General features: G+C 44.9%; 5 protein-coding genes and 2 long non-coding RNA genes across 13 annotated transcripts in view; 1 reads left to right on the top strand and 6 right to left on the bottom strand.

The window, feature by feature from the left end:
• Positions 1-8,000, bottom strand: part of ACTR5 (actin related protein 5) — a gene marked incomplete at its 5' end in the record, with an annotated part of 21,364 nt that extends 13,364 nt beyond the window's left edge. Inside the window, 4 exons of the mRNA XM_082671576.1 lie at positions 433-650; positions 4,078-4,247; positions 6,175-6,404; positions 7,602-8,000. Coding sequence (XP_082527702.1) covers positions 433-650; positions 4,078-4,247; positions 6,175-6,404; positions 7,602-8,000 — 1,017 coding nt within the window. The remainder of the gene's footprint in view (positions 1-432; positions 651-4,077; positions 4,248-6,174; positions 6,405-7,601) is intronic.
• A 13,234-nt stretch (positions 8,001-21,234) lies between these two features.
• Positions 21,235-25,167, bottom strand: SLC32A1 (solute carrier family 32 member 1; the record flags this gene model as incomplete). The annotated part of the gene is made up of 2 exons (XM_082670336.1): positions 21,235-22,422; positions 24,775-25,167. The coding sequence occupies 2 exons, from the start codon at positions 25,165-25,167 to the stop codon at positions 21,235-21,237; spliced, it is 1,581 nt and encodes a 526-aa protein (XP_082526462.1).
• A 57,727-nt stretch (positions 25,168-82,894) lies between these two features.
• ARHGAP40 (Rho GTPase activating protein 40) lies at positions 82,895-97,707 on the bottom strand (the record flags this gene model as incomplete). The annotated part of the gene is given in 13 exon segments (XM_082670738.1): positions 82,895-82,918; positions 82,921-82,988; positions 85,408-85,603; positions 85,728-85,838; positions 85,842-85,866; positions 89,585-89,726; positions 89,729-89,764; positions 91,549-91,702; positions 92,030-92,149; positions 92,765-92,856; positions 94,382-94,480; positions 94,483-94,546; positions 97,657-97,707. Coding segments are annotated over 13 exon segments (1,182 nt in total).
• Positions 89,647-110,282, bottom strand: ADIG (adipogenin). The gene is made up of 3 exons (XM_082671307.1): positions 110,140-110,282; positions 106,288-106,417; positions 89,647-89,764 (listed from the first exon to the last, which is right to left on the bottom strand). The coding sequence occupies exons 1-2, from the start codon at positions 110,264-110,266 to the stop codon at positions 106,305-106,307; spliced, it is 240 nt and encodes a 79-aa protein (XP_082527433.1). The 5' UTR covers positions 110,267-110,282; the 3' UTR covers positions 89,647-89,764; positions 106,288-106,304.
• Positions 110,283-112,557: 2,275 nt separating this feature from the next.
• Positions 112,558-212,787, bottom strand: RALGAPB (Ral GTPase activating protein non-catalytic subunit beta). Of its 2 annotated transcripts, XM_082669789.1 has the most exons (31): positions 212,772-212,787; positions 193,321-193,536; positions 189,387-189,589; positions 182,034-182,197; positions 180,273-180,459; positions 177,285-177,416; positions 168,750-168,928; positions 167,551-167,699; positions 167,208-167,424; positions 164,948-164,983; positions 163,525-163,726; positions 160,553-160,720; positions 159,919-160,033; positions 159,389-159,536; positions 156,026-156,090; positions 154,463-154,592; positions 152,506-152,627; positions 147,889-148,071; positions 146,476-146,627; positions 140,515-140,702; positions 138,086-138,192; positions 136,329-136,481; positions 133,771-133,980; positions 128,780-128,938; positions 127,000-127,165; positions 123,953-124,075; positions 122,560-122,696; positions 120,755-120,863; positions 119,900-119,978; positions 117,500-117,648; positions 112,558-116,653 (listed from the first exon to the last, which is right to left on the bottom strand). In XM_082669789.1, exons 2-31 carry the CDS (start codon positions 193,504-193,506, stop codon positions 116,460-116,462), a joined length of 4,512 nt encoding a protein of 1,503 aa, XP_082525915.1. In that variant the 5' UTR covers positions 193,507-193,536; positions 212,772-212,787; the 3' UTR covers positions 112,558-116,459. The 2 variants fall into 2 exon arrangements, with proteins under 2 accessions (XP_082525915.1, XP_082525916.1); XM_082669790.1 differs by lacking the exon at positions 164,948-164,983.
• An 18,295-nt stretch (positions 212,788-231,082) lies between these two features.
• Positions 231,083-237,367, bottom strand: LOC309833214. 3 transcript variants are annotated; one of them, XR_014297735.1, is made up of 7 exons: positions 237,260-237,367; positions 235,453-235,606; positions 234,801-234,861; positions 233,552-233,622; positions 231,552-231,721; positions 231,368-231,465; positions 231,083-231,261 (listed from the first exon to the last, which is right to left on the bottom strand). It is a non-coding gene; the product is annotated as an uncharacterized lncRNA (long non-coding RNA). The 3 variants fall into 3 exon arrangements; XR_014297736.1 differs by having other exon boundaries at positions 231,083-231,258; XR_014297734.1 differs by having other exon boundaries at positions 231,083-231,465.
• A 10,462-nt stretch (positions 237,368-247,829) lies between these two features.
• On the top strand, positions 247,830-258,040 carry LOC309833337. 4 transcript variants are annotated; one of them, XR_014297746.1, is made up of 4 exons: positions 247,865-247,969; positions 251,020-251,184; positions 254,101-254,200; positions 254,307-258,040. It is a non-coding gene; the product is annotated as an uncharacterized lncRNA (long non-coding RNA). The 4 variants fall into 4 exon arrangements; XR_014297747.1 differs by having other exon boundaries at positions 247,877-247,969; positions 251,109-251,184; XR_014297748.1 differs by lacking the exon at positions 247,865-247,969 and adding an exon at positions 248,048-248,350.
• The last annotated feature ends 30,318 nt before the right edge of the window (positions 258,041-288,358 follow it).

The following is a 288,358-nucleotide window of genomic DNA, read 5'->3' as shown; positions in this document are numbered from 1 at the left end:
GTTAAAAATCAAACAAAGGGGACCACAAGGATAAAATAAATCAATGAGGCCAGGTCCACAGCTCTCAGGTCCTGCTGCTACACTGTCCTCTACACGCACGATCTCTACATGGATGACCCCCCCTCAGACCCCTTCTTGACCCCAGGTCAAAAAGATGCATGATGATGGGGCTTCCCTGGTGGCGCAGTGGTTGAGAGTCCGCCTGCCGATGCAGGGGACACGGGTTCGTGCCCCGGTCCGGGAAGATCCCACATGCCGCGGAGCGGCTGGGCCCGTGAGCCGTGGCCGCTGAGCCTGCGCGTCCGGAGCCTGTGCTCCGCAACGGGAGAGGCCACAACAGTGAGAGGCCCGCGAACCGCAAAAAAAAAAAAAGATGCGTGATGTGTTTTATGGAGCAAGGCTGAGGTCCCGCCCTAGGGGGTACGCTGTCACCTGCACGTAGAGCAGCCGGTCCAGCCGCTCCTGATCCAGCTGGAGCTTCTCCTCCCGCCGCCGCGCGTTGAGCTCCTGCAGCCGCCGCAGCTGCTGCTGCCGCCTCTCCTGCTTCTCCTCGGAGGTCAGGGTGCTGCCCAGGAGCTTGCTGGAAAACGGGAGCTGCATCTTGTGGACATTGTTCTCATAGTAATCAGGGCACCGCCATTTCTGCAATTCTTCAACAGAATGATTTTGGAAGTTAGGAAACGGAAACACTAATAGCACTGAGATTAGAAAGTCGGCACCAGGGTTCCAGGTGCGGGTAAGATGGAGGAAGCACACTCCATCCCATCTCTGAAGCCACCCAATCGGTGAAATGAGCTATAAGACCTGGACACGATGCCAACACACCTGCTCTGAGCGAATTGCTAAATAAAGTTGTTCAGACAGAAAGGATACCATCTAGAGCACCAGAAATGAAGGGAAAGCAACAGAAGTGATGAAAATCTGATTAAACATAGTAGATTAACCTCCTTTTGAGCTCCTTAAAATACATTGACAATTGGAAGTAAAAACCATGACGTCTGATGGCTTTCCAATGTATGTAGATGCGACACAGAAGACAAGTCCAACTAAAGGAGGAAGGATAAAGGGGCCTCTGGGGACTTCCCTGGTGTCACAGTGGTTAAGAATCCACCTGCCAATGCAGGGGACATGGGTTCAAGCCCTGGTCCAGGAAGATCCCACATGCTGCAGAACAACTGAGCCCGTGTGCCACAACTACTGAGCCTGTGCTCTGGAGCCCGCGAGCCACAACTACTGAGCTTGCGCACCACAACTACTGAAGCCCGCGCACCTAGAGCCCATGCTCCGCAACAGGAGAAGCCATTGCAATGAGAAGCCCGTGCACCACAATGAAGAGTAGCCCCCGCTCGCAGCAACTAGAGAAAGCCTGCAAGCAGCAACAAAGACCCAACGCAGCCAAAAATAAATAAAATAAATAAGTTAAAAAAAAAAGGGGGCCTCTGGCATGCTGACACCTCCATGTTCCACTTGAACTGGTAAAACAGAGATTCTAAGAAGACTGTGAAAAGCCTGTTTACTGTCATCTCTAGAGCAACAGCTAAAAAAACCTACATGAGAAATATACAATGAAAAACACAGTAGACAAATTAAAATGGAATACCAAAAAAATTTTTCAAATGTTCAAATAACCCAAAAAAGGCAAGAGAGAGCAATAAGGACAACAAAGAGAAGGAATAACAGAAAACAAAAAATCAAATGGTGGACCTAAACCCAAACATAAGAAGAATTAAATTAATTGGAAATGGTCTTAACATATCGATTAAAAGATAGAGACTGACAGAGGGATCTTTTTTTTTAAAAAAAAGGACCCAATTATTAAGAAAACTTATTTTGAATATAATGATACAGGTAGATTAAAAGGTTGGAAAGACACACCAATCAAAAGAAAGTTGGAGTGGCTATGTTAATGTCCAAGCAGACTTCAAAGCAAAGAAAATTGCAAGGGATAAAAAGGGACACTATATAATGGTCAAAGATCAATTGCCAAGAAGAAGTAAGAATCCTAAACGTTTACCTAACAAAAGAGCTCCAGGCACTTGAAAGCAAAAACTGACAGAACTGAGAGGAGAAATGGGAAAATTCACAATTATCCCTGGAGATTTCAACACTCTTAATAATCAACATGGCTTGATGGAAAATGAAGAGGAGAATAGAAGAACTGAACAACATCATCAACCAATAGAACCTAAATGGCATCACAGAATACTCCACCCAACAACAGCAGGATACACATTCTTTGCAAGTGTATGTGGAATATTCGCCAAAGCAGCTCATGCCTGGGTCCTTAAACAAATCTTCACAAGTTTAACTGATACCAGACAACATAAGTTCTTTGACCATAATGAAATTAAACTAGAAATCAACCACAGAAAGATAACAAGGAAGTCTCCAAACACTTGGATATAAAATAATATATTTCTAAATAATCAATGGTTCCAAATAAAAAAGGCTTAGCGAAATTGGAAAATATGTGAACTCAGTAAAAAAGAAAACATAACATACCAAAATCTGTGAAATGCAGATAAAGCACTGCTGAGAGGGAAATTCAAGCTTTAAATGCCTATATTAAAAAGAAGTTATCTTAATAATCTAAGCTTCTACCTTAAGAAACTAGAAAAAAAGAGCAAAATAAACCTAAAGCAAAAAAGAAGACACCAATGCAATCACCGATATAGTCCTACTTCTATTAAAGAAAATGAATTCATTCAGAAAAAGAAATCCCCAGGCTCAAATGGTTCTACTTGAGAATTCTATCAAACATTTAAAGAAAAAAATAATATCAATTATTTACACAGTCTTTTCCAGAAAGCAGACAAGAACACTTTCTAGCTCATTTAATAAGACCAGCATTGCCATGATACCAAAACAAGACAAAGACAGTACAAGAAAAGTATAGATTAATATTCCTCATGAATATACACAAAAACCTCATAAAATTTACCAAATTGAATCCAGCAATATATTAAAAAATAATATACACGAATAAGTTGGGTTTACCCCCCCAAATCAAGGCTAGTTCAATATTTGAAAAGCAACCATGATACTCTCCTATATGAACAGTCCAAACCACAAACACCATAGGATCATATCAGATGCAGAAAAAGCATTTCACAAAATTCAAAATCCATTCATGATAAAAATGATCAGCAAAACTAGGCACAGAAAGGAACTTCCTCAATTTGATAAAGAATATCTGTAAAAAAACTAGAGGTTAAAAAAAAAAAACTAGAGGTAACATCATATAATTAATATGGAAAGACTAAAGGCTTTCCCCACCACAAGATCAGCAATTAGGAACAAGGCAAAAATGTCCACTCTTACCACTCCTAAAGAAACAAAGGCAAACAGATTGGAAAGGTAGAAATAAAAATGTCCCTATTCCCAGATGACACATCTACCTAGAAATTCCCAAGGAATCTACAAAAAACTAGAACTAGTAAATTTCACAAGGTCACAGGATACAAGGTAAACATGCAAAAATTAATTGCATTTCTATACAATAGCAATGAGCAACTGAAATGAAAAAAACAAGGAAAGAAATAATTAGGCATAAATCTAATAAAACATGTACAAGTGTATACACTGAAAATTATAAAATGCTGATGAAAGAAATCAATAAAGACCTAGATAAATGGAAAGACATACTATGTTCATGGATTAGAAGCCTCAACGTAGTAAAAAAAAATGTCAATTCTCCCCAATCTGGATTTAACATTATATCTGAATCTACATTTAGAATGTTGTTGTTTTATATACAAACTGATCTACAGATTTAATGTTCTTTCAATCATAATCCCAACAGAACATTTTTGTAGACATGGACAAACTGATCCTAATATTTATATGGAAAGGCAAAGGAACCAGAGTAGCCAAAACAATGTTGAAAAAGAACCTACATATGCAAGTTATCAATTAATTGAAAAAGTCTGTTAGGAAAACAAATACCAAAAAGGGAAGGGAATGCTAAAAAGTACTAAGAGGAAAAAAGTGAGCGAAAGAGTCACCCTGGGAACAATTTAAGGAACACCCCAAAGGTAGACAACATTCGAAAGCTGCAAGCAAACATCCTCTTTGTACCTTCCACATAATCCTCAGCGATGTAGCTGTGCTCGTGCAGGATCTCCTCCATGCGGCTGAGAGTGATGGCTGCCAGGTGCCCAGGATACTTCAGCTGCAGGAGACGCTGGAGGTAGCCAGCTGCTTGGCTTCCTCCCAGGTTGATGCGTTTGCAGTTTTTAGCATCCAACCTACAACCAAGGGATGGAAACAGCACTGAAATTTTTGGCAATGTGGAGGAGAGAATATAGAGCACGTGCACTAGTGCGGAGGATAGTTTGATGTAGACTAATAAGGAAGCAACTGACCAGCTGGGGGAAATAAAACCTAACAGTTGGAAGGAACTTTAAAGTTGCCTTAGTGCAACCTCTTACCCAATGCAGGCATTCCTAGAGCACATCCAAACAGACACATGAACATCTAATTTTTGGCAAGCATCTCGGAAGATAACTTCCTGGCAAGCATCTCGGAAGGACTCATCTGCTCCGGGAAGGGCCTAGAAATATGCATTTTCCCCAGGAATATGCATTTTGACAAGCTTCCCAAGTCCCTCTAGTGTAGGCCAGAGTTTGAGTACCCCTCCCCTAGACACTCCACTTCTACTCATGCAAACACATTAAGTAATCACATACACATTGGCTTACTGTAATCTCCTAAGAGAACCAGGTCCCTCTGACATGAAGTGAAGGGGAGGAGAACCAGAGTACCTTTATTTTCTCAATATGAGAAAGTTAGAGGAGCAGAGCTCTAGGAACTTGCTGTGTACTAAAATGTCACTGCTATATCACACCTCACCAGCAGATGCCAGCATAGAACATGATATGCCCCAATCTGATCATTTCTTAGCCTTTGGGTAAAATCACTTACTCTCAATATAACATAACATAACAATATTATTTTTAATTTCTGCATATTCTGGTTACATAAGATAGAAAACTCTACAGCAGGAGTGTTTGGTAATGTCTAAGAACTACTTTTTTCTTCATAAATTTTTGTAAGAACTTCAAGAGAAATTCCCACTACAGGGAGTAAATAAATTCAACAGCATTTATTTTCACTTAAATATTCAGACTGTTTTACAAAGTGCCATCACCTACATTATCTCGTTTCATTCTCAAGGTAACCCCGAGAAATCAGTTTTTCCCAAGTTTATATGTTAGGAAACTAAGTGAAGAAGTTAAGTACCTCAACCTCAGCAGAGCTGCAAACCCAGGCTTTCAATCCCGAAGCCAGGTCTTCTCTCACTACTTACACACCCTCTATCTCTATGCAAAGAGAAACCTTCTCAGGAGAGCATGAGGCTGGCCTAGTCTCTCTCTCTCTCTTTTTTTAATTTTTTATTGAAGTATAGTTAATTTACAGTGTTTCAGGTATACAGCAAAGTGATTCAGTTATATATACATTCTTTTTCAGTTTCTTTTCCATTATAGATTATTACAAGATATTGAATCCTATGTGTATATAGTAAATCCTTGTTGTTTATCTGTTTTATATATAGTAGTGTGCATCTTTTAATCCCAAATTCTCAATTTATCCCTCCCTCCCCGGCCTAGTCTCTTTAACAGACAATGAAAACCCAGCTATAAAACGAGAAGATTTTAAACATGACAGAAACTACCCGCACCTTTTATAGAACTTGAAAACATCTATTAAGTACCTATTATGTACCAGGTACAGTAGTTAAAAAGAAAGGTCTAAATAATTGTCATTAAATAGCTTTAAATTAAAAAATAAAAAATCTCTTATTAAAAAGTGACTCCAGAACACAACAGTCGAAATTAAATCTATTTAAATCATTTACTCAGAACATTTTTATTGAGTACCTACTACTTACAGGTATGGTGTCAGCCATCTCACCATTAAGTCAGAACCATAAAGTTCTAGAATTATGGATTTGGACCTCAGGGACCATCTACCCCAACTCGATCCAGGAGGTCACAAAGGATGGACGATGAAGTGACATCTATACTCACACAGTGAGGGAGGTCAGAACTAAGCCCAGAGGCCAGTTCATGGTCCTGTCCTTGCTCTTTCCACCCCACCTTTAAATCAGGTGCCCAATAAACGTTTCCTGAATGCTTCTCAAAACAGTGCCCAAATGCCATAAGTGCAACTCACCTCCCTTCTAAGATGGGTAAAATATGTGTACACTGGTATCCAGATGAAATGATGAGCCCGCTGGAAATCAAGTTCTTTGGCTTATTGTGGTAGAAGCTGAAGAGGCTGTCTATTCCATAGGCAACCGTAGGAATCCCATAGCACTCAAAGAGAAGCTCGGACATCATCTGTCGTGAATACAGTGGGTTGCACACGGCTTCTGTCAAAACTATGGGATGATCGACACAGCCCTACTTGGAACGAAAAGAGTAAATTAGTAGGTGCTAAGAGAATACTCCTTTTAATGCCTAAAAAGAAACAGAAATCCTTATTGCAAGGGCTCAACTGGCTTTTGGTCTCCAATCAAAACACTGGATCAGAAGCAACTGTGAAACACCCATCTCTCCTGGAAGTTGCTTTGGAAAATATGAAAGTAGGGTCAACTTAAGTCAAGCCCCAGCCAAACTGTCAGCCAATCATCTGGCTCTATCTTCAAAATATCTCCAGAATCCAACTGCTTCTTACCACATCCTCAACTCCTTCCTCATCTAAGTCACCATCATCCCTCACCTCCTAACAGCAACAGCCTTCTAACTGGTCTCCCTGTTTCTACCCTATGACCCCGGCCAGTCCATTCTCCATACAGCAGCTATGGTGATCCTTTTGGAACATAAGTCACGTCCCTTTTTTGTTCAACACCCTGCAACGGCTCCCCATTTCACTCAGCGTAAAAGCCTATAAGGTGTGTGACTTGTCCCCTCACTACCTCTCCGACTTCCTCTTCCACTGACTACCCTTCCCCTCACTCTGGCTGCCCTCAGTTAGGATTAGGGCACACTCCTGCCTCAGGGCCTTTTTACTGGCTGTGCCCTCTCTCCGGAATACTATTCCCTCAGATATTCACAAGGATCGCTCCCTCAATCATCTCCTTCAGTCCTTGCTCAGACAACACCTTCTTCCCAAGTCCTCCCCCTAACCATCTTATTGAAAACATGTAACCCTCTCCTGTCCTTCTATCATGCCACAGAATATACTACTTAATTCTATCGTTTATTGTTTGTTTTTTCATACTAGAGCGACTTTCCACACCCGCTCCATAAGCACAGGAGATTTCGTGTCACGTTCACGGACGTTATTTCAAACACCTAGAAAAGTGCCTGACACGGAGTAGATGCTCAATACATATCTGATAATAAATTAATGTATTAACAAACGAGCCCGAATATGTGCTCCAAGAGAAAAGGGCGTTGTTTTTGCTCACTGCCATACCCCAAGCGCCTAGCACAGGACTTAACACACGTTAGGCGCCTAATATTTGACCGACTGACTAAATCAATGACTAAACGACATTCAGAACTACTGGAGTGACTATTATCCCTCGGAGAGCGTTGTGAGCGGGGACACGACCTCACCCCTCCCCTCAAGCCTAACCCCACCACGCCCTTCACCTGTGAGGAGACACCCAGATGCTGGAAGCTGTAGTCAAGCAGCAGCTCCTGCAGCTCCAGGTTCACCGGCACGTTGCGGTCGAAGGGCGATCGCAGCATCCAGCGCAGCGGCTCCAGGCTGCCCAGCGCGTTGCCTACCTGCGGGCCCGCCCCGCCCCGAGCCCCGCCCCGCCCGCGGGCGCACACGGCGCGGAACTGCAGCCGGGGCTCGGGGCCCGGGTCCGGCCCGGGGCACGCCCAGCCTGCGCGAGCCTGGAACGACCCGTTGTCCAGCACCAGAGGCACCGGCAGTGGCCCGTGCGCCACCGGACCGGCCTCCAGTACCTGATCCGGCGCGGCGCGGGCATCGCGGAATGGGAACACATTCGAAGGCGGCCCGGCTGCACTGGCCGCCGCCATCTTGGAGCGCGCGCACTGGCCCCGCCCCTCGCCGCAGCGTCCGCCCAAATGGCGCGAAGCCCCGCCCCCGACGCAGCGCCCGCCCAGATCGCGCGAGACTCCCCCCCCCCCCGCGCATCACAGCGGGTTCTCCAAGCCTCCTCTCCTCTCTAAGCCCGGCCGGCCTTTTCACCTAACTCACCCCTGGTGGCCCAGGCCGCCTTCGGGATCGCTAGGCCCCGCCCTCTCTGGCTGTGGCTTAACCTCGTCCCCAACATCCGACCTGACCACGCCCCTTCGCTGTAGCCGGGACTCTGGGCCAGGAAGCCCCGCCCCGAGCGCGTAACGCCAAGGGCCCAGCCCCTTCCTGGCCTCCAGAAATGAGCTCCGCGGGGCTCCCTATTCCGCTTAGCCACGCCCTATTTGCTGGGTATCATCTTCAACCGCCCTTGGCTCTGCCCCCACATGATTACGTCGCCGTTAGCCTTGCTGTCAAGGAAACAAACTCGGGGGTACCGACCGCTCAGTTTCTTGACCGAGGAGCTCGCTACTCAGGCGTGTTCACTTTGTGAAAATTCATCAAACCGTCCTCTTTACGATTTGTGCACTTTTCTGCACGTGTGTTATATTTTATAATACAATATAAAGTTTTAAAATAGATTTATTAAGACCTACAGACTGTACCCTCTCACAGACCTCAAACGCTGAGAAAAGGACTGCTAATTGTTACCTACTATGTGCATATTCTCTTTCTTCCTTTTAGTGGTGTAATTCCCCTGCATGGTCATTTGGCTTGTTGTGATCATGTGACTCAGTTCTGGCCAATGAGGGTGGGAGTGGAGGTAATGTGACCGGGACCCCCCCACCCCCTTAGTTTTAGCTCTAAAAGGACAGGGCACGCTCTCCCCTGCCCTGTTTCCCCCTTTCCACCTGTCAAGGGGATTGCAAGAATTAGAGCAGCTGCCTTGACTCTACCCTCCCAGCTCTGGAACAATTTGAGAGATAAAAGCAAGTTAATTATAAAAGGTGGTTGTAAATAAACATCCTTAGCAAGAGATGAGACCCCAAAACGTTCTCAAGAACCTCTAGGAGCACTTCTAGGCCAAATAGGGAGCCAGTTAGTGGCAAAATCAGATTAAAGGTGTTACCTTTCAACACAAGCCGTTTTCTCAGACATCTGAAGGAATCCATCATTAAACTGAGAAAGTGGGGAGGAGCAGAACAGAGTGAAAATAAGTGAATGTAAGTTTAAGAACTACACCTAAGTATACTAATACGGAAAAATCTCCAAGATATATATTTAAAAGAAATAAGGCAGTGCAGTTTATAGGAACTCCCTTTAAGAAAGGGGGTGGGGAGAAAATATATATGTTTTTGCTTGTATTTTCATGCAGATGGACAAGAAACTAAGAAAAGAGTTTGTAAAGGAAAGGGACAAGGTGAGTATGTCAGGTGTGGGAGACTCTTTCACTGCATACTTTTTCATATACTTTTTATTTTTTAACCATGTGAAAGTATTACCTTTTAAGAGGGGGGGGGAAGCACTATGTATAGGCGATGTAGATTGGATTATTGTTCCCAGTTCTTCACTCCTCTATAATAGGATAATACAGAGTGAACATCCATACCATCTGCCATGTAACCTTGTTGGGCCTCTCTCACCGTAGACATTGATATTGGGCTTGGCCATGGGACTCACTTTTAGCCAGTGGACTGTTAGCCAGATGTGATCTGAGCAGAGGCTTCAAATGTGCTTGTGTGGCTTAGACTAACCTCTTACTCTCCTGCTGTTAGTCATGAGAAGAACATGCCCTGAGTCTAAAGAGGATGAGAGACACATGGAGAAAACCCAACACAACTGTAGCCTGGAACCAAGTCCAGCCAACCTGCCACCTAAAGCTGAGCTGTTCCATGGATACCAAAAATGTTTGTTTTTATAATCCACTGAAATTCTGGGGTTGCTATGCAACATTATTGCAGGAAAAAACTGACTGATACACTAGACCAATGGCGTTCAGTAGTTCTTTCTGTTTTGATGGGAACGTTCTACAATCTGAAATGTCTAATGCAGTAGCCACTAACCACATGTGACCACAGAGCACTTGAAATGTGAGCAGTGCAACTGAGGAATGGAATTTTTATTTAATTTTAATTTACATTTAAGCTTAAATAGCCATATATGGCTAGTGGCTAGTCTGTTGCACAATGTACCACCAGACGAAATCCATGGCTGTAGTTATTTGCCCATGGAAATGACTAGAAGATAGATCAGAAGCCTACTGTGTTTGTTAGTTTCCTAGGGCTGCCATAACAAAGTACCACAAAGTGAAATGGCTGAAAACAACAGAAATTTATTGTCTCACGGTCCTGGATGCTAGAAGTCCAAAATCAAGGTATCAGCAAGCCTGTGCTCGTTCTGAAAGCTCCAGGGGAGAATCTGTTCCTTGCCTCGCTCCCAGCTTCTGGTATTGCTGGCAGTCTTTGGCTTGTAGACCCAACCCTGCACTCTCTGTCTGCATTGTCATGTGTGTGTGTGTTTGCATTGTCATGTGTCCCTATAGACCCAACCCTGCACTCTCTGCCTGCATTGTCATGTGTCCCTGTGTGTCTCTCTCTCTGTGTATCTCTTTTCCTCTTCTGATAAAGATTTTAAAAAATCATATCATATTGGGATTAAGGACCCACCCTACTTCAGTATGACCTCATCCTAACTAATTACATCTGTACCTCTGCAACAATCTTATTTCCAGATAAGATCACATTCACAGGTACAAGACATTAGGACTTCAACATATCTTTTTGAGGGGCACGATTGAACCTACAGGGTCAACACTAAGTTTTGAGGGAATTGTATTGTCAAGAAACCACAAGCCTGGACTCCAAAATTATATATTTGACTTGTAAGGTAACCCTAGGATCCCAAACCTGTACCAGGAGGAAGCCAAGTGTGAAAGCTGTGCCACCCCAAGGAGCGGATACTCTCTGAGATCCCCAGGAGGTTCACGGATATGAAAGAACTTCTCAGAGGGCAAAGCCAAGAGCACTGAGAACAGTGGACAATGGAGTTGCCCCAGGAAAGGAGAGGCAGAGAGAGCTCTAACCCAGAAGTTACTCCACTGCCAGGGAAGGAAATCCATAAATTCCTGACCAGCACATTTTGATCATTGCTATCAACCTATGACTGTGGGGAGCTTTCAAAAGTGCTAATGCCTGGGTCTCACCCCTAGAGATTCTGCTTTCATCCTATGTGGTGAGACCTGGGCATGGGGAGCTTTCTAATCTCCCCAGATGATGGTAGAAGGAAGCAAAATTTGAGAATCAGTGCTCCAGGGCCTTGCACCTCCAAGTGGGATTGCAGCCCAGCAGCCTCACCATCACCTGGGAGTTTGTTAGAAATGCAAAACCTCCAGCTCCACCAGAGATCCAGTGAATCAGGAACCTGAATTTTAAGAAGATCCCCAAATGATTCACGTGCATATTAAAATTTGAGAAGCATGGGTCTGGACCTCTTACCAGCTCTGATTTTTATGTGAGAAGGAAATACAACTTCTGTTTTGCTTAAGGCACTCTCATGTTGGTCTCTGAACTCACACACACACACACACCACTACATATACACACTGCACATTCAGGTGATCAGGCAATGCATATGCTCTTATTCATGAGGGAGCCTGCACAGCAGGACTCAGATGATAGAGCCATTAGAAAACTGTTCCAAGGAAATATTTGCTTCCCAGTCTGCCTGATGCTTGGCCAGGAGGGTGTGATGGGAACGGGCATCAAATTTGGCTGTTGAAGCTCAATATCAAAAAACAAACAACCCAATCAAAAAATGGGCAGAAGGTCTAAAAAGACATTTCTCCAAAGAAGGCAGACGGCCAAGAGGCACATGAAAAGATGCTCAACACCGCTAATTATTAGAGAAATGCAAATCAAAATTACAATGAGGTATCACCTCACACCAGTCAGAATGACCATCATCAAAAAGTCCACAAACAGTAAATGCTGGAGAGTGTGTGGAGAAAAAGGAATCCTCCTACAGTGTTGGTGGGAATGTAAATTGGTGCAGCCACGATGGAGAACGGTATGGAGGTTCCTTAAAAATGGAGCTACCATATGACCCTGCCATCCCACTCTTGGGCATATTTCTGGAGAAAAACATAATTTGAAAAGATACACGCACCCCAATGTTCATTGAAGCACTATTTACAATAGTCAAGACGTGGAAGCTACCTAAGGGTCCATTGACAGATGAATGGATAAAGATGTGTTTTGTATATATATATATATATATATATATATATATTACTCAGCCATTAAAAAAGAATGAAATGATGCCATTTACATCAACATGGATGGACCTAGAGATTATCATACTACGTGAGTAAGCCAGACAGAGAAAGACAAATATCATATGATATTGCCTATATCTGGAATCTAAAAAGTGGCCCAGTGCTTTTCTTATTTTCATCCATTTTCCTGGTTGGCCTCAGCTGAGCTGTATCCCGCAGGCCTGCAAGCCTTGTAAATGCCCGATGCAGGGGACACCGGTTCGTGCCCCGGTCAGGGAGGATCCCACATGTCGCGGAGCGGCTGGGCCCGTGAGCCATGGCCGCTGAGCCTGCGCGTGTGAAGCCTGTGCTCCGCAGTGGGAGAGGCCTCAGCGGTGAGAGGCCCGTGTACCGCAAAATAAATAAATAAATAAATAAATAAATAAATAAATAAGGATACAAATGAACTTATTTACAAAACAGAAATAGACTCACAGACATAGAAAACAACCTTATGGTTACCGAAGGAAAGGTGGGGAGAGGGATAAGTTAGGAGTTTGGGATTAAAATATACACACTACTAAATATAAAATAGATAACCAACAAGGGCCTACTGTATAGCACAGGGAATTATACTCAATATCTTGTAAGAACCTATAATGGAATAGAATGTAAAAAGAATACGTATATTTATATATATGTATAACTGAATCACTTTACTGTACACCTGCAACTAACACAACATTGTATATCAACTATATTTCAATAAATTTTTTTTAAAAAAAGGAAAACAATTTGGCTGTTGAGCTGTGATTCATCATGGTGGACTAACACCGTGTGCTCAGCCTGGCTCAGGGCTCCTTGAGCCCACTGCCTGGGAAAAGGAAGAGATATTATGTAGCTAAGGAGGCAAGCAGCAGACTTGGGCTAGAGACAAGGAACTTAGCACAGGGTTTCCAGCTTCTTCCCAGATTCTGCCAACCCACCAATAGGCTCATTGGATAGAGGGGATGCTGTGGCTTTTTTTTTTTTTTTGGCCACTGCACGGCTTGCAGGAATCCTAGCTCCCTGACCAGGGATGGAACCCAGGCCCTCGGCAGTGACCTTTCAGTCCTCATCTTCATTGACCTGTTGACTATCTATTTTATATATATTAGTATATATTAGTAGGGTATATATATATAATAATATATATATATTTTTATCCCAAACTCATAATTTATCCCTCCCAGCTACCTTTCATCTTCGAAGTTTGTTTTCAAAGTCTGTGAGTCTGTTTCTGTTTTGTAAATAAGTTCATTTGTATCATCTTTCTGGATTCCACATATAAGTGATATCATATGATATTTGTCTTTGTCTGACTTACTTCACTTAGTATGATCATCTCTAGGTCCATGTTGCTGCAAAGGGCATTATTTCATTCTTTTTTATGGCTGAGTAATATTCCATTGTATATATGTACCACATCTTCTTTAACCATTCCTCTGTTGATGGACATTTATGTTGCTTCCATATCTTGGCTGTTGTAAATAGTGCTGCTATGAACATTTGGGTGCATGTATCTTTGTGAATTATGTTTTTCTCTGGATATATGCCCAGAAGAGGGATTGCAGAATCATATGGCAGCTCTATTTTTAGTTTTTTTAAGGAATCTCCATACTGTTCTCCATAGTGACTGTATCAGTTTACATTCCCACCAACACTGTAGGAGGGTTCTTTTTTCTCCACACCCTCTCCAGCATTTATTGTTTGTAGACTTTTTGATGATGGTCATTCTGACTGGTGTGAGGTGATACCTCATTGTACTTTTGATTTACATTTCTCTAGTAATTAGTGATGTTGAGCATTTTTTCATGAATGTTTTGCCCATCCATATGTCTTCCTTAGAGAAATGTCCTTTTAGATCTTTTGCCCATTTTTTGATGGGATTGTTCATTTTTTTTTATATTGAGCTGCATGAGTTGTTTGTATATTTTGGAGATTAATCCCTTGTTGATCACTTCATTTGAAAATATTTTCTCCCATTCTGTGGGTTGTCTTTTTGTTTGTTTATGGTTTCCTTTGCTATGCAAAAGCTTTTAAGTTTAATTATGTCCCATTTGTGTATTTTTGTTTTTATTTTCATTACTCTAGGAAGTGGATTAAAAAAATATTGCTGCAATTTATCTCAAAGAGTTTTCTGCCTATGGTTTCCTTTAAGAGTTTTTAGAATCTGGTCTTACGTTTAGGTCTTTAATCCATTTTGAGTTTACTTTTGTGTATGGTGTTAGAGAATGTTCTAATTTCATTCTTGTACACATAGCTGTTCAGTTTTCCCAGCACCACTTATTGAAGAGACTGTCTTTTCTCCATTGTATATTCTTGCCTCCATTGGTGTAGATTAATTGACCACAGATGCAAGGGTTTATTTCTGAGCTTTCTATCCTGTTCCCTTGATCTATACTTGTGTTTTTGTGCCAGTACCATACTGTTTTGATTACTGTAGCTTTGTAGTATAGTTTGAAGTCAGGGAGCCTGATTCCTCCAGCTCTGTTTTTCTTTCTCTGGATTGCTTTAGCTATTTGGGGTCTTTTGTGTTTCCATACAAATTAAAAAAATTTTGTTCTAGTTCTGTGAAAAATGTCACTGGTAATTTGATAGGAATTGCATTGAATCTGTACATTGCCTTGGGTAGTATAGTCATTTTGACAACATTGGTTCTCCCAATCCAAGGACATGGTATATCTTTCCATTTGTTTGTGTCATCTTCGATTTCTTTCATCAGCATCTTATAGTTTTCAGAGCACAGGTCTTTTGCCTCCTTAGGTAGGTTTATTCCTAGGTATTTTATTATTTTTGATGCAGTGATAAATGGGATTGTTTCCTTAAAGAGGCTACCATTTATGGGGGGAATTAACATCAGGTTGGCTCATCAGTTACCAGGGAAACTAGCAGCTGGGGCAGGGAGCAAGCACATAGGTAGTTACTGATTAAGCCCTATGATTAGGGTACAGGTGAAGCAAGGACTGGTCAAGCAGGGGATGTACAGAGAGTAAAAGAACAGCCATCTTGAATGGCGTGACCATACAACCTCATACTTTCCTGTGACTCCAAAACTATTTATGTGTTGATGATCTTTTTGAAAAGAAATTACTTATTTACTTATTCATTTAGTTGTTTGTTGAACAAAATCTATTAAGTACATTCTGCATATCAGATCCTGTGTTAGATAGTGGAGATACAATAGGGAGCCCAACAGCGACTATGCCCGCTCTTGTGGAGCTTACTGTGCTTAAAGTTTGTTGCCATAGACCCATTTATCCTTCCCTCTTTTCTTCCTTTCACCTATTGATCTGTCCACTGATCCACATTTTCATCTGTTCATCCCCTGACCCATTCTTCTGTCTATCCATCTTTCCTTCATCCACTGATCCATTTATTAGTCAATGGCTTATCTACACAACCATGGGCCTTCAAAGCACATACCCACTGACCCACATCCATCTACTTGTTCATCCATCAGTCCATTGACCTAACTTTCTCTATATTAGTGATCCCAAACCAGTGGCACATCAGGAACCTAAAGATCTGAATCTAGGTGTGAAGGCAGGGAACAGGAATCTCTGAAAACCTCCCTATTTGATTCTATTCACCTTGCCTGGCACCTGTCTAAGGATGTATATTTGGGAATCACTGTCCGAGATTAAAAGCACTGTGAATACAGGAGCTGTCTTAGTTTAGCTTTCTTGGAAAGCAGACACTGAGACAAGGACTCAGGTGTAGTTAATCATTTGGAAGGTGATCCCAGAAAGGACAAGTGAGGTAGTAGGGAAAGGGAGACAGGGAACGGGAGGAGAAGCCAAATAAAAGGTGCTTTGATGAGCTTGTGGACACACGAGGTTCAATCCTGCTGGGAACCATCTGAGATACCTTGTGGAATAGACCACAAATAATCCCAATATAGGACAGGAGCCATTCATTTATTGCCAATTGACTGGGTGTTTGGGAGCTTTTAACTCCCCAGCAATTTCAAGTTGTTCTTCCAAGGTATTCTAGAAAGCCCTTGGGCAGAGGAGAGAGAGACAGATGGAGAGAGGCACTTTGTCATGGTCTGCTGTCAGGTTCCTGAGAAGTGTCCACAACTTCTGGTGAACTCAGATGCACCCAAGGACATAGGATAAGGCATTGACCCCTACCACAGAGGCCATGTCTATCTTGTTTATTGCTGCAACCCTAGGGGCTAGAACAGTCCTTAGTCCAGTGGCCTATGCTCAACAAATATTTGATAAATAAATCCTGTGCACCTACCAGAACTTGTGCCGGGTACTGGGTAACAATTCCTTTAATTGTGCTCTCCGTTCGGACTGTACTTTCCTCTCCCATCTAGAGTCTGTACCATTCCCTCTGCATCCTCAATCTCTCTGCCCTGTTTTCACCCCATCTGCACAAGGTTGCTGGGAGCTGCTGGAAGCTCACATGGCTGGGCCTTCAGCACTGCTGGATCATCCTGCTGGGTGTCCCTGGCCAGAGGACCCTCCTCGCCTGGCCCCTCCTGGACCCCATAACTGGCAGAGGTGGCATCCACAGCATCTCTGTAGCATCAGCTGTAGCCAGACTCTTGAAAAGTCTCAATCCAAACTTCCAGGGAGTAGAACTCATTTCCCAAGGCCAACCTCACACCCAGAGCTGGGACTAGTGTGGGAAAGTGAAGCATTTGTTTAGAGAGCAAAATATAAAAGGATGCCAAAAAATTCAATAATCAAGATCATATTTTATGCAGTCTTTTTAAAAATCAAAATTCAAAAGTGAACCATGTGTTCAAAATAGCACGATGAACAGATAATAAAATTTAAAGACAGGATTGTATTACTGTTATTTCCTTTTGCCTCAGACTCCATATGGCCGAGCATTGTGCCACTACTGGTCCTGTGCTTATCTGAATGTCACGCTTACCGACCCTGCCTGCCTAAGTATTTGGGAGGGAAATATACTGAGGTCTTCAATTCTTCAAATTTACATTAAAAAATGGATTATTGAATGGATTGATGGATAGATACAGGACAGGTAATCCAGCACCATAAAATGTTAATTGTTCAAGTTAAGCTGTGGAATTCTTTCACCTTTTCTGTATGTTTGAATTTTTTTTTTTTTTTTTTTTTTTGTAATTTTGGAGAAGAAAAAATACAGAGCAGTGGGAAGGACCCCCGAGGCTGGCTCCCCGGGGTCAAAGCAGCTCCACCCCCTTAACCCCTAGGTGTCCAGTGAGGACGTACCGGTCCAGCCAGCCTGCTCCTCCTTGACCTAAGCCTGTCTCTGGCCCTGCGTTTGAGATCCCTGCTCTCCACCAATAGAAAGGCCTGGATCCTCTCCACTTCCTGACTGGTGCCCGTGGAGTCCGGTTGACTCCCTCCTTCCCTCCAAGGCCCCTAAGTGGGGAACATATTAGTCCCTGGGGTAGGGTTTGTCATTTAACAAAACATGTCCTATGATATAGCATCCTTCTATGTTTTGGGGGGAAAAAACCCCATCGAAATGTCACTTGAAATATGGAGGACTTGAAAGTAAAGCACTAGAGATAAGCGATCATTATCAACTGGGCGGGGAGGTGAGAGTGAGGGGTGGCAGGGAGGGAAGAAGCATTTAGAAATCTAAAGGTGGAGGGCTTCCCTGGTGGCGCAGTGGTTGAGAGTCCGCCTGCCAATGCAGGGGACACGGGTTCGAGCCCTGGTCCGGGAAGATCCCACATGCCGCGGAGCAACTAGGCCCGTGAGCCACAATTACTGAGCCTGCGCGTCTGGAGCCTGTGCTCTGCAGCAAGAGAGGCCGCGATAGTGAGGGGCCCGCGCACCACGATGAAGATTGCCCCCACTTGCCGCAACTAGAGAAAACCCTCGCACAGAAACGAAGACCCAACACAGCCATAAATAAAATAAAATAAAATAAAAATTAAAAACAAACAAAAAAAGAAATCTAAAGGTGGAGCACCTTCTCTCACCGCTGGGGAGCGAGGCAGGGCTGGCTCGGGACAGGGTGGTGGCTTCCTCCGGGATCTTGGTGGTTCCCAAAGCACAGAACTGGGTCAGGGTCCGAAGGGCGTAGAGCCAGGATTCGTCGTAAGAACCGTTGGGAACTGAGGGAACCCTGGTGGTGGTGGGGGGGAAGGGTCTGGTCCTGAGGTGGATTCCCTTCCTCCTCAATTCCTTCACTGAATGAAACTTGCCGGCCCTATCTGTCTCCCTCGAATTCGGATTGCGAACTCACGGCGGACCCGAGGAGAGCTCAGGAATTCTTTTCAACTTCTAGCCATGCACTTCGGTGTTGGGGGTAGGAGTCGGAGATGCAGAGATGGGTCGCATCTTCTCCTGCCGTCTATTTCTCCCGTCGGCCTGAATGCAAGTCTGGGGATGGGTGTATTGCCCACGAGGGGGCAGGGTTTCCCTTGGGGCTCCTAGGAGCTTGGCTCTCCCGCCTCTGCCTTTCTGGGCCCGCGCAGGGTGTCGGGTGGGGGACCCGGGCTCTAGGGAGCTGAGCACAAAGCCGGGAGCTAAGAGGCAGTGCAGCGGCTCCAGGCGAGTCCGCGGAGATGGCAGCCGCTGTCCAGCGCCTGCCTGGTGTCTCATTTGTCCTTTTAAAGACGGGAAGGACGGAGCTGGTGCAGCGTGACGCTCCCTCCTTCCCTTCCACTGCAGAAGTCAGGGCTTTTTCTGAAGGTTACAGACCGAGCTCCGACTCAGATCGTACCCGAAGGTGGGTGGACCTGCGGAGGAGTAGCGGAGGCGGGGCAAGGGCGATGAACAGTCAGTTCTCCCGGCCTGGGAGGCATCAGAGGGCGTAGAGGGACGGGAAACTGAGAATCCTCTGATCAGCTCTGGATCCTGACTCGCGACAATAGAGACAAAGGGGCATCAGGTGGGTGACAGCGGACATCTTAAATGGCCCGTTCAAATCGTCAGAGCCGCAGGCGGCCGAGGGGACCCAATTTTATCCCGCTTGCGCTTCCACACTTGTTGGATGGCTGCAGAAGCAGGCGGTGCGAGGTCACCTCTGTCGCAGGCACGCGCTCAGGGGTGCTCTGCACACACAGGCGAGCACACGCATTCATCAAAGCTCTCACAAGACACAGATACAGCCTCCCACCCCCAACCCCGCACATCTTCGTGTAGGCGCTCTCTCTCACACAAGCACACACTGACCCACGCAGTGGCAGCGGGCAGGGAGAAATGGCCACTGTGCGTAGGCATTCTCCCCGTTCTTTCCTATGCTCCCATCGCACCTGGAGAAATCATTCCAAATGAGGCCTCTGCCTTGGTGGGAGAGATCAAGAGCCTCCCATCGTGGCTTCTCTCCCACTGAGAGTGGCCTAGCCTTCCTGAGCTCCCAGATTCCATCTGGAGAGTCTGACCATGATCCATACCAAGGTACCCAGGACTGGCGCCCCTGGAAGCAACAGGAGGGCTGCCCTTGCAGTAGGATCTGCATAAAAAAGGACAGGGTCCTCTGGGTAATTTAAGCAAACACATTCTCAAACAGGCTGCTCAAGAAAAGGGGAGGCTGGGACATAAACGGCTCTGCCTGGTGAATCTAAACAACCAGATCTCTTCACTGTGGCTGTGTAAACCCCACCTTGGACTTGAGGGGGGTTCTCCAGGGTGAGAGGTGCCTGGGATGCTAGGTTGGCAAACCCTGGGAAATACACAACGGCCCTGCTGACTTCCTTTGTAGCTCTCTTCACAGCCGGCAGTCATACTGTGGACTTCAGAGTCCCAATCTATTGCCTGTCTCTCCTCTGCTAGACTGTAAGCTCCAGGAGGGCAGGGCTGAGTTTGGCAGCCTGCACGGTCCCAGACCTGGTGGGCTGTCTATAAATATTTGTTGAACAACTCTGTAGGGCTTTTGTACATAAGCAAAACCTTTTCTTCCTCTTTATTTTAGGATTGGAGTTCGAGAGCGTCCACCAAATTCTCAGATGGATCCAACCCCCGGGGAAAGATCTGGGCGGGGGGAAGCCTAGTCCTGGCGGCTGGGGAGCCAAGGCCACACCGAAACCGTGGGCGCACCACCACGTGCTCCTTTGCCTGAGTCCCCCAAGTACTCAGAAAGCCTCCCCTTGGTGCTGAGCACCCCTCACTCTCCCCGGAGCTCTCCAGGGACTCTTTAACTACAACTGCTTCTCCATCCCCACTTGCTTCACGGGGTGGGCCAGGGCTGGTTCCCTCGCCACCCAGCGCCAGGATTCCCGCGGGTGCGAAAATGCAGAACTGAGACAGGGCCGCGAGCGCCTTTGTTTCTTCTTTATTTGCGGATATAATTATGCACCGCACTGTAAATTAGAGAAAGATTTTTTTTTTCTGATATACATTTCATCTTATTCACCACGAGCACACCACACGCACAGCAGAACAGTTCCACAACCTGATAAATTGCACAAGATGAGTTTGGATTCCTGAAAACCGGCAAGCAAGTCGGCCCCGCCGGGGCTTCTCGCTTCCCCGCTTCGGCGAAGGAAATCGCCCACCCGAAACGGATTTCCCGGCCAGCCTTTCCCGCTGAAGGGTTGAAATGTCTCCGGAATGGGAATCGTTCTTGCTGGAAATGGCTAGACTCTGCAGATTCCAAGCACTGATGGCTGTGAAATGTGCCCGCAAGGTCAAGTTTCTGCGCCTGCGAGTTGTGCCCCCTCTCCCTCCCTTCCCCCCCCCTCGGTGACAGGGACCGAAGTGTCGGGGCCCCTCCTGGAAGGACAGAAAACCCTGCCCACAGATGCGCCGCCGCCTCCCCCGAAACCAGGGTGTTGTGGAAAAGAAAGGACAACAGAAACGCAGACGCAATGGATTGTGGATCCCTATCCCCTCCCGCCCCCAACCCCCAAAATCAGAAACGGGGAGCCAGAGATGTTTAAAGCTTGGCTTCCCAAGCGCGGCTGCAGGGCGCACGGGTTTGTTGGGGGAGGGGTGGGTGGGCCGCGGGGAGAGCGCGGGAGGGTGGCCGGGGCTGGCCCTAGTGCCCTAGTCCTCCGCGTTGGTTCGGTAGGCCTCAATGAGGCCCTCCAGCGAGTGCACGAAGCCGGACACGCTGCAGATGCCGCCGATGACGAAGATGGCGACGTCGAAGAAGACCTGGTGCCACAGCAGCTTGCGCCAGAGCAGGCGCAGGTGGAAGAGGCTGGGCAGGAGGAAGCAGAGGCCGGCGCCCGTGAGGCTGCCGGTGAGGCCCATAAGCAACGCGAAGTGCGGCACGTAGATGGCCATGAGCAGCGTGAAGACGACCAGCGCGCAGCGCAGCGTCAGGCCCCACGACTTGAGGCGCCCGTCGCCGCCATAGCAGGCGGGAAAGAAGGCGCGGCTGCCTTCCTGGAAGAGCGACTTCTCCAGCACCTCGACAGCAGCGAAGAAGGGCAACGGGTAGGACAACAGGGCCTTGGCCACCAGGAAGATGTTGACCACGGCGCGGATGGAACCGGGCAGGTTATCCGTGATGACCTCCTTGGTCTCATCGGCCCAGGTGAGGTAGGCGACGAGCGCGAAGAGGCCTTTGAGCACGCAGGCGGCGATGTGCGTCCAGTTCATCATGCAGTGGAACTCGCTGGGCTGCTGCATGTTGCCCTCCAGCGAAGGCAGGAAGATCTGCGACGTGTAGCTGAACACGATGATGCCAATGGAGATGGGAAACTTCTTGACGTCGATATAGAACTTGACCTTCTCCCAGGCCCAATCGCGCGCCCTTGATAAGCAGTAGGCAATGACCAGAATGTTGATGACGAAGTGGGCCAAAGTGCACAGCAGGCTGAACCTGGACACGGCCTTGAGGTTCTTAAGGAAGGCGCAGGGCAGCAGCGCCGCCGTGGCGATGATGGACCAGGACTTCTGCGACACGGGCAGCCCTGGGAAGCTGTTGTACATGAGGTTGCCGCTCACCACCACGTACAGGATGCAAGTCATCACCAGCTCGATGATCTGCGCCACGTTCACTACGCGGCCGCCCAGCGTGGGGAAGCGCGGAGCGCAGCAAGCGTTGGCGATGGCCACATACGAGTCCCGCACGCGTACCACCTCGCCGTCTTCGTTCTCCTCGTACAGGCATGCGATGAGGATCTTGCCAGTGTAGCAGCACACCACGGCGGCGAAGATGATGAGGAACAATCCCAGGTAGCCGCCGTGCAGGATGGCGTAGGGCAGGCCCAGCACGAACATGCCCTGCGGAACGAAAAGACAACCAGACCCGGGAGCTCAGTGGATGCTGTATCGGAATACGGGGTCTGGGAGAGAGGCTTAAGGGTATAGCCGGAAGGGGGCGCTAAGTGTGAACTGGGCCTAAGCCACTGGGAGGAGAGGGTAAGGATAGGCTGGAGTGGAGGTGTAGAGCGGTCTAATGGGGAGCCTGGGTATTGAGTCAGAGGTGGAGAAGGGGGTGTTTAAGGATGGAACTGAGAAGGAGAGGTGTGCTTAATGGCTGGGAGGTAGGGAGGGGGCTGAGTAAGGGGTCAAGCTGCAAAGAGGGAAGGGGTACGAGGAGATACCTGGGGGTGGTTCGGAAAAAGATGAGGAGGGGCTGGAGGGGGTTGACCGGAAAAGGACGAGGAGAAAGGTAGAGAGCTGGGCCTGAGCCACTAGGAAAAGGGGATGCAGAGTCTAAGGTGGGGCTGGAATGGGGTGCAAGGAAGCCAATGAGGGGAACGCAGGTGCCTAAGGGTCGAACTGGAGAGGGAAACCGTTGAAAGCGGCAGCGGGAGAGAAAGGAGACGGGGTAGGGAGGAAGGGGGGCTGAGCGTGGGGCAAGTGGCAGGGAGGCAAGACCAGTGGGAACGTGGGGTTTGCTAGCGAAGGGCTTTGGGTGGGGTGAGGCCAGAGGCGTGGGGACGGGGAGAAAGGGTTGGGCAGTCTTAGGGCCAGGCCAAAACTGGGGCGGAGAGACCGATCCCTAAGGAAGGGGACTAAGTGGTAGAGGCGAGCAGGATTAGGGGCCTACGGGGAAAGCGCAAGCGCTTTGTGAACGGCGAACCCAAGCGAGAGTCAATACCCAGAACCTGCGGGAACGGGCGGGCAGAGCTGTGGAAGAAGGATTTAGAATCCACGTAGGGAAGCAAAGCTAACGAAATCCAGGGTTCCCGAGGCTTGCAGGCCTCCAGCCTTCCACCCTGGCCTCCATCAAGGCCTACGGAACGGGGTCTTTAAAGATGCCCCAGGTGAAGTCGGGGGCGGCAACCGAAGCTGGTGCGTGCCCCCGGTCCCTGGTTGCGCTTGGCCGTCCGGCCCGGCCCTGGAGCGGAAGGCGCCTCGGGTCGGGTCACTTACTGAGCAGGGCCCCGAGGAGCCCCGCGGAGCCCGGGTCCCGGGACAACCCCATCTCGGCCTCCAGCTCCCGGGAAACCCACGTTCTGCGCCCCAACGACCTGTACGCTCCGGGGACGCCGAGGGTGGGAGGTGGGAGGCAAGCCGCAGGGCCCGGGGACGCGTGGGGCGGAGGCCCTCTCTGCCCCTCGAGCTGCGGCCTGCTCGCCTTCTCCAGCTCCCGGGGTCGTTGTGCAGGTTCCAAACCCGCTCCCGGCGGAGTCCGGCGCCGCCTGGTGGGGACTGAGGGTTGAGAGTAGGGGTGACGGGGTGGCGGGCCTGGAGACCAGAGGCGGTTCAGAGCATCTGGAGGCGGCTTCTCCAGGGTCACACGCGGAGGAGCTTTTTGCGGTGTAGCCGGGATTTCGAGCGAGAGGGGTGTCTGTGCGCAGGTAGCGCTGAGGTACCAGGGACCATAATGTGCTTGTGTGGTCATACATATATGTGTGTGTGTGTGTGCATGTTTGTGTATACCTGTTTGTCCCCGACAGGGCTGCACCTGAGAGCGGGTGGATCCTGTATGCATGAGTTTGTGTATGTGTGCATGTGTTATGTTCAGACGGGTTTATGTGTGTGCCCTTGGTATGTACAGGTATGTGTTTCTGTGTGGGGGAGGTGTAGGGGTGTATGAAGGTGCATTTGAGGATAATTCTGTGGTCTATATATAGGTGTATATTGTGTGCACCTGTGACCAGCGTTTCTTCGGGGGAGGGGGGCTGTGGGCATGTGTGCCTGACTATGTGCATGCGCGCTGTCTATGCGTGTGTGTCTTGTGTGTCGGGGGAGGAGACTCCCAGCTCAGATCTTTCCCCCTCTCCTTTTCTGCCGAAAATGCAGCTGTGAATCCATTCCGGAGTCCCAGGCCATACTGTTCCCTCCAATCCTGATTTTCTTTCTCCCTCACCCCTCCCCACTCCCCCTCCTCCTGTTTTCCTCGCTTCGGCAGGGTCTCCGGGAAAGCGTCTCTAACCGAACCTCAGCCTAGCTGTCCGGCGGCCGGGGATGCGGGATGGGGCCGGATGGGGGGTGGGGAGACACCACCTGGGGACGTAGATCCCCGCGCAGGGCTGGAAGGGATGGGGGCAGGCGAGATTCCTGGTACAGGAAGGGGTCTTGAGGCTGAGATCTCCAGGGGACTCTACTGCGAGTAGAGCCTGGTGCGCAGATCTGGGGGGGGTGGGGCGGGGAGAGAGGCAGAGCTGGGAATCCCGCGCTCACCTGGATAGCGTTGGTCACGTTCCAGCCCGCCTCCCACGCCGTGATCTTGGGCTTGTCGTGGCCCCCGAACTCGCCACCAGCTCCCAGGGACTGGTCCTTGGAGCCCGAGGGCGGCAGGGGCGCGCCACCGCCTCGCTGGTAATGGATGTCTCCTTCGACGGGCGGTTCAGCGCCCTCGTCCCCGCAGGGCTCGCCCTCGGTTTTCAGGATGTCCATCTGCAGGCCCTGACGGTGCTCAAAGTCGAGGTCGTCGCAGTGCGCGAAGCCCACCGCCTCCTCGTCGGTGGCAGCCTGAAAACCCATCCTGGCGAACATGCCGCTCACCTTGGCCTGGGACTTGTTGGATACGGACGTGGCCACGTTGGACAGCTTGCTGCGGAGCAGGGTGGCCATGGCGGCAGCGGGGCCCGAGAAAAGAACAGAAGGGGCTGGGGACGCGGGGGACGCACGGCAAGGCGGTGAGGGCCACGGGGGCGCGAGACCGCTATCTTCGCTCGCTTTCCCCGCGGCGCCCCGGGGCGCTCTGGCTCATGACCCCCTCGGCTGGCGTCTGAGGCTTGCTCAAGGCCGACCCGGAGGGCGGGCAGCGGGGCTGGCGGAGCGGCGGTGGCGAGTGCACTGCGGAGCTGCAGCGGGGCGCGGGCTGGGCTGCGGAGGGCGGCGGTGGCGGCGGCGGCGGCGGCGGCGTCAGAGCATCTACGCGAAGCTGGCGCGGCGCCCCCAACCGCGCGCAGCCCAAAGCGCTCCCGCCCCTCAGAATCTGGCGGGGGCGGAGGGGCTGGGGAGGGAGAAACTCCGGGAGGTAAAAGGAGTGAGGAGAGGGCAAGGAGAAGAGAAAGGGGGCACCAAGGGACTCCGGAGAACCGAGATGGGGACAGGAGAAGGGCGCCCACGGAAGGGAGCAGGAGGGAGCGCGTGAAGGAGGGGTGTGGAGGGCGGGGTGGGGGCTGGAGTGCTGCATTTCTGGAGGAGGTGCTAAACTCCGATCCTGGCCCTTCCCACCTCGCCGCCGCAGGGAGGGAGGGGGCCCGAGCGGGCAGATCCTCTTGGTCCCTGTCCCTGGCTACCCCCTCCAGAGTTCGCGAGCCTTTCAGCCCCAGATCCTCTGGCCAAGGACTGGTCTAGACGCCCAGAAAGGCAGCAGGACAGTTACCTGTCTCCGGCGGCCCAGGCCGTCTGGGCATCGCTCTGTCTCCCTGGCACCCATCAGCAGCACTTCAACCTGGTCGCGAGCCCCCCTTGAAGGCAGAAGTGATCGGCAGAAGTGGAGGAACGCTCTCAAGAAGGCTTAGCCCCGGCCTCGGTCACTGGGGCTGTCTCCTCCCGTCCAGGGACGACGAGATGGAAGTGATTCTGCGGGTTGTTCGCCACCAACCATTCTCCAAACGTGTGCATAATGAGGGCGAGAGGTTGGCTGTTCGCTTTCTTTTCCTTTGGGGGTCTGGAAGGAGGAAGGACTGAAGGCACCTGTCAACAGCCTCGAGGCGGGTCTGCGAGTGCCCGCGCCGCGGAGGGGCGCAGCTGGTGCCTGGCACAGGGGAAGGAAGGGCTTGCGGCGGGCCCAGGGTGGGGAGGCGCGCTGTGCGCCCCGGCCCTGCTAGCCCGGCAGCTGCCAGGGGCTGTACAAACCTAGGCTGTTTCTGTTGAGTGGGTTGCGTGTAGCTCGAGAGCAGGAGAAAGACCCAGAGACAAAGACCGACACTGTACCAGGTATTGCTAGGGGTTGGAGCTGAGCAGACTCCGGGGGTGAGATTTGGTAACCGTGTTTATTCTGTAAGTGCACAGTTCTGCGCGCATTTGAGCCTGTGTGTGCGCAGAGCTTGTGTGCTGGATTGTATGTGTATATGTATGAATGGGTTGCTTGCGGTTTTGCCTCTCGGGGTCCTTTTGTAGTTGTGTCTCCGTGCGGGTCCGCGGCTCGGTGTGTTCCCAGCTGGGCTCCTGCCCCGGGCTCTTAGGCACTAAACAGCAGCGTCGGCGACCTGGCCGTCCCAGCCTAGGTACAGGAGGACTAGTGGCTGTGACTGGGGGCGGGATGGGGAGAATCTGAAGGAAACAAAAAGAAAGGGGCTCCCAGTGACCCCCTTCCCAAGACCCAGTCTCTCTGAGAACCCCAGTCTCCTCCTCCCCTGCTGTATTTCTAGATTAGCTCAGGTCAGCGCACAAGTAGGACGGCCTGAGGGCTTTGACCATCTCGTTGGAGCTGCCAGGAGAAGACAGGCTTCCCCTCTACCTCCTAACCCTCCCTGCCCACACCCCCAGCACCTCACGGTCTCTGAGAATCTCCTCTCCGGATACAGAACCTCTACCACATTGGGCAGAGATGCTAGTAATCGCTCCAAGGTACCCCCCTTAAATTCCCCCAAAAGCCTGCCTGGCAGAAAACAGAAACCCTCTGCCCTAGAGTGAAGCAGTCCCCACCACCACTATGACAAGAAAACTTCTCCATAGAGCCTTCTCCCAGACACGGACCCTCCAAATCATGATAGGACTCAGAACAAAGACAGGACAGAGATCCTTCCCCAAAACACAGAGATTCACTCCTCCAAAGAGGCTTTGAAAAAAACAAACAAAAAAAATTAACTGATCTTCCAACCCAGAGATTTGCCCTAGAGACAGACCCTTCCCACCACAAACCCCAGATGCTAGGGAAAGAGAGCCTTTTCCCTACAGATTTCTATAGACAAAGATCTCTATCTCCTAATTCTCATCCCTCCCCTTCTATTCTTGGTGAAATTCTTTAGTTGCACAGGAGATAATCTGGGCAGAGACAAGAGTTCCTTAGGGCTCCCTTCCACCCCGTACATACCCAGACCTGAAGATGGTCATTGATGCCTTCTTTGACAAGTGAATCAATAACACATATGTATCAGTTGGTCATTGCCAATTTGTGTGTGGATTTTATGGGGGTCCGGGGTGCTTATCCTGTCTTTCCTTTTCCCTACTGATGTTCACTGTTGTAGGACCCAAGGTGGGCTGTGAAGTTCTTGCAGTATTGAGAAATGAGGTCATTCATTCACTCATTTATTCATTCATTCAGCAAAATTTCTCAAAGCTTATTCTGTGTGTGACTCTCTTTTGGCTGAAGATGACACAAGCCCGGTCCCTGTTTCTGCTTCTCACCCCAATTCTTGGGACTGCAGGTGGGGACCCCAGAGAGCACTCAGGCCAGTCACCCTCTCTGCAATGCTTAAACCATCCCTAAAACATCCCAACAGAGCCTCACTTTCATTCTCATTGTACAGAGAAGCAAACCCAAGCCCAGCGGGAAGGTGTCCTGCGCAAGGTCATGCAGAGTCCAGGGCAGAGCTGGGCTAGGACGAAGGAACCCTGATGCTCCTCCAGTGCGCCTTCCCCTCCATGACCTCATCTTGGAAAATCCTGCCCCATCACGTACGAGCTGTGTGACATTGGGCGACTCACTTAACATGTCCCAGCTTCCATTTCCTCATCACTAAAATGTGAAAATAACAACAGACCCCTGGAGTTCTTGAGGGAATTCAATGAGATTGGGTATATAAAATTCTTAGCATGTGCTAAGGGTCCCAATACATGGTAGCAATTATTTTATTATTATTGTTGCTGTCGCTATAACCCAATGGCCATTTTTCATTGTTTGGGGGAAAGTGAGCGTACGAGAAAAAGCCTGTGATTGGGGCTGAGAGTCGAAGTGAGTTGAATGCACACCCTCTGGCTTTGCCACACCTCTCTGTCCTCACCCCTTCCAGTCCTGGACTGACCTGAAGGGAAAAGAATGAAGGGCAGGAGAAAAGAACGCAGAGGGCAGGGGGCCTGGCAGGCAGCCCCAGGAGACGACCAGGACCACCTAACTATCTGGTATTAAGCTGGGCTGTGCTCTAGTGAAGCCATCAACTTCTGAATTCTCCTACTTGCTCCTCTAGGGGCACCCTCAGGAGAGGAATTTGCAGCTGCTTGGCCCCCTGAGTTGAAACACAACATGCGCATACACACATCCACTCACACACAGCTAATGACAAGCCAGTTGACAGATGCACAAAGAAATGAGGACCAACACACAGATCCAGGTACATTAGCAGATTCACACAGCCTAACAGAGCAACACACATGGGTCAGAGACAGGCCAGCACATACACACACTGACAGACACCCAGACACAGGAACACACACACACACACACACACACACACACACACACAGATTCACAGTGAGATCAATCATCAGGCACCCACAAAAGCAAGAATACCCCTATGTGATCACGAAAGGGAAAAGAGGAGAGAACAAAGAGAGGAAAGGGGCAGAGGAGACATAAAAAGGAACATGCTAGAAGAGGCAGCAGGGAGACAGAGCGGGATGTGCTAGACAGAGACAGCAGCTGGGGGGCACAAAAGATACAGAGTTGCCACAGCCTTCCACTTGGCCATGTCAGAACCCAGATCTGTGACTAAGATAATGTGGATGGCGGGTGAGGAGGCAGGAGCTGCCCCTGCTGCCTGTCCTGGGTGTGGGGATGGGGGTTCTCCTCCCAGGACCACACAAAATCCCACCCTCTTGGGGGACCTGGGCTGCCTGAGAGGGAGCAGTGAAGGACTCCCAGGACTCCTGCCAAGTCCCATGAAGCTAAACCTGTATTCTGGATTGGTCCTGCCACCCGGACCAGGGTTGGGGGGCGGTGGGTGTCCCTCTTCCAAATGAGATTATTCTCTCTATTTTTGATGCCTTCAGTAGCCAAAGGGTTAAACACCTGGCTAGCAGAGATGGAGGCCACTTTGGGGGAATAAATAGGGTTAAATAGAACTGGGCTTATCTCCCAGAGCAGGCAGCACCATGGGGGTGGGGCATGGAGCCCTTGAATTAATGGCCTGGAAAGCCAACATCATGAGCATCGTTTCGGGGCTGAATGATCACAGACAGACCCCCCTCCTCTTCCTTTTCCAGAGCATATTTTGTCCGTGAGCCTTTTCCTGCTGTGGGGACAGGCGCTGGCTCTATAAATCACCCTTCCCCCATCAAGCTAGTGCATTGGCTTGAGAAAGTCATGCCCATCTTGCCTCAAACCAGAACCCAATTTCCTGATGCTGAGTCCATGGGCACAAGGCGGGGAGAGGGGGCAGCAATCCGTGCCCAGAACAAAGACCCTGATTCTTCTCCCTTTGGTGAGACAAATCAGGGGGCACCATGGATGGTGAAGATGCTGCCTCTGCTGGCTCAGGGTGAAACATATTAAAATATATTAGTGACTTTGTAAATATTAGCAGTTTTCCTTGTTGAAATAGAGAGCATGCCGTCTCTGGAGGCATGCAGGCCAAGGCTGGATATTCTCTCAGAGATCATGTGGAGTTCTGCCTCAGGGCAAAGGAGGCTGGATTTCACGAATTCTGGGCTTCTAGGTTCATGTCTTTGTGTGCATGGCTCTGAGAAGAGACCAGGGAGCAGGGGACACTGGGGACCCAGGCCTGGCCCTTGGCAGCCTTGGAAACCAGAGAAAGCTGCCTGGAACTGAAGCAAGAGCCCTGGACTGAACCCTTAGACCAAGGGTTCCTGCCTTTATGAGAACACAGCCTCCTATTACACTGGGAAGCAGGGAGAATGACGACCTCATTCCCCACTGGGTCCCTAGCACACAGTAGACACTGAATAAACATTTGTGGGTTGGATTAAATCCATATCACAAACCATTTCCCCCCATGAACTTTTAGTATAATTGGTTGAGGAAACACACATAGGCAATGGCCAAAATTTAGCTCTGAATTCTGAGTTCTGTAGCTCTTCTAAACTGATTCATCTTGAATGCTCACATTACCTTCGACATAGTAGGAAGACGGTCATACATACGTGTGTGAGATGTGATTTTTGTTCAGAGAGGGCTTGGGGTACACACCCAGATTCAAAGACTTTTGCAAGACCTCTCAGCAACCGTTAGGAATCTGTGGGTCACCAGTTATAACTGGGAGAGATAGCTGTGGTGCAGGCTCTGACTCCAGTGAGCCCTGCTGCAAGGGCCCTGAACTCCAGGAGTGCAAAGGTGCTGTGGGTCTGACCTCCTGGACCTTCACACCTGTTGGTGCAGAGCTAACCTTTATTGAGTGCTCTTTGTGTGCCAGGCATTGGTGAAAGCACCTGGGGATTGCCTCCTTAAATTCCCACAATCCTTAGGTTAGGCTACTGTCACCTTCAGAGGCTTAGGCAGGGACGGGGGGAGATGGTGCAGGATGGGCACAAACAGGGAAAAGGGGAAGGTTGGAAGGATTATGCAAGGTGAGAGATGTTAGATTTGGAGGGCCAGGGGAACTCGAGGTGATCCTTGCTTAGAAGGGTTAAGGGCTAGCCTCTGCTGGTCAAAACATTGCCTCACCCAGATAGCCTACCTTCCTGAGTGATATGGATCTAATTGTGTCCACTCAAAATTCACTATGTTGAAGCCCTAACCCCCAATGTGACTATTTGGAGATAGACCCTCTATGGAAGTAACTAAGGTTAAATGAGTTCGTAAGAGAGGGGCCCTGATCCAATAGGATTAGTGTCCTTATAAGAGGCACCAGATCTTGCTTGCTGTCTCTGCCATGTGAGTACACAGTGAGAAGGTGGCCATTTATAGACCAGGAAGAGAGTCCTCACCAGCAATCAACCCTGCCACATCTTAATCTGGGACTTCTAGCATCCAGTACTGTGAGAAAATAAATGCCTGTTGTGTAAGCCACCCAGTCTGTTGTATTTTGTTATGTTGCTCAAACTAAGACACTGAGTGATCTGCCAGCCCCTGACCAGCACTACCTCAGTGGCCTAAGATTTTTCTAGGTCACAACCTCTTTGAACATCTAAAGAGGCTGAAGATCCTCCTTCCACAAACACACACAAAATGTCACACACAGTTTCAAATCCTCTATTGTCCACTCATGATAACTCTATGGCTTCCAGTCTAAGGGCTAACTCTAGAAGTTTCTTTCTCTTCCAATTCTGCTGAGAGCTGGAGTCAGGTGAGATATCAACATTAATATTTAACAAATGCTTATTCTATGCCAGGTTCTAGGGTAAGTGCTTTGTCTGTGTTCTCTCACTATTGCCTTAGAGCATCTCTCTGAGCTTGCGTTGGTTTCATGTCCATTAGGGATGAGGACGCTGGCATACAGAGAAGTTAAGTAACTTGTCCAACATCTCACAGCTAGGAAGTGGAGGATCCAGGATTCAAATCCAGGATCAGAGCTGACCTTATAACCTCCACACACTCTAGGTGAGTCTGCCAAGAAGAGCTTAGGCCTTGGACTCCAGGGAGGGGCTGAAGTCCAGATCTGGCTCCCACTGGCGAAACAGATCTCCATGTCTTCTCTTGGGCATGCTTCCTGCACTGAGAGGTATATATGTCTACTCTGGTCACCCTCATCTTCCTCCCTACCACACAGGCAACTCCTCTGGGACAAGAGGTCGGGGAGGCACGGGGGCAGGCATACAGTAGGTGCTCAGAAAAGCTTGTGGATTTCACTAATGTCTGGGTGGCCTTTGAAGGGCAGGCCCTGTATCCTGGGTTTTCCAGCCTCAAGAGCACATGGCTCTTCCCCATGGGATGGCTTAGCCTAGCACAGCTGATAAAGGCTCCTGGGACATTGACTGTTTCTTAACTTGGGGTGTATGAACCCTCGTCCAGAACTGGTTAATTTTATGTTGTACCATTTTATATCTAAAGTATCTACCAGCAAATTCTAGATCCCCTGGATGACCAGATACTGCTTTAATTGTTGTGGGCCTTATGACAAAAGAACAGAGGGGGGCTAAATGCTGAAGCGTACGACACAACACTCACTGTGCAAGTGGAGATTTAATTTCAGTGACACATCATCCATCACATTAAATTAATCGTGTCGTTTTGAAATGTCTGATTTTGTAGCTTTGTTTGTATCATGTGGGTACATTGTGCTTGCTTTTCCAGTTGTATATAGCTAAAAGGATATGGATTTATACTTAGCTTTATGTTTGTACATATTTCAGTAAAATCATAATAAAGATAATTTGTCAGTTGTAGGGAGGGGGCTGTGGTTTTTTCCCGTTTGAAAAGTGGCTCGTGTATTAGTCAAGTGTGAGAAGCACGCGTTTAATTCATTCTGACCAAGTAGAAAATAAGCTTCACACATTGGTGCCCCCCACACACAGCCCCTGCCACCTGCATGGGTCCCCATCCTCCGTCCGGCTCCCCCACTGCTGCCTTGGAGGGGAAATATGACAGCGTAATGAACAGTTGTACGACGTGCTATAAAAAGGCAATTAAGGGAACTATTGGACTGGGACAAGCCAGTGTGACCTGGTTAATAGCTCTGAGCAGAGCTGGGCCGTGGGGAGGGAGAGGGGAAAGGGGGAAGGGGGCTTGCTGCTTTACTGTGAGGGGCTGAGCTGATCCGCTGCCCCCTGCCTGCTAGGTACTGAGGGCACCTGGGCTGGCCTCATGACTAACGGGTCCAGGGACAGCCTGAGGGGGATGTTGGTTCAGAGCTCGGCTCTACTCTGCCACTCCTGGTTGAGTGACCCGGGCCGGTGACTCAGGGTCTCTTAGTTCTAGTTTACTCATCTGTTAAATGGGAATAAACATGATTGTCCTAGACTGATGTCCCGTCAGTAGGAGGAAGGAGTGCGTCATTCATTATTTAACTGGTCAGTGCTCGGAGCTGCCTAGGGAGTCCAAAGGAAGATGTGGAAGAGGCTTTTACTTTGTGTTTAAGTAGGATCTTTGATACAACACAGTCCGTGTTTGTGTGTGTGTGTGTGTGTGTGTGTGTGTGTATTGTGATCAGCTCACCCAGGCTCTCCACCCTACACGGGATGTGAGCTCTTTGATTGGATCTCCTGGAGTCACCCATGTGGTCATGCATCGTGTGGTCACTCCGCCCCTTTGGACCCTCTCTCATGTCCTCAGCCCCTCAGTCTCTGTACTCCCCACATGCCCCTATTTGTAGCCATCTTTGGCATATACCAACCTTTAGGATGGAGACAGAAACACTTCCTGCCCCATCCAAGCACATCCTTGACCCTACTTCACTGTGTTGGTGGAAGGATTAATGAGACAGCATGTGAAAAGTAGGTAGCGAAGCACCCGGCACATAGTATGTGCTCAATAAAAGCAAGCTATTCTCATAAATCAACTATATTTCAATAAGAATTAAAAAGAAAAGCTTATCTTAAAAAAAAGCAAGCTATTCTTGCGGTCACAATAAGAAAAGCTCTGGGTTTATATTTAATACCTAGTGCAGTGCCTGACACATAGTAGGTGCTGAATAAATGTTTGTCGACTGAATTAATGAATGAAACCCCACTTGGTCCCATTATCTACTATCTATGATTGTACACTAACCCCTCTCTGAGCCTCAGTTACTCATTAGTCAAATAGGGATGTGATGCTGCCCCCTGGTCAGAGAGATGCCTTGCAAACTGTAAAGTCCTGCCCACTGTTGGAACTGGTTCTATTCACCCCCACACCCACCCCCACTCATCTGTGCCTGGCACCTGGATTTCTGAGAGCCCGGGGGCTCAGCCCCCCAGCACGCGCATTTATCCTAAAATAGGAAACAAGCGCACACATTGGCTGCATGGCCCCCTCCCCCTCCCCACAGTCTCAGATGGAAGTGAAGCGGACAGCCAGCCAGCGACAAAGGAGCAATCAGGAATAATTGTGGCTTATTTAGGGTGGGCTTGGTGATTGGCTGAGAAGCCCCGGCTCGCTCCTCACTCAAGAGGAAGAGGGTCTGAGTAAGGCAGCTGGAAACAAGTCCCTCGGCTACTTCTCTCCAGCACCCAGCCCCAAGGGGGGCTGTGAGAGGCAGGTGGGTCTCAGAAAGAGACCCTGTCCTCCAGGGAGGTGGTGGCACTCCAGGCCTATGCACCGACATCCCCAGCCACTGAAGGCTAATCTGTGGGCCTGATGCTGACTTGGTAGAGTTCTGAAGCCAAGTCTGGCCATCTCTATCATCCAACTGCACTCACGATGAAGTGCAAACCCCTCCCCTGCCCTCGCAGCTTATAAGACCCCGTGTGGCCTGACCCCGCCTGCCTCAACAGCTTCCTGTCCAGCAGTAAAACTGGATCTTTGTTTTCAGAGAGTGACCTTCTTCCTACCCCCACTCCCACTTACTCTCATTTCTGTGGCTGAGAACCCACACTGAAAGGCAGGCAGGGCCACCTTCAAATAGAATTCCCACCACTTTGTAACTGTGTGGTCAGGAGACTTCACTCCACCTGACAGAACCTCAGTATCCCCATCTGTCAATGAGGATAATCAGATCTCCCTCCCACGGTGGCAGAGAGGATTACATTAAAGGAGATAAAGCAGCTAAGATATCTCACATAGGGACTTCCCTGGTGGTCCAGTGGTAAAGAATCCACCTTACAATGCAGGGGACGCTGGTTTGATCCCTGGTCTGGGAACTACAATCCCACATGCTGCAGGGAAACTAAGCCTGTGTGCGCCACACCTACTGAGCTCGTGCGCGCCTCAAGTAGAGAGCCCGCATGCAGCAACTACAGAGCCCACATGTTCTGGAACCTGCACGCCACAACTAGAGAGAAACCCGCGCACCGCAACTAAAACCCAATGCAGCCAAAAATAAAAATAAATAAATAAAAATAAAATACCTCACATATAATACACCCTTCATGAATATTAGCTTGTATTATTATGCATTCTTAGGTCACTGCTTAGATGTCACCTCCTCCAGGAAGCCATCCTTTATTCCCCAAGTCTGGGGTTTGCCCCTCCTAAGTATTCCGAACACCCTCTGTGCTTTGCTCTGCCCTGCGGCAGGTACAGACAGGTGTGGCCTGTGTCTTACTCGTCCTTGTATTCTGGAGCTCAGCACAGAGCCTGCCACGGAGGAGGCTCTCCATGGGCCTCTGGACAAACCACTGTCCTGACAGCCAGGACCACGTGGGGATGCCAAGAACCCCTGATCCCCAAGCCCTGAGCCGGGGGGAGGTGGGGCTAAGTCTGCAAGCCACCAGTCTATGCTTCAGTGGGACCTGTCACCTCATCCCAGCCCCTGGACCATTATCCAGACTGTACTCCCTGCTGGGATGCCTTTCACCCTCCTCTTGGCCTCCAAAGCCTGTCTTGCCCAAAGAACTTTCCAGGACCACTGACCACAAAGTACTGCGTAGAAAATAGAACTTGACTGTCTGCCCCACGCAGATGGATTGCCTCTCAGGGTGTGTATTTGAGCTAGGTCTGTGCTCTTTTAATAATAGTAATAGCAGCTGCCACTTATTGAAGCCTTGCTTTTTCCATCTAATGTGCTAAATGTATTATCTCATTAAATGTAGTATCTCATTAAATGTAGCATCTCATTAAATGTAGTATCTTATTTCTCCTCAACCTCAGCCACTAGCTTAGTCTAAAGGGGCAGTACTGGAAGGATGCTGGGGTCTCAGGTAATTATGGGAGGACAGGAAGCAGCATTGCCTCAGGGGATCTGGGACCAGGGACCCCCACACACACCCCCGTTCCTTACTTCTCTTTCCTTAACATGTCACCTTTGCTTTCCTCTGCTGCAAACTGACTGTTTCCATGTCGAGGGAACATGACTGCCAAGAGCTCCCAAGCCTCCTATGTCATAGCTGTCATCACCAGAGGGAGACTAGCTGTCTGACAGCTCAAGTCAAGTGTCTGCCCTGCTGGTGAGGTTGTGGCAAGGATTAAATGAGATCATGTGCATTAAAGTTTTGTGCCTTGTAGTAAACGCTCAGTAAATGGCGGCTGTGATTAATAGTGTTGTTGTTATTATTATTATTACCAGCTTTGATCATATTCAGCTTAGGAGGATGTGACACTCATAGGCGGGGATGTGAGGTTGGAACCCATGAGATTTGGGGTCTGTCCATCCTTGGAACAGACCCTGTTCTGAAAAGGGCATTTGCTCACACCAGAGACCATGCCCCAGACGCAGCCTGTCACCTCACCAGGCGGATGACCAGGCCCTAGGGCAGGGCTCAAAGGACGGGGCTCTCTCCAAGCCCGCTGGAGGTCTCCCTCTGACCTTGATCCTGGCAGCTGCAGACCAAAACTGGGGTTGACCTCTTAGGGACTCACAGCCTGGGCTACTTTGTCTGTTAAATGAAGGTCCCCGAAAGACAAGGAGGCCTCCTCCAGGCAAAGATGTAAAAGCCAAGTGAATGAGCTCACCAAAGGGCCTCCTATAGAGGGTGTCCCTCAATGTCAGAAATTCACAGGCCATAGGCCTGCTTGAGGCAGGAGGTCCTCTCTGTGGGGTCTCTGGGTCTAGATCCCATAGTCAGGGAGAAATCCTTGTACCTCAAGAGCACCCAAGGCCCTCGGAGTGGGGCCAGTCAGATCCAGCCCTGGCCTCCTCTCTCTGACTCCACAATCAACTCTGCCCTCAGGTGCAGGTGCTGCAGGCTATCCCCCATCCCACCCTCCCACCCTCCATTTCCCCCACCAACATCCCACCGCCACTCTGTTCGCCCAGCTGGGCCTTCAGTGTTCAATGTTGGGTAAAAGCATTGGTGCAACCTCTATATTGGGCTATTATAAATGTAACCCTGACTTCAGGGGATGCTCCCTGACCCTGGAGATCGGAGAGGGTGCCCACCTGATTCCACGGCTGGCAGAAGTTTCTCTCCAAGATATTGGATCTTTTGATGTTTCTCAGCAAGTGGGTCTGGGGGGAGGGGCAATGAGGCAAGGACGACGAGGTTTCCTTCTTTGTGCTCCTTGGCCTCTTGTATTTATGCTTTTCTCCTCTTCCCCTCTCTCCCCCTCCTCCAGGATGGCCTCTGATTCCCCCCAAGAGTTCTTTCTTGCCATCTGTAGCTACTACCGTCATGTTGGGTGCAGAGGCTACAACAAGAGAGATGTGGAATTCAGGGAAACAATTCTGGAAAGCTCAGGGCTCCTGGGAACTCACCTAATGCTTTCTGCTCCAAGATCAATAGGTGAGGAGATCTCCAAGCCCTTAATTAAGCTAAGTCCTTGAGAAAATGAGCTGTAACTAGGTATTAACTAAGCATTCTTTTCCCTCCAAACAAGGGGGTGACTTATTCAGCGTTTTCTTGGAGCAGATATTTCCTCTTTCTGTTGTTTTTCTCTCCTTTCTTTTTCTTTTTTTTTTTTTTTTTTTTTTTTTTTTTTTGCGGTACGCGGGCCTCTCACTGTTGTGGCCTCTCCCGTTGCGGAGCACAGGCTCTGGACGCACAGGCTCATCGGCCATGGCTCACGGGCCCAGCCGCTCCATGGCACATGGGATCTTCCCAGACCGGGGCACGAACCCGTGTCCCCTGAATTGGCAGGCAGACTCTCAACCACTGCGCCACCAGGGAAGCCCTCTCCTTTCTTGATTTACTTTTTGTTTTACATGGTTGCGAAAAAATATATATAAAATGTATGTAGTGAAAAGTCTCCCTCCGACTTCTATTTCCTATCCACCTACCTTGTGATTCTCCCAGGTGCTGTTACTGGCTTCCTTCCATTTGCCTATACAACAAATATAAATATACAAACAAGTACAAATATATATTCTTATTGTCCTTTTCCTTTCTTAGTCACACAAAAGGTGGCACATTGTACACCCTGTTATGCTTTGGGGGTTAATTTTTTGCCGAATTTATCTTTGGAGATCTTTCACATCAGAATATAGAAATTACTCAGCATTCTAAAGGAGCTCAGAATAGCATTCTCTAATTACTTTTCCTTCCTTCTTTTCTTTATATTCTACCGCTTCCCCCAAATAGAGATGCCATTCAGTCATTCATCCGTTCACCAATCACCTGCTCTGTGCAGGCTGCTGGGACAGCAGACATGAATTAGCCCAGGCCCCCTTCCTCAGGGCTCAGAGGCTGGTGGGCGCCAAGTCACCCCCAGCAAGCTGTGAGTGGGGAGGGGGCAGTCCCGGGTTTCCTCTAGTCGTCAGTGACTTGTCTTTTGTAGGCCACTGGTCTGGACTGGGTTTTTCTTTCTTACCTTTACTAATCTCTAGCAGGGGTGTGTGTGTCTGAGTTTTAAATTTATTTATTTATTTATTTCTGGCTGCGTTGGGTCTTCACTGCTGCGCGTGGGCTTTCTCTAGTTGCAGCGAGCAGGAGCTACTCTTTGTTGTGGTGCACAGGCTTCTCATTGCGGTGGCTTCTCTTGTTGCTGAGCACGGGCTCTAGGCGCGCGGGCTTCACAGCGCAGGCTCAGTAGTTGTGGTGCACCGGCTTAGCTGCTCTGCGGCATGTGGGATCTTCCCGGACCAGGGATCGATCCCGTGTCCCCTGCATTGGCAGGCAGATTCTTAACCACTGCACCACCAGGGAAGTCCCTGCCTGAGTGTTAGAAAAGCAGATTCATCATCAGCATTTACATGGCTCCTCTGGAAACAAACAAAAATTCCCATAATGTTCTTAACACAAAGCACAGAAAGTGATACCCGACTGCGGTGTTGGCAGGTGAGGGATACAGGAGGCAGAGTGTGGAGATTCAGGATGTGCCTGAAATTTTGTGAATGAACAGTTCCTTAGTTCCTTGTGGTGTTTGTCATGTGCCTGGGGTGCAAACAGTACGTATTATGATCCACTTTATGCCTCTGGTGCATTTGCTATTTTAAAGTTATTATAGAACAAGGGTATAATAGCAGCTACCTTCTGAAGTCAGATGGCTGCCATTGATTAAATGCTTCACGTGGCGCACTGTCCTAGCAACACTGTGAGGTGAATATAACCATCATAGCCGCATCATAGATGAGGAAACTGAGGAACAGAGAAGGTAAGTAACTTCCCTGGACCGAATGAGTAGTAAGGGACATAAGTGGGTCTGTACTCCAACCACTACATTATCCCATTCCCTGAGAGCCCATTTCACTTCTCTGGGCCTCACCTTTTCTCATCTGTAAAATGGGGATAAAAAATTACATCAAAGGACTGACCTGAGGATTTTAAGGGATCATGTCTGTAAAGTATGTAGGACACTCCCCAACACACTGCCATGAATATCACCTGAGATGAATGCCTACGGTACTCCTATGCTCAGGCTGTCAGGAAGGGCTTGCTTCTGAGCAGGGCCCTGAGAAGATGGTATTGCAGCCAAGAGTCAGGGAAAGGTGCCCAACGAAGCTCATTGATTTAATAAACTCACCTCTGCATCTCAGCCCCCTTCCCCGGGTCCACTGGAGCTCATCCTCTGCTGAGAGGGCCAGGGTCTCTCTGGGCAGGGAAGTCTGTTTTGGTCCCATTTCCATTACACACTTGGCTGAGCAGAGGGGGAGGGGAGCCAGCGGCTGCCAGGCAGTAATTAATTGCCTATTTGGACTCCTGCTGTCACCTAGATGGAGGATACAGGACAGCTCCTGCCTGGGCCTGGGCTGGCTGATGGCTGGGAGGGGAGTGTCCCTCCACATCTTGCCTCCACTGTCCCCTCTGAATCCATGCCCAGGCCATTTGGGGAGGAACCATGGCAGAATAAAGGCACCTTCTGTCCACTTTGACAGAAAGTGGTTCTGGCCAGCGATACTTGAGACCACTGCAGGGTGCTCTGTTTTGGGTACTTTCTCGAAGGCATTAAGGGTCACTTTGCTTTAGCCTCTGAGAAGCGGCTCTTCTCTTGTGAAGGGAAGAGCATCCAAGACCCAGAGTTTTAGGACCCTGTGTTCTCGTCCTGGCTTTTCCGTCCACTGGCTGTGTGACTTTGGACAAGGCACTTGCCGTCTCTGAGCAACCACTTTCCTCCTCTGGAAAAAGGAGTAGGGGAGGAGGCAATCATACTCCTGTGGACTTGTGCTTTTTTCTGCCTCCAGAATCCATTCTCTTGGAGAATCACCTGCCCTGCCCCCCATTTCATAATAATCCTCCTTGGTGCCTATGGTATGGGTGGGGCCATCGCTGCAGGTCCCAGGGACAGAGATGTGGCCCAGGGGATTTTCTTCTAGCACGTTTGAGAAAAAATCCTCTTCCTTACGACCTCAAGAGGCCTGAATAATACAATTACCTATCGTTGAGGGTCATAGGGGTAAACTGTGGAAGGAATGTAGTTGATAGTACTATGCAAGCCTCAAGGCACAAGGTGCATCTGCGAATAAAATCATTATCATCACCATCACTGTCATTAACGTCATCATTATCATTGCTATCAGTTAGGCCCGAAGACCTTTGCTAGAACGAAATGGGTTTCCTAATCGTTTGGCAGTGGCTTGCAGGAGACTTGGATTCGGAGGCTCACTGGATCTCAGTGGGAAGGATTAGCTGATCAATGAGTGTTGTCTGCCCTGAGGGTAGCAGGGGAGAGTGCTCTGTGTTGGTCATTCTTTATTCACCTCTCCTGGGTTGGAGATGAACACTCAAGGTTAAGTGACATTTCTGGTATTATAAGCAAAAGCAGGTCCTCAAACTAGAGACCAGACAAGGGCCCATAGGATACAGGGGTGAGTTCACCCAGTCAAAACCAGACCTTATTTATGGGAGGCCTTCCTGCACCAAAAGTTTGGAGATTGGTCTGCACATTAGATGAGAATTAAAGGAGGGATCCTAGGCAGAAGAAGCAGCAGGAAGCTCAAAGTGGACGAGGGGAGGTATGTAGGCTGGGGGTCTGCAGTGGAGCCCCCTCTGGCCTGGGTGCTACTCTGCCTACCAGGCCACTGCTGGTTGGTGGATGTCTCATCCTCCATCCTCATATTGGAGTTTGTGTTTAGGTCAAGACTTATGGACTGAACATTCTGTCTCTAAGAAGAGCTCTGATGAGGACACCCAAGGGAAAAGCTACAGCTGGAGGCTTCCCCTCTGCAGCCCTGCAGCTAAGATTCCCATCACCCCTCAGCCTCATCACCTCCAGGGTTTCCATGGCCCAGGTCCTCGACACAAATTCCTGAACTGGCTTGTCCTGAGCTCCCCATGGCTGGGTCTTGGAGGATCCTGAGTCTTTACAAATCACGCACAGTCAGGTCTGAGCAAAAAGTCCACTCCTGGCCACTGCTCTGGTGGGAAAAGTGGCAGAGGTTTTCTAATTGATTTGTCTCATGGTAATTATCTTTTTTTTTTTTTTTTTTTTTTTTGCTGTACGCGGGCCTCTCACTGTTGTGGCTTCCCCCGTTGCGGAGCACAGGCTCCGGACGCGCAGGCTCAGTGACCATGGCTCACGGGCCCAGCCGCTCCACGACATGTGGCATCTTCCCGGACCGGGGCACGAACCTGCGTCCCCTGCATCGGCAGGCGGACTCTCAACCACTGCGCCACCAGGGAAGCCCTCATGGTAATTATCTTTACGATGCTCTGACTATATATCAGGCATAAGCGAAGCACTTCCTGCTCATTACTTCAATGGACTCTCACAGCAGCCCTGCAAAGCAGGTATTAATACTTCCATTTTACAAAGGAGACAGCGAAGCCTTAGAGAGTTGAAGTGCTTTGCCCAAGGTCACAGAGCTAGTATGTGGCAAATCTGAGTTTCCACCCCAGGGCTGTCAAACCCCACATTTCTAAGGAGCACAGGGGCAGTGCCAGCCTCACCTCGCTCCCATGCATGTGCCTCAGTTCTCATCCCCCAGGTGTCACCCAGGTGTCACCTCTTTCCGGAACGCTTCTGAGAGCATCCTTAAGCTAGGACATCCCTTTTCCCACCTTGTTCTTCTGGTCACGAGACTGTTTCTTCGGGGGACCTCTCCCTCACATTACTCTACAGCTAAGCTACCTAAGGTGAGCCCCACTCTATGACCTTGTTGCAGGTCACGGTCAATGGCGTCCCGATTCCTGATATTTAGAACACAATGTGATCACATCCCGCCTGGCAGCTCTATCTTTCCAGTTTGTTTTCTCTGCTCCCTAACTCCCTCCACACTTGACATTCCCTGTTCCTAGACCTTGCCCGGAGCTCTCCCAGGTCAGTGGACAAGAAGCGGCCCAGCATGCCCCCAATTGCCACCTCAGCATGTGCCCGGTACAGAGGGGTGGCTGGACGTTCAGACACTGTTCTAGTGAAGACGCATGGACCCACGGATCAGACCCAGAGCCCCCGGTTTCCAGCACTGGGGGAAAGGCTGGAACGGTGCTGTGTAGACTGAGAAGTGCTGGGAGTTTGTCAGCGAGTGTCATTGAAATGACCTCAGAACAAAGTCCAAAGTCTCTGCTCACTGGGGCTGACCTTTGGGCAGCTGGGTCTCATCCAAGAGTGGTCTTTCTTTTCATGCAGTACATTCCTGCAGGAAATTTCCAAAGCAGATGGTGGGGCTACCCAGGGGAGACAGCCTGGGTCTACCAGAGAGCGGCAGCATCTGACAGCACAGGCAGTGCTTCGGAACAGTCTGAGCAGAGGAATTCCATCCAGATGGAACAGGAAGGAGGCCTCCAGAACTGGAGCTGCTGGAGGTCCCAGCAAATCCTGCCCAGGTCTCCTGCTGCCTCCCCAGGAGCTAAGAGGGTGGCCCTGGAAGATGTCTTTGAGTGGAACTGCCAGGCCTGGGGATCTTACTCTGTGGCCTCAAGAACAACGTTTTGGAGGTGGAGACTTCCAGGATCCATCAAATTGATCAGAAACCGCAAAGACCAGATCGGACACAGGCACAGTGACGTAACCTTCTCTACTCAGTCCTCAGGATTGTGAGCAGGGGAGGGTCTAAAACAGCCAGTGGGAGGGGAAGCCCAGGACTCCCCTCCCCACTTGTATTTCCAGTGAGTCAGCTCCACCCAGCACCCCTTGACCCTTCACACTGAGGAGATTTGGGGTTCCTTTCCCTTACCTGTCTTTGGTTGGGCCCCAAGAGACCAACCCTGAGACAAGGATGTGGGTGCTGGTAGTTTAGATGACAGGTGATTACAGGAACCTCAGTAAGAGAACAAGCAAGAGAGGGAAGGGAAGAGAGCTAAGAAACACATGGGAGGGCATCACTGAGCAGGTTCTGCTGAGGACAGCCGGGGACCCAGCTGGGGACCCCTGGGAGACAGTACAGAGCACACCTGTGCTGCCCGAGGAATGAGGGATCAGGACATGTATCCCGCACTCCCAGGCGTCATCCGATGAGGGCAGCTCGGAGCAGGGGATGGACTCCCAAGTATTCCGGCCTGCCCCAGGCACCAGCTCAGGGGAAGAGCCCATAGGACACAGCGCGAATTGGGATGGGGATTTCTCATGAGATGTGGGCAGGTACCGATGACACCTGCTATATCACCCTTCTCCATCTTTCCTCCCCTTTCTCCTTTTTCCCCTCTCTTCTTTCCTCCTTTTACCTTGAGATCCTTACTGGGCCTCATGTTCTCAGCATTTTTTCCAAGAGTTCCTGGAATCTAATGTTTCTTAAAGTGTGGTCCCCTTGATACCTGGGATTTTTGTTAAAAATGAAGATAGCAGGGCCTCAGCCCTACTAAACCAGTAACTTTTATTATGGGCCTAGGATCCTGCATTTAAACAAATATCCCAAATGAATCTGATACATGTGGACGTTGCTAGCCTAACCCCATTACAGCAAGGTGACAGCAGGGAATTTCTGGTCAGTTATGGAATCTCCAGGCCCTGCCTTTGCCTCCACCTGACCACCTGACCTCTTGGGCTTGGTTTCCACTGTCTGCCTCCCTCCCTTCTCTCCAGGCTCCTTCTCTTGACCAGCTATTGGGATGGCTGCATCTTGGGTGTTGCCTCTGCCCTTGATGGGTCCTTTGTGGGATTTAGGGCTTGGACCTTCATTCGGCAGTCGAGAGGTGGTGCCCCACCCCATCTGCCATCCAGTCACATCTGCCACATCTGGCCAGATGCTCCTGAGGATAGCCCTGGTCCACGGGGAAAGAAATCAGACTTAGATCCTTCTGTTCACACCAGCAGTCACAACAAGGCGTCCTACTAAAACACACTGTTTCCCAGAGTGGCCCATGACTTCAATGTATGGAGCACAATTCCCAATTCCAGGAGCGTCACACAGGCTGACCGCTGTTCATGTACCTTTGTACACAACCAGATGGCATAATATAGCCATGTACAAACTCAGGGACAATTTTACACTGTGTGTGCACACAACACACACAGAGGAGAAATCTCACAGCAAACCACCAAATCACCCATAGTAACACACCATCTCACAATAACACGTGGCACACAAATTGTCACAGCGTGAAAAAACACCTGAGTCTGTGGTGACATAGCCACACACCACATAATATAGTTGCACAGCAAGATGGTGTCACAAAGACACACAAACACACACACACAGAGTAACTCAGGCACAGCAGCAAACACAGACACTTACGTACAGGCAAAAAGAAACCCACACAGAGCACAGCCTCAGAAAAGCACACGGTCACGGTCATGGTCTTAATAAAACATCACACCCTGTTGAAATAATAGACCATCTTACAGCCTGGGGCACAGAGAGGCAGCGACACACAACCCGACTCGACTGACTCAGCCACAGTCAGATGGAGCAGGGCAGACACGGGGCTCAGTGGAGACTGATGGTGAGAGGAAAGGTTGCCTTTATTTGAACAGATGTCTACTAAAGGAGCAGGGCGTTATGTAGCTGCTTTGATGAGCTAATGGATTCCGGTAGCTGTGAGCCTGGGGGATTCATTACCGGCCCCAGGAGCAATTGCTGCGCCTATACACGCTTCCACCCTCACTGATTTCTCACTTCCTTGCTAGCGTAGCCAGCCTCAATCCCCAAAGCCAAAGCCCTATTTGAACAAGAAAGGCAGAAGCCGAGCAAATATTTGTGTCTTCAGGCCTTGCTTGGCACTCACTGGGATGACATTTCCTTCTGGGATCAAGAACAAATTTTGCCAGGCAGATTCTGCTCGACTTGGTCTGGGTGGGAGGCAGGGGCTCAGGCTGAGCTCTGTCCTGGACCCCTCAGGTCATGCCGGGATGGCTCTTTTCCCTCTCTCCCTGCACTCACCTTGCTGCCTCTCTCTTCATTCACAGCCAGCCTCCCTCTCCTAGAGGGGTCTACATCCACTGCTTTACCTCCCATCCACTTCCAGCCCACTGTAATCTGGGACCCACTCACCATTCTTCCAAACTGCTGCATCTGGAGCCTCTAACGTCATCCTCATTCTCCTCGACAGCTCGGTGGCCTGTGCAGCTTTTGACCAAACTCTATCCCCTCACATCTGATTCCCAGAGAACACCCATCTCCTGCTTCTTTCTTACCTCTTACTTTGCCCCTTCCCATCTCCTTCCCAAGCTCTTCCTTGGCTGCTGCCCTTACGTGTTGGTGCTTTCAAGCTCCCAGTCACTGACCCTCTCTGAATGCTCCCAGGGGAACTTGGAAACCGCCCACGTCTCATTCAATCTATTACCCCTTCTGCTAGTGGTCAAGTGTGCAATGGTTAACAGCACTACGCCCTAGATTTCCTTGGTTCAAATCCTTGCTTTGATACTTGCTGGCTACGTGGCCTTGGGGAAGTTACTTTGCTTTTCTGTGCCTCAGTTTTCTCATCTCTAAAATGGGGACAATGATAACTTCTGCCTCATAGAGTTTTTTGATGGTCAAACGAGTTAATATATGTAAATTGCTTAGGACACGCCCAGCACACAGTAACTGCTACATCAGGGTTGGCTGTTATCATTACCTGCGACATGGTGATAATTTATACACCTGCATTTGTAACGAAAGAGAAGTATGTTTTGTTAGTTGGCCCCATGGAGCTTGAATGCAAAGGGAGATAAACAATGAAAGACTAACAGATATCCCCCAAAGCACAGGCAGATATGACTGAGAGTCTCCGAACTTATGAACAAGCAGGTGGTTTCACCCTTGGGAACATCTCCCACTGTGGAAGCCAGCTTCCAGGATGGCCCCTAGTGATTCTCACCTCCTAGAATTCATGCCCTGGTGCAGTTCCCTTTTATAGTGGGTAGGGCAGATAAACCATCTGGAGGAAGCTCTGTCCCTCTGCTACCCCACACACACTGCACTCCCTCAGCAGCTTCTGTGGGGCAGGGAGGTAGGAAGGAAACCTCTATTCTGTTATCATCCTTTAACACTTGTGCTCTAGAAATAGCATGATTAAGTGCAGAGAACAAGGGTTGGAAAAGTGGGTGCAAAATGGGGGCCAAGGATCCCTGGGTGACAGGAGGGAACTCTGGTGGCCTGCTGGGAGGAATGAGCTGTGGCAAGGCATAGGGGTCAGAGACAAGCTTCAGTTGCTGCTGCTTTGCCCTGTAGGCTCTCTGAGGGCCCCTCCCTAGGTGGAGGGGTTTCTCATATTTCCCTTATCTCTGTGAGCCAGTGACAGCCTGTCTTCCGAGGTCACTGATCACATGGCATTGTTTTCATCCTGTGCCTGTCACCAGCCAGGGCTGTGGGGCTGTCGATTTCTGATGAACAGCACCTGAGCGCCAAAGGGAATCTGTTCTTGGCCTTATCTCCGGCCTGTGTATCCTGCTTGGGCTCCACGTTCACGGTCCCAGCGGAGCCATCACTGTACCAGTAGCAGCCCCTGGGGTACCCAGATAAGGCACTACCTGTCTGTACCCTGAGCTGTGAAGTCAATGGCTGTGGGGAGGGGGTAACACCCAGACTGGCATCTCCAGGCCAGGTCAGTATCTCCGGGCATATTTCTGGGGGCACTGTGGCAGTTCTGGCCATGCCAAAGGCACAGAACTAAGCTTGGGGAATGTCCCCAGCTTCAGCATTCACTATCTGTGTGGAATTACACATCTTTTCACTTATGTACAGTTTCCTTCCCCAGCTAAACAAGGGAGGAAAAAAGAGTGAGCACCAAGGACAGCGCATCGCAAGGCTTTCCACGAAAAGGTGGAAGGAAAAAAAGGAGGGAGGGAGGGAGGGAAGGAGGAAAGGAAAGAGGGAGGGGGGAGGGAGGAGGCAGAGAATGGTGAGGGAAGGGGAAGGAGAATTCTTTTGCAGGCCAAATAATGGTGTGTCATTTTGGGGTCTGTACTTTTCAGCTTGCTCAGTGGTTGAAGAAAAGGTTGACTGTTTGGCCAAGGCAGAATGAGTGAGGCTAAGTCTTCCTGATGTTAGACAGGAAGAACTTGGAGCAGTTAGAGATTCCACATCAATATCGACCAAAGAAGGAACTTGAGGGAAATGACAACAATAATCAGTTAGTTTACTGTGTCATGCTCTCTGCTAAGTTCTTTATGTGCTGCAACTCATGTAATCCACCCACCAACCTTGTGATATCGGTGCTATCATATCCCTCATATTACAAATGAGGAAACAGAATATGAATGAGGCTTAATAACCAGACTGAAGTCACACTATAGAAGATGGCAATGCCTGGGACTAGGGGAGAACGAAATCCCTGCTTATCTTCCCCTCCATTCCACCCCTTCCTGATCACCCCCCATCCTCTTTGAGTGTCTTGTATCTCTTTGAACTTTCAACACAAAACTGATGTCTCCTTAACTGATTGGCTCATGTATCCTCATGTTTGCAGAAGGGGAGTTCTGGGTTCCATCTTGTAACTTAAAAAGCTCTTTTAGATTTTCCTGGGCTGGAATCAGCCAGTGCATTGTTTGGTTCCCTATGTTCTGAAGCAGGGAGGTTGCTGATCAGGGGAGGCCCCAAGGTCTGACTTGCAGTCACTCTGTGGCTGATTCCCAAGGAGGGGTGATATAAATGGACCTTTGATAGCATCAAATATAAGGTTATCTCAGGAAAGCTCCATGTGCCTTTGGCTGGTCCAACGTGAAAGGAATAGCTGAAAAGCGGTATATACCCAAGGTCAAACTTTAGCTTTGCTGTCAACCTTCAGTGATCTTGAGCAAAACACCTCTTCTCTCCATAAATCATGGAGGCCCCACAATTTCAAACAGAGTAGATTCTTGGCACATGCTACTGAATAGGTGTGAGTTTTCTGCATCTAATTTTCTTTGGAAAGTCAAGAAGGGCTTCACTGCCTAGTAGCATAGCCCCATCTCTGTGTCCGAGGCTGTGTTCTACACTGAGGATGAAACTGGAGGTGGAGATGTGAGGGGGGAGCACTGTTAATGGGAGCTTAAAGTTGGGCAAGTTGGGGGTAGATGGACAGCAGATGGGAAAAGATTTGGGTAACCTGGATAAATGAGAGTTGTCACACACTCTAACTCTTTGGGGAAACTCAGAAATCCTCCCTCATGCACACAGGAATCTTCAGGGACATAATTCCTGGTGATCTGGTAGATCTGACTAATAAAACTTCTAAGATCTTATCTAATATCTGGTTTAGTAAGCCAGAGAATGTAGAGGGATATTTTGATGGGTGAATCAGTTAATAGATAGATAATGCATGCCCAAGAATTCAAGCTTTGCAGACAAAGATCCAGGTTCAGATTCTGGCTCGGTGACTCCATAGCTGTTTGACCTTGGGAAAGTCACTTAGTTTCTTCATCTGTCTGAGGGCAGTTAAATTCAAGAGATCTGTTTAACCCCCAAGTTGACAGGTCAAGTAGACCATTGGATATAAAGGGCTGGACCTCAGAAGCGAGGATGGGGCTGGAAAAATTAACATGGGAGCCATTGTCTAAAGATGATATTAAAAGCTATGAAAATGAGTGAATTCCCTGCAGGAGGTTGGGAGAGAGATGAGTTACTTTGAACAAGTTGCTCAACCTTTCTGTGTCTGTTTCTTTATCATCAAAATGGGGATGATATTAGTACCTTCCTCATTGGATTGTTCGGAGGGTAAGATTTAGATAAATCTTGTTCAAGCATTTAGGGTCTGGTATATGTTCAATATGGAGACTAATGCTATTAATCTTCACCCAGCCCTTCAAGACAGGTGTAATCATCCCCATTTTACAGACAAGGAGACTGAGGCTCAGAGAGTCTAAGGTTTCATGGCAAGTACACAACAAATCAATGTCTACATGCAAAGTCCATGCCACACTGCTTCTAACCTCTGGGGGAATACTATATGAACACATTAAAAAAAATGAAGGGGTGAGTTTATGAGTCTTGCCAGAAAGGACAAGGTTGACCCTCCAAGTGACAGTGGTAGGACACGCTGGGCTTGAAAGAAGGTGTGATTGGGTGGGAACTACCATAGTTTTTAGGATGAATTCCCAAGACAAAACCCCAAGTTATGTGCACACTCAGTTTCCCGTTTCACACGTGTGAATGCTTCCTTGGCAGTCAGTGTTTTCAGTGATTCCAGCTCCTCCCAGCTCCAGAAGCCAATGAAGCAATGTCCCTGCAAGGAGTGACTTAAAGCCAGTCCCATTTGCCTTCTCAGATGAGTCAGTGAGGCAAAAAATTTAGACAATAAAGAGAGTTAATGACAGGCCTCCCCAGCTGGCTGAGCTGGCCCTTGGGGAGAAGGAGTCAATGAGCTCCTGTCGCAGCTGTGCTGGCTCCTCAATTTCTTCATCTCGCTCCTGCACAGCCCCCTTCCCTGCCTTGCTTGCTGCCTTGGACATTGATTGCAGCAACTCAAGCAGCGAAATGAGACCATGCAGGCTCTGGGGCATCTCTAGGTCAGTGGCGGGAGAGGAGGGGTGGAGGCAACTTGGTTCTCTTCGCAAATGATTGCACAACTTTCCTAGCTCCTCAGAAGAGGAACTTCCTCGGGAATACCATGGAGATGACATACAAACCGGATCCCTGGAACTCACGGTTAATAATACCATTAACAATAACTAACACTGGGGGGGGGGTGTTATTATGTTAGGCACTGGACCAAGTGTATTACATGCAGTACCTCATTTAGTTCTTACAACAGCCTTCCAATGCTGGTAATATTAGTATTCCCATTTTGCAGATGAGGAGACTGAGCTCAGAGAAGTGACATTTTCCTAAGTTCATACAACATGTACTTGGTAGATTTGGCGTTCTTTTTTTTAAAAACTAATTAATTAATTAATTAATTTTTGGCTGCATTGGGTCTTCGTTGCTGCGCACGGGCTTTTTCTAGTTGCGGTGAGGGGGCTGCTCTTTGTTATGGTGCGCGGGCTTCTCATTATGGTGGCTTCTCTTGTTGCAGAGCACAGGCTCTAGGCGCACGGGCTTCAGTAGTTGAGGCACACGGGTTCAGTAGTTGTGGCACACGGGCTTAGTTGCTTCGAGGCATGTGAGATCTTCCCGGACCAAGAATTGAACTCATGTCCCCTTCATTGGCAGGGGGGTCTTAACCACTGAGCCACCAGGGAACTCCCTGGCTTTCCTTTTATAAATTTATTTTTTATTGAAGTATAGTTGAATTACAATGTTGCGTTATTACTGCTATACAGTATTAGGTATATATATTCTTTTACATATTCTTTTCCATTATGGTTTATCACAGGATATTGAATATAATTCCCTGTGCTATAGAGTAGGACCTTGTTGTCTAACCATTCTGTATATACCACTTTGCATGAGTTAATCCCAGACTCCCATTCCAACCCTCTCCCATGCCCTTCCCCCTTGGCAACCACCAGTCTATTCTCTATGTCTCTGATTCTGTTTCCTTTTCATAGATACGTTCATTTGTGTCATATTTTAGATTCCACATATAAGTGATATCCTATGGTATTTGTCTTTTTCTTTTTGACTTACCTCACTTGTACTTGGTATATTTGGGATTCAAACTCCAAAGTTCAGGCTGGATTGCCTCTCTCCTTACACTTTGTCGTGTAGAACAATAAGTCAGTTTCACTAATTTATTCAAAAATTAGCCAGTCTGGTGTGGTAATGGTCACTAAACCAGGTGTCTATTATTCCCTTATTGGCCCTATGTCTTTACCAGTAAAATCTTGGGTTGTGCATTTTCTTGATAACTGGCTCAATCACCTGGTTGACATTCTTGTGTTTGCGGTCAACTTGAACCTTCAAATCTTTCTCATATGAACTGGGATCGAGTCAGTATTGTCTGGCCTGAATTCATACAAAACACAATGATCTCAAGAGATTTTACTGCCATAGGGAATTGGTTTCCCTCCTCTAAGTGGTCCAAAATAGGGATATTACATTTAGATTCCATTTTACTTTTTCCTGTTTTTTTTTTTTTAATCAAGGTATAACTAACACACAGTAAAGTGTTCTAATCTCAAGTATACATCCCGCTTGGTGAATTTTCACCCAGATCAAAATAGAGAATATTTCCCCTATAGGATTCCCAGTCAATACCTCTACCCCAGAAGTGATCACTATGGGTTTCACTTTTAAATTTAAAGCATCCACAATTACAAATTACAACTTTTGCAAAATGAGATTTAAAAGTGTAATAGAATCTTTCCATCCTGGAAATTAAAATTATTCAACTTTCCTTTTCCTCAATTGTTTCTAAGCTTTGGAAATCTATTTTCCTCCTGAGATTTGACAACTTTTCAATTTCATGTCTTCTATTTTAAAAATACTTTATATGTTTGTATGGTTTGTATTTAGGTATTTAATTCATTAGGAATTTATTTGATTACTCCTCTGATGTGAAGGTCGAAACATATTTTCTTCCTAACCGATTAACCTTATGCTATCTATTGACTGTTTCTCTCTAAATTGATCTTTGAAAGTTCTTTTATTATAAATTAAATAATTATGGGTAACACATTTTCCATCCCTAAATTAGAATGCTAGTGATACCCCCTTCACAAATAAGAGTGAACATCAGATTATGTGGAGTAAATTAAGTATAGGATCTGTCGCAGTCACAGTTCTGGCACATAGTGAGTTCTCAACAAGTGGTAATTCCACCCCCTCCCACCCACTCCCATAGACACTCTCCCCTCCATGTTTAAGGCTCTGTAACTATGGAAAGGAGAAAAAATGTCTTACAAGACTGTCCAACAGGCTAACCTGGAGGTCAGACGTGCACCTAGAAGGTAGAAGACCTCTGATTTGGATGTTTATAGAGATTCTATTTGTTTCCTAAGGGCCTGGATGTTGGATCAATGACTCCCAACTGACAGTTTTGAAAATGATGCCAGTGCATGATAAAATTTTCTGTGGCTCTTAGTGAAGTGATTAAGATATGTACAATGAAGGGAGTTTTTATAACTTCATTTTAACTAACTGTATTTTAGTCTGAGTTTATGACCCTCCCACTTTTTCAGTTTTTAAATGTGCTGATTTTTAGTAAAAGATGGAGAGAGTAGGTGATAGTTGATGTTCTTAAATGTCTTTTACTTGGAATTGTCCTTGATCGTTTTTAACTTTACTGGTTCACAAACTCCTTAAATCTTGGAATAACATCAACTTTGAGGCGCATTGCCACATCTGAAAAACAGAATTCAACGATTCTGGGTTGACACTTTTTCCATTCCTCAGAGCACCACCCACTATACATTGTAGGTAATCAGTAACTTTTGCAGACTTACTGAATGAATAATATTATAGTATAACATCTGGCTGTGTGTTTATCATTGACTGGAAAGAAACTGTTGAAAGAGGCCAAACTTGGTGGACTGAGAAGTATGCACCAGGCATTTACCTCTGACAAGCTTTCCTCTCATATCCAGCCGTCAGCACCTCGGACAGCTCAGCTACAATTACACGGGTCTCCGAGGAAACCTATCTAAACACAGACAAAGGCATTTTTACATCATCTTTTCTCTGCTTCATTATTTAAACAAGAACCTCTTGTTCATACACAGGCTTTCCTCTTTGCTCGTTTAAACCTCCCTCTCAGATTGTTTGCCTCATGATCTGCAATTCCCCAGCAAAACGGCCAGCTTCAACTTTGAGCTTCAGAAATGCCAATTTTAATTAAAAGTGCAATTTTCAAATCCACCTAGAGCTCAGACAGATACGGCACACTTGCTGCCCTGTGATCTTTCTGGCTTCTTTGTTGATTAAAATGGGTGCTGCTCTAAGTGCTTTGTCAAATCTTCACAAAAACGAGAAGAAATTGACACTTACACCTTTATACCAGCAAGAAAGTGATATATTAGATTCACCCCTGTTGCCACAAAAGCTTGCTTTTGGCTTAAAGGCAGCAAGAGGCCAAGAGGTCCCTAGTGATAACTATGTTTTGATGCTTCAGCCTTAAAGGTTTTCTCTCCAGCTGGTGGTGGTGTAAGGAGGAGTTACTATGCCATTTTCCCATTGACTTCTCCACCCCTGTCTTCCTAGACAGTTCCCTTTGTGCCTATGCCAGGACTTTGAGCTTTTAGGGTAATGGTTCTCCAACTTTAGTGAATATAAGAAAAGCATTAAAAGCTCTCTTAGCAGATTCATTGGCTCTACTTCCTAGAGATTCTGATTCGATAGGATTTGGGTATGACTCCAGAATCTGAATTTTAATGAAGCACCAGGTGATTCTGATGAAGGAAGATCATACTCTGAGAAAATTTGTTCTAGCAATTCCCAGAAAATTTACCACAAGGATCTAAGCTGTAGAGTGGGTGAGAAACCCTGTGTAGGGAATCAAGAGGTGTGACCCTGTCCAGCTCTGATATTTGCACTCTGGTGTGCTTGAGCAACTCACTTCCCCTCTGTGTTACCATGTCTCTATCTTTATAGATGAAGGATGCTGGCTTCAGTTCCTGAGACCACCTCCAGCCCTCCTATCAGCATGCTGGGCTTCTCATGGACATGACCAGAGTAGAGACCCCTCATTGAGGCTACAATGATACTTTCTTTTTCTGCCCTTTTTTAACAAAAATTATGAAGTATACCACACACCTAGAAAAACTCATGACATAAATGTACATGGTTATTTAATAATTCTAAAGTAGACATCGGTGTAACTACCACTCAAATTAAAAAATGGAAAATTGCCTGAAACCCCCCATGTGATCCTTTACAATCATGCCCCCATCCTTCCCCTAGAATAAGTCACTATCCCATTTGCTACAGTCATTTATTTCCTTGCTTTCTTTTATAGTTTTACCACATTTGCATGCATCCAAAAACAGTATCTTCATTTTGACTACTATGAATTGAATAAAAATGGATCCCTGTTGTATGTATCCTTTGGTGTCAATATAAGAAAGATTTATCCATGTTGCTATGCATGGCTATAGTTCATTCATTTTCACTGATGTATAGTATTCTATTATATGATTACACCACAATTAATTATTATGCTGTTGATGGGTATTTGGGTTGGTTCCAGTTATTAGCCATTACAAACCATGCTGCTATGATCATTGTGTATGAATCATCTAATGTTATGTACATAACTGTCTCTGGAAAGGAATGGAATTGCTGGGTGACAGGGCTTGCATATCTCCAACTTTACTAGATAATGCCCAACTGTTTTATAAAATGTACCAACTTGCACTCCCAGTAGCAATGACTGATAGTTTGTGGTACTCGTCCTTCTCTCCAGAATTCTATGGATACTCTCTCTTTTCAGAGTCTTTGAATGTGCTGATCCTTCTTTTGAGAGCATTCTCTTTCCCTATTTTCTTATTTATCCTGCTAAGTCTAGGCATTCATTAAGGACTCTCAATCCTGGCAGCCTTCTCTGACTCCTCAAATCTGCTTTATGTGCCCCCCGTACTCCCATAGCTCCCTCCATTTTCCTCTCCACAGTATGTATCACATGTAGTGTAACTTCCTATTCACTTGCCTGTCTTAACCACACCCCCACACTCCCACTCATACACCAGACTGAAGGATCCATGAAGGCAGAGGGTGTGTCTTGATCTAATGCAGTGCCTAGCACACAGCTCAATACATGACTGTTGAATGAGTAGAATCCATTTCTGCCCTCAACTCACGGCTCCCCTCAACCATTGAGAAGCCAGGTGAGCATTAAGGCTTTTCATAGAATTGTTGCCAAAACAACATAATAACTCTGGGGAAATTAATTGTTAGATCTGGCTCTCTCATTAGTAGCTCATCAAAGGACTGTGAGCCCCCAGGGGGACTCTTAAAAATAAGTAACCGATCAGCATGGAAGAAAGGGCATCCTCTTCCCAGCACATCCCCCCACTGCTACCACCACGAACACACAAACAGACACACCTCCTGCGAATTGCTGGGCCTGGCCATTTAACACAGTTATTACCAACACCCACTTAGTAAATTATGAGAAACAGCCTCGAGAGAGCTTTCAAAGATCTTCAAATGGATGTTTAAAAGCCTGCGGTTTCTCAGACAGGCTTAGCTAATGGCATTTATTACTTGGAGGATAGGGTATTTACATAAAGCTGGATTTTTATTATAATGGTCAGATGGTTCCCGAGAGGGAGGGTGGAAGGGAGAAGGTAAGGTGAAGATACAAACCTTCGACTTAAATTTGATATGGACAGATGCTGTCAAACTTAGGGTAGGGGTTGAGTGGGGTGATCCTGGGGCAGGAGAGGCCAGGTATGGAGAACAAGAGAGTCAGCACCCTGGACAGCTCAAGGTGTCTGTCATTGATCTATTGGCACACTCTCAGACAGTTCTTTCCTACTAGGGTCCTTCCGTCGATGATGTATGGATGTCCCTCATTTATCCCAGCTATAGTCTGGAGTGAATATAATCCAGTGTATTCACTATCTCCTGGCTTCACCAGCGGTTCTAGGGATTCCGATGTACTCGTCTGCATGGCAGTTGTGATGAAGATGAATTAAAGCCAGTTGTTGTTGACTTCAAGGAGCTTGAATTAATTGTCTATTTCTGGATAATAAACCACCCCTAAAACATAGAGGCGTAACACAACAATTATTTATTGTGATCCTGCTGATTGGGCGATTCTTCTACTGGCCTTGCCTGGGTAACTTACACAACTGTAACCAGCAAGTGGATCCTTTGGGGCTGGGGGATAAGACAGTGAGTACAAATCTAATGAGTCTGGAAGATGTGTCTTCCAGGTGGCCAGCACTGAGAAGAACATTTTAGGAAGAAGAATCGGCATGTAAGCAAAGGTCTGAACTGGCTGGGGGCTGTTTGGGAGCCATGGAGATTGGGAAGTGGTTCTGAATGACCAGGTCATAAAAGGGAGAATGATTTCAGGTGACTCTGGGGAGGTGAGTAGGGCACTGGATACCATGTAAGGAACTTGGCCATTATCTTGTAGATTCTGAGGAGACCTGGAGTGACAAATACTATTTAAAAGAATAATTACCAAATACCAGGCACATTACTGAGCATTGTTGAAAATACAGCATTTAATCCTTGCTATTATCGTCATTATACACATGAATAAAGTGAGTCTTACCCAGGGTCGCATAGCTAATAAGTGGTGGGGATGTGATTCAGAACCACGAACCTGGCTTTAGCACTGATTATTTTCATTGCTATATTCCATAGTTCTGGGGGACCTTGGAGTTTGGAGTGTGACAGGTAATGAGAAATCAGGCAAAATTAAATTTGCATTTCAGAAAAAAGGGAGAAGATTCCATAATTAAATAAATATGGAGGGCTTCCCTGGTGGCACAGTGATTAAGAACCCGCCTGCCAACACAGGGGACACGGGTTCGAGCCCTGGTCCGGAAAGATCCCGCATGCTGTGGAGCAACTAAGCCCGTGGGCCACAACTACTGAGTCCACGCTCTAGAGCCCGCAAGCCACAGCTACTGAGCCCCTGTGCCACAACTATTGAAGCCCGCGTGCCTAGAGCCTGTGCTCTGCAACAAGAGAAGCCACCGCAATGAGAAGCCCATGCACCCCAACGAAGAGTAGCCCCCCCTCACCACAACTAGAGAAAGCCCTTGAGCAGCAACAAAGACCCTACGCAGCCAAAAAATAATAAAATAAAAATAAATAAATAAATATGGAGAACACTGGATCAAACAAAATTTATCAAGTTTCTTTACTGCTGGCCTCAGAGCCTAACGTGAGATACAAATATGCGCTAGAAAGTAAGCTCCATGAGTGCAGGGATTTTTTCCTCTTTTATTGACAGCTCTTTCAATCCCCAACACCCAGAATGGTGCCAGACATATAGTAGACGCTCAATAAATGTGCACTGAATTAATTAATATTGGGACTCTCCAAGGGCTTCCATATTCCAAAATTATTTAACTGTAGAATAGTCCTTTACCATGACTTTTTTTTCCTATTCAGTCTTCAAGGAACAATAATGCTTTTAGAACACAATTGAGAAATTTAGCCTGAGAGTACATGAAAACTAAATCTAATTTTTATTTTGTACCCACTGTGTTTCAGACACTTTCCTTTTTTCATCCACTCATCCAGGCCTCCAGGAAATACAAACTAAGAGCTTGCCACTCATCAAGTCCCCTACAAAGTACTAGGGGACAAAGATAAGAAGACATGTCTCATGCCCTCAGGAAGAACCCAGTCAGAGGGCATTTTCTCATTTTACACAGGATTTAATTTTATGGAATTTGCAACAATCTTGTGCAGTTTTCTATCTAATTAAGAGACCTGAGGCTCAGAGAGGTGAAATGACTTTCCTAAGGTCTTAGCACAGCCAGGTGAAAATGGCTGGCCCTTGTATGATGGACATCCCTCTCCTACTCACTGGTGGAGGAGAGAAGCAGTGGATGGCTTGGACGATACCACTCCACCTACACACTAGAATCCTGGACAGTCTGGGGCCAGGGCTGCACTGTTTCTTCAAACAGGTGAACTGAGGTTGTCACTGTTTTTTCCTGATGTGGGAATAACCTGCTTCTCAGTGGTTGAAGGAGAATTCTGAGGCAGAGAAGCAGCTGACCCCAGATTGTGACTAGGACCTCCTGGGCTACCCAGTAGGTAAATCCTTGCTGCAGAAGCCCATTCCTTAGCCAACACACATCTTCTTGCTGTGGGAGCAGGTGAGGTAGGAGGAAGTTCCTCCCATCACCAAAGGGTCCCATCTCCTGTGGTCACACAGGCACACACATATATGACTGTGTGCACATATGCAGAGACAGGCACAAACGTGCATAAAGACTAAAGCACATAGGCACATGCACATGCACACCCAAAGCAGGGCACAAAAATGCATGCACACAAAAAGCACACCCGCACAGATGCACACACCGGGGTCCGCACATGCACGCACAGTCACGTACCTAATAGCCATCTCTCACTCTGGGGGACTCCACGCTGAAGCCCCTCCCTGGAAGGAGGAGGTGACTGGGGATGAGATGAGGCAGGGAACCAAGGCAGAGTGGGCCCATGGGAGTAGATGACATGCTGTCCCTAGACATGGCAGCTCTGGCCCAGGCTGGCTGCTTTCAAAATTCTCTCTTTTCGGGCTTCCCTGGTGGTGCAGTGGTTGAGAATCTGCCTGCTAATGCAGGGGACATGGGTTCGAGCCCTGGTCTGGGAGGATCCCACATGCCGCGGAGCAACTAGGCCCGTGAGCCACAACTACTGAGCCTGCGCGTCTGGAGCCTGTGCTCTGCAACAAGAGAGGCTGTGATAGTGAGAGACCTGCGCACCGCAATGAAGAGTGGCCCCCGCTTGCCACAACTAGAGAAAGCCGTTGCACAGAAACGAAGACCCAACACAGCAAAAATAAATTAATTAATTAATAAACTCCTACCCCCAACATCTAAAAAAAAAAAATTCTCTCTTTTCAGCCACAGGTTGCCCACTGGTTGTGAGGCCTCAGCACACCTGGCGTCTTGGAGATGCCAGCTCTTATAACAAAGCAATCACCTTGACAGGAGGAAGAACTTAAAAGAGGTTCCCAGGATCAGGGGTACTTGTGCAACCCCATTTAACAACCCTGAAATAAATTGAATTAACTCCATCATTTTGGGAGTCAGAATTGTCCCATCACTTATTTCCTAAAATCAAATGTGATCAGTTTCAAATCCCCGTCCAGCTGGCCAAGAAGAAAATTCAACTAGTCATACTGAGCTTCTCCACCTCACCTCCGCCTCTGCCAGTTGAGTTGAGGTCATAAGGGTTTACTCAGAGCAGGTCACTTGGGGAGAATCCTCTCGTTCTCCATTCCCACCGGTCGCTATTGAAATGCTCATTGTTCAAACTCATATACAGACATCTCTCTGTATCTGTGGGGGACTGGTTCCAGGACCACCACCATCCTGGTCCATCCCAGGATAACAAAACCTGCAGATGCTCAACTTCCTTGTATAAAATGGTGTAGTACAGTTGGCCTTCTGTAGCCACAGGTTCTGTATCCGCGGGTTCTCCATCCGCGGACTCAAACAACCTGCGGATACCGAGGGCTGACTGTAGTCCTTGAAGACATGTGGTTCTGAGGTCTGAATGTCAACCATGTACACAGGGACCTTTGCTGGGTCTGAAAACCCTGAAGCTCTTCCTAGAGACAGGCTCCCAGGTGGCCTTCCTTAGCATTCTAGAGCTGTAGAAGTCGGTATGCAAATTGTCACATACAAACACTCCCTGAATGAGACTCACAATAGTGTCCTGGAGAACAATCAGTTAAAAGGAAGGGAACCACTGAAATATGTCTTCCTTTATCAGCCCGATTCTCCAACAAAATTGATCGACTCCGCCACGCTTAATTCAAATGAAATGCACGTTCTCAGCGCTATAAAAATAACTTTATCACAGTCAAGAAGAGAATGATTAAAAGAAATGAATATGTGGGTGATTGAATACAGGATGTCCAGTGACAGGGGATGGAGGATGAGGATTGCTATCTCGGTTCAGCCTCAGCAGGGCTTATGATGCTCCCAGGGGCTGCCCCATCCCTGAGCAGAGACAGGATGGCCACAGGGTAAATGCTGCCCCAGACATACCTGGCAGCCATCACCTGGCACACCGACTGGTCGGCTGGGCTGGCCCAGCCACGCCCAGCCTCCCACTGTTGTCAACACAGAGGAAGCAAGATTGTGGTACCTGGGGTCAGACTGACAGGGTTTGGACGCCAGCTCTCCGACGTAATAGCTGTGCAGCCTTAGGTAAGCTGGCTAACCCCACTATGCCCCCCTTTCTCCTTCTGGAAAATGGGGATAATGATAACAATGGGGGCTTCATTGAGTTTACTGTGAAGATTAAATGTTGTAACACACCTAAAGTAGAGTGACAGTCCCAGTGGAGGCCAGGGCCAGCTGACTCAGTGCTGGTGTTTTCACTCACTCAGATCTGTGCTGCCCTGGGCCTGGCTGGGGGCAACGTGGAGCCTCTGATCCCTTGGGAAGGGGATCATCTTAGCTGGGAGGAGCCTTGCATGTGGCTGGGAGGATACTTTGACCCTTTCCAGCAAGCCATAGCATTTACCTATTGTGCTGTGCTGTGGTAATAGTGCAGCTTCTGAAGCCAACTTCTTCGGTTCAGATCCTGGTCCTGCCACTTACTAGCTATGAGAATTTGGACATGTTATTCTACCTCTCTGAGCCTCAGTTTCCTCATCTGCATAATGGGGGCACCAACAGTCCTTGGTTCATGGGGTTGATGCAAGGACTAAATGAGGTAACTCATTGCCCTGGGGTGAAGGAGGCACTCAATAAACATAGCTATTACTCATCTAATATTGCGGTGTATCTCATGGTACCACTTCTCACATTCTGCCTCTAGAGTTTATCTGCCAGGTGTTGAAGTGACCATTTATTCATTCATGGATTTCTAGAAGCAAGTGCTCTTGAGGGCTGGGCCTGATAAACCAGCAAGGCCTGGTCCCTGCACCGCCTCTTTCATTCATTAAACAAATATCAGCCGGTGCTCTTCCAAGACCTGGGGATGCCGCAGAGAACAAAAGGAAAGCCCTGTCCTCAAGAAGTTCCCAGTCTAGTGGGGGAGACGGACAAGAAACCAATGGACAAGTCCAAATACAACTTCAGGTGGTCATTACTGTGGAGAAAGAGTGGGCAGGGGCAGGGCATGGGGAGCTATGGGGAAGGTTCTGCCAAATCCAGCAACATTCCCTCCTTCCCCGCTTCTCAGGAGTCGTGCCACCTTCCACGTGGTCACCAAAGTCACGATCCGGAGGTGTCCTCAGCTTCTCCTCCCCCTCTCCCTAAATATAACCAGTCACTAGCTCGGTAGATTTTACTTCCTAAATAGCTCTTCATGTCTTCTCTCTGTCCCCCTGACCCACCTCTCTCAGGTTTCACAATAGCCTCTCCTGCCGCGTCCTGGTTCCTGGTGCCCTGGACTCCAGCCTCCCCGCCCCATCCCTCCAGCCCCCAAAGCCAGAGGGATCTTTCTAGAACACAAATGTGATCAAGACCCACTACCCACCCCAACCTCGTTTCCCTGCAGATCCTGTTGCCCTCAGTTAAGGCCCCAGGTCCTTTGCCTGGAATTCAAGGCCCTCCAAGACCAAAACCCATCCACCCCAGCTCCGGGAATGTGGACTCGCCTCCTCCAGGAGGCCTTCCCGGATCTCACAGTGTGAGACCCGGGTCCCGCGACTTGGCGTAGGACTGATCAGAACTCACCCCCAAACTCCCTTCCCACCCGCCACCCCAGTCTGAATAACGGGCTGGGCGGGGGGACGGGGGGCGCTCCCGGTCGGCGACCACGTGCCGCCCCCAGTGCAGCGCTCGCCCGGGGCGCCCGGGAGCTGCAGAACAAAGAGCCAGACGCCCGCGCACCTGTAGGAGCCCGAGCGCCCCTACCCACGCCCCCAACCCCGCGGCTGCCGCGCGCTCTGCGCCTGCGCGGGGCGGGCGCTCGCCACAGGCCGGGCTACGGAGGTCGGAGGTCGGGTCCGGTGCTGGTTCTCCGGTCCAGAAGTGGGATCTGGGGGAGGACCGGGAGCGGGCCTGGACGCGAGATAAGGAGGTGCTCGCTCGCTCGCTCTGCCTCCATCCGTGGACGAGTAAAAAGCCCTGCTTTGCTTTTGCTGTTCCGCTTGGAGTCGAGCGGAAAATTGTTTGTTGTCGGGAAAATGAGAGCCCTGTGATTAAACAACGGCAGGAGGGGCCAGGCGTGGTCTGGGGGGCCTTTAGCGTCCCCTCCCTCCCCGCCCTGGGAGAATTGGGGGCGGAGAGAGAGAGGAGCTAAGCCTGGGGCCCCCAGCGGCTGCGGGACCTGCCAGACTGGGCCCAACCTCGAGTGTTTCCGGACATACAGCGTCCTATCAGGGCACTGGGGTGGACCATCCTTTCTGACTCCCAGGGTTGAATAAATCCTGACTCCTCACCATGGCGACGAGATCGTGTGGGATCAGCCCCCGCCCCTGCTGCAGCCCATGCCCACCACGGTGCCCTTTAATGTACCCCACACATCAGTGTCCTTTCTGTTTCCTGGACAAGCCAATCGCTTTCGTGTCCTCGGGTCTTTGCACATGTTCTTCCCTCTGCCTGGAAAGCTGTTGACCCACTCTGCTTGACTGGCTCCTTCCCTCTCGGCTAACTGTCACCTCCTCCAGAAGCCCTCCTTGAACATCCTTTCGGAAGTAGAATCCCCACACTTCTCTCAGTCCCTATACCACCCTGTTGATTTTCTTCTCTTTCAAGGCATGGCAAATTTTGTCATTAGACATTGATTGATTTAAAGCTTCATCAAAGCAGGACAGCCTCTTTCTCCCTCACTACCCCTTTCTCAAGTACCCAGCTTAGTGCCTGGCCTGTCTTAGGTTCTTCTATTTTTCCTTCTCCTCCTCTTCTCGCCTTTCTCCTCCCCCTCCCCCTCCTTCTTCCTGAGAAGTGAAGGCTCAAGGGAGCTATGATGGAAGAGAAGGTGGCAGGGTGGACAGATCAAAGAGCGCATCTCCTTGGCAGGTCAGGTCAGGAAAGGCGGGTGCTCGTGGTGGGCGGGGCCTTCTCTGACCTGACTCCCGAGGCCCCCATGGCCAATCCAGCCTCAGACTCTGAGAACCTGGCGCTGAAGGGCTGCACTGCCCTGTACAGGAGCCGCAAGCCACATGGCTATTGGCCACATGAAAGGTGGTGAGTCCCACTTGAGATGTGGAGCAAACATAAAATGCAGACGGAACTTTGAAGCCTTAGTGTGAAGGAAAGTATGTAAGATAGCTCATTAATAACTTTTTATATTGATTCTCTGTTGAAATGATACTATTTTGGATCCATTAAGTTAAATAAAATATAGTCCTAAAATTAACTTCACCTGTCTTGTTATTTTTTTAAAATATGGCCACTAAAAACTGTAAAATGATATATGTGGCTTACATTTATGGCTTGCGGTATATTTCCTTTGGACAGTGCTGAGCTGAGTGTCTGATTTACTCCGTAGGTCTGCCCCTCGGCCCCGGGCCAGCCATATTCAAGGGAAGGGGAATAAACTCTACCTCTTGACAGTGAGTGTGCAAGAATTTGGGGGCAAGTTTTAAAGCCACCACAGTATCCTTTGGCTGTCTACTAGCCAAGTAAAAACACTCTGGAATCAGTAAGATCTGGGTCCCATTGACTCCACCATGCATCTACTCGGTGCCCCTGGACAAGTCACTTCACCTCTCTGAATCTCAGTTTCCCCATCTGTGAAACATGGGTAATATTATTTGTCTCACAGTTTTTTGGAGGATTAAATGATGTGTGGATGGCTCTTGACACCGTGAGCCCTCATAGATAGCTGTTGACATCATTATATTATTTAAAACATTCTGAAGGTCATTTCAGGGGATGACCTCTGCCCCCTCCCCCAATCTCTGGGCTCGCAGCGGAACTTCAACAAACACAATGGAAACTGAATGAGGACAAATGTGACCTGGGGACAACGCCTGCACCCACATACCCCAAGCAGAGCACAGGTCTTGGCTAGCCTGAGACCCTCTCAGAAGCGGCAAAGATTCTCTCCTTGACCAAACTCCAGCTGCTTTTCTGAGCCCTCTTCTCAGCCAGGCCGCAACCTTGGCCTATAAAGACTTGAACAAACACTAACATCGTTTCTAAGAGCTCAAGGCCACTTCCCTAGGATACCTTAAGCCCCCCTTAAAGTGCCTGCCTGAGAAAACTCAAGTCTTCCAACCAACACCTGAAAATGGGCCGCTGTCTCCCTGCCTCTGCGGGAGGGTGGGAGCAAACCCAGATGGGTTTCACATGGACCAACCCCCACTTCCCACTTCTTGTAAGTTTTCACTGACTCCATTGAGCCCCCGCTCACCACCCTCACCCCCTCATTCTCCCTTTGACACGACCAGTCACCACTGTACAAATCAGGGTTGAGTTCAGTTCACACTGGGCTCTTTTCTTTATTGCAGTAGTACGTTACTGATTAAAAACCGTCCTTACCACGTTCAGCCAGCGTCCAGCTTTTTTTAACCTTTGACAGATGACACTAGGGGAAGTATGCAGTGGCCTGGCTGATCCCAGTTCTGGGCTCCATAGCTCCAAGGGCTACCCACAGCCCCCAGTCTCCTCCAGGCCTCTTTTTGAATGCTCAGGCTTCTTACCCTCCAGATTAAGGCAGAGTTCCCTGCTTTATTTATTTTTTAAAATATTTTATTTATTTAGTTTTGGCTGTGTCGGGTCTTAGTTGTGGCATGAAGGCTCTTCATTGCAGCGTGTGGGCTCAGTAGTTGCTGCACACAGGCTTAGTTGCCCTGAGGCATGTGGGATCTTAGTTCCCTGACCAGGGATTGAACCCGCGTCCCCTACATTGGAAGCCAGATTCTTAACCACTGGACCACCAGGGAAGTCCCAGCGTTCCCTGTTTTAATCACCTACAAATCACCACCAAAATTATGCTTTATCTGTATGCCATCTGTACTATTAATTATTTCCTTAATATTTTTCTTTAAATTGACTCAACTGGTACTATTTTCAACTACTTTACTAAATTTCAACTATTGCTATTTGCTATTTTTACATTTATTTAATAGGGAATTCATATTACTGCCATAAATGGAAAACCAGTAGCTCTGGCCATGAATGTAAAATGCCTATAAACACAGCGAAACCACAGTGCTACAAATCTCAAGTTAGACAAGGCTGCTTGCTTTCCCCTTAAAAAAGGAGATTGGAAGTGCTAGGCGGGTGTTAAAGACACACCAGCACCAAGCTGCTTCTTTCTTCTCATGTTTCAAGCAAAACTGAAACATGACTAATGAGGGCATGTCCTTCTCACAACAGGATTTACTTATTTGAAGCCAGGACATAGCACTAAACTGTGCAGGTAATTTAAAACCCAGGCCTGGAAGTGATGTGTCGGGTGAGATCATTAAGGGCTGATCTTCTGAGCTAAATCATAACAGGACTAGTCACAATAATAGAGGTTACTCATTGTGCACTTATGTGCCCTCCACCGTGCTGGTCACTATAAATATTAGTTTGTTTAATCCTCGCATCAACCTCAGTTTATCAGTGCTTTTAACCACTGCCTGGTATCTTGCCTCTCACATTGAAGAAGGATCTAGTATTTGCATCCAGCATGGAGATGCTGGTGACAGGGGCTGCCGGGAGGGCTGAGAAGATGCAGGGCCTGCTGTGTGCCATGGCCACTTGGCTCCCAGCACAAATGGCTTGACTGCATTCAAGACCAGGCTTTCCCATTTACAAGTTGTGTGACCGCGGGTAAATCATTTAACCTTCCTGAGCCTCAGTTTTCCCATCTGTTAATAGGGCCAGCTTGAGGCTCTCTCTTCCTGGCCTGACTCAAATTCAAGTGGAAACTAAAGGCAAGAAAGCACTTTGTCTGTGGTCCATGTGTTGGTGACTGGCCTAAGAACATCTTTCTGAAGATCACTGCAGAAACTCCCTCCCAAAAAATACAATATAGAAGCCATACAAGCGAGTAAAAAAAAGACACCTAATAAGTAATGAGGGCAAACACCTAGTACTTACTCTATCTTAGCACTGTTCCAGGTACTGCACACATATTGACCAATTGCTACCTCACAACAGTCCTACAGGGGAGGCGTTTGTTATTTTCATCCTTGTTTTGTAGAGTGGGAAACTGAAGCACAGAGAGGTTAAGCAACTGGCCCAAGGTCACCCTGTGGGAAGTGGCAGAACTGGATTTGAACCCAGGCACCTGGGCTGTAGGATCAATCCCCCGAACCACGACTCTGCTGCATCCTCACATTTACAGTAGACAAACTAGATGATCCAGTAGTCAACACAGTTGGGGTAAATCCCCTGTCTTAATTAAGCCCTGATTGGTTTATAGTAAAAAACATCTTCTAAAATTATGATGAGAAAGGGGAATATCTTTAGGCAAGTCTTGTTTACCCTCCGCTCATGTGATTGCAGGTCCTCTAGTCGTGGTTGGCAGGGAAAGAAGAAGACTGATACAGCGGCGCAGGACGAGCCCTGAGCTCTTTGCGGAGAGAACCTGAGTGCTACCGACTTGCAAATGTTTGCCCTCCCTGGGTCTCCAAACACAACAACAACAGCGACAACAAGCGCTCACAGGTGTCAGGAACTGTGCCAGGCATTTTCCATGCCTCACAATGGGCCTCTGAGGTTTGGATCATCACCTTCACTTAGGGGATGGAGCAACTGAAGCTCCCTTCTTGGGAGGGTGGGCACGGGGTGTTCCTGGCCAGAGAGGGAGGCCCAGGCATTCTCTGGGTAGGGAGATGGAGGGGCGGGGCCAGCCTGGTCTCTTTCACATCTATGAATAGTTAAAAGGCAATTACGATGCTAATTTGCAGAGCTAATGGCTACAGCTCCCAGTGAGGGGGAGCTGGGAGGTACTCTCTGCCAGAGCTGCCAGCCAGCGCCCTGCAGGGACAGTTCCCTTGAGATCCCTGGACCATGGCCGAGTCTAGGCAGAGACACTGGCTCCTTGTCCCCAAAATGTAGTGGCCCCTGGTCCCAGACAAGACTCAGCTCTGCCAGGTCCTTCCTCAGTGTCCCTCAGAATGAAAGCAGTGTTGCTTGGACTTCAGGCCAACAGTCAGGAGGGGGCTGCAGACTCCAGGGGCCATGAAGATGCTCAGGAAATTTTTTCATCTTCCCCCTCCCTGGAACAAAAACAAAAAGAACAATAATACTCACAAAACCAGATGTCGTTATCTATTGGAGGCAGGCTGCCTGTGACTCACTAGCTGTGTGACTTTGGGCAATGTATTTTATTCCTGTTCCTCGGTTTCCTCATCTGTAAAATGGGGATGAAAAAAAATGTCCATCTCATAGGGCAGGTATCACGTTTAAATGACACAATGCCCATAAAGCCCTTGGCGTGATGCTGGAACTGGAATGGAGGTGACTGTGGGCAGGTCCTGGGGATGTCACGCTGAGTAAGATGCACAAGATCCCAGCCTTGTGGTGGAGAAAGAGAGAGTTAAACAAGTGATCAGAGAACAGCATGAAAGGTGCTACAGTGGGGAAAGTCGAGGGTGCTGTAGGCTCATAGTGATGGAGGGGCATAATCCAGATGGGGGTGGGGAGTGGCAAGCAGGGAGGGCTTCATGGAAGAGGGGGCATCCCAGGAAGGCCAGGTGTGGGAATCAGTTAGCAGGTCAAAGACTGGGGTGAAGGAGTGGAGGATGCTTCCAGGGGATTCCTTCTCCATCACTATCCCATCAGCAAATCCATCAGTGCCTGGCGGAGCCCTCTTCAGGCCTCACACACATGAAGCTGACTCAGAAGTCACATTTCACTTGGAAGTCAGGGCTCGAGGACTGAACTGTAGGAGTGGTTGATATGATACTCGCACACATCATGAACATATCGGAGTAAGGGAATTACGCACAGTTACCCGTGATGACGTCACTGTGACTGATGCTGGAATACATGGCAAAAGTGTCCCTCGAGTGGGAGAGAGAGACAAGGACAGGGGCTGCCAAAAGAGAGTGAGGAAATTGCTTCTTCCACTGAGCTCTTGTCAAGGGGTCTCCAAGAAGGAGGAAAACTCTGGAGGCAGCAAGGGGGTAGTCCTAGACCCGCAAACCACCCGGAATCCCTCCATGTCACACGGAAGACCCTCCATGGCTCTTCTCTCTGCTCTTCCTAACCCAGGGCTTCTAAAATGTAAGCGTGCACCAGAACCATCTGAAGGACTTGTTAAAACAGCCTCTGGCCCCAGCCCCAGAGTTTCTGATTTAGTAGGTTTGGGGAAAGGCCTAAGAATTTGCATTTCCAAGTTCCCAGGCTGCCGATGCTGCTGGTCAGTGGATCACACTTTGAGAACCCAGGTCTCCAGCCACATCTCCTCCCATTCCATCCCACACCCTCTACACACCACAACTTTGACCCACCCCATGCCTGTTGGCCATGATCAGCAGCTTTTTGTTTTGTTTTGTTTTTTAATCTTTTGGCTGCGTGGCATGTGGGATCTTAATTCCCTGACCAGGGATAAAACCCACGCCCCCTGCGTTGGAAGCGTGGAGTCTTAACCACTGGACTGCCAGGGAAGTCCCAATCAGTGGTTTTGATGTGTGGTAGGGGTGAAGAAAATCTGACCCAACCTCACAGAATGAGACAATGGAATTTTGAAATGAATTGAATACAAGACATGAACAAAACAAAACAAAAACTAAGCTAAAATGAACCCTCTGAAGCTGCCCTGCTAGTTTATGTGGAGCTCTGCAACTCCGGGTCTCAAAGTATGAGTGCACACGTGGGGTCCTCTCTGCTCCAGCCCTCCTGAAACCTGCCTGAACACCCTGTTTTCCAGCCTCTCTCCACACCCAAGCAGGCCAAGTAGAGTTAGTCACTGAGGCCAGCAGACAGTGTGGGCTCAAGAGGCACATGTATGACACATATGTCTATACTCTCCTTGCCTACCCACTGCAGACATCACTAATCAATCACAGCTCTCTGGAACTGACTTAGCTTCAGAACGTTTCCCAATATGGTGCAGACACCCATTTCCAAATAAGCAGAGCTGGTACCCAAATTTAAAACTATGTGGTCTGGTCAGGAACTGAGATTGCCTTCCTCACCTCCTTTTTTGACCCCTCTAATTACAGATGACCTCTATTCATTATCTGCTTCTGTCTCAGCTCCTGGTTCTATTCTCTTGTGTCTCTGCCAACTCTTGATACCCCTCAGCCCTCCAGCATTTTAGACTTCAGCTCTCTTGGGTGGCATTTTGCTTTGGAGCTTAGCACAGGGCCCAGAAACATCAGGTACCTAAGCCATGTTGTTGATATCTAGGAATCTATGAATGAAAAGTAAGTTTTCCTGGTGTCTCGGTTATTATTGCCTAACAAGCTGCTCCAAAACATACTAGCTTTCGGAGAAAACCATACTTTGAAAAGATATGTGCTCCCCAATGTTCACTGCAGCACTATTTACAATAGCCAAGACATGGAAGCAACCTAGATGTCTATCGACAGAAGATGTGGTACATATATACAATGGAATATTACTCAGCCATAAAAAAGAATGAAATAATGCCACTTGCAGCAACGTGGATGGACCTAGAGATAATCATACTAAGTGAAGTAAATCAGACAAAGACAAATATCAGATGATATCACTTATATGCAGAATCTAAAAAGATGATACAAATGAACTTCTTTACAGAACAGAAACAGACTCACAGACTTCAAAAACAAACTTATGGTTACCAAAGGGGAAAAGTAGGGGGGAGGGATAAATTACGAGATTGGGATTAACAGATACACACTACTATATATAAGATAGATAATCAACAATAGATAGGACCTATGTATAGCACAGGGAACTCTACTCAATATTCTGTAATAACCTATATGGGAAAAGAATCTGAAAAAGAATGGATACATGTATATGTATAACTGAATCACTTTTCTGTACACCTGAAATTAACCCAACACTGTAAATCAACTACACCCCAATATAAAATAAAAATTAATTTAAAAAAACTTACTAGCTTAAAGCGAGAATAATTTTATTTGCTTGTGATTCTGTGGGTCAAGGATTTGGTAGGGTTCAACTGGATGATTTTTCTGCTTCACATGCCATCATGTGACTTTCTCATATGGCAAATGATACAGATTTCAGGAGGGCCTTTCCACATGGCTGCTTGAGCTTCCTCACATCATGGTGGCTGGGTTCCAGGAAGAAGTATTTCAAGTGACAAAGGCAGAAGCTGCTGATCTCCTAGGACCCAGTTTCAGAGTTACACAGTGTCACTACTGTCTCATTCTACTGGTCAAAGAGGCCACAGAGCCAGCCCTAATTTAAGAGGAAGGGAAATAGACTATACTTGTCCGTGAGAGGGGTGGCAAAGAATTTGCAGACACCAAATCTGGGGAGTTTAGGGTTATGGCATCCGGTATGTGCTCAATAAATATTTCTTCATGAATGAAGAAATCAATGCCATTGCCAGCACTGGCCGGGGCTCCCACAGTTCACACCCTATCACCCAGATCCCCGACATGCCCAGCATTCCCCTGCACAAACCCAGACTCAGCTCCTGGCCCAGCTGCATGCTACTGTGATTGGTGGATTCCTACACCCAACCTGGTATGTGCGAGGCAAGAGGGAGGTGCAGGCCTTAAGAGTGGGAACCCCACCAAGGGGTATGGGTAGAAGCTCCCTGGAAATTAGTCACACTTGGGGGCAGGGAGTCAGAGCTGCCCCGGGTCTGTTTCCATCTCACTGATGTGGAATTGGAGAAAATGCTGATTTTTTTTTTTTTCTTTTTGAGCACTGGAGAGAGAGAGCAATCTGGGTTGCTATGCAACCAGCGCCTGTGCCCAGCTGATAACACCAGAGGAATTAACTGTCCTTGTCCTGCTCAGGCTCTGGAGGAGGGGGCTGATGCTGCTTCCCAGCGCCTCGGCCTCAGCCCCCGCCAGCTCAGTGTCTGGCCCAGCTATGGATGGGGGAGTCCGGAGCCAGGTCCCGGCCTCTCTCTTGCTTCACAAAGAGCAACCAAGGGAGAGTCCCTTGCCTTGTGCCAAGGGCTGCACATCACAGAGTATGAGGCGGGGTGGGGGGGTGGGGGGGTGGGGGGAGGGTGTGGGGGTGGGGTGGGGGGTGGTTGCCTGAGGGACTCTTGGACACAGGGTATCTCTACTTCTTTCATCTGTTAATGAGCTGTGAATTAAAGACAAACAGAAACTCAGAGGGAGGCTGGAAAGAGGGCAAGGCTGGCGAGGGGCTGGCCCGGAGTGAGGATAAGATGGGCAGAATGAGGCCAAATCCTGGGGCAGCAGAAAAACACGTACACTGCCGCAGCCGGGGCCCAGCCAGCTCTGCCCGTACAAGCCCCCCAAGGCCTAAGGAGGCAGGCCAGGCTGGGGTAGGATGTCCTGGTGGGCAAGGGAGTCGCGGTCAGGCGTGGTAGGGCCTTGGCATCCTCAGAAGACCAAGGACTCTCATACCCAGAGTCTAAAGAGCAGGGGGCAGCCTGTCTGGGGACTCAGGGGAGATCCTCAGCGGGGAGACCTAGGGAGACATGCTTAATGTGTTCATCTCCCCACTAGACTGGCTCTTTAAGGGCAAGGAACATGTAACATAAGGGTTTCAGAGTCAGACCTGCATTCAAATCCAGCCACTTATAGCTGTGGGACCTCGGGCCAGCCACTTCACCTTCCCAAACATCACTCTTCTCAGCCGCAAAGGGGAGAATTACAGTATCTCCTCTACAGAGGATGGAACGTGAACATGTATCTGGTTGAACCACAGTAAGCTGCCGTTTCTGGGAGTGAAAACCTGTCAAACATCTGCTCTTTCATTTGGTTCAACATAAAATGTCCAGTGCTGAGCAGTGTCCTGCACCCAAAACGCACTCAGTAAATACAAGCAGCTATTGATGCCTTTTGATGTACTGGGTAGTGGTCCAGTGTGTATGTTCAGAGGAGGAATGAATGAATGAATGAAGAAAAGCAGGCTGGGGACAGAGCAGGGGCTGAGTTGTGGGTGGCTGGTCCCCGGGGCCCAGAAGATGCTGACAGGTGATGGGGGCTCCTCCCCTGGGTCAGCAGGGAGCGATGATCTCAGGGAACCAAGTTCACAGCCCCTGCTTGTCTGCTCTTCCTCTCCCCTCATCCCCCTCCCCTTCCCCTCCCACGTGTGCCCTCTGTGTTTATTTCTCTCTCTTGCCCCACTTATGAGCAAAAGTTTTGTTTTCTGGTTACCATGGTTACCATTTACTTACTCTGTGCCAGACTCCTATCTAAGCATTTTGCAGGCAGTTAGCTCATCTACTCTGAACAACCACCTAACTTGAACCTTATTTTTAACCCTTTGAAGTAGGGTTTTTAATTTGTTGTTTTATTGAGGCATAATTGTACATAGAATAAAACGCACCCATTTTCAGTGTACAGTTCAGTGAGTTTGGGCAAATGTATACATCCAGACAGCCACCACCCCAATCAAGATGCAACATTTTCATCACCCCAGAAAGTTCCCTCTTGCTCCTTTGCAGTCAAGCCCCCCACGGACTCTCCCACCCATCCCTCCAGCCCCAGCTGCCACAGATGTGCTTTCCATGACCATAGACTTGTTTTGACCTTTCTAGCATTTTGTATCATGGGAATCACACAGTGTATACATTTTGTGTCTGGCTTCTCTTATTTATCATTAATTTCCTCCTTTTAGTTTCTGAGTAGTTGTTATGGATTGAATTGTGTCCACAAGTGTCGCCCCCAAATTTCAGAGGTTGAAGCCCTAACCCCCAATGTGATTGGATTTGGAGATAGGGCCTCTAAGGGGGTAATTAAGGTTAAGTTAGGTCATAAAAGTCTGAGGTCCTTATAAGAAGAGGAAGAGACACCAGGGATGCACACACACAGAGGAAAGGCCATGTGAGGATGCAGCAGAAAGGCAGCCATCTGCAAGGCAAGGAGAGAGACCTCAGGAGGAACCAAACCTGCCTCATCTTGATCTTGGACTTCCAACTTCCAGAACTGTGGGAACTGATGCCTCAGCTGGAGCCCAGTGCTCCATGCCAGGTAGAACGAAGCAAATCAGGGGGAGATGCCCTGGGAGGTTCCTGCAAAGCCCCAGTGTCTTTGCCCTCAGACACCTTCAGCAGGAGCCCAGCTGGAGGAGTGGTCAGTGCCCCACAGGCTGAGGAAGACTGGGGACTGGAGAGAAGATCCACAGAGGGAGACTGTCCAGTGAAAGACCCTGCTGAGAACTCAGTAGGGCTGGCACGGGACTGGCTCTGCCTCACTAAACCTCAGTCTGCTTGTCAGTAAAATGGGCATGATAATTCTCTTACTGATCTCACACATGGGGAAGGAAAATGAGAGGAAGAGAGTCCCATCTTGCCACGCCAATAAAGTGGGGAGGGGGGACTGATCATCCCCATTTCACAAATGAGAGACCTGAGACCTAGGGAAGAGAAGGGACACCAGGGTCTGGGCCAGCCCACCAAGCAGCATCCCTGCTGCGGGCTGAGACACTGCCTCTAGGTCTGGGCTCTGAGAATGGCTCTGGGCCTTTGATGCCTCTGAGGCCTGCCTCCCCTCCAGGCTGTAAGCCCTGGAGTCTGGGATTGTGTCCAGTTTCCTCATCATTATATCCCTGGAATCTAGCAGGGTCCCTGACACAGGGTATCCAGCCAATATTTGCAGAATTAGTAAATAAATGAATGAATGATAGCCACGCTTTTCAAAGAGGTATATGAGTCGTCTGGCAGAGTAGCAGAGGGTGCCCCTTCTTGGAATGTCCATTTTATTCAGCGTGTGGCGGAAATAATCATGTAACAGTTAACATCATTTTGGGGGGTATTTTTAAATTGTGGTAAAAAATATATATACCAGTATGATGGTTTCTTAAAAAATTAAACATAGAATAACTGTATGATCCAGCAATTCCACTTCTGGGTCTATACCCAAAAGAACTGAAAGCAGGGACTCAAACAGATACTTTACACCCCTGTGCATTGCAGCATTATTCACAATAACCGAAAGACGGAAACAACCAAATGTCCATCAATGGATGAACAAATAAACAAAATGTGGTCTATACATACCAGGGAACATTATTCAGCCTCTAAAAGGAATGAAATTCTGACACATGCTACAACATGGATGAACCTTGAAGACATCCTGCTAAGTGAAATAAGCCAGACACAGAAGAACAAATGTTGTATGATTCCACTTACACGAGGTACCTAGAGGAGTCAAATTCATAGAGACGGAAAATAGAACGGTGGTTACTGGTAGAGGCTGGAGGGAGAGGGGAGTGGGGAGTTACTATTTAATGGGTACGGAGTTTCTGTTTGGGAAGATGAAAACATTCTGAAGATGCATGGTGGCGATGGTTGTACAACAACGTGAATGTACTTAATGTCACTGAACTGCACACCTAAAAATGGTTAAAATGGTAGATTTTATGTTATGTGTACATTTTGAGTAGTGGTAAAATATACACAACTCCACAGCATTGAAATCATCTTCATGGGTGATCAGGGTGACCCTTCTGTCTAAGTGGGTGGGCCCAGGGGTCATGGTCGTCTTCCAGGCTGAGTGAGCCCTACCAGGAGCTCCAGGCCCCAAAGCACAGGCTGTAAGCTGGATGGAGAAGGGAGGCAGGAGTTGGGGTGGTTTAAGGGGGCCTGACCAGTAAGGTGATTTTCCCAGTAACCCACCCAACCTGCCAGCCTCATACTCCATTTCCTTCACCAAATATCTCTTACGTGCCAAGAGCAGATTTACCAGGTGCGACAGGGCTGAGGCGCACAGAAGCAAACCACGCCCAGGGTCTGGTGTCTGGACCATCTAAGCCACGAGGAAAGGCACAACGCCCACATCTGTAAAACTGGAGTAAACCTGCTCCATGAGGTTGGAAGGGATGAAAGCTGAAAAGCTCTTTGCACAGGGCTTGGCCCACAGCAAGAGCGTATGAGATGCCAGCTGGTTTTTTTTGTTTTATTTTGTTTTGTTTCTTTTAACTCTCATAGGAGGTAAAGACAAACAAAGTCAGTTGGCCACAGGGTGCAGGGTTCTGTGAAAGGAGAAGCCAGAGAGAGGGTTTTTAAAAAATTTTCTTTCCAATATAGGAGAAAAATCTCACTGAGGCAGCAAAGCAGGGTCTTGGCTAATCATGATTTCTCTGCATTTCCCCACCCCCACCCCAATCAAGAGCCTGGTCTAACATCAACTGCTGCCCCCTCCTACACTTTGTGCCTCCAACCCCATGACTCACACTCCTCAGAACTGATTGTTCACCCGGCCTCCTCAGTCCAAAGCTCTTGATGGATTTGGTAATTGGAGTAATTACGGTAATTTTACCTTAAAGACAGGCAGCTGCAGATTCCCTATTGAGGAGCTCCCTCCCTGGGCCTCCTGCCAGTCAACGTTCAGGGACAATGAAAGTGGCTCCCCTTCCCCTCTCCCAGAACGTAAAGTGGCTGGTGTGGAAAGAGGGGTTCTCAATAGAAGGCATCTCCCACCCTCTGAGCAGCCCGCGGAGGGGGCAGGAGGCAGCAGGATGGGTTTGCCAGGAATCGTTTTTCGTTTCTACCACCCTAGCCCTGGTTCCAGGGACTTGCAAAGCACAGCAGTGGATCTTGGCTTGTTCCCCACCGAGACCTGAACATCAGGACAGGAGATCACCCCTCCCCGCCACCCGCAGTCTATGGATGAAGTCCCTTATAGATCGTAATTGCACGTATCCTACAGAATCCAGGCGTGAGGGGCAGGCAGGGGTGTGGATCCCGGGACGTGCAGGGGGAGAGTCACCTGCCCACAGCCAGGTACCAGGCAGCACCCTCCCATCCTCATCCCCGCAGAGCCTGGGCTGCCCTTCCCCCAGCGGCAGCCAGAGGAATGTTCACCTTCACACCAGGGCCCCTGAGAGCCAAGGGCCAAGTGCGGGGAGGACGTGGGGGGCGAGATCTATTCTGATTTCAAGGTTAGAAGGCTTCTCCGAGAGGAGGGACTTGAATGAAGGCCTCGAAGAATATATGAGACCCCTTGAGAGGGCCTGGGGCAGTGAGGGACACCAACCAGATCCCAGAGCAGACCAACAGACAGGGGCGTGTGGGGCCATATTTAGTTTTGCTAAGAGCCAACCTGGGGGCAGTCTCAGAATTTCCAGGCCGGTGGTTTGGTAGATTTAAACCCTTCCAGTCTTCCCAAACTTCTTTGGATCCATTTCCCATCCCTGCCCTGTCTGCCCACTGCCCCCTTGCCCTCTCTCAACTCCAGCCACGTCAGCCTTTCAGTGCCTCCTCCACGCTAAGTTCCTCCGCTCAGCGGCTAACACACCCCCTCCTGCCCAGGGGGCCCTTCCACCTCTCACCTGTTCGTCTTTCAGCCTCCTGGGAAACTTCAGACCTAGTCCACTTCCCCTCTCTTTCCTTTCACTCCCCACAACTGTAATTAGCAATACAATGGTAAGTAACAAATAGCAATTTGTGGGCTGAGTTATTTTAACATCATTGTTCCTTCACTAGACCGGTAAACTCTGAAAGGAAGGTCTCTGTTGATTATTCAACGCTCCATCTCCAGTGCCTGTCTCTCAGTAGACATTTTTGCTGATTGCATGTTGGAAATTTTCAGCAGGCAGAAATGGGGTGGAAGTGCATTCTCAAAAGAGGGAAAAGCACAAGCTAAGGCTCTGGGGCCAGAGAAGACAGAGTAAGTTCAGAAAACGTGGTGCCAACATGGGGAGCAGAGGAGCAAGGGGACAGGTGTGGAGTGACTCTGCTGTAGGTGAGGACAAACGGGGGAGGGGCCTGGGTAAAGGGGTGGGGGAGGGGTTGGGGAATCTCAGGGAGGGAGCCTGATCCATCCCTTAGCCCAGCTGCCCCAGACAACCTCTCTGCCCTGATGCTCCAGCAACTACGGCCCTGGCTGAGTCATTTCTGTTCCCTCTATCTGCAAACCTCTTCTCCCAGCTCTTCTGATGGCTGGCCCCTTCTCCTCATTTCGGTGTCAGTTACATTGTCACCTCCTCAGAGAGGTGTTCAGCAGCAGACACTCCGTGCACATTGTCTCCACGCACGCCCCTTGGCACACACACCACGGCTTCCGATTGCAAGCACCTCGGCCTCTCTGCGCAAGATCTTTCTCTGGCACAGGAAGGTGCCCAGTCTGTGTACCTGTAGTACTGGTGGACCAGGCAGGGAGTTAACACTCCTGGGATGGCACTCAACCCATCAAGGACGAGTTGGTGGATAATGCCCTATCTTCTTTACTCCTGGGTTGGCCTGCATTAGAGGTATAACTACACATTTTCCCAGAAATCCATGCAGCACTGAGCCCCAGCAGCCCACGGCTCTTACGCGCTCACTGATGCACCCTTCACCGGCTCCAGCCCTTCCCCATCTCACGTCTCTACTCTCACTGGGTCTTCCTGAGACCACCTCCCAAATACTTGGCTCAGAGTCTGCTCCTAGGGGCCCCAAATCTAAGACCCTTTTCTGGCCACTCGAAACAAAGATCCACCCATGTTCCCACCCCCTGCATTCTCTCTGTCTCTCTCCTCCCCCATCTCTCTCTCTCTGCTTCATTTTCTCTGAATTTTATCATGATGTGAGATCATTTTGTTTCTAACTTAGTGTGTGTTTCTCAGTCGTCTGTGAGTTCCCTGAGCCCTGGGACCCTCCCTGATGGTTTACTACTCTCGCCCCAGCCTAACCCAGCGCTGCGCTCTAGCTGGCATTGAATGTCATTGGCGAGTGACTGCAGACTCCCTCATTTCATCCTCCCCACCCTCTGTGGTGTAGAAACAGCAGATGAATCTTTCTCTTGGGCAAGTTACCTGCAGCCCCATGGAGCTGGACTGGAGCCCCATCTACCAGCCAGCCCAGGGTGACACCCTGTAAGCACTGCCCCTCCTGGGGAAGCACTCACCTGAATGACAGGTGAGACGTTTCCTCTGCTCAGGGGTCATTTTCACCATTTGCCAAAGGAAATGCTCCCACTGGAGGGCGTCTTTCCAAATCCCACCCTCCTCCCTCTCAGAAACTGGAGGCTGCAAGGGCTTGTTTTAGTCTGTTTGTGCTGCCATAACAAAATACCACAGCCTGGGGGCTTAAACAACAGACATTTATTTTCTCACAGCTCTGGGAACTAGAAGTCCAATATCAAGGTGCTAGAAAATTTGGTTTCTGGTGAGAACTCTCTTCCTGGCTCGCAGAAAGCTGCCTCCTCACTGTGTCCTCACATGGCCTTTCCTCTGTGTGCCCACAGATATAGAGAGCATGTTAGTGTCTCATCTTCTTATAAGGACACCAGTCCTATGGGATCAGGGTTAGGGTTCTGACCTCGGTTAACCTTACTTACCTCCTTAAAACCGGATCTTCAAATACAGTCACCTTGTGGGGTTATGGCTTCAACATATGAGTTTGAGTGGGGGATGGAATTCAGTCCATAACAAGGCACCTTAAAAGAAACATGACCTCGGCCCAAGTCCAGCCGGCAAAGAGCCTGCAGAAGCTGGGCACCCTCTGTGAGCTGTGCTAACCCAGCAGCAGGGCTGGTGTGAGATCATCAGTCACCATGATGCCACAGGGTGGGAAAAGGTGAGCCCTTGGATAGCGCTGAAGATGAATAGGGAAACTAACATGTGATTAAACTGGCCTCCTCCGCTGATGGCTGGTGGCCCTCTCTGAGTACAAAGTTAACACAGCCAGACCTGGGCTCCCGGCACCCACCGAAGCACATGCCCCTCCTCTTGCTAAGGTTAGAGGATTGTCCCTCCTACCACACAGCTCCCTGGGATCCCAACCCTGTTAATGAGGGGGTGAAGCATGCCATGGGACCAGAGCAGGTGCTGAGAACCATGGGGGAGATAATATCATCACTCACCATTTCAGGCTGCCTGGCTCTTGTTGATAATTAATAATAATAATGACAACCCTGAATGAGCACTTGCTATAGGTCATTTCCTCATTTTCACACATCAAACCAGGAAGGTAGAGTTAAGTCAGGTAGTGAGGACAACAGTTTCTGGAGGAAATAGAGGAGCAGAGAGGGATTCGTGTATCTGTTCATTCATCCAGTGGATTTTTACTGAGCACCTACTATGCACCATTATATCCACAAAGGTGAGCAAAGTCCCACATGGTCTCTGCTTTCATGGGGTTACATTTTTGGTGGTTTTTTTTTTGCGGTACATGGGCCTCTCACTGCTGTGGCCCCTCCCGCCGTGGAGCACAGGCTCCGGACACGCAGGCCCAGCGGCCATGGCTCACGGGCCCAGCTGCTCCGCGGCATGTGGGATCCTCCCGGACCGGGGCACAAACCCGCGTCCCCCGCATCGGCAGGCAGACTCCCAACTGCTGCGCCACCAGGGAAGCCCGGGGTTACATATTAGTCAGGGTCACAGATGGGGAAAAACTAATTAAATGTGATAATTTCAGGTAATGATAAATTCTAGGAAGAAAATTAATTAAGGTGATGAGAGAGAGAGAGAGAGAGGAAGCAACTTCAAACAGTTCAAAGGGGTCAGAGAAGACCTCTGGAAGGAAGGGACATGTGAGCTGAGACCAGGAGGTGAAAGAAGCTGGCTGTGAGAGTAACTGAGGGGAGAATGTTCTGGGCAGAGAGAACAGCACGTGCAGATGCCCAAAAGCAGGAATGAACCTGGTATGTCTGAGGAATGGAAAGGAGGCTCATGTGGCTGGCTCTGCAAAGTGACAGGCAGCGTGGGTGAAGTGTCATCAGAGACAATGGATGGACCTCATAGGCCAGGGTAAGGAGTTGGGATACTACTTTAAGTGGTGTGGGATCCCTCTGGAAGGTTTTCAGTAAGAGGGCTTTTAGTAGAATTGAATTTTTGTTTTACAAGCGTCACTATGGCTGCTATACAGAGGATAGATAGGAGGGCAAGGAGAGAGAGTAGTTAAAAGGCATGGAAGCCACTGAGACTTTGTACCATCACCACTACTACCACCACTGCCATCAACATCACCACCACCATCATTATCACCACCATCACCATCACCACCACCAGCGTCATCATCATCACCATCACCACCACCACCATCATCATCACCACCATCACCACCACTGTCATTATCACCAACACCATCACCAACATCATCACCACCATCACCACCATCATTATCACTACCACCATCATCATCATCACCATCACCACTACCACCATCATCATCACCATCATCACCATCATCATCACCACCATCACCATCACCACCATCATCATCATCATCAAAGGCATCTAGATGACAGAGGCTTGGACTAGGATGATAGTAGGATCAAAGGAGTGAAGTGGGGGGGGGATTGGGGTACATTTTGGTGGGAGATCCAACAGGGCTTGGAGGTGGTTTGCAGCAGGCAGGGAGGAATTGAGGAACAGAAGCAGCAACTCTAGCTGAGCCCCACATGGACAATGTGCCCAATCTCCCTGTGTCTGCTCCTGACTGTCCTCTCCCACGAGCACCTACCAGGTCCTGTTCCTGCTTCAGGCACTTGTGGTGTGGCTGAAAAAGCAATGGATTTGGAATCGGGCATCCAAGATTCTCACTCTCAGTGTGACTTTAGACACATAGTTTAGCGTCTCTGAACTTCAATTCCTTCATATGTAAAATGGGACCATGGTAATACCTATTTCACAGGACTTTGGGTCTACTGCTGGGCTAAACTCAAGCTCTATCCATTCTATGCTCTTCGAATGTGGCTGCTGGGGAAACTGAGACCACTTAAAGGCTCGTAACCTGCTACAATCTCCAAATGCCCTGCCAGCAGTTCTAGGATTAATGTCGATCCCTCCTCACTAAGTTTTCTTGGTTCCCTCTTTCTGCTTCTGAGGGTGTTTGCATTGTGGGAGGTGGGGAGAGAGAAGCGGAGACTGACAAAGTGATTATCATGAAAATAGTTTAAAATATAGATATTTAAGGCAAAATAGTGTGGATCTGTAGTCTAAAATAGTTAAGAGCTTGCATCTTGACACCAGACTAACCTGCATTGGTATTGAATCCTGTCATTTATTGGCCATAATAATACTGTGTTTCAGAAGATTGTTGTGAGGATTAAAGGAGTTAACATATGTAAAGCACCTGGTACATACTTAGTGCTTAGTGACCATTAGCTGCCGTCCTCACATCCTCACTCAAACTAAAACACTGGATTATGGTGAAGATTAAGTTTATAAAACTCTTGGTATCATCACTGTCATCACCATCACCATCATCATCACCATCATCATCACTAATATCAGCAGCTGCAGCAGAAGTAACAACATCACCATCCTCACCATCACACCCATTATCATCACCATCAACGTCATCACCTTACAGGGTCAAGCAGGTACTATCAATGCACCAGCAATATCCTTTCATCACCTACCATTTCAGTGTCCAGTGGTTAACTTCTAATTGCCAGCATCTACATCCCTTTACCTGAGGGCTATCTCTGGCTACCGGAGCAAACTATGCCTGTGCTCATGCTGGCTGGAAGTGCCAGGGAACAAAATGCCCACACTCGTCAGGAGGAGCCCTCAGCCAATCACTCACAGGAGCTGACGAATAAATACCCAGGTCCCTTGCCCTCTGGGTGTGGGTAACTGATGAGTATCTTCTCCATTGTTTCTCAGAGCTCTCCAGGAGAATTAAGCTCTGGTGCCCACAGTGGTAACTTGCTTGATGATGCATCCTTTTATGGGCTGCCGCCCCTTCTTAACTTCTCACTCCCTTGTGTTTCCTGGGATCACTCTTTGCCCTTGAATCATGATTTCAGGGTCTGCTTCTGGGGGAACACAAATGAAGACCTGGATTACTGTGAAGATTAAACTTATAAAGCTCTTGGCATATATGAAGGGCTTAATAAATTCATTGTTGAATGAATGAGGCTTCACCTGTCCCAAGGAGACAGACCCAGGGTAGCGGAAAGAGGAGGAAGAGACCTGGGACCATAGGAGAGGGGTGGGACAGGAGCCCAGAGAAGCTGCCCCTGCAGCCCCCTGCCCTTCAACAACTGTCGTCATGACTCCAACCCTCCCCCTCTGATTCTCTTCCTGGCCCCTCTGGGTGGCTGCAGGTTCAAGGTGTGAACAGACCACGTTGAGAAACACAGCAAGACGTCCTCATCACCAAGCTCCCATGTTAGCTCACTGGAAGGACAACACCACTGAGAGCTAGACTGGGGAGAAAAAAACTTGAATGAAGTAAAAGTGACATGTAACTTATGCCCTTAATGTTCAAACAGAACTTAAATACCATTTTACAAAATGACATGATTGTCCAAAGCAATATTTAAAATATGGGCACTGTGAAGGGAGAGGCTTTTCCTCTTTCCAGTCCCCTCTGGGGCTGTTCCTGGCCACAGTGCTTGCTCCCCTTCACCGAGGCCCAATCCTCTCCTCTTTCACAAGGGCTCAGAAAGGGCAAGAGGCTTGCCCAAGGCCACAGAGCTCCCCTGGCTTCTTCTCCAGTTCTGTCCACTATACATCATAGGGCCATTCTCAAAGCAATTTTTTCCTGGAAAAAAAGGAAAACTTGCCCCTTGATAGGGGTGCTATGTTTTTTATTCTCCTCAGGGCTGGGAATCACAGACAAAAATCCATGCAGGTCTAAGTCCGCAAGAGGTGTTGGCGTACAGCGAGCGTGGTGTAGGAGCCCACCCTGGAGTGAGGGCTCAGTGTGTGTGGTTCTACGGGGTCCTTTGTGGGTTCTGAGAGGCATCTCAGAGGAGAAGGTCACCTTGGAGGACAATCTCGACCTTCTCCTTAAGTACCTGTGCTCCCACGCCCGAGTACGCCCAGCCCACAGGGGCAGGGATGCGGCATCCAGGCTGCTTCTTAGAGCCCAGGGGCTTAGGTGGGGTTCTGTATGATGACCCCCACTCGCCATGGGGGTTGGTGTGGTACAGATCTAAAAGGTGGACATCTGGGTCCAGGCGACGCTCACCTGTGGGAAGCAGGGTTGAAGGAGGTTGAGGTAGGAAAGACCAGCCTCTCTCCCCGCAGCCAAAGGGAGCCACTCTGATGCAATTTGTGCTCCAGAGCCCCCTTGTGGCCACGGCTGGACATCACCCCTTCTCCTCCTTCCCTCCCTCCCTTGTAAGGCTTTGCCTGAGGACCCTCCCTCAAAGCATCACTACACCCAAAGCCTTGTCTTAGCCTCTGCTCCTTAGCTGGTGGCTCTCAAAGTGTGGTCTTTGCGTTAGCAGGACCTGGAAACTTGTTAGATATGCAGATTCTCAGGGCCCAGCCACCTGTGTCTTAATAGCCCTAGGGGTGATTCTGATGCACCACTCAAGTTTGAGAATCACTGCTCCAGGGAATGCAGCTGAGGACAGCTGCCCATCCTCGGTCCCCACAAAGCTGGGGGACTCTCAGAGCTGGACACATGTTTACAGAATTCCTTAAGGAATCCATGGTCACTGGCCCGGGAGGAGGTCCACTTCAGCTAGGCTGGCCCAGAAGCATCAATTTCACTAGAGGTACTGACAACTGTCACACTAAACAAAAAATTCTGCCCCCTCCGTGTCTGATGCCAGCTCCAGGCAAAACTCCAAACTCCAGGACGGAATCCTAAGGCGTGCACAAGCTGACTCTTGACCTCACAGCAGGGTTCCACTTGGTTTCACAGGAGACAGAGGCCTGAAGGGGAGATTCATCCCAGGGTGGACTCTGGTCTCCCGCAGAGGGGTCCAGTGAGCCCTCAAGGTCAAAGAGCTCCCAGTGACCTGGGCTGAGACTCATTCCCCACTGGAAACTTACTGATATTCCCTCTGACTCCGTGGAGGAGGATGCGGGCTGACTTTATGGAACTGTTGCTGTAAGACAGAGAGAAGCAAGCCACTGGCTCTTCTAGAGGCAGCGAGAACAACCACTGCGTATGGAGCCCAGGACTGGAAGGGGCGGCCTCACTGATTTTTGGTCACAGGTGGGAGATGAGACATACGGACCCTCCCGAGAGAGCTGGAGCCCAGGAAGGAGCCCAGCACCCAGAGGCAGGGAAGAGGCAGCTGGACGGCACTAGGGGAGGGCCAGCCATGGGTCGCCTGCCACAAGGCCCCCTCCTGCTGGGCATCAGAATGGAAGCTGTGGAAGTGGTGGGATGAGTGACAGATGAGGACAAGAGCCTGCAGTGAGGGGCAAATTCTGAGTCAAGATGGATTATGAATGTTGTATGAGTATGTATGTTAATTATAATTAGTATATAAGTATCATATGATTATCATACGATACTTATAGATATCCTGAGCTCAATTCCAAAGTCTGTCCCCAATTTGCTGTGTGGCTCTGGGCAAGGCCCTTTCCCTCTCTGAGCCTCAGTTTTCCCATCTGTACAAGGAGGAACTGGACTAGACACTTGCTAAGGACCAACAGTCCAAGAGTCCTTTGTGCCAATTCCATCAAGGAGGCTCCTGAGAGTTCAAGCTGTTTCTTACATCCTGGAGTGACAGCTGCAGATCATCCCCATGGATTCTCTTCCAGCTCTTTGGCCACACTGACTCAGGACCTTTGCACATGCAGTTTTTGGTGCCTAGATGCCTTACCTCATTTCCCACACTATACCAGGTGCCTTGTTTTACATTCACATTGTTCCCTGTATTTCTTATACAACCTAATACAGCTTGTAACTTGATATTTACTTTGTGGCTATTTGACTCATGTCTATGTCTTCCACAGGGCTGTGAATTTGTAGGTCCAGGGCCCCTGTCTGTTCTTTTCCTTGTGATTCTAGCATTCCACATGGTACCTGGTCTAGAATAGGCATTCATTAAATAGCTGTGAAATGAATGAATGAATCAATGAATGAATCATGGCTATCACCATTACGATTTGGAGCCAAGAAGTTCTCTGAGAAGGCTGGAGAACCCAGCTCCGACCACCCCAGAAAGGGAATGGTCAACAGCAGGCACAACTCCCCTCAATGGCCTTCAGCTCCGAGGGGCTGACCTTTCCCTGCACCAGCACCCTGTTCCCTGCAGGGGAGAGGCTCCTGTAAGGGGTAAGGGAAGGTGGCCTGAACTCAGAATACAGTATGCACACACACAACACACCCACGCCAGCTGCTTGTGCACGGATCATATGTCCACATACACAATGTCCCCCAAAGCGTGCATACATAAACACAGGCTATAGAAACATGTGTGCACATGCGTTCACCCTCACACACACAGGAGTGCGTGCAGGGCACCTCCAGACGCGTGCATCTAGGTTTACATAAATACACATGATGCACAAGGCGACACTGCCAACTTCCCCGTTCTGGACTCCTCCTGGAAACTGTATATTCAGAAGTCCCCTCTCTTCTACTGCCCCCCTCCCCACCCCAATCACTCGACACCCCACAAAGCAAACCCCACTTTCCTAACCCTTGGCAAAGCACACAAGTGCTGCCTGAAAGTAAGGCAGCGGTAATAGCTTCCAGAAGACCACGTACCGCCCCACCGTTTCCTCCTTGCTCAGCCGCGTCACCTCCCTCGTTTCTGAGACCCCGCCTCCTCTCTCGCTGCGACGGGCCCGGGACGCCCCCTGGTGGCCACAGTCGGCAGCGCCGTTCCCGGCAGCCTAGTCGTGAGTCCCGGCTGATGCAGAGGATGCGAAGGCACGGCCACCAGGTACCCTCCCGCCACCCCTTGCCCCTTTCTTCTTCCACCTGTGGGGGCGGGGCAGTGGTACAGGGCTCACTTACCAACTCGGGGCCGTCCGTCGCCTTGTTCCTGTCTGCGTGCATCCTTCGCAGCCAGGTCTTGAGTCCCCCATCGCAGAGCTGGGGGCACCAGCGAATGCTGTCGTTCAGTTCTCACACCTGGGCCACCAAGAAAGGCAACCTGGCCAGAAAGAATCAAGTCTTAGCAGGGGCATCGGGTTGCTGGGGTGAGAAGCAGAGCCGCCAGGGTCACTGGGGCCTCTTCTCTGTCCCAGCGTCTCAAACAGAGCTTGGCAATATGTATTTGTTGAACTTGGGGCTGACGCACTAGTTTGATGGGAGGAGGGGGGCCATTTAGTCCCTAAAGGGGGCCATGGAGTAGGGGACTCTGAGAGCAGAACCCACCCTTGGGCTTCCTGACAGGGATCTCCCAAGACAGAGGCTGGAGGGTACTGCACCTGCTGTGGAACAGGTGTTCATTGTCTTACCCAAGCAGGGGTGTCCCCAAGAACACACCTGCAGTGGGCTAAGGCTTTGAGAACCCCAGCCAGCCCTCACTGGCAGATCCCCAAAGACCCCCGGATCAACCCATACCCCTCTGTCGAATCAGAACCCAGCAGACAGTCAGGAGAATCCAGACTCCATGGACCCTGATAATAAAGGGCATGTGCCCTGGACTCTGACAGGACTGGGTTCCATTCTGGGCTCCTCTGTTTACTGGCTGTGTGACACCCAAACAAGGTGACACATATGAGAGGGGGAGGAAGAGGATCTTCCTATTTTACTTTATCTACATCCGTGTTGCCTGAAAGTTTTACAAGAGGTCATTAAGGTATTTCTTGAATTTAAAATACAGCGTACAATAAAAAATGTTTTAGTAGTCCCATTAGCCCAGAGAGCTGAAAGAGCACAGAGAAGAAAGGGACTCTGGGTGTGTAGGAGGGCACCTGTGCTGGGAAAGGGTGGGAGTTCTCAGCAGAAGAGTTGACTTTTGAACCGGGTCTTGAAGGATAAGCAGAGGGTACCAGCTTTCTGCTCTCTCTAGAATGGAAGGGAATCCCAGGCGGAGTGAAGTACCCAAGCAAAAACGCGGAGGCGTGCAGCGCGGGATGAGTTTGGAGAATGAGCTGGTATTTGGTACGTTTAGAACAGAGAAGATTGCCTGAGTCTGGAGGGGGGAGAAACTGGAAACAGTCAGAAAGCTTCACTTGTGGGTCTCTGGAATTAAAAAAATAAACTATCTTATGACTTTAGAGATGAAGGGAAGGATAGAAGGGAGGAAGGGAGAGAGGGAGAGCAGGAAGGTGAGAGAGAGAAAGGGAGGGGCCAAAGGTGAGTGGATGGATGGATGCGTGGAGGGGTGGATGGATGGGTGGGTGGGTGGGCTGATGGGTCGAGGTGTATGGATGGGTGACTAGATGAAAGGACGAACGGAGAGACGGATGGAGGAGGCTGCATGTCTCCGTGGAGTGGCCTCACACGCAGTGGTGGCGGTGCTACCTTGCAGTCATGGGGGTGCCGGCCGGGTCTTCTCTGTGCTCCGGCCCCACCCTCAACTTCCACGGGCCTTGGCGTGTGACCACAGGTAGACCGCAGAGGGGTCTCTCTCCCTACTCTTGCCCCTCCCTCTTGCTCTGGACTGTCACTCAGGGCAAGGCTCACGGTGGGGCGGGGGTGTCCTGGTCACCTGACTCCGGCCTCTCTCTTCGGCAGCCCCTGTGCTCCTGAGTCTCAGGGGTGGGGCTTCCTCAGCATCATTAATGCTTTGATGTGAAGGAATCTTTGCGGGGGCTCAGAGAACACCCGTAACCTGGGGTACATCAGACGGCAGTGGAGACAGAAAGTGTAGACCCCTCTTGGATGCGAAGGCAGGGGGAGAAAGAAGACTCTGGCCTACACGTAGGATCCAGCAAAGGTCCCGCAAGACATACCACTGGGGATTTGAAAGGACAGTACCCACAATCCTGGAGGGCAGGGGCCTCCTGGCCAGAAAGAATCAAGTCTTAGAACAGATGAGGTGTCATCTCCGTGGAAACGCTCCAAAGCATCATCTTGTTGCTCGGCTCCCGGGCCACTGGGAAGAATTCCAGCAGTGCCTGGAGGCGGACACAGAACCTCCCTCAAATCTCAGCACATCCCTGGTGCTCCCTACCTTTTCCAGAACGTCATGCTGCACAACCTGGGGACTGGAAAGAGCCAGGGACTGGAATAGGGGTTTTGATTTCAGCTTTGCCATCAGCCCATCCCACAACCCGTGTCTCAGTTTCCTGCTCCTCAAAAAGTGATCCAAACCTTCCCACTTCCCTGCTCCCCCAGATGTTACTGAGACATCTGGCTCAGACCACAGCTCCCAGGCAGGAAAGGACCACAACTCCAGGAAGTGGGTCTTTTCCTGGAGAGCCTCACATCAGCTCCTTCTTCTGAAGTCTGGATCTGCCCAGGATGCAAAGGAAAGAATAGGGAAGCAGAGACAATGGGAAGAAAGGGGGAAGATGAAAACAGCTACAATGTATTAAGTATTCTTTGCACTCATGGCCCCTTTGTTAGCACCTTACATACTTTCATCTTCTCACTTAATCCTCACAACTCTATAAAGTGGGTTCTATTATTGTACCCATTTTGCAGAGAAGGAAACTGTGGTTTGGAGAATGTGTCCAAGGCCACATAGCCAGTAAGGCTGAAGGGAAGGAGGAAGGAATGGAAAGATAGAAAGATGGATGGATGGATGGATGATGGAAAGCAGAAAGGATGGAAAGAAGGAAGGGAAAATACTGAAAAGTATTACATCTTCTACTCTATGATTCCTCATGTGTTAGCTCTTGTAATTCCCCAATCTCTCAAGATGCTATTATTATCCTCAGTTTACTGAAAAAGGAACAGAAATTCTAAGAGCCTGTCTCTGTAACCAAAGCTAAGGCATAAGGAGAGGAGGTCCCCTGAGCCCAGCACTACCTGGTTACAGAGACCTCTCGGGGGCTCCTATGTTTACTCCAGACAAGGATTCCAGTAGACCTGGTGTTTCCTCACAGCCTCACCCTAGAGGTGCATCTTGAGTTCGACCCAAGGATAGCCAGGAGGGTGCTGGGAGCTAAGTGAAGCCTACATCCAGCCCCACCCCCAGTGCTGAGCACCCACTCTCATAACACACAATGGGAACTCCCTAAGAGTGTTTCCCAAATGGGTGCCCCAGAGAATACCAGTGCCATGCAATGTCTTCCACAGCAAAAGAGTTCCGTGAACAACTGAGTTTGGAAAATGCTATATTCTCTAGTCCCACTTGGAGACTCAGGAAGCCTAAGCATATCAAAGGCTCTGAGAAGTCTTGTAGGAAAGAATGATCCTTAACTTTGTTTCATTAACTCAATGTTGACCCATCTTATTTGGATACAGAGCCCCTTTTCCCAGTGACACCTGTTAACACCACATAACGCTAATGTTCGCAGTGCCCACTCCGGGAAGCACCATTTCCTTCCAGGACCCATCTGCTTTCTTTAGGGAAAAAGTCTCAGGAAAGACTTGGCGGGGCTTCCCTGGTGGCGCAGTGGTTAAGAATCTGCCTGCCAGTGCAGGGGACACAGGTACGAGCCCTGCTCTGGGAAGATCCCACATGCCCCGGAGCAACTAAGCCCATGTGCCACCACTACTGAGCCTGCGCTCTAGAGCCCACGAGCCACAACTACTGAAGCCTGCGCACCTAGAGCCCGTGCTCCGCAACAAGAGAAGCCACCGCAATGAGAAGCCCGCGTACTGCAACGAAGAGTAGCCCCCACTCGCCGCAACTAGAGAAAGCCCGCGCACAGCAACGAAGACCCAACACAGCCAAAAATAAATTCATTAAATAAATTTATTTTTTTAAAAAGTCTTGGCCATCATGGTTGGTGACCATTGCACCCCAGCACCTGGCATAGTTGTGGAATGAATGAAGGAGCACATTTGGAGGCGTTATTTTGGGTGTAGGCCGAGGTGATAGAGTGAAGGCAGCTCGTGGTAACTTTTCCTTCCGGATGTTCCTGCTGGGTTCTGGGAGGATCTGGATGAACAGTGAAGGGCCTGCAGGCACTGCGTCAGGCCCGGGATGTCTGCGGGAAGAGGGAGGGCTTGGTCTCCCGTCCCCATGGGAGGTTCAGGAACCATCCCTCCCTGGGGTTGGAGTCCCCTTCTCGAGGAGGGGAGATTCTAGAACTGGAAAGAACAGGAACGGCCAGGAAACCTTTCCTCCTAAGGCCCGGAACTGTTTCCCGGGCTAGTGTAGCTCAGATAGAGGCCCAGCCAGTGCTGGTCTCGAGGTTCACTCTCTGCACTGTGTGAATAAAAAGTAACACACATGTGTGCATGCACACACACATTCACATGCACTCACAGACATGTGCACACACACACACACATGCCCAGATGTGCAGCCTCAGACCTATGGCCCAGGGTCAGAAAGGCAAGGAACCAGCCATCACCTCTAGGAAGCGAATAGCTCCTGGAGACAAGGTTTAATGAAAAGCTTCGTGTTTTGAGGGCTGGAAAGGAAAAGCTGTCCCACGCCTGAGGTCAGGATCTCTGGAGTTGTAGAATTCAGAGGAACAGTTCACCAGAGCCAGACCACACCCATCAGCAGTGAGCCAGCCGGAGCCCGGGGAGCAGCTGTGCGGGGGACACAGAGGCTGAGTGCCTAGGGTTTCGTCCCTCAGATCCTGGGTGGCCTTCATTCATTCATTCACTCACTCAGCAAATATCTTTAAGCATCTTTTAGGTGCCAGGCTCCAGTCCGAGGACCCAGGACATTGTGGTGAAGGAAACAAAGAGGCAGGTTTGTGGAGTGTATGTTTCGGGGGGAGAAGACAGACAATATCAAGCAAAGAAATAACTAAGTAGCTTCAAACACTGATTTGTACTAAGAACATAAGCAGAGTATTATAACAAGTGGTGCCTGGGTGGGCAGGTTGCCAGGACAGGAGGGTCTCTTTCCAGCCCTGACATTGAGCTGACATGTGAATGCCAAGAGGCAGTCAGCCTAATAAAGGGGTGAATTTCCAGGCAGAAAGAGCAGCAAGTGCAGGCACTCAGAAGAAGGAAAGAAACAGGCACATCGAAGCAGGGGAGCCTGGCCAGGTGGTGGCGACAGAGAGGGGCATGAGATGGGTACGGGGTCAGAGTTTATTCCCAGTGGGTTTCAGAGGGTTTGATGCTGTCGGTGATCGGCTCTGATTCCATCTATATGAGAAGCAAATATCGGACAGGATTTCTCAGGGTCCCTGCCTTCTGCTTGGGAGTGGAGATCAGACTGCCTGAGCTCTGAAGCTTTTTGGAGAATCACAGAGAGAGAGAAAGAGAGCGTATCCTTGGGTTCCCCTCAAGGTCGAAAGCTTTATTCTTCTGCGAAAACCAGAAGTGACTGTGTTTACTCTCCATGGATTGGGAGGAAGTCCAGGCAGCAACTTATACATGTGGGATATAAACAGAGAGAGATCCACGTGATTCATGCCAGTCTGCAGAGGGGCACACAGACGGACGGATGTGCACACATGTGCCCACAGATACACAACTAGACAAACCCAATAGGCTCGACCCCATGGATATCGTGAAGGGAAGAAAACCGGTCCAGTGGGGGACTGATAGGGACTGTGGTGGGCAAACCCTTACCCTCCTCTCCTCCCCTGTCACACTACACACACACACACACACACACACACACACACACATGTGCATACACACAGCACATGCATGGACACACATGTACACCATACACATGCAAACACGTGCGTGCACGCACACACATAGTCAGATGTGCACGCACTCACAGCTCGAGGTCACAGGGACAGTCCTGTCTTCCCACCACTTCCCCTCTCCAGCCAAGGCCAGTGCCATCAGACACTCTTCCCCCCAAACACAAAGGGCTGGGCATGCTCGCTGGGCAGCACAGTGAAGGCCTGGAGGTACTCCGTGGTGAGCAGAGGCGCCGGCAGTGCCTGGAGGGGCATTTGGAGCAAATCAGATGCGTCGTTGTGATTCAGCTTGTGTTCCAGCCCCTGAAGGAAGGAGGGGCGCTGATGAGAAGTGGGCTCAAGGCTCCAGTGAAAGTCACTCTGCCGCTCCTCTGGGCCTCAGTTTCCTCATCCGCAAAGTGGTGATAAGATGTGTGTAAGTCTAATGGCCTACTGTGTGTAAGTCACTCAGCACAGGGTTTAGCTCAATAAATGTGAGTGGTCTGACTCCAGGGCCCGCACTCTCAACCCCTCTGCTGTACTGTGCCAACTTCACCCTTCCAAACCTTCCTGGGATTCCATGACCCAAACAGATACCAAAGACAGAACACTGATAAACCATGAAACGGATTCTCTCCTGGCTTAACGCACGGAGGAGGGTGCTGGGAGACGCAGCCTCAACGAAGTGGGGAAGCCAAACCATAACTTTGACCCTGGCACCCTGAGAATGCCCGATGTGTCCAGCCCTCTCTCTTCCAAACAGGACAGCAGCTATGGGAGAAAGAAACCAATGTTTAAACCAGCAACCATTGGAAACCGGGATTCAAACATGTGTGTTTGTCTCCCATGAAAACCAGAAAGAAGAGAGAGTTTGGAGGAGATTTCCCTCAAAATGAGAACAGCTTTCTTGGCCGCTGCCATGAGCCAGGGATTGTTCTGAGAGCTTTCCGTGCATTTATCTCATTTCATCCGTAATAAAAGGAGCATGCTGTTATTCTAAACTTCCTCTGCAGATACTGAAAGAAAGGCTCATAGAGGTTTAAAAATTCACCCCAAGGATGAGTATAAGTTACACGTGGACTAACCTCCGTGCTGTTCAAGGGTCAACCGTAAAAATTTGACTCTCTTCCAATTGAATGTTAAATTCTGTTATTTGATTGTGCAAAATTTTTTAAAGTTTAAGACATTATTAAAGACTCCTTTGTTAAAAATTCAAAAAAAATTCATCCCAAGTTTCTCAGCTACCAAATGTCAGAGACCGAATTTGAACCCAAGTCTCCTGATTCCATAGTCCACACTCCTATCTCCCAGGCTAGACATCTCCCAATAATGGCTCCAGAGCCAGCCTCTCATGGGCTAAATGAGCCCAATCTGGGGATAACTTCCGGCTTGAAGGACCAGCAGCACCTGGGTGCTGGGGAGGGATCTACGGTCGGCTTCTGGCAAGGTGTCGAGGGACACGCTGAAAAGGCAAGTTTCTGCGGAAGTCAAAGAGCAGAAGGGGCATTTCACTTCCTGGAATGACAGCTGGGCTCCAACCTGCGAGATCTCGTGGGTAACTAGAATCAGACGCTTTTCCCTGCGTGAGGACTGAGCTCTCTGGAGGATGGTCGAGCTAAAAATTCTCCACATCTCTCCAACAGAACCTTTGGCCTCAGTGATCATGAAAACATTAGGTGCACCACAGAGCAGAAAATCTCAGCTGGATAAAGAGATGTTCAAAGGAAAACGTGCTGCAGCCCCAGGGAGTGCTGGGTATGACATGTGACAATGGCCTGAGGTAGAGGGTCTAGGTCTGCAAGGACAGGCTGAGTTCTGAAGAAATGTATTTCCCATCCTGCCTTGCAGTCTTCTTGGGCAAATTCCTCCTTCCCAATCTTCTCTAATTTCCTTCCTTCTCCCTTCAACCACCTACATGTTTCTCTGCGAAACCCCTACCCCTGGTCTTTCTTATCCCCCATCCTCTTGTCTTTGAAGAAGCAAACAAAAAAAATCACAGTGTGTGATGTTGGCAGTGATGCAGTGAGATGAACACTCTCATACACTATTGAAGGCTAATATATACCAAGAACTGAATAAGTATATTCTAAAATAATCTAAGATGCATTCAAAGTTGTGTGTGCAGCCATAGTGATTGTGTTTCATAATAGAAAATCATGAAATAATAAATGTCCACTAATAAGAAATGGTTAAATAAATCACATCCACAAGGAGGGAAATAGTGCCCTGATTAAAAATAATGTTTTCAAAGAATGTTTAATAGTTGTGGTAAATGATAATACTGTTCCAAGTTCATTAGCCCTCCTTGTATCCATATCCTTGGCCATGTGAATTTGCAATCCTTCCCATGAAAGAAGCAGAAATTACTTTCCCACTCCTTGCTGGTCATTCAGGTGACAGCTTTGGCCAGTGGAACAGTAGATTCTGTGATGCACACAGAGGTTTAAAATGCATGGTGAGATAGGGTTTGCCCTCTCGTGCCCTCTTGCCATAAGGACGGGCTCCAGATAGCCTTCTAGTCCCAGGAGAATGAGAGAAATACGAAGCAGACCCAGACCCTGCCAACAGCCTAGATCAGCCAACTGACCCCCAGTTCACCCCCAAACAGAGTAAATAATTGTTTTAAGTCATGAGTTTTGGGGTTCTTATCATGTAGCATTACTGGGACAATAGCTGAATGATACAGTGACTGGGAAGTGCCCATAATTCTAGAATATTTAGTGAAAAAAGGCTATACACACACATGAAAAACAAAAAGGAAGATGATACCCTGAAAGTTAATAGAGCTTATATCTGAATTGCATTTTTGTATTTTTGCTCTATTTCCCAAATGTCCTACAACGAGCAGGAATTGTTTTCACATGCAAAATTATATATATATATATATATATATATGAAATATCGCAGCTAAGCATGTTTTGGTGGAACATTCCCCAGGCAGCTCCCTCGATGAGAAAGCTGGGACTTTAGCCTCAGGGTTTTTGATGCGCTGGGACCGCTGACCTGTCGCCTTCCGTTTGCCGGCCTTGCTCTTTTTCGGGTCCAAGCCCAGGACGTCACAGAGCGTGGTCAGCTCGATAAGGGCTAAGGCAGGGACCTTCTGATATCCTGTAAGGACAAGTCTCCTACCCTAGTCAGGCCAAGTCTGCCCTTGGGGATCCTAAATTTCTAGGGAGAAAAGGAAAAACAATCGTTCAAGCCATGCACCAGTATGTGCGTTGAGGCTCCCCCATCCGCCCAGGCAACCAGGAAGAGGAAGCGCAGAGTGAAGAAGAGCAGGGGCTCAGGACGCCATCCCAGGTTCAAGTTCAAGCTCTACCGCTGACTGATGGGGTCACATTCTGAGCCTCTAATTCCCCGTTTGTCATCATAAAATTGTGCCTACCTTGTGAGGTTTTTCCGATGGTAAAGTGGGCTAAGGGGTGTAAAGTGCTTCGGGTGCCAGAGGCCCCAGTGAGTGGAAGATGCTTTTACTACCTGCATCCCAACAGGAAGGGCGGGAGAAAAGTGGTCACCCCACAGTGACCCCTCTTCTCATTGTGTCTATTCAGGTCCTTTGTTGCTCTCTCTCACCCAATCTGTCCCTACGCTTGGCCGTGTCACCCACAGCTCCAATGTTCCTCTTCCTCACTCTGCGTAAAGACAGAATATTAATTGAAAAAATAAATGATGTTAGACTGCGCCATCTAGAGGCAATAGTGGGGATCTGCAGGCATTCCTGCTATGGGAGGTGAAAATTGCTGAGAGAGGGGGGGACAGATTTCTTCAGTATTACCAGAAGACTTAACCAGAATATTCCGCAGTGCCCCATTAGAGTGCTCTAAGAATGGAAAGGAATCATGCTGTGGTTGTCGGTAATAATGTTGTGGCTATAATACAGCCTAGTGCTCGTTGTATGGGCTATGGAGTCACACTTTCTGGGCTCGGATTCTGACTTTACCTGTGAGTTTGGGTAATTTTACCCTTTTGTGTGTCAAGTTTCTCATCTGTAAAATGGGGCTAATATTAGCATCTACTTCACAAGGTTGTTGGGGATATTAAATTAGATAAAGTGTATAAAACACAGTTCCTGAGGGAATTCCCTTGCGGTCCAGTGGTTGGGATTCTACGCTTTCGCTGCTGAGAGCCGGGGTTCAATCCCTGGTCGAGGAACTAAGATCCCAAAAGCCACGTGGCCAAAAAACCACATCACCTGACATATACTGAGTACTCAGTCATTATAACTGTTACTATTTTTTAGTTTATTTATAGATAATTACTGTCAACATAACAGAATGAAATTCAATCATGTATACAAAGTACTTGGTCTAATAACTGATCCACGGTAAAAGGTCAGCAATATGTGGTACCCTTTAGCATTAATTATTATCATCATTCATAGCTGAGTGGGGAAAATCAAATTACCAAGATGAGAAGATAAGATAATGTTGAACATTAATTATCTCCGATGATTTAGGAATAGAAAGTCATTATCTAACAATTTTATTTGAGGAACTATGGTTACATAAGATATTAACACTGGGAGAAAGTAGGTGAAGAATACATGGGAACTCTGTACTATTTTTGCAACTTCTTGTGAGTCTAAGATTATTTCAAAACAAAAGGTTTAAAAGAAGATTCCATTCGAGGGAAAGACAGTGCTTTCACATTGGAGTGGGGTTCTTGCGGGGGTGGAGGACAAATTTCCTAAGCAAGAGGAGTAATGGTCAATCTGGAAGGCTGTGGGTCAGGCTGCTGGGGGCTCAGTTAGCTCCATCACTTCCCTCTGAGCTTCACTTCTCTTTTTTCTATCTATAAAGTGGGAGTACAGTGACAGCACCCATCTCGTAGGGTGAGGTAAGGAAACAAGCCAGTGCATGTGAACGATGCCTCTGGAACAACTCCTGGGGCAGGGAAGCCCTCAGTAAAATGTTACCTAGGATTATCCAGCCACATCAAAATATGATCAATGAAGAACCTCTTCTTCCTTCAGCAGCACAAGGACATGGGAAAGACTCTTCCTGATGAGAGATCAGAAGCCTGGTTACCCTGGGGGGAGGGGGGATTAACTGGGAAAGGACATGCGGGAGACTTGGGGTGATGGGAGTGTTCTCTATCTTGATCTGGTGGTAGTTGCATAGGTACACACATCAAGATGTACAAGGTAGATATTTGTGCACTTTACTGGGAGTCTGGGACTGTACTGGGACAATTGAACATTTGGAAAAGAAAAAAACTAAGAAGGTGGGTCTCTCACACCAGACACCAAAATTAATTTAAAAAACACAACTAGAAAAACACATGTAGGTGGATAGTTAGTTTGCTGGATGAGGGAGGACTTTCAATGCATAAAAGCAAAGAAGTAAAGGATAAATGAAAATAAAGAAGAGCATAAACGACTGTAGTTCCCTGCTCCCCAGTCCCTGCCATTTGTGACAACATGGATGGACCTTGAGGGTATTATGCTAAGTGAAATAATTCAGACAGAGACAAATACTGTATGATGGAATCTAAAACAGCTCACAGAAACAGAACTCATAGAAACAGAGAGTGGAACGGTGGTTGCTAGGGGTTGGTGGGGGCAATGGGGAGATGCTGGTCAAAGGGCAACTCCTAGTTGTACAACGTGTAAGTTCTGGGGATCTAATGATTAGCATGGCGACTACAGTTAAAATACTTGTACATTGCTAAGAGAGTAGATCTTAAATGTTCTCACCACACACAAATGCTAACTCTGTGAGGTGATAAAGATCTTAATAACCTTTTTGTGGTAATCACAAAATATATGTGTATCAAATCATCACATTGAATACCTTAAACTTACACAATGTTATATGTCAATTATATCTCAATAAAGCTGGGGAAAACACACGTAATGTAAAAGAACAAAAGTTAAAAGTAAAAAAGGTGGGCCAAATATTGGGTAAATGTTAACACAATGGCTGAATATCGATAGCACTTGCAGATTGAGAAGCATTCCAAGGAGGGAAAAAGAGTAAATCCACAAAGAACCTATGACCGTGAGGAACCTTTATGCGCTTCATAGCACAGCAAGAAAAATAAAAAGAACGGCTAGAAATGTGACATTGACAGAAACACGTGGGCCTCATCATATGCCATTTCCCCACGTGAACACTGCTTTCCAGTTATGAGTTGGCAAGTTCTCCAGTATCTCTTAGACCTCCGTGTCTTTGCATAATTTGTCCCCCCGGCCAGGGCTGGGGTTTCCCCAATCCTGGCCACCGTATCCCTTTTACATGAGATCTGGCTCACTCTTACTGCACTAAAGGCAGTCTTACAATAAGAGCTTGGCGAGGTAAGGAAGGCGTATTGCAGGAGGCCATCAGCATCTCGGGGCCAGACGAGGACAAAGGGACATCACAACGTCACGAGTGAGCGGAGCACAGATGCGGTGGGCCTTGTGGCTGCCTCCCCAGCAACCTTTCCACGCATCCCCCATTATAGCAGCTGTGACCACCCCCCACACACACAGCCTAGTCACAGACGCAGGTCCAGGTAAGCTTGAATTAAGAACTGTTGTGTGAGTGCCTGCCGATGAGTACAGCGTTTTTTTAAGGGGATGAAAATGTTCTAAGATCGATTGTGATGAGGGTTACACAACTCTAGGAGTAGACTGAAGACGGCTGGACTGTGTACTTTATAATGGGTGAATTATATGATATGTGAATTATAGTTCAATAAAGCTATTGTTTTAAAAAAAAAAAACCGAAAAGAAAAGAACCATTGCTTGCATTCCCCCAGCCACAGGAATTGTTTCAAGAAGATACAGCTCAGGACTTTCGTTGGGAATTCTGAGATGTAGACAACTTGCTGAAGACATGTGCAAAAAATAAGTAGCCCCCAGGTGTTGGCAGTCACCCAGTGGGGATCCGGGCTTAGAACAAAGTGGATACCATGCACAGCAATAAAAAGAAATTTTAAAAGCGGGGCCTTAGATAATATCTTGAGCAGTCGAATCATAAGAAGTTCACCCACAGAGTGCATTTTATTTGAAATATCCTAACCTGGGGAGGTAGCTTGGTTTTTTAACCTATGCCCTTTTGACAGATGCTTGGATTGCCTCCATCGGGTCCAGATCATGAGTAAAAAGCATCCTCGTATTTATGACCTTGTACCTTTGCGCAGAGGTAGCAGTGGAAGAGAGTCGAAAGTGGAATTGCTGAATCAAAGGGTTTGCATAAAATTTTGACACTTCCTGCCAAATTGCCTCCCCCGCAGAATTGTTCTATTGGATTTTTCTCTGTTGTTGTCGTAGTTGCTATAGCCTGGATCAGGGGGCCAATTTTGCTCCTGCTGTCTACCTGGCTTCTGCCTTGTGGGGTCCTGTGCCCTAGAGTCTCTGAGGCTGTATTTTGCCCTCAGCCTGACACCCCACCCATGGATGTCCCCCCAACTTCTGGAGGTGTGATCCAGTAGCTAGGACCAGCAGCACAGGTGTCTGACCTGGGTAATCTCACAGGATCCCAGGCTTAGGAGGAGCCCATGCTGGGTTTAGTGCTCTGCTATCACCATCTTGAAATTCTTAATAATTTTTGAACAGGGGCCCCCATGCTCATTTTGCACGTGGCCTGTCCCGCCAGCACCTTACCCACAGGCCCTGGCTTGGGCCTTTCCCCCAAGTGTCCTGCCCACACGCTGAGCTCCACCCTCCCATCCTGAAACATCCTTGAAGGTGCTAAAGCAAAGCAATCTCAGGTCTGCCAGTGCCCGAAGGAAGAGGCAGGGCACCAGTTCTCCCTGGGCAACCTCTTGGCCAATTTTACCGAGCAGAAGCTTAACTGGAGACTGATTCCCAGTTAATTATAAAATTGGCCGTTTAGCTTGATTTATGCTTTTCGAGAAAACTGCCCGTCCAGGAAGCTCCTGTGTCGGTTTGGAAACCCCTGCTGGTGCACAGCATGATTTCTTCAGTTGCTTTGTGATTTGCTTGGAAATTACCAGCCTCTGGGTGTTTTCGTGACAATCTGAAAACTGTGGTGACTTAACCAAAACAAAAGTCATTACCTTTGCCCCCGTTTTGACAGCTAAGCAGGGAGAGGGGAGTGATCATTTCTTTGGGTGAACTTTTTGAGGTCAGATGGGACGCAGGAAGGAACAGAAATGAAATAAAAGCTTAACAGTTCCAATGGCGTCACTGTCCAAGGTCACATGACGCAGTGCTGCAGTGAGTCCCCCACTTCACCAGAGAACAAGGGCACTCAGCACATCCACAATATTTGTTCTGAGCATCACTAACAGCTGATTTTTTGCTTGTTCTGTTTTCAGTGTTTTACTGATGTACAGTATATGCAGAAAAGTGCACAGATCCTCCGTGCTCAGCATGAATAACTGTTTCCTGTTGTCATTTTGTTTCCAGTGTTTCCTGAGCACTTACTACATGACCATCACCAGACACGCGCAGGCATCAGTTTAATATTCACAGGTGGGTACTATTGTCCCCAGTTTACAGATGAGGAAACAGACCCAGGAGTAGATGACCCACCCATACATACCCAGCTGGCAAGCAGCAGAGCCAGGATTTGAACCCACGTTGCAAGCCCCAGCTCTAGTGCTCTCAACTGGTATGCACTGTGGTTTCAGGAGGCCCTTAGGTATGAAGGAAGTGATCTGAATCCATTCTTTCCCCACCATTAACACTAGCCTGTCCCTGCCTGAGTCACTTAATCAGGCTCTTTTCTATGCTGTGTTGGCCAGTGCAGTAGCCACTAGCCACGTGTGGCTACTGAGCTCTTGAAATGTGGTTGGTATGACTGAGAAAATGAATTTTTATTTAACTAATTTAAATTTAAAACTGGATGCTTGAAAACTTGGATATGCGAATCTACTCTGCCAATTCTCAGTCTTTGCCGGAGAATTATTGAATTAGAAACTCTGGTCGGGGGCAGCAATCCGGTCCTCAGGTGGAAATGAGGAGAGCAACGGGGCTCCCTTGCTGCAGGCGTGTTCTGAGCTACAGCATTTTTTGGAGGACAATTGGGCAGGAACTATCAAGACTCTAACTGTTCCTTTAAAACCTACAATTACCCTTCTAGGAATGAGTTTTACCCACACAAATCCCCAAAGATGTCCGTTACAGTATTGCTTAGAATGGTTAAAAATTGGAGCCAATCTATATGTCTAAATTAGCCAGGAACTAATTAACGAAAGGATACCCATAAAACTGGATTCTGGGAGACCATTAAAATGAATAAGTTAGATCGTTATGTTACTGACATGTAAAGATGTCCATAACATTAATTAAGGGTTGAAAGGAAGCTTAAAGGCACAACCACTACCATGGTTGTATTTGCGTAGAACTATATAGGTACAGCTTTATATATGTCACAACATTCTCCCAAGGTATATGTCCAAACCTTAACAGTAGTAGGTTCTGGGAAATAGGCACATATACTTCTGTACTGTTTGAATTTCTGTCAGAATCACATTGTTTGTAATATGCTGTAATCACAGTCGAAGAGAAATGACGTTTTAAAAATTCTGATCTGGGCAATTCCCTAGTGGTCCAGTGGTTAGGACTCCATGCTTCCATGCCAAGGGTCCAGGTTCAATCGCTGCTTGGAGAACTAAGATTCCACAAGCCGCACAGCACAGCCAAAAATAATAATAAAAATAAAAATTTTAGGGCTTCCCTGGTGGCGCAGTGGTTAAGAATCCGCCTGCCAATGCAGGGGACATGGGTTCGAGCCCCGGTTCAGGAAGATCCCACATGCCGTGGAGCAGCTAAGCCCGTGCGCCATGACTAGTGAGCCTGCGCTCTAGAGCCCACGGGTCACAACTACTGAGCCTGCGAGCCACAACTACTGAAGCCCTTGCGCCTAGAGCCCGTGCTCCGCAACAAGAGAAGCCACCACAATCAGAAGCCCGCACACTGCAACGAAGGGTAGCCCCTGCTCACCACAGCTAGAGAAAGCCTGCACGCGGCAACAAAGACCCAACGGCGCCAAAAAAATAAATCAATAAAATAAATTTAAAGACATTGTTTTAATAAATAAAAATTCTGGTTTTGCTGTGAGAGGCACACTGAGCAGGGGGAAGGGGGTGACAGTTCTCAGTCGAGATGACCACACTAACCCAGCTGAGACTCCACAGTTTGGGGTCCTGAATCCTGAGCCCCAAAGAAGCCCTGGAGTCCCTAATACTCTCTTCATCCAGAGGAAGGGGAAACAGCACATATTGGGGGTTACTCACATCTCAAAGTATCCAAAAGTCAGTGACCCAGGGTAGTGTGTGGCCCAGGAAAGGCCTGGGTTTGGGGTCTCACGGACCAAGGTTTGAAACCCACTCCAGGGACTTCCCTGGTGGTCCAGTGGTTAAGACACCATGCTTCCATTGCAGGGGGCATGGATTCAACATGCAGTCAAAAAAAAAAGAAACCCACTCCACCCCTTGGCGGTAACCTTGGGCCATTTACTTGACCTCCCAGAGCGTCTGTTTCCTCATCTGTAGGATGAGAGAGGAATTCTTGCTTCACAAGTGTGTGGTGAGGATGAAGTGAGATGATGCATGCCCCCAGCACATATGGGTACTCAACTTGGTCCCCTCGGCCCTCGGGCTTGGCCCTGAGACACCAGTGGCCCAAACCTTCCCTCTCCTCTCCTGGGATTCCTGTACCTGCAGCCCAGGTCTGCCCAGTACCAGGCACAGCGCCCCAGCCGACTGGCGATGAGGACCCGTGGGATCTGGGGACACGGTGAAGCCAGGGCCACCAGGGTCATCTGGGCAGCAGGGAGAAGGACACACACACACACACACACACCCCTCCTGCCTTACCAGACAAAATGCCAGAAAGGGGGCCTCAATCCATTCCCTCAGAGGCCGGGGGTCTCAGCCTCCCACCCAAGCAGGGAGGGCATCTTTCCACAGACAACCCGTACACACACAGCCAACAATCCTCCAGAGCTGCTAGCCTTCCAGGGGCCCCAGGGAGATGTCTGGCCCGCCTTCTACTGCAGGCGCCGCTCCGGGAGCACGGCCGGACGTTCTTCCTGCAGAGCCAGGCTGCGGCCACCCTCCCTCAAGGCCTGAGCTCGTCCCAGGAGGCTCCTCTGGCTCCTCCAGAATGGCTGGGGGCGGGTGGTGGACGGTCGGGGGGGGGCTTGGTGGCTTTTCTGGGTCAGCAGGAAGCTGAACGATGCCCCAGCAGCCCCCTACAGACAGCAAAGGGGCAGTGGCACTAAACGGTACATTGCACGGAGCAGGGCAGTTGGAGAAAATGTCAGACAAAGCCAGCCGGGGGGAGCTTCAGCCAAAGGGGAGCTTTTTGTTATTAAAAGCGTTTATTCGATGCCAGGAAAGCCCCCAGAAAGCACAGCACTGACAGAAGCTCGTGACAAAGCGTGTGGGGAGAAAGGGGTGTGTGTGTGTGTGTGTGTGAGAGAGACACACACACACACACACACATACATACAGACAGAGAGAGACACACAGAGACAGAGAGAGAGAGAGAGAAAGATGGGGGTGGTGGGGAGAGACATGCTCCGATTTGTGTTTTGGATGGATTGCTCTAATAGGGCAGAAAAAAGCAGAGCCAGAGAGAACAAAGTCCAGGAGACTAGCTAATAATTCAGGCGCTAATAATTCAGACTCATTCTCTTGCCTTTGTTTAGAAGTCTTACGGTGGCTGGTGGGATGTGGGGTGAGAGAGAAAGAGGGGACACAAAGATGACATCCAGGTGATCCCTGAGAGGGCCTGTCCCCTTCTCCAGCCCATCAACCCTGCTGCTTGCCTGTAGCCAGCAGGGGTACAGGGACAGGGGGTTTCTTGAAAGGTCAGAACATTGTGTCTCCTCCATATTCTCCTCCAACACCCCAACCTGGAGAAGAACTGGCACAGTGGAACAGGGACCAGGCACTAGAGTCAGGGTCCAGGTTCAAATCCCAACCCTACCCGTGTGACTCTGAGCAAGTTGCTTGACCACTCTGAGCCTCAGTTTCCCCATCTGTAAACCAGGAATAACCAAAGACCCTACCTCACAGAATGCTTGTGAGCATTAAAAACCATCATGTGGGACTTCCCTGGTGGTGCATTGGTTAAGAATCCGCCTGCCAATGCAGGGGACATGGGTTCGAGCCCTGGTCCGGGAAGAGCCCACATGCTGCGGAGCAATCAAGCCCGTGAGCCACAACTACTGAGCCTGCGCTCTAGAGCCCACGAGCCACAACTAATGAACCCATGTGCCACAACTACTGAAGCCTGCGTGCCTAGAGCCCGTGTTCCACAACAAGAGAAGCCACCGCAATGAGAAGCCTGTGCACCGCAACGAGGTGTAGCCCACGCTCGCCGCAACTAGAGAAAGCCCGTGTGGAGCAATGAAGACCCAACGCGGCAAAAAAAAAAAAAAGAAAAAACAATCATGTGTATAAAAAATGCATCGTGAAGCACCTAGCACACAGTAAGCACCCACTAAAGGTGAGCTCTTCCTATTGTAACTAGGCAAATGGTAGATAATGTACATAGTTATAAAATTAATATTTGTTATTAAAATCAACCTGAAGACTAATCAAGGAGTGAGTTTGAGGGAATTCCCTGGTGGTCCAGCGGTTAGGACTCGGCACTTTCACTGCCGGGGACCCGGGGTTCAATCCCTGGTCAGGGAACTAAGATCCTGCAAGTTGCGTGGCATGGCCAAAAAAAAAAAAAAAAAAAAAGGATGAGTGATTTTTGAGCTTGATTTCACATACAGTGAGTTTGAAATTAGAGAACAGAAGTTCAGAGCAAGATCTCCAGCTCTTTGAACAGGTGGGAAAGAGATTCCCAAAGGTCAGGATGGCTCAAGGTGGTACCAGGGCTGGGCCCGGGCTGCACAGCTTGTCAAGTGAGTGGACTTGGTCAGGCCCAGCAGCTTTCTCAGGGGCCTGCCCTCACGGGCCTCTGAGTTCAGTCGGCAGCTTCTCCCCAAGGGCCAGCTTATACTGTCTTCACAGGCTCAGGCTCCTCCCTGGGGGGACTGGGAGGTGGTCTGTAACGGAGAAGAGCCGGGTCTCTGGAGGCGTTCGTGTGTCCATCAGTGGAGGAGACGAGTCGGGGGTCCCTGGGGAGCACCTCACTCGCCAAAGTCCTCTCCCCTCCCCGGCAAGTCTCCCATCCACCTAGGTCGCTGCTGCAGCCCCGCTGACTGGGAAAACCAGGCTGGGAAGCAGTGGAACATTGGATCTAGGGTGACAATGAGATGAAAGAGTAAGAGGGAGACAGAACCACGATGGGGCAGGAAGGGCTCTATATCAGAGTCCGAATATCTCCTTTTCTTACCCCATTAATTGTACACAAACAGTACGGGCTATGTGATTTGTGGGGCCCATTAAAAAAATGAACATTGTGGGTCCCCTTGTTCAAAAACTAAGAATTTCAAGGGAATTCCCTTGTGGTTCAGTGGTTAGGACTCTGGGCTTTCACTGCCGAGGGCCAGGGTTTGATCCCTGGTCGTGGAACTAAGATCCCACAAGCCACGTGGCACAGCCAAAAAAAAAAAAAAAAAAATTAAGAATTTCAAGACAGTGACAGCAGAACATTAAACAAAGCATGAGGCTCTTCTGAACATGTGACCTTGTGGAACCGCACAGGTGACAACCTGTGAACCTGGCCCTGAGCACAAAACTCTGAGTGCATGTCCAGGTGTGTGTTTTTCTGGGGAAAGGGCCCTCAACTTCCTTTTTCAACTGTCAAGGTCATGACCTGACAAGGTCAGTGTGACTGAGGTTAAGTGAGGGTCCCTGCTTCTCACCACCACCTCCTTTCTCCACTCGGACAGGCAGGGGCTCCAAGAGTGAGACATACGGACAGACCTTGGGGTAGGGCAGGCCATGGTGGCCCTGGGGACAGAGAGAAGTGGATGCATGAGAGATGGCATTTAGGACTTGCTGATGGACTGGACGTGGGTGGGAGGAAAAGAAAGGCATGACGGATGACTCCCAGGCTCGCGGCTCAAGCAACTAGACCAACCAACGGCAATGCTGTTCATGGAGATGCGGACCAGCTGGCAGAAGATCGGGTGCGGTGTTTCGCTTTGTTGGGTAGCAAAGGGAATTAAGAATCCCATTCTAGCCATGAAAAGGCATGGAGGGGACAGATAATAGAGCTCAGAAGGGAGATTAGAGTGAGATACATTTGGAGTCACTGGCATGGAAATGGCATTTAATCCCACTGGGATGGATGAGGTGTCCTCGCTGTTCAGTGAGGGTAGAGCTCTGATACTTGGGCACATTATTTAACTGCACTGACACTCTGAATTCCCATCTGTAAAATGAAGATAAAAATAATATCTTCTTCATAGGACTTCCGTAAATGAGCTTGTGAATGTTTAGCACGGGCTCTGGTACCTATTAAACACTCAATGAATATCAGCCATTATTATTAGTTACTATTGTTATCACGTCTTTCTCCTTCCTTTTACAAATATCTATGGCGCCTCCATCGTGTGTCAGGCATTGCTGTGCATGTTTTGGAGACATCAATTATCGAGCACGTCATGGGTAGTAAGTGCTATGGCAAAAAAAAACAGAGCAGAGCCAGAGTGGGGAAAAGATTACAGTATTAAGGAGGGTGGTTGTCACTGAAAAAGTGACATTTGAGCAGCACCCTTCGAGGTGAGGTATGTGTGGGGAGAAGGGTTCCAGGCAGAGGGAACAGCCAGTGCAAAGACCCTAAGGAGGGTGATCGGAGGTGAGGTCACAGAGATAATGGGTAGGGGGGGCCTTTGTAAAGAAACTCTTCACGGCAGAGGTGACTGGTCCTCTAACGTGGCAAGAACAGGTCTCCCACACAATAAGGCAGAAGGTTCTCTGACATGGCAGAGACAGCAAGATTTCCAACATGGTAGAGGGAGCAGAGCTCCAACATGGCAGCCGCCCTAGGCTTTGGGCAGGCCCTGAGGCTCCTGTTTCCAGTCCCCCACCTCTTAGAGGGGCCTCACCTGGCAGAATAGCCTCACTAGCAGGGCCTCTCCTCCTCTTGGCTATGCAACGTCTTCTGGCAAAACTTGGCGGGGACTTTGCTCCAGGGCTCCCAATCAAAGCAAACATCTGAGTCATTTTCCTCTGAATCTGTGGAGGGACAAGACAAGGCCTCTTCAGTGGTCACATCCTAGCTCCTATTTTCGATGCTAAAGGAGCCCCCTGCAGGGCCCAGGCATCCCCTGCAGCCTTATCTGAGGCCAGGGGGCCAAGGCAGAAGCATGGCAGATGAGACAGCCCCAAGACCTCAGGAAGACTTTAGGGCCTTGAAGGGTGAGCTGGGACCAAGAAAGAAGGTTGGCCCATGACACACCCATCTTCTAGAAGAGGAAGGACCCTAGGGGTGAGCAGATGACCTACTGTATTGAGCATGGTCCAGGAGGGGTCACCGAGGAGACACAAGCCCACCCACCCACCTGTCCATCCATCCATCCACCAGTTCATTCATTAACAAATGTCTGAGTATATGTGTCCAATGGTTTCCCTTACAGCACTGTTTTATGGTGAAACACACACACGCGCGCACACACACTAAAATACCCTGGAAACCATGTGTGTGTCCATCATGAGAGGTCTGGGTGATGAAGTGTGGCACACTCACGTGTGGCATGTCATGAGGCTTGCAAAACACCCGCATTAGATCTGTATCTTGTAACTTGCTGGATGTCTATGGTATATTACAAGAAAGTTGCAGAGAAGTATATGGTAGAATCCCTTTTTTAAAAAAAAGAACGCCCCCTTCACCCACCAAAGCCCCTCACCAGGGATCAAACCCAGGCCCCGGCAGTGAAAGCACCGAATCCTAACCACTAGACCACCAGGAAACCCCCTCGGCCTTTTCTTGGTCTGAAATCTGAGGGGCTGACTTCAACCTCCTCTACTTCTCTGTAACCAGTGAAACAACTTGAGTATACTCAGAAAAACAATAATCTCCCCCTTCTCCCTCTTTTCTTACCTTGCCTTCCCGAGATATGCCGTGTTAGCAAGCTCAGGTACCCATCTAATAACACGTGTAGGTTTTCCTGCCGCTGGGAGGTGGCAGCGCTGGACGCAAAAGCAGGTCCTGGCTCCACAGTCCCATGCGGTTCCATGGGGGCCCTTGTCCAAAGGCAGGGAATTCGGAGGCTTCATCCTCCCTTCCTATGTCAGGCTGGGGATCAGCACTGCCCTCCCTGGCCAGCGTCTCCAGGGCTCAGCTGCCAACCATCTTTTCTTGCCTCTGTACCCATCTCACCAGGCAGCTCCCCCCTCCCCCCCACTTGCTCCAGCCTCCACTTGGAAAAGCGCATTGGCATCCTCACGTCCTCGTGGGCCACGTGGCACTTGCTGCTCAACCTTCTCCCTTCTGGGCTCTGAAACCGCCCTGCTGAGCCAGGCCAGGTGGGGGTGGGGAGGGGGGAATCAGAGCTCCTCTTGACGGCTGTTCATACTGGATTCCAGGCCAGACTGATTCCAATCCAGAGATCCATGGCAGAAGAGAAAACCCCAGGCCAGGGTGTCCCGAGCCCCAGCCCCCCAATCCCTGGCAGGTCCAGACCCTGGGTTTGAGCCAATTCTCAGCACAAAGACAGAACACAGAAATACTGAGATTCCCAAGAAGACGGGGACCCTGAGGAAGGGCTGCTTGCCTCACTTTAAGGACAGTTTCTCTTCAATGCAAAATCAACAAAAGGACCTGTTTCAAACTGCCGTGTGAGATGTCGGTGGGTAAACAGCCTCTCAGGAGAAAGTCTGAGAGCGGGGTCAGACAGGGCAGGTTGTGGATGGCTTAGAGATGGGCCTCCAAGGAGAATGAATTGCTGGAGGAGGGTAGTGCCTTGGACCTCAGGGAAGGTGTCCCACCTTCCGGAAAACCCATCCAAAGCTACGCCTACACTTCCTCCTACCTTGACAAAACCGACACTGCCTGGATTATTTCTCAGCTTCCAAACACCTGCTATGTGCCATGTGTGTACAGGTACCCGGCCCCTGACATGCATCTCTCCACAGCCCCAAAGGGTAGGGACCGTTATTATCTCCATTTTGTAGGTGAGAAAACTGGGGCTCAGAGAGGATTCGCCCCAAGTCCCACAGTTGGTAGGTGTCAGAGCCCAGGTGAGACACTGGACAGTCGGCACTCTTAAGGGTGTGGCCTTGGACAGGTAACTTCTCTCCAAACCTCAGTTTCCTCACTTGTATGATAAGGATTATTTCACAGGGTTAGTCTGAGGATTAAATGAAATAAGGTACACCAGGTGTTTAGCACAGGCCTAGCACAGTGTTCAAAAAAGCTACTGTTATGAACGATTAAGGGGCAAAGCTGAAACCCGGGCCCACATCCCCTAGACTCTGGAGAAACGGGATTTTATAGCCACTGCAGGCAAGGGTTCTGCCTTCTACCCAACACTGGCCCTCAGGGAGGGCTGCCGTCCATCCTGGTAAACAAACATTTTCTGGAAGCTCTCGCCAGGAACTCGTAACAATTGCACAATTGCCGGCCCCTACATGTGAGATTATGGGGCAAGTTGGGGGTGAACTGCTCAGCTTGTCTGAGCACCATCTGAGCAGAGCTGGCAGCACACTCAGTGCCCTCCCTGCGCAGGTGGTCAAAGGTCATGGGGCTGCTGAGCGGGAGGTGGGAGGTCAAGCAGTCCCCAGGAAGAGGCCCCTAGGTGATGGGAGTGCCAGGGGAGACGGGACACCTGAGGAGCAGAGTGTCATTCCTGCCACGTGGCCAGGCTGTCCCCCGTCCCCACCGGCCCACCGCTCCCAGCCTCCCTCAGGCCTGCTTCGCCCTGCCTCCCACTCCTCTGGGTGGCATGCTGAGTTCAGGACAGGTGTCGGTCAGCTTCTGTGATCCTGTGTCCCACAGAAACCCAGATCCTCCCTGATGTGCGGTCTGGGCAGGAAACTGTGTGAGTGGTCTCTGGGCACCTGCTAAATGCTGAAGGCTGCTGTACCCATCAAGCTGGTTGCTGACTGCAAAAGCACAGGGCTGAGGGCCGAGAGGGGCTGAAAGCCAGCCCACGCTCTGCTCACCAAGCCTTGTGCCCTGGCTGCATTCACAGGAAGGGACGTCTTTTACTAATTCATCTGCCCAGAGGGGCCACCTCTTTCTGATTTGTACCAAAGACCTTATGTGCTAGCTGTGGCCCTGAAGGGACACCTTTTTGTATGTGTATTTATTTATTTATTATAAAGATTCAATTCCTTCTAAATTAATGATTGGTCACAAAAACAGAAAGCATTTACTGCCATGCTGAAACATACATTTTACATTTGACACCATATTTCACACAAAAATTATAGTTCCACTATTCTGTATATATAGAGAGAGAGAGTTTACATACACATTTTGATAATAATAGCTTCTATTACCAGTGGTACATGACTACTGCTTCTTCAGAAATAATATGAATTTTGTATACACGATAACCAATTCCAAGTACATTTCTGCTCCAAGTTTATTTTACCACAAATATATTTATATTATAGCGCAAAAGTAATAAACCGTTTTATCTTCTATCTAGAATATCTTAAGTAAATTCGCAGTCACATTCACAATACTTTCATATGTACCAAAGACCTTATATGCTAGCAGTGGCCCCTGAAGGGCCAGATGTGCACACACACACATTGTTTTCCAAACTCAGGATTCACTCTGGGACTCCAGGTTAAGAAACGCTAAACTACCAAGTCCATGCTTTCCCGGAGCCAGCAGGAAACCCCTCTGCCTGAAGGACGCCCCTCTCTCGGCAGTTGTTTGGGGACTCCCAGCATATCCCACGCCCTGCCCAGCCTCCAGGATTAGGGCCCGGGCCTGGGCAGCTCACCTTGGCTGAGTAAGAAGTATAGCCAGACGATCAGCAAGAACAACAGCAAAGCCACGGGCAGACAGAGCCAGAACACCAGGAAAGAAAACGTCAGCTCGTTCACCAGCGGCACCAGAGGGTACTTCATGGTGCGTGTGTGGCTAGGCCAGGCTGGCCTGGGCTGGGCCGGCAGGGCTGCCCTGGGGACCTGGCGGGCCGGGCCACGCTCCGCTCTCAGCCCAACTGTGACTGAACGGGTGACGTAATAAGGAAACCACAAGGTCCTTCAGGCAGCTGAAGAGAGAGCTGTTTTGGACGAGTGGGAAGAAACTGGGGACAGTGGGACAGTTTGACTGAGAACAAAAGCTCAGGCTTCCTGGCCTGGGTTTGAATCCTTGTAAGATGCTGTGGGTTCACGTGACACCTCCCCGACCCTCCTGTAGAACAGAAATAATCCTTACCTCGCCAAGCTGCTAAAAGTTAGTAAAGTGGATACAAATTGCCCCCGGGTGGGTGTTCATATATCTGAGGTCACATATTCCTTCTGGAGCCAGCAAGGCCCTCAGTAAATGACTGTTATTTAATCTGGAAGCTTCTGCATCTCTCCTTATTAGGGTTTTCAGTGAAGAGCTTCTAAGACTTGAACCTTGTTCCTTTATCTCCCAAATCGGCAAGACACCCCCAAATGCTGAGCTTCTCTCTCCCCCTCGCCTCTGTCATTCTTTCATTATGGAGTAGTCAGTAAATCTCCGCGTCAGGTCCCACGACGGGAAGAAGGCGCTGGACCTCCCAGGGCCTGACAGCCCCTAAGCTGGAGAGAGACTCTGGCCAGGCTGGGAGCCTGGTGGGTGCAGGAAGTCCACACGAAGAGCAGCTGCTGCTTATGGAGGGGAGGAAGGCGGAAGCGTGGTATTCTCCAACTGGCCCACCTGCCTCAGCCACTGCCAGCAGAGGGGCGGAGGGGGCTGGACGGTACTAATGAGACATGCCGATTGGCGTGCTCACCCTGCTCTGCTGAGTCAGAACCTCCAGGGGGTGAGGCTCGGACGCCACACGTCAATGGGCAACCAGTCTGAGGCCGACTTGATTTTCAGACCACGGCATCTCATGGAGCATAGGTTGGAAAGTCAGGCAGACCCAGTTCCAGGCTGGGGGAGCCGCTGTAGGAAGTGGGTGGTAGACCTAGGGGAGACATGGAGTGGAAGGACCCCCTTAGAGGAAGACACTGGCCCAGGGAGAAGGGTAAGAGGGGTCCAGCCACAGTAAAAATGGGGGCGGGGACAGCTGGGGTTTGGAGGGCCAGTGTGTTTAAAGGGAGTCTTAGCCCAGCTGTGGAATGACCCAAGTCCCCAGCAGAGGAGGGTCAGGGCAGATGGTATTAGAATGTGCACCCATGAAACACGGTAGCCTGGCAAGCTGTACCGCTCGGGGCCCGGGGGCCAAGACCAAGAGCTGGGCGGTCTGGGTTGGGGTGATTTCTTGGCACTGTTTTTTGTTTGTTCGTTTTTGGCTGTGCCGGTCGTAATTGTGGCACGCAGGATCTTTAGTTGCAGCATGCGAACTCTTCGTTGTGGCATGCAGGATCCAGTTCCCTGACCAGGGATCGAACCGGAGCCCCATGCATTGGGAGCACGGAGTCTTAGCCACTGGACCACCAGGGAGGTCCCTTGGCACTGGGTTCTGAAGGGGCGGGGGTCAGAAAGAGCTGAGCAGCACAGTTGAGAAAGGCTCGAACACACATACCCTTGCCAGACCCCAAAACAGGGCCACCGTGCAGTCAGCCCAGGGCTAAGCTCCCCCGGCCACCAGAACCCAGCAGCAGGTCCTGTGGTGAGGAGGCAAGCAGGTGTGGACACACACCTGAGGGGAGGCAACTCGCAGCCCGGGCTTCCAGTTGCACTTTGGGGGGCCACGCATTGTCACGTGGAGTCAGTGCCAGGCTGGAGGGGTGGCTCTTGGCAGAGTCATGCACCACAGCTGTTTGCTCAAGTGGTACCACCCGCCCCCCCCCCACCCGCCACGTGTGACCTAGGCATTAGGTGTTAATCTGGCCCCATGGAACCTTCTGCAGCCAAGACCCTACTCAAAGGGCCAGTGGGCAGCGGGAGGACCTCCCCCTGCATCTCTGCTTTCCTGACTGGCCAGCCCTGGCAGAGCTCAGATCTTCTGCAGGCAGGGAGCTCAGCTGGCATTTCTGTGTTCCCAGGACACAGAGAGCCAGCCAGCCGCTCAGCAACTGCTAGCCTCTGTAAGGTGGGCCTCTGTTGGCAGTGCTTTAGTTACACAAGCTCCTTCCAGCATAGAAGGCCAAATAATTTTCTTTTTAAATTTATCAAATTTTGAGTATTTCATGATACTCTACAAAACCAGGGTGAAAACCTACTGATCTAAATTATGAAGAACACCCATGCCAGAATCAAACCAAAAGCACACATGACATTTTTAGATAAGAATCTCCTTAAAATTTAATTGCCTAAATGTATTACATTCAATATTCCATGGGTTTCTTCTGGACAAAGGGGCTGCATAAATACAAACAAGCCTCTGGGCCTTCTTCCCTAACTGACGAAGAGGAAACACAGGAGGCGAGGGTACACAGGACACCTTCATATTTACACTTCGCCTTTACTTTACAGTTCAGTGCCAGAAATATTTACAGAAAATACAATAAGAAAAAGATCATGTCTTGGCAACATACCAAAATTCATACAAATTGTGTATATGATTTCAAGCAAATAATGATACTGCTTATTTTTTAGCCACAACTGCCAAGCCCTTCAGAGGAGAAAGATGTTCTTGGTCACTGCAAGAGACAAGGACTTGGGAAACTTGGTTTGCTTCAACAAATATTTATTGGGCGCCTACTGTATGCAAGGCACTGTGGAATCCCAAATTATACCTTTCCCTCACCATTAAAAAAAGAAAAGCATCTGAAAAACATGAGTTGATACTCCGAGAAAAACACTATACAGTACATGGCTTCTTTAGCTACTGAGAACCCACAGTTTGATTCCACATTGAACGGGTGGATTACCTCCAATCTCTCCATCTCGGGAAAAGAGGCTGTCATGGAAATCCCTAAAACAGACCACCTAACGCAACTTACCATTTCATGTAAACATATAAATCAATTCTTTTTAGGAAGATATAACCTGAAGGGGTTTAAAAATGCTGAATGGAGAACTACCAGCAGGAGTGTCAAATTACCTCCGATACATTTTTACCATCTACATGTCTTTGAGCAAGGCTGACTCCCACTTTCTTTGGGTAAAATTCCACCTTCCAATATAAATAAATACTCTTGAAGACACTGCTTCTCTAAAAATCACTCTGCAGAGTCTGACAAATGCTTCCTCAGTGTATGCAGGAAGTAACCATTCATGAAGCCCTCACACACAAAACCTGTAGGAACTGACATTACTGGCCAAAGGTGTAGGTATTTTATTTTTATAAATGAGTCCAGAGGAAAATGGGTGGCCTCAGGGGACCTGAAGACCTGGAAATGGAGGACAGCATGCATGCATGTGTGTATATATTGCCAGGACGGGAGGCAGTCAAACCACCATGTAACTATCCAGGTCAAAGGGCCAACGGACAGGAGGGGGTCTTAGGAGGAAGCACTGACAAAAGAGAGCCGGCTGAACAGGAAAAGGCAAAAGCTCTCCTCTGTCCTCAATGCTCCCAATCAGAGAGGGGGAGAGAGCCCCTACCCCCCAAATGTGAGAAGGGACTACGAGGGGCTACCTGCCTCTGTCCCCTGGGTAATGCTTTCCTTGTCAACAAATGCCACACTCATCCACACCCTGGTGCACCTGTCACATGCAGCAACTAAACTGTTTAAGCCAAAGACCGAAGTGGTCCTGGCTTCCCCCCAAAGGTTCTGAACCTATGTTAGCAAATTTATCAAGTGGACTACTAAAGATTATTATTAGAGACTAAATATGCTCCTCTGGCATTACTGTACTCAAAGTGACTTTTACAAAGGCAGTTGAGAGAATTTAGTGACCATGAACTCAAACCCACAATAGTGAAAGGTCCAAGGGTCCCCACCACACTCCCTTTTTAGGTAGATGTGATTTTGAGCAGAAGGAGTCGGCACCTGACGAGGTATGTGTGCCCCATACTCCGTCTGTGCTGTGCACACTGGGGTTTCACGTCTCTGGGAGCAGCACAGTCCTAAATCCATCCCTCCTTCCCTGGGAGCCCACAAAGTCTTCCAGATCATAAATGCATTCAACATGGTTGTTCACTGACTTATCAAAGCCATTAGAATTACAAAGAGTTGTCAGAAATTAGAGCAAACTGAAGCATCAGGAAGGCCACCCCAACACACACACCACCGTACATTTTGCTGACAGCAGAACTATGCCAAAGGTAAAAGTGTTATCTGAAGAGTCACACTGAAGAGGTACACCTGCATCAGTTATTTTTAACCTCTGGAATGTTGTAAGTTGCACGTTAATTTATAGCCTTCTTTGTCCACATCCATCAGAACAAGTGCTCATTTTTTTCCCATGAAATGTCAATCTGGAATTTCCATGAAAGTTGTTAAACCTCACTTTACACCTGATGAGCTACTAAAACATTTTTAGGGTAGAACGCGCTAATCATACAACCCCCTCCCCCATGCTACCATCTGGAAACATCAATTTATTGCCCAGATTAAAAAGAAAATCAATTACTGAATAATATTATACCCTGAATGGAAACTGGAGTCATAGAAGGAGGAGGTTACCTTTACCTGAGCTTAAAACAAACACGAAGAAAAAGGTACGGCAAATTTAAAACCAAGAGCTGCTATGCCGTTTCTTGCTCATAGATATCAACATGAACTTCTGGAATAGAAATATCTGCACAGGGAATTAGGTCCTATACTATTCCCCACCCTCTAATTAAACTACCAAAACATCAAACCAAACAGACCGTTGTAGGCCTGACCTACAGAATCTACTGACATCAGAGTTCAAGTGGGAAATCACCCCTTATACAACTGTGATCACTCCTCTTTGGACTTTTAAATGTCACTTATTTTCTTAACATAAAATAATCTTAATAAAGAAGAAAGTACATAAGAATACGAGAAATGAGCAGTGTATACTCTAGCACTGTAACAGGAATCCTTGTAAGGATGTTCTGGGTCTGGCCACCTCAAAACATTTATCCCTGGCAGAAAAGTAGCAGCGAGGTAACAGAAGTATTTCAAAAACCCGGGCAGGGATTTGTTGTGCCTTCAGCCGGCAAAGTCCAGAAAATATGACAACAGCCATTTCTAAAAGCAGCCACCCAAGGAGGTGGTCACCAATGTTTGTCAATTATGATGAAATCTAGTAGCTCTCTGGGAGAGATCTGAATTAGTAGCGTTGAGAGGCTATTTCCTGAACCCCAAATTAGAATCCTTCATAAACTACTGCAGTTTCCTGCTTGGTCCTGAAATGAGACAATGGATGAAACCAAATAATGTTTAACCTTTGCTGTGAATTTATATTTCTTAATATTTAACCAAGAAATTACCAAGGAATTACAAATGGTTAACCTGTCATAATGTCACGGAGCTAGACAATAATGGAGAGAGTGGAGGCATCACAGCTGTCTTCTAACTTAACTCCACAAACTCCATTTGTATCCTCATTAAAGGACTGGGCCATGCTTCCATTTTAGATCTGTTCCTGGGCTGCCCAGAAACTGAGGCCTTCAGACAGACCTTTGCAGTGATGAGATAACTTTCTGAAGTGTGGAGAAAAACTATGAAATATTTTAATCTGACTTCTTATCTGAGCAAAAAACACTTAAGTTCTTTTCCGTCAGTTTGACATTTGGATGAGAGCTGGATGACAAATGGACCTACGAGTGAGCAGAAAGTTGAGGTTTCCTTCCTTCTCCTCCATGCTATCAACACGAGTCTTTAAATGTCCTAGAAGATTCTGAGACAGATTTTACTTTTGAACACAACCTCCTAAAAAGTGAGGTATAAAACTATCTTCAACTTCTAATTTGCAAATTTGAAACTACCAATGCACATGTTTAACTGAGATGCATAAAAGCCTTTCTCCTCAAAAGGCTTATATTTAACTAAAATTGTCACTTTTAAAAGAAAGTTTATGGCTAAAACGTATATCATCATTACCAGCAGGAATATGATTGTGTCTGGGAGCCCATTTCACTAAAAAGCCGAAAAGTCTTCTCTCAGATGGGTTTATAATGTGTCTCTTCTATTCTGGTGATTAAACAGTAAGCTCTTGGGGAGTGATTTGTTTTATTGTTACAGTGATCACCTATCAAATTGTTTTGCTTTGATATTATAGCTCCAAACTAGAGTTCAATAGTCCTAGACAGACAGTGGTCTAAGAACTACAGTTCTTGAGTCCAACCTCCTGAAAAAGTGAAGTATAAAACTCTGGCTCCAACTGCTTGTTCCGGTACTTGTTGACAATGTCGGTGATCTTCTGTTTCCGGCGGACATGTGGTGGGCTGTAGGAGTCACTTTCCAGTCTCTTTCTTCTACAAATGTTAATTACAGTCTGCCTCACCAGAAAACCTTGAAAACAGAGGGTTTTAGTCAGCTAGGTGAACTATCAGTATTCAAGTGAACTATTCTCTGCAAACTCAAACTACTTCATTCCATTTGCAAAACTCCTTGTCCCCAGAGAGACAGAGCTCTACTAAGATAAAACTGTCAGAAGAAACACACGATGACATGGAAAAACAAAATCAAAATCTAGCCTGACAACCCATTTCCTGCCCTGCAGTGTAAACAACTATGCTCGTTTTCCAGCACTGGAAGTTTGTGAATTACAGCTGTGCTCGTACTTAGCAGATTAAGCACACTTCAAAACAGAACCAAACATGCTTCCTTTTAAAAAGAGCCACAGGATTTTCCACATGTGGGACCTACTAAGTAATATCATCATTTCCTTATTTATGCTTCTTTCTGGTTCATGAAAATGTTAAATAAAAAAAAAAAAAAAAGAAAACTCAATGGGACTTCCCTGGTGGCGCAGTGGTTAAGAATCCGCCTGCCAATGCAGGGGACACGAGTTTGATCCCTGGTCCGGGAAGATCCCACATGCCGTGGAGCAACTAAGCCGGTGCGCCACAACTACTGAGCCTGTGCTCTAGAGCCCGTGAGCCACAACTACTGAGGCCGTGTGCCACAACTACTGAAGCCCACGAGCCTATAGCCTGTGCTCCGCAACAAGAGAAGTTACCGCAGTGAGAAGCCCACTCACCGCAATGAAGAGTGGCCCCTGCTTGCTGCAACTAGAGAAAGCCCACGCACAGCCACGAAGACCCAACATAGCCAAAAATAAACAAATAAATAAATTTATTTAAAAAAAAAGAAATGAAAAGAAAATTCAATCCTTCAGCCACATATGAAGCTTACCGAGTGCTCGCCTACTGACAATCATCCCATCCACAAGAGGGATGACCATGTTAAATTTTCCAGTGGCTCCTTGAATTTTAATCCGGAATAATCCAGTGTTTAAAGGGTGGATGAAGATGACAGGAACTTCTTTTTCAAGAGCAGTAGATCTTAAGAAAAGAAAAAACTCTTTTTACCCCAGATATTCAAGAGCTGAAGTCCCCCATGTATAATATAAGAATACCAAGGGGACATACTTCCAGGCAGTATTTGAGAAGAGACAAGTGACCAGTCTGCTCAGAATCTTCTTTCTGGGAGCCCACGGTGAAGCTCCCCACACCAACACCTGACCCTAATTACCCATCAATGGGGTTGGCCTTTTGAAGCTGACCAAAAAAGGGGCTAAAAATTGTGCTTAGAAAATCACTGGGGACACGGAGTGGAAGGAAAGACCAGAAAAATGTATGGTGGGGAACCATCAATAGCAACCAGCCATTTTTTTACTTTTACTTAGTTCCTCCCTCCTGTAGGGAACAAGAGTGGGGCTGGCCAGAGGGCAGGGAATTCCACCACAGTCAATGCTGGCACCTCAGAGCAGAAGTGGAAACAGTTTAGGCTCACTATGGGAATCCCTGATATGATTTTTTTTTTAGGGGCTGGGGAAAGAGGTTGGGAGGACCTTAGTCTGGGTCAGTTGCAACTGTCCTCAGCAGAGGTGATAAATGGCTGAATCTTAGCACAGTCAAAGCCCTCAAAGCCTCTGAACAGGTAACACAGCTGCCAAGGTCAGCAACCGTACTTTTAGAAGACTGAATTACACATCATGTGTCAGGGCTATGCCAATGCATCTAGAGGTACCCATGTTACTCTTCGATGCTATATGCCAGGGTTTTGGTTTGCGTTTGTTTTGCAACACAATGAGCTTGCTTTCTAAAGTGATTTTGGCCAAAGGGACAGTGAGTCAATTTTTTAAGACATTTAATAAAAATCAATCCTATACTAATTCTGTCCCCAAGACAAATTCTAAACTTTGCTAAACTACTAGTAAAACACAAATTTTACAGTCCAATCATATTAGAACTTTTGACCTAAAAAGATTAAAACAACAACAAACAGTACAAGACACTTAAAAGTTCTCTTCCAAACTAGTTCTAGAAAAGTACCCCTCATGAAATCTATCCTGGTCTCTTCAGCAAGTCAGTGTCATGGACGAAAAAAAGAAAAAACAGGACTGTTCTGTATTGAGAGACTGAAAGAATTAACACCAGATGGATGAAATGGATGCTGGTTTAAACAAACCAGCTATAAAGACTATTTTAGGGAAAATGGAGAAATTTGAATGTGAGCTGGCTACTAGATGAAATTAAGGAATTGCTACTAACTTTATTACTGTAATAATGTTATCTTTATCTATTTGAAAAGTGTTCTTAATCTTCAGAAGTGCATATTTAGAATGTTAGAAAATCTGTAATTTGCTTTAAAATACTTTAGCATAAAAAACATGGGGACTTCCCTGGCAGTCCAGTGGTTAAGACTCTGTGCTTCCACTGCAGGGAGCACAGGTTCCGATCCCTGGTCGGGGAACTGTGAATAAGATCCCGCATGCCACGCAGTGAGGCCAAAAAAACCCGAAAGCAAACATGGAAGTTTTAAGAATGACTTGCCCTATTCTAGAAATTTAATATGATAATGTTAAAATAAACGACCTTTACTGACTTTGTTTCTACAACAGTAATCTAAATTCATCTTACGTGCAATACAAACCAGATCATGGAAACAGAAGGAACTTACTCAAAGTTAAAATATCAAGTTTAGCTTGATATAAATTATTTGTTTAAACCAAAGACAAGCAAGCAAAAAGCTCTGAAACAATAAAGCCTGCACAGATACATTCTTATTATTCTTAGAATCATACTATTCTGTTTTTATCCTTTTTGTGCATGAAAAGCTAAAATAAAAATCTTAGTATTATAATAAAGTTAGTATTATGTTTTACTTAGAAATATTTTCCCATTAAATAGCTCCTATGTGATGAGGACATTTTAACTGCTATCTATCCAGAATGTTTTGACCAATTTAATTCCATTATTTCTATCTAATATTGCTACTCTATTATCAGTCTTCATTAATACTTAATTGCCTCCACTTCTCCGTCTTTCTTTTTTGCCTCAGATAAATTTAAACAGCAATTAATTATGCTATTTAAAAATCCTTGCTAATTTGATCACCTTGTGCATTAATCTACAAACTTCTCTCTTTGATTCTTCTCCCCTAATTACGTTTACTTCTTACTGCCTTCATCCCTTTTGTTTCATTAAAGTCCTTATCTCTTAATGAAACTGCAATCAACATACTGTAAACAATAGGTTTCTCTATGCTTAAACACAATGCTGACAAACTTCAAGCAAGTATAGAGCGTACCTCAGAGAAGTGCTACTATTTGCAGTAGTCTCCACACCAGTACTGATTTCTGTCATCAGGTCTGAGAGGGGAAAGTTTTCTGGAAGAAAATCATAGCATTACAATTAATATCTCCCTCCTAGGAAACCTATTTTCCTAATCTCTTCACATAGCAGGCAACATATATATGGACTGCGCTATCCTAAAATATATAATCCTAACTATTCTTCACAAATTAAAAAAAAAAATTCTCCCTTAAGACGTATTTTAGATAAGTTCATCTAAAGCAGAGAGTTTTTACAGAACATAATCTATAGTCTTAGAGGGCTTGGAAATAGCTTTAGAAGTTCTGGAAAGCAACTTTCACACTTTCTTATAAACTCCGAGCTGGATGAGATTCTAGGATAAATACACATTTCTAATGTTCTTAATGCAGCTTACATAAAAATCATGAGAAACATATCCATAGCACAATCCCTAAGGACAAATTAAGCTTTACACTAAAATAAGACAGTAGGGTCTGTGGAAAGAGGGTGAGGGAGGTGTTCCCCCTTCTCCTTTCCAGAGGTTCTGGGGTAACTGGGGGCTACATGCAGTGGGACCAAGTGGTCACAAACCAGTAACTGTCATACCAAGAAGAGTTAAAGGCTTTTTGTAACCATGAGTCTCATCAAATCTTCACAACTATGAAATAAGTGCTGGATCACTCATTTAACACATGAGTGACCTAAGGCTTAATGAAATCCAGGCTTGCTGAACTCCAGTTCCAGCTCTTGGCCACCATATAGGGCCTATGCTGCCACTCCCTTTAGACATTTAACAAGTCATCGTCCTCCTATTATAATCTTATTAATGGACAAAGTCCTTACACACTACCTATATCATCATAGCGTTCCACCCAGACTACAGAAACTCTTGTCTCAGGTCCAAGGGGAGGCACAGGGCGCCCCTGAGGCAGCTTCTTCATTCTGGAACTGGGACTCAGCTATATGAGGCAGAGAAAAGCAGAAGAGGGGAAGAAAAAGAAACAAACAAATAAAAAACACTGGCTTAATAAAACTACAACCATACATTCATCAAGCTACCCAGTGAAATAAGGATCACGTCATGGGAAGTCACTTCTGGAAAAAAGTATAAAATACATTTGCAAAAAAGCCCTTCTTTGGTTCCTCTGTTTATCAAGTCTCAAACTAGAACAAGGAAATGAAGGTCTAGAAACTTCAAATGAAAAAAAGATAAGGAACAGTAAACGATTATAGTTATAAAAATAAAATTTGATGCAATGCCTTAATGAGTGCTTAAAAAGGATCTGAGTCTATCTCTATGGTCAGAAAGCAGGACGATTTTTCCATCATAGCAACATCACTGATTTGCCTGGGGATCCTTTCAGTGTTGAATTCTTGTCAACAGCTTTTCCTGTATCTACTGATATGATTTTTCTTTCCTTAAGTTTGTTAGTAGTCTGCAAAGTATGTGGTAAATGAAAACATGGTGCTTTAAGAGTTGTCATTCTTTGGATTTTAAGAAATAACCAAGCTTTATGCGATTTATTTCTTTTTCTTATTTCCCTGCATAAAACCTCTACTATCTTGTGAATAGAGGTAGTGAGAGCAAACATCCTTGACTCCATTTGGTGCGAAAGCTTTCAGAATAATGTGTAAGTATAATGTTAGCTGCAGGTTTCTAGCAGAGTTCTGTTTCAGGTTGAGGAAGTTCCCTTCTAATCGTAACCACGTTGGCATTCAGAAAATGAGTAGCAATCCCTGACCATTAGATCTGACTAAAATTCCGCATTACCTGACTTGTTCTTCTCCAAACTGTATTCTGTAAAACCTTTTTAAAGGTAGCAATTCATGATTTTCAAAATCAGTCTACTTCAGAGAGTTTTATACAAGTTAACTTTTTTTCCCAAATCAATTTTAAAGGTGAACCTCTCCCATATTCTTTTAAGCAAATACTTACGTTAAAAATCATTTTAAGTGTAGAAAGAGCCAAATTAAACTCCTTTACAATGGAAGAAGGGCTTCAGGAAGGTTTACACTACACTTCTTTTGTCTTTTTTACTATTTGTTCTAAATCAATTTTCTTACACCTGTAAACTGATCCTGTAGTCTTGTTATCACTTACTCAGTCACTTTCCAGTAAGGATTAAGACATAACATGAGGGGAGAACACAGATAAGACATAACATCTGATAAGGTAAGAAAAAAGGATAAAAGTAAAATGCTGTCTTCTTGTAGTAGCTGCTGTGTTGCCTCACTCAGTGCATTTATTCAAACACTGGACGATTCTTCAAAATGCTGTCATCTGTATGTTGTCAGACTTAAGTTGAATTTTGCATGATTAATGCTATGAAATGTATAGTAACTGTTGTACCTTTAGTGGATATTTTAGGGACCAAATAAAAACCTAGGCTTGAGACGGAATGGATGAAAGAACCGAGCACGGAACTGAAATGGCTAAATCAAGGAAAACAACAAAGGCTGAATTAGAATTAAATATTTGTTGCAAGCTGAAAAAAAGAAAAACGTAAGAATTTGATTAAAAAAATTAAGATACTAATGAATCAGTACTGCTATAATTACTCTCTGAGTTAAAGTTAAAAGCTTTTCAGGTGTGATTTTTTTAATTACTTCCATTTCACTACAAATTTTTGGAGGTTTATCAACAAAGTGACTTACCCTCTGTGAGGAATTAAGATTGTCTGTGTGATTAGGGAAAAGCTCAAGCGTCAGGGATGGCTGTTTCAGAATTCCTGGCATAAGATCCATATTTGAATCACTATCTTGGTCTGAGATGTTACTTTCCAATGAATCAGCTATAGCATAAAGAAAAAAAATAATTATAATACCTACTACTTCCTTAGAGCAAACGTGTTTATTAAACTAGTTATGCTAACAGTCCAACCTAAGTCACTTAAGCAAAGCATTGCTTCTAGAGCAAGGGTTGGCAAAGTTTTTCTGCAAAGGATCAGGTAATAAATATTTCAGGCTTTGCTGGCTATACAGGTCTCTACTGCATATTCTTCTTTGTAGTTTATTTACAACCCTTTAAAAATGTAAATACCATTCTTAGTGTTCTGAATTTTGCCTGTGTGCCATAATTTGCTGGCTCTGGCTCTACTGAGTTGGTGCAAACAGGCTGGGCCAGAGACACCAGGCAGGGACTCAGTTCATAGAGGACAGATGGGGCCTGGCTTCTGGAATTCAGGTGGTAGATCACAGCCTTGACGTGAAGGCAAACAGCTGCTAAGACACTGACCTAGAACATGGAAGGCCCCTCCTGCCACGGACACAACTGGTCCCAGAGTAAGAGACAGAGAGGGGCCTAGAGTGCAAAATTAAGGGTCCGAATACAAAGGTGAGGAGGCTGCCTAGGTAGGCTAGGGTACACAAAAAGTCATTAGCCTAGAGATGAGATCATCAAAGTGTGATGTGCAGCATCCTATCCTATGGATGGTCTCAATGAAGAAGCTGAAGTTTTCCACCTACTGCTTGGTCAGGCACAAAGAAATGAGTTTAATTTGCAAGAAGCAAAGGTTCTAGGCAAAATAAGACTAAGAATTCAGACTGAGAAGTAATGATCACTCCTGATCCTTGAGAAGAACAGGCTTAATCACCACCTTTTCTAGGCTGAAGTTTCTCCTCCTCAATGTTAGAAGATCAGCCAGATGCCATCATGAGGGCCTTCCAATTGCAGGATTCTCTGGGGTTCCATATAAAGGCTCTCACATGGCAACAGGGAAGCAGGTGAGAGCTTACTCATAATTAGAGAAAGAAATGAATAAACTGGAAAATAGGGCTTCTATGTATTAATCAGATTAAAAAAAGTTAAAAAATGGGCCAAAGTGGATCTCCTTTATTTAAAAATTATTATTAGAGGGCCAGTCTTCTTGTTTTTAACTACTTTCCTTTAGTTAAGAGGGGATAACATCCTGTACCTCTGCATAATCTAAAAGCTATCATGCCTTTGAAGCTGAAGAATGTCTTAGATGACTTCAGAATCTCCCCCAATGCAATATTACTGCACAAACCAGTGAATACAAAAATAGTTCCATACAAAAACTGCTCTTACTTAAGGACTCCACAGAAGAAGGAACCACAAAAGCTATTTCTGTAAGGGCATCAGCATAATACAGCACCTTCTTCTGTCCGTTGAAAATGCTAGCCCCAGCATCTTCAGAGGAAATCACTTCATCTAGGAATGAGAAACACTACATTACTGCTCTAAAAAGTGGGGAAAACCAATATCATCCTGCTTCCTGAAATTTTAACTGGTTAATAAAGTGATAATAAATAGAAGGTACATTTTCGACATGAACCAATTAATGTATAAGAAGAATAAACCATAAATGTTCATTAAATGTCTTTACACTAACTTTACTTTTTACATTAGAAGTTGTATTTTTAAAAAATTTATTTTATTTATTCATTTTTGGCTGCATTGGGTCTTCGTTGCTGCGTGCGGGCTTCCTCTAGTTGCAGCGAGCGGGGGCTACTCTTCGTTGCAGTGCATGGGCTTCTCATTGTGGTGGCTTCCCTTTGTTGTGGAGCACGGGCTCTAGGCATACGGGCTTCAGTACTTGTGGCACACAGGCTCAGTAGTTGTGGCGTGCAGGCTCTAGAGTGCAGGCTCAGTAGCTGTGGTGCACATACACTAACTTTAAATCATAAAATCTTAATTTCATACTTTCTGAAACTACTCTAAACCAGACCACTTCTGATTAGCAGGACCTTTAGCTCATCTGTATAAGGCGGATTTAGGCAACAGTCTTTTTGGAAGAGGTAACAGTAATCAAAAGGGAGAAGACTACCACAGTCCCTCTGAAGGGAAGGGAGACAGATGTCTGCGTGTGTGTACTCTTGCTTTCAAGGCATTTCCTGTCCCTGGTCTCTCTCTACTGCTCCTCAGCTTTGCTTCTGTTCCACTTTCCCCACTGATCAGTGATATAATATGAAAGTGTACAGGCTGTTTAGTAATAGTATTTGCTCTAAGCCAGCAAGATTGAATTAACAAAAGTAACACTCCTGAGAGCTAGTATAGTTTTCAATTAAAATGGACACAATGCCCTGCCAGTAATACATAAAAGATCAACAACCTGACAAAAAACTGGGAAGAGGAAATAAACAAGTAGTTCTCAGGTAAGAAATAAAAATATGAGAAGATGCTGAAACTCAATCATAATTAAAAATAGAAAATTCCTCACCTAACAGACTGGAAGACACCTAAATTGGTGAGGATGTGGCAAACAGGAAGTTTAGACCAGAGGTTAGCAAACATTTTCTGCAAAGGATCAGATAGTAAATAAGGCTTTGCATGCCATATGGTCTCTGCCACGACTACTTAAGTCTGCTGTTGTAGCATGAAAGCAGTCAGATAATACATAAAGAAGTGTGGCTGAGATCCAAAAAAACTTTATTTACGAAAACAGGCATGGGCTGTAGTTGCTGACTCCCGGTTTAGATGCTGGGCAAGCACTTGTGTCTACTGCAGTACACACTGTGGTTACTGCCCCAACATCCACTCCACCCTCCCCTCCTCTACCTTGTTTGTTTCTATCAGGATCATTCCATCTCTCTTGCCACAGCGACAGGCTCAGGGTGGTCCAATCACTGCGTATCTCAGGATTTGGGGAGAAGGGAGGTTCTGAGACTCAGCTAATCTCTCCTCTTCAGACTAGTGTGGTATGTGAATGTAAAGCCTAGAACTGCCTTATTTGCACTATGAGGAAAGCCAGGCTGGGACAAAGCCAATACATGGAAATCAGAGCTAAAGAAAAACTGCAGAGAAATAGAACAGGACTGCTGATCAAATGGCAACAAAAAATGTACACTAATCTTTGGAATTTTCAGTTATATGAGGCAATAAATGACCTTCAAACTCTAAGCCAATTTGGGTCGGGTTTTCTGTTACCTGCAACCTTAAGCATCCAACTGATACATTTATACATTTATCAAACTAAAAAATGTGCAAATCCTTTATCAATTCTACTTATGAGAACTTGGTCTATAAATACACTCAAGCACATATTAAAGGTTAGGTGCAATTAAAATTAGAGCATATCCTCAAATACTTTGATTCAACCTTGGTTGAAAGTAGAAAAAATTACAAGTCACAAGTCACAATGATATTCAATGGGAAACCTTGAGAGAGTATAATCTTGTTGACAGAAAAACTTTGCTAATTCAAAGCACTGGACACAGGCATTACCCACTTGAGAGAGGTATTATTAACTTTCCAGTGATTTCAAGATTTCAAGAGCTCCCAGAACAAAAAGCACTAGCCAGGTGGTGCAAAGGCCTTAAGTTTAAACTTATACTTGCTCTGGTACTTGTTATCCTGATTACAGCTCCTCAGGAGGATTGTGCAGAGATGGGCATGAATCTCTCAGAGACAGTCAGCTGTTTACTACAAAGATTTTTATATAATATCCCAAGAATGTAACTTAAATGACAGCCACAAAGTCTAAAAAACACATCTGTTAATAGAAAACTATATTTATTAGACAAAATACACTTGTTAGGAAACTGTACTGTTTGCTATAATCTAAATTTATTATAATATTGTTATAGAAAATGGAATTTGTTCACTCACACTACAAAAAAAGGAACTTATTAACCTTGTGATAATTATGCCATTAATTTTATATTAATTAACTCTGTCATTATATATGTATATAACATATACAGTCATTTATATATACATATACATAAGTATTCCCCATATTAACAGAAAATGTCTGGAAGACTATACAATTATTAAGTGACCTCCTGTGAGGATTAGAGGAAAGAGACTTTTCCATTCTATACCTCTGCTTGTTTTTTTTTTTGCGCTACGCAGGCCTCTCACTGCTGTGGCCTTTCCCATTGTGGAGCACAGGCTCCGGACGCACAGGCTCAGCGGCCATGGCTCACGGGCCCAGCCGCTCCGTGGCATGTGGGATCTTCCCGGACTGGGGCACGAACCCATGTCCCCTGCATCGGCAGGCGGACCCTAAACCACTGCGCCACCAGGGAAGCCCTCTGCTTGTTTTTTTTTTAATAAGACTACAAACTAATAGTAATGGGCGAAAAGCCAAGAGTAACAAAACAAGAAAAAACAAATGAACATACGAGTTTTACCTTGTTCAGGTCCTTCACCATTATCGCAACTGTTAATAGACCAACTGGTGGAAACATGCCCAGTCCAGCCAGGGTGTCTGCCCACATCTACCGCCCAGCCAAGGGAGAGCAAAAATTCTAGGAAATGTGGCTGAACATTTCTGGAAGACTCCACATTCTTTAAAATCTGAAATATATACCAATCATCAGATATAATGAAGGAAACAAAAGGGCGTATCAAAATAAGCTTCATAAAAATCGATTCACTTTGAAGTGTCTGATAAATCAAGCCCAAGCTTAGAATAAACTGGGGACTATATATATCACTGTAGTTAAAAATGCATGCTTCCAAGTTAGAGAGATTTGGGTTCAAATCCTGGCTGGGCCTTGGGCAAGTTTCTTAACCCCACTGCTTCAGTTTCTTCATCTATAAAGTGAGTAATAATGATGGCTGTGAAGATTAGATGAGATAAGAAATACAAGAAAATCCTTTAGCTCCCTCCCTAGCAAAATAATTATTGAGCTAGACATGTTTACTAAAAGTAAACAAAAAACACTAAGTCCCCGCCTTCACAGAGTCTGATTAGTGAAAAACATTACATAGGTATGTGATTATTTACTTACAAATCTTGACAAATGCTATAAAAAGTATAAACCTGTTACAAATTCAATAATTAATGAGTGGGAAAACATCCTTCTCTTAGTCCAAAGAAGAGAATGTAACCATTCCAGAAAAAAATGAAGTGACCAGAAGGGTCTCTCCTCTTCACCAAGTACAAAACTTAATTCCTGGGCCTCAGAAAGAAAAGTCCCTTGTTCTAAAACAGTGGTTCTCATGGGGGTGACTTTGCTCTCCAGGGGACATTTGGCAATGTCTGGAGACATTTTTGATATCACAACTGGTGGGGCACTGCTGGGACCTAGTGAGTAGACGCCAAAGATGCTGCTATATGTCCTATTCTATAGAACAGCTCCCATAACAAGGAATTATCTGGCCCAAAATAGCAACAGTGCTTCTGTTGAAAACCTAATGCTAGAGGAAGAAAAAGGAGGAATCCTCTACAAATTAAAAATGAGATAGGGAGAGGGGTAGTGTATCAACATCACCTGGGGAATCTCTTAAAATATAAGATTCTCTTAGCCTACTCCAGAACTTCTTTATCAGATCAGGAGAGATAAGATCCTGGAATTACTACTTTTAAAAGCTCTCCCAAGTAACTTTTGATGCAGCCAGTCCACAGATCACTGATGTAGTTGATACAATGTTAATCTATGGCAAGATCATCTGGAGGCCTAATGAAGTCAAACTATGTGGTGTGTTACGTCGAATACTTCTCAATCCACTGGGCATCATTGCCAGGCCATTATCTCTTAAACATATCATCTCTTAAACACATCATCTCCTTAGAAGTGTACCTGTTTAGTTCACCCATATCCCTTCATATCCTTCTAAGTGCCAGGAAACTGATTTCACTGCCAGTTCTCATTTTCTTCCAATTAAAATTTTTTTTCAGAAGTGAAACTTTTAAATAAACAACTTGAAAATTTAGTCAAGATGCAATAAGTAAGTCAAATTCAACTTGCAGGCCACTGGCTGGCAGCTGGAAATTAATCTAAATCTTCCCTGTGACTAGGGAAGGCAGGTCTCAGCCATTCTAAAGGAGGCCTCAGAGAATCTTACTGTTTTCTAGTCACACTCAGTTCCTAGAAAGCCAAGGAAACTCAACCGGTGTAACAATTACCTCAAGGGTTTATAAAATTTATAGCATAAAAATTTACCCCCAAAATCCAGAAATCTTACCTCCTGGTTTGTTTTCTGACCTGGCTTCATATAGAAAATAAAAACTGTGTCGAAGGGACGACATGGCAAGAGATCCAGATACCCAATGTCATCAAAAAATCCAGGTATCATGGAGTCAAGTGCAATAAGGTGAGGAGGTAGACGACTATTTGCAGGTTCCTATCGCCAAAGGAAGAAAGGAGAAATTATTATCTCTCTTCATCATTCTAATTATAAAAGCAATACTTGCTCACGGTTTAATAAACATTAAGTTAAAAAAAAATTATAAAGTCGCAGCAATAAGCACAACCATAATCCCAAACTACAGAAACTATTTAACATGCTTGTGTTCTTCCTTCCAGTTCTCTTATTTGCCTTTTTCTGCTGAAAGACAGTTGAAATCTTAATATGTATATAATTTAAAATCCTATTTTCTCTATAAAATATCAAGCTTTCTAGCAAAAAATTTTATATGTATTTTATTCTTATTCATTGCCGGTCTTAATGCAAAATGGTACAGCCATGCCCGGAGGCAATTTGGCAGTTTCTTGCAAAGCTAAACATAGTCTTACCATACAGTGAAGCAATTACATAACTTGGTATTTTCCCATATGAATTAAAAACATGCCTACACAAAAACCTGCACACAAATGTTTACAAGCAGCTTTATTCATAATGGCCAAAACTTGCAAGCAACCAAGGTGTCTTTCTGTAGGTGAATGGATAAGTAGACTGTGATACATCCACACAATGGAATATTATTCAGTAATAAAAAGAAATGTGCTATCAAGTCACAAAAAGACATGGAGGAAACTTAAATGCAAATCACTAACTGAAAGAAGCCAATCTGAAGAGGATACATACTATATGATTCCAACTATATGACATTCTGGAAAAGGCAAAACTGTAGAGACAGTAAAAAATCAGGGGTTGGGTGGGGGAAGGAGGAGGAAGTATGACTAAGAAGACTACACTGGATTTTTAGGGCAGTGAAACTATTTTGTATAATGCTATAATGATGGACACATGTTATTATACGCATTTGTCAAAACCCACAGAATTGTACAACACAGAGTGAACTCAGGTAAACTATGGACTTCAGTTAATAATCCATCCCATACTGGTTCATCACTTGTTACAGATGTGTCACAACAATGCAAGATGTTACAATACGAGAAACTGTGTGTGTGGAGGAAGAGAGGTTATATGGGAAGTCTCTCTACTTTCTACTCAATTGTTCTGCAAACCTAAAACTGCTTTAAAAAATAGTCTATTAACTTTTAAGGCATTTTTTGTTTTGTTTCCCCCCATCCTTTATCTTCTTTGAGATCCTGATCTTGCCCAGCAGGTTGGGCCATCCATGATATTTTTCAGGAAAGCATCCCCCAGAGATGGCAAGGATTACTCTCTTCTACAATAGCAAGGATCGTGAGCCTGGTCTTCTAGTCCATTATATAACATTCCTAACAAGGGTTGAGGCAACACCCTATCATCAAAAACATTACTATTTTTGCAGTCGAACAGAAGAGTATTCACACTATGAAGTAAGTAAGACTACAAATAGCCTCGCATCAATTCAGGTCAGATTTTTCCACTAAGTGAATTTTATACAAACATACAAAAGAACTTCTAGTTTTCATTTTTCACTTTGAAATCATGGATAAGGAACTACAGACCTGTAGCATGCTATGATACACCTTATAGGACAAAGCCTCCTCATTCTTTCTTTTTTAAATAAGCTATCTCATCACCTTGCTCTTCTGGATGATCTTCTGATTCAGGAACATAACATGCATATATTTTATACCTCTTAACTCTTAATAACTTTAAAGTTTTTCCCTCTAGGTCTGTGTTTTAATACATTTTCTTAGAATAACTTTTGTCAATATCGCAGTTGTAACTGAGGTATTTTGGCATCGTATTTGTAACTGCATATTAGAGCCACAGTCATTAATATCTATGCTTGGTGTGTAGTGATCTTAATTCCCATTTACTTTAAACATTCTATTGATTCTCTTATGGCTGTCTAATTAGAAATCATATTACCTGAGAACTGTCTTTTCCTTTCCAATGGTTTTTTTCCTCTTATTTAGTTTCTTTTAATATTTCACTGACTTTCCTGGTTTTGATACTATACCGTAGTTATGTAAGATGTTACCCATTGGGGGAACCTCCCTGCACATTTTTAAAAAAAACTTTGTTAATCTATAATTATTTAAAAATTAAAATAGGGACTTCCCTGGTGGTGCAGTCGTTAAGAATTCGCCTGCATATGCAGGGGACATGGGTTCAATCCCTGGTTCGGGAAGACCCTACATGCCACGGAGCAACTAAGCCCACTCGCTGCAACTACTGAAGTCTGCATGCTCTAGGGCCTGCATGCCACAACTACGGAGCCCATGTGCTGCAACAACTGAAGCCCACGCGCCTAGAGCCTGAGCTCCGCAACAAGAGAAGCCACTGCAATGAGAAACCCGTGCACCTCAATGAAGAGTAGCCCTCACTCGCCACAACTAGAGAAAGCCCACGTGCAGCAATGAAGACCCAACACAGCCAAAAAAAAAATTTTTTTTAATTAAAAATAAAATTAAAATAACTTTTCATTAACTAAAAAACTCTCAGTGTTAAACAGTGGCCAAGGTAGATATCCTTTACCTCTGATTTTTAACAAAGGGTGGTTCTAGTTTCCTCATTCCCCATCTCGTTTCCTAAACAGGCTGCCATTTACTGAAATCTACATTACTGGCCCTAACTAAGTTTTTGGTTTTTTGTTTATTCATTTTTTAAAAATCAGACTGAATATTATTCTACTGAATACTGACTGTTTTATTGACTGATCTGCTAAAATAGGATCAAATTATTTTCTTAATAACTTTACTAATATTTACCAATAACTGACTCTCCTTAAGTTCCTAGGATAAACCTTACTTGGTTGTAGAAGTTAATTTGTTTAACACGCTGCTGAATTCATTTTTACTAGCATTCTCCTTAACACTTTTGCACATATATTCGTAAGTAAAGATTGGTTTATAGCTTTTTCATGTGTGTGCTGTCTGGTATAAGTTACTAGAGATAAGGTAAGATTCATAAAATAAACCAGTTTACTTTCTGACTTTTTCCTATGTTCTCTCTCTTTTTTTAAAAAAATATTTATTTGGCTGTGCTGGGTCTTAGTTGCAGCACGCGGGATCTTCATCGCAGCATGCAGGCTCTTAGTTGTGGCATGTGGGATCTAATTCCCGGGATTGAACCTGGGCCCCCTGCATTGGGAGTGCGGAGTCTTAACCACTGGACCACCAGGGAAGTCCCTTTTTCCTATGTTCTGAACCAGGTGAGAAAGCATGAGAATTATTTCCTTGAAAGCTTAAAAATTTCAAGCAGAATAGATAACATGAAAGGAAAACTTCAATCTCAGAGACAGGGCTGTTAAGGCTCTTCTTGTCTCCCTTCAGTCCATGCCTCTTCTTGTCTCCCTTCAGTCCACAGAATGTAATATTTTCTTCTAGTATGTTTTTATTTACTGCTTCTACTCTGTTCAATTTTCTCCACTAGGAATACCGCTAATCATTTTTAGGTTGTATCTTTGTTCCTGGACTTCCATATTTACCACTGTATTTCTCATTATTTTCCTCTTTCTGTTGTTTTCTTCTGCATTTTAAGAGTTTTTTACTTTTTACTCTCCACCACTAACTCGATTTTCTACAACATAAAGTATTTTTCATCTACATGCTGAAATCCAAACTCAGTCAGCAATGTTCCCCTCTGCTTTCCTTAAAAGTTAAATGGCCTTTAACCAAGTAGCTGTTGGCGAGTTAGGGCAGGGGGCAACTTGTGCAATAAACAACTTCTTGCCTGGCAATCTTCAGTTGTGCTTTTCAAAACAAACAGGCCTTAGTACAAACTCTAAATCTACATTCAGGGAAGCCATTTCACATTTTTGAGGCCCTGTTTCCACATCTGTGAAATAGAGATACCATTACTTTCCTTGTAAAACTGTTTTAATGGAATTAAGAATAATGACATTGTTTACCTTACAGGCTGGTTGACTTTGTACTACGTACTACATGAAGCACCTGACACGATCACAATGAGATGGATACCCTTATCACCCCTATTTATCTATTTATTTACTTATTTTTGGCTGCATTGGGTCTTTGTTGCTGTGCACGGGCTTTCTCTAGTTGCAGCGAGTGGGGGCTACTCTTTGTTGCGGTGCGCGGGCTTCTCATTGCAGTGGCTTCTCTTGTTGTGGAGCACGGGCTCTAGGTGCACGGGCTTCAGTAGCTGTGGCTGGCAGGCTCAGTAGTTGCAGTGCACGAGCTCTAGAACGCAGGCTCAGTAGTCGTGGCGCAAGGGCTTAGTTGCTCTGTGGTATGTGGGATCCTCCCAGACCAGGGCTCGAACCCGTGTCCCCTGCATTGGCAGGAGGATTCTTAACCACTGCAACACCAGGGAAGCCCACCCCTATTTTATAGATGAGGAACTAAGACTCAGAAAAGTTGGGCAACTTGCCCAAGATCACATAGCTGGCAAGTAGTGATGCCAGGACATAAACCTGGACAGTCTGATCTCAGGAACTGCACAACATAAGAAGTGCTTATACTTGTTCCTTTTTAAAAGTGGCATAGAAGAGCAGAGTAAATTGTAGCCCATATTTCAGTAATAAAGTGTACTGGGGAAGAGTTTTAACATTCTTTTTTCTAATTATCTATAGATTTCATTAATATGTGTGATATGAGTCCTACATTACCTAGGAAAATTCAGAGGCGCATATATTATTATATTATAAGCAGTCCCCTCAGACAGAACTCTAAATATATTCATGGGAAAACTGTCTTGGAGCTCATATTATAACCTACAGCATCATGGAATTTCATTTCCTTGTATGAAGGGTAAGGTTTTAAATAGTTTGTTTTTTAAAATTCCTTCTATCTTCATAAAAATGCTTTAGCTATCAGCAGCTGAATGTTAACATATGAATATATTTACTCATAAAAGTTTACAGAAATTACCTTCAACGCTTCTAAGGACAAAAATCCAAAGTGTGAAAGGAAAAGGCGTGCTGTTTGGAATTCCTGGGCAGGAGGTGGGGGCTTACAATCTGTTATCGGATCAGGAAAACTTCTCTTCTGCAATTCCTCCTCACTTTGTTGTTCAAGGTGTATTTCATAAGCAATCTGCTGGGCCATGCCATTCCTTAATTTTTCATGTCTCTCTTCTAACTGAAATAAACCGAACATTTCATTTTTTTGGAATTATCATAAAAGTAATAGAATTAATCAAGTTTTAAATGAAAATAAAGCTACAAGCAACAAAATAAATGAAGATAATTTTTAGTGATCAACACTGAGTTTCAATTCAGTACAACCAAGAGCATACAATCAAGCAAATACATTACAAGGTTAAAACAAATACCCAAAACATGTCCCTACAGCCTCAAAAATTGCTCCTTCATCTCCTTGCTGTAAGTGAAACCACTCTGTCTCTGCTTCCCTTCACATCGGCAAGAAAGGGGGCAGAGTTGTTGCTCTCTGCCAGATCCCTGTCCATCTTCATCCTGCAGTGATCCCCTCATGTTTTGAAGTCCATAACTATAGCATTAGTTGCTATAGTCTTGGAGTTATTACCTCTGCTTCCCTTCTGATCCATCCTATTTAAAATTCCATCCTCTTTGGTGAACAGCCTGGCTTATATTCCTACAACCTCCTCAACCTTCACAACTCTTGCCATCCATGACACACTTTGTACCTCAGATGTGCTGTACTTTCAAGAGCTACAATCCTGAAATTCCTTTCCTACAGCTCACCCAAACTCCTACTCCCCCTTTACTATCACTGAGAGGCAAACAACCCCTCCCCGTATTTCCCCAAGCCATTAGCATCCTTCTGGCTTCATCTACCTCCCAACCAAAACTAAATCCCCAAATCTGACATCTTATACCCTCTTCTAAGCATATAACATGGCTGTGTTGTTCCTTATTCTTCCTTATTCACCCAGCCAATCTCCACACCATTCAAATTTTTTACTTATGCCTCTGGATACCAAGGACTTTTTTTTTTTTTTTGCGGTATGCGGGCCTCTCACTGCTGTGGCCTCTCCCGCTGCGGAGCGCAGGCTCCGGACGCGCAGGCTCAGCCTCTCCGCGGCATGTGGGATCTTCCCGGACCGGGGCATGGACCCGTGTCCCCTGCATCGGCAGGCAGACTCTCAACCACTGCGCCACCAGGGAAGCCCTGGATACCAAGGACTTTTGGAGAAAGTCAGCAGAGTGCATTAAGTAACTTCACTACAGATCATGCTATTTAAACCTAGCTGGGCTGCCTGGCAATTTTAAGAATCATCTTTGCTTCCCTATTTCATTGCTAAGAACTAAGATTAAAATTTATATAAGCTGCTTTAATTTTCCTCCTTTCCATCTCTAAATGTCTCTGAACCTTCACTGACCCTCTCCTCTCCTGTCTTACCAGAAGTGTCCCTTTTCTAAACTCAATCACAGGTTCTTGACCCTACTGCCTCCAGGGCTTTACTCTGTTACTCATCATTTCCCCAGCCCAACTTACAGTGTTGGCAGGTGCAGACCCTTTTCCACTGGCTCCTTCCACCTCTAATTCTTCTTGAATTAAAAAAAAAGAAAGAAAAAGAAAAACCAGCCTTGCGTTTCCTTAGCTAAGGCTATTTCCTCACACTCTTTTTCACTCTGTACCCTTCCCTTTACTGTTAACAGTAACAGTGTAGTTTATATTCACTGCCTTTTCCTCTTTAACCATTCATTCCCCAGACCCTTACACTTTAATACTCCTTTGAACTTGCTCTCAAAGGTCACCAACATTTCATGACAAAATCCAGGGGCCTCTTCTTAGTGCTCCTTCTCCTTGATCTCTCTAGCATTGGAAACTGCAGGCAGCCTCCATTCCTAACCTTATATTCTCTCATGCCCTGACATACCTGTCTTCCATTTCTTAAAATTCTTCTCTCTTGACCTAAGTGACCAATTACTTAATCTATTTAAGTATCTAAATTAATCTAAACCCAAATAAATTTCTCCCATTTTCCCAAACCTGTCCTCTTCCTAATGTCTATATTTCTATAAATAGCACTGTTATCTTTGTCACTCAAGCCTGAAATCTAAAGTTCTTTGGCTCTTTTCCTTCCCTCATCAATCCAAGACTGTCTGGATCTACCTCTACAAGACATGCCATATATTTAAACTTCCACTATCAATGAGGTAGTCCTTCCCATCCCCTGCCTAGATTGTCATAACTGTCTCTGAATTGGGCTCCCTTCTCCAAATATCCTCCACTAGGGTCTGATCATATCAGAACACTACTGAAACCACAGACCAGCTCAGGCAGCCCAGTGCCACCTCTCTATAAGATATGTCCAGTTTCTTTCAATCAGCCACAATCTATATTTGTCTTACTACATGCTAATCTCCTGGATGACAAATACCCAGGTCATCTTATGAATCACCCCCAGGAATACCAAAGAAAGGCAGTGTCTTGACCACAGAAGTTGCTGAAGAATGTTAATAGTCATTCTCTTAACAACAGCTGATAATAATTTATCTTACTTCTTCAGTAACAATTTCATGCAAATCTGGAATGCTCAGATCTGCTTTCACAAAAGGAATCTTGTCCACCTCTTCAGGAAATGGTCGATGTTTCACAGTATATTTAAATCCAACATCATTTTTAGGAACTGGACGAGGTTCAGGCACAAAAAGCTGTTAAAATAAAACAAATAACATTATGTTTATTACATGTGGGTGCCAGCTGAAATGACATGTATTTCCCTGGTCTCTTAGAAGCCTGTGTTTCCCTAGGATTGCATAACACAGAAATTCAGTAAGAATCTGCAAATACTACTGCTAATGGTAAAGGTACCAAGGTACTCTTTTATTTTTATAAAAATGTTCATCAACTTATGACAGATTTTTGTGCCTGATAAATGGGTTACGGACCTCCACTGCACCAGGCCTGAATCTTCCATATTCAGTGGTAAGCCAATAGGTAAGGCATTTCAGAGCTTAAGGCTCAAACTTCCTTCTTCCCTAAGGGCTCTCAAATCATTCCATATAATAAAGTACAAGTTTACATCCACTGGGCATCTCTAGACAGTGAGTTCAATAATTAGAACCTTAGCATGGCTTAAGTGAAAAGATATGGCACCGAATCTAGGTCTTCAAGGCGCCAAATCCCTGCTTTAATATATATTAGCTGTGTGACTTCCGTTTTCACACCTGAAAAATGGAAATAATCCACCACAAGACTGTCATAAGGATTAAACAAAAAAATATATGGCACATATTAAACTACTGAACAGTTTTAGTGCCTTTCCTGATCTCCTTCTTCCTCAGTCTTTAATGGCATTCAGTGGCTTATACAGTGCTGCTGACAGAATGTGACTGGCGTGACGCCACCAGGAGCAAATAGGGGTGTGCTCCTCACAGCAAACACATCTCATCTAACAGAGACATATGGAATGTTCAATTGTTTTAGGCATTTGCTCCAATTCTGTGAGCGTCTCTCTTAAATGCTGGTAAAATTTTATTATGTTTTAAAGAATTTTTAGTAACATAAGTAAAAGCTTACAGTGTGATAAGTGAAAAGAGCAGTATATACAAAAATGACTAAAATTCTATTTAAGTGTTATGTACAGAAAGGAACAAAAAGATTGGAAGGAAACCCACTAAAATATTAACAGTGGCTATCTACTTCTGGAGAGTAAAAGTACAGGTGATTTAAAAATTTCTTCTTTATTATCTGAATTTTCCAACTTTCTCCCGTAAGCAAATTTTATTCACATGATTACAACTGTTATAAAGAAAATAAACTGTGCCACCCCAAAGAAAGATTTCATTAAATTTTACAGCACATTAAAAAATTATAGAGCATATTACCAATTATACAGTTATATGAAACAGTCTGAAACTAAGTACTGTTGCCAGAGACATCAAGGCTCTGGCAAATTTTTTTCATAATGGCATGTACCTAAATTTTATTATTTTAAACACTGCATGGAAAAAATTCGGTCCACTGTTCAGAACAGTAGTTCTTAATCATAAGTGGATGTCAGAGTCACTCGGAAAGTTTTCTGAAAATACACCTGCCTTGAAGACGTCTTTAAAGAGTATTTCAGTGGACCTGGAATTCTAGGCTCCTAAGATGATTCTGATGTGAACTCACGGACTGAGAATCTGGCTAGGATCAAAAATATTTATCTGTGATTTTTGTTGTAATATTATTTAACCTTTAAATCACAACACACACAAACACATGCACACACACACTCACTCCTAGTCACTTCCCTGTAACTTCTGATGGATACCTTCTGATTTGCTTTTGCTCCTCTGGGTAAAAGGCAAAGTTGTTGTGCCCAAGCAAGTCTTCCAGACATTCCCCGGACCAGCACAGTGACAGAGGGGAAAAAATCATCTAGAATAAAATGTTGGTGGAAAAGTTTTTATTTCTGACAACATATAAAATACACCTATTGTCAATTTTAGAGCCTCTAATAATCAAAGCCCTAGCATAGTGCTTCCCTAACTTTTATCCTTTGTGAACCATCTCTGTGGATTCTGCCATATTCAAGTACCACTATTACTATTTAAATTTAAACTTAAAATTTTTGAAGGAAATGATATATTTCTACCTTAAAAGGAAAATCATGAATTTTGGTGTGCTAATTATATATTTTTAAAACACATGTTTAAAAATACATAAAATAATGTTCACCGATGTATCAACCAACATCATCTCACATACCTCCAGCAATACACATACACATTTTTGGGTAACACTATCCTAGCAAATACTCTTAACTTTCAGTGTTGGGAATGACCTAAATGCAGAAGACAGGCTGGGTGCTTGCGGTGCTGATGTTACATTCACCCATGCCTTTGTGCACCACAGCCCACCACAGGCAGGCACTGTTTCATCCCAACACAAGTTCAGGGGCAGGAAGAAGGGAGGTAAAGAACTCAGGATGGACTGCCTGAGTACCCAGATCCTTCTTCCTATTCCCTCCCTTCTTTTGTCTCTGGTGTAGGAGTCAAACTTGTTCAAACTTCTCTCTCTTACTTCTATTATTAACTATTACAATGAACCATTAAAATATCCTTGTACTTCTATAAAATCCCAATTGTTTATATTTTTGGTAGAATTCCAATGCAATGAAATTGCTTAGAATGAGAGTAATGGAGTCCTAAAAAATCTGGAAAAGGGTTGACATCTACCCCTCAGGCCAGGAAACCTGGAGAGGATACTGGGATTTTATAGACTCTTTAGCAGGTGGCTCGGGAGTGGGAAACTGGAGGAATCATGAATAATTGGCACAAACCAGGGAAGAAAGTCAAGCAACACCCAGGTCTAAGGTAGAGAAGGATGAGGTGCCTTAAGAAGGAAAGACTTGGGACCAGTGCTTCTGGAGTTGGGCAACGATTAAAGGCCCCATCCACTTCATATTAAAGTCACTGTATCTTACCACAAGAGGAAGGAAAGCTGTGATGGTATTCACTCGTCCCTGAACTACTGGGAAACGTCTCATTTCATTTTATGGATTTATGAGATCCTACCTATATATACTCAACAGAATTTGCATGGGACTCTAAGATCCTTTTCACGTTTGCAAAAGTAAGAAGGTAAGTCTTTAATCACTGAGGAAATCCTATCACTGTGGGGCAACAATAACAAAGAGACAGTATGAGGTTCAGAAAATTTGGACTCTACTCCTGGTCATACCATACACTTCTCAAGTAACCCTGGACAAGTCACATACCCTCTCTGAGCCCCAGTTTCTTAACCTGTAAATGAGGGAATTGCACGCTAGGTGATTCCCTGTATGCCCAACTTTTCTGTAACCTTCACTTTCCTTTACCTTCCCAGCAATAAGGGTCTCTCTAAGAACATGCTTCCTTTACATACTGGCTGATTCCAATTACCATCAGAAAAAAATGTGCTCTGAGCAGTCTGCGTTGCAGTGGTAATCACACACCTTGAGATGGTTTATAATTGGGGGAAAGAGGGGAAGAAAACAGTGCATGTTATGTCAATGGAAAATCACTGAAGAATTTTCAGGAGGGCACTGGCATGGTCAGATCTGCATTTGAGGATGAATGCAATGGTGGCAGCAAGTAGGATGGAGGTAACGGTAACAAATTTTGGAACTGGAAGGAGGAAGAATCAGATCAGGTAGGAAGCAATAATCCAGATAAGAAATAATAAAGTCCTGCATTTGGCTGTACTGGGAGGAATGCAGAGAAAAGAAGATTCCAAAGTCACTAGCGGGGTAGAAACTTGGAAACCAACTACATAAGGGAGTAACAGGAAGGAGAAGGCAAAGATGACTCCTCCAATTCCCAGCCTGTTTGGGTGGCACCAATAACTGAAAAAGAACAATGTGGAGTGAAGGGCGGGAAAGGAGAGGGGCAGGATCCAAAGTTCAAGAAGGACGAAAGAGTAATAATGATTTTTATACACAGTAAACAACAGAAATATCCCACTGAACTTTTTATAAAATTATGGAGCTCTTTTCTAATAGATATAAAGGGCCTCTAAAAGATTCTATTTAATATGTATATTGCATTTTCTGACCCTCTATTTTTTAGCTGCTATTATCTCATCAGCTAGAAGGCTTTCTGACAAATGCAAAATTACTTAGAATTTGCAGTCTTTCCTTCCCCGATCCTGAAACAGCTTGCTAATACTGATGAACATGTTGATTTAGCAATGGAAAAAGCCCAAAGTGCTGAAACTTACTCTGTTCATTTCCAAGAGGTTGCTCCAGCATTGCCAGGATGACACTGTTATCCAAGACAAAGTACCGGAAACTATGCTTGTTTATGGTTGGCAGTCTGGAGTATTTAATCAAAGTGGTCTCATTCACCAGACTACAAGGAGAGGCAGGACCACTGGGTGAAGGAAATGCGCCAAGCAACTGCATAATACTATGGAGAATGCAAAAGATAACAGTTAATCCCCAAAGGGAAATCTTAAATTCACCTCATGCATCAATCTGTCCTTCTGTTCTTTTGGATTTATCTGGCCACAGCCACGCTTCCTCTTTGAGAGTCAGATTTACTCCCTGTGGCAGATGCTGTGATGTGCTGTCCAGATTTCCCTCTCCAAGACTGAAAGACCCAGTCCCCCAGATGCAGGGAGATGGTGGCCATAGCTTTCAGCTGAGTCCTGGAGAGGCCAATGAGAACCACTTCACTCAAGATCACAGCTTCCTCCTGGGGCAGTTCTCGTCCAATGAACTGTTAATGCAGGGGTATAAAGTCCCAGCCCCCCGGCCCCAACATGAGAGAATCCTGAAGGGCCAGCCCAGCTCCAGAGCTCTTTGTTGCAAATGCATCACAGTTTATGTCTTCCCTCTGCTCAATCCTACTTCCTTCATTCCCTCATAAGGGTTGATCCTGAGAGCACTTTCCAATAAACTTCCTGCAAGCAAATTTCTCTCTCTTGAAGTTTGCTACCCAGGGAATCTGACTAATCATACTTCCAAATCATGAAGCTCCTAAAGATATATTTTAAAAAATGTGTGTGCTCCAGGTTTCAGGATAATGCTAAAGCATTCTAGACCTAGAAAAGGATCCAAAGATCAGCCAAGACCCCTCAATTTTTCAGACGGGGAAACTCAGGCTCAGAAGAGATAAGTGATCATCAAGAGACCAGAAACCAGGGCCTACTGCCTTCTCACTGTGTGGTCATGAATAGATATCGTCATTTTACAGATAAGGAACTTGATGCACTAGTAGTTAACATCTCACAGAACCACTGTAATTATTAAATGAGAATATATACGAAAAAATGCTTTATAAACTGGAATTCAACTGATCAAGTCTTACCATTCTGAAATGTTTATATCCACAGAGATTTCTGCATACCTTCAATGCATAATAGTAATAACTTACATATACCACTTACCATGTGCCAGGCGCTGGGTCTAAGCACTTTACACATTTTATTTAGTTATCATAACAACCCTATGAGATAGCTACCATTATTATTCCCATTTTATAATTAAGAAACTGAAACACAGCAAGAATCTTCTTAAGAAAACTTAAAGATTTTACCTTGTGGTCCTAATATCACCTGATCCTTCATACGTAACTCATTTGAAAACTAGTATTCCCCAACACCATTGCAATCCTCTCCCTTTCTCTTTCATTCTAATGCTTGAACCCAAATCTCTCTGATAATAGAAGGCAACACTGCTCAACAGATACTTTCCTTCCATTTTCTCTCCTCCTAGGAGGAGGACTATCTAAGAATTTCAAGGACCAGGAGAACTTCATGATGAGTTCAGGCCTAAGAATTTATGAAAAACCAAGAGACAAGCAATGGGAAAATGTGGGTTTTCTAACATGGGACAGAGATGGTTGTCACAAAGCATATGGACCATGTGAGCTTATGTTCCATGCAAGATTCTAAGACATTATCAAATAGGTTGCTGGCAAGGGTACAGGTCACACCAGCCTAACCACATTTTCTCTTCTTGATGATTACTAGACTGGAAAGGCAGAGAAATATCTCTGAAATCAAGACATGCAAGGATTTGGCAGTGTATCATTATAAACTTACAGACAAGATTTAAAAACCTCTGTGAACCTGAAGGGAAACCTCTTATGTGCTTTGTGAGTCTTTCTCTGTTCTATATATATATATATATATATATATATATATATACTTTAAAGAACTAACCATTTATTTATTTTTTTGGCCACGCTGTGCAGCACGCGGGATCTTCCCCGACCGACCAGGGATAGAACCTGTGCCCCCTGCAATGGAAGCGGAGTCTTAACCACTGGACCACCAGGGAAGACCCTGTTCAATATTTTTATCAGTATCTTTTTTTTTTTTTTTTTTTTGCAGTACGCAGGCCTCTCACTGTTGTGGCCTCTCCCGTTGCGGAGCACAGGCTCCGGACGCGCAGGCTCAGCGGCCATGGCTCACGGGCCTAGCCGCTCCGCGGCATGTGGGATCTTCCCAGACGGGGGCACAAACCCGTGTCCCCTGCATCGGCAGGCGGACTCTCAACCACTGCGCCACCAGGGAAACCCCTATCAGTATCTTTGATTAGGACACACAGGGCAGGCTCATTAAATCTGCAGTTGGGGACTTCCTTGGTGGTGCAGTGGCTAAGAATCCGCATGCCAATGCAGGGGACATGGGTTCGAGCCCTGGTCCAGGAAGATCCCACATGCCGCGGAGCAACTAAGCCCGTGCGCCACAACTACTGAGCCTGTGCTCTAGAGCACACGAGCCACAACTACTGAGCCCGCTGGCCTAGAGCCCGTGCTCTGCAACAAGAGAAGCCACCGCAATGAGAAGCCTGCGCACCACAATGAAGAGTAGCCCCCGCTCGCTGCAACTGAAAGAAAGCCTGCACACAGTAACAAAGACCGAACACAGCCAAAAATAAATAATAAATAAATTTTAAAATAATAAATAAATAAAATAAATCTGCAGTTGACCAAAAGTTGAGCTGCAGAGTTAATATATCAGAGTAAGAATTGGGATCCAAAAGAATCTTAAAAAATTAACAATAATGAGGTAAATCTTACATAAAGAAATTTCAAGTTTAAATGTAAAATTCTGTACATTACATCCAAATACCCCCCCAAAAAAGTAAGTACAGGATGAGAAAGACAAAAGGTAAATGCGTTAAAAAAAAGCCTCTAAGATTTTAGTTAACTTAGTACAAATCACCAGGTTCTCAAAAACCCAATGCAGTCTCTAAGTACACTTTAATGAAAATATAATATTCTACAATTTAAAGGTCATTGACCTTTAAAGAGGTACACAGACAAACCTGCGCCATTGAAAGGAAAAAAGACGAGGATAGTAAAGGTACTCTAAATCTCTGTCATATGAAAAACAGTTGAAGGTACTGGCAGAAATGAATTAGAAAGAACATGAGCACTGTCTTCAGACACCACCACTCCTCAGAAAAAAGCGTTTTATTATTAAAAGTCTGAATCAGAAACAATGGGTAGAAGTTAAAGTGGGAGAGATTTCAGCTCAGTGTAAACATCAAGTTTTTAACAATTAAAATGAAATGGGCAAACTTGGGGGTTAAAGTATCCGAAAATTAGAGGCCAAATAACTTGGTAAATAAGTCTTAAAGGTGACTAAGCAGAGGGGCCGCTAAAATGTCTTCCAAGAGTCCTAACGTATATTATACAACAAGGGGAAAAACACCAACCAGCTGATCTGCATTCCGTAACTATCTCCTGTGTGCTCAGCACTGTGAGGGATGTGAAGAAGGAAATGTGGCCTTTACCCAGGTTGGGGAGGTAACGCTAGCATGTTATCAAATATAACCAGGTGTGATCATGACACTGTAGAATTCATGCAGTGTGGTAAGGTCAGAGTAATTGAGCACAGAGGTGTGGAAAAGAAGCAGAATGACCAAAGAAGGTCCATGGAAGTAGTGGATATGATATGAGCACCGAACAATGGAGGATGTGGCCAAGAGGAGAAGAGGGAAGTCCTGAAACCCAGGGGAAGTATACAGACAGGTATGAACATGTACACTTCACGGCCACAAGTGGCCTGCCAGCTGTGGCAGAAGGGATGTGCTGGGAAAGATCAGACAGTTTGAGTGGGGACTCAAGGAGGGCCTTGAAAACGAGACCAAAAATTTCACACCATATGGCAGTAAACAGCAATCTATTCAGTTTTCAATCACTCAAGCAGCAGAATAAGCACAGTACCTAAGATGATGAGTTCAGCAACAGAATGCAAAAAAGTGTGAGAGACTGAAAACAGGGAAATCAGGCAAGAAGTGATAAGGGCCTGGACTGGGAATGCTATCTGAGGTCAGAACAAATGGAGGAAATACTTTCAAAGGTAAAGTCTATTGGACTCAGTCACTGGCTTCATATGGGGAATAACAGATAAAGCAGAGATAAATCAGAAAATGAGTCAAAGTTTTGTGTTTGCATAACTGGAAAACAGCAATGATACTGACATAAAGCTGTAATTGTGAGGGAACAGAGAGAATGTGATTTGGATATGTTTCATGATGACTCTTCAGGGCCCTCTTCAAGACTTAAAACTAAAGATGCTTTTTGTAGAGTTGCCAGCAGAGATAAGACAAATGAGCCACCTCGATAACTACTGGCTAGTTCTGGAAGCATCCCAGGACTCTCTACTTATTCTGAGCTCATATCCAATCCTCACTGCCAATCATATTCTCAATGGAATGTTCCATCCAGCCTAGGATGGAGCAAACTTATTTTTATATAATGCAGAGTCCCAGTGAGAAATGTCCTTCCCCCTTTCTCCATATCCCTTACTCTTCAAGGTACACACATCAAGTCTTAGTTTTTTAATAATGCTTTTAAGTCCACCCCAGCCCACACAGGTCTTCTCTCTGGACTTTTATTATTTCTAGTACTCAATCGCATTTTTCTAATTTTCTAGCTATTAGCCAAACCCCCACAAAGTCAATGAAAGCCCATCATTAGCATAGTGAGCAGGACTGAACTAAAGCAAGTGCGCTTCTAAAACTTTACTGAATGACCTAAGCCCATGAGGAACTGAAATAAACCCAACTTTATTGTGCACACTTTAGTGTGAAGCTTTCAACAGGTCACAGAACTCATAAAAGATCCTGGGATCTTGGTAAGGGCTGATTTACATACAAATCTACAAGCTGTCTTACCTACCACTTTACTAAGAAGACCAAGATGAGCCAACCCAGACTGACTTGACATTCCTCCTTCCTGTTTTTATGTTGTTCTGGGGTCTCATCTACATTTACCCTTTCATAAGTCTCATCTTTCCATCTGTACCAATTCCACCTAATCTTCTCCACCTACCTCTTCCTTTCAGTTGATAAACTGCCTTTCTTCCCTCTTTCTACTCTGCTCACTAACTGGCCAAACACACTATTTCAATTCTCTCTAATACTTTTTCAAGATACCAACCTGTCTCTGTCCCTTCACAACCAAATTGCTTGACATAGGAGTCTTCTCTTGCTGCCTAACCACCCTGCAATCTGACTTATAGCTCAAACTTTATCCATTCTCTAAGAGTCAGGTCCATGTCCTTTTCCTTAGAAATCTTATTTTGATTTCCCCGAATCTGGAAGTATTCATTTCCTCCTTCCAACACCCCAGCATTTTATTTGTACCTCGTCTCTTGGAGCATTTAATCTAACTAGCATTATAGATATTTGTGTTCACATCTTATCTTCCCTACTGGACAAGAAGCTCTTTGAGGGCGATAACTGAATCTGATTTATCTTTACATCCTATTACCAGTTCATAAGAGGAAGTTTATAAATCTCGCTGAATGAACCTATAACATGTAATATAAATGGTATAGCAGAGAATACAAACCACTGAGCTGGCAAGTAGGAGACCTAATGATGTGACCCAGACATACCCTGTCTCTGGACTCAGCCATCAAAATGAGGGGGTGGGTAAGGCTCTCCAAGATCCTTTCCAGCTCTAAAACGATATGACTTGAATTAACTGACAAGCAGCATAGAAAAACAAGGACCCAAACTCTCAGCCCCAAGTTCCTGGTTTCCCTTGGTCCAAAAAACAAGACATTTTCTTTTCCATTTTATTTCTGGAGAAACAGTATCCTAAATGGGGTTGTGTCACTTAATGCTGAACAACTGGGGAGGAGATGAAACAACACAGGATCACATCTAACCCCATCTAACTCTTAGGCACAATCCCTGTGCAGTCACTTTCATACCATGTTAGGGTGGCTTCAGCAGCATCCTTCACCCTCATAGATGCAGGGTTTGGCTCCTTATCTCCTTTGTACTTGACCTCTTGCTCACTGTTCTTGGACTTGCTTCCTGAAATACCCAGTTCCACAATCTCTAGCACTTCCTTAAGACAGTCCTAGAAAAAGGAAAAGCAGATTAGCTTTTGTAATACACCTATCTTATGAAACGACAAGGAAATACATGAAAGTGTCAATATGGATGTGTTTTGGTGGTGGGACTCTAATTTCTCATTTTCTTGAATAGGTATATATTAACTTCAAAATAATTTAATAAAATAAACTTGTCCCCCCCCCCAATTTTTCTTTAAAGAACTAAATTTGAGTGTTAAGAGATTTAGATAATAAGTAATGATAAATTCAATTCAATTTTTTCAGTCACAATTCTTGTAAAATTACCATGGACTGTAAATCGTGAAAGGCTGAGTGAAAGAGATGTAACAGTAATTCAGTTAAACCTAGATAGTGTAAAATATGTTACATTATCCAAAGGGAAGCTCATAGGTTATTGACATTTTAAAGCAATTTCTGGTATGATAACTTTACAAGTCATCATGAAAATGACTAAGAGTTAATCAACAGTATTATTTTTTAAAAACTATATAAAGCTCTCTATAATTTTCCAATAAACCTGGTATCTCTTCTTTTATTTACACTGTGAATTCTTTGTAACTGTCTGCCTTCCCATAAGAAAAGTATTACATGGAACAATGGTAGAGAAAGCAGCCTAGATATCTGTGTCTACTTGAAAAGAAAGAAACGTGTGTGAAATGAAATTTTTAGATACAAGCAACCTTTATGAACAAGCAGTGCTCTAGGTTTGCAGCCTGGCTATCAACTGCCCTTCTTGGTTTGATGACAGGTGACCAAAGTACCTACTGGCCATCTCTTGACAGTTCACAGATAAATTATTCAAAGGCCCATCTCTGAAAAGAACTTCTCTATGGGTTAATTTGCAACCAAATACATTTGACCCTTGAACAACATGGGGGTTAGAGGCGTTGACCCTCAGTTCAGTCGAAAATCCACATGTATAGTCAGCCATATCCATATATGCGGTTCCTCCTTATCCACAGTTCCACATTCACGGGTTCAACCAATCAGGAATCATGTAATAGTGTAGTATTTACTATTTTAAAAATTTGCATATAAGTAGACTCACACAGTTCAACCCCATATTGTTCAAGGGTCAACTGTAATAAGTACGATGACAGTTTTTGAATTATGCTCACTAGGACAAGTGTTTTCCTGAAATATAACAAGTATATTCAGTTTAAAGTATGCAATGTTGTATTTAAATTTAGATATTCTCTTTCAAAAGATATTTTCCCAACATACATTTTTGTTTCTATTTACTGGTTTAAGATCTAGTAGACTAACCTTTTCATCAAGCATATCAGGGTGCTCTGTCAGCCAGACACAGAGACACTGAAAAGCTGCCACTATCATGGAGTGAAGATCCCGGGAGTGAAGAGGAGCTGGCCGACTACACTGGTACACAATGTAGCTGCACACGGAACTGATGGCTCGCTTCCGGTCACCTGAGTCAACCATCACCTTCACCTGAGCGTATTCGTACGGTGAACACAGTTAGCCAGGAACCACTGTACCAATGTCAAATCCTCAACACTGAGGCCCAGCCTTTCTGAGAATATGACACACCACAGGAAGCCTTGCTTTTTAAAGTATTATTTATATAGAAGAACATAACATTTCAGATGTATTAACATATACTACTCTATAAAAATAGAGGGCATTTTTCAAACCCTAAAACAGTATTTCACTTTAGCATACTTTTTCATGCTCTAAAACCTAAACTCCTGGGGTGCAGCTACTCATCACTGCCACAAATCACAATAGCTGGCAATGGAACATGTGCACATTTTTTAAGCCCCCTAACCCAACCCCACAGCAATGCTCTATGGGCTACAAAGTTCTGTTCAGCTGCCCAGAGGTATAATTAACATATAGTAAACTACATATATTTAAAGTGTAAAATTTGATAAATTTTAGCCTAAGTATACACCTGTGAACTATCACAACAATCAAGACGGTGGATATATTCATCACCCCTCAAAATCTCATTCACCCTTGTAATCCTTCCTCTCACTCCTTTTTGCCCCCTCCCTAGGTTACTGCTGATTTGCTGTCACTATAGGTTAACTTGCATTTTCTAGAGTTCTATATAAATAAAATCATAGAGTACTGCACTATTTGGTGGGGGTTGGGGGGAGAGTCTGGCTTCTTTTACTCAGCACAATTATTTATCCACATTTTTGTGTGTATCAGTTGTTCATTCCTTTTTATTGCTGAGTAGTATTCCATTATATGGATTATAGCACAATTAATTTATACGGTCACCTGTTGCATGTGGATTGTTTCCAGCTTCTGAATATTACAAATAAAGCTGCTAAAAACATTCATGTACAAGTCTTTGTACACGTATATGCTCTCTTATTTTCTAGGAGTGGACTGATTGAATCATATGATAGATGCATGTTTAGTTTTTTAAGGACCTGCCAAGCTGTTTTCTAAAATGGTTGCACCATCTAACATTCCCTTCAACAGTATATGAGAGCTCTAATTCTTCTACATCATCACCAAACATTTGGTATGGTCAGTCTTTTAAATTTTAACCATCCTAAAAGGTATGGAGTGGTATCTCACTGTGATTTTAATTGCATTTCACCAATAAGTAATGATAATGAGCATCTTTTCATGTGCTTATTTGCCATCAGTATATCTTCTTTGGTAAAATATCTGTCCAATCTTTTGCCCATTTTAAAACTGGGTTGTTTGTTGTATTATTGAGGGCTTTTGCTGTCACTGTTATACTGTCTTTTTAAAAGACTGTATTAAAGGTCTTTACAAAGCAACATCCAGACTCCAGATGCAGGTGCCAAGAAGACCATGTTATGCAGTGGGGAATGGCTCGAGCATGGCAGGTAGCTCTGGCTTCCTATCCTTCTGTCCCAAGATGGAAATGATGGATAACATCTCATCCTTAGAGTCCACAATGTTCATGTGGTCAGAAAGGGGCTTCTTAGGGCCAGTCTTACCATTTGGATCCCAGGACAAGATGATCTTCACTCTGATGCCCAGCACAACACTGACACACATGGGTATCAATATAGTAGTTAACGGGGTCCACTGTGGATCATCACACCATCCAGAAACTTCATGGATTCAGCCCTCTGTCCTTGGAGTTTCCCTGACATCCATGACCCTGTAAGCCCTTGGCCCCCCTCTCCATGATGAACTGCAGCACCCCACAGCAGGCTCTCTGCAGAGCAAGCCCTCCTAGCAGTTTGTAATGCAGAGATTCTGTCTGGGCAATGGCACACAGACCTTGTGTGGCCACCTTTTCAGCACAAAGCTCTACGTAGCTCTCAGGGAATCCACACTTCTTCTGAACTACATCAGTCAATTCCTGGATTCTTCTCACCAAGAACATTCTGCTCCTGAAGGCCAAGGTAATGATTTCTGTCCTGGTTGGTATAATTCAGACCTCAATTCCAGAGCAGTCATCTTCAGCCAGCCTCTGAGTGAGGAACTCATTCAGTTTAATTCTGAAAAAGCCATCAACAACAAACGTCCTCTTCTTGGAAACTTTCACCACCATATTACTACTGCACACCACCAAAACGAAAGGCTATTACTGAGTTTTGAGCATTCTTTATATGATCTGGATACAGGTCCCTCACCACATACATACTCTGTAAAGATTTTCTCCCAATCTGTGACTTGTCATCTCATTCTCTTAACAGTACTTTTTGAAGAATGGTAGTTTTTAATTTTAATAAAGTCCAATTTAATAGTCTGTTCCTCTATGGTATAATATCTAAGAAATCTCTGTATAACCCAGATCTCTGTACAACCAATAAAGATTTTTCTCCCATTATTTCTTCTAGAAGTTTAGAGTTTTGGTTTTATATTTAGGTCTACAATCCATTTTGAGGTAATTTTTGTACATAGTACAAAGTATGATTCAAAGTTCTTTTTTTTTTTTTGATATATGAATATCTGATTGTTCCAGCACCATTTGTTGAAAAGACTATCCTTTCTCCTTTGAATTATCATGGCACCTTTGTCAAAAATCAGATGTCCATACACGTGTGGATCTATTTCTGGACTCCCTATATACTACGCTGTTGATCTAGCTGTCTAACCCTATACCAATACCAGACTGTTTTGATTACCATAGCTTTATACAGCAAGTCTTGAAATCACGCAGTGTTAGCCCTTTATAGTTCGTTAGGTCCAGAGAGCACTCCATCTAGGACTAATTATTCCTTACCACTGCAAGTGTACTGAAGGTCACAGGCAACAGTACCTTGTTCTCAAAGACAGTGTGGTCCTGCATGTCTCACAAATGGCTATTCTTACCTTCTGCATCAATACTGCTCCTCACAAAACTATGGCCATTTCATCTATCCTTGAGAATCTCTGAGGTAAAGGTAAGCTCTAAGTGGTGGTGACTTGCCTATTTTGTCTCTCATGACTTAGGTAAGTCACAGCCTCTGTTTACCTGTCCCCTCATCTGTAAAATGAGGGCTTAAATTTTATCTCAGACAATATCACCTTATGTGTGTACATCACCTTTGTGTTTACAAAGTGTTCTATATATTTCATTTCATTTCATCCCCACATCACCAGGTGTTATACAAGATATATATATATATATATATATATATATATATATATACACACACACACACATACACAAAAGATAATCCTGCCCATTTTACAGATAAGAAAACATTTAGATGTTAGTGAAGATGTGGAGAAATTGGAACCCTCCTGTATCACTGGTGGAAACGTAAAGTGATTCAGTCGCTGTGGACAACAGTTTGGCAGCTCCTCAAAAAGTTACATATAGAATTACCATATGACCCAGCAATTCCACTCCTAGGTATATACCCAAAACAATTGAAAATTGGTATTCAAATAAAAACATGTATGTCCATGTTCATAGCAGCACTATTCACAATAGCCAAAAGGTAGAAACAGCCCAAATGTGCAACAGAGGAATGGACAAATTGGTACATAAATATATAATGGAATATCATTCAACCACAAAATGGAATGAAGTTGTGACAGACTCTACAACATAAATCAACGTCAAAAACATATTAAGTGAAGGAAGCCATACATAAAAGGTCATAGGTTGTATGATTTAATTTATAAGAAATATCCAAAATAGGTAAATCCATAGAGACAGAATGCAGATTGGTGGTTGTTAGGGATTAGGGGAAACGGAGACCGGGAAACAACCACTTAATGGGTACAGGGTTCTTTTTGGGGTTATAAATGTTTTGAAACTAGACAGAGGTGGTGGTTGCACAACATGGTGAAAGTACTAATAGGCACTGAATTGTTCACTTTAAAAGGATAATTTTATGTTATGTGAATTTCACCTCAATAAAAAAAAAAGAAAATACTTAGAGAAATGCAAATGGACACCCAGCTCTAAGATTCCACAAAACTGAAAAAGACCTATGAAAGAAATTTGAAAATATAGCCAATTTTCACTTATCTCTGATAATGGAAGATGGAAGAATCACAGGTAGTCCCAAATGGCATATTTTAGGATAAGCTTTTCTTTTGTTGCCAAATCTGCATTTGTTCATTGAAGTTAGATGATCTTATAATGGCACAAAATGTTGTTGAAAATTTAAGGGTATTATAAGCAAATACAAAATCAACAGGTATAGATCAACAGGTATTCTATTATTATGTACAAATGAATAGCAAGTATTGAAATGTTTCCAGTAATTTAACAGCAAAAAATATCATTCACACTCTTTGAACCTATTAAACAAAATAGTAAAGATCATTTTGTAAAACCTCACTTGGAGGCTCATTTCTACACACCTTGATATCAAATGCATTGAATATAACCAATACCGCAATATCCCAAGAAGGGGTCAGGAGATACAGAAAAAAGAGCCATAGTCCAAGGCCGCTGGGCTAAAATAAAAGGATTGTCCTTCTCACCTTCGCCAGGCCAGAGAGGAGCTCTAGAGCTGCCAGTGATATGCTCATGTCTTGCCGCCACTGGGAGTTGAGTCTTTGGGTGACGAGATGAATGCTGCGAATCAGGAGCCCAGCAGCTGAATCTGTATTAAGAGCTAGGATATAACCCCAATGCCACATCCCACAGGGAGGGAAAACAACTAAGCATTAGTAACGAGAAGCACAGCATTCCACTAGGCACAGACCACAGCAGCCACAGTGAGTACGATGGGCACCCACACAGCGCTATGCTCCCCGCCCCACTGGCCTGAGCGTCAAGCCTGACTGAACAACAGTGCACAGGGCACACACACTGGACCAGAGCAGCTTCTAGCTCCCAGCTCATGTACTTTCATATAGACATCCACTGGGATTTGAAAGTTTCAATATCATTTTTATAACAATGTAAATCTTAAAACTTCTAAATTAACTCACAGAGTTACATTAAAAAAAAAAAAGCAAAACAATAAAAAGGCTATCAATTATTTCCTTGGAATTTTATAGAGGAAAGAATTCAAATTTTAGAATCTCCTCAGATGCTGGGAATTATCCTAAAGCATCTACTGAAATTATTTTCAGGGTTTAAACCACCAAAAGTTACATGCAATCCCTTTTCAAACAAATTTTAACATTGAATTCTCTAAGACAACTTTAATACTTCTAAAAAAATTAAATAACCAAATTACTGTGTTTTTATTTAGCCTCCAATTCTATATTTAAAAGTAATTACTACTTAGTTAATAATAAATTAGGACAAATTAAATTGAATTTATAAAGGAAGCTTTAGGGACATTATACCTGTCGATCCTATCAGAAAGAGGGCAGTGACAACAAAAAAAGGAATGATCATTAAAGAGAGACATTCATGCGACACTAACACAAATCTGGATTTCTTAGGAAAAATATTTTATGACATTACAAGCAGAACTCACTAACACCAGTTCAAAATACTGAAACAAACAATAACCACTTCAAACATTTATATTAGAACACATAATAATGTGAAAATTTCTTTAGTTTAAAAGTGTCTTAGAAACATGAAAAATAAAACAAATTTTCACCTACACTTAAATCCACAAGCATAATGAGTAAGATAGCAATTTAAATAACTTCTTCATAAATGCAATATTTAAATGTGTTTAATAGCCACATAATGACCTTATGTATCTGACATGTTGAAGGATACTTAAAACAAACTTAAATCACTCAAATATGCCTGGACTCCTGGGCTCATGAACTCTCCAAATGATTAAAAAACTTAAGCTCACATCTAAGGAGCTAGATTTCATTCCAATCTAGCTGGATTAATACTTACAGATTCAATACACCATTAGTATTTATGTGTAAAAACATAAAGGCACCCATAAACTCACAGAACCCATAAAGTAACTGCCCAGGATAAAGGACATTATTGAATAGGATGCTCTAATGGCAAGTGTTTCCTTACTCTTCCTTACATTTTGTGACTGAAGAATCTAACCAGATACAGTAGGGTATATAGCCTTCAAACACAAAGACAGACTCTCTTCTGGGTTGCCATCTAATGCATACACCATCACCCACCCTTACCACACTGCAAAAACTGATATACTGGCCGACTCTGCCATTAGACTCTGAGGCAGAGCGTAAATCCTATTTGACTCTGTACTAGTAGTAGCACCTGGTACAGAATTCAGAAATGTTTCCTAACCACACATTATAATCACTTATAAAATCTAAGAAACCACGCAAAATCTAACTACTAAAAGCTACAGAGCTAAATGTTTTCTTTTTCTTAATGTCTTGGACTAATAGCCTCTCTGTTACACTTAGATACATAAAAGTCATGAACTTAAAATCTGGTTTAAATTTTCTTTGCTTGTTTGTTTTGTATATCTGTGCGTTAAAAGTTACTCTATAAACTTTAGATTTCAAAAAAAACCAAACAAACGTGGATTACCATAATCTCTTAGGAGAGCCTGAGCAGGTCTTTCACTGTCAGGAGTTGTGGGCTCCGTGCTTCCACCACTTGCTGAACTAATACCACTATTCGTGCGACTATGACTCTTCAAGTTATTTTCTCCACCACCCTAGTCAAATAAAAATGAATCAAATATTTGACAGCTAGACCCACAGTTTACAAGTATAGACAGCAGTCAATCACTAAAGCCATGTTGATAAAATGGAATGTACCAGCTGAACAGCATAAACTGATATAGATAAAAATTGACAAAGGATTAAAACTGCTGTGGTGTTTTCACATAAACACCACCTACTGAAGGTATCAAGGGTCTGATGATTAGAGGCGGTGCCCATTCTGGGGTTTTCTTTGCTGCTGTTTAGAAGGGCCAGATCTTTTCCATCTTCACTAGACTTCACTAGCTAATGACTCTGGGTCCTTAAAGAAATACCCTAGTGCCTCCCAAGCAAAACATCAGAACAGGAATATAATCTTAAAAAAACAAAACACAAATAAACAAACAACAACTTTCAAATGTAGTTATATGATAAAACACAAACAATAAAACATGATTAGTACAAAGATTAACTCCTGTATGTATAGGGGCTAACAAAGGTGTCTGTTAAAGACATTCCTCATTTTCTTCCCCTACAAACACAATTCATTTTATCCAGATAAGGTGACTGTTATTAGCCACCTACTGGGACATGAACATAATTTCCTTAATAATAACTTGATCACCCATCCAACATCCACTCATCTCACTCCAGTATACTCTATTAATTCTCCATCCACCCCCTGCTCCACCTCTACTCCAGGTAGAGGGATCACATATCTTGAAGACAGAAGCAGGGGGAATTGGGAGTCTCTGGAAAGTTTTTTTGATTTAGAAGCATTGGTGCTTTGGGGGGATCTTCAAACTTTGGTCTAGAGGGGCCAGAAAGAGCTGATGAGATAGAAAAGAATAAACTAGATGCTGTTTACAGCCAACACTAGATCTACAAGGGATACAAGGAATTATGGAGTAGGGGACTTTTTCTAGATTATTCAAGCCAATTCACCAACACAGCAAAAGAAGTAAGAGCTTTAGGGCTTCCCTAGTGGCACAGTGGTTGAGAGTCCACCTGCCGATGCAGGGAACACAGGTTCGTGCCCCGGTCCGGGAAGATCCCACATGCCGCGGAGCGGCTGGGCCCATGAGCCATGGCCGCTGAGCCTGCGCGTCCGGAGCCTGTGCTCCGCAACGGGAGAGGCTACAACAGTGAGAGGCCCGCGTACAGCAAAAAAAAAAAAAAAAGAAGAGCTTTAAGTAAACACTGTCCAGGAATAAAGACAGTGTTTAGCTGGAATTTCTCTCATGCAGAATCTCTCAGGGACTTGATGAGGCGCTGAAAGGTAAGAAACCTCAAAACAGATATTTTTAAAAGGATCCCTTCTGAATCAGTGAGCTGAATTTACAAACAAATGCCTTTAAAAAACACAAGGACAGACATTTGGGAATATAATTTACATAAAAACAGAAGTTGATATTCTCTGACAAATTACATGTTGTACACTTCTTACCATCTCCATCTGGCAACCAATGGCTTCTAAAAGTGCTGAATCTTGAACAATATTTAACATTGCCCCTGAAACAACAAAAAAATACATTTAACAATGAGATATCATCTCACACCAGTCAGAATGGCCATCATCAAAAAATCTAGAAACAATAAATGCTGGAGAGGGTGTGGAGAAAAGAGAACACTCTTGCACTGCTGGTGGGAATGTGAATTGGTTCAGCCACTACGGAGAACAGTATGGAGGTTCCTTAAAAACCTAAAATAGAACTACCATATGACCCAGCAATCCCACTACTGGGCATATACCCTGAGAAAACCAAAATTCAAAAAGATTCATGTACCAAAATGTTCACTGCAGCTCTATTTACAATAGCCCGGAGATGGAAACAACCTAAGTGCCCATCATCGGATGAATGGATAAAGAAGATGTGGCACATATATACAATGGAATATTACTCAACCATAAAAAGAAACGAAATTGAGCTATTTGTAATGAGGTGGATAGACCTAGAGTCTGTCATACAGAGTGAAGTAAGTCAGAAAGAGAAAGACAAATACCGTATGCTAACACATATATATGGAATTTAAGAAAAAAAAATGTCATGAAGAACCTAGGGGTAAGACAGGAATAAAGACACAGACCTACTGGAGAACGGACTTGAGGATATGGGGAGAAGGGTGAGCTGTGACAGGGCGAGAGAGGCATGGACATATATACACTAACAAACATAAGGTAGATAGCTAGCGGGAAGCAGCCGCATGGCACAGGGATATCGGCTTGGTGCTTTGTGACCACCTGGAGGGGTGGGATAGGAAGGGTGGAAGGGAGGGAGACACAAGAGGGAAGAGATATGGGAACATATGTATATGTATAACTGATTCACTTTGTTATAAAGCAGAAACTAACACACCATTGTAAAGCAATTATACCCCAATAAAGATGTTAAAAAAATACATTTAAATACATGACAAGAATACTAAAATGGCTAAAACATCTCCATTAATACAGAGATAAGAATATTACTTTAGCTGAGTATTCCTGAAAGTTCCATAAAATAACTAATAAATCCACTGGTTGGTCAGAAAAGATCTTTTTTTTTTTTTGCCGTATGCGGGCCTCTCACTGTTGTGGCATCTCCCATTGCGAAGCATAGGCTCCGGATGCACAGGCTCAGCGGCCATGGCTCACAGGCCTAGCCCCTCCGCGGCATGTGGGATCTTCCCGGACAGGGGCACAAACCCGTGTCCCCTGCATCGGCAGGCGGACTCTCAACCACTGCGCCACCAGGGAAGCCCAGAAAAGATATTCTTTAGAAATGACCTAATCTCCTGATCTCTCCCCTAAATTTTAAAATAACATTTTCCTAAAACAAATCTGAAGGTCAAACTTTGCTTTATATAAAAAAATGACCGTTTTCAGGTATTTTTTAATTGGTGTGAAAGACCAGATGTAAACATCTCAATTTCGAGGGTAATATAAACTAAGAAAAATATTATGTAATACTTTCAAAACCAGATTCTGATCTTTCCTTTTTCTTTTTTTAATAAATTTATTTATTTTTTAAATTTATTTTTGGCTGCACTGGGTCTTTGTTGCTACGCACGGGCTTTCTCTAGTTGCAGTGAGTGGACGCTACTCTTCCTTGCAGTGCGTGGGCTTCTCATTGCGGTGGCTTCTCTTGTGGCAGAGCATAGGCTCTAGGCATGCAGGCTTCAGTAGTTGTAGCACACGGCCTCAGTAGTTGTGGCGCACAGGCTCAGTAGTTATGGCGCACGGGCTTAGTTGCTCCGTGGCATGTGGAATCTTCCCGGATCAGGGCTTGAACCCATGTCCCCTGCATTGGCAGGCAGATTCTTAACCACTGCGCCACCAGGGAAGCCCTGATCTTTTCAATATAAAATAACAAAATAAAAATCACAGCTATATCTTTCTGACCAACTGCTTTTTACGAATGGTTTAGGGCTCGCCCATGGCTGCATATTCTGAAGGCAAGCTGCATGTATTTATTACCAAGGAACTCATAGCCCTAGAAAGACTAGGACAGAAACAAGATAGTGAGCCTAGCACACTGCTTCTCATCCCAGTGCGGGAGTGCTCTTGTGCACTATGGATAAAGAGAGGACAGACACAGCTTTGCCAATCTATGGCAAGACCAACAATTGATTCTTCCTTGGAACACACATAGGGAGCCTCTTCAGAACAAGGATAAAGCAGAATTAAATACTCTATCAACTGTAGAAATTATCTGATTTCAAGTGATGTTATTTGAATAACCTAAAGAAGTACAATTTGGAGGCTCTCTCATATCAAGATTTAACCTCTGTTCCTTCAACTCCTTTCCAAAATGAAAGGATTTACTCTTCCCTGTTTATTCCCCTCTCTTGTTGCATAACATACTATATTTCCTGAGTACCCACTCCAACCACTACTGCCACCACCAATTCTCTGGCCTTGTCATTTCCTCTCCTGGAATGAAATCCTAACCTCACTGGCCCCTATTCAAATCCTGCCCTACAAGATCCAATTTAACTTCCACTTCCCTCTATGAAGTTTCCTTGCTCTTCTGGTTTCTTCTTTCTCAACCCTGAAGACACTCAACATGACATGCAATCAGCACTGCCTTCTGCTGTTATCTGAGTACTCTGTGAAGGTGTTCCAACCTCTGCAATGAAACTTGCTCAAGGATAAAAGCCATGCCATTCTCTTCTTTCTCCTTGGAGTACCTGCACATAGGACTATGCCCTTGGCTTTGATAAAAAACCAGAAGTACAGTAAGAGACAGCTGCAATAACCAAGCTGAGAGGTGATAAGTGTTTAAAATATGTAAGTGGCAATAATAATAAGGAGCCATTTAAGACAGAGAGTCAGTATGATTAGAAAACCAACAGGAAACAATAAGGAAAAAGGGAGGAGGCACAGCAACAGCTACTCTTCAGTCTCCTCCTGGCATGTTCAAACATGGCTTCCAGAATTACACCCAACTCCAAATATTTTCACATGTACATAACAGGCAGGAGGAAGAGGCAGAGGCAGAAGTAATGAGGACAGAAAGGAAAGAGAAGAGAAGAAGGGGAGGAAAGGGGAGAGAAGGAGAGAGAAAGGGCAAGAGGGAAAGAGAAAAATAAAGAACACAAATAAAACTAAGCCAACATCACCTACCAAGACAACTAGGATGCTTTCCTTCCCTCATCTCACCCCTTCAAAATTTTTCACATATAAAAACAAACAAATTCTGCCTCTGATTCAGAATAAGTAGGGCTATATTATGCTTAGATTCCCATCCCTGACCCCTGCCTCCTCAACATGCCTGAGGTCAACATACCACCTGGGTTTTCACTTACAAAAAAACATGTGAACACAAACCTAGTATCATTTGAGTGTTGTTGGGGTCCGTTTCCGTTTGCAAGGCACCTATTAGTATATTCACAAGTCTCAGCTTCAGTGACAAAAAAGTTATTGGTTTATCATAAGAAGAGCTGTCATCATTACTAAATTTTCCTTCCAGGACCACCTACGGAAGAAACAAATAACATTTAACATCGTCTGCTGTGGTACACTACGCCCATGTAGGAACTGCTACAGTGGACACATAGATCAGTCTAACAAGCAAGGCTTTCAGTCTGACTAATATTAGCCACTGTGCTAAGTGTGTCACTAACTCACACAACATATGAGATCAGACATCACCAGCCCATCACTGCTTGAAATGGTAGGCCAAGGGCATGCTGGCTCACTGACAGAAGAAATACCTCAACAAATCAACTTTGTTGATTCACCTGAAATAATCTGAAAAATTTTTTAAAAGCTCCTGTTCCATTTTAAAAAATACAACTTGGCTTGAATTAACACACAAAAGAGAATACAGAATATAAAAAACTTTAATAAAACTTTACCTCCGATTTGACTGTGCCAAAGTGATGTGGGAGGGGCAACAAAGAAAGCAGGATATTAATGGAAGATCTTCTCAATTCTGTTGGATTTACATAGCTTTTGAATTTTGAGAGTTCTCTGCCAAAAAAAAAAAAAAGATAGCTATTAGTATTTCTGAACTAAAGTATGTTTTTAGCTTTGCCAAATATACATTATGCCAATTTTTTACAATACACATACTGGGTTTGGTTTTATAAAGAATGCAGTAACTACTTTCCACTGAGTTCATATTCTGCAATTTGTGTATGTGTGAGAAAGAATCTCTATGTTAAACTGTTATGGAATTAAACTAGAATCTGATTGACTGATTGATTGATTTTAAATGTAAGGCCTACTCCACAAAAGACCTCTGGGCTGGGGCTATTCTTACCCCTCTAGACCAGACCAAGAAGGACTCAACACACCCGTGGACAAAGAGAACTGAAAGAGTTCAGGGACGAGGTAGGCCTGGATGTTCTACACTCATTTAATATGGCCTGAATCCCCCTGGGCTATGAAGACAACTGGACAGGATAAATTGGGCAACTGGGGAGGAAGCACCAAAACAGACCAGGCCAAAACCAACAACTGACATACTAGTACAGAATGAAAGCTTACCTGTCAGGCAAAATGGTTTCAAGAGCTGAAATAAAGTAAGGAACCACAACATCAATCCCTTTCAAGTCACAGCAGAACAAAGGAGGGGAGTTTAGAATAACGCTGGCCAAGACAGGATGGCACACATAATCATTTATCTGCAAACCTTGAATTAAAAGCATGTAAAATCTAGGAAAGCAAGAAAAAAATTTTAAACAAACTGCTGATCAACTGTTTTCATAATTATTAATATTTTCTACACAGTCATCTTAAAGTCTATTTCCAATCTTCACTACTTCTATCCTTTAAAAGGTATTACTAGAGTTAGAACAATTCAGAATCAAGTACACTAAGAACCAAGTTATATTTCCTAATCAAAAGGAAAAAAAGATTCATGTCTATTACACTTTCTTGAGGTTTTAAGCCTTGCAACTCAGTTACAGGTGCCTGCAAATGAAGTAACTATTGATAAAAACAAAAGGCTGCAGTAATTATCAATAAACTGGAGGAATTACTGAAATGATTTCCATGTCAGTAAAATTTTGTAGCATTTCACAATTCCTGAAAAAAAGTGTGTTGTGTCCCTTTCCCCCTCCCCCATTATTTTTGGGGGCACAATGAAAGAAAGAAACCTCATTCGACCCTGTACTCACCACGATATGAAGGTCACTCTGAATAAGAATCCTTTTAGGAATGTACTTGAACATAACTTACTTTCAACATCCTCCCCTAACCCCCAATGAACTAAGCATTCAATCTTCCATCATTCAAGAGCAACTATCCTAGTATACTCTTCTGCTACTGTAAGGTACCTTTCTCCACAAACCTCCTCAGAAACAACTTCCTCACCTCCTGGTCACTGCTCAACCCACTTCAATCCATCTTCTCTTTCTAGAAATCAACTAAAACCATGTTATAGCAAATAACCAATGGTCTCTCAATTGCTAAATCCAAAAGACATGTCTAAGTCTTAACTTTGCCTTTTTAAAGCATTCAACCCTTTGATTACTCCCTTCCGCTCTTAATTCTTCTCTGACTTCTATGGCTAGTTCCTTTAACAGATCTTATTCCACGTGCCTCCTAACACTGGGGGTTCCTCAAGCTGCCAACCTCAGTTCTCTAAGCTATCTCTTCTACTAGCCTGGTTTTAAACACTACTTAAGCCACCAAACATAATCAAATCAGTCTCTAGCTCCAGATCTACTAGCCAAAAGCATACTGCAGACCTGAGGGCAGGACATGTCTACTGATTACTCTAGTACTCCCTGTGCACAGCGACTGGCACAAAGTAGGAACTTAATAAATATTTGTTGATTAACAGCCCGCAGGCACCTCAAATTCAACAGGTTCCACACTAACCCCATCCTTGGCCCCCGTCACAAATCCGCTCTTCAGTCACACTACCACCCATCTAATCTTATGGGCCAGATGGAAGGCTCGTGTTCACAGCCTTCTCCCTTACTGCTATTGATACCGTTTTGGAGTATCGTCCCAACCCATCGGCTCCCTCCTAAGAAATGTGCCCCCACCACATGGGGTGCCAGTATCCAATGTGACCCACCTTCACAGCTGTAGCTGATTAGACCAGAGGTAGACACCTGATTAATCAGATCCTCTTTCTCAGGAATCTGAAATTAGGATTCAGAATGCTAATTGGCCCTGCTGGTCACCCAGACGAAGGTCACGGAAATTTGAACTTAGAAGCATACTACAATATAAGAACATGATCTGCAGGTAAGAGAAGAATGAAGCAGTTCTGGGAGACCATGACGACAGAGAAACAAAAAGGAGGAAAGTTGTTTTGGTCCCTGAACACTTTCTAGCTCTTGGTTTCTGCCCTTTGTGAGACCCTGCTGCATGTCCTGACCTTAGAAGGTATTCAATAGTGTGAGTTTCTCATTAACTCATTCCCCTTTTGCTTAAGTCACATTGAAAGAGTTTTCTGTTACTTAAAGTCAAGTGCCTATTAAGATGCTGCTTACTTCCCTGCCTGTACCATTCTGTTTCATATCTGTATTCTTCTACACTTTTTCCTTCTGAGTCAGTTTAATCCTCTCTCCTGAGAACCTAGTATGTACAGACACCTGAATGTTCTTATTAATATTAGTATCACTTCAGGAGTTGTGTGAATGATCAGCTGAGGAGGGCAAAAGACAGTCAAGAAAAATAGCAGGCCATTACAAGTTAATTTAGCAAAAAAGTGACAAGGCCTGAAGTGTCATGGTGGGGACAAGAGTGGAGAGATTAGAAAGAGGGTTAAGTAGCAGAAAGGCAAGAGTCGGTTGACCATCTAAAGATACAGAGGGAGAGAAGAGAAGCCTAAAATGACTCCTAGTTTCTGGCATAAGCAACTGAATGGATGGCAGAGCCATTCAAAAAGACTGGCTGAAGTCATAAATTTGGATAGGATGACCCTACCCAACTTGCTAACATAGTCTAAATACTAGTCATCTTTTATAAGTCCAGCACAATCATCCAATCCTCTGTAACTCTTTCCTGAACCCCCAGGGCAAGTGTATGCTTCTGCTTCCTCTGAATGCCTATAGCACTTTTTCTGTGTCTCTCTCTTACCAGCTTCCTATTGCTATTGGATTGGTGTTACTTATGTACATGGCTTTGCTCACTTGAGAAAATAAGCTCCTTAGAGGCAGGATTGACAGCTAACATTTCTGGACCATCTATACTGTCTAGTACTGTGATAAAAATGTATTAAAAATTTAGTGTGGCCCTTCAAATCTCTCTGTAATTAACAAACGTCGTGTAAGATGGAATTAACAATACTTCTAAAATAAAAAGGGTGTTAGGGGTCCTCACCAAATCTGGTAAGGTAGGTAAAAAGGAAGAATTCAAGCAAAAAATTTCAGTTACTTACATACATTTGCAGGTATTTCAAACCAACATTTACTTATCAATTCAACCTACTAAGCCATGCTATAATAGTTTCACTATCACAACTATATAAATGGAAAAATAAACAAAAAAAATTCTAAGACCTGGATAAATAAGCTGGCAGAATCTCTTCTCCAGTCTTCTTGCTACAAAAAATCCTACACAGTGTCCCACAAGCCTCAGCTCTTCCTGCTTCATAGTTATCAGGAAATTCACTTGCATCAAACATAGGATTGGAAACCATGGTGTCTGTGGACATTTGTGACCCTTTCCGTCGAAACTCCATGCTAGCTTGTGTTGTAATGGCTGGGGAGAAAAAAGGAGGGTTTTATTATATTTGTTGATACGCAAATAGGCTCATGGGACCCTGGACACAAAGATCAAATATTGGTGTCATTAAATTGCTACTTGAATAGAATCCAATAATGCTTTTGTTTAGCAATTATGTCTTAATTTTTTTTTTAAAGGGCTCTCTGAAATCTTCTTTGAAAAGGGGTAACAATTTACAGTGGTACTGTCAGTTTAACAGATTCTACAAGATGCATTTTTCAACTGAATTTCTGATTAGCAGAGTACATTTGTATATATCTGTATTCACATACATACAGATATATAACACAGAATTTGGCTTTTCTATTATTTATTCTGTTTTTTTTCTCTCCCTAAAAAATGATGCTTAAACATTAAGAAAAATAGGTACTGCAAATTTACACATTACCCCAGACAGACATCATAATTGAATGGGTAATCCCATGCCAGGTTGTATACTTTAGGGAGAGGGCAAGGTAAGGATAAGAAATGGGTAGGAAGAGAGAGCATTCCCACCACCCAACCAACTCCAAAACACACACCGAAGAATCGCCCAACCAAGCAAAATGAGAATGAATTTTAACAACCACAGACAGCAGCTAACTTTAGGTTGATAAATCAGAAAACTGGATTGGTAAGAAAGATTATCATGGTCATTCGCTGTCACTGAAACAGAAGCCCTTCGAAAGTTGCTTTTATTTTTAGCAAAAGATTTCACAGTGTATTGAAAATCACTCTGAAATCTTTTATCACTCTACATGAAATGTTTAAATTATTTGTAATAACAGATTTAACAGAATGCAGAGTCAAGCATAAATCTTTATGCAACTTCCCATGAGCCATTTTTAGTCCTGAATAAGCTATCCAGCAATAATACATTTGAAAAACACTACATGCAGAATGCATACAAATCAAACACTAAATCTGTATAAAAATACGCTTAAAGCTTTAAATTAAAAAAAAAAAAAAAGCCAAAACACAGTTAGTGCAAAATCCTGGAATTCATGACATGACCAGACTAGTGTACGAAAATAATGGGACTGATTCAGGCAGATTAATTTGCTTTTGCCAACAATCTTCCCCATTCAAAACACAGAAGTATTTTTCTTCCCAAGTGCAAAAACTACAAGAGACAATGACAATCAAAATTTTTAATGGAATTATGAAAAAAATAAAAACATGACTGCAATTAAGGAGAAGCTTCTGGTTCCTACTTACAAGATTTATAAGAAAGAAGAATTTGGATAAAAGATGCTGCAAGATAATAGAAATAAATGGAAACAAATCAAAGGACAGTAGTAATTATAAAATACTTTAAAGATGGTGAAATTTTACAATAAGTTAAGAAGCTTTTTTGCTTTTTAAAAGTTAGATTAAAAGCTTTATGATACCACAAGCTAGTTCAAAAACAGGAAATTGTGCATTCAGATCCAAAATTATGATTTTTGTATCATGCAAAACAATGAACGAAGAAAATTACACAACTACAAAAAATTGAGGTTTTGAACTGCCCATAACGTGCATTAAAATTTTAGTTCATTAACCCTTCCCAGCTCAATGTTACAATTACAAAGCACAGTGTACTGTCATGTAACTCTAAAGCTAACCAGTTCACAGAAGCAAACATTTTTAGAGGTGAACTACATGGCAGAATTCCTTGATGGCAGCCAGTACTTAGAGAACAGACTAACAGAGTCGGTATTCTCAACCTTCCCACCACCCGCAAGACCTCAAGAGTAGCACCCAACAGCACTTTAACCCATTCAGCTATCTGGACACCTCCTGTCTCCTGGGTAATACAACAGCCTTTCTCATCTCTGAACACAAGGTGGGGGAAGAAGAGCTTCTATCCTTTTCCCACCAAAGAAAATGGTAAGAGTTAAAAGTAGGAATTTGTAGCCCACACATGATTTGAATTCTAGTTTCTATCTTTTGGCACAAGAGGGTGAGAAAAGCTGTTAAAAACTCCCTAGAGAGTGGGAAGATCTATAAATTCCCTTTAAGCAAGCCCACCAAGGAAGCAGCAGGTTGAACCACTCTGGATTCAGGGATTTTAGTGTCAACAGCTTGATACCCAAAAGTTACACTGTAAAGAATTGTATCTTAATAAAAATAAAAAATAAAAATATGCCTAACTCAATCTAGAATATACAATACAAATTAACAAATATAAACATGGGTCATAAAACTCAAAATATAAGGCGCATGAACTTTAGAAAACATAAGCCAAAATGTTTTTTAAATGTTTTCATTTAGTCATCAAATAAGTACATTTATTTATCCATAAGTCAAACTTGCAAATAAAATATGGAAATGGTAGAATATAAAGTGTCTGGATTTGAACAAAATAAACAAAGGAATCCCTAAACTCAATCATGCAATCTCAAATTATATTCCTGAAAATGCCTTTATATGCACTACTTTTCTAAATTATTTAAAGATTTGTAAGAACAACCAAAACAATTTACATGTATATAATGCTAACAGTCATAGACCCTTAGTTCCGAGATGATACATAATAACAAAGAATGCATTTCTGAGAGAAAGCAGAGACCCTTATGACCATTTTATTAGTTTTATCCTTGAAATTAACACTCTCCCTAGAGATGCATAATCTAAAGCAATTAGGCATCCTTTTATCTCAAGTTATTTCCAACCCCAGTGGAAAAGTGCTTCTCTTACCAACCAACCAATATTAATTATATTATTACATAAAGCACAATTAATTCATAAAGCATAGTGCCTGGCACAGAGTAAATGCAGCTCAGTAAGTGCTAGCCATTATTATTGCTCAGCTCTATAAAACAGTCATAAATATTCAGTATATTCTGCAGTACCTCAGCCTTCCATCCTGCACCCTATGCCACTACTTCCATGTGTAATGGTAAGATGACAAAAATAAATCATATTTAGATAGAATTTCATTTCTGTAATAAAATCTAAATAAAGATATCAGGGTTGAGTTATTAATTCTTCACCAGTCTTACTTACAGAGAAAATATATTTTTCAAAGTGTGCCCTTGAAATAAAGTTCTCTAGACTAAAACCTAAAAGGTTAGAGTCTTCTGTGAAGCAGAAATTTTCTGATATTTATATGTAGTAATGAGTGAATGGCTGTCAAAATCTAAGAAAACACTTCTTATGAATAAATTTCTGGTCAATTACGTTTAATTCTTTATATCAATATTATTATCCTGGCTGACATGAAGGGAACTTCCAGGTCACCTAGGAATCTGGTTTAACAAAACGTGGCTAACCTGAAGTATTAGACAAAAGCCAAACCTCACAGAACGAACATAAAAAGGACAAGTAGGGAAACTTTCAAAATTACTTCAGCTGGAAGGGGTTAAGCACAAGACACTGCTTGGTCAGAGACAGAGAGCTTTTTAAGATACATATTAATCTTGCAGGTAGGAAAGATTAAAAAGAAAAAAAAGAAAAGAAAAAAATGACAACGTATTTCTTGAGCAATATTTACCAGTCATGCTGCTGTCTCTGTTTATCCCATTATGAAGTTTACAGTGAACAAATGCTGCATCAAATAACCATGATCCAAAGAGATTCAAGATGCTGTTAACCTTTGGTCTCTGTGGGGCAGGCAGCGGCCGGGGTTCTGAACTAGTCTGATTTGGACTTGACAGAGGAGAGGTGGAGGATGTCTGGTGCTGAACTTTTGAGGCGTGAGCAGTACTAACCTATTAGAAGAACACAAGAATATAGCCACACTCATGAAAAGTTTAAGAAAACAGCAGGATTTTTTAAAAGGAAGGCAGATTAAAAAGCCCATTTTATACAGTATAACAATGGTCATGAAAACGTACTGTGCTTGTCTTCATGGTGGCCTTGTTCACAGTAACAGCCCGGTGCCTCCGGTTATGTGGTGGGGTGGTATTGACAGCAGTGCTTTGAGGCATACTCAATCTATTCACGGGTGTTGGAGGAGCACTGTCTGATCGGGGTCTAGAAATGCCTTTAAAGAAAGACAAATGGAGTTATTCTTCATAGTTCAAAATATGTGGTCAGTAAATCTTCCTCAAGCAACACCAGTGAAGGCTCACAACAGACTACAGCAGAGACTGCTAGCTGCCTCCCAGTATCAATTTGTCCTTTCTTCCTGAGTTACAAAACACAAATTTTAGCTAGACATGGCTACGCAGAATAAACAACTGCCTTTTGAAGGCTCCCTTACAGCCAGATGTGGCCATGTTCTGACCACAGAGAAGTGGGCAATTATTGGGTGGGTCTTCCCCAAGAAATCTCCTTAAAAGAACGAATCAAAGGCAGATGCTCCTTCCTTCCCAATTCCTGAACAGGATAGCTGAAACTCTTTCAGCCATCATGGCCCATGAGAGTGTGCACAAAGGATGAAGAGCCAGAAGATGGAAGGGCCTTGGGTCTCTGACAATGGTGGAACTGCTATAGCAGCCCTGTATACAGCTTAGCCCTGCGTTTAACACGTGTGAAAGTAAACTACCTTGTTTAAACCACTAGTACTTTTGGCTAGGTGGCAGCCAAAGCTAACTGAACTAATATATTACCTCTGTAATACATTAATTGCACATAACAAAACGTTTTTGAAAATGATAGGTATTAAATACCACTGCCTTTTAACAGATTAAAAAAATTCTGACTTTTCATGTGAAAAACAGTTTAAAACAATGGTTCACAAAAAGTATAAACTGCTTCCTAATGACTCACATAAGAATGACACCTAATGCATTTTAATCTGTATTTTCTTGGATTACTAGTGAGAATGAACACTTTTCTCTTTTGCAAATTATCTCCTCATAGTCTTTGTCCATTTATCTACCAGGTCTTATTCTTTTTCTTTGCATTATTTGATCTATTTATATAATAATAACAAAAACCCTCTAGCTATCACATTTGTTGCAAATAATTTTTCCCAGTTTATTATTTGTAATCAACTCTGATCATCTTTTGCTTTCGACTGTCCACAAAAGTTTCTAAAACTAGACTCTAAAGTTATCTTCAAACATCTAGCAACATACACAAAATTCACCTAAGAATGCATCCACCAGACAGCTGATTCCACGCATGGCACGAAAAAATATTTGAGGCAGATGTTTAAGGCAGGGATACTGATTCAATTCCTGCGGCATTCCGCTCACATTTAAGAACTGTTCCTGAAATTTGGGAGTAGAGCTTACAATGGCTGGGTTACTCAAATCCACGGGATTACTATCAAAAGAGAGAGCAAGAATTAATTATACATTTAGAAATCTCTTTAGCAATAAAATGCATGCAATCTAATTTAAGAACAGGCCGTTTGTGCCTATTTCTTTGATTCAGAGAGGAGATTAATCTGTATTTAATAAGCTAGGGACTCAAACACCAACACTACTTTACAGAAGTGTGCTTACATGAACCTACTTTGCCTATTCAGAGAATGAGAATCAAAATAAGACTAGTTTTTAATTTTTTTAACGTATACATGGATATTTTGTAATATGTTTGGAATTAAGCAATGGAATGGTAAAACTATAAATAAATCAACAAGAAACCCAAGGAGAAAATCTTACTTTAATATTAACATTTCCAATTTTTTAAAAACTATGTGAAAATTGGGATTAGTGTTTGTGTTCACGTGCACATACTAAAGCCATACATTTCAATGTATTTATTTTTTTTCTGTTCCATATTTTTTTAATTAATTTATTTTAACACCTTTATTGGAGTATAATTGCTTTACAATGTTGTGTTAGTTTCTGCTGTACAACAAACTGAATCAGCTATATGCACACATACATCCCCATATCCCCTCCCTCTTGTGACTCCCTCCCACCCTCCCTATCCCATGCCTCTAGGTGGTTACAAAACACCAAGCTGATCTCCCTGTGCTATGCAGCTGCTTCCCACTAGCTAGCTATTTTACATTTGGTAGTGTATGTATGTCCATGTTACTCTCTCACTTTGTCCCAGCTTACCCCCCCTCCCCACCCTCGTGTCCTCAACTCCATTCTCTACGTCTGCGTCTTTATTCCTGTCCTGCCCCTAGGTTCCTCATATCCATTTTTTTTATTCCAAATATATGTGTCAGCATATGGTATTTATTTTCCTCCTTCTGATTTAATTCATTCACTCTGTATTACAGACTCTAGGTCCATCAACCTCACTACAATAACTCAATTTCGTTTCTTTTTATGGCTGTATATATGTGCCACATCTTCTTTACCCATTCATCTGTCGATGGACACTTAGGTTGCTTCCATGTCCTGGCTATTGTAAATAGTGCTGCAATGAACATTGTGGGACATGGCTCTTTTTGAATTATGGTTTTCTCAGGGTATATGCCCAGTAGTGGGATTGCTGGATCGTATGGTAGTTCTATTTTTAGTTTTTTTAAGGAACCTCCATACTGTTCTCCATAGTGGCTGTATCAATTTACATTCCCAATAACAGTGCAAGGGGGTTCCCTTTTCTCCACACCCTCTCCAGCATTTATTGTTGGTAGATTTTTTGATGATGGCCATTCTAACCGGTGTGAGGTGATACCTCATTGTAGTTTTGATTTGCATTTCTCTAATGATTAGTGATATTGAGCATCCTTTCATGTGTTTGTTGACAATCTGTATATCTTCTTTGGAGAAATGTCTATTTAGGTCTTCCACCCATTTTTAGATTGGGTTGTTTGTTTTCTTGATATTGAGCTGCATAAACTGCTTGTATATTTTGGAGATTAATCCTTTGTCAGTTGCTTCGTTTGCAAATATTTTCTCCCATTCTGAGGGTTGTCTTTTCATCTTGTTTATGGTTTCCTTTGCTGTGCAAAAGCTTTTAAGTTTCATTAGGTCCCATTTGTTTATTTTTGGTTTTATTTCCATTTCTCCAGGAGGTGGATCAAAAAAGATCTTGCTGTGATTTATGTCATAGAGTGTTCTTCCTATGTTTCCCTCTAAGAGTTTTATAGTGTCTGGCCTTACATTTAAGTCTTTAATCCATTTTGAGTTTATTTTTGTGTATGGTGTTAGGAAGTGTTCTAATTTCATTCTTTTACATGTAGCTGTCCAGTTTTCCCAGTACCACTTGTTGAAGAGGCTGTCTTTTCTCCATTGTATATTCTTGCCTCCTTTATCAAAGATGAGGTGACCATATGTGTGTGGGTTTATCTCTGGGCTTTCTATCCTGTTCCAGTCATCTATATGTCTGTTTTTTGTGCCAGTACCATACTGTCCTGATTACTGTAGCTTCATAGTAGAGTCTGAAGTCAGGGAGCCTGATTCCTCCGGCTCCGTTTTTCTTTCTCAAGATGCTTTGGCTATTTGGGGTCTCTGTGTTTCCATACAATTCTCAAAACTTTTTGTTCTAGTTCTGTGAAAAATGCCATCGGTCGTTTGATAAGTATTGCATTGAATCTGTAGATTGCTTTGGGTAGTACAGTCATTTTCACAATGTTGATTCTTCCAGTCCAAGAATATGGTATATCTCTCCACCTGTTTATATCGTCTTTAATTTCTTTCATCAGTGTCTTATAGTTTTCTGCATTCAGGTCTTTTGTCTCCTTAGGTAGGTTTATTCCTAAGTATTTTATTCTTTTTGTTGCAATGGTAAGTGGGAGTGTTTCCTTAACTTCTCTTTCAGATTTTTCATCATTAGTGTACAGGAATGCAAGAGGTTTCTGCGCATTAATTTTGCATCCTGCTACTTTACCAAATTCACTGATTAGCTCTAGTGGTTTTCTGGTAGCATCATTAGGTTTCTCTATGTATAGTATCATGTCATCTGCAAACAGTGACAGTTTTACTTCTTCTTTTCCGATTTGGATTCCTTTCTTTTTCTTCTCTGAATGCCATGGCTAAAACTTCCAAAAGGATGTTGAACAACAGTGGTGAGAGTGGGCAACCTTGTCTTGTTCCTGATCTTACAGGAAATGGTTTTTCAGTTTTTCACCATTGAGAACGATCTTGGCTGTGGGTTTGTCATATAAGGCCTTTGTCATGTTGAGGTAGGTTCCCTCTATGCCTGATTTCTGGAGAGTTTTTATCATAAATGGGTGTTGATTTTGTCAAAAGCTTTTTCTGCATCTGTTGAGATGATCATATGGTTTTTACCCTTCAATCTGTTAGTATGGTGTATCACACTGATTGATTTGCATATACTGAAGAATCCTTGCATTCCTGGGATAAACCCCACTTGATCATGGTGTATGATCCTTTTAATGTGCTGTTGGATTCTGTCTGCTAGTATTTTGTTGAGGATGTTTGCATCTATGTTCATCAGTAATACTGGCATGTAGTCGTCTTTTTTTGTGACATCTTTGGTTTTGGTATCAGGGTGATGGTGGCCTCATAGAACGAGTTTGGGAGCGCTCCTCCCTCTGCTATATTTTGGAAGAGTTTGAGAAGGATAGGTGTTAGCTCTTCTCTAAATGTTTGGTAGAATTTGCCTGTGAAGCCATCTGGTCCTGGGCTTTTGTTTGTTGAAAGATTTTTAATCACAGTTTCAATTTCAGTGCTTGTGATTGGTCTGTTTATATTTTCAACTTCTTCCTGGTTCAGTCTTGGAAGGTTGTGCTTTTCTAAGAATTTGTCCATTTCTTCCAGGTTGTCCATTTTATTGGCATACAGTTGCTTGTAGTAATCTCTCATGATCCTTTGTATTTCTGCAGTGTCAGTTGTTACTTCTCCTTTTTCGTTTCTAATTCTGTTGATTTGAGTCTTCTCCCTTTTTTTCTTGATGAGTCTGGCAGGTGGTTTATCAATTTTGTTTATCTTCTCAAAGAACCAGCTTTTTGTTTTACTGACCTTTGCTATTGTTTCCTTCATTTCTTTTTCATTTATTTCTGATCTGATGTTTATGATTTCTTTCCTTCTGCTAACTTTGGGGTTTATTTTGTTCTTCTTTCTCTAACTGCTTTAGGTGTAAGGTTAGGTTGTTTATTTGAGATTTGTCTTGTTTCTTGAGGTAGGACTGTATTGCTATAAACTTCCCTTTTAGAACTGCTTTTGCTGCATCCCATAGGTTTGGGGTCGTCGTGTTTTCATTGTCATTTGTTTCTAGGTATTTTTTGATTTCCTCTTTGATTTCTTCAGTGATATCTTGGTTATTTAGTAACGTATTGTTTAGCCTCCATGTGTTCGTAGTTTTTACAGTTTTTTTCCTGTAATTGATATCTAGTCTCATAGCATTGTGGTCAGAAAAGATACTTGACACAATTCCAATTTTCTTAAATTTACCAAGGCTTGATTTGTGACCCAAGATATGATCTATCCTGGAGAATGTTCTATGAGCACTTGAGAAGAAAGTGTATTCTGTTGTTTTTCGATGGAATGTCTCCAGCCAAGCTGGAGCCTGCTGGCCGTTGGGTGGAGCTGGGTCTTAGCACTGAGATGGAGATCTCTGGGAGAGCTCTCTCCAATTGATATTACATGGGCCAGGAGGTCTCTGGTGGTCCAATGTCCTGGACTTGGCTTTCCCACCTTGGAGGCTCAGGCCTGACACCAGGCCGGAGCACCAAGACCCTGTCAGCCACACGGATGTCTGAAGTAAGGTCCTGGGGCAACACCCCAGCATGTGTGGCAGACGTGTAGGATAGGGCAGCAGACCCATTTCAATGTATTTAAAACAATGGGCTTGTGGTATATTTTATATGTAAATAATTTTAAACATTTCCATTAAAAAATAGATTTTGGCTTCCACTCAAAATAGTCTGCTTAACTGTCCATTAAACAGCCTTTCCAACCCAAAGTAATATTGTTAGTCAACCTACAGCCAGCACCTGGAAAGAACTTCCACTAGCTTCAAGACGAAAAGAACCAGGCTGAGAAACATAAATCAGTGGTTTATAGATGCCCTGGGCCTTTGAAACCTTTTTCCATCTACTCAGACTCTGAATTTCACATAACTGCAAGTGGGGACAGGGGCCTGTGTGTGCATGTATGGAAAAGGGGCTTCTAGTGTTAGTACACTGTATCCAAAGAACTGTGGTCCACTATGTGGCGTAGGGAAGATAAGAAGTCTCTAGAAGCAGTACCTACTGGGGATTATAGTTCTCTGTTCAAAAATTAGAAAAATAAGCAGTAAGCTTGGAATGGACTACACCTCAGTCCAGCAGAGCTCTGCTAAATTCATATCTGTTTGATACCGAAAACTGGGGAGAAAGAAACAGGGGTTCAGGGGGAGCGTGCCGGAGAAAGAGAGCAGTGCATGTGCACAAGAGGAGCAAAAAAGCCAAGAGATAGACAATAGAGCAGTCTGTCCCAAGGCTGCCTTGATCCCTCCCTATCATGATTGAATGTTCACTGCTTCTTGGAGCCCAGTGAGACGGCTCTATCATCACACAATAACCCCTCTTTTTCACCTGCATTTGTTTAAGTAAGTTCCTATTCTGTATATAAAAAAAAACCCTGACTAAAATACTAAAATCTTTCAGCTCAAGAAGAAAGATAGAGCCTGAAGAGATCAATTAATAGTGAAGGAACAGGAAAAGATTATCCAAGAACTACAAACTCTTAAGGAATATATAACTTTCATGCAACAGAGCATAGAAAAAGATAGGTAGTTTCCTATTTAAGTTACCAAAATATAAATTAGTCAAAAAATAGAAACGGAGATAATTTGGGAAAACATTAAAATAGCATTCCATAACCAAGCAGAAGTTTTCTCTAAAGAATGAAGGATGATTCAATAGAACAGTATTCCATAACCAAGCAGAATTTTTCTCTAAACAATGAAGGATGATTCAGTATTGGGGAAAAATTAACATACTATCAATAGGTAAAAGAAGAAAAAACATTTAATTGCTTAAATGGATGCCAAAATATGATTTGAAAATAATTCAGTAGTATTTCTGATTTTACTTATATTTTTAAATTTAAAATTTTTTCATTGCTTAGGAAATCAGGAACAAAGAAAAGAATAACTATCTAATATCAACAACCAATATCCCACTCAAAATTTCACACAACAGAGGCATTCCAATGAAAATCAGAATGAAAGAAGGATGCTAAAACAGTATCATTTTAACTCAACAATGTTCTAGAAATTCTGCCTAATGTAGTAAAACACATACAAAAATAATTATAACAACAATGGCAACTTTTCAAGCGTTAGATGTACTGTTTTACATACTTTTTCTTCAATACTTATAACAAGATGGATAGTATTATTATCCCCATTGTATAGATTAAAAAGAGACTGAGACTCAGAGAGACTAAACTGCTTGCTCAAGTTCACAAAGAAAAAAGTAGCAGAACATGAACTCATATGCAGATCTTACTGCAATCAAAGCACTTATAATTAATTACCGCAGATTCGAGTATGAATTACTAGAAAGGAGACATTTATTTGCAGATATGTATTCATTATATCTAGAAATTTAAAAAGAAATCAGTGAAATACTCAGAGCATTTTTAAATCCCAAGTATATAAAAAATATACAAAAATAAAATAAGTAAAACATTTTCTTTACAGCAGCAATAGCCACTTACAAGATTTAACAGTAGGAAAAAAGTTAGCCTTTCACAACATCAGCAATAAATACACAGGAATAATGGTAAAAAGAAAAAAATTATGCAGATCTCTGTGAAGAAAACTACAAAACATTTCTGCAAGATATTTAAGATTCTAGGGGCTTCCCTGGTGGTGCAGTGGTTAAGAACCTGCCTGCCAATGTAGGGGACATGGGTTCAATCCCTAGCCCAGGAAGATCCCACATGCTGCGGAGCAACTAAGCCCGTATGCCACAACTACTGAGCCTACGCTCTAGAGCCTGTGCTCTGCAACAAGAGAAGCCATGACAATGAGAAGCCTGCACACCACAATGAAGGGTAGCCCCCACTTGCCTCAACTAGAGAAAGCCCATGCACAGCAACGAAGACCCAACACAACCTAAATTAATTAATTAATTAATTAAGATTCTAAAAAAGAAAAATACCTACTCTTAGAAAAGCAAACACAGTATATTAAGATGTCAGTTGTTCCTAAATATAAATACAAGCTTAATGCAATTCTCATCTTTGGCAGAGTCTGGTTAGATGTTCACTAGCTTCTCTTTTCCTCCTATGTTCTCTTGCAATTAAGTGTGGCATATGTTTGAGTTCCAGCCAATGGAATATGGGTAGCAGTGATTTACATCACAGTTCAGGAGCTGGTCCATGAAAACCTTCCACACAATTTTCCTTGCTCTCTCTCTTTTCCATCTTCTAGCCAGATACAGAGGCACCTGTCTACAAAGTTAAGGCCCTAATAAAGCCACATGTTGAAGATGGCAGAGACTCTGCCAGCCTGGGTCCCTGAACAACTACCTAAGCAGAGCTGCTCCTTACCCAAGACTTTATGAAACATACTGTACTAAGCCACTAAGATTTTCAGGTTCATCTGCTAAAGGAGGACATGTTCCTTACCCTAATTAACACACACTCCAAACCCCAAAAGGTTTTGTGAGGTTCTTCTGTTCACTTGTGTTTTGTAACATGTCAAATGGATTCTAAAATTCATCTAAAATGTTAAACAGGCAAAAAGAGATTTTTAAAAATATTCCAAGAAATGTTTTAGGGAAAAAGATATTAGTCCCACCAAATATCAATAACTATTATAAGATTAAAATAATTAAAAGTGTTAATCTCCTATAAGAATGAATTAAAGATCAATGGAATAATATGTGACCCAAAGACAAAATCCATATATATAAAGGAACTTAATGGCACAAAGGAAACAAAGTCAGAAGAAATCATAGGTGAATATCTATCTGATCAAAGAACAAAGGAAGACTTTCTAATCTTAAAGGAAACAGAAAATAATCACAGAAAAAGACAGATTTTAAAAAATAAACTAAAATCACCGAAAGATGAAAAACACACAATACAAACTGAAAAAAACATGACAGAAAATGGTTAAGATCCCTAACTTATAAACAGGTCATACAGAGTAATTTAGAATCACTAATACACAAATAGAAAAATGAGGCTCGTCAAACCAGAAAGAAAAGATATGCAAGGAAAAAGTTTACAAATCAAATAGTATACAACAGAACCAAAGTTCCACAGAGCACAAGGATGGGGCTAGTAGAGAGAAAGGTAGGAAGCAATGAAATTGAATTGAATAGAATTACTATAAAAAAAGAAAGAGCATGAAGTATTACTTTTAGCAATTTGTCCCTCTGTGAAATTCTATGGTGTACCCTCAGTGAAATTTTAAACCACGCTACTAGAGGAGAGGTCCTGAGAGCCAGACTGACCAGTCAGTGCTGGTCATAGAGAGGAACAAGCTAGTCTCCAGTCCCCACAGAATGTGACAAAGTCCTGGGAGAGAGATCATCATCCGAGCTGCACCAACAGGCAAGAGAACAAATGCTGCACCTACTGCAGGGAACAAGCCTCTAGAGAGTGTGGCCCAAGAGCAGCTGAGGACAGCCTGACCCTGCTGGGACAGGGAGAGCAGGGGCACATGATGTAGATGTGTGTGTTGTCCAATTTGGCTCCATCTGATGACTGGGCTTAACAGCCACACTGTGAACTCTAACAAGGAGTTATAGCACCGCTCCTGTCCTAAGACACTCACTGCGTAAAGACCACATGAAATACAACAACAACAGTACCTTAACATATGTAAAAAGCGAAACCATGTCTGTGCAACACACTCATTATCCATTTCAGGAGGGATCAGACTGGCATCTTCATCGGGAACTTTAAATGGAGGAAATGAAGGACCATATGTAAAGCGTAGCAATCTAGAAAATAAAAAAAATCATACCATCAAGTTCATTTTGTAACAGAATGGAAAATACATTCAAACATTAAAATATACTAAGAGAAATATGATAAGAGAAAATAGATGAAACTTGTATTATACGTCACTGAAGTGAATAAAATAAATGAAAACCCTTGTTTATAAAATAGATAAACTGGAAGAGGATTTCCAGTTTTATAAAGGATTTTTTAAAACATGTATTTCTATTTTTAAATAATTAATGTTATTTATAATTTAGTTCATATATTTTTAAGTTATATAATTTATAAATTTATTTTATTTACTTATAAAACTTCTTTATCATTTTATAAATTTATGTATTTAACTGTAATTTTATTTTACTTATGATTTTATTATAATTGCCAAATAAGTGATTTTATAAATTAAATATTATATCTCATAAATTTTATAATACATCTTGTATATAACATTATATGTATAACATGTAACATACAATGGTGTATATAATAATTATACATAATATAATTTTATAATATATACTATAACATAAATTACAAATCAAATATTACTTTATAAAATTAAAAATTACCTAAAAGTTTACTTTAAAATTGCAAATAACAAATCATATAATACACAATTATGCTTATGTTGATTATATAATTAGTCATGTAATATAAATAATAAATTCTTTAAATTATTTTTAAAAGATTCATTGCACTGCAAATTCCTTCAACACAACTAAGCTATAATCTATTCATAATAACTGCTATATAACTTTAAATGAAGTTTAGAATTTATGGTGTGTGTGCCATAAAATGAATTTGACAATTCAATTACTTAACTAAATATTAATATTCCAAATGTATTAAAACTGTTCAAAGTCCTTTGACCCAATTATTAACCTATTATAATTAGAATAGATTATAATCTATATTATAGTTATATAATCTAAAGATTATGTCTTAATAAAATAACCAGAATATACACAAAGACTATGTATAAAGTACTCACATATCAACAATATTTTTAAAACACAGGGAAAAACTTAAATATCAAAACAGCAGGGAAATTATTAAATGAATTATAATTCCATTTATAAAATGAAAAACTATAAAGCCATTAAAAAATGATCTTGAGATCTATTTAAGAAGAAAAAAGGTACATGTAATTACTGGGACAAGAATCAGACAACAAATAAAAAAAGCAGATAATACTATATCAAATAATCTCAAATTTATTTTTTAAAAAAGAGAAAACAGGAAAAATACATTCAAACTTTGGTTATTTGTAAGTGATGGATATTTCCTCCTACATCTTCCAAATTTTCTATTATAAGCATGTATTGCTTTTATAATCAAGATAAAATGATATATTATTTAAAAATAGATTCATAATATTGACATTCACAAAGATATACCAGAATCAACAGAATACTCCAAACCTTCATCTTAGTTTAAACGATGATAAAGAGATAAACATTTATTAACTCTCAAAATGACCAGTCTACCTTCTGATACATGATACCACCTACGAATGATCTGTTCTCACCTCTACCACTACCCCACCCCCAATCAAATCTGAATCAGATCAAGTCTCTAGATCTAACCACCAGTTGACAGGAAATACAGGGGACAGAGGAACATGCTAATTAACACAACTAGGACATAATCAGAAAAATCCAAAATGTGAAGCATTCTATAAGACAAACAATCCAGTTCAACAAAAAAACTGCAAGGAAATAAAAATGAGAGAACAGTAACCTACAGTTTAAAATAGGCTTAAGAAACATGTCAACTAAATACAAGATCCAAACCTTGTTTGTGTTCTGATTCAATGGAATCAACTATAAAAAAAATTGAGACATTCAGGGACATCTGAACACTCAACAGCTAACCAATATTAACAAACTATTAACATTTTGTTTAGGTGTGATAAATGGTATTGTGATTATGTTTAAAAAAGAATGCTCAGGGCTTCCCTGGTGGCGCAGTGGTTAAGAATCCACCTGCCAATGCAGGGGACAAGGGTTCGAGCCCTGGTCCGGGAAGATCCCACATGCCACGGAGCAACTAACCTCGTGCGCCACAACTACTGAGCCTGCGCTCTAGAGCCCGCGTGCCACGAGCCCTTGCTCCGCAACAAGAGAAGCCACCGCAATGAGAAGCCTGTGCACCTCATCGAAGAGTGGCTCCCACTCGCTGCAACTAGAGAAAGCCTGCACGCAGCAACGAAGACCCAACACAGCCAAAAATAAATAAGTAAATAAATTTTAAAAAAAAGAATGCTCAACTTTTAGAGTCATATTAAAAGAAATGAAAAAAACAAGTCTGAAAAAAATGAAGCCTAACAGTTTACTCACAGAATAGTGATGGCATTATATATAAATGGTAAAAAAAAAAAAAAAAAGTTAAATTATTATAATAAAATACTGCCTACTTTGGTTACACAGGAGAACATTATAGTATGCTCCTATTTCTGTAAAATTATGTATAAACATATATAATAAGACTTCTGGTGAACTTAACTCTTTCTGTTATACCTTTCTTTGGTTTGTTTTTTAAAAATAATGATCATGAATATTTTAATAATCAGAATAAGAGTGGGATTTTGGGGGTGGGAGTGGTAGGGCTCAGAATTTATCTGCCTCTCCAAAACCTGCTTAATCTAAAATGTTTTAGATTAGACAGGCACTAGCCAAACTGACACATCTATTTTAAAAAAGTGGTTTGATTCTCTATCTAAAGTACAGTAATGAGAGACACAGAATAGAGACTTTTTACCATGTACTCTGTGAATCCCAGACAGACACAGAACTAGGGGAAAGCTACCCAAGGTCAGACGGATGAAGGAAGGCAAATGGATGATGATAACTTACCTTGAAGTGAGCGCACAGATGACCTTGCTCCACTGCTCCACCACTGCTGGGTGGTGCCTCCAGTTAGCCACCATCTCCTTGGCTGTTTTCCAGTAAGGAGGTGTTGGGAAGCACCGAGTACAAGCTAGTAACCAAACCTCAAAGAGAACACCAATCAACTTCTCTGCTAGATTCTCAGCAATGCCACCTTACCAACAAAAAGAAAACATCTTTGGCATACTTATTTGTAAAGCAGAATCTTTAATTCACTGACTTGGGAGAACTGGTCAAAAAATTAAAATAACTGCAATGTTAAGTTTTGACTTTCAAATAATCACTTAACAGAGAGAGCAAAAAACTATTCTTAGAAGCTCCTATGAAGGAAATCATGGATATATCAACCCATTATCACTTTGAAAGTTTTCAAGTGGCCCTGCTCGGTTCGTATTGCAGATCTTAATCTTCCAGCAGTGGGACAAGGAGTACAGAGGGAAGAAAAGAAAGGATGAGTGTCTATAATGAACGACTGCTATGAGTCAGTTTCTGTGCACACAGCTCATACACATTAATTCTGCAGGATAGGTATTTATAATCTCTAACCAATTATCGATTATACCCATTTTGAAGATGAGAAAACAGGTTCAGGAAATTTAAGTAACTTGCCCAAGTTCACACAGCCAATAAGTAAAGGAATCAGAACAAATACCCAAGACTTTTTACCTCTAAACTTTGCTATAAAATCCTTCAGGTGTTTGAAAGCGACCCTTCAAGGGAGAGGGAGACAAAGAAGGGAGCCAAACGACTGGTACTGGGCAGGACAGAGCCTCAACCATGAAAACCGAGCGGCTCCTCTGTTCCAAGCCCTGGAACTAGGAAGAACAGCAGTGGTCTGTACTCTGCATAGCTCCAAAAGACAAACTTGGGACGAGAAGGAAAAGTTCTAAGGATTCCTATTTCAAATGGGCAAAAATGAAGTTTCAACAATAATAAGCCCCAGAAGTGGATGGATTGCCTGCCTTATGGTGCTGAAATCCCTGCCATGGGGAGTGTGTAGCAGAGAGACACACTATCTGTGTCTGGCCAGCTATCATCAATACCAGACAGGGTATTCCTATTATGGGGTCCCTTGCAACACTAAAATTCTAGGGTTTTTTTAAGATATCTTCCTGGACACTGCATTTGTGTGAGAGCACAAGCACACTCACATGTGTTAGCAAAGGGACTACACAGATGAATAAGCAATAAGGGAACTTGGAACTAGAATATCAACTTATTATCTGTGTATACTGTGCATACAAAGCAGGATGTCTAAAATACACTCTAAAGTCTTATAAAATTGGAGGCTTTTTAATGGCTAGGCAATGAATGACATACTGTCATACTTCCAAATAGAACACTTTAAGATTCTGTAGGGTTCATTTGCTAAACAAAATATCTTCTAGCTATCAAGTTTTCAGAGTCTACCTGGATAACTACTTTGTAATCAGGTACATGAGTTGTTTCGTATATAGGCTCTATCCTAATATACTGAACAAGCTACTGTTACTGTCATTATCAAACATGCACTAATTCACTGAGCCCCTCACTATATTAGCAAAATCATCACTGAAGGTAACATAACTTTCCATTGTGCCTTTGAGGGTTTTCCATTCTAAGAACTGTTCATCTTGGTTTGTCAACTGTAGTGTCAAAATTTAAATCCCCACAGAGTCTACTACTCATTGAGTCTAAAAGTAAACAGCATTTGGAGCTCAGAAATAAATTAGAAAAAAATTAACAAACCTTGAACAGTTGGTGGTGCTAAAAGTATGTCATTAATCTGCAGAAGAAACAACAGTAAGACTTCCCAGGTTTCTCGGGCCATAATGGATGACTCACGGGCCAGTTTCTGAATGGCTCTCAGGACCTGTAAGCATAGTCGGATCTGACTGGAGCCCTGTTCCTGTCTGAAGAAGACAAACAGACATCACTGACAAGCCTTGAGGAGAGAATGCAACAGTTACGGACAGGCGACTTTTGGACACAGCAAGCAATGATCCAATGATACTCCCTAACAGCGTCAGCAGACAGAATTAGGTGCACCCTCTTCAGTTCAAAGCTACTTCCTCGTCATACAGTTTGGCCCTCTGGGATCTCAGCCTACCACTCTTAAAAAGCCTGAAGAGCTCCTGTGGAGATAGAGGATAATAGAAAGTAAACTTCACCTCTAGATTTTCTAAGTGTGAAATGTGCCTGGCGCATACAACAGATACTCAATAGGTTTCTGCTGAATGAATGAGTAAATACCCACAGCCACTTCCACTGCTCACACAGCAGAATGGCCTTTGTATTCTTCTAAAAAATTTTAAACACACATTTACAAGAATTCTGCACGTGATTTCATAGTGCTCACAAGTCCCTCTGAAGCTAATGTCTGCTAGAGAAGAGCCTACAGAATGGAATATCCTAACAGATCCCCAAAACTGACGAGATATAGAGGCAATTGCCTCAGAAATGAGAACCTGCTACTGCTGCTCTACAAAAACAAAGGCAACATAACGCAAGATGGGGGCTCCAAAGGTACCCAAGATACTCCCAAAGAACAGTTTTATAACGCTTTTTAGTCCACAGGACCATTTTTCTCCAACAGAATTAGATCAATATATCAGGTCCAAGCTCCAGCCCTTATCCCCCACTGTCCAAAGTGGATCACCTTGAGAATTTCAAGAATCGTAGTAAACCCACTGTACCAGCAAATGCTGAACTGCCCTCCGGAGTTCTCATGTGAAACCCAAGACAAGTAACTAATACTACTGAAATAAATCTTGAGGCCAAGTTTCTATATATTATGACTCATGTTACAAATTCATAAAACATGTCTGAATGAGAGCAGGGAATCGCAGAGCTGCCTCAAGAAATCCAGAAATTGAAGTGAGTGCCCTTAGAACTCCCATCACAACCTTAGAATAAAGATTCTCAGATTCTGGGCCATGACCCAGAAAACCAGAAACTTACACTGGAGTTGCAAAAAAATGACAACCTTAAGTTTTCCCTAAAGAAGTCAGATCTAAAGTAAAATGATGAGACATTCACTTAGGAAAAGCCAAGAGTCCCCAAGAGCAGGAAGATGTCCCATGTTCAGTTTGATGTGAATCCAGTCCATGCGAAGCCATGAGGCTCAAGCTTGTGTCTGTTGCTCTGGCTACTAAAGAGTAAGAAATACGTAACAGCCCCAAACCTCATGTAGCCATGTAAGAGGGAACCGAGAATAAGAAATAAAAATACCACTAGCAGTCCTGGGGGTGACACTCTTGCAAGATAGCAATGACATTAGAAGCCTCCCAAATGGTAACCCAGGCCTACCCACCCTTTCTAGGTACCACCTGCCCAGTGGCAGAAAAGGAAACATCTGCTCCTTAGGTACTGTAGCCTCACTCAGACAGCCTAAATTTAAGAGCAGTGTCCAAGTTTCTACAGCTAAGAGAAACAAGGTAATCTTTACTGAAAAATAAACAGAAAGGTCTAAACACCAAAAATATTTATTTCCCCTTAATATTTTCAAAAGCAACTTGTGAACTTCAGAAAACTGTTCTAAAACATGGGGTGGTGAATTATGTATGGCCAATGGGTCAAATCTGGCCTGATATCTGTTTTTGTAAATAAAGTTTTATTGGAAAACAACCATGCTCATTTATTTATATATCATCTATGGCTGCTTCCCTACACCAGCAGAGTTGAATAGTTGTGACAGACACCATATGGTCCACAAAGGCTAAAATATTTACTATATGACTCTTCACAAAAAGTTTGCCAACCACTGCTTTAGAAGAACATCACATTTTCTAAAGAAGTTTATTTGAGCAATGAAGACACTAATCAATTTTAAATGATGGGTCACTCTTCACTCAATTATGCAAAACAAAACCTGATAGGCAAAAAGAGAAAGGCTACATCCACTCTGACTTAATCTCTAGCGAAGTAGTAGAGGCTGTTTCCTCTATTCTGAGTGTTAGTTTTCACAAAAACAACTAACTAAGTAAACTTGATGACAATTTTATGAACTATCTGAATTTTAAAAAAATGAAACTTCCAGTAATAGGAGATGAGATCATAACTCCCAATATTTAGCACTGAAAATATTCAGCTCCCTAAGACATTACTGGCCATGAGAACTCTAATACTCAGTTCAGCACCCACTCAGAAGTATGCACACACACACACTTTTGAGAAAATAAGCTAACTACCAAACAGTAAGATGAACAATTTATAAGGTAGTCATGTTTCTCAAAAGAGAAAAGCCAAAGCAAAAGCCTAATTAACTCAAATGTCATTGATTTTTCTCATCAATACAAACTGAGCACTGAGAGTTGGTAAGAGTACAAAGAGGAAAGAAACACAGTGACAGTACTATCCATGAGACTGTCCCACGCACTAAGAAAAAACCTAGTAAATTAGTCTCCTAAATGGGATGACAAGAAAGCATTAAAAGTATTACATCATTTTAGAAGAACCTGCTTAGCCACAAACAATATGTCACTTACTTCCCATCATTTCCTGTTATAATTCTATTTGAAATCAATAAATATAAGCAACCAGCATTTTATTCACCCTAATGTAATACCAGTACTGCTCTAGGTGCTGTGGAAGTCCAAACTATATACAACCTAGTTCCTACCCTCAAGTTGGTTAGATGGGGAAATGAGACATACACATTTTAAAAGATAAGCAATAAAACTGGAGAGATACAAGAAGTACACAGGAAGTACCCTACAGGCTCAAAGAAGGTGTGATCACTATGGGCCTGGATGATGAGGTAAGGCTGAATTTAAGATGAACCATCAAGAGAGAGATGTGGACAACTAGGACACATCTAGGACAGGGAGAGGAGGATGAGGATGGAAAAAGAGTAGGTAATGATGGAGAAGATCTTTAAGGAGTCTTGGGAGAATGTTTAATTTATGAGTCTGACCAAAGAGCAGGGCTCACGCAGAATTAGCAGCAGCTAATCTGGTTAGGGGCCAGATTACAGCAGGCATTTCACACAAGATAAGGAGTTTACAGGCATACCTCACTGTATTGCACTTCATTCTGTTGCACTTCACAGATATTGCAGTTTTTTTACAAACTGAAGACTTGTGGCAATCCTGCATTGATTGAGCAAGTCTATCGGCACCATTTTTCCAACTGCATTTGCTCACTTTGTGTCTCTGTGGCACATTTTGGTAATTCTTGCAATATTTTCATTATTATATCTGTTATGGTGATTGTAATTGTTTTGGGGCACTACAAACCACGCCCATATAAGACAGCGAACTTAACTGATAAATGTTGTGTGTGTTCTGACTGCTCCACCAACCGGCCGTTTTCCTGCTCTCTCTCTCCCCTCAGGCCTCCCTATTCCCTGAGAGATAGCAATATTAAAATTAGGCCATTTAATAACCCTACAGTGGCCTCTAAGTGTTCAAGTGAAAGGAAGAATCATGTCTCTCACTTTAAATCAAAAGCTAGAAACAACAAGGACCTACCTTATAGCACAGGGAACCATATTCAGTACCCTGTAATAACCTATAATGGAAAAGAATCTGAAAAAGAATATACATATGTGTGTGTTTATATATGTATGCGTGTGTGTGTATATATATACAAAAAACTGAATCACTGCTGTACACCAGAATCTAACACAACATTGTAAAAAGGTAGAAATGATTAAGCTTAGTGAGGAAGGCAAGTCAAAAGCCAAGACAGGCTGGAAGCTAGGCTTCTTGCACCAATTAGCCAAATTGTGAATGCAAACGAAAAGTTCTTGAAGAATATCAAAAGTGCTACTCTAGTGAACACACAAATGATACGAAGAGAAACAGGCTTATTACTGATATGAAGAAAGTTTTAGTGTCTGGATAGAAGATCAAACCAGCCACAACACTGCCTTAAGCCAAAGCCTAATCCAGAGCAAGCCCCTAACTCTCTTCAGTTCTATGAAGGCTGAGAGCAGTGAGGAAGCTGCAGAAGGAAAGTCTGAAGCCAGCAGAGGCTGGTTCATGAAGTTGAAGGAAATACCTCCATTTAAAAGAAAAAAAAAAGTGCAAGATGAAGCGGCAACTGCTAATGTAAAAGCTGTAGCAAGTTATCCAGAAGATCTAGCCAAGATAATTAGAGTGGCCACACTAAAGAACAGATTTTCAATGGAGACAAAACAGCCTACAGCCTTCTATTGGAAGAAGATGCCATCTAGGACTTTCATAGCTAGAGAGAAGTCAACTCCTGGCTTCAAAGCTTCAAAGGTCAAGCTGACTCTGGTTAGGGGCTAATGCAGCTGGTGACTTCCAAGTTGAAGCCAATGCTCATTCACCATTCTGAAAATCCTAAGGCCCCTAAAAATTATGCTAAATCTACTCTGCCTGTGCCATATAAATGAAATAAAGCCTAGATGCCGGCACATCTGTTTACAACATTTTAAGCCCACTGGTGAGACCTACTGCTCAGAAGAAAAGATGGCTTTCAAAATATTACTGCTCATTAACAATGCACCTGGGTCACCAAGAGCTCTAATGGATGTGGACAAAGAATGTCACCTGCCATTTCAGTAAACAAACAATATTGTGGCCATAAAGCCATCAGCCACTGCAGCTGCCCCCCCACCCCCATGGTGCACCCTGAGGGGACTTCAGGACAGAGAGAAAGAAAATAGTGGCCCTAGGTAGTTAAGATGCATACCAAAGGAATAATTTCAATGAACCCAAACTCTTGCAGCTTCCCATACACAGAAAGGCACTAAAATCATTAACTTGAGATGTCTGTTTTTTGATTAGCAGTAATCTTTTGATGTTCCACTACACAGTTTTGTTTTTTTCCCAGCAAAACTCCTATACATCCTCGCTCCTCCCTTACCTCTCCGGAACAGCCCCTCAGAACTGAGAAACAGTATCTGGGCTATAGTCTTCAGTAAGTCCACCGAATAAAACATAATTCTCAACTTTTCGACTGTGCATTTTTTTCAGTCAACACTGAGATGTACAACAAGATTAATGTTTGCCTGCTAACCCAAAATCCATTCTGCTGCCCACGGATCAAGGAGCAATTCCGACTTTCAAGTTTTATTATTTAAGAAATACATTTCTTAAGACTATAGCTGCCACAGACAGCGATTCCTCTGATGGATCTGGGCAAAGGAAATTGAAAACCCTCTGGAAAGGATTCACCATTCTAAATGGCATTAAGAATTATTTATGTCATGGGAAGAGATCAAAACATCAATATTAATAAGAGTCTGGAAGAAGCTGATTTCAACCCTCACGGATGACTTTGAGGGGCTCAAGACTTCAGTGGTGGAAGTAAATGCAGATGTGGCAGAAATAATAAGAGAACTAAAATCAGAAGTGGAGCGCGAAGACATGACTGAATTGCTGCAATCTCATAATAAAACTTTAATAGAAGAGGAGTTGCTTCTTATGGATGAGCAGAGAAAGTGGTTTCCTGAGATGGAATCTACTCCCGGTGAAGATGCTGTGAAAATTATTGAAATGACAACAAAGAATTTAGAATATTACATAAACTTAGTTGATAAAGCGGCAGCAGGGTCTGAGAGGATTAACTCCAATTTTGAAAGAACTACTGTAGATAAAATGCTATCAAACAACATTGCAGGGCCTTCCCTGGTGGCGCAGTGGTTGAGAGTCCGTCTGCCAATGCAGGGGACACAGGTTCGTGCCCCGGTCCGGGAAGATCCCACATACTGTGGAGCGGCTGGGCCCGTGAGCCATGGCCGCTGAGCCTGTGCGTCCGGAGCCTGTGCTCTGCAGCGGGAGAGGCCACAACAGTGAGAGGCCCGCATACAGCACAAAAAAAAAAAAAAAAAAAAACACAACATTGCATGCTACAGACAAATCATTCATGAACTGAAGAGTAAATCAATGTGGCAGACTTCACTGCTGTCTTATTTTAACACATCGCCACAGCCACCCAAGCTTCAGCAACCACCACCCTGATCAGTCAGCAGCCATCGCATTGAGGCAGAACCCTCCACCAGCAAAAAGATTTCAGTTCACTAAAGGCTCAGATGGTTAGCATTTTTCAGCAATGCTAGTATTTTTTAATCAAGACATGTAATTGTTTTTTTAGACATAATGCTATTGCATATTTACAGACTACAGTACAGTATAAAAACTTTTACGCACTGGGAAACCAAAAAATTCATGTGACTTGCTTTATTTCAATGATCGCTTTATTGTGGTGGTCTGCAACCAAACCTGCAATATCTTGAGGTATCTTTGTACAACTGATCCTATAGACCAGAGCTCTTAATGGAGATTCCTCTTTTTTAATTCAGATTTTTCCAAAGTAATCTTCCTTCTAAATTTAAAAAGTTAAAATTTACAGGGCTGGTTTTTGGATGACTCAAAGTCATCATCTGACAGATCAAAAGCCCTAACCAGAACTTTTCCAAAAGGAGGGAAGCCCACTTGCCCCTTCCACAGACATAAAAAACAGCTGAAAACAGATTTTTCTCAAAGGAAATCCCTACAAATAGGTAGGCAACTAATGCTCTCTTCTCCATTATTTTCTATATTTCCAAAATCCTTTATAGTGACATATAATTCTTTTAGAATGGGAAAAAAATGTTTTAGGCACAAGTAAGGCAATCTTACATTACAATATTTAAGGTCTCTGCCGCAGAGATAGGGGAAAAATTCAATAACAAACTGTCAAGAGTATTCTTTTGGTCTACTACAAATGTGCCTATAATTTCAAATCTGCTTACTTCAATGTCTTCATTCTCTCATAAGAAAGATTCATTTTAAGGTAGATGGCTTAGTCGCCATTAGCTTAAGTGGAGACAAGAATTATGTTAGGCAAAAGTATGGGTTTTTTTGACTGGAAGGGAAAGGGGTCACAGTATTTTAACATCTAATAGCTATCAGATCTTAGAAGCAAAGCCAAAAGCCGTTAAAATGAACACACACTTGTTAAAGAGTCCTAGTAAACATTATATAAGCCCATCTTCTCATTCATATTAACACACTCTTTAACTGAACAAGTAATGAAAGTTACTGTTCAAAGGTCTAACAATGAAATCAGTTCCCATAATATAAAAAAGTAACATTGATGAGTAGTTTATTATGATCCTAATAACAGGCCAGATAGACTAGTATAGCTTACCTTGGTACAAAAAGATTCTGCAGGTGTTTTAGTATACTTTGAACATATAGATTAGGCTCTTTAATAACTGGCAATGGAATAGACTCTTTCGGCAACACTAAAGCCATAATCCAGTCAGTATATACATCAACACAATATTTTACAGTCTCTCCGTCCAATGGAAGGGTCAGTCCATAGCAAATTACTTCCATGGTCCATTTTACCTAAACAAAAAAAAATATACATATAGAATTATTACACATTCCTATCTGTATATCAGTAGATTGATTTAAAATGTTAACCTCTTATTGTCAAAAACCTCTCAACTGAAGTATATTCATCTCAACATACATCAGATTAATTCTACAGAATGTACTTTCCATGTATAAGACATAATCAGGGGGCTTCCCTGGTGGTGCAGTGGTTGAGCGTCTGCCTGCCGATGCAGGGGACACGGGTTTGTGCCCCGGTCCGGGAAGATCCCACATGCCGCGGAGCGGCTGGTCTCGTGAGCCATGGCCGCTGAGCCTGCGCGTCCGGAGCCTGTGCTCCGCAACGAGAGAGGCCACAACAGTGAGAGGCCCGCGTACCGCAAAAAAAAAAAAAAAGACATAGACAACGTTTCCTAAGCAAAAGATTTAAGAAGAAAATAAATTACTTATTTCTAATTAAGCCTATGTTGGCTTTCACTCCTTAAATATTATTATTGTTTGCTCTGTAAAATAAAAAGTACAGGTCATCTTGATTTTCCACAGAGATCGGAGGCACAGAAATAGAAAATTTTAGATATTTTTCTCCACTTAATTTGCATGCAGGTATGTGTGTCATTTAGGAAATCACTTACATAAATTTAATTATATTCCATTTCCAGATTATGCAACTTTAACAAACAACAGGAAGGAAGATGAACTGCCCAACTCTTATTTTGTGACTATTTTCATTGGCAAAGAAAACAATATTTTAAATGGAAGGCCAAGAACAAACAGAGGTCAGAAGGGACTGAAGCTGGGTAAGATCTTAAAAAGGCACTTGGCTGCACTAAACAAGTTCCAGCCTCCTCACCTGTCTGAATCACAGGGGTCGAGAGAAGGTGCCTAAGAGACTGCTGACCCACTGCTTGCAGTCATGAACGAATAAGGCACAATGAGAAAGGGGAAATGGCCTAATTTGCAAAAGAGGATGAAACTATATTCCAGATAATGTAGACTGGAAAGTTTAAGTGAATTCCAGACAAAACTCTGGGACAAATTACTAAGCAGATGATCAGTGAGCACTTATGAAAGGGAAGCAGGGTCACTGAGAACCAGCCTGCTCAAAAAGAATAAGTCATGCCAGACAAGCTTCATTCCTTTATTAAGAGGGTTACTATGAAGGCAGCTGACAAATGTAGAAACCTGGCACTGATTTAAAACCAGTTTCTGAGGTACTTTCATAAATATTATCTAAACATCAAAATAACTGGTGTGAGAGGGTAAACTATCCTCATTTTATTTTTATTTTTTATTTTTATTTTCTGGCCACACTGCATGGCTCGTGGGATCTTAGTCCCCCAACTAGGGATCAAACGTGTACCCCCTGCATTGGGAGCGTGGAGTCTTAACCACTGGACCGCCAGGGAAGCGTGGAGTCTTAATCACTGGACCGCCAGGGAAGTCCCCATCCTCATTTCATACATAAGAAAACTGAAGTTTAGCAAATTAAGCAATTTGGACCATGGCACTCGTTTGGAAATGCTGGAGCTGAAAATCTAGTCTTCCAACTAGAAATCTAAAGCTATTCTCACCATGCCATTAACAGCCTTCTCTGGCAAAGGGGGAACTGGGCTTTAACAAGAAATTTGGTCCTTGTGGACAAGATGGAAAGATACAGCCCAGAAGGAGGTAGAATGGTTGGATTTGTAACTGGTCAAAATAACATGTCAGAATAGCAGTGGATTACTGTACCAAGATCATTTTGGAAGAAGATGCCCAATGGCATGCCAAAGGCTCTGCCAAGATTTTAACTTGGAGAAAAACAGATTACATGCTGACCATTTGTAGATATCACAAAGCTAAAAAAAAAAAACTAACTTGTTAAATAGAAATTCAGGATTCAAAAAGATTATAACAGCTTTGGGCTTCCCTGGTGGCGCAGTGGTTAAGAATTCGCCTGCCAATGCAGGGGACACGGGTTCAAGCCCTGGTCCCGGAAGATCCCACATGCCGTGGAGCACTTACGTGTGCCACAACTACTGAGCCTGCGCTCTAGAGCCTGCGAGCCACAACTACTGAAGCCCATGCACCACAACTACTGAAGCCCGCATGCCTAGAGCCCGTGCTTCACAAGAAGAGGAGCCACCCCAATAAGAAGCCCATGCACTGCAATGAAGAGTAGACCCTGCTCGCCACAACTAGAGAAAGCCCGCGCACAGCAACGAAGACCCAACGCAGCCAAACATAAATAAATAAAATAATTTTTTAAAAAAATTATAATAGCTTAAAACTAAAGCTGAATCTAACAAGATAAATACATGTACTGAAATTTTTAACCTCAGAACTACAAAGGCTAAGGGTAGAAAATACATAACAACAATATAATATAATAGAAAGTAACATATAACAGCAATAAATGTTAAGAGTGACTATAAAAACACAGTGAAGCTGTGACAAATGAGGTGGGAAGGGGTATGGAGGGGGTGGGATTTAGCTGAACAAGAGAAAGAATTTTAAAACAGGTTGCAAGTCCCTAATTATCACAGGAAAGACCAAGGAGAAGGTATCTTTGGTAATATCTTCACACAATAGTTCAATTGTATAATTCGAGAGAACACTGGATTCAAGACCTATTCTCTCATATCCTTTTGAGGGTAGGAAAGGAGAAAAAACAAGGGCTGCACTGAGCACCTTTATCTACTCACATGCCATCTCTTCCCAGGAGAGGGCAGAAGGAATTACAGACACCAAGAAGAGAGTGCGCAGGACAAGTCCTGGTCCTCGGGGTAAGTCTCTGCCAGGGCACTCTGAGAAGAAAATGCTCCTCAGTATGAGGGGCTTCCCCTTTGGCAACCCAGGCTCTTTGGCCTACAGAGGGTAAATAAAATACTTCCTGAGCTATAAACCTTAGTCTCCTAACTAGAGTTGTCTTATATCTAGATTAAGCCTAATCTCTCCTTCACAAGAAATCAAAATGTAAGTGAAAAACGGTGCGGTGTCTGAGAAACAGGTAAACCCAAAGCCTAAAGGTTGTATGAACGTCCTCAAGCACAGGGGACAAGTTCTAATCCCGATCTTAGCCAGACCTCATACTAGCAAGCTCTGTATCACTCCATTCTCAGGGCCCCTTCATGACTCCCCACTGGCAATTTAACTTCAGCCCCGTCCCCTGAACCCAAAAACAGAGGACCAGCTCTAGGCCAAGCCACTCCAAAAGCTCCTCATCTTTAGGAACAGCAAACACAACCCCCATTCCAACCACGTGGGCTCACAGCTATACAGACTTAGCTGCTCTGTAGCACTCTTAAACCTAGAAGTCAGACAAGGGTAGACTGGGATGGAGACAGCGGGAGAGCCTCAAGTGCAGCACACATGTGTAGCCCGAAGACAACACAAGATGGGCCTTCAGTCAGAGGCCATCTACACGTAGGAATGAAGACCTTCCAAACACAACCTCTGAATTGAAATCTGAAGACTAAGCCTAAAACTTAGGGAAAGGGACCTGACAGGCAAGTCTGTCTCAGCTCACAGCTCAAGTGGAGAACTGGGTCCAGCTAGCAGGAAGTCCCAACAGCGCAATGGTACAACCTATTCCTCATAACTCCCACAGACTCTGGACCCCAACCCTCAACCCAAATACGGTCAAATTAAGACGTCACACTACACTGAGCAGAAATCCACTTAAAAAGAAAATGTTAGAAAAATGATTCTTCTGTAACAAACTTACATTTTCACAGAGTAGAATGAAATGAAAAAACACTTACTTCTTTGTCAGTTTTCAACAAACTCTCACCACCAGCCGCTGAAAGGGTACCTAAGGCCTGCCCGAGAGGATGAACCACCGCATTGGCCACCTCTCGCCCAACGCTCTCTGGATAGCTGTGTAGCACACTGGTGTGGCCCTGATCATTCTGAATCACCAAATGCAGCGACCTCCACTCAGAGTACATCGTGCCGCTAAAGGACTATCCAAATGGCACCTGAAAAGACAAAAGAGAATTACAAGTCAAACTATATTGCTGCAAACTAATAAAACTTAGTAAAATACATATTTACCCTACATAGCAAGATAAAGAAGCTGTAAATATATTGCCTTGAGAAGACTGAGGAAAAAAAACATTTAAATGTCTTGAGAATGTCCTAAACAGCCTCTTAGTGAGATCAGGTAGGAAAGGCAAACCCTGGGAAGCAGCTCTCTGAGCACCTCCCCAAAAGAGCCCTCAGAAGCCCAGAGTAGAGCTGGGGCAGATGATCACCGCACAAGGGGATAAAATAATCAAATTTGGTACACTCACAGCATGAGGGAACCTTCTACATTTCATGTTCCAGAATAGAAAAAGACAGAAGAAGGGTATGCTCTAAGTAGGAAAGGGAGACAAAGGAAAGGGTTTACTCTAGGCCCCAGATTTTTCAGTCAACAGTTTCCAAGTACCTATTACTTGCTAGAAACATACCCCTGCAATTTCCCACCAATGCCCTCAAATCAGACATAAAATTCTTTGAGAATATTTCATTCTCTACAGCAGTGGCATACATTCTTCTGGTAATGGGTCCCCTGGAAGTCAATGTCCTTCAGAAAACATGTAAAGACCTGCCACTTACTGAGCATTTACTACACACTACTCATGAAATCACACAACTCTATGAAAATTAAATAATGCTATCCCTAATTCACAGATGAAAAAACTGAGGCATAGAGAGGTCTGCTGCTTCCCTGAGGCTTCACAACTATAACATGGTAGAGGTGGGTTTTGAGTCCACATCTGTTAGGCTCCAGGGACCATGCTCTTAACCATAGCATGTACTGCCCCTCACTAAACTATACATTATCCATGACATGTCCTGCTTTTCCCTATGCTGTATATTCTCCATGAAAAGATATCTAAGTCTACCATACAAATGAGAAACTTTAGCCACAGAAAACATATCTATATGAATGCAATGTAAATATTACAATCATAAATGCCATACTCATGAGTAGAATCAAGGATGGTTAGTCCTTTCCAATTAATTTCTATTAACTTTCATTTTCTACTTGCTCTGAAATCTGTTTGCCCAGCCAGCAGAGTTTAAGGATACACTTAAGCTTTAAAAAGTTCTATCCCTTAAACTAGTTTTTCTTCAAACTGGTAGCTTTGTTTAATTTTATCTTACAAAGCCTCATTCCAGCTCAATAAGTATCAGTGTTTTTCAAGAGGATATGGTCCTCCTCTGAACCAAGAGGCCCTGAAAATGGGAAGGCAGAAAGGATGCACCAGAATCGAACAAGGTACCTACAATGTGAAGGATGGGTGGATGAGACTGACTGTTAAAGTTGCCTCAATTTCCTTAGGATTTATAAGGAACCCCCCTAAGGATATCCTGATGTTCCCCCTGCCCCCAGCACCACCGCCCTAAAATAAGCACTCTCAAAAACGGACAGGAAAATTTGTGGCCCTGAACCAAGATGACGAAGTAGAAGGACGTGCTCTCACTCCCTCTTGTGAGAACACCAGAATGACAACTAGCTTGCTGGACAATCATCAACACAAAGACACTGGAATACCAAAAAAGATACCCCACATCCAAAGACAAAGGAGAAGCCGCAATGAGATGGTAGGAGGGGCGCAATCACAGTAAAATCAAATCCCATAACTGCTGAGTGGGTGACTCACAGACTGGAGAACATTTACACCACAGAAGTCCACCCACTGGAGTGAAGGTTCTGAGCCCCACGTCAGGCTTCCCAACCTGGGGGTCCAGCAACGGGAGGAGGAATTCCTAGAGAATCAGACTTTGAAGGCTAGCGGGATTTGATTGCAGGACTTTAACAGGACTGGGGGAAACAGAGACTCCACTCTTGGAGGGTACACACAAAGTAGTGTGCACATCGGGTCCCAGGGGAAGGAGCAGCGACCCCAGGGGAGACTGAACCAGACCTACCTGCTAGTGTTGGAGGGTCTCCTGCAGAGGTGGGGGGTGGCTGTGGCTCACCGTGGGGACAAGGACACTGGCAACAGAAGTTCTGGGAAGTACTCCTTAGCGTGAGCCCTCCCAGAGTCCACCATTAGCCCCACCAAAGAGCCCAGGTAGGCTCCAGTGTTAGGTTGCCTCAGGCCAAACAACCACAGGGAGGGAATTCAGCCCCACCTACCAGCAGTCAAGTGGATTAAAGTTTTACAGAGTTCTGCCCACCAGAGCACCAGTCAGCTCTACCCACCACCAGTCCCTCCCAACAGGAAACTCGCACAAGCCTCTCAGATAGCCTCATCCACCAGAGGGCAGACAGCAGAAGCAAGAAGAACTACAATCCTGCAGCCTGTGGAACAAAAACCACATTCACAGAAAGATGGACAAGATGAAAAGGCAGAAGGCTATGTACCAGATGAAGGAACAAGATAAAACCCCAGAAAAACAACTAAATGAAGTGGAGATAGGCAATCTTCCAGAAAAAGAATTCAGAATAAATAATAGTGAAGATGATCAAGGACCTCGGAAAAAGAATGCAGGCAAAGATCGAGAAGGTGCAAAAAATGTTTAACAAAGACCTAGAAGAATTAAAGAACAAACAAACAGAGATGAACAATAACTGAAATGAAAACTACACTAGAAGGAATCAATAGCAGAATAACTGAGGCAGAAGAACGAATAAGTGACCTGGAAGACAGAATGGTGGAATGCACTGCTGCAGAACAGAATAAAGAAAAAAGAATGAAAAGAAATGAAAACAGCCTAAGAGACCTCTGGGACAACATTAAACTCAACAACATTCGCATTATAGGGGTCCCAGAAGGAGAAGAGAGAGAGAAAGGACCAGAGAAAATATTTGAAGAGGTTATAGTCGAAAACTTCCCTAACATGGGAAAGGAAATAGCCACCCAAGTCCAGGAAGCACAGCGAGTCCCATACAGGAGAAACCCAAGGAGAAACACACGGAGACACACAGTAATCAAATTGGCAAAAGTTAAAGACAAAGAAAAATTATTGAAAGCAGCAAGGGAAAAACGATAAATAACATACAAGGGAACTCCCATAAGGTTAACAGCTGATTGCTCAGCAGAAACTCTACAAGCCAGAAGAGAGCGGCATGATATACTTAAAGTGATGAAAGGGAAGAACCTACAACCAAGATTACTCTATCCAGCAAGGATCTCATTCAGATTCAATGGAGAAATCAAAAGCTTTACAGACAAGCAAAAGCTAAGAGAATTCAGCACCAGCAAACCAGCTCTACAACAAATGCTAAAGGAACTTCTCTAAGTGGGAAACTCAAGAGAAGAAAAGGACCTACAAAAACAAACCCAAAACAATTAAGAAAATGGTCATAGGAACATACATATCGATAATTACCTTAAACATGAATGGGTTAAATGCTCCAACCAAAAGACACAGGCTAACTAAATGGATACAAAAACAAGACCCATATATATGCTGTCTACAAGAGACCCACTTCAGACCTAGGGACACATACAAACTGAAAGTGAGGGGATGAAAAAAGATATTCCATGCCAATGGAAATCAAAAGAAAGCTGGAGTAGCAATACTCACATCAAATAAAATAGACTTTAAAATGTTATAAGAGACAAGGAAGGACACTACATAATGATGAAAGGATCAATCCAAGAAGAAGATATAACAATTATAAATATATATGCACCCAACATAGGAGCACCTCAATACATAAGGCAACTGCTAACAGCTAAAAAGAGAAAATAGAGAGTAATACAGTAATAGTGGGGGACTTTAACACCTCAATTACACCAATGGACAGATCAACCAAAATGAAAATAAATAAAGAAACAGAAGCTTTAAATGACACAATAGACCAGATAGATTTAATTGATATTTATAGGACATTCCATCCAAAAACAGCAGATTACACTTTCTTCTCAAGTGCACACAGAACATTCTCCAGGATAGATCACATCTTGGGTCACAAATCAAGCCTCAGTAAATTTAAGAAAACTGAAATCATATCAAGCATCTTTTCTGACCACAACAGTATGAGATTAGAAATCAATTACAGGGAAAAAAACGTAAAAACCACAAACACATGGAGGCTAAACAATACGTTACTAAATAACCAAGAGATCACTGAAGAAATCAAAGAGGAAATCAAAAAATACCTAGAGACAAATGACAATGAACACACAGAGAATCCAAAACCTATGGGATGCAGCAAAAGCAGTTCTAAGAGGGAAGTTTATAGCTATACAAGCCTACCTCAAGAAACAAGAAACATCTCAAACAAACAATCTAACCTTACACCTAAAGGAACTACAGAAAGAAGAACAAACAAAACACAAAGTTATCAGAAGGAAAGAAATCATAAAGATCAGAGCAGAAATAAATGAAATAGAAACAAAGGAAACAAGAGCAAAGATCAACAAAACAAAAAGCTGGTTCTTTGAGAAAATAAACAAAATTGATAAACCATTAGCCAGATTCATCAAGAAAAAGAGGGAGAGGACTCAAATCAATAAAACTAGAAATGAAAAAGGAGAGGTTACAATAGACACCACAGAAATACAAAGCATCCTAAGAGACTACTACAAGCAACTCCATGCCAATAAAATGGACAACCTGGAAGAAATGGACACATTCTTAGAAAGGTATAAGCTTGCAAGACTGAACCAGGAAGAAATAGAAAATATGAACAGACCAATCACAAGTAATGAAATTGAAACTGTGATTAAAACTCTTCCAACAAACAAAAGTTCAGGACCAGATGGCTTCACAGGTGAATTCTATCAAACATTTAGAGAAGAGCTAACACCCATCCTTCTCAAACTCTTCCAAAAAACTACGGAGGAAGGAACACTCCCAAACTCATTCTATGAGGCCACCATCACCCTGATACCAAAACCAGACCAAGATACTACAAAAAAAGAAAATTACAGACCAATATCACTCATGAATATAGATGCAAAAATCCTCAACAAAATACTAGCAAACAGAATCCAACAACACATTAAAAGGATCATACACCATGATCAAGTGGGATTTATCCCAGGGATGCAAGCATTCTTCAATATACGCAAATCAGTCAATGTGATACACCATATTAACAAATTGAAGAAGAAAAACCATCATCTCAATAGATGCCGAAAAAGCTTCTGACAAAATTCAACACCCATTTATGATAAAAACTCTCCAGAAAGTGGGCATAGAGGGAACCTACCTCAAAATAATAAAGGCTATATACGACAAACCCACAGCAAACATCATTCTCAATGGTGAAAAACTGAAAGCATTTCCTCTAAGATCAGGAACAAGACAAGGATGTCCACTCTCACCACTATTATTCAACATAGTTTTGCAAATCCTAGCCACGGCAATCAGAGAAGAAAAAGAAATAAAAGGAATACAAAGTGGAAAAGAAGAAGTAAAACTGTCACTCTTTGCAGATGACATACTATACATAGAGAATCCTAAAGATGCCACCAGAAATCTACTAGAGCTAATCAATGAATCTGGTAAGGTTGCAGGATACAAAATTAATGCACAGAAATCTCTTGCATTCCTATACACTAATGATGAAAAATCTGAAAGAGAAATTAAGGAAACACTCCCATTTACACTGCAACAAAAAGAATAAAATACCTAGGAATAAACCTACCTAGGGAGACAAAAGATCTGTATGCAAAAACTATAAGACACTGATGAAAGAAATTAAAGATGATACCAACAGATGGAGAGATATACCATGTTCTTGGATTGGAAGAATCAATATTGTGAAAATGACTATACTACTCAAAGCAATCTACAGATTCAATGCAATCACTATCCAATAACCAATGGCATTTTTTATGGAACTAGAACAAAAAAACCTTAAAATTTGTATGGGGACACAAAAGACCCCAAATAGCCAAAGCAGTTTTGAGGGAAAAAAACGGAGCTGGAGGAATCAGACTCCCTGACTTCAGACTATACTACAAAGCTACAGTCATCAAGACAATATGGTACTGGCACAAAAACAGAAACATAGATTAATGGAACAAGATAGAAAGCCCAGAGATAAACCCACGCACCTATGGTCAACTAATCTATGACAAAGGAGGCAAGGATATACAATGGAGAAAAGACAGTCTCTTCAATAAGTGGTGCTGGGAAAACTGGACAGCTACATGTAAAAGAATGAAATTAGAACACTCCCTAACACCATACACAAAAGTAAACTCAAAATGGATTCGAGACTTAAATGTAAGACTGGACACTATAAAACTCTTAGAGGAAAACATAGGAAGAACACTCTTTGACATAAATCACAGCAAGATCTTTTTTGATCCACCTCTTAGAGTAATGGAAACAAAAACAAACAAATGGGACCTAATGAAACTTAAAAGCTTTTGCACAGCAAAGGAAACCATAAACAAGATGAAAAGACAACCCTCAGAATGGGAGAAAATATTGGCAAACAAATCAACGGACAAAGAATTAATCTCCAAAATATATAAACAGCTCATGCAGCTCAATATAAAAGAAACAAACAACCCAATCCAAAAATGGGCAGAAGACCTAAATAGACATTTCTCCAAAGAAGATATACAGGTGGCCAAGAGACACATGAAAAGCTGCTCGACATCACTATTAGAGAAATGCAAATCAAAACTACAATGAGGTATCACCTCACACCAGTTAGAATGGGCATCAGAAAATCTACAACAACAAATGCTGGAGAGGGTGTGGAGAAAAGAGAACCCTCTTGCACTCTTGGTGGGAATGTAAATTGATACAGCCACTATGGAGAACAATATGGAGGTTCCTTAAAAAACTAAAAATAGGATTACCATATGATCCAGCAATCCCACTACTGGGCATATACCCAGAGAAAACCATAATTCGAAAAGACACATGCACCTCAGTATTCACTGCAGCGCTATTTACAATAGCCAGGTCATGGAAGCAACCTAAATGCCCATCGACAAATGAGTGGATAAAGAAGGTGTGGTACATATATACAATGGAATATTACTCAGCCATAAAAAGGAACGAAATTGGGTCATTTGTTGAGACGTGGATGGATCTAGAGACTGTCATACAGAGTGAAGTAAGTCAGAAAGAGAAAAACAAATATCGTATATTAACTCATATATGTAGAACCTAGAAAAATGGTACAGATGAACCCGTTTGCAGGGCAGAAGTTGAGACACAGATGTAGAGAACAAACGTATGGACACCAAGGGGGTAAGCCACGGGTGTGTGTGTGTGTGTGTGTGTGTGTGTGTGTGATGAATTGGGCAATTGGGATTGACATGTATACACTGATGTGTATAAAACTGATGACTAATAAGAATTTTTTAAAAAAATGGAAAGGAAAAAAGGGGAGACTCTGATAGGTTGCCATTCTCATCGGAGTATAACTTACACCCACACAACATTTTTTCTCACCTTTTTTTATGGACATATATATAAACAGACACACACATACATATACATATAGTATATAGTATAATACATACACTATAATCTCTTCAATAAATGCACAAGAACATTATACTACAAGGTTTTTTGTTTGGTTTTAGTGTGATTTTTTTACCCTTTACATTTGTCTTCATTCCCTACCCAAATAATTCACTTCCCTGAATAGATTAACCAACCTAACACTTCCTTGTGTATTTTGCTCCACCCTAACTCAGTCATATTAAAATAATTTATATACACACATAGCTAGGGACTATATACTTTTCTACATCTTTTTTCCATTCACCAGTACCTCATGAATATCCTTCCAATAAGATTCTTTTTAATGGCTGTGTAATATTCCATGATATGGTACAATTTATTCAGTCTCCCAATGATTTACATTTACTTCATTTCCCATATTTTGTCACCAGGAAATAATGATGCAATAAATATGCTTCCTTATATATCCTTAAGTAGTGGCCTTTTAATTTCTATGGAACAAGTTTCCAAGAGTGAAACAACTGGATCAAGGAGTATATGTATTTTTAATGTTAATAGGTCTTGCCAGATAGATTCCCAAGAAGCTGTAACAACTCCCATTTACATTAGGAATGGATTAGAGCCCTTCCCTCCTCTCACTCCCAATTTTTGCCAAGAACCAGATTTATTTACACATTTATTTATTTGCCAATTTGGTAGGTATGAAATGAAATTTCATTATTCTAGCCAAATATATATTTTTTTATTTTATAACTTCTAGTTTTGAGTCTCGCTTAGGTGATTTCTCCCTCCTATTCCCTGTATCAGTGTTTTTCAAACTGTGGGTCATAAAATAAATGAAATAGATAATACTTTTTAATTATATGGAATAGAATATACAATAAAGGCACCACACACAGTAAAGGTAAGCAATGTTCTGTGAGACTTGTTTCATTTTTTATATATGCATATGTTCTGGGTCATAATGTAAAATACATAAAATATTTATTATGCGTCTAGGTCCAGAAGTTTAAAGACATAACCCTAAAGTGTATAATGGAGTTACTAGATTTCCATGCAAGATAATTCTTCACATTTAAGTTTTATATCACCTGGAATTTACTTCTACAAGTGGTATAGGAAAGATCCAATTTTATTTTCTTAGAGATGTGTAGTAAGCTGTGTCAACATCATCTATTAAAAACACATCCTTGGGCTTCCCTGGTGGCGCAGTGGTTGAGAATCTGCCTGCTAATGCAGGGGACACGGGTTCACGCCCTGGTCTGGGAGGATCCCACATGCCGTGGAGCAACTAGGCCCGTGAGTCACAACTGCTGAGCCTGCGCGTCTGGAGCCTGTGCTCCACAACAAGAGAGGCCACGATAGTGAACGGCCCGCACACCGTGATGAAGAGTGGCCCCCGCTTGCCACAACTAGAGAAAGCCCTTGCACAGAAACGAAGACCCAACACAGCAAAAATAAATTAATTAACTCCTACCCCCAACATCTAAAAAAAACAAAAAAAACACGTCCTTACAACTACGCCCATGTGCTGCAACTACTGAGCACGCATGCTGCAACTACTGAAGCCCACGCACCTAGAGCCCGTGTTCCACAACAAGAGAAGCCACCGCAATGAGAAACCCGCGCACCTCAACGAAGAGTAGACCCCACTCGCCACAACTAGAGAAAGCCCATGCACAGCAACGAAGACCCAATGCAGCCAAAAAACAAAAAAATAAAAGCACGTCCTTTCCCACTGACCTGAAATACCAATTTTGTCATATATTAGACTCTCATTTATATAGGAATCTATTTACAAATCTGTTCTGTTCAACTATTTGTCTATTCCTATGCTAACGCCATATCGATTTTTAAAATTAATTAATTTTTATTTTTGGCTGCATTGGGTCTTTGTTGCTGCGTGCGGGCTTTTTCTAGTTGTGGTGAGCGGGGGCTACTCTTTGTTATGGTGCACGGGCTTCTCATTGTGGTGGCTTCTCTTGTTGCGGAGCATGGGCTCTAGGCGCGCGGGCTTCAGTAGTTGTGGCTCGTGGGCTGTAGAGTGCAGCCTCAGTAGTTGTGGTGCACAGGCTTGGTTGCTCCGCAGCATGTGGGATCTTCCTGGACCTGGGATAGAACCCACGTCCCCTGCATTGGTGGATTCTTAACCACTACGCCACCAAGGAAGTCCAGCCATAATGATTTAAATTCAATGGCTTTATAGAATGTTTTAACATCTGAAAAGGAAGCCCCCTTTACTTTGACTACTCTTTTTCAAAACTTTATCAGCTACTCTCAGGCATTTACTCTTTTATATAAAAGTTATGACTTTATCCAATTAAAGAAAAAAACCTTGCCTAAAATTCTAATTGAAATTGTTATCCACGTTCCCAGTTTTACCTTCTATGGCCACTTTCCCACCCCATCCTCCAAGCTATGACCCAAAGAACTACTGATGATTGCTCAAAACCGACAAGTTTGTTCATACCCTGTATTACTGCTCATGCTGTTCCCCACCTCTTTCCACCTTATGAAGTCTTCACACTTCAAAGCACAGCTCAAATGTCCTCTTTGGTAAAACTTTTTTTGACTCCTCCAGTCACCGCTCTTCACCAGCTCTGAGTGCCTACTACAGGCTATTCATATTAAGCTTCACGTTTGGTTATTCGTTAGCTTTGTAAAGATATCTTCACCACAAGTGTGTCAACCTTTTTGAGGGGAAGCCTCACTTCCTGAATCTTTGAGAAGTCCTTGGCACACAGTGAATACTGAATGTTTCAGAATGCCAAGGTTTATCAATGGGAAAAAGGAAGATGTTAGAAGGTGTTCCCTTTATGCCACTGAAGGAAGTCCAAAATTTTGCATGTTGTATACATATAAAAATTGAAAATGTCCATTTGCTTTAAGCTATTTATTAGTATAAAAAAAGTAGTTGGATGGTTTTCAAATATTCAAGGAATATTTAAATAATATTTAGCGGCCATTTCGGATAATACATTATTGGAGGGAAAAATATGTTTTAAAAAAAAAAAAAAAAGACAAGCTAGCTCTCAAACTCCACTGTATACATAAGAATCATTGGGGTGGGGGCCCTTTGGTTTAAAATGTAGATTTCAAAACTCCATCCCTAAAAAGCTCAATTCTGTAGGTCTGGGTTAGGGCCTGGGAATTTGCATTTTTAAGAAACAGCTACCACCCTTCCCAATTCTGAAGTAAAGACAGGAGTATCTTTCTTGAAAAAAACACTATGAAAGACCAATCAAAACAGGATTAATAGCTCTTAAATTCTTCTTAAAATTTTTAAAAAGTTTTTAAATGTAAGAGATTTAAATTCTTCAAATCTATTAATGTTTAAATGATGACATGGAAGAAAATGAAATAAATGCTTCAAGAAACATGTAAGGTAGGGACTTCCCTGGTGGCCCAGTGGGTAAGACTCTGCACTCCCAATGCAGGGGGCCTGGTTTCAAACCCTGGTCCAGGAATCAGATCCTGCATGCATGCCGCAACTAAGAAGTCTGCATGTCGCAACTAAAGATGCCACATGCCCCAACTAAAGAGCCCACATACTGCAACTAAGACCGAGAGAAAAAGTTGAACTAAAATATTTAACACATGTAACAGAAAAATACAGCTGCTAAATTTCAACAGAATACATAAAAGACAAAAAATAATAAGACAAAGATGTACCTTATAATTACAGTTGTCCCTTGGTATCCACGGGGAACTGGTTCGAGGACCCTCCAACAATACCAAAATCACAGATGCTCAAGTCCCTTATATAAAAGTATGTGGCATATAACCTATGCACATCCTCCCATGTACTTTAAATCATCTCTAGATTATTTATAATACCTAATACAATGTAAATGCTATGTAAATAGTTGTAAGTACAATATAAATGCCGTGTAAATAGCTGCCTACATACAGCAAATTCAGGTTTTTCTTTTTGGAACTTTCTGGATTTTTTCCCCCCAAATATCTTTGATTCATGGTTGGTTGAATCTGCAAACGCAGAACCCACTAACAGAAAGGGTCAACTGCAGAGGCAAATTAAACAATGAAGAGAAAATGAACACTGGAAACAAACATAAAAAAAAAATCAAAGAAACACAAAGTAAAGTAACTAAGGCATCATTTTGTAAATATTAAACTAGCAAAATGAGTGATAAAAACTCACTCTGATTTAGGAGGTAAGGCCAACAGGACACACTCAAGAGTTTAGGGCAATGATTTTCAATTAAAAAAAAAAAAAAAAGGATTGCCCCCCAGGGTATTTTGGAAATATTAAGTGCACTTTTGGTTAACGCAACAACTGGGGCATGTTACTGGTATTTATGGGCAGATCCAGGATATCTAGACATCCTGTAATCCAGGTGACAGTCCTGCACAATGAATAATTTTGCTACATTTCACCTGACTTTCTAATGTCTGCCAGAAAATCATTCTGTTCTTAATTGTCTAAGGCTAAAAATCTAACTTCATTTTACTCATAAATACAAAATATTTTGTGCTATTTTAATATACACTTAATTTTCCAGTAACACAATTAACCATGCAAACCGAGGAAAGATTCAACTTTTTTATGTTTGGAACCTTACCATACCAAGAATTGTTCACCATTTCAGAACAATCACATCACCAAAGGCCATACCTTTTGTGGTGTCTGAGTTGTTAATACCACACACTGCTGTCAGGAACACAATCACAAGAACTACATGCTACTTACTTAGCCCTTATTTCAAAATGTCAAATATAAAGTGCCATATTACTGTCTTACTTCTCAGTTATAAGTAGACACAAGCATCTGACCATTTTGTTATGTCCTCTAGTATAGCTCTACCTGAGCATTTTTACCGAAATACCAATTTTATCGGAAGGATAGTAATTTATGGTTTTCATTTGTTATTGTTAGTTTCACAGATTTTTTAAAAATTCTATGTGTTGGTAGGTTATATATTATCTGTTAATTTCAGGATACTGAAGCAGTCATTACCAATATTAGGTCTGGGAAGGATGAAAACCTCCAGTCTAGGAAACCAAACGTGGGGTGAAGTGGGTAGGGTGCACACTGGGGCAAATTAGAGAATTAAGGTTCTCTTTAAAGGACACAATCACTACTCAGCCCTAGCCAACTATTACCTTGAAGGAATGTAGACCCCAGTGCTGTCTGATAATCCAGTTTTTCAAGAGACACAGAAAATCTGGACATCTCTGTGAAGTCCACTCTTTAAATGTTGGCAACTAAGTTTAAAAAAAAAAAAACAGGATGTAAGCTAAAAAGAACTCATCTATGGGTCAATTTACACCTCTGATCAAAGATAAAGGCATATGCTAGTTTTGGTAACTGAATTAGCATGATTCTTGTGGAGGGAAGGTAGGGAGGCATACACTATGAATGAGCCATTGCTGCCCTGAAAGTCACCCTAACCCACCTCTGCTCCAGGGTCTGGGCTTATAACCCAACTATGGAAGTCCTATAACTTCATTTTGTTTCATGTTTGTTGCTGTTAGGAAAAAAGAAGATGAGGGCAGAGTGTAATGTCACAGATTTGGTAGGGTAAGTCCCGTTGGGTCCAGTTTTGTCACTGGCCAGCCTAGACTTAAACACGCAAATAAGAACCTCCTCTTGCTGTTGCAGCTCAGGCTGTCCAAAGCAACCCAGAGATCTCAGAGAACATCTGTAGTTTCAAGAACCAGAATTGTTTCACAGCCTAGGTCCTCCTGGGCAAAGATGTTCATATGTGCATCAACCTTTCAGGATAGCACCATGGCAAAACCCTGATGGGCCTTGATTGCCTAGTCCACTTGCCATGGAATTGTTTGTAGCTCTATCCTGCCGATAAATTGACACACTTGTAAGGCACCTCAGCCTAATGCCATTTTTCTAACCATTCACCCAAGGATAGCACGAATGTTTTGCCAATACATAGTGGGAGACAGTAATATCAGGTGCTTTGACCCAGTAATACCACTTAATTTATCCTGATAAACAACTCAATAGAAAAATGCATGAGGCATTCATTCACTGTAGTGGATTGCACATAAGATGGGGAAGTGATCAGAATTTAACTGTCCATCAATAATGGAATACCTTCACAATTAGGGCATATTAACTCTATATACTATAATGTAGCCATTAAACACAGAGATGAGAAGCATGAAAACAAACAGGAGACTGGTTAAGAGCCAGGACTCTGGAACTAGACTTCTTAGATTCAAATCCCAGTTCCACCACCTGCAAGTTGGAAAATCCTGCAAAAGCTGCTCTATCTCTGTCTGAGCATCCTCATCTGTTAAATGGAGATAACAGTAGGGTAACAGCCTACTTTGGAGTTGTGATTAGAGAATCGAGACATGTAAGATGTTTGGTCCTATCTAGTCCATAGTAAGCAATCAACAAACGATAGCTCTTATGGAGGAAGAATACTATGAATCATCAGACTGGAGATTTGAAATTAACTTAGTAAAAACTGAGGACAGAGAATGAGAGAAAGTTTAACTTTATCATAGGAATAATACAAAAGGAACTGAATTCCTATTAAAGAAATTTGACGGAAGTATCTAAGACAGGCTGAAGGGACAGCAGGAAAGCAGACTCCAGTGTCTCTAATATATTGAGGAAGGGGAGGGCAGGAAGGATGGGAACATTGCAGGGAGGGTTGGGCACTGTGGTGAGATACTGAAGTCAGATGGTTGAGAGCTTTGACTGCTGTGTTAGGATCCTATGAGTCTCCTTCCCAGCTAGGCTCTGTTGGCTATCAACTTGAGCTGCGAGCAGGGAAGTCTCCACTTTCAATACTCCAGAAGTGATAGGAGGAAAGCAAAGATGACAGTGCTACCCTGCAGATCACTTAATCGCCTTCCCAACTCTGCATGTATCCATTTTCTAGGTAATCTCTGGATGTTTCTACTATCAGGTCACTGTGTGCTGGGTAACAGTTTATGACTTGTAGGTACTACCACAAAGTAACATGAAGGTTTGGTCTAATTGACAAACTACCAAAATGATCAATGCAGTGGTAGACACACCAAGACCACAGCTTGGCATTAATTACATCAATTAACTCAGCCAATATTTATTACATGCCTTCTATACACCAAGCACAGGGACTATAATAATGAATAAACATCATCCTTGCTCCCAAGGAGCTTCAAATCTAATTACAGAGAACAGGTTTTTTTTAACTTTATAAATTCGTACATCAGTCATTTCATTAAACAAACATTTATTAAACACCTGCTATGTGTCAGGTATTGTCCTAACATGTAGGGAGGCAGATATGAATAGGACACAATGGCTGCCCAAAAGAAAGTTTCATAGTGAAGAAGACAAGAGAAATCCATGATGAATAAATCCATGATACAGCAGTATTCAACACGGTAACTGACGTGATGAGTTACGAAGGTGGCATCCTACAACAGAAAAACTATTGCAGATCTTGCTTGATAACAATGTACCTTTGCATAATTGATCATTTTCAAAGAGCTTTCACATATTATTTCATTTCAGTTCAATAACAAGCCTAGAAATTTAAGCAAGACAGATGTCACTAGCCTCTACAACTTGCTCAGTGTCACATCAAGTAACAGTAGAGCTGGGACAAGAAACTCCACCTCTTGCCTTGAAGTCCAACGCTCCTTCTTTTGTTCTGACTCCGTACCTCACCATATGACCTTGGACAAATCACTTGGCATTTCTTTGTCATAGTTTCCTCACCTGTAAAACAGGGAGAATACCTGCAGTACCTAGCTAAAGTGACTTAGGAAAAGGATCAAATAAAACAACGTAAGTCAACATACTTTGAGCTGTACAAATGCTAGGTACACACTATCAGGCATGCCTTGTTTCTCTTAGGAAAAATAGGGTACAGGGTGCCAAAACACTGAATAAATCAACTGAGTAAATAAACGCTGGATTTTAAGGTGCATAAGTGCATTCAAGGTCATCCATATAACCTTTACAACTAATAAAGGCAAAAGGAACATATTTCATATTTCTGTTGTAGTCCTATTGACCCCCAAGGCAAATATCAATCAAGCTTGGCCAAAAAGGAATGTATTCACCTGTGCACCAGATTTGTTAAGGATCCTATCAAACACCTGAGTTACAAGAAAAGGAGACAGGTTCTGCCTGCATTCCTCCCCAAAAGTGAAAACAGGTAGTTTTTGCTAGTCTGTCCAAAAAAGTATGAATACCCTGCCTGCTCCCACCCCCACCACAGTTCTCATCTTTTATGCCTCAGACTTGCTCTAACACAGCAGCCATAACCACATGTTACTTAAATTTAAATTAAATTATAAATTCAGTTCCTTAAACTAGTCACATTTCAAGTCCTCAATATCACATGTGGTTAACTGCTACCACATTAGACAGTGCAGATATAGAACAGTTCCATCATTGTAGAAATTTCTATTCGACAGAGCTGCCTTAGATACTATACTTTTACTTTTATTACAACCCTGACTAGACTATAGATTCCTGAAGGAAAGGGGCTGTGTCTTATTTATCTTAATATCCCCAGTTTATATAGCAAAGTACATGTCATACTACAAGCACTCATTATATATCTAACTTAATATCTCAAACATAGCAGACTACTCTCTCCACTTCCCCCATCCCCAACACACACACACAAACAACAAAAATAAGAAACAAGACATCCTCTCACATGAGGGTGGAAGGGGATACTGAGTCCAGAGGAAGGAGACCTGCATTCTATTCTTAGATGTGCTACAGCCAACCATGTAGTCTTGGGCAAGCTACCTATTTTCTGCATCTAAAACTCAAACTCCATGTACCTTAATTCTAAAACGTTTAATCGTCTTGCACCAAAGAAAATCATGTATTCTATCGAAAAGCCCTTTACACATGTCTGCTAACACATCTGCTAACACTGATGGGTACCTCAAATTAAAAAGAATCCATTTCTAGGGGTCAGGCTATCATGATTAGAGTTATTTTTGGTCTTTAACTGAGCATGTGTAGTTTTCCACCTTTTCTGGGGGATCAAACTAGAGACTTAAACCTCAGGCTTGAAGATTGAGTTTCTTCCATGTGCTGAGGCCAGAACTGGATACTCTGCCCATATCTGATCAGAGAAACAAGGGCAAGTTTCTTGAGTATCTGAATTTAACATAAATTATCCCATCAGCTTCTACATTAGCCTTAGCCTAAAATTTGAGTAAACAGTACAAAACAGAACCAAGAAAACTCTCTCTATAACAATCTGTATGATGTAAAGAATGTCATTACGTGAAATGTGTTTCTTACTCAGTCCACATACTTTACCATATTTAACTACGATAGAAAATATTTATTGTCCAAAAACCTCTTCAAAATGACCTTCACACGCATACTCACTCACTCACTTTTATAAACCTTACGTGGTTTTAAGACCAGCCAAGAACAAATATAATCTGAACTACCGGGCTGCCTTCCTTTATAATTTGTAAATATGTTGGACAACAGCAGTTCAGGCATTCTGTAATAAATCTATACTAAGTTTGTCAATTCCTCTGACATCAAGGTTTTAATCTTTATTAAGTACTTCTTAAGTCATCTCTCCTGGTAACAGGATGAACTACTACCAACAGCACTTCCATCTACTAGTATTTACCAAGTACCAGCAAGGTAACAACATTTAGTGGATGACAGCTAAACACTAGTTTGGATGGCACAGTGTTTAGTAGGGAACACATGCAAAGGCCTAAGGGCAATAAAAAGGTTTCCACTACAGAACTGATTGTATCTGACTGTGATAAAACTAGATATTAAAAATCAACCAGGCTTCCCTGGTGGCGCAGTGGTTGAGGGTCTGCCTGCCAATGTGGGGGACACGGGTTTGAGCCCTGGTCTGGGAGGATCCCACATGCCGTGGAGCAACTAGGCCCGTGAGCCACAATTACTGAGCCTGTGCGTCTGGAGCCTGTGCTCCGCAACAAGAGAGGCCGCGATAGTGAGAGGCTCGTGCACCGCGATGAAGAGTGGCCCCCACTTGCCGCAACCAGAGAAAGCCCTCGCACAGAAACGAAGACCCAACACAGCCATAAATAAATAAATAAATAAATAAAATTTTTTAAAAAAGAAAACATCATGAAATCTTACTATATGACACAATATGGTAAGAAGTCATTAAATAAAAAATATCAACCAATGTTGACTGCACATAGTTAGTCTTCCCTAGTGTCTCGCCAGTTTTAAGAACTCAATGTGTTTATTTAACTGCTGAATGAAAAGTTAACGAACCTAACTAGAGTATTTTCAAGCAAAAAGCACAAAATTCTGTAGAGCAAGAACTACCAAACACCTTTTACAAAGGTGGAAATAGAGAAGAATTGGTTTGCAGCATGCAGTCTGTGACATAAAAGGGACACAAACATTCCATTCAGTAAAACCTTTGTGAGTCTCTATGTCAAAGAACTGGGAGGAATACAGAGATGAGAAAACATGGCTCAGTTGCTCACAATCTAATAAAATACAGAAATACAACACAGTAAAATCACTGGTAAATTCCATTATGATGATGCTAAAGAGCAAACAGGAAAGACCCAAGGTGGTTGGGAGTGAGAGGTGTGAGGGTCACAGAGGCTTCTTGAATGCTGGGAGTTACGCAGCCAGAGATGGGAAGAAAAGGCTACATGCATGTGTGTAAGAAACAGCAAAAGTGTGTGTGTCTGGGCGGAGCAGGGAGAAAGCACAGAGGACAGACTAGGCAGAGAACAGCATATTCAAACAAGACCCAGAGATCAGAGACACTATAACCATGAGTACTGTGTATCCAGGAAAATTGCAAACTAACAGTTTTGCATGAGATGCACGCACTTTAAAAGGTCCAGCTGACTCACAAATCCTGCAAAGAAAGTTACTTCCCACCCCCAACAGGCTTTCACAAGGTGTAGTAGTCCGTGGGCCTAATGAAAAGATCTCTGCGGGTGGAAACTGCATTTTAAACAAACTCCCAGAAAATTCTCTTACACACTTAAACTGGAGAAACACTGAAACGTTTTACCGAGATGCAGAATTATCTACAGTAGCAGTTCCCAAACTTTGCTGCACACTGAATTCATGTGGGGATCTTCAAGAAATACTGCTGTCTGGCTTCCCCCACCGACCCCACTCCCAAACACGGTGATTTAATTGACCTGGCTCTGCTACGTGGGCATCAGGAATCTTTAAAAGCTGCCCCAGGTGATTTCTACGTGCAGCGAAGTTGGAGAGCCACTGACCTAATTGTCAACAACTTGAATCTCGAGTCAAATTTACCAGCTCCATGACCTTGGGCAAAGAAGTCACCTAACCATTCAGGGCCTCAGTTGCCTCGTCAGTAAGATGGGGATAATCATCCTCCCTTACCGGACTGTTGTGAAGTTAGATGGGGTGAACGTAATGGTCTGGCACAATGGCCGGCGTATAGTAAGCGCTTAACAAGGGCTAGTTGTTTATTCTCATTATTAACTCTTCCTCCTCCGACAGTCACCGTGCAACGGGCAGCATCGTCCCCACAGAGCGACAGCCACTCGACCAACCTTTCTGCTGGACCAGATTCTTCGCCAGAGTTGTCTAGCTCCGCTCCAGACCCGCCCCCTCCCCCAGGCTGCCAGGAAAGAGCTTCGTCCGGCCGGGGCAGCTCTCAAGGGCCACCCCGGGTTTGAACAGACCCGACAGAAGCCGCCGACTCCACAACCAAGCTCCCACGGACCCCGTGGGTCCCCCCCAAAATGAGATGCGCTTCCGAAGGGCCCCTGGAGCCACCGGGGCCGAGAAACAAGGCTTAGCCATCCCTAGACCGCCCGGAAGGGAGGAGAGGGGAGGGTCCGGCCGCGACGGGGAGAGCCGCCCGGTTACCTGAGGCGACGGGCGGGGCCCGCATTGCTGGGGCGGGCGCCGCCGCCGCCGCCGCCGGCCGCACTCGGCCTTCCGCCTCACGCCACCCGCGCCATAGGCCCGGCGCTTTCGCTGCCCCGGCCGGCTGTCCTCAAGCGGTCGCTCCGTCCACCCGTCAGCGACTCTCCCAGGGCGCCCGGGTCGACGAAGGCCACTCGGGCCGGCCGGCTGTGCTCTGCTCAGGCAACTTCCGACTGCCAGAGGCGGCAGCGTCAAATAACTCCCCGAGCCTAGAGGATCACTGCGCGTGCGCGGCGCGCCTGATCAGAGACTTGTGTGGGGCCGAGGCGGTGGCGTCAAATAATTCCCAAGACACGGAGCCGGAAGCTGCGCGTGCGCAGCTATCCCAGGTCGCCGCGCGCGGGGTATAGTCCCGCCTCCCTTTCCGGAGGAGCAAGAGGGGTGAAGTCACGGACTCTCCTACATCATCGCAATACAGGCGTGGAGGCGGTCCACATGCATCCCTATGAAACAGTTGGGACTCTGCCTGTTTTGGATGCGGCCGGAGTAAGGGTCTTCTCTGCAAGATTCTGGCTCCCACTCAGGTTCTAGGAATTTCTCACACCATTACAGCACCCTTCCTTTGAAATGTTGTCCTTTACCCGCCGGCCCCTTATATTGATAGCATTATGAGCAATGTTCAGTTCCAGGCCAGATGTGTGTTACAAAGATGAATCGGACATCAGATTCAGAGCCTGTCATTAAGGAGCTGAGTCTGATATAGGCGATAAGACATTATTAATAGTAGTAATAATAGCAAGAGCTACCGGTTTGAGCACCTACAATGCACCACACATTTCGTAAACAGTACCACTTCCAATCATTTGGTTTCAGCTTCAACGAAGAAAATGATAAATACCATTAGAGAGATACAGCTCAAGTCCCTTGGGAGTGTAAAGGAGGAAACTTGGGCTGAGAAAGAAGAGGAGGGAGAACCTGGCCTTGAGACTGTCCTTGATATTCAGAGAAGAAGGGATCAGGATAGTAGTGCTGAAGTCACGGTGTCTGAAAAGAGCAGAACGGAGCAAAGAAGATGCTGACTCCTCCTCCTTACCCTCAGTTAGAAGAGACCATGGAGGAAGGAGTAACAAGGGAACTGGTACCCTCATGGGAAAAAAAAAAAAAATAAGAGTGTTTCCTCAATATTTTGTCTCCTCCCCCCGACACACACACATACATACCCAGGAAAGTAACTAGAGGAGAGAAAAGGAAAAGGAAGAATGTTCCAGGACAAGAACAGGCTATATCCAGGATACTTTGTGGATCGAAGCAATACATTTCAATTAAACGCAGTGTGGCCCATGTTGTAAGAGGCTCTCAATATTTATTCCAATCACTTATCCCTTGCCTTTCCAAACTACAGAGGCTGGAAAGCAAAGCACACAGTTCCCACCTTCCCTTGCAGCTAGAAGTGGCAATAAGACAAAGTCCTGGCCAATAAGATGTAGGCAGAAGTCCCAAGGGACAGCTTCCCTTCCACAATAAAAAGGAACTCTTTGGAGAAGTTTGTGACCTTCACCCTTCCCCTACTTCATGCTTGGAATTAAGGCACAACACCCGGAGATGCAGCAATCATCTTGAGACCATGAGGAGGATTGTGCTAAGGAAGATGAAATAAAAGGACAAAAGAAGCCTGGTACCTTAGGTCATACTCAAGCAGCTGCACAAACCCTGGACTGCCTTCCTGTTTTATGAGGGGGGGAAAAAATCTTTTTTAGACCACAGTTTGTCAAGTTACCTGTTACTTTCAACCAGACTCATTCCTAACATAATAAATATGGAACATCTGTAATATGTCAGACAGGTAAGGAGCTGATAATGGAGGTGATAGCTTAGAAGAGCAATGGGTGATGGGAACTGGAAAAATGACAGACACAGAGGACTGGGAGGCTGTCAAAGCTTTTAGGGAGATGATGAAAGTACATCTATCTCCCACCTGATGACTTTAATTCATTCCTGAAAATTCTGCCTCTAAGTGAAAAGCTGATAAATGAAAAAAATATATATTTCTATTTTTTTAATTTTATTTATTTAATTTATTTATTTTTGGCTGCATTGGGTCTTCGTTGCTGTGCGCAGGCTTTCTCTAGTTGCAGAGAGTGGGGGCTACTCTTTGTTGTGGTGCGCAGGCTTCTCATTGTGGTGGCTTCTCTTGTCACGGAGCACGGGCTCTAGGCACATGGGCTTCAGTAGTTGTAGCACGTGGGCTCAGTAGCTGTGGCTCACGGGCTCTAGTGCACAGGCTCAGTAGTTGTGGCGCACTGGCTTAGTTGCTCCATGGCATGTGGGATCTTCCCGGACCAGGGCTCGAACCCGTGTCCCCTGCATTGGCAGGTGGATTCTCAACCACTGCACCACCAGGGAAGCCATTCCATTAATTTTAATGGGAAAAAGATAGGTGTTCAATTCCAACCCAAGACACCTAAATATTTTTAACAGACAAAAATGTAGCAATGGAACAATGGAAACAAAAATCATATAAGCAATAAATAAATAATTTAAAATTAAGAATATGGCTTCTGCGGGGGGGAAGGATAGTTAGGGGGTTTGGGATTGATATGTACACACTGCTATATTTAAAATGGATAACCAACAAGGACCTACTGTAGAGCTCAGGGAGCTCTGCTCAATAATATGTAACAACCTAAATGGGAAAAGAATTTGAAAAAGAATAGATACATGTATACGTGTAACTGAATCACTTTGTGGGACTTCCCTGGAAGTCCAGTGGTTAAGACTCTGCGCTCCCAATGCAGGGGGCACGGGTTCGATCCTTGGTCGGGGAACTAAGATCCCACAGGCCACATGGTGTGGCCAAAAAATAAATAAATAAATGAAACTGAATCACTTTGCTGTACACCTGAAAATAACACAATACTGTTAATCTACTATACTCCAATATAAAATAAAATGCTAAAAAAAAAGAATGTGGCTTCTACATAAAGAATGTAATGTATAAGGACTAATGTACTGACCGAGAAGACAAGATTTAATATTAGGTGAGGGGTGGTGGGTGGAGGAAAGATACAAGTGAGCAGTCATATTTTAAAGGTGATATTATATTTCTGCATCTTTTTCTTTTCCAATTTTTAAAAAATTTTTCAGGGTTTCTCTTAAACCAACATAAAAATAAAGTTACAACACACACAAAACACCTTGAGGGAAAATTAAACATCAGAACACTTTGAAACATATGCGAAAATTGTGCATGCACAATAGACTGAAAAGACATATGAAATGCTATACAGAATAAAACATTTGGATTCTCCAAACAGGGCACAATTCAAATCTGTTCTACATTGTAAATTCTCACTATAAAAGTAGAATGAATTGGGGAATTGTCTTCATCTGAAACTGTACTGTCAGACTAATCACTTTGTATCATGTACCTAATTACTGTGTATTAAATAAAAGGTATTGCATTTGAAAAACGAAAAAAAAGGGAGCAATTGTATCAACCTTATGTGGCAGACGTTTTTCCTGAATTGACCTCACCAATATATATAATCCATCCCCCAGTTCTTCTTACAATGTAACCAACATCTTCCCACTGAGAGATGGATCCATATTTCCTCTCCTTGAGTCTGGTTGGCTGCTGTGACTGTTCTGGCCAATAGGGCAGAAGTAATGCTTGGCGACTTCTGGGGCTAGGTCATTAAGAGGAGTCAGCTTCCACCTGGCTTACCCCCTTTTGCAATGCTCACCCTCAGTACCCAGTCACCATACTGGGAGGAAGCTCAGACCACATGAAGAGAGCATGTGGAGATGTTCCAGCTGACAATCTGAGACAACCTGTCTCAGCTGACAACATCAATGGCCAGACATGTGAGTGAGGAAGGCTTCAGATGATTCCAGTCCCCAGGCTTCAAGCCAACTCACCTGAAAGCAAGCAAAGTAGAGACAAGATAACCCCAGCCCAGATAGCAGATTCATGAGCAAAATAAATATTGTCATTGTTCTAAGCCACTAAGTTTTCGGGTAAATTGTGTGGAACCATAGTAAATGGAACAGTTTTCAAAAGCCATAATTGAGAAAAGTGTTTAACTGAACAGATGTATGAGAGGTATGTCATCTGTAGCCAGTTTTTTTCCTTTTCTTCCTTTTTCAGTTGTGCAGAACTAGCTTGGTGTGGATAATGGTTGAGAAGATCCACTTCTATTTCTCCTGAACCTAATGCAATACTAGCACAGTGTATGTGCTCAGTGAACATTTGTTGGATGGATGGGTGAGTGGCTGGAAGATTCATTGGCTCAGTGTTGAACCCAGTTTCTTGCTGGACCGGTAAGCCTTAGTGAATAATATCCAGTGGTAGAGGTAGAAAATATCAATTAGATCTAGGTAAGAGGTCCCCTGCCCCAGACCTTTTGCCTCAAATGGTACTGCATTTTGGATTGGTATTCCCCAAAATTTTGAGTGCCCCTCCAAGGCCACCAATGCCATCTTGGCCAGGTGCCCCAATCCAGACCAGGCCCCATGTGGGTCCTGTTGGCCATAACTTTCTACCTTGAAATCTTATAAGTCTCACTTCAGTGGTTGGGGCTGGCCAGAGGTGCCGTCTAGGAACAGCTACCCCGTCCCAGACCATGTCCATCCCGGGTGCATCTCATTCTCCATTTCTTTTCTTTGAAGAACTCTTCAACCCTCTATCTTACCCCCACCCCTCTCTCACTTATGTGTGGGGTTGCCCAGATGCCCTGAGATACTCCAGGACTCATGTCATGGAGCCCCATAGCCAGCTCTGGTTCCAAGAGGACAGCCAGGCAAGGACCTCACTCTTGCTATCGGATACAGTAGTTCTTTCACCCTTTGTGCAAGATTGGGCTGCCAAAATAGTTTTAGTATGATTTTGATGATTCTCACTCACTTTGGAACCAGGCTAGGTTTAAGATTGTGAGCCACCAACAATGCACTGCAGACGCTTGAGCTGCAAGTGTGGACCCAGGTATTGGCTTGCACTTCTCTGTTCAGACCACAGTGCCCCTCTGACCTACTTAAGCCAGGGAAATGGGAGAAAAGGGCAGCAGATGTCCTTTACTCTGGGTGTTCTGCTGTCCCTTCCCCAGCTAGCCCCCAGGGTGGTCACCTCACTCCCTTTGGCAGAAGCAGCCATGCCTGTTTCCTCCAAGGACTTTTGAGATGTTGATCTGCAATGCCGATGTGCTCTTTCCATCGATGTACTTTTCATGCCTCCAACCAGTGTAATGACATGGTGCTCTCATCTGTCTTAAGCCATGGAGAACAAGGGATGGATGTATCTTGTACGAAGGGGGCCACTCTTCTCACTCTGCTCACAGGCCCCTTTCCTGTGCTCCCGCTGGTGTGGTGTGTGGAAGGCAGGACTGTGGTCAGCATTGAAAGCAATCATAATTCAGGAATGCAGTGATTATGGCCTAAAGAGTTCAAGACATGTAGTCGAAAGGAAAGCTTCACTAGTGTTAGCTTAGTCTGAGTGAAGAGAAGACAAGAACCCAAAGTTGAGGCTGAGGCTTCTTTTGCCCCTCGAGAGATCTGTCTGGGCAAAGGGGAGTTCTGGGCAGAGCTCTGGCCCCTGAGGCTTCTGAGAAGGAGCTGCTACCATCATGACAAGCATGAACTTCTGTACATGAGCCCCTGTGACAAACTGGTGACACCTACAGACTTCTTCTCAGAGTCGTATTTTTAAATGCATCAAATGAAATATGTCAGATTGCAAGGGAGGCCGATTATATTAAAATAAAGCTATTAGAATATTTTTTAAACCTGCAATATGGTAATATATGTGCCTCTTTAGTAATGCATTAAATAACAAGATCTAGCAGCAGGTCTTATAAGTACCATAATTTTGAAGTAGTTGTGAACTTGAAAGATGTTTTGAAATGTCTACAACGACTCCAGCATGATGTGAAAAATCCATGATTTGTATTGGCGACAAAGTCAAGGTCATGCTAATATTACTGTGATTTGTTGCTTACATTAACAATTAGAAAACATGCGAAATTTCAGTCAGAGATTAGTGAAAATAAAGATGTAATTTATTCCCATGCAAGTTCACAAACCCTAGGTTAAGAAGCCCTTCAATAAATTCTGATAGACCTGACAAACTGTGTGGCGAATTCTAACTCACTTAAAACTATAATCGAGGGGCTTCCCTGGTGGCGCAGTGGTTAAGAATCCGCCTGCCACTGCAGGGGACACGGATTCAATCCCTGGTCTGGGAAGATCCCACATGCCATGGAGCAACTAAGCCCAAGCGCCACAACTACTGAGCCTGCGCTCTAGAGCCTGTGAGCCACAACTACTGAAGCCCGCGTGCCTAGAGCCCGTGCTCCACCACAAGAGAAGCCACTGCAATGAGAAGCCTGCGCACCGCACCGGAGTGGCCCCCGCTCGCCGCAACTAGAGAAAGCCGTGCACAGCAACGAAGAACCAAAGCAGCCAAAAATAAATAAATAAAATAAATAAATTTATTTTAAAAAAAACCAAAACTGTAATTGTTCCCAAATAGGTAGTATGTAGACCCTTAGAGAGGGACCAATGAGCTCTAGGAGCCAGTAAGGGATTCCCAAGAATAAGTTATAGCAAGTAATCCTATCTGGTTTTTGTGATAGAATCAGAGACTAATAGGTTGGGAACGCCTGTGTGTAACCATATTATGCCTGAAAGGCCCTTGACCCAAACCCTCATGATAACTTTTTAACTGAGATAAAGAGATGTAAGCTGGGCAATAATGCAGTTGGTTGACTGCCTAGCGAGTTCAGTCAGTCTCCAAAGGGTCAAAGCCAAGCTGGAGAGTGTGTTCCAATAGCATCCTAGAGGACTCAGCCCTAAGCTCTGGCTGAACCAGTAGTTTCTTGCAGAGACTTGGATGAGAACCTAGAAAACCAGCTGAGCCGATTCTCAAAAGACGTGAAGCCCCGAGGCTTGGTGAATACTCTGGATAGCGGAGTCCAAATCCAAAGCGATGCTAGGGAGCCAGAAATAAAAATGAACAGAATTTCTCAAGAAGGAATTTAATGAAGATGGATGCATTGGGATTGACATACATACACTATTGATACTATGTATAAAATAGATAACTAATGAGAACATACTGTATAGCACAGGGAACTACTTAATGCACTGTGGTGACCTAAATGGGAAGGAAATCTGAAAAAGAGGGAATATATGTGTATGTATAGCTGATTCATTTTGCTGTACAGTAGAAACTAACACAACATTGTAAAGCAACTATACTCCAATAAAAATTAATTTAAATAAATGAAACCAGAATTGGAAAAAAAGAATAAAATTAGTTAAAGAGAGAGAAAATATATATTACCAAGAAAGAGAATGAAATATTGACTTCAGAGAAAAGACTTGTAATAAAAAGAGAAATACAGTCATCTCAGCAAATCTAGGCTTTTGTACAGTAGATATGTAAGCATCTCTTTTGTCCCTTTTCTGTTTGTTCATCTCTGTTTTTCTCAGACCTTAATCATAAAAATGATATCACTAGGTAACGTTTAACCTAACTTCTGATTTTTGCTTTACTGAATGTACACAGTGCCTTGCCTAACCTGTTGATTCCTTTCCTGGATTAGAAGGAGTAATAATGAAGAATTAAGTAGTTAAAGAATGACTTACTAGCTACCCCTAGCTTCCCCTTGGTAAACTTGCAGGCAGACCACGCGGGCAGGAGAGCACCCAGAGGAAGATCAGAAGTCAGCAGGTCTGCACGCAATGGAAAAATGACAAAGAATATGACCTCCTTAATATTTAACTGCGATTATTTCCCCTTTTTCCCTTTAAAAATTGTCATGGCTTAGCAGAATCTTTGGAGTTGTTCTTGGGACATGAGTCTACCTTCTCCCCAGATTGCTGGCTTTCTGATTAAAGCAACTTTCCTTTCTACCAAAAAAAAAAAGAAAGTTCAAGTCATGATTGGCAGATGTATTACTCCACATTTACAAAACAGTATTGCAAATGATAAATTTAACATGACCAGAAAATAAATCATCATTCTCATTTTCCCGCATACTCCAGGTAAGATTTATATTCGTAGTTCTCATCAATGAGGCACAGTAAAAATCTTTGAGAGAGTCCTTGGAAACCAGTACGTAGGGACCACAACCATGGATGCTGCATCATGAGTAATGTATGAATTGTAATGTAATATATAAGGAAAGAAATGTATTAAAGAAATACAAAGTTAAGAAGATCTATATTGCTTCAATACTAACAGGTTCCAAAGGGCATACCTTTTTTTGCAGTGGGAAATAAGAAACTAAGCAAGAATGGCACATTTTACAATAAATAACATGAAAAGATGGTTCTTGGAGTTGAAGAGGAAGAGATGATGTCTGGATATTACCAAGAATCTTCACGTGCACTGATAGGACAAGAAATAAAGTCTCAGCACCTCTTCTCTACCCATTATCTAAATCTTCATCAGTAAATCACAGTGCTCCACATGGGGCCCAAGAATTTTTTTTTTTTTTTTTTTTTTTGTCACGCAGCGTGGCTCGTGGGATCTTAGTTCCCTGACCAGGGATGGAACCCAGGCCCTTGGCAGTGAGGGCACGGAGTCCTAACCACTGGACCACCAGGGAATTCCCCTCTGTAATACATTTTTAAGAAAATTGTTTATATAGACAGGGGCTATACAAAAAATATTTGCCAAGGCCTTGCACACACTAGGACTGCCTTGGCTGGTGTCCTCCTCTTCTCGCTACAGGCCCCTTGAGCTCCTCTGAGCTCACTTCCCCCACTCTTGAAAGCACCATTTTCCAGGCAGTCTTAATTGCCAACTTGGGCCCCCACTGGAGTGGCTGCCCCAGAACATCCCCTCCAGTCAAAAGGTCCAAATCACACATACATCTCCCGCATGGACGGAGTGTGCCTACTCTTTTATTTTTAATACCAGGAAATAAATTTAGTGACCAACAAATAAGGACAAGCCACGGAGAATGGACGGATGTCTGAATGCCAGGAGCAAAGGCTGTCACTGCATGTTTATTCTGAGACCTCAATACACTGCCCTGTTCGCTGGAATCCCCGTTAGGTAGGCAAGATCAACCGGGATAAGCAAACCCTCCATGGAACACCTTAACAACTGGCCATTTGGGGCAAGTTAAGGGGAAAACTCAGGCTTTTAGCGAGGATGCATTGGCGACGGAAATCTAACTTATACTTTAAAAAGAAATATTTATTGGAAAGCTTACGTCAGGGGAGGGCAGAGGCCAAGTTGGGCCTTCAAGACAACAAGCACGGGGGACTGGAATTCCTCTGGGACTCCCTGTCCTGCAGCTCTGCCTCTCCCTATGTGTGGACTTCTAACTCCACACTCATTCTGCTTTTTTGCATACAGTTAGAGACATACTCTAGGTTTATCCCAGGCATGTCTCCATCCACCTTCCACTGAAGGTAGGCAGGTTTGCCACATAGGGATGTGCACTGTACCCCTCCTGGGAGCCATTCACATCATACTTCATAGCTGAGAAGCAGAGATGCTGGGGATGCTTGGTTGAGCGCATGCCATAGAAAATGCTTGACTGAAAGAGAAGGGTAGGTTTTCTTAGTACATTCTTCTCTGGTGGGGAAGGGTGGTCCTCAACAAGCCCATTCCAAGGGAGCTCAAGGAATCCCACCCTAACCGTTAACGATCTCCCTGGTAAAGCTGCCAGGGAACAGCTCAAAGAATCGGCACTTTGAAGCTTTGTATTCCCAGGCTTGATCACTTCAAGCAGAAGACAGCTAAACCTATGAGAGCAGAACCCACACAGGGTCTATTAGAAGTGGCGAGAGTTTTACAAGGAGGTGGCACATTCTGAAAAAGGTAGCACTTAAAGGCAATACCTGTGACGTTGGAGAAAACTTCGTTACTTAGAATTTTTTATTTTAAGAAGAGGTTAAGTCTATATTCTTGTGTACTTTTTTCACTGTTGAGAAGCTGTCTTTCTTGCATTTGGAAAGGACAGCTTTTTAAAAAAATTATAAAACTCTTGCTCCCAACAAAACAATGTCTTTAGCAGATCTAAATCAAAGATAATGTAAACTCTGGTTTCCCTCAACACCTCTGATGGATATCACAACTGAAACTTATTTCACAAAGCTAGGGTGGGGAAAATATCTCATCCCTTTTTTTTTTTTAATTGAAGTATAGTTGATTTACAATGCTGTGCCAATCTCTGCTGTACAGCATAGTGACTCAGTTATACACGTATATATATTCTTTTTTATATTCTTTTCCTTTATGGTTTATCACAGGATTTTTTTTTTTTTTTTTTTGCGGTACGCGGGCCTCTCACTGTTGTGGCCTCTCCCGTTGCGGAGCACAGGCTCCGGACGCGCAGGCTCAGCGGCCATGGATCACGGGCCCAGCCGCTCCGCGGCATGTGGGATCCTCCCGGACCAGGGCACGAACCCACGTCCCCTGCATCGGCAGGCGGACTCTCAACCACCGCGCCACCAGGGAAGCCCCACAGGATTTTTTAAAATATTTATTTATTTATTTGGTTGAGTTGGGTCTTATTGCGGCAGGCGGGCTCCTTAGTTGTGGCATGCAAACTCTTAGTTACGGCATGCATGTGGGATCTTAGTTCCCTGACCAGGGATCAAACCTGCGCCCCTTGCATTGGAAGCGCAGAGTCTTAACCACTGGACCACCAGGGAAGTCCCTATCACAGCATATTGAACATAGTTCCCTTTATCCCTTTTCTTTGTAGAATCGAATAGGAACTGTTCTGTGCCTCCATTTTTCGGAACTGGTGGGCCTTTCAATCTCAGTGGTTCACTGCGGTTCTGATTCCCTCAGGGTTTTGCTAAAGTCCTGGAGGAGTGCCCAAGACCATAACACTGGGGAGAAACCCTCTGAACTCCTGTCCACACTGGTCAGTGGAGGTAAGTCTCCTGTGTGATGAGTCACAGGCTCCCCTTACTGTAGGGAATTTCTCAATGAAGGCCTTCAAAGTTATAAACTTCTCCTTATGTACTGTTTTAGCTGCATTCCCCAAGTTTTGATATACGGTATGTTCGTAATAGTTCAAGTCTAAGTATTGTCTAAAGTTTTGTTTTTACGTGTCTTTATGTTATAGTCATATTGTAATCTATGTGATACTGATGCATTGGTATTTGAGACTCGCTTTGCAGCAGATAATGTGGTCATTATTTGTAAATACTTCAAATGTGCTTGAGAAAGAGATATACTCTCTCACTGTTGGGCAAAGATTTCCAAATATGTTTTCTTAAAAATCTATTAAAATCAAGCCTATATTCCAAAGACTAGAGTATGGAAAGAAAAAATAGTAACTTGATAGTGGGGAAGTCTGGCAGCTACCACCTTAACCAAGTAATGAAGGTTAATATCACTGGTGATAAGTCATGTTATATACTCCGATAGGATGTGATAAGAGGGCCTTTTCACCTCTGTGATATTCTTCCCCCAAACCCATAACTCCAGTCTAATCATGAGAAAACATCAGAAAAGTCCAAATTGAGAGACATTCTACAAAATATCTTACCAACACATTTCAAAACTGTCAACGTCGGGACTTCCCTGGTGGCCCAGTGGTTAAGAATCTGCCTGCCAATGCAGGCACAGGTTCGATCCCAGATCCAGGAAGATCCCACATGCCACAGAGCACCTAGGCCGAGGTGCCACAACTACCGAGCCTGCGCTCTAGGGCCCGCGAGCCACAGCTACTGAGCCCGCGTGCCTAGAGCCCGTGCTCTGCAACAAGAGAAGCCACCGCAATGAGAAGCCTGCGCACAGCAACGAAGAGTAGCCCCCCACTCGCCGCAACTAGAGAAAGCGCGCGCACAGCAACAAAGATCCAACACAGCCAAAAAAAAAACAAAAAACAAAAATCCTTTCAGCCTCTTATTCCAACCACTACTGCAGTGACCTTAAAAAAAAAAAAAAAAAAAGACTCCGTGCTCCCAATGCAAGCGGCACAGGTTCGATTCCTGGTCGGGGAACTAAGATCCCACATACTTAGCAGCCAAAAACAAAAACAAAAAACTGTCAAGGTCATGAAAAATAAGGAAAGACTGAGAAACTGTTGCAGATTGGAGGATATTAAGGAAACATAATGACTAAATGTAATGTGGTATTCTGGATTGGATCCTGGCACAGAAAATGGACATGAGTGGGGAAACGGGTGAAATCCAAACTGAACTTGGAGTTCAGTTAATGGTAAGGTACCAGGATTAACTTCTTAATTTTGACAAATGTGCTTATTAGGGGCACCTGGGTGAAGGATACATGGGAACTCTTTGTACTAGGTTTTAAACTTTTCTGCAAATCTAAAACTATCAAAATAAAAGGTTTATTTTTAAAAGTCATCTATTACTTGTACTGTTCAAATTTTCTAGTAAAAATAAAGCAAGGGAAAAAATAAAGGGGTGGGGGAGGGTTCTGTCTCCACTTCTCCAAACACTTCTACTTTGGAGCCTTCTGAAGTCCCCAAGAGAAGGAAACAAACACAAAACTTAGCCATCTTCTTGATATGGTACAGAAGAACCTTCAATAAATAATAACAAAGGTCAATAATTTAACAATGAGGTAGGGCATTTGCTATATCAAGAGTTTTCATACATCACTGTTTAATCTTCACCACATCCCTCTAAAGGAGGTAACTGGGGCCCAGACAGGTTGAAACTTGTCACCCAAGTTTCTGGTTGGGTTGGACCAGATCCGTGCGACTCCAAAGCTAGCGCTCTCCCAGCCACTCCAGGCTGCTGCCCTAATCCTCAATGGTGCATGCCATCCCCACTGGCTGTCTTAGAGCTCCTCCCTGCATCCCCCATGCTGCTTTTGCACGTGGACCACTCCTCCTTTGCCCAGTTAATTCTACTTCCTCCGGGATAACTTCTCTGACCCCCAAAGAGGTCAGGTGGCCCTGTTGAATCTCACAGCACCTGTCATTTGTCCTCCATAGCATTTCTTACAGTTTTTAATGATTTCTTCATTTGTGGGTTACTTGTTTATCATGATGGGACTGTGAGCTATCAACTGTCTATGTTCACTGGTGTGTGTTCCCAGTGCTTACTTAGCACAGAGGCTGGCACTTAGTAGGTGCTCAATTAACAAGTAGTAACTGACTGAATGAACGCACTCCCAGCACACTAAGGTTAACTCTAGGAGGTGTGGCTTATGCTGGGCAAGCACTACGGAACTTGGCATCCTGCCTCCAGTAGCTTCTGGAACATGATGCAGGGATTCCATCCGGCACACCTGATATATACCTGGCCCTGCTCTGCCGAGATGGGGAAGAGAGATTCCAGGGGATGGGGAACCCAGGCTGGAGGAGCTTCTGTACCAGATGCAGCAGCCTTCCTGTAAAGAAGGCATCCTTGCAACACTCTTCTTTCGTGGAATTAGCCTCGAACCCCTCATCATCTAGATCTGTGTGCTGTCCAATAAGGTAGCCACCAGCCACATGTGCTGTAAGCATAACCAAGATGTGCTATAAGCATGAAATGTATACTAGATTTCAAATATTTAGTTTGGGGGAAAAATATAAAACATCTCAATGATTTTTATATTAATTATATGTTGAAATGAAAATATTTTTTGATGTAGTGAATCAAATAAAACCGTATTACTAAAATGTATTTCATCTGCTTTTTATTTCTTTAACGCAGCTAGTAGGAAAATTTTTCCTTTTTTTTTTGCGGTACGCGGGCCTCTCACTGTTGTGGCCTCTCCCGTTGCGGAGCACAGGCTCCGGACGCACAGGCTCAACAGCCATGGCTCACGGGCCCAGCCACTCTGCGGCATGCGGGATCTTCCCGGACCTGAGCACGAACCTGTGTCCCCTGCATCGGCAGGTGGACTCTCTACCACTGCGCCACCAGGGAAGCCCGGAAAATTTTAAATTACATGTATGGGTTTATATTGGACAGTGCTGTTCTAGACTGTACACTCCATGAGGCCCCTCCTCAGCTTTGTTCAAGATTGTGTGCACAGCTTAGAGCAAGGCCCACACGTAGTGACTGTTCCATAAATATCTGGAAATAGAATTTATTATGTATATACCTGTATGTGATCCCCATGAGGGCAGATCCTGCTTCTCAGCACAGTGCCTGACAAATCTTTTTTGCATGGACAAATAAACCTTCATTCTCCCAGATGGCCGTTCTCCTGGCTTGATTATACTATACATAAAACTCCCACCAGCTGCCTCACCTCTGGTACCAGGCACCAACTTGCTGATAGGATCATAGCCCTTCTGACCCTAATCCTGGTTCTTGGGCCACCTCGGTCATACCCTGCCAAGGTTTTTTCAAGCTTAGGAGACCTAGGATGACTCCTGCCTCAGACACAGCCGTAATGAGATGCGCACTTGATACTTTGGCGTTGGCTGAAACATGCCTATCGTCTCTGTACATGTCAGGTTCACAAGTTCAGTCCTCAAGACTGGTGATCTAGATGGGGAGTATTTTAGGAAGACTGGATAATAGGCCATAATTTGAAACAGATGGAGGGAATAGTAAAATATCCTAATTTCCAGTTTCCCAGTACAAACAAGCATCTGACAGCCTCGTATGCTTGTGCTATTTATGAAATCAGCCTGCAATATTTTTCACTACTTGATACACCAGGAAATGGTAAGCCAGCTGAACCATTCATTGGAAGGGAGACAGGTCCCTTCATTTCTCTGAGCTTTGGTTTCCTCATTTATAAAATGGAGAATAATTAAGTCTACCTCACTGGTTGTTGTGAAGATTAAGTGAAGTAATTATATATACAGGCTCACTTAGTACAGTGCATGCAATTTAATAAAAGTTCAATCAATGGTAGGGATGATTAACACCAGCCCCACTGGGACGTCTGCAAATTTGCAAAGAAGTATTTACGGTGTCACGTTAATAGATGACTGATGAGTCTGTCATAATGACATTTTATATTTGTTCTTCATTTTAACTATCAAGCTAGACATGCTCACCGAATAAAAATAGCTGATGTGTACAGAGCACCCAGTGTGAGGCAGGTACTGTGTTATGCATTTAACAAGCATCATCTTATTTCATTACTATTCGTGGTAGGTCCTATTCTGATGGTCAAACTACAGAGCCAGAAACCGAGGCTCAAGGAGGCAAAAGAATGTGCTCCAGGCCCCACAGCAATTAAGGGACATCAGAATTCAACAGGCTCTTAAAGGTTTCTCTAGGTCACTTCCTAATGCAGGCCGAGTTAGGTATCCTGGTGACATGCCAGTTGTAGTCATGGGGGCAGAGGGGCCTCAGTGAACTATTCCTGGTACCCATGGTCGAGGCCACCACTGGCTTCCTCCCTCATCCTTCAATGCAGATTGAGCTCCTCGCCTGTGTCAGCCACTACACTGGTAAGTAATACCCTGTAGGCTGTTATGAGCAGAGACTCATTTAGCTCCCTCTACTAATGGTACAGTGATGGTGTATGTAACTTCTCTTAGAAAGAAAAGGAAGACGAGGATTTTGGTCACTTGGCCATGCTTATAAGAATTCAGGGAAAACTGAACCCCAGGCCTTGTAGCAAGTGCTGCTCAGACTCCATAGCCAGGCCTTGTATAGCAGCACAAACATGGTTTGGAAATTGGAATCTCATCCTCTCCCTGTAAACATTCTAGAAATGGTTCTCTTGCCTACAACAGGAGCTCAATGCTCTGCACCTCTGGACTCTGCTGTTAAAGGGACTTAATTCTTCCATCTCTTCCTGGTTTTGTTCCTGCAACCAATCACTCAGGCTCTTGACACGCTAAGAACCCCCCAAGAGGAAAACACGCCTGGCTTGGTTAGCACTGTTCTTGGTCCTAGACCAGGTCATGGGTTAGGCCTGCCCATGGGTGATGGCACCGAGTCCACCGAGCTGTGGTCGGGGGGTGGGGCGAGGGGCTGCGCGCTGACAATACAGAGCCTGCCCTCCAGACGTGCACAGCCTGGCCTGACTAGCTAATCCCAACTTGATTCGGCTGCTGCCCTCACCACATGGCAGACGTTGCTAATTAGCCGTCGCCCTGAAGAGGCCTCAGAGGTGTCTCGTCCCCCCAGTTCCCTGGGCCTGGTATCCCAGAGGGAAGATTCCTCCCATCGCTGGTCCATGCTGTGATGAAGACTGCACAGGCTGCCGTGAACGCCCAGAGGTGAGAGCTCCTCCCTCTACTCAAATCACACCTCCTAGGTGAGGCTTTCTCCATCTACAGATTCAAAGGCCACGCCCCCTGCTTGTCCCCAGACTTCCTGTCCTGTTTCTCTGCTTGACTATTTTTCTTCTCAGTTCTTCTCTAGCACACTAGACATTTCAGTACTTCGTTTATGGTATGTCCCTGTCCTCTAAAATGGAAGCAGCATAAAGGCAGGGGTTTTTGCTCTTTTGCCTTCTTTTATTGATCATTTCCTAGAATTGTGCCTACCCAAAATTGAACTTGATGTCAATGGAAGGAAGGGCAGGGGATCCAGTCTGGGTGGAGGTTTAGCAGTGAAGGCTTCCTACAGGAAGTGACACAAGCTGAGTCAGGCGAGCATCTGAAATGGAAGGGGCGTTCCAGGCACACAAAACGCAGGCCAGGAAAAGGGCAGCATGCTCAGGAACCTTATGTCGTAGCACGGCTGGGGCCTATGGTGCTTGTGGGGTGTGATGTGTGAGATGCGGGTGGACAGTAGACCATGGTCACAGGGGAGGGCCCTGCGTGTCTACCCTGGCGAGTGGGAAGCCTAAGCTGGGGCTGAGGGTCAGGTGGGTGAGGGTAGCAGAGGGCAGGGGAGGGCAGACTTAAGAGGCTGGGTCAGGGGCAAGCATCATTTATAATTTGAAAGTGAACAGGTTAACGACCAGGAAGCGCTGTCCTCTACTGAGTGCTACGTGCGGGGCAGGCAGGCAGGGTGGTGCAACCTGCACTTCTAATGCATTACTTCACCCACCCCCACCTCCAGTCATTATACCAGGATGCCACGGAAACAGGGCGAGGAATGAGTGATGCCTCCGGACCAGGCTGGCGAATTACGAAGGAAATTTTGGTGCCCTTGGGCCAAGCCACGGTCAGAGATCACACCTCCGTAGGCTTGTGACTCCCCTCCCCGCCCCCACTTCACCAACCACAGCACCTCGTGCCTCTCCCCTCTCCAGTGCTCCATCGCCGCCCCCTCCTACAGGACATAGACAAAATGGCACCAAGGACCCCCAGGCTATAGGATTGAGGTACGGGGGGTCCAGAAAACCATGAAAGAATAAACAGAATAAAGGGGAGGGGAATGGGGCATAGACACTGGTACCAAAAGCTAACAGGAAGTTGCTTAGCAATGAGGGGACAGTCAGTGTTAAAGAAAGAGGGCTCCAAGTGTCGAGCCAACAACCAGCAGCGAAATCTCGCTGGAAAGGAAGGGGCTTTGGCTAAGTGGGCGGACATGTGCTCCTTTTTCACTAGAGGACTAGGGCCACGGTGGGATGAAACTGGCCCAGAGAGGAGTCAGAGCAGGTGGGGGTCCTTCAAGAGAGCAAATGGGAGACTTCACGTGGCCCTTGGGCAGGTACCGAGGAGAGGGGAACGGCAGAAACAAGGACCTCTGCTGCGGCTGCCCGGCAGCGTGGACCCTCCAGGCCCAAGAATGCCTCCCACTGACAGAAGCCAGCAATTTGCTGACCTCACAAAGGTGGGCCTGACCACCTGGTTTCTACCTCAGCCCCAGTCAAGGTGATTCAACGTCACTGGAAGGAATGGACAGCGAACTCCTGCTTTCTCACCAGGGCCTTTGGGAGAGTTCCCCTGTGTGGATGACACCTGAAAGGTGAGCAGAGTACCATGTACCCACAGGGTGGTGAAGCGCACCACTGCTGTTATTGTTACTGTACCAGTAACCCCAACACCTGGCCTTTGCCCACCACACCCCCAGAGTTCTCCCGAGGGCAGCTGTTCCTCATACATGCCTCTCCCAGCCCTGCTCCAAACCATCTCCCCAAATCCACCCCGTGTACTTTCACCCCCAGAGCCCAAGGCGCTCCTGCTTCCTCGAGGACTTCAGCCCCTGACTGTCTCTACATCCACCGCACCCTCATCCTCTCTTCCAAAGCCCTGGAGCAAACATTCCTCCGCCAACAATTCCCATCTCTGCTAAACCTGAGCCCCCAGAAGCACCTGGGATTATTCAACCCCATGTCAAGTCTACATCCCATCCCCCATCCCTAGGTCAGGCCTCAGGAGTGTGCTAAGTGGAAAGTCTCAATGACTGAAACCTGGAAGACCTGCCCCTGTGACCCACTGTCTCTATACCCAGCTGTGCACATGGAAGCAAGTATTAAAAAAAGAAAACAAAACCATAAAAGGCGGCAAGGCAGTTTCAAGATTTATTGAAGTGGGTTAGAGGACACGATGCCCAGCACAGAAGACTCCAATGGGAACTCTTGTTTCTAAAAAGTTACACCAGGAGCAGACAAGGGGACACGGAGGCCACTGGATGACCTGGTCCAGATGGAAGGAAAGCAGACTTCTAGGTCCACGGTGCTCTGTGGCACCTGCTGGGAAGGGCAGAGCCAGCTGAAGGTCTCCAGTTCTGAATCCCAAGTCCCCAGAGTCCCAGGACTTGCCCTCTGCCCCGCTCACAGGGACAAAGCCCTTCCATACCGTGCTAAGGCAACAGGAGAAGGAGGTCCGGTGATGATCGGCGGCAACACCCCTCTTCACTCTGCTACGCCAGCATCCGTGAACAGCCCCAGAACAACCTAAAGGAGAAAGTCACATGAGGCCGGCAGCTTGGAATTTCTATTTCAGAAACACAGGCCGACTTAGCCCCTCGGCAGTTACTCACCATGAGGAGGCCCTTCCAGGGGAGCTGGGACCCAGGTCACCATCCTGAGAGGCCAGAGCTTCCATCCCTGAGGCTTCCTCCAAGGCAGCACCGCAGAGTGACGAGGAGGCCACGGGGCAGGAGGTCAGGACCAGGGATAACTCTCCAACGTTACCTCGTCTTCCTTCAAGCTGACACGCGTGAGAGTGCCCCCAATTAGTCAGGCATGAGCTGCGGGCTTTTCACACTAAACCTGGCTCAAAAAGGAATCTCAAAACTCCCAGAGAAGAGTCAAAATGAACAGTCTTTAAAAAATGGGCCTTCTCATGGCGACAGAGCAAATGTAGTAACTGGCAGAGAGACGGCTGGAGAGCTCGCTCTCAGGAGCTCTTCCCACTCGGCCCTACCCCTGTGGCAGGAGTGGAGACCGCCACCCCAGCAGCTGTCCCCCGCACTGTCATTACTGCCTGTACACCGGACTCCCAGGTGCTCATGCTCACCCCAGCCTCAAATCGTCCTCGTGTTCCTCCCTTCCCCCGAAGACCTTCCTATGGCCTATCACATCCCACTCCTTCAAAGGCCAGGTCCGCCACCTCCAACAAGCTGCTTCCCTTTGAAAATCGTACAGCAACGACTATACACCACCCAACATCGTGCTTATTCATTACGTATAATTCATCCTGGTTCCTTACACCCGTAAAGTATCTAAACCTGACACAGACGTAGCCTGGCTCTTCTAACAGGAGGCCAAGCTGAGACAGGCCAAGCTCGGAAGTCTCTTGTCACTGCCTGTCACACAGCAGCCCCCAGTGCCTGAGGGCTGGAAAGCACGGGCTGGAGAGAAGCAGGAGTGTGTGAAAGCGCCAGCATTTGAAAGGGACAGGTGTGGACCCTCCAAACACGGGAAATTGCTTTCCACAATTCCTCTCCCTGCATTATCAACGACCAGAGCACAGACAGCCCATGGCCACCTTTTGAATGCAGGTGCGTACAAGGCAGAGAGAGCTCCAGGAAGAGAAGGGAGTGCCAGTGGCCTATACGGTAGACTGAGTCTGGGAAAACCACCCAGCCAAGCACAGGACCCACGGAGCGGCCATTCTTTCCTGCAAAAGCCCAACACGAACCTTCTCCCAAGGGGAATCAAAGAGAAGTCACTTTGGGGCTTCCCTGGTGGCGCAGTGGTTAAGAATCTGCCTGTCAATGCAAGGGACACAGGTTTGAGCGCTGGCCGGGGAAGATCCCACATGCCACGGAGCAACTAAGCCCATGTGCCACAACTACTGAGCCTGCGCTCTAGAGCCCACAACCCACAACTACTGAAGCGTGTGCGCCTAGAGCCCATGCTCCGCAACAAGAGAAGCCACGACAATAAGAAGCCTGCGCACCACAACGAAGGGTAGCCCCTGCTCACCGCAACTAGAGGAAGCCCGCACACAGCAACAAAGACCCAACACAGCCAAAAATAAATTAAAAAAAAAAAAGCACAGTAAAAAATCCACTCAAAAAAAAAAAAAAGAGAAGTCACTTTGGACAAAAATGGGAAAATATTGCAGTTGGAAATTACAGAAATCATGTGGTCTTAAGAACCACAAAGTCACCTCTAACACAGCTTTGGTTTTTCAAATGAAGAAAACAAGGTTCTGAACAGGACACTGACTAAGCCAGCAGCAGAAGGGGATTCAAAGCCAGGGGAGGAATCTCTGATGCCCAGGTCCACCCATTTTCCATCACAACATCCTTCTGCCCACACTCCAGGGAAGGACAGATACCCCACAACTCTCATTGCCCCAGTGGAACTCTAGAGGCTCCACCCCTGCAGCAGCCACTGCAGACAGTGAAGGGCCAGATGTGGTCCAGGATGCCCAGAGCTGGGGCGGTGAGCAGGCCTGGGGACTCGTGGATGCTGCCTTCAGCTCACCTCTCGGCTCCCCTACATCTTCACCCAAAGCCCCTGGGAACACACACACACGACTACCGGATCAGAGGACCCAACACTCCAGAGAATGGACCAGAGATCTTACCTCAAGGACACTGGGGTCTAGACCACTCCTGATGACAACTTCCATGACACCTCTGCACACAGTGGACGCATCTGCAACAGACAAGAAGCCACGGATGAGCACCCGCCTCGTCCCTGCTCACAGCAGAGCACGTCAGGCACCAGGAAAGGACTTAGTGCAAGAGTTACCAGACAGTAAACGTTCTGCAGATGTTGGCTGTTATTATTTCCTGAACAGACACACTATTTCCTCATTAAAAAACAGTAGTTAACTCTAAAAAGGGAGACAGTGGATGGCCTATGGCAGGGTGGCCAACGCTGACCAATGTGTAATTGACCAGTGAAGGCGGAAAAGGACGCCATTGCCAGGTTTAGGGAACGTGCCATGGCTGACTGATAGCAACTGGGCATCAAGGGGAACTTAAGCAGCACACAGGGCCTGGTTCCCAACAGCAGGGGCAGGAAGCGAATGCCCCAACGACGACACTAATGCACGCATGATAGACCCCAAGGCCCTGGAGGCCCGAGGTGTGGCACGGAAGAAGCAGGAGTGTGTGGGAAAGCTCCCGGAACTGCAGGGTGAGGATGTGAACCCTCCAAATGCAGGACAACCCAACCATGTTTCCTCTGCCTGCACTACCAAAATGCAGGCCACAGGCAGCCCGTGATCACTTCCAAGTGCAGGGGCAGGAAAGGACAGAGGGCTTGCTGAAAAGCGAGGCCAATGGCAGAGGCCTGGAGCAGTCGGCCTAACAGAGCACAAGGACCCAGTATTTGCTTCTAATCCTGCAAAAAAGCCTTCCACGTGGCCCAGAAGGGAGAGACAAAGGGAGGACACCTCTGAAAGAAAAGTGACAGAGTTCTTAGGTTGTAAAAGACAGGGACTAGGTGATCTGAGGACAAATGGCCTCATTGTAGTCCTGCTTTATGGAGGATGAAACCAGCAATAAGAGAAGGTCCCAAAGTTAGGAGGAGGCAGAGAAGTGACTGACACCTGGGTACAGGTGGGCATACCGAAATCCTTTCCCTGCCTCCGTTCACACATTCTGCCGCCAACATTACAAACAGTCTGAGGAAGGGCTCCCCAGGGGCTCTCAGAAACAAGCACGTAAAGAGGAACCAGGTGTGTTCCCAAAGGCCCCAGACAGGGTAACGCTGAGGGCCGGGTCGAAGCCACTCTCGTCTCTCCTCTAGCTGCTTCCAGGACCACGCGGGACCTGCCTGTACCTTGAGGGAGGCAAAGCCCCAGATCTCCAGGGAACAGAGCTCACCTCAGCAGCACGTGGTCCAGCCGCTTCTTGACAGGATGGGGACACATCTCCAGGGTCTCCTCTGCAACAATCGAGAAGCCCTGGATGAGTGACCTAGATCCCACCTGGCCACAGCACGTCCTGGGAAGCCCAGGCCGAGTACGTGCATAGCGGCCACTTCACAAGCATGGGCTGCTGTTACCACCCACGAGCCACGCCACCACTCATGAACAGGACGGAAGTTATAACTCCACATGGGACAACAGCTCATCTGCATCTGAGGCAGAGGCCTTTTCAGATCATCTTTTGTGCAAACTCTAATGACACTGTACAGTTTCTGGAAGCTGGATCTTGAACAGGATAAAAGTCCAGGACAGGTCTGGGAGCGTGCAGCACCTGACAGGCCGTGCCTGGTCTGGTCTGGCCTTGACCCGGGGGTGGGGTAGGAGGGGTAAAGGCACCTCAGGCTGCCTGCGGAGGTGAGGTCTGGTGTCTATTGAAGCCTTGTCCAAGTGCAATACTGCTCTGGTTCCTGCCACCATAACCGCAGGCCATGGGGAAAGTCTCCCCTGGTGGACTGGGCTCCATCTCATGCCAAGGGACCTCCAAGGGATAAATACTGGCCAATAGGAAGAACAATTCCAAGAAAAGGAAACACAGGAAGTGCCCCCACCTCTCCCCTGGCTGGCTCACAAGCAGTCTTCCCCTGATTCTCCATGACATGATGGGCCACGCCACCTCACCGGGATGCGTCTGTCCTTTCCTTCTTTCCTTCTGGGCAGTTGTTGCACAGTTGCTGAGCACCGGACACCTGCCAGGCACTGAGGCTGCGGAGAGGCAAAACTCACACACTGACCTTGAGATCAGAGCAGAGACAGGCAAAAAAACAAGAAAACCAACGATTTCCATGAAGTATGATTAGTGCCCGCATCTCACATCAAGCCACTTCCCACACTACATCACACCAGGAAACATGCTTGACTAAGGACCTGGAAAGGGGAGAGGGGGGGAGGCAGACCTGGCTTCCTGGAGGGAAGCCCTTGGTGAAAATTACCCGAACAGTGGCTCCACAGCCAGCCCATAGCTCCTTAGACACAGCCCATGCTTTATCTTCCTTTTTTAAAAGCTTCTCTGCAACTAGCACTGGGCCTCGCATAGGGAACACTCAGTAAGCCAGACACCAGGGGCCAGGAAGCATATGTAAAGGCGGCGGGAGGACGGCCGAGTGGGACAGCTCCAGAGTTGGGAAGGGACAGGAGTGAACCCTCCAAACACGGGGAAACGCTTTCAGCAACTCCTCTGCCAGCACTACCAGGGACCAGGGCACGGGCAGCCCATGATCACTTCCGAATGCAGGGGCAACAAAGGGCAGAAGAAGAGCCAGGCACAGGAGCCCATGTCAGCAGCCGGCTCTCCAACCAGGCACGGGAAAGCTGCCCAGCCAAGCCCGGGACCCCAACACTATCCTCACTTCATGGAAAGACTCCATCTCCCCTCATCAACAGAGGCCACAGGAAGACCAACTTCTCGTAAAAATGCCTCAAGTACTCCTCCACCCACAAAATACCAACTAAGTACCTACTAACCACTTGCCAGGCACTGGGGGTTCAAAGACACAGACCAGGCCTCTGCCCTCCCGACTGCTTGCTGTTTCCCCCCTGGAAGGAAAGGAAAGCTCAGGAGAATGGAGTAACTCACCCGAGGTTCCACGGCTAACGAGGGGCTGCGTCAGCATCTGAACTCAGGCCTTTCTGGCCCCCAAACCCAGCCCCACTCTCCTGCACAAGGCTTTGCAACACAGTTCCCAGAACCCCCCTGAGCCCAGGGACCACCCCCTCTGCCGCATGGCAGGAAGGCCACGGCCCCCAGTTCAAGGCCCTCAGGAGCAGCACTTGCTCAAGGGGCTGGGGCGCCCTCACTTTAAAGCTCAAACACCCGTTTGTTAAATGGAGGTTTCAACACTTTCCCTTAAAGCTTATTAGGGGGAAATGGGCTAACGCTCACCAGAGTATTTGGCCGGTAACCGACGAGCGGCTTTGGGGCCTGAAACGCTAGAGTCGGAGGTGATGGGCAGTGAATCAGGGGTTCTGGCGCCCCTCGGGCCAGGTTCACACGGGCTCTGCACGACCCCCTGCGGGACCTCGGGCCCACGCGTCACCCGACCTGTCTCTCGACATCAGCGGGCACAAGTCTCTCCACGGGGCGGGTGAGGCCAGGGGACCTGACGCTCCGAACCGGCGCCGGCCGGTGGCGCGGTGACCCGAGGCCTCTTTGTCTAGGACACGAGTCCCGAAAGGTCCACACGCGTTGGAGGGGACGGGCTCAGAACAGGGAGCGAACAAGGGCTCCGAGGTGACCTGCGGCTGGAGCTCCCCCCATCTCGGGCCTCAGTTTCCCCTCCTGTCGGGGGCGGGGAGACGGAGCACCGGCCTTGGAGGCCGCCGGGGGTCCCTGGGCAGCGCGACCCCGCAATGACTCACCCAGGGCGCCGGGACTGTCGGCTGCAGGTCATAGGGGACGACGAGAGAAGATGCTGCACGGTTCCCGGCGACTAGGCCGCAAGACGCAGCTTCCAGCGGTTGAGCGCCAGCGGAAATGCAGTTGAGGTGCGGGATGCAGCCTAGAGCGGCAGCTCCCAAGGCGGAACCCGCGCAAGCAGTTCTTTCGCGCCTCCTTGTGGATTAGAACGGAAACTCTGACCTGCCAAGTCTCCAAGCCTCCTTTCCTCTTCCCAACCGCCAATCTGAATATTAAATGGCTAGGACATCTGTAGTTTTGACCTGTCTACTCCTTCTCCCTGATTTTCTTGTGGCATTCACTTTTCCTGTTGAATTCAGTCTTGTTGGGAATATCAATTATGGTGTCTTGCCCTCTCCTGAGAAATGTTTGGGCGTGAGACCCAAGCTGGGAAAATTATACTTTCTTCCTTAATTATGTATCTCAAGTGTGAGAGAGCAGGGATCCCAAAGGAGCTTGGAGGCTAGTTGTGGAGCTATGAGTGGAGTCATACTTCAATCAGTTTCCAAACTAAGGTGGTTTCTTGTAGGTGGTGTACCTTAGCAGGGTTTTGAAAGACTCAAACAGAAAGGGGGAATGGGAAGATGTTCAGAAAAGGGAGGAAAAGGAAGACGCACAAGCTGATGTGGGGGAAGGGATGGGGGAGTGGATACATGTGTTTGGATGTGAAAAAGTTAGAAACTGGATAGAGCATCTCATTGCATGGCCTGTAATAGATGAACCTTTAAATGTTACAAGAGAAGAAAGAAATTCTCATTGTTGCAATGGGAGAGGCACTCACTTGATTCTGAAATGTAAGAAAAAGTCCATGTGTCTCAGTTTGCTCTTGGTTTCTGAGGGCTTAAAAAAATGAGGAAAAGGACAATTGAAATGATTCAAATAAAGTAAAATCAATAAAACAATGAGTAGAAACCAAAATGGCAGAAAATGAGCCTAACCATATTTAGAGCAACATAGCCAAACAACTTTAGGAATGGGAAAAGGGGCTGTGTACAGTCAGCAGAGGGTAAAAAGCTAGAGAACAATATGTTTGACTTTTTGCCCATAAAATTTTAAATTTAGGTAAAATGAACGCATTCCTGGAATATATTTAACAGAATTGCCTTAAGGAAAAATAGAAAACCTAAATAATTTCATAACACTTTAAAAAATTGAATCAGTTAATCTTCCCACAAAGAAAACATCATACCCAGGTGTCTTTTTTTAATATAAATTTATTTATTTATTTATTTTTTAATTTATTTATTTTATCGATTTATTTTTTTGGCTGCATTGGGTCTTCGTTGCTACGTGCGGGCTTTCTCTAGTTGTGGCGAGCAGCGGCTATTCTTCATTGCGGTGCGCGGGCTTCTCATTGTGGTGGCTTCTCTTGTTGCAGAGTACAGGCTCTAGGCGCGCAGGCTTCAGTAGTTGCAGCGTGCGGGCTTCAGTAGTTGCAGCACGCAGGCTCAGTAGTTGTGGCTCGCAGGCTCTAGAGCACAGGCTCAGTAGTTGTGGCTCACGGGCTTAGTTGTTTGTCCTCATGAAGCTTGTGGGAAAATTCCCCCAAAGTGTTGCCCTTTAAAGATATTCCCAAGAGTCTTCATTAGAAGGGTCCACCATTTAAGGATTAGAATGGAGATTTTTGAACCCCTCCCTTCAGGATGGTAGAACGTAGGGTGACTCTGCTGGACGAGAGAAGGATGTGCTAGGAAAACATCAAGTGTTTTCTATGTTCAGCCAAGTATCCCTAACATCTCTGCTTTTCAGCCAGAGTCTATGATGTGAATGGCACATCCATGAGTTGGGCAGTACACAACCTGCACAACCATATGTGGCAATCCTGCCTACCTACAGTGGAAGATGTATGGAGATGTACTTCAGGGCAAATGTAGCATATGTCCCCCCCCACCCCATATACAAGAAACGGAGTAAATGTAAAGCCAGAAATCCACACACACAGAGAGGGGGAGATGCAGGACAGAGAGTACTGGTGGAATTTCAGTCCCTGGTGTTTGTCATCTTGGAAGCCCAGGTCCACCTCTGCCTTTCCTTTTGTTCGGTTACATAAGCTTTCTAAGAATGTAATTCTTTTTTTTTTTTTTTTAGCATAAGTTAAGTTTCTGTCAGTAACACTCCTGGCTAAATGCCCAAGTCTTTTCCTTAACTTATCCTAAATGGCCAGTTATTAAGGTATTCCATCACTGGGGGTGGGGGTGAGGAGTTGGCATTGCACAAGGCACTGCGTGCTTATCTCAGATGACTTTCCCATCTACAACACTGGCCTACCTAACTGGAGATTCCAGCAAACAGGGCAGCATGCTGAGGTCTTGAAATAAATGTGTTACGTGCTGAGGTCTTGAAATAAATGTGTTACGACAACCTTTGCTCTTGGCGTTCAGATAACAGTCCATGATCAGTGGCTTGTCCTTATTTGTCAGTCAGCAGTGTGTCTGCAGACATTAAAAACAAAACAAAACTGCAGTGCACTCTCTGCAAGCTCCAGAAGGGATGGATGTTTCAAGTGGGTCTTTTGCCAGAAGGGGGTGTGTTGGGGACCTACCCAGGCAGGAGTAGGCTGGTGATTAGGTCTGCCTGGACCAAGGCTCTTTCAGGAGTGGACACAGGGGGCTTAAGGAGGCTGTAGGGGGAGGGAGAGCCACCAGCCACTTGGAGCCACTGGTCATCAAGACAGAACAGTAGCAGCAAAAAGGGGTCAGGGGCACTGCTGAGCCAATGAACCTTCTATTCATTCATTCATTCATTCATTCAATACATGGTAAATAAGCGCTTCCGCTCTATGGGGCACTATGCTGGTGGGTGTGTCCAACAGATGTCAACAACAGCCTGATTGGCAGGAAATTGAGAAAGGAACAACAAAAACTACCACCTAAATAATTCCCCAAACAACTGTTCGAATGATTTTTCCCCATAAAGGCACTGGAAAAGCTATACCACTTTTCCAATACTGTTTTTTGTTTTTGTATAATGACGGGAGGCAAAGGGATGACTGAAAGAAGCCTATTGTGTCTGCCTTCCTCCAAGCTTATAGTCTAATAATCCACTAATAGCAAAGAAGTTCTGTCCCATAAATGCAAGCATGGCTTTCGATTGGGAAGTCTAGTAGTTTATCACATTAAGAGGTCAAAAGTATGGTAAATATCACAGAATTTGGAGGAAGACAGATATGATGGATTAAGTTATGTAACCCCAAAAGGTGTTATGTTGAAGTCCTAACACCTGGTACCTGGGAATGTGACCTGATGTGGAAATAGTATTTGCAGATGTAACTAAGATGTAAGTTAAGATGAGGTCATGTTGCAGGAGGAAGGACCATTAATCCAACATGACTGGTGTCCTTATAAGTGAGGAGAAAGACACCCCAGGAGAATGCCAGAGATTGGAGTGACACAGCTGCAGGATTGATGGACACCACCAAGCACTAGGAAAAGGAAGACTCCCACCCAGAGTTTTAGAGGGAGCATGGCCCTGCTGACATGTTGATTTCAGACTTCTAACCTCCAGAATAGTGAGAGAATAAATTTCTCTTTTAAGCCACACAGTTTGCAGTAATTTCTTATGGCAGCCCTAGGAAACGAATTCAATAGACATACTTGAAATTTTTCTCTACCACGTTTTACACATTAGCAAGCTACTTAATCCTTCTGAACCCCAAGTTTTCAACTTCAAAGTAGATAAAATATGCAAAATGGTGCCACTATGGAAAATAGGATGGTGGTTGCTCAAAAAATTAAAAACAGAATTGCCATAGGATCCAACAATTCCACGTATCTTCGAAACAAATGAACGCAGGGTCTTAAAGGGATATTTGTCCACCCATGTGCATGGCAGTACTATTCACGATAGCCAGAAGGTACAAGCTACTCAACCGTCCATTGATGGATGAACAGATAAACAAAATGTGGTCTCTACATACAATGGAATGTTATTCAGCCTTAAAAAGGGAGGGAATTCTGACAAATGCTACAACATGGATGAACCTGAATAATATTACGTTAAGTAAAATAAGCCAGTTATAAAAGGACAAATACTACATGATTCCACTTATATGAGGTACCCAGAGTAGTCAGATTCAGAGACAGAAAGTAGAATGGTGGTGGTCAGGGGCTGGAGATAGTGGGGAATAGGAGTTAGTGTTTAATAGGTACAGCGTTTCAGCTTGAAAGATGAAAAGAGTTCTGGGGATTGATTGTACAATGATGTGAATGTACCTGACACTACTGAACTGAGTATTTAAAAATGACTGGGGCTTTGCTGGTGGTGCAGTGGTTAAGAATCCGCCTGCCAATGCAGGGGACACGGGTTCGAGCACTGGTCCAGGGAGACCCCATGTGCCGCGGAGCAACTAAGCCTGTGCACCACGACTACTGAGCCTGCACTCTAGAGCCCATGCTCCGCAACAAGAGAAGCCACCGCCATGAGAAGGCTGTGCACCACAATGAAGAGTAGCCCCCGCTCGCCGCAACTAGGGAAAGCCCACATGCAGCAATGAAGACCCAATGCAGCCAAACATAAAGAAATAAAATAAAAATGATTAAGATGGTAAATTTTATGTTATGTGTACTTTACAATTCAAAAATTTTAAATTAGGTAAAATAATGCATTGAAATACATGAACACCATAAGGGCTTTTTTTTTTTAGCTTTTGGCTCATCGTCAGCTAGTAATACATTCTAGCTGTCACCATCATCATCATGATTATCATAATTTGATAAAAATTACTATTCATTCATAACTTTGAGTCTTAGAATTCTAAAAAAAGAATATACATCATAAACCATCAGTCAATATCACATGTAATGGTGAAATCATAGAAGAATTCTTCTATTTTTATTCTAGAAGTCCCAGAAAAGTAGTCAGGGATGTCTGCTGCCCTTGGCCAGGACAACCCAAGGTCTTAAGAGTAAAGAATTGATATAGTCTGCTAGCATGGTGAGAGATACTGACCCAAAGTCAAATATTGTTACCCCGGAAGGCCCAGGTATTCAGGCAAGAAAGTTCATGATTCTCAAGCCAGGAAAGCTTACGTATAATTAGCCACAAACATCTCAGTTATTTAGTTAGCAAAGGAGGTCCAAAGTTGTTGTTCAGGGAAACCCAAGTTAATTAGCGAAGGCCATCCAGATTCATTAGTCAAGAAGGTTGTTTTCAAGGATTGTCCACTGCAGATAGAAGGAAAGTCTGATGTCACCGGCCAAGGTTATCAGTCTTTTGCTTGGACTCCGGTCCCCCAGGGCCCAGCCCTGCCTGTTTGGGAAGGGAACGGGCCACCTCTTCTCCTGTCTGTCTGCATGGCAGAGGCCTGAGCCATTTAGACTTTCACTGAGCCAACATTGACCCCCCTCTCCGGAACCAGGGGCCTTCAGCCCAGGACAAAAATGAAGCAGAAGCAGAACTAGTGACAAAGAGGCTGTGGGGGTCAGAGGACCAGCGAGGGGACACAGGGAGGAGGGGATGCTGACACCTCGGTGGGAACTGACCCTGGTGGGGAGACCCTCTGTCTCACCTCAGTGTGTTTGAGCATCCAGTGAGGGCCTGGGGGCTGCTGGAGGCTCCCAAACAGGCCCAGACCCAGGCCATGGGGCAGCAGAGGCCCTGGGTGGCTGGACTGGCCAAAGCTACCAATGGGCCTCAGTCCCAGCCTGCAGGAGCCCAAGCCTATTCCTCCCGAAAGATGCAGTAACAGATAATCAGTAAGACGGCAAGGAGGAAGATGAACAGAATAAGCAAGACCGCCAGCATGCTGATCATTCTTAGTGCAGGGACAGGGCTTGGAGATCCTGCAGGGCTCACCGGGCCAGCTGCTGGCTTCCAGCCTAGACCCTGGGCATCACCTCCTTCGGACAATCTGTCCAGCCAGTCGAGACCCCATCTCCCCATCCCGCCCATCTCCAGGCTCCAGGAATCTGTCAGCCACTGTGAGGTCACAAACTCCAAGATGATGGAATGCTGACCTCCCAGCCACAGCCCAATCCTTTATAAGTGTGACCAGTATGTTGAAAGAGGGACTTCTGGTATGTCATCATAAAAACATTTTTTTTTGCCTGTCTCTTTAAACTTTCTAAGTGGAAGTATCTTTTCACTGCCCCTAGAAAAATATCAGGCAGTCGTCATCAGTCTTCTGATCATTCTTAAGTAACAAGTCTTGTATTACTAAAAATGGGGAACATAGTTTTCATTCAATTATTTTAAATGTCTGTCTCATGTATCAATTGTGTTTTCAATGATCATTGATAGGTCAGACTTCTCTGCTCTCCACCAACTGGCGCCAAGCACAGGGTGGGTTGCTGTCTGCTGGGAGGGGATGGGAACCTTCTCCCCTTACTTATCCAAATGTGTTTCTCTTCACCAGGTTTCTGCTCACTCTCCCCAGCCCACCCCCACTCCCAGTACCTCCAGGATCAGGATCAGATGGAATGACGAGTGAGATGGGGGAACATTTCTCTCCAGGCTGGTCATGAAATTAATGCTGAGCATTCTCCCTCAGCCTCTGTTTCAGGGGTTCTTCAGAGACCCCCCTCCTGGTGCCCTTTGACTGTACCCCCGGTGATGTGAACAGGCCCTCTTCTTGGGGTCCCCTCCCCCTAGCAGGCTCCCTGTAGGGCAGAACCTCTTGGGCAGCAGGTGGACAGTCCTATCCCAGATTTTACACTTGTTGAAGGAGACAATGAAACTTTTTTTTTTTTTTTTGCGGTACGCGGGCCTCTCACTGTTGTGGCCTCTCCCGTTGCGGAGCACAGGCTCCGGACGCGCAGGCTCAGCGGCCATGGCTCACGGGCCCAGCCGCTCCGCGGCATGTGGGATCTTCCCGAACCGGGGCACGAACCCGCGTTCCCTGCATCGGTAGGCGGACTCTCAACCACTGCGCCACCAGGGAAGCCCGACAATGAACTTTTGACTGAGGAGCGGGTTGGGCACGGGTCACCTGTGCTCCCCAATTCCAGGTGACACTTATCAAGCTCCCATGTGTTCCTGCTGAAGCTCCTGGTATGAGGATCTCCAGAGAAAGGGGAAATTCCTCCTACTCTCCCTCTTGGGGGCAAGGTGGGGGGAATATTTTAAGACACAGAGTCCATAATTCCCTCTCTTTTTCATGTCTAACACTGTACTGTTAAGACCCTCAAATTAGAAGAGAGAATTGAGTCACAAGTAACCATTTTCCAGTTATTTTCTTCCTAAATTCTGCACCTGGTCCAATATCTTCTTTAGAAGGCCGCTGCCATGATAGCAGGTGGAACCTTCAAAACCTGCCAAGACTGAACCACCTTTTACCTACCACAACTGTGACTTGTTGTTGTTCCACTGTTCATTCCACTATCTTGGTGCCTCCTTGGTGCTTGGGCTGAAATGTCCATTTTAATGTCCTGTTACACTAGCAGCAAACATCAACCATGCCTCTTAGATGCCCAGGCTTCTCTAGGCACTGGGGATGCAGAAATGAACCAGCCTAGATCCCCTCCCTAGCATCATGGGTGCACAAGGTACAGGAGATCATCTAGGTTGGAATTGTGGCTCTGCCCCTTCCCAGCTTTTAGAAGGCACCTTTCCCTTAATCTCCAGCTCAGAACAACGAGGCTCCCAACCTGAGTGTTGCAGGAGGCCCAGACTCTCCTAGGATGTTCCAGGCTCATGGGTGGTGGGGGCCTGTGGCAGGGACATGCTCTCAGCCTCCTGCTTGCTGCTTTTCTCTTCTGGCTCTGAAGAGCTGATCAAAGCCGGATGGCCTTAGACGTGTTCTGATATACAGCAGCCACCAGGCACATGCAGCCACATGTGGCACAGAGCACTGGAAATGTAGCCAGTCCCAACTGCAATGCACTGTCAGTATAAAACAAGCACTGAGTCCAAAGACTTTGAACAAAGGAAAAGAAATCATAAATATCTTATTAATAAGTTAAAAATATTGATTACACACTGAAATGTAATATTTTGGTTATCTTAGGTTAAATAAAATATACTATTAAAATTAATTTCACCTTTTTGGGTACCTTTTTATTTTTTCTTAATTTATTTTTATTTTTTTTTTGCGGTACGCGGGCCTCTCAGTGTTGTGGCCTCTCCCGTTGCGGAGCACAGGCTCCAGACGCGTAGGCTCAGCGGCCATGGCTCACGGGCCCAGCCACTCCGCGGCATGTGGGATCTTCCCAGATCGGGGCATGAACCCATGTCCCCTGCATTGGCAGGCGGACTCTCAACCACTGCGCCACCAGGGAAGCCTTATTTATTTATTTTTTTAAATTTTTAAAAAAATTTTTGGCCATACCTCATGTGGCATGTGGGATCTTAGTTCCCTAGCCAGGGATGGAACTTGTGCCCCCTGCAGTGGAAGCATGGAGTCTTAACCACTGGATTGCCAGGGAAGTCCCTAAATTTTTTATCTTTAATTTATTTATTTTTATTGCAGTAGAATTGATTTACAATGTTGTGTTAATTTCTGCTGTACAGCAAAGTGAATCAGTTATGCACATATATACATTGTTTTTTATAGTCTTTTCCATTATGGTTTATCGTAGGATATTGAATATAGTTCGCTGTGCTGTGCAGTAGGACCTTGTTGTTTATATGTTCTGTACATTTGGTACCTTTTTAATGTGGCTCCTGGAAGGTTTAAAATGACACATGCGGCCGGCCGGCATTATGTTTCTACTGGAGAGTGCTGCCTTAGGCTCTTCAAATACAGCACACTCTCTCTGCCTCATAAATAATCTCACGGTGTCCTCACAGTGACAGAAGCCCTGGGCTTTCTCAGAAATACCAAAGTATAGCAACTACCGCGCTTGGCCATCTGCTCTGTGCTGTGTTCTCGGTGTGCATTGTTTCACTTAATTCTCACAGCAGCACTGTTGGGGGAGGGGGGACTAAGACTCTGCCCATTACCAGAAAAGGAAAACTAAGGCTGGGCAAAGTTAGGTCACTTAGCCAAAGCCACAGGGAGAGTAAGGGCAAGAGTAGGAGGCAGCAGAGGACACTGGGGCTGTGTGCACACCTGACCCCTTTGTCCAGTATCCTTCCAGCCACAGCATCCCATGGCCCCTCCTCATCATGGAGATCCCCAATGTTCTCACAGTGTTAGAATCCCACAGCCTCCTCTCAGGTACAGAAGATGGAGTGTTCTCACCCTCAGAGGCCCCCCCATCCCATTTCCTTCTCCGCCGCATCGGTCAGGCCTGGATTTCCACATTGTGCTGACTTAGTGAAGCGCCAGGAATCTGAAGTGGGGAGACGCTTGCTCAGACACAAGCGTGGGCTGTTTGCACTTCAGAATGTGGACCAAGTTAGTGGCGGGGTTGCCTCAGGTCTGAGAGAGACACCCGGCCTAGGATGCAGGCAGTGTAGTGCTTGTGGGATTAGGGGCCGTGAGCCCCCCCTCAAGCCTCTCTGCAGTGCCATCGGGAGTATGCGACCTCTGTCTGTCTTCTCTGGCACAATGCAAATCTGACCAGGTCCCCAAAATGCAAATTTGATCACGTCCCTCTGATTCAAGACTGCTTTTACTTTTAGGATGGCATTTTAGCAAAACACCTGCCCGCCTCTGTAGGCTTATCTCCTTGTCACCCTCATGATCCAGTTTCAGGTCATCTGAACAATATTTTAGTCTGGTGATGTGTCCAAATAACTATACGGCCAGAATTCATTCATTTGTTCAACTGTGCCAGCCACTAAACTCAATACAATGGTCAATCGGACAAGATGCCTATTGTCCACACAATACATGAGTTCTTCAACCTAAATATCCATCAACAGATGAATGGATAAAGAAGATGTGGTACAGATATACAATGGAATACTACTCAGCCATTAAAAAGAATGAAATAATGCCACTTGCAGCAACATGGATGGACCTGGAGATTGTCATACTGAGCGAAGTATCAGACAAAGACAAATATCATAGCATATTACTTACATGTGGAATCTTAAAAAAATGATCAAACAAACTTATTTACAAAACAGAAACACACTCACAGACTTAGAGAACGAATTTATGATTACCAGCAGGAAAGGGTGGCAGGGGAGGTATAGATTGGGAGATTGGGATTGACATGTACACACTGCTATATTTAGAACGGATAACCAACAAGGACCTACTGTATAGCAGGGGTAACTCTGCTCAATACTCTGTAATAACCTAAATGGGAAAAGAATTTGAAAAAGAATATATATATATGTAACTCTATAACTGAATCACTCCGCTGTACACCTGAAGCTAACACAACATTATTAATCAACTATACTTGGATATTAAAAATAAAAAAGAAAGAGCTTTTGCTAATTAAAGCTCCTCATGTGGAAGTCACCATTCCTACAAATTAATGACAAATCAGTGACAACAAACAGAACACACGCAGAAAAGCAAAACAGGTGAGGGAATGTTATTTTCAAAATTTCAGACTGCTTCTGGAAATTACCAAGTCATCCTGACGCAGAACTCCGGCTCCGATCCACCAGAGGTCGCTGTAGGACCGCGAGCGAGGGATCCGCTCCCGGCGACGCCGCAGGCCTCGTCTCTGCTGCAGTTCCGCCGCCGCAGAGCGGGTGGAGGAGGTTCCCGGTTCCGGTGGCTTCTGTTTCTCTTGGATCCACGCCGTCTCCCAACATCCGCGGACATCCGCACCTTCCCGCACTGGCTGCAGTGCTTCCTCCTCTGTCCCGCGCCATCTCTCACGGCGACCCGGGTGCGTTACTGAGGGGAGCGCTGGGCACGTGGTCTGCTCCACCCCCTCCCCCCACCCTAAGGGGAAACTGAGGCCCGAGGGGGCGGGGAGGGCCACATATCGACTTCTCGGCCCTCGTGTCTTCGACAAAGAGGCCTCGGGTCACCGCGCCACCGGCCGGCGCCGGTTCGGAGCCTCACCCGCCCCGTGGGGAGACTTTTGCCCGCTGATGTTGAGAGACAGGTCGGGTGACGCGTGGGCCCGAGGTCCCGCAGGGGGTCGTGCAGAGCCCGTGTGAACCTGGCCCGAGGGGCGCCAGAACCCCTGATTCACTGCCCATCACCTCCGACTCTAGCGTTTCAGGCCCCAAAGCCGCTCGTCGGTTACCGGCCAAATACTCTGGTGAGCGTTAGCCCATTTCCGCCTAATAAGCTTTAAGGGAAAGTGTTGAAACCTCCATTTAACAAACGGGTGTTTGAGTTTTAAAGTGAGGGCGCCCTAGCCCCTTGAACAAGTGCTGCTCCTGAGGGCCTTGAACTGGGGGCCGTGGCCTTCCTGCCATGCGGCAGAGGGGGTGGTCCCAGGGCTCAGGGGGGTTCTGGGAACTGTGTTGCAAAGCCTTGTGCAGGAGAGTGGGGCTGGGTTTGGGGGCCAGAAAGGCCTGAGTTCAGATGCTGACGCAGCCCCTCGTTAGCCGTGGAACCTCGGGTGAGTTACTCCATTCTCCTGAGCTTTCCTTTCCTTCCAGGGGGGAAACAGCAAGCAGTCGGGAGGGCAGAGGCCTGGTCCGTGTCTTTGAACCCCCAGTGCCTGGCAAGTGGTTAGTAGGTACTTAGTTGGTATTTTGTGGGTGGAGGAGTACTTGAGGCATTTTTACGGGAAGTTGGTCTTCCTGTGGCCTCTGTTGATGAGGGGAGATGGAGTCTTTCTATGAAGTGAGGATAGTGTTGGGGTCCCGGGCTTGGCTGGGCAGCTTTCCCGTGCCTGGGCGGAGAGCCGGCTGCTGACACGGGCTCCTGTGCCTGGCTCTTCTTCTGCCCTTTGTTGCCCCTGCATTCGGAAGTGATCATGGGCTGCCCGTGCCCTGGTCCCTGGTAGTGCCGGCAGAGGAGTTGCTGAAAGCGTTTCCCCGTGTTTGGAGGGTTCACTCCTGTCCCTTCCCAACTCTGGAGCTGTCCCACTCGGCCGTCCTCCCGCTGCCTCTCTATTATTTTACTATTTTAATAATTACTGCACACCGCACGGCTTGCCGGATCTTAGTTCCCCGACCAGGAATTGAATCAAGGCCGTGGCAGTGAAAGCGCACGGAGTCCTAACCACTGGACCTCCAGGGAATTCCCCCCAGCGCCTCTTTCGATGTCTCCTGGCACCTGGTGTCTGTTGAGTGCCCTCTGCCTGGCTTGGTGCTGGTTTTTCTGAGGCTTTAAAAAAGGAGAATGGGAGTGGGTCTTGCCACAGCTGTGGTCTTCTGACCCTGGTCTCCAGTCTCAGCAGCCCTGTGTTCTTTTCTGCCTCTGGATTTGAAGTGGTTACAGGCTGCCCGTGTCCTGGTCATTGGTAATATGGGCCAAGGAAAAGTTGCAAGACTTTCCCCATGTTCAGGGGACCCATACTTGTCCCTTCCATACAGGACAGCCTTCAGTGACTAGCAGTGACCAAGCATGAGGCAGTCCGAGGATGGAGAGAGTCAGGCTGTAGTGCGTTCATTGCCTAAAACCCGAATCCCCCCAACACACACACCGTGTTTTCCTGTCGATGAGCATGGAGGATGAGGATGGAGGCTGCTGTGATGTTGAGAGGACAGAGATTCACATCCAGTGACCAGCCAAGTGCTCTTCTGTGAGCCTGAGCGAGAATTCTGTCAGGTGTTCAATCCTGGTGCCACTTACACACATTCCTTCAGGACCTAAGAGTTCTCAGTGTTTCTGCCATTAGTCTTCTCTTCAGCTCTTGGCAGGGACTGGTGAACAATCGGGTGGTTCTGTCATCTTAGGCTGGAAGTCTGGTCAGTGACCTGTCTGCTGGTCTGTTGCTAGGCCAGGCCGTTTCCCAGGATGCTGGCAGTGGCCTCCCTTCTCCGCTGCCTCACTGCCCTTTTCTGCCCCTGCATTCGGAAGTGATCGTGGGCTGCCCGTGCCCTGGTCATTGATAGTGCAGGGAGAGGAGTTGCTGAAAGCCTTTCCCCGTGTTTGGAGGGTTCAGTCCTGTCCCTTGCAAACTCTGGAGCTTTCGTACATGTCTTTCTTCCCACTGATTTGTGTTGGTTCCTGGTCCCTGGCGCTGTGTGCTCGCTGAGTGCCCCTTTTCCCGAGCAGGGCCCTGCCTTAGCAGTTAACGGGCTGGCAGTGGAGGGCTCCCCTCTGGACGTTTTCTCTGATTCCCCATCGCACCCCTTCCTCATCCCGCATCCTCAGCCCCGCCCCTCAGCGCTGATCGCCTAGAAAGTGTTGATTTGCTGATCGGGCCCCTTATGCTGTAATCTTGAGGGCAGCGCCTCCTTGTTTTGCGTTGCGTCTGGTGCCTGATGCACAGCACCTGGACCAAAAAAAAAACCCCAAAGAGGTGGAGATGACCCATCTGTTGTGAGGTGACAGGACTCCTCCCATTGCAGAGTGTCAGGGAACCAAGCCCTCCAGCAAGCCAGCCTGCCGGGTCAGCCTCCTTTTCTCCACTGGAATTGTTTCTGTAATGAAAGGTAGACTTACTATAATCTAGGTAGACTTACTGGTCATGAGCAGGGCCCGTGGTCCGCTGTGGGTGTTTTTCTAGTGACCAACCTGGACAAAGCCCAGTATAGTTGAGGATGCATCTGTAAGTCGCCCTTATACTACGTAGCAGGCACGGGGCCCTCCCCCCACCTGTTACCCGTTCCGGTCCATTCTAGTCATTGCCAGGCAGCCACAGCCTGCAGACTGGTTAGCAGCAAATTGATCACAGTTGGCACATAGGGTAACGTAGGTATTATTCCTGTCAGAGATGACCTGCAGACCCCCTCCTAGGGTTAAATCGTCCTTGTTCCTGATACCGTGGTGTGGCCGTTCAGGTACTGCAGTAACAGCCTGCCTTCATAGGTGCTAGAGACTGCCAGCTGCTGTGCCAAGTGTTCTGTGCGTCCCCCAGGGCCTGCTGTGAGTGCCCGTTCACCAATTTCCCTTTGCAGCTGGGTCTGTGTGCACAGAGGCTCCACAGGAGGAGGCATCTTCGTGTCAGCCAGGCGCTAGGCCCCGGGGCCCCAGGTGAGGCTTTTGGACCTTTCTCTGGAATGTTGTGTTTTTTGTAAAGTCACGTGTGTGTTTTCTGGGGCTTGGGTGATCGTGTAAGGGGAAGTGTGGTGACAGTAGCATCCTGCTGTGGGGCAGTCCCCCACATGCCTAGGGGAGGGCCCTAGAAACCTGCTTGGGTGAAGGGCTCCCCGGGGCATCTCCCTTCCGAGCCCTGGGGTGTCAGTGCAAGTACTGTTGTGATGGAGACCGCTCCCGCCTCTCAACCTGTCTAGTGCTGTGACCCCATCTCAGACTCCACATCTTCATCTGAAGAGCAAAGCTGGGATAGCAGCAAAAGTTCTAAAAAATTTTTCATGGTGTTGCCATGATCACATGATCCTGATCTTTTCAGCCCGAAAGCATTTGCAGTTTTTTATGCTGGAAGTGTGTTGACTCCCGCTGGCAGAGAGGTTTTGTGGGGTCTTGGCAGGACATGACAGAAACTGCTGGGACTCGGCTAGGCTGGGCTGCTCTCCCTGACCCAGGCCCCTGCTCCAGCCTCCCATCCTTCCTGGCTCTTTCTGCCCTTTTCTGTTCCTGCATCGAAAGTGATCATGGGCTGCCCGTGCCCTGGTCACCAATAGTGCAGGGACAGGAGTCACTGGAAGCCTTTCCCCGTGTTTGGAGGGCCCAGTTGTCCCCTCCAAACCCTGGAGCTTTCACACACTAGCTTTTTGGTCCTGCCATTTCCTTCAGCGCGCGGGCCTTTGCCGGCCCACATGTGATATGGTGACCGGGCTGGGCCCCGGACTTGTGGAGGTTCACTTTGTCTTTGAAGTAAAGGAGCCTCCGGACAGAAACCAGTCCATACATTTGTATTTGGACCTCACACTGGAATAAGTTCAGATAATGCTGAAGGGCACATGGGAGAACTGTAAATCGTGGGTTCTGCTCTATGAACTTAACAGGAATAGAGGACAACCCATAATACATTATTCAAGGCAGCCCATGACCGACATGCTTGTTTGTGTGTTGACTTTGCTCCTTTACTCTTTTGGTTTTTTTCCCTTTACTGTTTATTTTTTTTCTTTTTTTTGCGGTACGCGGGCCTCTCACTGTTGTGGCCTCTTCCCGTTGCGGAGCACAGGCTCCGGATGCGCAGGCCCAGCGGCCATGGCTCACGGGCTCAGCCGCTCCGCGGCATGTGGGATCTTCCTGGACCGGGGCACGAACCTGTGTCCCCTGCATCGGCAGGCGGACTCTCAACCACTGCACCACCAGGGGAGCCCCCCTTTACTGTTTCTTGAGCACAATGTGTATTGCTTCTCCAGGAGCAGCCAGTAGTGTCGAAAGAAAAATAAAGGTGGGCCAGATGTAGGAGCAAAGAGGGGTTCTACCAATTCTGAATCATTCAGAAAGCTTCCATTTGTCATGGTCTGCCAGAAGCCCAAGGAGTTCTCTTGTCAGTCACTGAAGAGAGAAGAGTGCTTTGACTCACCAACCTCTTTGTCGCCCCTGCTTTTAGTCTGTGCTTTGGTGGGTTCTCTTTTAAAAAGGGTGACCCCAGGTGTTCACTAGAGAAGAAATTCCAGGCCTGTGGATCTGTGAGTCTGTGTCTGTAGACTCAAGGCTTGCTTTCTGGTTCATGTTAGGATGTGGTGCGGCAGGAGGACTCTCCCGCCGTGTAGTCAGCCGTCAGCAGGGGGCTGCCCTTCTGCCTTTCTGCGCTGCAGATGTGTTGGGTGGAGGCCGCAACTCTGCCCCGGCGCCTTCACTTAGTAGACTCTGCAGGGGCAACGTGGTGCTCCCAAGAGGCATGTCTGGCTCCCAGACAACAGGTGAGGTCAGGTCCCACTCACTCCCCACTTTTGGCCTGAGGGCTCCTTTTCTTCCACCTACATTCGAGTTTCTCCTGTTTGATCCTGTTTTGCCAGATGTTTTTGTTCTCATCTCATGATGATGTGAAGGTAGTGAGACTAATATTTGTGAACCACCTGGTCCTCAGTAGCCGTCTAACAAATCTGAGACTTCCCTTGTCTTTCAAACCTGCCCTCTGCCCCTTTGCATCAGAGGCTTGTCCTGTCCCACAGCCTAGTCCCTGGTCCTGGGGCTCTTCAGCCAGCCTGGAGCATTTAATGGCTGGTGGTGACCATTTTGAAAAGACTTTATCTACCCCCCGTCCCCCCCCATCCCAGACCTGGCACTTTAAACCTCTGGGTGCAAAGTCCCACACGTTGAGTTGGGGGTCACTTGTGTAGTGTCCTCAAGCATTAATGATATTTTCTCATTATTCCTTCAAATGGGCCTGGCAGTCTTGATTTTCACCCATCTGGGCACCTAATGAGTCTTTCTGGAAGTTTCTCTTTCATTTGCCTTTCTTGGGTGGGCATATTAAGTGGGTCTTTGCAGAATAGGATGACAGCTGCTGGGGCCTTGGGATGGACTGGGCAGAGAAGTAATGACAGTGGTGGGAGAACTGCTGAGGACAATGGTCCATCCTTTGATCAAGATGCAGTGGGAACTTGGTGTCAAAGTCTCTGACAGTGAGATCAGACTGAGCTCTGGTGTATCTGGCCAGTTGCCTTTATTGGGAACTGTTTGAAAGAAAATTGTTTATTCTAAAAACCGAACCTTTGAGGTGTTTTCCTTTATTATCCCATCTATTCTGGTGATATTCGGTCAGTATTTTTTGTTTGTTTGTTTTAATATTTATTTATTTGGCTGTGCTGGGTCTTAGTTGGCGGCATGTGGGATCTAGTTCCCTGACCAGGGATCGAACCCGGGCCCTCTGCATTGGGGAGCGTGGAATCTTAGCCTCTGGACCACCAGGGAAGTCCTATTCTGGTGATACCTAGTAGGGCCTAGTCTATTGGGACCCTCTCAGTGATGTTACTTGGGGAGAAGATGGTGCTGCAGATTAAATGCTTGTATGGTTCTTCTCCCTCCTAGGTCAGCGTTCGATCTGGAGATCGTTGAGGAAGTCCCAAGGCCATGAGTCAGTGACTTTGGGGTGACTTGGGATCTGGCATTGCTGGTATTTCTCCCCAAGGTGAGTTAATGCCACGGGCTGGGAATCCACCGCCAGAGGGTTGGCTGGTTTGAGTTTATGCAAATGGGAACTCCCAACCGTTGGTCTCGTCTGTCTTTTCTTATAGATTCCTTTTGTTCGTGGACACCAGCGGGGCAGAGAGTGGAGAGTGCAGTCCACACATGAAGAGCTCCCCGCCGCCTGCTCAGAGTGTCATGGGAGAACTGTTCACTCAGCACGAGAAATCAGGGCAAAGCGCTGGGACTGGGGGCTTGGGGCCCCCTTCAGCTGGCTCTGAGTCCCGACAGCAGTGCCCTTGGGCGCCATGGACAGGGAAGGCCTTTCCCCGTCCCTCTGCCATGCCTGCGTGACTTCAGCGACCAAGAGTTTTTCTCTTGAGCTGGCAGCTGCTCATCATCATCACTTTTCTCTCCACCCATCCATTCAGTAAACCGTATGCACCCGCCCCACCTGCGTTTTAAGTCAGTAACAAGCCACGTGCCAGCGAGGCTGGGCAGGGAGAAAGTGGGTCACAGGCCAAATCCTGTTTCCACTCTGAGCCTTTCCGTCCTGCTCCTGAGGCTTGGCACGTGGGCTGTTGTTTGAGGTGTTCTGTTAGGACGGGCATGAACAAACGCTGGTGGTTGGCTCAGGTTAGGACCTGTGAGAGTTGAGGGCATCGAGGAACAGGCAGGCCAGGGCTTGGGAAGGGTGGTGGGGACCCGAGTGAGACAGGTGCTGATGTCTTGGGGAAGCTGTGGGTGCCTGGCTAATGAGTACGTACCTGCTTGTGTGACCAACTGGCCTAGTTTGCCTGGAATTGAGGGCTTTCTCAGACATGGGAATTTTATTGCCAAAACCAGGAAAGTCCTGGCCAAACTGGAACAAGTTGGTCAACTTATCTGGGTGTAAAATACATGGTGTCAACTTGAGAGGACAGGTTACTGAGTAAAGGTGAGAATGGTGAACGTGGAGCTGCCATTGGTGGACTCAGTCTTTTGGGGATAATTGGGGTAAAATCAACAGTTGCACTGAGGACACGTATGTGAACTTTTTAATCTCCATTTTATAGATGGAGGCGTCTACATGAGGAAGTATGTCCCAAAGGCTGTGATGAAAGGCTCTACTTAATTGTCCAGTTTCTGCATTTGGAATTGAAACCACCTTGGCTAAGCTGAGGCAGGATTCAGGCTGTCAGGCCTGCCCGGTGGCTTTGACACCCTGAAGGTCTGTGCAGGGGCAGGCATTCTTCATGGCTGAAATATTCTGCCCTGCTAGCCATTCTTCATGGCTGAAATGTTCTGCCCTGCTAACCATTCTTCATCGCTGAAACGTTCTGCCCTGCTAGCCATTCTTCATGGCTGAAACGTTCTGCCCTGCTAGCCATTCTTCATGGCTGAAACGTTCTGCCCTGCTAGCCAGTTCCTGGTAGAGGCTTCCAGAAGTGGGCAGTCCTTTTTCTGTCTCACTCCGAGGACTGTCCTCTGACTTCTGTTTGCCACCTTTATTCAGCTGGTTGTAGCTGCCTGGAAAGATGCCAAGAGAAGGAGTCTGGGTCCACTGGAGCTAGCTGTGACTGAGCGTGATGTTTGCTGCCATGCAGGAACAGCAGCAGCGGGACACAGGCCAGTCCTGAACAAGTGTTCCTGGGGACCCCGGGCACTGGTCATCATGCTAGCCCTGTTCTACCGCAGTGTGTGAAGCACGAGCCATCCCAGGTCTGTAGGGCCTGAGGAGATCTGAGGAGAGCATTCATCCAGGGTGACCCAGGAACCAGGCTTAAGGTCAGTAAGGCACAAACCTTGGCTGGGAAACTAGGCCTCACTGGAGCAGCTGGTGGGAGATTAACCAGACATCATACTAGACATAGGGGTACAATGGTGAATAAGACAGTTTGTGCCCTAAAAGGGGTCACCAATAAATATATAGATAATGTCTCCACACACCAAACATTACAGGACGTGCAGTGCTGGGCACTGTAGGTGTTGGGGATGCAGCTTTAAACAAAACAGGGTGCCTCCTGGAGCTTGCTTAGAACTGCTGTCCATTATGGCAAGCCACCAGACACTTGTGGCTCTTTTAATAAAACTTAAAATTCAGGTCTTCAGTTTTATCAGCCACATTTCAAGTGCTCAGTAGCCACAAGTAGCTGCGGGGTTGGACAGTACAGATACGTAGAATATTCCCGTCACTGCAGGAAGTTCAGACAGCGCCAGTCTAGAAAACAAGGCGTTGAGTTCCATGAAAGGAGTTGCTGGGACACCTTTACAGAAAGGCTGTCATTTGAGGAGTCCAAAGAGGGCTGCTGTGCCTGGCGCTGCATTCCTGTGATTATGGGGGGGGATTGGGTAAATTGGGGGCATCAGCCCGGAGGGGGTGTGAGAGCACTGGCTTCCGAGTCACAGACCTGGGGTCTAACCCAGCAGGGTGACATAATGTGGGTTTCCATCACCTGACCTCCGTTTCCCCTTGTGAAATGAGAACCACACCTCCACAGGAATATGGTGAGGTAAGGATTAAACAGACTTGTATGTGGAAGCCTGTGTAGGGTGTGGCTTCAGAAAGTGTTCAATAACTGATAGCTATTATTATTTATTGAAGTTTCCTCTTCAATTTTTTTTTGTCTTTTTTCGGCCTTGAGGCTTTCAGGGTATAGCCTGTAATGCTGAAGTTTCCAGGAAAGCAAAAATAGTTCCCCTCCTTTTACAACTTAAGAAATGTATAATGCAATGGTTAATAAATATCTAGAAACATATACCCCCAAATTAGAGGATACATGCTTTTCTCAAGCACCTACATTTACAAATACTTTTTATGTTCCAGGTTACAAAACAAGTCACAAATACCAAAGAATCAGTTATACAGATTATTTGTATCATACTACAGTATAATTAAGGACGATAACAACAAAAATGGGTTTGGAAAAATCCATATATTTGGAAAATTTAAAATGTTCAAAAATAACTCGTCAAAGATGAAACCAGAGGGGAATTAGAAACTACTTAGAACTGAATGATAATGAAAATTTCTACATACCAGTACTTGTGAGATGTAGCTAAAGTAATTCTGAAGAAGTTTGTGCCTCACGTGCTTATATTAGAAGAAAGGCTGAATAATTTTTATTAATAAGTAATAAAAAATAGAAGTAATGAGAATAAAAATTAGAGCAGAAACTAAAGCAGAGGGCAAAAATACAACAACAATCAACATGGCTAAGAGTTGGTTCTTTGAAAAGTCATGAAACTGATGAAGAAAAATAATTTCAGGAAGGGAAAAGGACATAGGACAGAACTGGGATTAAAAAAATACAGATTACTTTTCACGTATAAAAATTTAAACTTTGGGACTTCCCTGGCGGTCCAGTGGTGAGGACTCTGTGCTCTCACTGCTGGGGCCAGGGTTCAATCCCTGGTCGGGGAACTAAGATCCCGCAAGCTGCATGGCGCGGCCAAAAAAAAAAATTTTAACTTTGACAAAATGAGCACATTTCTAGAAAACATCCAAAAAAGTTGCCTCAAAGAGAAAGAAAACTTGAATAGTCTGATAAAACCCATCTGATAAAAGACCACAAGGGAACAGTAAAGTCAGATTTATTTGCCTGTTGCAACATAAACTTTTTTGGTCACTGTTAAAGCTGTGACTTTCTCACAAGAGGAATTTTTGATCCTTTCTTGAATAGACATATAATGACCAAAACGTATGTCCCATTGTTAAGGGACAATTGAATGCAGTCCATTTGGAGGAGGTTGAAGGGACCCTGGGCTCTGGCTTCAGACTGTCCGCAGTTTTGTCGGGATTTGGTTGTAGACAGGACATGCATGAGAAACATTGGTCAGGCCTTTAAAATCTTCCCGCCAATGTTGGCTTTTGCTTACAAGAACTTTCTGATCAAGTCTATTATTCTGCATAAACCCAGTCAAGCTGGGTGTCTGTCACCTATAATCCAAAGCATCATCGATTCTTTTTCTAAGCTTGTCAGGTATGATGCTTATTAGGGTATCCTGTGATGGGCCCGGCCCTGGCGTGAGGCCCAGCAGGTGTTGTACTTCTTCAGGAAGACTTGCCTGCTTGTGGTGCTGGCCTAGCTAACGCAGAAGTCCAGAAGGCAAGGGGACCAGCTGATCCGTTTAAATAAGTGTTGTGTCAGCTGTCACTCCCAGCCTCCAGACAACGATCCGTTCTCAGGCTCAGCCTTGTTTGTCAATCTACCTACATGTCTGCTGACGTTAAAAATAAAACAGCAGACATGCCTCCTGCCAGTGGGAGAAGAGTGTGTGCGTGTGTGTGTGTGTGTGTGTGTGTGTGTGTGTGTGTGTGGTGTGTGAAGTGGGCGTTTGTGGTTGGAGGGGACATGCTTCTACCCTGAAAATCCAGGAAAGTAGGCAGGGTTGTCCAATGACCTTGGTCAGGAAAACCCATGAGAAACTGGGGAACCTATTGCTGCCAAAAGATGCAGAAACAGAGAAGGAGCGGCCAAGGAGACTGGAAAGTTTTTATAATAAGTTTTTTTCAAATAGCCCATGATTAGAGCAGTAGATTGGATACAGTAATCTGCAGGAAAAATCATAACTTTCTTTGCTAACTAACCAAGCATTCCAGGATAATGTTTGGCGTTGGTTCATTATCTTTCACCATCCTTGCCAAAAATCTCACATAGCATATGTCAGTTGTATTCACTGAATAATATTCCATTGTTTGTATCTATCACATCTTGTTTATACATTCATCTGTTGATGGACATTTGTGTGGTTTCCACCTTTTGGCTATTGTGAATAATGCTGCTATGAACATCAGTGTACAAATAGCCATTTATGCTCCTACTTTCAATTCTTTTGGAGAACGGGGTCTAGGCGCGCGGGCTTCAGTAGTTGTGGTGCGTGGGCTTCAGTAGCTGTGGCTCGCGGGCTCTAGGCTCAGTAATTGTGGCACAGGGGCTTTGTTGCTCCGCGGCATGTGGGATCTTCCCAGACCAGGGTCCGAACCCGTATCCCTTGCATTGGCAGACGGATTCTTAACCTCTGTGCCACCAGGGAAGTCCCCACCATCTCTTTTTGAGAATAAAATGTTATTGGGACACAGTCACACTAATGAATTTACCCATTGCCTATGGCTGCTTTCACACTACAACAGCAGAATCGAATAGTTGTGAAGATATAGTCCATGATGCTGAAAATATTATCTGTCCTTTATAGAAAATGTTTGCCAACATGTACTTTAGATGATTCCTGAATGCATATTTTAAGTTTTGATAGAGAATTATTTTAGTCTATTTGAGGAAAAAATATAACCAGGGTGTCAAAACTGTGGTTTCATGAATGTTATTGTTTAGGAGGAAACTGAGTTTAAAGAGCGTGCTAATGGAAAGCGGACTTAATGAAATAGTACATAGTGGTACAGATGGTCTTTGGCTCAGGCAGAATTGTGAAGGTGGAGAGGGAGGGCCTGATACTTGAGGCCCACTGGACCGTGCAGGTGCTGGGCGATAGCGGTAGATGCTGAGCATGACCAGAGAGCTTCAGGCCAACCCCTCTGTCGGGAATGGTGGCTGCTGCTCTTTTCAGTTAACAGTGATAGTAAATAATGGGCTGTTATGCCTGGTGCTTTCCATTTCTCAAAGGACTTTCACGTCTGTTATCTCAAATGGATATCATTATTTCCACTTAGCAAATTCATCCATTAATTCCTTACCAAGGATTTATTGAGCATCTATCATGTGCTGGGTGGTATTTTAGATGCTGGGGATAAAGCCATGAACAAAACAGGCAGAGCTGCTACCCTGTGGACCTTAAATTTTAGTAGGGTGGGTATCAGGATTTTGGCAGCAAGGAATCAAAATCCATGATGCCCTCTGGCTTGGGCAATAAGAAAATTTATCATCTGTCATGACAAGAGGTGCAGTGTTAAGTTGGGCTGCAGGCACAGCGTGCTTTTGGTTTTGCTCTCCTTCCCTGTGTTTCTCTTGAACCTGCTCATCGCCATGTGTTACCATCCTCTGGTGGGTATCAAGTTTGCTTTGGTGTATCCTGACATGACAGCACCCACAGGAAAAACAGAAACACTGTTTCTTCCTTGTGTCTCTTTCTTAGAAATGAAAAACTTCCCCAGAAGCCCCACTGCAGACGCTGCAGACTTCCCCATGTGTCTCATTGCCATTGTATTATTTAAATTTAGATTGGACTGCATATTACAAACAATGGTTCAAAGAAGTGTTAAATACAAAATGGAGACTGGACTTGAGAATTCCCTGAGCAGACAAAACCATTTAAGCACACAAGCAAAACTAAATCCAGCTTAGTTCACGAACACAAGTGAAAGTTAAGTTAGGTTATTTCTTAAAAATGCCTCTGACAACCATCATAAAAGAAACTTAAGTCATCTTCCTGAAAATGGTATGAGATATTGGGTTGACCAAAAAGTTCGTTTGGGTCTTTCTGTAAGATGATACAAAAACCCGAATGAACTTTTTTGCCAACACAATAATTGCTTTTTAAAAATGCAATGCAGAAAAAAAAAATGCAATGCAGTATTATTAACTAGGGTTACCATGCTGTACATTATATCCCCATGACATCTATTTTATAACTAGAAGTTTGTACCTTTCGACTCTCTTCACCCATTTTGCCCATTCCCTGCCCGCCACTTCTGGCAATCACCGATCTGTTCTCTGTATCTATGAGCTTCTTCTTTCTTTAGATTCCACAGGTAAGTGAGATCATACAGTATTTGTCTTTCTCTGTCTGACTTATTTCATTTATCATCATGCCCTCAAGGTCCATCCATGTTGTCACAACTGGCAAGGTGTCCTTCTTTTTTATAGCTGAATATATATACCACATTTCCTTTATCCATTCGCCCTTTGATGGACACTTAGGTTGTTTTATATCTTATAAATAATATTGCAGTGAACATGGTGCATATATCTTTTCAATTCAGTGGTTTTGTTTTCTTTGGATAAGTACCCAAAAGTGAAATTGCTGAATCACATGGTAGTTCTATTTTTAAATTTTTGAGGAAACTCCATGCTGTTTTCCATAGTGGCTGCACCAATTTATATTCCCACCAACAGGGCATGCACAAGGGTTTCCTTTTCTCCATGTCGAGCCGAAACTTGTTATTTCTTGTCTTTTTGATAATAGCTATTATTAAATATTATTTGATAACAATTCCAACAGGTGTGAGGTGATATCTCATTGTGGTTTTCATTTGCATTTCCCTGATGATTAGTGATGTTGAGTATCTTTTCCTGTACCTGTTGGCCATCTATATGTCTTCTTTTGGAAAACATCAATTTAGATCCTTTTCCTATTTAAAAATCAGATTGTTTTTTTTTTCCATTGAATTTATGAGTTCTTTATCTATTTTCATTATTAACCTCTTATCAGGTACATGATTTGCAGATATTTTGTCCCATTCAGTAGGTTGCGTTTTCATTTAGTTTACAGTTTCCTTCACTGTGCAGAAGCTTTTTAGTTTGATGTAGTCCCACTTGCATATTTTCGCTTTTGTTACCTCTGCTTTTCATGTCAAATCCAGAAAATCAGTGCCAAGACTGACGTCAAGGTTACCATCTATGTTTTCTTCTAGAAGATTTCTGGTTTCAGGTTTTACATTCAAGTTTTTAATCCATTTTGAGTTAATTTTTGTGTATGGAGTAAGAGTGGGGTCCAGTTTAATTCTTTTGCATGTATATTTCCAGTTTTCCCAACACCATTTATTAAAGAGACTGTTCTTTACTCATTGTGTATTCTTGGCTCCTATGTTGTAAAGTAATTGACCTTATACACGTGGGTTTACTTCTGGGCTCTCTATTCTGTTACATTCATTTATGTTTCTTATTTTATGCCAATACCACACTGTTTTGATAACTACAGCTTTGTAATATAGTTTGAAATCAGGATGTGTGATGCCTCTGGCTGTGGTCTTATTTCTCAAGATTGCTTTGGCTATTTGGAGTTTTTTATGGTTCCATATAAATTTTAGACTTGTTTGTTCTATTTCTGTGAATTATGCTATTGGAATTTTGATAGGAATTGCGTTGAGTCTGTAGATTGCTTTGCGTAGTATGTATGTTTTATTATTATTAATTTCCTTCCAGTTTTATTGAGGTATAATTGACATACAGCACTATATAAGTTTAAAGTGTACAGCCGGGGCTTCTCTGGTGGCACAGTGGTTGAGAGTCCGCTTGCTGATGGAGGGGACACGGGTTCGTGCCCCGGTCTGGGAAGATCCCACATGCCGCGGAGTGGCTGGGCCCGTGAGCCATGGCCGCTGAGTCTGCACGTCCGGAGCCTGTGCTCCGCAACAGGAGAGGCCACAACAGTGAGAGGCCCGCGTACCGCAAAAAAAAAAATAAATAAAGTGTACAGCTGAATGATTTGACTTCCATACGTCATGAAATGATTATCACAATAAGTTTAGTGAACATTCATTATCTCATATAGATGCAAAATTAAAGAAATAGAGGAACTTCCCTGGTGGCACAGTGGTTAAGAATCCGCCTGCCAACACAGGGGACACAGGTTCAAGCTCTGGTTTGGGAAGATCCCGCATGCCACGGAGCAACTAAGCCCATGCACCACAACCACTGAGCCTGTGCTCTAGAGCCCGTGAGCCACAACTACTGAGGCCGCATGCCACAACTACTGAAGCCCACGCACCTAGAGCCTGTGCTCTGCAACAAGAGAAGCCATCACAATGAGAAGCCCGCACACTGCAATGAAGAGTAGTCAACGCTCGCCGCAACTAGAGAGCCGTGTGTGGCAACAAAGACCCAATGCAGCCAAAAAAAAAAAAAAAAATAGAAAAAAAGTTTTTCTTGTGATGTGAACTCTTAAAATTTGCTCTCTTAACAACTTTCATATATACTGTACAGCAGTGTTCATTATATTTATCATGTTGTACATGACATCCCTAGTACTTATTCATCTTATAATGGAGAATTTGTACCTTTTGACTGCCTTCATTCAGTTCCCCCTTTCCTCACCCTCTGCCTCTGGTAACCACAAATCTGATCTCTTTTTCTATGAGTTTGTTTATGTGTTTGTTTTTGAAGTATAACTGACCTACAACACTATGTTAGCTCCTGTTACACAACATGGTGATTTGGTATTTCTATTCATTTCAAAATGATCACCACCATAAGTCTAGTTACAATATGTCACCATACAAAGATACTGCATAGTTATTTACTATATTCCCCCCACTGTATATAGCAATCTATATGTGCTTTTTTTTTTTTTTTTTTTTTTGCGGTACGCGGGCCTCTCACTGTTGTGGCCTCTCCCGTTGCGGAGCACAGGCTCTGGATGCGCAGGCTCAGCGGCCATGGCTCACGGGCCTAGCCGCTCCGCGGCTATATGTGATTATTTTGAGTTCCTGATCTCTTAAGTTCAAATACATTTTTACAACCCTGCATTTTTACTTTCCCCACCCCCACATTTACTGTTCTCAACATCATATTTTACATCTTTTTTTGTGTGTATCGCTTAACTACTTATTGCAGTCATAGATGATTTTACTACTTTCGTCTTTCAAACTTCACAGTAGCTTTACACACTGCTAATTTACCTTTATTGTGTATTTGCCTTTATCAATGAGATTTTTTCCCATTGTAATTTTCTTGTTTCTAGTTGTGGCCCTTCCTTTTTCACTTAGAGAAGTCCCTTTAACATTTCTCATAAGGTTGGTTTGGTGGTGCTGAACTCTTAGCTTTTGCCTGCTTGTAAAACTATTTTTTTTAAAGATATTCACCATGTATTTCTTCTTTAGGTCTTTTCTTTTAAAGTTAATTAATTTATTTTTATATTTATTTTTGGCTGTGTTGGGTCCTCGTTTCTGTGTGAGGGCTTTCTCTAGTTGCGGCAAGTGGGCCACTCTTCATCGCGGTGCGCGGGCCTCTCACTATCGCGGCCTCTCTAGTTGCCGAGCACAGGCTCCAGACACGCAGGCTCAGTAGTTGTGGTTCACAGGCCTAGTTGTTCCGTGGCACGTGGGATCTTCCCGGACCAGGGCTCAAACCCACGTCCCCTGCATTGGCAGGCGGATTCTTAACCACTGCGTCACCAGGGAAGCCCAGCCTGCCTGTAAAACTTTTGATCTCTCCATCAAGTCTGAATGAAAAGAGCCTTGCTGGGTAGAGTATTTTTGGTTGTAGGCTTTCCCCTTTTATCACTTTGAATATATCATGCCATTCCCTTATGGCATGCAGAGTTTCTGCTGAAAAGTCAGCTGGTATTCTTATTGGAGTTCCCCTGTATGTAACTAGTTGTTTTTCTCTTGCTGCTTCAAATATTCTCCCTTTAATTTTTTTCCATTTTAATTACAATGTGTCTTGGTGTGGTCCTCTTAGTGTTGATCCTGTTTGGGACTCTATGTGCTTCCTGGACCTGGATGTCAGTTTCCTTTCCCAGGTTAGGGAAATTTTCAGCTATTATATCTTCAAATATGTTCTCTGCCCCTTTCTCTCTCTCTTCTTCTGGGACCCCTATAATGTGAATATTAATATGCTTGATGTCTCAGAGATCTCTTAAACTGTCCTTATTTCTTTTTAATCTTTATTCTTTTTTCTTTCAGCTTCATTGGTTTCCACTAATCTGTCTTCCAGCTTGCTGATCAATTCCTCTGTATTATTTAGTCTACTGTTGACTCCTCCTAGGAAATTTTCTAGAAATTCCTTCTAGGTATTTTTCATTTCAATTATTGTATTCTTCATCTCTGGTTCTTCTTTATATTTTCTAACCTTGTTAAAAAATTCTAACTTCTCGGGCTTCCCTGGTGGCACGGTGATTGAGAGTCCGCCTGCCGATGCAGGGGACACGGGTTCGTGCCCCGGTCCGGGAAGATCCCACATGCCGCGGAGGGGCTGGGCCTGTGAGCCATGGCCGCTGAGCCTGCGCGTCCAGAGCCTGTGCTCCGCAATGGGAGAGGCCACAACAGTTAGAGGCCCGCGTACCGAAAAAAAAAAAAAAAAATTCTAACTTCTCACTCTGTTCATCCAATATTCTCCCAACTTCTTTGAACATTTTTATGATCATTACCTTGAACTCTCTGTGGGGTAGATTGCCTATCTCAGCTTCACTTAGTTCTTCTGCTGGAGTTTTATCTTGATCTTTCATTTGGAAGATATTCCTCTGTCACCTCATTTTGCCTAATTTGCTCTTTTTATTTCTGTGTATCTGGTAGGTTGTTTACATTTCCCATCCTTGGAGAAGTGGCCTTTTGTAGGAGACGTCTTATGTATCTCAGCAGCACACTCCTCTCTCTGGTCACCAGAGCTATATGCTCTAGGGGTGCCCACTCTTTGGGCTGAGTGTTGTGGCAGACTGACTGCTGTGGGCCATCTGGTAGGTGTGGCTGGCACTTGGTCTCGTTTGTTGTCAGGCCCTACCTTGTGTAGAGGCTGCCAGCCACTGGTTGGCTGGCAGGGCTGGGTCGTGGGGCTGCTGGCTATGTGATCCTGGGGTGGTTCTGGAGCTAGTGCTGGCTCACTGGTGGGCAGGGCTGGGTTCTGGAGTGGGTGACTGTGGGGCTGGGGGTCTCAGATTTAGTGTCAGCCTGTTGGTGGTGGGGCCAGTTCCTGATACAACTGGCTGCAGTATCTGGGATGTCCCAAGGCTAGTGTTGGCCCACTGGTGAGGGAGACTGGATCCTGGACAGAGGGCTGAGGGGTCCAAGGTGTCTCTTCTGTGGACTTTGGCTTGCAGGGGGAAAGGTGCATTAGAGGGAACGCTGAGGACAGGAGGGAAATCATTTACTCTGCTTCCCATTTAGCAATCTGAAAGAAGCCACTTCTTGAACTATCCCCTGTCCTACCCTGTAGTATATCCAGGACAACTGGACAGCCTGGTGAGGTCAGGCAGAGGGAACTATCTTCATTATCTTGGGCTGTCAAAACAAAATACCATAGACTGGGTGGCTTAAATAAAATAATTTATTTTCTCACAGTTCTGGAGGCCAGGAAGTCTAAGATTATTGTGCCAGCCAATTTGGTTTCCCGTGGGGTCTCTCTTCCTGACTTGCAGATGGCCGCCTTCTCACCATGTCCTCACATAGCAGAGACAGAGAGAGACAGAGAGTGGCCTCCCTGGTGTCTCTTTTTGTTGTTGTTATTGTATTCATTCACCTGTTTTGTATTTTAGGTTTCACATATAAGTGATAACATACAGTATTTGACTTTCTCTAACTTATTTCACTTAGCATAATACCCTCCAGGTCCATCCATGATGTTGCAAATGGCAAAAGTTCATTCTTTTTTATGGCTTAGTAATATTCCATTGTATATATGCCTGGTGTCTCTTATAAGGACACTCATTTTACCAGATTAGGGCTTCCCTCTTATGACTTCATTTAACCTTAATTAGTTCCTTACTCCAAATACCAGCGCACTGGGGGTTAGGCTTCAACATACGAATTTTGGGGTTACATAACTCTGTCCATAGCAGGAGGCTTTGAAATTTAGTTTCCCTGAGCTGCCTGGGATCCTAAGTGGTCTAAGTAGACCTAGAGATGGCTGTGGAGCTGGATGGAGAGCTTGCTAGAAGGGACCACAGTACCAGAGTGAGGTACCAGATCTGCCCTCTGCCTAAAATTCAGCATATGCCATGGTGAATTGCAAATGTTTATTGAAAGGATCAGTTGACTGTGCCTTCTTTTTGTAGGTGTCACATGAGTGTCCCAAGTTCTCCAGCCTTCAGGAGTCACCCTTTCCTTGAACATCCACTGAATATCAGCTCCCAGACCTGCAGGAAATCCATTCAAGAGCCCAGTACATGCTGGTGTGTTTCCATAGATCCATCCTGTCGCTGCTGCATTTTCCTCTGCATGGCTCCATTGTGCCAGGCCTCTTTGTGGTCACCTGCAGCCATTTCTTCACCTCTTCTCCCAGTTGCCGTTCTTTCCCTGAGCTATTTTGCTCTGAGCAGCCATGGCTGGCTCCAGGACAGCACAGACCCCAAACTCTGGCCTGATCTTGTTTCTGCCTCAGAAGCATGTGGTGCTGTGGCCTCAGATGCCATCAAGGTGTCTTCTAGCTCATCCAGGCAGGCCTGTTCTCAAACGTTCAGCTGGGAGAATGTGACCATTTTTTGGAGTTTGATAATCTTCCGTCTTTCTTGGTGATCCACGGATGGTCTCACAACCCAGCTGAGTACTTATATTCAATCCCAGGAGATTATGAGAAGGTGTTGGTTTGTAGAGGAGAAAGATGGGAGATGATGGGGAGGAAGAGAAGATGTGGGGAAGCCAGAGAAGACAGAAAGAGGAAAACGTATTACAACTTAGCCCAATTTAACTCAAACTTGAATGTGCATCCAAATCACCTAGAAGGCTTGTTAAAGCACAGAGTGCTGGATCCCACCTCAGAGTTTCTGATTCAGTGAGTTTGGGGTGGGGACCAAGACTTCGCATTTCTAACAAATTCCCAGGTGATACTGATGCTGCCGGTCAGGGGACCCCACTTTGAAGAACACTGACTTCATCCCCAAACCATATGGGAGGCAGTGCACCCCCTTCAGACACAGTGTTTTGCTTCTCACAATGGGTAGGCAGATCCGTTCCTTCTTAAATATCCTTGTGGCCAACAGCCAAGTCCATCTGTTTGTTCACGTAGTAGCAAGATGTCCAACAAATCCCTAAAGAAACTAATAAGCAGCTTGGATCCAACTCCTTATTGTCTGCCAGAGGAAAGGCATCCATGCTTGGTAATGAGCCTTTGGTCTCTCTGCCAGGCTCTGTGGCCAGAATTAAGCACTTTGTCAGTATTGAACCAGAAAGCCTAACCAAGTCATGTACTTACATCCCATTATATTGGGGGAACAGTGGACGGTCTCTACTCTCAGAAACCTGTTTGTTTCCATCTTGGTGGTGTGCAGGACAGGAGAGGGTGTGTGTCCCACATCATGCAAAGTCCTGGGACGTGATGGCCGCTGCTCCCGTTCACACATTCCACCAGCATTTTGTAGCCTCCTGCATAGTCTGACTCTGAACTAAGTCAGAACAGGGCACAGTGACAAAATACATCCAGGATCTGCTTCAAGGCTAGGCCTGTGACACAGCTCCATGCTGGGTGTATAGTGAACCCCCACGAAATGTCAGCCTTGATTATTATGAGTTTGATTAAGAGCAGAGTGTTCCCATCACGATCTGGTATAGAACTCTCTTGCTTGATGCAATTCACAGTCTCCTTCTGGGAGGAAATTAGCATTCTTGATAAATGTTTAAGCAATTTTCTGATAAACTCTAACAAGATTAAAACCTCCTTGGAGAAATCAGCTACCCAAACACTCAGCTGATTATCAGACATTTATCTTGTATTCAAGATACAAGTTTAATAATGCTTATCCAACCATTCTGTTTTCCTGGGAAATGTCCTTAACAAAAGGGAACTCTGACTTGGCTTTGTGGCATGATCAAAGTAAAACTTTGTCACAAGCTTATAACTAATTTATCTGAAAAAATTTAAAACAGTCATTATGGAGGTAGGACACAGGAATAGTAATTAACATTTTTAAGTACTTGCTGCTTGCCACATATTATAGGAAATGTCTTATATAGCTCATCTTTCTTTCTCTTTATAATGAGTTGGGTTATCATAGCTCTGTTTTACTTATAAGATGCTCAGAGAGGTGAAGTGACTTGCCCAAGATCACACAGCCAGTAAACGGCAGAGCCAAGTTTCAAATCCAGGTCTGTCTGAGTGCAGAGCTGGAGCCAGCAATAGCTTCCCTCTTCTGCCTCTGCCAAAGGATTATAGCGGGAGATGGAGAATAGGATATTCTCTGAGAGAAGGACAAGTATAGGGCTGTGGGACTGCACAGCAGGGACAGGTCCCTCCTAGGTACAGGGCTTGGGAAGGAGCTATGGGGGAAGAGGTTTCTCAGCCCAGAAGAGGATGTAGGGGAGGGACACTAAAGACAGCAAAAAAGGCGGTCAGGAGCAATGGTCTGCACAGAGGCAGAGTCAAGGCCCAGGTATGTTTGGAGGATATGGTAGAGTTCAATCTGGCAACTGCAGGAGTGGTCCCCAGTCCTTTCAATAATGAGAACCGTGTCTTCTAGTGTTGTGGACCCTACGTGCTGCTAGTTGGATTCTTATGACTCTGGATTGACAGAGCCCATCCCAGTTCTATCACCTACAGGCTGTGTGATATTGGGCAGATTACTTCACCTCTCTGAGGTGAAGCTTTCTTCATGTGAAAATTGGAAGGTAATAGTAGCATTTCTCTTATAGGATTGCTGTGAGCATTTAATGAGATAAACCATGAAAAGCACATGTCCAGCACCTACTAAGTGCTCTGTAAAAAGGTGAGGTTTTAATGTATAACTGATTTATGGTGGCATTATGTCACTATTTTCCCAGTAGGGCTGTGAAAAATTTTTTTCTTATTTTAGTGTAATTTCAGACTGCTAAAAAAGTTGCAAAAAGAGTACAAAGAATTCCTGAACACACTTCATCAATATTATACATATATATACATAAATTTCCCTCCTGAACTGTTTGCAAGTCAGATGCAAACCTGTTGGCCTTTTACCCCTAAACACTTAAGTGTGTATTCCCTAAAAGCAAGGACATTCTCTTATATAGTCATAGTACAATGATTAAAATCATGAAACTGACACTTATACGATACTATTTTCAGCAGACTATATTCAGATTTTGTCAACTGTCCCATAACATCCTACATAACGAATGAAAATCTTGGATCATATATTACATTGTTTTCCTTTCTCTTTAGTCTCCTTGTAACAGTCTCCTGGTAACAGTTTCCCAGTCTTCTTGTCTCTCATGACCTTGACATTTTTGAAGAGTATATATAGGCCAGTCACTCTCTTTAGGTTTGCCTGATGTTTCTTCATAATTAGATTCAGGTTGTGTTTTGGGCCAGAGTGCATTTCAGTGCATCACATCATTGTGAATATTTTTGTTCATGCCTTAAAATAGGGTCCCCTCATGGGAAGAGCTGGGGGGCACTGGACCACCTGCACAAGAATCCACTGAAGGACTCGATAAACATGCAGACACCCCAGTACCCCTGAGAGTGTGGGCCAGGAATCTACTTGATTAACCAGCAGCAGTGTGACCAGTTGTCTACTTGTCTACGTTCCTTCCAAGACATGGCCAGTAGATGGCGGTGCAGTGTGCACTTTCAATGCAGCTTCTGCATTTCTGGAAAGATCTCCCTGTGAAACTTCCTGTGAATTCAAGTTAACATACACCAGGAGAGCTTGGCTGCTTAAGCTGCTCTCCCCTCCTGTCCCTTCGGAGTGACTTCTCTTTTTTTTTTTTGCGGTACGCGGGCCTCTCACTGCTGTGGCCTCTCCCGTTGCGGAGCACAGGCTCCGGACGCGCAGGCTCAGCGGCCATGGCCCACGGGCCCAGCCGCTCCGCGGCATGTGGGATCTTCCTGGACCAGGGCACGAACCCGGATCCCCTGCATCGGCAGGCGGACTCTCAACCACTGCGCCACCAGGGAAGCCCTAGAGTGACTTCTCTTGATGCCCCAGGACCTCAAAGTGGTCAGAACTCCCTTGGAGGTTCCTAAACTCCTCGAGGTGAGAGACCCCTCTTTCTGAAGAGCTAGCCAAGCAACTGTAAAATGTAAAATCATAATACCCCAACTAGCATTTACTGAGAGCTTACTGTGTGACTAGCAAGACTCTCACCTTCTCATTTAACTCTCACATCTACCCCTGAGAAGGAGATTGTTAACCTTCCCACAGTCACACAGCAAGTTCCCATCACTACCTCCTGTTTCCGTCTTGGCTGGAACTTGTGCTTGAGTCAGAGTTGCAGACGGGGAGCAATAATGTCTGTGTCTCTGGCCCAGGCTCTGAGAGCTTGGGGAGCATCCTGAGAAAGGAGGGGATGCCCTTCCCTGCCTTGGGGGCCAGGGTGACTGGGCAGGGAGCTGCAAGGGACAGACACTGGGTCAGTCCCACTGTTAAGGGGGCTTCAACTGATTAGGGAGGCAGACACGACATGGGTCACAGCACATAGAGGGCCAGTGGGCAGGCTGTCTAGAGACTCTGAGAGGCTGGAGGGACTGGGGGACTTTCAAAGACTGGGGGTGAAACCGCACAACTCAGATTGGGATTTGAACCCATGGGCCGGGACTCGAACCTGGCCAAAACCCAGACGGGGACTTGAATCCACTGTCTTTTAATTAAAATCACATATCTGGTCTCAGGACCTACTGAAGTTCAGGGTCTTTATGTCTCAGCAATTCAGTGAGAGGCAAAGCAATAGGTAAAAAGTGGATTTACTTAGAGGGATACACATTCCATAGATGGAGTATGGTGTGTCTCGAAAGGCGAGAGTGGCCCTGGGAGAAACACCCTCCACGGACAGAGCGTGGGCCATCTCAGAAGGCGAGAGGCCCCGAAATATGGGCGGTTAGTTTTTATGGTCTGGGTAATTTCATAGGCTAATGAGTGGGAGGATTATTCCAACTATCTTGGAGAAGGGGTGGAGATTTCCAGGAATTGGGGCATCGCCCACTTTTTGGCCTTTTATGGTTAGTCTCAGAACTGTCATGGCCCTGGTGTCATTTAGCATATGCTGATGTATTACAGTGAGCATAAAATGAAGCTCAAGGTATACTGGAAGTCGAATCTTCTGCCATCTTGGACCTAGTTGGTTCTAACCAGTTTATGTCACATCCAGAGGCTATGTCATTCTTTTAAAGGTTGTGCCTTGCCCCCTTCCCACCTGTTTCAGGGGGACACTGTGGGACATTCAGTTTGTGTAATGCTCATAATAGAGCAAATCATACTTGTTGAATTTGTTTCCGCTTATTTAATCCTTTTCTAAGAGGACTGAGGGGATTTTCAAGGGAAGGGATCCATGGTATCAGGGAGGATGGTGTGAAATGAGCCTGGAGACGTGGACAGGTAAGAATGTTCACCTGGAGATGTGGGAAGGTGGGGATTTTCTCCAATGGGTGTGGTCAAGGGAAATGTCCTAGAAAGCAGAGAAGTTTGACTGGAGATCTGGAAGGCATCCTTATCAATATGCACTTCTGTTGAGGTCAAAGCCGCACATTGTTTATGCAAGACCCCAACTCCCCTTCTTTGTTGTTAGCAGAACCCTGGATTAGTTGAAGTGGCCACCTGCCCAGCTAAAGAGCTACATTTCCCAGCACTGGCAGCTAGTCCTGGCTAATGAGATGTGAGCCAACAAAGCTGGGCTGGTGTATTAGTCTGGATTCAATCAGGAGAGAAAAACCACATGGTAATTTGAATAGGGAAGGTGTAATATAAAGAATTCTTGACTATAACAGAGGATTGAAGTAATGAGGGGTTGCCTAGTAAGAGGTAAAGAGAACTCTGAAGAATACAGGTGAAGTAGCAGATATAAGGAGCAGTCATGACTCTCAGGGCTGAGAAAGAGCTTTCCCTCCCCTATGCCCTCCCCCAGTGCTGAGGTCCAGACTTTGTTGGTTTGGGCACAGCTATGGTTCACTGAACAGCAGAGAAGTTACTGAGGTCTGCCCTAGTGGAACTTGCCAGAAAACTGCCCTCTATCATACAAGGGAAAGCTATCCTGATACCACTGAGGTATCTCAATGGAAGCACTTGAATACAAAATTGCCAAAGGTGGGGGTGCTGGAGGAAGCTACCGGCCTTTCAGTGCCTCTGGCTGCTGTAGACTAGGAACAGGTGCTGGAGCAGCTGCCTGCTCTGTAGGAGGCTGCTGAGTGACCCACCTGAACCAGGAAAGGGTGGGCTCCTGGAAAAGCCCTCTCAAAGGAATTCGATTTGGCTAGTTTGTCCCTTTTGCACTTGGATCTTCCCTTTCTTCCTGCATCCTGGATCCAGAATGAAGAGGACTTGGCACAGAGCTGCAACTGACATGTCACGTGAGTGAGAAATAAACCACTGTGGTGGTCAGCCACTAAGATCTTGGGGTTGTTTGTTCTGCAGCACAACATGCTGAAACCTGACCAATACACATGAAGAATGTTTATATAATAATTGCCAGTTACAGTAAATAGAAATTTCCTGTTTTGTAAAATACTATGAGGAGGTGAGAATTATGGTTAAAGAAAGAGCCAATAAGTTCTAAAGCAAAGAAAAAGAGTCATAAAAATACTTCCTGGACATTAGAAACACTGATGCTTTCAAATTTATTACAGGAGCAGGAGAAGAAAGAAAAAAGAACAAAATAGGAAGGAGAAAGAGAAAGGTAAAATAGTAAAGAAAAAGCAAAAATAATTTGAGAATACTGTGTTTATAGACAGCTCAACTGACTCCTTGGTATTGCTCAGGAAAATAAGAGGAATATTATTAAACCAGAGCAGCCTGGTTTCTGCTTATCTAGAAGCCACTTCGAATTGCCTGTGGGAGACACAATAGAGAGAATCTCTCTGTCCTCAAGACATATGATTGAAGCCATTGTGCTCTCTCTCAAAGGCATCTTAACATGCCTTGTCTGTCCTCATCAGCAAGCACATGGGCTTCCCGCTGAACTCTAGTTTCAGAATGACCTTTGAGTTGTCCCCAAGGATCCATAAAGTTAATAGCTTTTATTTTGAGTCAGACACTTCAGCACACAGTCTCTCAATTTAGTGAGGATCCAGCTATTGGCTTTCATAGAACGTGGCAAGAGACAGAAGCAATTGGCTTTGATGGGTATGAGGAGGAAAAGGTGGCAGAGTGAAAGCCCCACTGACCCTCTCCAGCACCTTTCAGGTGAACAACAGCAGCAGCAGAGACAAATTGATGGAGCAAGTAACAGAAGCACGTGTCATCTGAAATGAATGTGGCAGAGTTGAGCAAATTGGCAAGAGTACCTTCCAGACGCACAGAGATATCTCTAACACATTTAAGGAAGACATGGAGAGTCCCTGCCTATCTCCTGGATATTAAGTAGGTACAGATTTCCTAAAAGTAAGTAAGAGGGTCTGGAAGGGTCTGGCCAACATCTTTACCTGGAAAGATGAGAACTCAGAGCAAAAGAGGACTCAAGAGTGTTAGGGAAGGTCACACCTTGCGACTGTCTTCAAGCCCCGGGTTGATGGGAACCAGGGCTGTAAGGATGACCCTGTAACTTTACCACCCTTGTAATTCTCCGAGCTGGGCTCCTATATCAAGCCAACAAGCTAAGGGCAAGGTGAGGAGAGAGAGGTGAGAATCACACTCTGATATCACCCTTGCACAATGCCAGCTGAACAGAGATGAATCAGCTCAACCACACTGGCTAAAGGGCTTTACCAAGAGCCACAGGTCACAAAGGGATACAGAGGATCCGAATCAAATAATGAATCAGGTTGATATTAGTGATAATACGGCATCGTGCAAACAAATGGATATGTAAACAGCGAATATGTCTCCCATTGAAACACCCGTGAGAATAGTTACAAAACTTGACCATGGCTATAAAGAAAATATCAGTAATTTTCCCCCAAGTAGAAATAGTAGAGACTTCTTTGACCACCAAGTAATAAAACCAGAAATTAAAAAGTAGAAATGAGACAAAAACCCAACCATATGGAAAAATTAAACCCCCTCGTCAGGACTTCCCTGGTGGTGCAGTGGTTAAGACTCTGCACTCCCAATGCAGGAGGTCTGGGTTCGATCGCTGGTCAGGGAAGTAGATCCCACATGTGTGCGGCAGCTAAGGGTTTGCATGCCACAACAAAGGAGCCAGGGAGCTGCAACTAAGGGGCCCGCATGCCGCAACTAAGACCCAGTGCAACCAAATAAATAAATAAATAAATAAAATATTTTTAAAAACCCTCCTCAAAATTTATTTACTCATTTTAAAATCAAAGTATAGTTGATTTACAGTGTTGTGTTAATTACTGCTATACAACAAAATGATTCAGTTATACACATGTATACATTCTTTTTAAAAATATTCTTTTCCATTATGGTTTAACATAGGATATTGACTATAGTTCTCTGTGCTATATAGTAGGACCTTGTTGTTTATCCATTCTCTGTATAAAAGCTTATCTCCTAATCCTAACCTCCCACTCCATCCCTCCCCCAACCCCCTTCCCTTGGCAACCACCAGTCTGTTCTCTATGTCCATGATTCTGTTTCAGTTTCATAGATAAGTTCATTGGTGTCATACTTTAGATTCCACATATAGGTGATATCATATAAGTTTTGTCTTTCTCTTTCTGACTTACTTCACTTTGTATGATAATCTCTAGTTGCACCCCCTCCTCAAATTTTAAAACTCCATTTGAGAACAAAAGAAAGTCAGAATTGTAAGTTCAAACAAGATTGGAAAACAAAGATGAAAACACTATGTCTAAAACAATGAGATACAGCTAAAACCATCATGGGAGGGACTTCCTTGGTGGCCCAGTGCATAAGAATCCGCTTGCCAATGCAGGGGACATGGGTTTGATCCCTGGTCTGGAAGATCCCACATGCCACAGAGCAACTAAGCCCGTGTGCCACAGCTACTGAGCCTGCGCTCTAGAGCCCTTGAGCCGCAGCTACTGAGGCCCGCGCGCCTAGAGCCGGTTCTCTGCAACAAGAGAAGCCACCGCAATGAGAAGCCCACACACTGGAACAAAGAGTAGCCCCTGCTCGCTGCAACTAGAGAAAGCCCACGCACAGCAATGGAGACCCAACGCAGACAAAAGTAAATAAAATAAAATAAAAAAACATTATGAGAGGGAAATTTCTTCTTAAACACTTATATTTCTGAAAAAGAAAAAAGAAAGACAAATATAAATGAATTAAGCATTCAAAGCTGGAAGATACAAAATGAGCAACAAAATACATCTAAGGAAACGGCTTCCCTGGTGGAGCAGTGGTTGAGAGTCCGCCTGCCGATGCAGGGGATGCGGGTTCGTGCCCCGGTCCGGGAAGATCCCACATGCCGTGGAGCGGCTGGGCCCGTGAGCCATGGCCGCTGAGCCTGCGCGTCTGGAGCCTGTGCTCTGCAGTGGGAGAGGCCACAACAGTGAGAGGCCCACGTACCGCAAAAAAAAAAAAAAAAAAAAAAAAAAAATACATCTAAGGAAAGAAGGGCAGAACGAAGATAAGCAGAAATTAATGAATTAAAGTATGAAACAAAGGTAGAATTGGTAAATGGAAGAGTTGATTCATTGTGGAAAAAACCCTACACAGTAAAATAGAGAAGCCACTAGCCAGCCTAATCAGGAAAAAGACCACATACAGAGAACACATAATTAGGATGAGAAATGAAAGACAAGCACGATAAGAGAACATTTTAATATGTATTTTTTAATTACATAAATAATGCACGGATACATAGGCATTAGAAATAAAAGTCAAAGAAGAAGAAAAAGATAGAGTAAAAAGTTAAAGTCAGCTCAGGCTGCCAGAACAGAAGACCACAGACTGGGTGTGGCTTAAACAATAGACATTTATTTTCTTATAGTTCTGAGGCTGGAAGTCCAAACTCAAGGTGCCCACACAGTTGGTTTCCTCTGAGGCCTCTCTCCTTGGGGTGCAGACAGTTCCCCTCTTTACACGTTCGCCCCTCTGTACATGAGCCTCTGGTGTCTCTTTGTGTGTCCAAGTTTCCTCTTCTTAGAAGGATACCAGTCAGTTTGATTAGGGCCCAGCCTAATTTTAAGTTCATCGACACATTAAAAGGCCCCATCTCCAAATAGAGTCACATTCTTAGGTACAGGGGGTGGGGTGGGGTTTGGGGCTTTAGTATATGAATTTTGCGGGACACAGTTCAGCCCGTGACACACTCTCTCTCTTTTTCCCCCTCAAATTCCACGTTTCTCCCAGAAGTAATATGATTAACCCCATGACATTTGCGGGGCCCAGGACAAGAGTCAAACCAAGGCCCACATACCATATATCTACATACTTTTTGTAAATCCAGCTAACAAACTGTTAAATAGAAACGTTCTATCCTCCTACCTGGACAAATATACCTTCATATTGACCTGAGAAACCACGTTTGGATTTAGAATTCCTGGACTCTCCAGAGTTTCTTCCTAGAATGTGGTGTAAGGCCTCCCTTCTCTTCCCTTGCCCGGCTCCGTCTACATCACCAGGGCCTCATGCATACACAGATGGAGACTCCAACCTGCACATCCAGGTTTCTCCACACACCCCTCAAACAGGACCTAGCAGTGGTCACAGCAGTGGTACACTCCATCCTCAGGAAGACATACCTGAGGCAAGGTCCCCACAGACTCTGGAAGGAATGCTGGGGTCCCAGGAATAGGAAGGCTGGTCTAGAAGGAAGGTTCAGACTCTAGATGGGCATGTCCTCTGGATGTGATGCATCTGGAAGGAGGATGAGCAGCCCCTCTAAAGAGCAAGCCCGACGGGGAGGTCCCTCTTGCTCAGGTCTAAGGGGAATACTGCTACAGCTAGATATTTGTGGGTATCTTTTTAGACCATTTTACATCCATTTAATACATGAAAAGGAGATTCTAATTCCAGAATAAAAGCTTATTTTAAAAAATGGATTCTCGGGCTTCCCTGGTGGCGCAGTGGTTGAGAGTCCGCCTGCCGATGCAGGGGACACGGGTTCGTGCCCTGGTCCGGGATGATCCCACATGCCATGGAGTGGCTGGGCCCGTGAGCCATGGTCTCTGAGCCTGCGCGTCCGGAAGCCTGTGCTCTGCAACGGGAGAGGCCACAACAGTGAGAGGCCCGCGTACCGCCAAAAAAAAAAAAAAAAGGATTCTCTCTTTTTCTGAGACTTGCTTTTTTTCCCCATTCTATCTTGTAGATCTTTCCATGTCAGCATATATAGATCTACTTTATTCTCTTTAATTGTTGCATGATATTATACAGTATAAAGGTAAGGGGGAAATGATGAAGGCCCATTTAACACAATACAATGTTAAGCCTCTTGAAAATTTGGATGATTTAAAACCAAAATAAATTTAAAAAATAAAAATTCCCAAGACTGGCTTAAGAAGAAATAGAAAACCTGAACAGACTAATAACTATGGAAGTAGCTGAGGAAGTTGTCCAAGACAACCCCATGGTTTCTTTCAAATCTACAAGTGACAGGTAATTCCAAAGCTCACCAAACTCTTCCAGAGAAAAAAGAAAGAAGGAAACTGCCCAGTGATTTTTTTTGGAAGGGTATTAATATTGATGTGGATTGTATTGTGTCCTCCCCCCAAATTCATATGTTGAAGCCCTAACTCCCAATGTGATGGTATTGGGAAGTGGGGCCTTCCAACTGGGAGGTGGTTAGGTTTGGATGAGGTCATGAGGATGGAGCCCCCCTGATGGGATTAGTGTCGTTATAAAAAGTGTCCTGAGAGACATCTCCCTTTCTCTTTGCTATGTTAAGACAGCCAGAAGATGACCATCTGTAAGCCAGGAATTAGACCCTAACCAGAAAGCAAATTGGTGGGACTTTGATGTTAGACTTCTCAGCCTCCAGAACTGTGAGACATAAGTTTCTGTTGTTAAAGCCACCCCAGTGTTTTGTTATAGCAGCCTGAGTTGACTAAGATAAATACCGAAACCTGACAAAGCAACAAAAAGAAATTCACAGACTAATTTAATCTACAAATATTGAAGCAAAACTTCTTCATGAAAGATTAAGAGGTAGAATCTAGTAATATAGTTAAAGAATAAAAAACTATAGTCAAGGGACTTCCCTGGTGGCACAGTGGTTAAGAATCCTCCTGCCAATGCAGGGGACACGGGTTCGAGCCCTGGTCCGGGAAGATCCCACATGCCGTGGAGCAACTAAGCCCATGAGCCACAACTACTGAGCCTGCATGCTCCAACTACTGAAGCCCATGCACCTAGAGCCCGTGCTCTGCAACAAGAGAAGCAACCTCAGTGAGAGGCTCTCAGTGAGAGCCCACTGCAAGGAAGAGTAGTTCCTGCTCGCCACAACTAAAGAAAGCCCGCACGCAGCAATGAAGACCCAACACAGCCAAAAAAAAAAAAAAAAAAAGCATACTTGGAACAGCTGTGCTTATTTTGCAAACTCAGTGAGAAGCTGACTTTTGCATAACTAATTAAAAACCCCTTGGTGGGACTTCCCCGGTGGTCCAGCGGCTAAGACTCTGCACTCCCAATGCAGGGGGCCTGGGTTCGATCCCGGGTCAGGGAACTAGATCCCACATGCCTTAAATAAGAGTTCGCATGCCGCAACTAAAGATCCCACATACCACAATGAAGATCGAAGATCCTGTGTGCCGCAACTAAGACCCGGCGCAGTCAAATAAATAAATAAATGTTTAAAAAATAAAAATCCACTGATATTTTTATCTCAGCAAAAAGCCTCCCACTCTTGTGAAGTTGACATTAGGTGCCCATTTTATGGATGGGGGAAGGAAGCATGGAGAAGATAAATGTGTTAGTTTCCTAGGGCTGCTGCAAAAAAGTACCACAAACTGGGTGCCTTAAAACAACAGAAATTTATTGTCTCACAGTTCTGGAGGCCAGAATTCTGAAATCAAGATATCCATGGGGCAATCCTTCCTCAGAGATTCTGGGGAGAATCCTTCTTTACCTCTTCTTAGCTTCTGGTAGCCTCAAGCATTTTTTGACTTGAAACTGCATGTCTGATCTCTGCCTCTGTCATCATCTTGTCTCTCTGTGGGTGTCTGTCTCTATGTCCAAATCTATAAGGACACCAGTCATATTGGATTAGGGACCACCTGAATGACCTCATTTTAACTTGATTATCTCTATCAAGATCCTATTTACAAATAAAATCACATTTTGAAGTGCTGGGGGTTAGGACTTCATCGTATCTGTTTTGGAGGACACAATTCAACACATAACGGTAAGTAATTTTGAATCATGGAGTATTAGATCCAAAAGGGACTTTTTCTATGAAGCCACCCCACTCTATAGTTCCTCTCTGCATGACCTTAACCATGCCCAGGCTCTCCTAAAATGGAAAGTCACCAAGGAAATTCACCAAAATATTAACTATGCTAATCCCTGCAACCCTTGATGACCCTTTAAAATGTAGGCCTCTCAGATCCTCTCTTGTTTCCTACTGACCTGGGTTTCCACCCTCCTGACTTAACATTTCATGGCTCATCTACCTCCCGAATATCCTCCAGAGCCCCAACAGAGGGCTTAGACCTGTCAGGAAGAGCGAGAACCGGGTGAGATATCCTTTGGGGAGCTCTGTGATCTGAACAGGAGTGATATGAAAGTCAAACGCAGGGGCACTGGGCATGTGCAGCACAGCATAGACAAAGATATGGAGACAATTAACAGCAGACTCTAAATTGGAGGAGCTATGTGAAAAGGGCCTGGGGCAGCCCATAGCTGGGGAAAAGATTGGAAAATTAGGTTAAGTGACAAGAGACTTCAAATCAAATCACCAGATACATATTAAGTGCCCAACTCAGTACTGCAATGAGGCATGGGTGATACAAAGACATATAATATCTGTTTCCTGCCCTCAAGGAAAGTATAATCTACTTACAGAGGTTAAACATAAAACTCAGGAGACGTAAGATAACAAAATATTTAAATAGCAATTCACAGTGCCACACAATCATTTGCTAAGTGAACTGTAGAGCTGATGACAAGCTTTTAGAATTCTGAACCAGGAGAGATTATCTGGTTATTTATGGTCTAGATAGGCTGCATATTTTCTTGCTGGGGGGAAACGAAGGGTTAACTGAGCAGGGCAAATCAATGAAACTAAGAGCTGCTTTTTCACAGAGATCAATGAAATTGATAAACTTTTAGCTAGACTTAAAAAAAAAAAGAAGATCCAAATAAAATCAGAAATGAAAGAGGAGCCATTACAACTGATGACACAGAAATAAAAGGATGATAAGAGACTACTATAAACAATTGGGTAAAAGCCAGAAGAAATGGAAGCATTCCTAGAAACATACAACCAAGCAAGGTTGGATCATGAAGAAGGAGAAAATCTGAGCAGACCTGTAACTAGTAAGAGATTGAATCAGTAATCAAAAATCTCCCCCAAAAGAAAAGCCCAGGACCGGATGGATTCACTGAGAATTCTACCAAACATTTAAAGAAGAATTAATGCCAATACCTCTCAAACTCTTCCAAAATACGAAAGAGGAGGGGATACTTCCAAACTCCTTTTATAAGGCGAGTGTTACCCCGATGTCAAAACCAAAGTCAGTACAAGAAAAGAAAACTACAGGCCAATATCTCTGATGACTATAGATGTAAAAATCCTCAACAAAATGCTAGCAAATCAAATTCAACGGCACATTAAAATTATCACACAACGTGACCAAGTGGGATTTACCTGTGTGGGGCAAGGACGGTTCAACATATGCAAATTACACACCACATTAACAAAATGAAAGATAAAAATCACACGATCATCTCAATAGATGCAGAAAAAGCATCTGACAAAATTCAACACCCTTTCATGATAAAAACACTCAACAAACTAGGAGAAGAAGGAAATGACCTCAACCTAACAAAGTCCAGATGTGACAAGCCCACCACAAACATCATACTCATTAGTGAAACATTGAAAGCTATTCCTCTAAGATTAGGAATAAGGCAAAGATGCCCACTATTATCACTTCTATTCAACATAGTACTGTAAGTCCGTGATACAGAATGAGTCAGGAATCCAGGCTGCTGGAGGCTCTGTCATCGTCAGTACATTTATCTCAAGTTACCTTGGGTGTCAAATCTGGATGTGGGAGGGGAGAGAAAGAGAGAGAGAGAGAGAGAGAGAGAGAGAATGAGACTCAAATAGGGGTGTTTATGGGCTACATACACCCAGAGTGGCACACTTCTGCCCACATTCCACTTGCCAAAGCTCAGCTACATGGTCACATCTAACTGCAAGGGAGGCTGGGAAACAGCTGTGAGCCCAGGAAGAAAGAGAAATGGTTTTGTGACTAGCTATCTAGTCAGACTCTTTCATACCTGCTCTTTTTCAGGTGAGGGAACTTAGGCTCAGAGAGGTGCTAGGTCACAGTGAGTAGAGAAATTGAGAGACCCCAGCTATATATAGTTGATGGAGCAAAAAACAAATGTGCGAACATAGTATCTGAAATTATAAACTGACCAACAGAGAAGCCAAAAATATGAAGTTACATAACTATTTTGAGAGAGGAACTGTAAAAGGGGTGGGTTAATGAAGTCAGTAATTTTGTTTAATATTGGTGAATAAAAAGAGAGAGAGAGAGAGAGAAACAGGAACATTATTTAATATTTGGAGGTATCCAGAACTAAAAACAGAAACGTTTAAGGAATTAAAAGTTGTTCCCTCTGAGACCATTGCTGCTTATTATGGACCCTTTTGTACATTGATGTTTTTGTTCTTTTTTTTAGTTTAATTTTTATTTTATATTGGAGTATAGTTGATTTACAATGTTGTGTTAATTTCAAGTGTACAGCAAAGTGCTTCAGTTATACATATATCCATTCTTTTTCAGATTCTTTTCTCATATAGGTTATTAGAGAATATATTTTTTTAATATTTATTTATTTATTTGGCTGTGCCGGGTCTCAGTTGATGCATGTGGGATGTTCGTTGCCACATGCAGGATCTTTAGTTGTGGCATGCGGACTTCTTAGCTGCAGCATGTGGGATCTAGTTCCCTGACCAGCGATCAAACCGGGGCCCCCTGAGTTGGGAGCGGGGAGCCCTAGCCGCTGGATCACCAGGGAAGTCCCTATTACAGAATACTGAGTAGAGTTCCCTGTGCTATACAGTAGGTCCTTGTTGATTATCCATTTTGTACATTGATTTTTTTTAAAGCATGTGCCTAAATTGCTTTGATTGACATCTTACAATTTTTATTTTTAAAAAGTAATATTTGCTTGTGTAAAAAAAATCCAAACTACAAAATGGCACAACAAGGAAAATGAAAACTTCCCAACCTAATGAACCCTTTATTTCCACTCTTCAGAGGTAACCTCTGTTTCCAGTAAATTTCCAGTAATTTCTAGGGTAACCTCCTAGAAATTTCCTGTGTACATATAAGCATTCATATGTCTATATCATCTTAAATAAAAGGAGATGATACTGTACCTACTGTTCTATAGCTTACACTTTCTACTTAATAACGCCTTGACGTCTTTTCATGTCTGCATATATAATCATTCTTCTCAGTGACTGCATAGTATTCTTCTGTGTGGACGCACCATAATTTATCTGTTAGTCTTTATCGAGGGCCACATGGGTTGCCTTCAGTTTTTGTTTTGTTGGGTTTGGTTATTGTTTTGCTATCACAAACAATGCCACAATAAACAGCCCATGCAGCTCTGGTATAGTAGATGGATAAACCCAGAAAAATCGAACTTTGTTTCTAGGGAGCCTACATAACAAAAGACACTATAAGAAGTCTCATAAATACAGACTGACGCATGTTTTGCATACTTCTTTGAATACATGCAGAAAAGTGTACAAATAATAAGTGTGCAGATAGATTGATGTTCACAGAGTGAACTCACCCATGTAACCAGCACACAGATCAAGAAGTAGAACACTATCGAACCCCCTTAGGAGCTCTTCATGTCCTCTTCTGGTCAGTCCTCCTCCCAGGCAGCATGAGCACTCTCCTGACCTTTGGTTCCATGAATTAGATTCACCTGCTTTTGAACTTTGTGTCAGTGGACTCATACAGCAGGTACTCTTTTGTGTCAGGTTTCTTTAACTCGGCGGTCTGTTTGTGGGAGGTATTCATGTTACTGTAGGCAGCTCAAGTTCTTTTGTGCTCACTGCTGCTTAATATTCCGTTGTGCGAATATTCCACCACGCATCCATCCACTACTGATGGACATTTGGGTTATTTTCAGTTGGGGGTTATGATGAAGAGTGTATATGAACACACCAGTATGCATCTTTGGTGAACATAGGTGGACATTTCAGTTGGGTGTCTGACTGCTGGGTGATGGGGCACATCCATGTTCAACTGTAGCAGATCCTTCCAATGGTTGTACCAATTTACATTCCCACCAGCAGTGGACAAGTGTTCCAGCTACTCCACATTCCTCATAACACCTGGATTTTGTCAGGGGGAGTTCTTAGAGAGGCACTTTTTTTTTTTTTTTTTTTTTTTTTTTTAGAGAGGCACTTTTGATTGAACCGCAGGTCCTAGAAAGCTAGCTGGGGGTGGAGGGGTAGGGCTGAAAGAAAGCTGGGCTTGATTGGGTCTGGGGGATGCCAGTGATGGCTCTGGGACTAGCCCTGCACCCCAAAATGAGGTGGCAGCGGTGAGAGCATCCTTTCAAAAACAGCCTACCTGTTCCTGGGGTTTGTGATGATAGGTCTGCACTAAGGGTACCATGAGATCACTTGAGGTGGGAGGAAAGCCTTCTCTAAGGGATGGAGAGAATCCAGCTCTGGGTTCTTTAGTGGCCATAAAGCAGACATCTATTCTGCTGTGTTTTAATCCTCTGTGGGCTGGGAGAAGCAGGCCCACGTAGATCTGCTGTGAGGGAAGTTATGTACCAGACTCCAAGGAAATCCTCAGGATACCTTGACAGGTTCCTTTGTCACATGAACCAGGTGCAGCCCCCTAAGCCAGTCAGCTGGAGGTGAATGTCAAGCCTATAGTTATGGGACAGGTGGGGATCTCAGAAGAGAGGCCTGGACCAAAGGCATATACTCTGGGCTCATGGCAACCACTGATGGTCTTCAAATCCTTGGAGACTGAAACCTGCTTCTTGCTTACATTAACCAGAGTGGATTCTGAAGTTTGAAGTTAGGGATCCCGACCAGTACAGGACTTGTAGCAGCAAAAAGAACAGAGCTGGGGATGAGTCAGGGGGGCAGGAGATGAGGGCCCTCCAGGCCTGGTCAGACCACAGAGAACAGATATCAGTGTCACTGGCCTTGAGCTCAGTGTCTGAGGCCAGCAGTGTTTCGGAGCCGGAGAATACAAGACCCCTTGTGAAGTTAGAGGTAGCACAGTCACAAGACCACCCTCACTTCTGATATCAATTGCAAGTTGGAGGGTCCCCAAGACCACCCATAAGTTCTATAATTGGCTAAAAGGACTCTAGAACTCACAGAAATCGGTTACACTCCTGGTTACAGTTTGTTAAAGGGAAAGGATACCAATTAAAGTCAGCCAGTGGAAGAGGGGCAGAGAACAGAATCCAGGGAAGTTGTGAACACCGAGCTTCCAGTTGGCCCTTCCCTGTGGATCCGTGGATGGCCTTACTTTCTCAGCATCACAGTGTGACAATATGCACAGTGTTGCCAACTGGGGAAGCTCACCCAAGCCTTGGTGTCCAGTCTTTACTGGGGCTCCATCTGTAGACATGGTTGACCACCCACGTGGCTGACCCCATCTGCAGCCCCTTTGGAGGTCCAGATGGTACCATGTCACCCAAAGTCCCCACCATAGATCACACCGTTAACTGTCGGGCATGTCCAGTGCCCCCAGCTAGACAAGACACTCTGATCAGGCAGGATTTCCCAAGGGCCTAGAGATGACTTCTCAGGGGCTGAGGGCAAAGACCAGCCCCCTCTCTGAGCCAAGGTGAATTCTTTATTACATAACCCTCCCCCCACGCCACTGCCGTGAGCCCATGTGAGTCCCCTCCCCTGCATACTCCGGAGGAGGGGGGAGGGTGAAAGAGGAGAGACTGAGAGCAAACACACCATTGCTAAATTGATGGAAGGGTCTCTTTAAATGGTTGGATTCCATTTCTGGACATTTATTTCACAGATGTACGTGTTTCTATGTTTCTACGGATGCATGAATAAGAAATGATGTATGGGTAAAGTTTTTCACGGAAGCACTATTTATTGTCAAGAGTTCAGCTGAACTGGAGAGAGCTGGGCTGCCAAGTGTCGGAGGAGTTGACTAAAGCAACAACAAGCCAAAATGAAAGCCACAGTGAAACCTTCAGTCACTCACTCCAATAGCACAAGCGAGCGGCTCAAACCAGAGAAAGCACCGACACCCCTGTTCCATTTCCTCCATGGGACAACGTGCAGGTGGATCAGGGGTTTCGGTGCAAGTGTTGGGGCCGTCTCACTGATGAGGATCCCCAAAAAGAAACCTCTGTCAGGTTCCTGGACCCTGAGCCAGGGAGGCAGGGGGAGGGAAGGGGGGAAGGGCTGGGAGTGGAAAAGTACTGAGTGTGAGTCATTATGGGGAAAATATCTTCAAGGTTCCCCCTTCTTTCCCTGACAGAGTCCTTGGCAAAGGCCTCTGAAAACCTCTGCCTAAGGTTTCAGGTAAAGAGACTTAGGAACGAGGGCTTCCCTGGTGGTGCAGTGGTGAAGAATCTGCCTGCCAATGCAGGGGACACGGGTTCGAGCCCTGGTCTGGGAAGATCCCACACGCCACGGAGTAACTAAGCCTGTCCGCCACAACTACTGAGCCTGTGCTCTAGAGCCCGTGCACCACAACTACTGAGCCCGCGTGCTGCAACTACTGAAGCCCACGCGCCTAGAGCCTGTGCTCCGCAACAAGAGAAGCCACTGCAATGAGAAGCCCGTGCACCGCAACAAAGAGTAGCCCCCGCTCACTGCAACTAGAGAAAGCCCGCGTGCAGCAACGAAGACCCGATGCAGCCAAAAATAAAAGTAAATAAAATAAATTTATTTAAAAAAACCCCAAACTTAGGAACAAAGGCTTCTGGGCTAGGAATGCAAATATGCAAAGAGCATAACTGTCCAGGGTGCCTGCGTCCTTGACTGCAACTCCCCTCAGAGACCACAGTGCATTGTCTGGGCACCGAGACTGGGATGAGGAGGGTAGCTTTCCTCCACGAGGCCTGTCAGGTAAAGCCTTTGTAATTGCCTATGGTCAGGCCCCAGAAATCACACGTAAGATTTTGGTTAAAATGCTGGACTTCAGTTAAAATAAGGAGCTGGACTTCTCATTCATAAAAGCCAAATATCAGAAACAGCCTAAGGACCCATTAGTAGGGGGCTGGTTAAAAAAATTGTGGTCCATCCCCACCAGGAAATCCGATTAATCTCTAAGAAAGAGGAAGCTGTCTTGTATGTCCACAAGCGTGGAACAGTGTGTAGCTGTAGGAGGGCTCTTGGGAAGTTAGTGAAGCGCAGAGGGGGAGGCAGTTTGCAACCAGGAGGTGCAGCATCTCCAGGGTGGCGTCTTAGTTTGTGTGGGCGTGAGCTCTATGGCAGCATAACTATCAATGGTTCTTCTATAGTCTCTCGATGGTTCTTTGATAGCCCAGAGTTCTGATCATTAATATCAGAATGTGCTGTCCCAAGGCCAGTCCTCCTATAAGGTCTGAGCTGTTGAGGATGCTTGCATGTCTATAGTCGGATTTCAGGGTGTCACAACCTGCTAGGGGACCCCAGGGCCAGCAGTGGTTGTCCTGGAGCTACCGCAGCAAGATATGATGACACTAACTCGAGGCTCTGTTACTGAATGAATGTGTTTAGTCTCATGGGGTAGGAATGGCCTTTCCTGGCGTTGTGAATGAGAAATATTTTGTTCTTTCACAAAGAATTGTTTTTTTCCCCCGTTTCATAGCAAACCTGGCTGCCCCGTACTCATCAAGTACGTGCCTGGGCTTCCCGGAGTCCTTTCTTGGGGCCATCCCCTGGAATGTCCTGGAGCGTTCTAGAATGCTCTGAAATGAAGGATTGCTTGAAAACTAGGCTGAGTTTCTTACAAATATGCAGAGGAGACCAACCCAGAGCTTTTCCAGGCAATGTGGCCAACAGTCTCGTATCATATCCAGGATTTTGAGCTGGTGAACTCCTACCCTATTGTACAGCCACACGCGGGCCCCACCCACCTTACCAGTCACACGCCAACCTGAGTTCCACTTGCTGGCACTTGCGTTTCTTTGCCTGAGAGGTTTCTACAGCTGCTAGAGCCCGCCCTGCCCAGACTAGAAGAACCCGAGAACTGATGTCCCCAGGAGCTGCCCTCAAACAGTGGTTGATGGGAGACGATGTACAAGCATCCTGGCAATCTCAGCCCTTGGGTGGATACTCTGAGTGTTCTACACTGGCTCCCAGAGTTTCCCGAGTGGGATTAAGGTGGTAATTGGTTTGATCATGAACACTTTAAAGGCTGCCTTCCCTTCCCCATCACATTTTTTTTTTACAAATTTTTAAAAATTAATTAATTTATTTATTTATGGCTGTGTTGGGTCTTCGTTTCTGTGCAAGGGCTTTCTCTCGTTGTGGCAAGCGGGGGCCACTCTTCATCGCACGCACAGGCTCAGTAATTGTGGCTCACGGGCCCAGTTGCTCCGCGGCATGTGGGATCTTCCCAGACCAGGGCTCGAACCCGTGTCCCCTGCATTGGCAGGCGGACTCTCAACCACTGCGCCACCAGGG

Source organism: Grampus griseus (genome assembly GCF_964374135.1).
Source record: "Grampus griseus genome assembly, chromosome: 14".
NCBI classification, from domain to species: domain Eukaryota; kingdom Metazoa; phylum Chordata; class Mammalia; order Artiodactyla; family Delphinidae; genus Grampus; species Grampus griseus.
The sequence above is the reverse complement of the archived record's forward strand: the minus strand, read 5'-3'. Positions and strand labels throughout refer to the sequence as shown.

Bases quoted from the DNA above. Each gene is read 5' to 3' on its own strand.
- ADIG (XM_082671307.1), bottom strand. From the start codon at position 110,266: ATGAAGTACCCTCTGGTGCCGCTGGTGAACGAGCTGACGTTTTCTTTC. The intron at 106,418-110,139 runs GTGAGCTGCCCA...GTCCCTCCACAG, and splicing joins ATACTTCTTACTCAGCCAAG to ATTCAGAGGAAAATGACTCA.
- RALGAPB (XM_082669789.1), bottom strand. From the start codon at position 193,506: ATGTACTCTGAGTGGAGGTCGCTGCATTTGGTGATTCAGAATGATCAG. The intron at 159,537-159,918 runs GTAAAGTTTTAT...TTTCTTCCGTAG, and splicing joins TTGGCACAGTCAAATCGGAG to GTGGTCCTGGAAGGAAAATT. The intron at 120,864-122,559 runs GTAAGTCACTTT...TGCCTCATATAG, and splicing joins ATCTTAATTCCTCACAGAGG to CTGAGTCCCAGTTCCAGAAT.